The 288,358-nt window shown below is 38.6% G+C and overlaps 1 protein-coding gene across 1 annotated transcript; it reads right to left on the bottom strand.

The window, feature by feature from the left end:
* Positions 1-4,129: 4,129 nt before the first annotated feature.
* On the bottom strand, positions 4,130-144,615 carry TMC1 (transmembrane channel like 1). Its single transcript, XM_060153430.1, has 21 exons — positions 144,150-144,615; positions 132,419-132,581; positions 104,895-104,942; positions 100,949-101,120; positions 96,015-96,143; positions 77,636-77,726; positions 75,811-75,892; positions 63,628-63,734; positions 62,427-62,525; positions 48,002-48,144; positions 43,432-43,576; positions 42,619-42,813; positions 40,226-40,405; positions 39,939-40,100; positions 32,892-33,020; positions 22,374-22,441; positions 17,262-17,501; positions 12,384-12,509; positions 8,073-8,151; positions 7,914-7,965; positions 4,130-4,287 (listed from the first exon to the last, which is right to left on the bottom strand). Exons 2-21 carry the CDS (start codon positions 132,432-132,434, stop codon positions 4,265-4,267), a joined length of 2,286 nt encoding a protein of 761 aa, XP_060009413.1. The 5' UTR covers positions 132,435-132,581; positions 144,150-144,615; the 3' UTR covers positions 4,130-4,264.
* Positions 144,616-288,358: the final 143,743 nt, after the last annotated feature.

The raw sequence follows: 288,358 nt of genomic DNA on the forward strand, positions 1-288,358 counted from the left end.
TATTGAGGAAAAGCAAAAGATACCTTGTGTGGCTCCGTTTGGACACATTCTCACTGTTATTGCAGGCCAGCACTGAGCCCAGCTGGGCCAATCAGATACATAGGAATGAAACCAGTGCTAAGTGAGAATGAGCCGGCTATGATTACACAGCATCTAGATGCAAAAGATTCAAAGATTTTCCAAAGATCTCAGCAGTTCTATTAGCCAATTTTCTTTTTTAGTTGCAAATATTGTATTCCTGTTTTCAGTAAAAAACAATACAGCACAGAGAATAAAGCTGGGGAGTTCTTTCTTTTGATCCAGTGCTCTGTTGAACACAGCCTCAGGCTCCTTCCCAGGACCTGAGCTGAATGTAACTCACAGATGCTCCAAATTCCGATCCACAGTGTTTCCACTACTGCAATGGGCAGATCACCTAATTTGCGCCTGCCTCCTTTTCTTTCTGTATAAAAGGAGCACAGTTATACACTATCGCAACAGAGATCATAAAGTTAGAAATTTGCTTTCCCTTTGAAGATCAAGGCATACAAATTAGTTATTAATAATTATCTGGCAAATTGGTGAATGTGTTTTTCTGTCTGAAGCACTAAATTATCTCTTAATTACTCTTTACAGTTCATCCTCATCACGCACTTAAGTATAATGTGTTGGCTGGTGAGGAATATTTTTGTTTACAAATGAAAGCTAACACAGAAGAGGGACTGTAATAATGGGGTCTTATACTGTCCAGACCTTTTTATTTTTGCAGTACGCGGGCCTCTCACTGTTGTGGCCTCTCCCGTTGCAGAGCACAGGTTCCGAACGCGCAGGCTCAGCGGCCATGTTTCACGGGCCTAGCCGCTCCGCGGCATGTGGAATCTTCCCGGACCGGGGCACGAACCCGTGTCACCTGCATTGGCAGGTGGACTCTCAACCACTGCGCCACCAGGGAAGCCCTCTAATCCACTTTTAAGATGGTATTTTCCCCTTAAAATTCTTGCTGAAGTCTTCAGATGGTCAGCTGGGGATTTCAGAACCTATATCACCTTCTGAATTTAACCTGGATACATTTGGATGTCATGATACATTTGACATGATCAATTACTAATTTGCTATGTTATGGAATATTTCTATGACATCATTTGATTTAGGGAGTTTCTGTTAGTTTACATATGATGGACAATGAGTGATGCAGAAAGAATCTGATTGGTATCCTACCAGCAATGAGTAAGATGCCAAGGTTATGCATCCAGGCTTTTCTTTTGAACAGTGATCGTAACCTGAGAAATATGAGCCTCAGCAGCAGCAGCAACACAGAAATTAAACTTCCAGTAAAATATCAAGGACTCTGATATTCTTTGAATTGAGAAATAATTTTGAGCCTGTTGCCTTTAATAACAAATAAAAACATAAAGACAATAACTTTGACCAAAGTTTTAGTAAATCAAATAAAATAGGAAAAAATCATTAATTTCCCAGGTGGCAATTTGTATTGGTTATCATATGTGGATGATACTTGACTTGATTCAGCATGTGAAACTTGACTTCCAAAAAAAAAGATTTTAAATATGTTCCTTAAGATTAAAAAAAATGAGATGGTTCCTAAAAAGTTTTTATATAGCCATAAGCAAAACAGTATCAAAAGAAAATTTAGTGACATTTAAGGCTAATTGCTCTGAATCAGGAAAGTAATAGAAAGTAATATAATTGTATCAGTAAATTGACTGAAACTGTCTTCAAATGTATATGTGTTGATTTAAAAGTCTATACAAACTAATGCTTTTGCATAAAAATGTGTCCTGAAAGGACCCAAATTTAAAGTTAATATTTAATCTTTAATCAACCTAAATGTACAACAGTAGAATAGACTAATTATGCTGTATTAATATCAAAAAATATTTTGTAGCCATTAAAAAATGTTCTGAAGTAATTTTTATGACATGGGAAAATGTTAACTAAGAAAGTAGGATAAAGACTAAATATATCTTATGATCCAAAATATTTTATTGAGTCTATATGTGTGTGTGAATCTGAGAAAAAAATACACCAAAATGTTAACAGAAGTTATTCTGGGTGGTGGAATTATAGGTTCTTTTGCTTTTTTAATTCTATTAAAAATTTCTAAATTTGCTGTAATGAACGTGTACCACTATTATAAATTTTTAAATGACCAAGGATTTGTATGAAACCTTCTTGGTGTGTATGAAAAAGATGTGTGTTATATAATACCTAAGTTCCCAGAAGAGGTCAAGTATTTCATGTATACATTGTTCCATTATTCATAATTACTAAGTCATCAAGACCCATCCTGGTAAAGGCAGCTGGACCATCCAAGGCAATCCATTACAAGAGAACTTTGAGAAAAAGAAACCTCATATAGGGCCTTGAGAAATCTTGTCACCATCATATAATGCTGTTTCCTTCTTGCAGGAAGTAGATATGAATAAAGGCTATGACTACAGTTTATTTTTTAAAATATTCTTAGGTCTCAATGTGCCTTCTGAAAAATCAAGTGTGTATCTGAGTTGAGAGCTGAGAACATCTGCCCATCCCATTCTTAAGTCTCTTGTTTTTGAAGCCTGCTTACTTACTCTTTTAATATATATTTCTTTACAAATGAATTGTGGAAACACTTTTTTTACTTTTGTGAACCAAACAAGGCAAAAGAAAGTTGTAACTGGATATTATCCAGGTCCATATTTTTGATTCAAGGGAGGCAGTAAATTCATCAGACTCCCATCTTACCCACATTGCATTGGATTCCCTCTGCTAAAGCACTCCCTTGTTTTTTTCCACAGGAACTTGATTTTCCATTGTGGGCTAAACTCCTTTGTTTGCATCCCATCTACTAAGCATGTGATGCCAACTCTGAGGTCTAGGGTTATTTGTCCATCAAGATGTCCTAACTTTGGAAGAGAGCTGAAAAAGGTAGAATAATAACTGGATTTTGTTAGACATTGCACTTAATAGAGAATAAGAGAAAGCAAATCTTTTTTCTGAATACTGATAGTGTACTATAATATCTGTGTCATTGTGAAGAAAGGGACAGTCTTGCCCTGAGTGGGAAGGTATCATTAATTTTGTTCGATCCTAAAACAGGTTTGCAAGTTCTAGTATCTAGTATTCTGGAAGATGCTAGAAACTAAGGATATAGCAGGTAGGGCAAAAAGTGGTAGAGAAAATCTAGAGAGCAGGTGATACTTAAGATATATAATGTTTGATAAATGTTTGACACATAATGTTTGATAAATATTTAGTAAACAGATTAAGAGGTACTGGCCTCACTGTAATTCCTGGTGGTCATGCACTCAGTGTGGTCCCAGTGTTTATTACAAACTCACTCCCCCACAATTTGCACATACGCTTCTGGGAAGGGTCTAGTAAAGCACTGAAATAGTCCAAGCTGAAATAGTCCAAGTTCCAATCAAGCTGACTGAATTAAAGTCCAGTCCAGAGAAGACGCTGCAGTATTAGGCAGGGAAACTGACACAAAACCTCTTCCTACTGACCCATCCACTGAGGAATGAAGGTAGCAAAGGCTAAACCCCAAAGTCAACTAGGGAACCATACCTCACCATATATAGTAAGACATGGGTCACCAGTATATTCCCAGACCCGATGGACTCCGGCTCTGGTACTTGTAGGGACCCATCAGGATGAGAAAACACAGTTCAGGTCAAAGCTTGCTAATATAAACCTCCTGATATGGTTTAAACTATGTGTACCTCTCAGAAGCCCGAAGAGATAACCCATGAGATTTTTCTTCTAAAAAGCCCATTCCTTTTCATACTGAATCCAGCAGCAAATAAAAAGGTTTTGGGTGTATATTTGTGGGGACCATGGATGGGGAGACAGAATGAAAAGGGAAAACAAGATGTTAATTTCAAAAAAAAAAGTGAGTTAACGAATGATTACAATGAATACTTTATAAAGATATTTCTGACCTTAGAAGAAAAAAGAAGGTGAAATATTCCTGTTTCCAGGCTAAGAAAACTAAGGCAGAAGATATGTATAAAATGAAAGTCCATATGAGTAAAAAGTTTTTAAATTAACCCAACAAGTAAGCCAGTAATCCATACTTCTCCATCACACACAATTTTAAACTCAATTTGTTAAAGAAAATGTGAGGGGACTTGCTCAGGGGAGAAAGTGGTGGTGCAGGAACAAATCCCTAATTTGGAATAAGGTAGAGATCCTTCTTTTTTTACTTGGGCCTTCACATAAGTCACTGGTTTTGAACAGTATGATGAGGAATACTTCTGGGCCTCCAGAATATCCATGAAAATTACTGGCCTCCAGCAGCTGCAGCTGTTCAAAATAAATAAATAAATAAATAAATAAATAAATAAATCAAGAGACAGAGAAAGAAGATAAAGAAGAGGTAAATAAAAATTTCAGTGTGCTTAATGGTTCTGAATGAGGTGGCCTGAAATCTATACCTTCAAATGTGTTCCAGGTTGCTATAATATTTGTTGTCAAATATTCCTATATTTTACAAAATCCTCACAAATTCTAAAGACAGGAGAATAAAAGTTCTGCTCTTTTTGAAATGTTTATTCATTCATTACTGCTTATGTAATTAGTATAGAAATCTGTTCATTTCAAATTTTTCCAGTAAAAGAATTCCTTATTGTCCATTGTCCTAGAAAATTAGTAGGTATTTATTGAGTGACTGATATATAAAGTCCTATATTAAGTCCTGAGGAAACAACGATAAATAAGATATAGTCTTTGCCTTCACAAAGGTTATACATATTTTTAACAAATCATGGGAAAATATCAGGTAAATTAGTATGCAATAACATTATATTATTTAAAACAAAGGTAATAATATGCCTTAACTAGAATTCAGATCTTAGAAGTCAGAACATTTCATTCACTATTCTAAATACTAATTTGATAATATTAAGTTATAGTCCCAATCTAGAGCAAATACAAAAGCACTGCAGATATGTGCGACATAAATGCTTCCAACTATGTGATGTCCACAAGAGACTCACTTCAGCTTTAAGGACATACATAGACTGAAAGTGAAGGGATGGATAAAGATATTTTATGCAGATGGAAACCAAAAGCATGCATAGCTCTACTTATATCACACAAAACAGACTTTAAACCAAAAACTGTAACAAGAAACAAAGAAGGTCATTATATAATGATTGAAGAAGACACAAATAAATTTCTTTAATAAATGATTGAAGAAGACACAAATGAATAGAAAGATACTCTGTGTTAATGATTGGAAGAATTAATATTGTGAAAATGCCCATACTGCCCAAAGCAATCTACAAACTCAATGCAATCCCTATCAAAATTCCAATGGCATTTTTCTCAGTAATAGGAAAAAAATCCTAAAATTCATACAGAACCACAAAAGTCCCCGAATAACAAAAGCAATTTTGAGAAAGAACAAAGCTAGAGGCATCACACTTCCTAATTTCAAATTATATTACAAAGCTGTAGTAATCCAAACTATATGGTATTTGCATAAAAACAGACACAAAGATCAATGGAACAGAATAGAGAGCCCAAAATAAACACATGCATATATGGTCAATTGATTTTTGACAAAACACCAAGAATATTCAATGGAAAATGGATAATCTCCTCAATAAATGATGGTGGAAAAACTAGACGTCTACATGGAAAAGAATTAAACTTACACCATACACAAAAATCAAGTCGAAATGATTCAAGACTTGAATATAAGACCTTAAAGCATAAAACTCCTACAAGAAAACTTAGAGGAAAAGCTCTTGCAATTTTTCCTGGCAATGATTTTTTTGGATTTGACACCAATAGCAAAGGCAGCAAAAGCAAAAAGGAACAAATGGGACTACATTAAACCAAAAAACTTCTGTACAGCAAAGGAAACCATAAATAAAATGAACAGGCAACCTAGAGAATTGAAGAAAATATTTGTAAACCACATATCCGATAAGGCGTTAATATCCAAAATATATTAGGAACTTATATAACTCAATAGCAAAATAATAATAATAATAACCTAATTTAAAAATGGGCAAATGATCGAATAGACATTTTTCCAAAGAAGACATGCAGATGGCCAATAGGTACATGAAAAGGTGCTTAACATCACTAGTCATCAAGAAAACACAAATCAAAACCACAATGAGGTATCACCTTACACATGTTAAAATGTCTATTACCAAAAAGGCAAGAGATGGCAAATGCTGATGAGGATGGGAAGAAAGGGGACGCTGTGCACTGTTGGTGGGAATGTAAATTGGTGCAGTCACAATGGAAAACAGTATGGAGGTTCTGCAAGAAACTGAAAACAGAACTATCATGTGATCCAGCAATCCCACTTCTGGATTGATATGCAAAGGAAATGAAATCATTCATTTGTATTCCTATGTTCATTGCAGCATTATTCACAACAGCCAAGGTATGAAAACAACCTAAGTGTCCATCTATGGACGAATGGATAAAGAAGATGTGGTGTGTGTGTATACACACACACACACACACACACACTATAGAATATTATTCAGCCTTATAAAAGAAAGAAGTACTACCATTTAATATGGACGAACCTGGAGGGCATTATGTTAAGTGAAGTAAGCCAGACAGAGAAAGACAAACATGTCACGGTATCACTTATATGTGGAAGCTTTAACAAAAGAGTGGAACACATAGACACAGAGTAAAATGATGGTTGCCAGAGATACGAGGTTGGGGAAATTGGGAGGGGTTAGTAAAAGGGTACAAAACGTTCAGCTATAAGATGAATATCATCTGAGGATCTAATGTACAACATAGTGACTATAGTTGGTAACACTGTATTGTATAATTGAAATGTGCTAAAAAAAGGTAAATATGTGAGGTGATGGATGTGTTAATTAACTGGAGGTGGGAATCCTTTCATAATGTATGTGTATATCAAATTATCACATTATACACTGCAAATGTGTTACAATTTTATTAGTCGATTATACCTCAATAGAGCTGAAAAAAAATTAATGCAGTTAAGAAACAAGTAGCTTAGTGACAAAAAAAAAAAAAAAACTAAGACAAATATAATCTAAGGACACGACATCATTAGAAGTTGCTGCATCCACTTTTGCTGCCATAAAGGCTGGCCAACATAAAAGGAGTGTAGTGTTGAAAGAACCACAGAAAAATGGGGTTCAATCCTGATTGCTTCTAAACTTGGGGTAAAATGTGACCAGAATATTTACATACCACTCTTCTGTTCATTTGTGTGAACCAATACATTTTTCTACTTAAACTAATTGGGGTTGAGTTTTTAAAATTATTATTATTATTATTACTTACGGGGGAAAAAAGGCCGTACTAATATAAAGAGTTGTAGAGTTGGGAATGAGGGAGGAGTTGGAAAAGATTTTTATTGAATTTCTTAGGCATCACTTTTCCATGCAGAAGGCAAAACATATCAGTAATTTTGGCAAATAAGAGTATGCCTTATTCTAATAGTTTAAAAATTAAAAAGGTTAAAAAGTAAGAGAGGTTAACGAATTAGAGAAGGCTCTGGGAAAGCAACAGTGATGAGCCTAGAGGATACTATTAGCATCTTCCCAGTGTATCCATCTATGTATAAAAATGGTCAAAATGGGCAGGAGAGATTAGGCATCTGTATCTGCTCTTTGTATGACTATGTATGTGGATGTTTTCTTCATCTTCCGTCAATTTGCAAGATCCCTTTTCTATCACTACTGCTACTTTTATATTCCTGAAGTTTTCTTTCTCTTTTCTTTCTCCCACTGGAAAACAACCAAACTCCCTGGATATGATGCCTGAAAAGGGCTTAAAAAGGTGGACAGTAAAGAGTATGGGGTGACTTGCTGGGGCAGTAATGCTCCTCTGCATCAAATGCCCCATTTTGAGAGGAAAAAAAGGAAGAGCATACTGTTTGTAGGGGAGAAAGAACGCAAACATAACATAGCTCAAACCTGCTCGTGCAGCTGCCATTTTCTTGTTTCGCAGTTTGTTCTCCAAAGCTTGCTACATAATAAAAAATAGTAGAGAAGAAGAACATGAGATTTCCTGATGCGTTCTACTACTTGACATTAATAAAGACAAATATTTCTCTGAAATAAATTGTATCCTACCTGTTTCATCTTCTTTTTTAGATCCAGATTTGCTGCCTTCTGGCCTTTTGCAGTAGAATTGAGATAATAGATAGTCAAACTAAATTTAAAAAAGATAAAATAAAATTTATGGTATTTTTCAGTTCCTCAAGATTCTTCTTAAATTTACATTAACTAAATCATATAATGTTGGCACTTTAAGGTATTTTCTACTCTGAACCTCTTTCGTAGATAAAAGCCTGAAGTACAGAGAGGTGAAGAAGTACATTCAGAATTCCACAGCAACTGGGGTGGACCTGGGAAGTTGGACCCCCAAGGCTCCTCCTCCACAGCCCAGGGCTCTGTCTGATGTTCCTCACTGCCTAATTTTAGGTTCTTCTTGGAAATGTATTAACATCACTTTAAGTTATAATTGAAAACACCATTTCAAATCGATATCAATGGCATCCAATAGAACAGAAAATCTCTTGAAGCTTAGGGAATGTGTGGAATAAAAAGGAAACTGACTTTCCACTTTAAATTCCTTCCTTTGGCTTTTACAACTAAGACCATAATCCTCATCGTCATAGTTAATTAACATGGCTTCTTTTCATCCATAGAATGTATTGTTTGCATTTCTCTCTCCTTCACAAGAAACTATTTCATAAAAGAATAGTCCTGGCATTTAAGTGACATTTCTAAAAAGAGCAAATTCCAGCCAAATGTTTTTGCAAAAATAAACATGTTCATCTTCACAAAGCAAAACAAAGAAAGAATGCATTTAAAAAACAAAACAAAACGGGGCTTCCCTGGTGGCACGGTGGTTGAGAATTCGCCTGCCAATGCGGGGGACGCGGGTTCGTGTCCCGGTCTGGGAGGATCCCACATGCCGCAGAGCGGCTGGGCCTGTGAGCCATGGCCGCTGAGCCTAAGCATCCAGAGTCTGTGCTCCGCAACGGGAGGGGCCACAACAGTGAGAGGCCCGCATACCACAAAACAAAAAACAAAAAACAGGGCTTCCCTGGTGGCGCAGTGGTTGAGAGTCCGCCTGCCGATGCAGGGGACGCAGGTTCGTGCCCCCGTCCGGGAGGATCCCACATGCCGCGGAGCGGCTGGGCCCGTGAGCCATGGCCGCTGGGCCTGCGTGTCCGGAGCCTGTGCTCCGCAATGGGAGAGGCCACAGCAGTGAGAGGCCCGCATACTGAAAAAAAAAAAAAAAACAAAAAACAAAAAAACCCATAACTGGCATTGCCCTTTATTGCAAATAACTGGTTACTGAACACATTTCCCCTACTCACCAACATGCCAGATCATAACCTTTATGAGCCATCTGCTGCTAGCAACAAGATTATTGATATCATTTCCGCTGGGTTTATTTCTTATACAAGTGATAGGATTTTGAATGAAATTACATACATGAAAGCATCTGGTGTAATATCTGGCATGAATTAGGTGTTCAATAAATATGGTGTGTCTGTGTATTGTAAGGGTTTTCTTAGAAAAGTGCCGGCATTTGGAGGAAGAACTCAAAGACCTCACAAGTCATTTGCAATTCTGTAATTCTCTATTTATCCATCACTTTTTTTCTACCTTGAGATGCACCTTCAATGAGTATTCTTCATAGATCATTTTTTAGTCTCCAAAGGAATGAAACCGCCTGCAGGGAACTAGCTCAAACTCTACTCAGTTACCCAAAAACCAACCAAGCTGATGTAATATGATTCATTGGGGAAATTCAAAATGCTTGTAAACATTCTCTAATTAAAGGTAATAAAAAGCCAAGCCAGGACTGCCTGGTGGTGCAGTGGTTAAGAATCCGCCTGCCAATGCAGGGGACACAGGTTTGCACCCTGGTCCGGGAAGATCCCACATGCCACGGAGCGACGGAGTCTGTGTGCCACAACTGCTGAGCCTGTGCTCTGGAGCCCGTGAGCCACAACTAGTGAGCCTGCATGCCACAACTACTGGAGCCCACGTGCCTAGAGCCCGTGCTCCGCAACAGGAGAAGCCACCGCAATGAGAAGCCAGCACACCGCAGCGAGGAGTGGCCCCCGCTAGCTCCAACTAGAGAAAACCCATACAACAAAGACCCAACGCAGCCAAAAATAAATTAATTAATTAAAAAAAAAATGCAAGCCAACTGTATGGGCATCATAAAGTGCTGAAGATGAGACCTCAGTATTTGAAAAATCAAATCAGTAATAAGCTGAATTTCGGGTTTTAAATCAAAACGTCAGAACTAAAATCATCCTTGTGGGACATCTATTTGACCTTATATCATGCCAGTTTCCCTCTAGACAGTCTATATCAGGGGTTGTCAAACTATGGTCTCTGGGGCAAACCTGACTCCCAGCCTGTTATGTATGGCCCATGAACTAAGATTGGTTTTTACATTTTAAAATAGTTACATAAGTACTTACATAATATCCTCAATTTTGCCTCTTGGACCACAAAGCCTGAAGTAACTACTATATGGTCCTTTAAGGAAAAGTGTGCCAACCCTGGGTGTGGACCATCTCTGACAAGTGGCTTCCAGTTCTTCTGAGCATTTCCACTCAGCCTGAACTCAGTGTTTGGTGCTGTAAATGAGTAGGTGGGAAATAAGTGGTGGGGAATAAAAAGACATGGGTTTGAATTTACCTATTAGCCATTTGATTTGGGGCAGATCTTCCATGTGCTTTCAATAATATGATTAATGAGGCCAACTTCTTAAGGTTATTGTGGAAATTAAATGAGTTAATATATGGATCGTGCCTGGAACAAAGGCAGTGTTCATTCCTCTTCCATACCCCTGGGGCAGCTTATTAAATCTTTAATTAGTGGCATTAGAACAATGTTGCTCTTTTGCTTAAAAATAAATCTCTTTCAATAAGTCAAGAATATAGTCATAAAATCTGACATTGTTTTGAGTGTGTGTGTTTTAAAACAAGACCTCCTTTTTACCACGAAAAGGCCTTGACTCCTAAAAGCCATGCTCTCAAAAGCCACTGTATTGTAAAAACACTAAGAAGGAAAATCACTTCCAGGGCCATCTGGTGAAACATGCTGCATCCAGCAAGTCATTTTCTAACACATCTGCACCAGAGATTTACTATCAGATTCTTAACGGCACCCCATGATCAAGGTTCTGTACTACATAAAATAATCTGTTTTACTATTTAATTATCCCTACAGGCTATTAGCTCTCCCTCAAAGAAGGCATCATGGTGTAAAGGGGTGAGTGCTGGATTTACTGTCAAAGCCCTACTATTGTCATTTTTGATGTATTCTCACTGAGGGAAAAATCCCTTCCCTCCTCCAAGTCAGTTTCTTAATTTATAAACTTGAAGATGACACCTGCCCTCACTGACGTGGCTTGTGACCACGACCATCACAGAGACGATCCTAACAACTTGGCCCAGAACCCAGTTCATTTACTTAAACCACTGGGATTTCTCTCCCAATCTCTCCCTGACATTTCCTAGTTTTACCTTTATTTAAACAAATCCAACCCTTTGTGTCAGCTTTGTTCCACTAAAGTGTCCATGAGGGTGACTTCATACTTGCCCTCCTTGATTGAGATCAGTGGCAGTTCTAGACTTTTTATTTAGGAAGGCCTTGGGGTTTGAAAGGAAGGACTGGGGCACTTTTTGTAGCTCTTCCATAGGAAGCATATATATATATATATTTTTTTTTTTTGCTTAGAATGTAAGTTTACCTGTGGTGGCCAAGACTCAGAAACCAATGAAAGTAATACGGGAACAAAAGACCTCTCTCAAGTTCCCCTTTGGATATCATCTCTGACTTCGAAAGGATACACTAAGTGACCTTTCCAAGACCCTTCTCGTCCTCTGATTCTATCATCATGGGCAGACATAGTTATTAATGGCCTTCTAGGAAGAAGGACAGGGTAATTTCTAAGACCCCTTAAGCCTTTAGCCCTGAAATATAGCCTATTGGGCCCTCAAGGGGAATATTAACTTAGAGGCTCATCACTTCTGTGTATTCACAGCCATATGCTTTATGGAAAAAAGGTGGAAGTCGGGGGGGTGGGGAGGAAGCTTGATGTGCTGATTAGATTTAGTGTTTATGTTTCCCTTGCTGTAGCTGTTTACTGATAATTATTTTGGTTACTTGGGAAACAAATCTTATAATCCTAGGCAGGCAAAGACAGATGCAGATGGCTGTAAATTACATGCAATAGGATCAGAATATGGCTCATGAATTTTAGCCTCTCACCACCACGTAATCAGTGCTGAATTGGTTAGGTTACAGCACAACCCCTGGGGAGAAAGAGAGTTGAAAACGCTGAAACTTAAAAGGCGCAGGAAGAACATTACAAAGGCTCTTTCTATGAGGAGGGAAAGCACATACACCATAACCAAAATAACAGCAATAACTAATCCAGGATTAGAAAGCTGTCTCAAGATCATTGCCAGCCAGCTTGGAAAATCATGTTCCAGTGTCTCTCCGATGACTTCAAACATCCTATTTTTGCCACTGAAAAAAAAAAGGAGAGAAGTTCATTTAAAACAGATGTAAAAACCATGTTTATAGCAAGATGTAAAAACTATGTTTATAGCAAGAAAACTAGAAATTTTTCTCAAACATTGCCTAAGTACTCTTTCAGCTTAGAAATCTGATGTTTAGCTACAACTCCTGACACTTTGGCCTCATACTGTCAACAAATGGATAAGATATGAGAAATGTTATGCCAACACAAACACATAGTCAAAGCAGTTAGGAAATTAACCACAGCATTAGGAGAAGATTTAAAAAAAATTTTTTTTTGGAGTATAGTTGATTTACAGTGTTGTGTTCACTTCAGGTGTACTGCAAAGTGAATCGGTTATATATATATAATCCACTCTTTTTAAGAATCCTTTCCCATAGAGGTCATTATGGAATATTGAGTAGAATTCCCTGTGCTATACAGTAAGTCCTTATTAGTTATCTATTTTATATATAGCAGTGTATATGTCAATCCCAATCTCCCAATTTATCCCTTCCCTCCAGGAGAAGATTTTTTAAAGCTATATTTCTAAGATTTGGGTTACTTGGGAACAAATATATTATATAAAATATAAATATACCTTATATATGTATGAAAATATATTTTATAAATAGCTTGTAAGTCTACTCCTCAGCAGCTGTTCTTATATGAGAATACTTTCTTTGGGCTGAACAAATAGTGTGCTCAATTTTTTTAATTAGCCTTGGAAATGAGCATAAGGAATAGCTTAATGGAATAAAATCCACAAATAATCTAACATCTCTTTCCATGTTATAGCTTCTATCTCATTTTCCACCAGACCTCTTTCATCTGAGCTATTAATAGGTAACTGCACTGAATGCTGAATCCTTTCTCTCTCAGTATTTCTTCTGGACGGGCCCTAATGAATACCAGCTAAGAACAGAAAATGGGAAGAGAAAGAAAACAAGCCTAAAAAGCAAAGGTCCTTAGTGAGTTTGTTCTCAGCCCCTATAAACTAGAGAAATGAGAGCAGGATGTCTGTCTTAACTTAGTATATAATATTCAGCATTATCAGGTAACATTCATCATGCCAAATTATTTTTTTCTGTATATACATATTGATTCTACTATGAAATGATGTAATTTTCAGAGAAGATATTGCATTATTTATCAGCAATTTGTATGTATCATGAGAATAAAGGTTGGCATAACACTGCGTCATACATTTTGGCTTCACTTTTGGCTTTTGACCTTTATACATTCTTAACTACTAATTGAACATGACCCACAAGTTCCAGATCAGATTTTTTTTCTCTCCAGTATCTTTTAATAGACTGAGAGTGACTTCAAGTATCTTGTCAGGAGTCCCTGGACTACAGAGGTATAAATTTTGCTTCACAAATTATAGATCTACAAACTAATTAGCAAGACCTATGATACATAAGGGAGGATGAAGCTTACTGACAATTTAAGATTATATCAACCTATTGTACTAAGGTTTCCCATTCTTCAACCATTCTAGATGACCATGCTTCATGACCATGACATATGGAATACAGCCAGAATGAGGAGACAGGCAAGGAGGATGAGAAAAAATGAGACAATCCACCCCACCTTCTCCAGCCTCTAGGGCTGTGTTTGATTAATGTCAGAATGAGGGAACTGGAATTTTACAAAATCATCCCTACCCACAAAGGTCTTCTTTGCATCCAGTGTATGAGAAATGTGAAGTTATTAGTATCTCTGAGGATTCTTGGGTGCCTTTTCCAGGATAGGTCTCTTACCAGGAGTCCAGATCTTTTATTATACACAAACTATAGAAGCATCTACAAATCCTGGCACTCCCTTTTTCTGACGGGTGAACCAAAGTATGCATATACCCAGAAGTCCTTTCCAGCCTGTTGCGAGTATACAGCCAAGTGAAATGTTACTGAAGTTAATCTATAGCTCTCTTGGGCATAGCTCTATCCACCCTAATTAGAATAGTCTATGTCTGTCTTTTCAGCCAGACCGAAAGGTCCACCTGGCCAGAATCAATGCCCAATGTACACCTACATCTCTTCTAGTGCTTAGTGCATGACAAACAGTCATTCTTCATGCATTAACTCAAATTACGGCCAACACTCTACTGTGTTTTGACTCACAGGGATGAAAATATTCTGTCCCTAAACTCTAGAAGTCAGCTACACTATTAAGAAAAATCAACACATCAAGTGAGTAATGTAATAGCAGTGTCACGATATAACATAAACCTATACATGTTATATGATCTCAGTTATTTTAAAAATCTGCATAAGAAGAAAACCAGAATACAAAATGCCAAAAAAATGTTGAGAGTTGTTATTTCAGGTCTTTGGTTAGTGTTTATTTTCATGTGAAAATTTCTATAATTTCTGGTTTTTCTAGGATAAACACATATTACCTTTGCAGTTAGATGAAAATACATGAAGTTATAATTACCATAATGTTAGCAGGGAGGTGTGTGAGAACCTAGAGAACTACAAATTGTCCAGAATTATTAGTGAGGGAGCTGGGGGAGAAACATCAAGTGTCAGGAAATGTGGTAGAGCAATTAGAAGAATTTTCTTCACCTGGACACCAAAGAAATAGTTTTTTAATTGTCAAACTGTTAAGGTAAATCCACTTAATAGCCTACTGGAATAATTTTCTGGAAAATTCACCCTCCCTAGCCAGTTCTTATGAAACCAGAACAAGCTAGATTATCTCATCAAATTGCTTTGCAGAATGGGTCTTCTAAGGTATTGTAGCCACCTTACCTGAAAACATACATGCACCTGGGAGAGCCTGGCCATTACTGTGCTGTCCCTATTAACCTACCTCAAATGCACGTTTACCAATTTGCTGCCCACCCAGGTGCCAAGTAGGGTCAGATACACTTCACTAGGCAGGCTGGTCAAACCACCTCAAACTCAGGGTCCAAAAGGATGGCAAGTCATGAGTCTCCTACTAATATATCCTTTCTCACCTCACTACCAAGGCAGAACAATGCTTAAAGCTTTAAAATCTAGAGAATAAACCAAGTATACATTCTTTTGCTCCAGGAACAACAGACTATCTAAATAGGACAGAGATACCCCTTTCCCAATACTCTACTGAAAATATTTAAATTTCCTTGATCTCAAAATAGTGATATACATGCTGCTCATCCGCCAAAGTTTGCCAATTAGGAAACAGTTAGTCAAAGTCAGATACTATGTGTTAGACACAGACTAAGTTTTATTCATTAAAATCATAGTAACTCAGTGTGATTTAAAGAGAGGCAAAGGAGTTAGGATGCAAAAAGCTAAAATTGTGCAGTCATTGTACGTGACTAGCTCAATGATATTTTTAATATTAATGGACCTTCGTTACCACCACCCAGCTCCATGTTGACCTTGTGGGGTTTCCCTGGCAGACAACTAAGTTCCTTTGATATGTTTTTCTGAGAAGGACCCACTTCCAATTAAAAAGTTAAAGGCACATCTAAAACTTATCCTGGATATTTAGTTGTGTGGGTAATTTGCAATTAACTAAAGTTTTCAGATGACTTGTCTCTTGAACTTTGTACCCTGAGCTTTATTAAGACCAATTGCTCTTTCAAAACTGTAGTTTCATATTTAGCCTCCAGATGTCACTGTCTGCATTATTTACTTCCCCCCACCTGGGTGGGGCGGGGGAACAGGACTTGTCAACTTCAGCTTCCTGAATATGTATGACAGAACTCCAGCTGTTTTCGCACAATCAGTAGGCTTAACATTTTCTTCCTTTATGTCCAGGAAAGCAGTAATAACAGACTATTATTAGAATGAAAATGCTTCTTTTATACTTAAGTCTGTGGGCAAAGAATATTTTGACTTTAATAACTTGGGTCTGACAGCATGAAGGAGAAATTATACATGTCCACTATTGCATCATGCTTGTCATTCACATGGCTTTTTGTATTCACATTTTCCCACTGAAAAGTAGAAATAACTCAAATGCATGCTGATCAGTGACTCAACATGTAGAGATTCTTGGGCGGACTTGCGGTAGAATGAAATCTCAATCCTCCAGATCTGGAAACTTTGCTTTCTTGGTAAGTGTCACAGGGAACGCTGTCATAGAGAACTGTAGAAAAGTATATTTCTAAGTTGGATCAAAGAGCCTTCTTGACTCTTTATGACTGACTTGTGTGATTTATTCTTGTTATTTGAGGAGAATATACACGAGAAACATCCTTAATTTTTTTCCTAGCATGTAGATTTGGATTATAAATTATGTGACCCTCTTTATATTCATTATTATCTAATAATGATCCCATTTCCTAGGTAGCTTGTGGAGTCATCTTTCTTTTTTCCTTCCTCCCTCCCTCCCTTCCTTCCTCTTTTATATTTTCAATTAGGTGGTTCATGTGAAAAGTAACAATAGCTTCCAATGTCTGAATGAGATGACCTAGCATCAGGAAAATGTTCATATCCAGACTAGTGTAATCAAACCTTGCTCTTCGCTAACTCCTTATACAGAAATAGCTCAGATTCAGTGTACATATTTTACACGGACAGAGCCCGGAGCAGTTATTTTCCCTTTTATGATTGCTAAGTGAGAAAATATCAATAGATGAATCTTGCTTAAGAATTTCCATGTCACATAATGAGCCTGAATATCTAAAAGAGCTCAATTCCTACAGACCAAAATGTCACTGTTTGGGGGAAAAAAAAATAGCTTATACGACGAGTGACCATTCCCATCTCCACCCCTGAAAGAAAACTTTGCCCAAAAGAAATTACAAAGGCAAGAACCTGAAGGGGCCACAGTCGAAAGATGGTGGGAGGGACACGATCATGTACAGGACGGGCATGGTGGACAGGAAGAGGATGAGCAACAGCATCCCCAGATAGAAGTTATTCGATCTGGAAGCTTTGAAGACCCTCGCCTCAGGAACGTTGCAACACATCACAGCCCAGCCCTGGAAGTACATGGATGTGTGGAGACGAAGGATATTGATGCCTGGGAGGCTGGGAGCGAAGAAGGAGCCCATCCTGGAAAGAAAAACAGAGCTCTGCTCACCATGGAGCTTCACTCCCCAACAAAGTCACACAGTCCGTATTTATTTTACATCATGCTTATTTGCCAAAGGCAGAAAATGTGTTTGCCGCTTTCAATCACGTAAACCCTTCATGTTAATAAACTTAACTAATTCTATTTCCATCTCCTGTACACATTTTACCATCTTCCCCATTATTGCAGATATTGTGTACTGAAGTCTTTCACAGAAACTCTGCTGGTCGCTAACTATATCCACTTATCATTAGTAACTTTAAACTACAACAGACCAAACAGTATATTACATTTGTTCTACTTCTCTCTTCTACTTGTAAAAAAAATTTACTTTCCCCTAATATTCATATCATTAATATATCTAAAAATTTCGCTTTAAAAAAAACTTTCCCCCCAAATTTTAAAAATTAAAAAATTAGCTTTTTTTATAATTAACCCTTAAAATCACCCATTATATTCAAATAAACTGCATATGTGCATTAATTATTTTGTCATAGCTAATTAATTTTTACTTAATGAAAGAGAAAATGTTAAAGTAAGTTTTTCTGATGTTATTTTCTATTTGTGGCTGTTATGGTATTTTAGAGCCAATGGGAATTATGTATTTGTGCCTCACAAGATACTATGTTTTGTTGATATTCCATTGTAAGCTTTATGTGTTTATGAAATGAAAATTTGACACATCCATTTAATTTAGTTTATCTGTTTACTTTCTTATTTTAGCTTGTCCAGGAAATCCACTGGTCTGTACATGAGATTTTTAAAAAGTATTTTCAAATGTCACTTTTAAACAGGAACCATTTGGGTGAGGTCACTCTTACTTGATGGCTTCAGTGGTTATTATTTCAACAAAATAAATTTCAGTTTTCTTTGATGAGAAAATCCATCAGCACCATAATGGCAATTAATTAATCCGAAACTCAAAAGAGGATACATGTACACTTATTTCAGAAGTATAAGCAGAATCCTACCTTTTAAACTGTCCCAAATATAATAAAACCTTCAGCAATTCTAGTTAGGGTTTGCATGTTATATTTCCTGGTTATGTAGAATAATTTTTTAAATCAATCCAATGTAAATTTGGTATATTATGGAGGGTGGGGGGTTGAGTTAGATGAAGAAGTTAGTTTTGGCTATAATTGAACTTGTGCAATCCAACATTAAACCATTTCATTGAAAAGTGCTAACCTGCTACAGTTTGTGCTGTGTTGTTGATAGGTTTCCATACAACAGATCTGAAAAACATTTAACATACTGAATTGACCATAGATTTTGTAGAAAGTTAAACTATTAAAAAAATGGTATGTACTTTGGGTGATGATGATTTGTCCATGTAGGTTCATCAGTGACAACAAATGTACAGCGTGGTGGAAGATGTCAACAGTGGGAAAGGCTGTGCGTGGGTGGGGACTGGGGGTATATGGGAACTCTGTGCTTTCCACTCAATTTTGCTGCGAACCTGTAACTTCTCTAAGATATAAAGTTCATTAGTTTTTTTTTAAATGAGGGTAAACTTTGGAACAATACTGTGTATCTTGGTTACAGGATAGCAAGAGAGAATCTGGAACCCCAGAAACATGAGCAAGTAAGTGAGTGACAGTCCCAGCTGAGGGGTCAGAATTACAAAGCACTAGATGATATTCCCAAATGCCAACGTCTGTAATATAACATGCTTGCAGATGATTGTGCTTGCCCCCTTCTAAAAGTCAGGCTTGGCCATGTGATTTGTTTTGGCCAGTAAAACAGAGATAAAAATGAAGTGTCTCACTACGGGATGGAAACTTTAATAGCGCTGTAGGGTTTTTTGTTCTCTTCTCTCTCTGCTCTGACCAGTGATGTTCCAGATGGATCCTATTCTATCACAGTCTATGACTCCACAGTGAGAGTAACTAACATGAGCACAGTCCTTTACCAACTCACATTGGACACATGGAGTAAATAAGAAATAAACTTTTCCTTTTCTAAGCCACTGAGATTTGGGGGTTTGTATTTAATTGCTGCACAACCTAGTCTATCCTAAGATACAGTTTTGCCTAAAGCCACATATATGTGTAGCTATACATAGGCATGCGTTGTTTATCTGTATGCACACATATGGACACTCATATATGTAAGTGTATCTATAGATAAATAATTTCAGAATTTCAAAATAAATGTCACATAGGCATTTTGAACAAATGACTCAAGAACATTACCCTAGAAAAAGAGATCCCGGCACAGTGATATCTGAATCTTAAAGCTCATTCTTTCTTTGCCCATGACTCACTAATCAGCTCAGCTCACTAAGTCCCTTAGCCAGACCTGATCCCGTCATCTGTCAGTTGAAGATCATTGTAATACCTTAGGCTTATAAAATGCTTTTCTTCCAAGAAGATCAAAGCAAATCAAAGCTTCTTTTATTTAGCTCTTCTTATTTTTCCAGTGACACGGTACGTGTCAGGTAAATTATTCACATTTGATCAAGTGAGAAAATGAGGTAGCAGAAAGTGACAAGACTGGCAGGGAGACACAGGAGACAGCACTGGAACAACGTCTAAACCTATCTTCTTTCTCACTGTGTGTGCTCTGCCTCAGCTACATCCTGCTCTGATAGAGTAGAGATATGATATGCTTTCATCATTTAAAAATATGATGACAAAACCTACGCTATTTTAAAAAGACGTGTATAATATAGTTTTACTGATCATATCAGCCAATTCATAAAAAAATGGATGTTACCTATAACTGTTTGACTTTAATAACATCGGTGTAAATAACCTTCATTACTCAGAAACTCCTAAAGCGGTTATTGAATGTCTCCAGTCACAAACCAATAAAATTGAACACAAAATCTCCATCCTCTTTTGATCATTTCTGTAGCAAATGGCCATACTTAGGCATCAGATCCTTACGCCTCATAAAATAGTGGATTACATGTGTGAGTACAAGGGAGCCTTCTAAACCTAGACTACACACTCCCCACACCACATCCCTACCCTGTCACCAACTTCCTGGCAGTTAGGAAAAGACCATTTGTACAAAGGGTTGACCTGAAGGGGAATAATAGTTATTCAATATTTTGCTTCTAGAACTCTGGGAAGTGTGTGAACATCTTAGTACACTCAAAAAACACAATCACTTTCTAAAGTCCTCTTCAAACTAACCGGAAGCAATATATGACCAATATCTGAAGGTTGAATACATAGAAAGTGATAGTGTAATGATACTGCAAAGATTTTGATGATGGGTCTGCCCATGAGAAAACTGGAGAAGATTGTTTAGATATTTAAGAATTTCAATATGAACAACAGTGGACTAAATAGGTGCAAAATTACAAGTGAAACAAATCAGGACACAATTATAAGAGCTTTGCTGACAATGAAAACAAATTTCTAGGCCAATCTGTTGTCTTCACTATGAAAGAACAAGAAACAGACTTGCAGCATATGTCTGCACAAATGGCGCCACGCCAGGCCTGAGGGATTTACGACACTCTGCATAAGAGCCAGGGAGTTTTAAAACTGATATAAGGCAGTGGTTTCTCATTACTCCAATAGCACCGTTAGCCATTTTCTGCCATGACAGCAGAATCCCCTACAGGAAACGAAAGATCTGGAAGCTGAGCCCTTTGCTATCTCTGGTGATAGTCACATGTTGAGCCACCTTGACTTTCCTCCCTGCTTGGAGAAGAAAGGATGCATTTCACTCCTTAATGACTCTCTGGACATATAAGCCGTAACCTGTAAAATTTAGAAAGCAAGGGAACAGGAATCACGTTTTTAAACATACCTGACAATGGAGAGGAGGATCTTTTCATAGTCTTCTCTTCAGATTGATTGACCTAGTGAGGCACAGAAATCTGACAGGCCCCAAGGCAGGATGATGAGGCCCTTGACTGTGGTCTTTATATTACTGAAGCAAGATCATTTTTACTTTTGCAGAGAGGTTTGCTCTCACAAAGGTTTAACAATTCAGACTAGCTATGGTTGAAGGAGTTGAGTAATAGATGAAGCTTGCACAAAAACTGACCCCAGTAACTAGTACTTGCACCTAGGACAATGGTGTGATTGGCACAATATTAGATCTGTGTCAATGGGATAAAGAAGCTCAGTTGTAACTGCTTGTGGGTTGGGGTGTTCTTAGTTAAGAGTGACAGATTTTCAAGACACACGGTCCACAGATGAATCTCCTGCTATGATTCCATTTTTAAAGTCAAAAATGGTTTCTACTGTATCAACTCATCTTAACCTGTCAAAGTTTACAGTGAAAATGCTTTCATTTAATAAAAGATATAACAATCCTTTGTAAATTAAAAGAAATAATTCCGATGTGCAAGTGACCCCATGAAACAAATTACTAAATAAAGATCATATTTCTAAATAAACCTTCCTAAAACATGTATTTCATCTCTATAAACTACTGGATTTGGTAAGCTAATAGTTTTTAAAGTAGCTATAAATTCCATTTAAAACATATTCAATAGTGACTGCAAATAAAATAAGTTTCTTGGAAAGACCTTACACTAATTTCTTTCATTCTTAACATGGGGTAATGGGATCATTAATGTTTCACTGTCAGATCCTAGTATCACAGGATATGAAATTATAAAAAGCCTTCAAATAATCTAGAAGCCAGAACCTAGACTCCCAGTATTTGATGAAGGAGTGCTCTGCAAAACAGGCAGATGCCTTTTAGAATTAAGATTTAAAATATGGAGAAAAAAAGTAAACTCTTCATAGCCATTCACTTTGCAAAAAGACAAATGTTGAGTTAGATGCAGACTGTGGACTTCTCTAACACCAGGCTACAGTGCTTCATGCAAAAATGATCTTGGAGGCTTTCTTCAAGTGATAAACTGTCCACAGCTGGCTTACCAGATCATTCCTTGATTGAAGATCAGAGCGAGGACATTGCCACTGATGTCAAATTCGGTGTATGAAGGCTAGAGGAGACATTCACTGTATTAGCATCTCAAATGGCAAAAACTGAAAGGCAAGTGTTTCATATTTCTATATAGGTATGGCTAGACTTGCAACTACTTTCTTGCAGCAACAACAGCAGAATAATCAATACAATAAATAATTAGCAATAAAATAATAAGGCATCCTTTTTAACACAGTAAGACATTTTAAAATTTTGTCATTCGATGCTGTGGAAGTGTGATGAGACATACGCTCTCATATACTGCTGGTGAAAGTAAAACTTGGAGTAAACCTTTAGAAAACAATTTGACAACACATATGAAAAGTTTTAAAAACTTCATCCTCTTTGACCCTGTAAATTTACTTCTAGAAATTGGTTTTAACAAAATAATCCTAAATGCTAACAAATTTTAAGAAGCAGAGATGAAACCACCTAAATGTCCAACACTGGTTAAGTAAATACAGTTTAACTATGCTATGATATATATTGCAGCTAATTACAATCACCGTTGGAAGGATATTTATATAACCAAGAGAAAACTATGCTCTAATGTTAAACAAAAAATATGTAAACTTATACATTATTTTTTCTACTCAATATGAAACTATGCATAAAGAAAAAACTTAAAAGTGATCGGCAAAATTAATAGTTCTTATATGTGGGTGATGGATTATGCTTTTATTTTCTTCTTTAAGTTTTGCGTATTTAAAATACTTTTATTAAAAAATGTGAATTTCTTTTACAATAAAAAATATAGAGGGGCTTCCCTGGTGGTGCAGTGGTTGGGAGTCCGCCTGCCGATGCAGGTGACACGGGTTCGTGCCCCGGTCCAGGAAGATCCCACATGCCGCGGAGCGGCTGGGCCCGTGAACCATGGCCGCTGAGCCTGCGCGTCCGGAGCCTGTGCTCCGCAACGGGAGAGGCCACAACAGTGAGAGGCCCGCGTACCACCAAAAAAAAAAAAAAAAAAAAAGAGAGAGCAATACAATGAAAGTTTAGGAAGTTATTCAACTCATTGTCCAGTGTTCACTCCTAGATGATACCATCCTACTCAGGGCAGCAGCAGCAGGCTGTTCTTTGTATACAGGGGACACCAATTGGAACTGAGGTGGGCATCTGTCCTAGGAGGACCCATCCAAAGGCTTCCTGGTGACACATGAGGCATCTTAGAAAGAAAGCTCTGTCAATGGAGTAATGCTTATTAGCAAAGACAATAAAGCTGGCTCCTATTTAATTTGAGATAGAGAATAATCAATCAGGAAATTGACTAACTGGTAACAAGAGAAAAAGCAAACAGCAAAAAATATAAAGTGAGAGGACCACAAAGAGAGAGTAATAGAGTGGCAAGACGTGATTACTGCCCCAGATCCTGACACCTGCAGGTGTGGCTTCAGACCACATGTATCCTCATAATAACTCCCTCCCTAGCACACATATATACGCACAGCACAACGCTCATGTGCACACACACACATACAAAATCAAACAACCTGAGAGTGTCTCAGTTTTTCTTAAACCCAAGCACCCAAAAATATATTTGTAAGAAGATAAAATAGGTCTCTGATTTGGAGCCCCAACAAATCTTCCACAATTTTTGAACACTCTGCCTCAAGAATTCTTGAATCCAGGCGTCAAATTCATCACTTCCCAAAAGGCAACAGTACTCTCCTAGTTAGCTGAAAGGTATGCGCGATGTGCCTTGTAACAGATTCAGGTAGTAGATGCCAAGTCTGACATAACAAGAATGGTTAAATAGCAAGATATAATAATAATAAGATGATACATAATGAAAAAATAAATAACCCTATATAAGGAGGACAAAGATGACAGATGATTTCAACAAAAATTCACTCAAGATACTACTAAAGAATATACAAAGTGTTTCACTTAGTTTGCAGATCATCAAGAAGCTTAATGTTCTTAAGATGCAAAGAGGTTAGGTTGACAGTTTTTGTTCTAAAATCAACAATGAAAAAAGTGTGGTTTTCATGGAAAACGAAGAAAATGAATTGCTTCTAATCTGGAGAAACGTTAGCTCTGAGTCTTTCTCTTTCCCCAGGAGCACTTTGCTCTGGATCAACTCCCCTTTTCTCCTGGAGCCCTGTGAGATCACAGAACACATGTGACAAATGCTCAGTCGGTGGTCTGCACCATCTGTGGCCTTGGAACAGCTCTTCTCTGTGTCCGTTTAAGAATCAAACCTTCAACCTTGGCCTCTTTAGAAGAGTGTCAGATTTAGCCCACCAAACTAAGGAAAATGAAAAAAATTCAAACTTTTAGAAGTACATTTCTTTTATTCTCACAAGCATACAAACCTCTTAAAGGCCATTTGAGATGAGATATTTTTATAACCAGGTGACCAGAAAAGCACAAAGGACACACTAGGAACCCTTGGTTTCATACTGTGTGTGCAGCAGGGGCAGCTGGAGGGATAAAATCTTTGATGCATAAATTGATTGACCGGATGCAGAGAAAGGGTACCTCCACACTCCCTACTGTGACAAGTGGTTTTGTGATACAGACACTCGTCTGGGATTCAGACTCGAGTATGAGACTGCCCTGCCATTTGCTCGCTGAGTGAGCTGAGCCAGTCACTAATCAATTCAGGCCTCAGTTTCCTCACAGATAAACTAACGAAATGAACTAGATCAGGGGTTGGTGCATTATGACCCATGAGCCAAATCTGGACCACCATCAATTTTTGTAAATAAAGTTTTTTTAGAATATAGCTACATTCATTCATTTCTGTATTGTCTACTGCTGTCTGGGATGAAAACAGGAATGTCATAGTTACAACAGAGACCATATGGCCTGATGCAAGGGAAATCACTTGTTTTCCTCTATGATTACACTCTACTCATGATACTTCTGACACAGATGTATAGGTTCTTCCCCCAAACCAAGCATTTCCCCAACTTTCTGTGGATACCATCTCGATGTCCTACAATTTAACTCAATTCTGACAGTAACTGTCCAGAGTTGGCACAGATCCCACAGGTTAAGGTCTTGGTGCCACAAGACTGCCCCACACTTTAGATGAAAGCCTCACACTTTAATCGAAAGCTCAGGTTGTCACCTATGCTGACTGATGGGCTGTAAACTGGAGATTCTCACGACTCCCTCCTTAGCTTTGATCATTTGCTAGAGTAGCTCACAGATCTCAGGAAAACAGTTTGTTTACTAGATTACTGGTTGGTTATAAAAGGATACAACTCAGGAACAGCCAGATGGAAGAGGTGCATAGGGCAAAGTACGAGGGAAAGGGTACAGAGTTTCCTTGCCTTCTCCACGTGCACCCTCTTTCTGGCACCTCAATGTGTTCAGCAACATGGAAGTTCTCCAAACCCCAGGGTTCAGAGATTGTTATGGAGACTTCATCACAGGGACAAAATCATTAACTCAGTCTCCAGCCTCTCTCCCCTCCCTGGAGGATGGGGGGATGAGGCTGAAATTTCCGAGTTTCTAATTATGGTCAGGTCTTTCTGCTGACCAGCCCCCAAACTGAAGCTATCCAGGAGCCCACCAAGAGCTGCCTCATTGGAAAAAATAATGCTCCTATCACCCACAATATTCCAAGGAATTTAGGAACTCTGCATCAAGAGCCAGGGTTAAAGACCAAATATAAGAACAAAAGATGTCCCTAGCACCGTCACTGCTTTGTAAATTACAAAAATTTTAGGCGCTCCAGCCGGGAATTGGAATGAAGACCAAAATATATATTTCTCACTACACCACAATAACATACTTGCAGAAGTGAAAATACTTATTGTGCAATCTTTTACAGAGAAAGTTTGCCTACTTCTGAACTAGATAATTTCTAAGATCCCTTTCTAATCTAAAATCTGTAATCGGTTGACTCAGCTATTAAAGAATTGCTTCTTGGGACTTCCGTGGTGGTGCTCCCAATGCAGGGGGCCTGGGTTTACCCCGGTCAGGGAACTAGATCCCACATGCATGCCGTCACTAAGAGTTCACATGCCACAACTAAGGAGCCCTCTAGCTGCAACTAAGCAGCCCACGTTCTGCAACTAAGGAGCTGGTGAGCCACAACTAAGGAGCCCATGAGTCATAACTAAGGAGCCCGCCTGCCACAACTAAGACCCAGTGCAATCAAATAAATAAATGTTAAAAAAAATTGCTTCTCTCTAAACACCTTAAAAATGGAATTTATACTCCATTCATTAAACTCAGAAAATCCCACTCTAAAAACGAAACAAATGAAAGAAAGCAAACACACACACACACACACACACACACACGGTATGAAATTCAAGGCTCATTCTTTTAGAGGTGGATTTTTAAAAATATGAGATCATACTATGGTTTCTTTTTTTTTTAAAGCCAATACACTAATAATATGAGTGTAAATCAATTTGCAAAGTGTTGCCTCTAAAATATAAAAAGCTTAAAGGTAAATGATGCTTGAGAAAAAAACAGGTTTTCTCGTAACCCGAGTTAACAAAATGATTCAAATGGAGTAAGTGTAATAAAGTCCCTAAGGGCTGCTCATCCATAATAAGATTTTTAGGGGCCAGCAACAGAGAAGCCAATCTGGATTTGGGTTGGGGTCTGTAATAGTCAAGGAACTAGAAATTTTCTTGCTTTATTTTTAGACCTTTGTTTGTGGTGGGCTAGAGTCAGTTATCTACCCAGAAGGAAAACATATGGTACTCACTGGACGAAAAAGCCTGAGAAAAGCTATCCTCTCTCTGCAAGTTTAATTATTTGGGGCAAACCATCAACCTCTGGATATTGTGAAATGCAATTCAGGATCTCAGAGATAATTCTGTCATTGCAATGACCTGCCTGACTTTTGTCACACAAATCTCATTTTCCACAGCTGGAATCACACTGCTTAGAGCTGCAGGCTGGCCTGGCCTGTGGCACTGGGGCAATGGCACTCAAGGGTGGTCCCCAGACCAGAAGCAGCATCAATATCTGGGAACTTTTTAGTAAAGTAAATTCTCAGGCCCTGCCCCAGATCTACTGAATCAGAAACCTGTGTTTTCATGTGCCTTCAGAGCATTCTGATACATGCTCAAATTAGTGAACTACTAACCTAGAACAAATCCAACCCTCATCTACTAGGTTGATTCAGCACCTCAGGGCTTTGCACTATAACCCTAGTTGCCTGCAGATAGACTCCGTCCAGTCCAGCCTATTCTGTCCCTTTGCCCATGTTCTCACACCTTTGTTGGATACCCATGACTTCTTACTGACTCTTTATCATTCCATCTTCCTGGACTGCTAAATAGTATCTCATTCCCAGAAAGGGAATATCAGTTTATTTCCTAATTCTATATCCCAGCCCCTCCTGCTAATTCCATTCTACAGCAAGAAACCTGTTTAAGCATTTGACTTACAAATGCTATGGATTGGCTCATGAATTAGTCATGCTTTGGCAGAGTCCTTGAAATTTCTAGGGGTAAGCATTACAGTGAAAATTCAATATGATGGAAATCTGGTTGACGGCTTTGAAGTCAATCAGATGTGGATTTCAGTTCTACCTCCACCACTGACCAGTTATATGTCTTTGAACAAATTATTAAAAATCTCTAAACCTCAGTTTACTGTAAAGTAGAAAAATATTATCTACCTCATAGCGTTGCTGGTATGGTTACACAGAATAATATATGTAAAGCATTTTGTAGATGTTCTAACACATGGCAAGCTCTACATAAAAATGTAATACAGTATAATATGATTAGTAATATACTCTGATGGTCTGTGAATCATATGCCTCTTATTTATGGGTAACCTTGCACTCCATCAGATCTCAGGAAAATCTCCCATATTTTCCATTCACATAAATTCAACAAGGAGCACCTTAAAATGTGACTTTAAACAAGGTTTAACCAAGCTGAGGTTTTAATTAGATTGAACATACTCTTACCCGATGCCATGTATTCAGTCCATTTCTTCCTGGATACTATTTACCTACTTCATTGACAAATGGCAAGGATGGTGTCAACATAAATTAAAGTGAGAGTTAAAGGCATTCTGTGTTGAACTATTGCAGAAAACCCAGAGTTTACAAGAGGACTGAGGGCGGTTTTGCTGAATCAGGGTGGTTAAAATCCTTTCTGGGAGCAAACCTTTCCACTCCCATGAGTCAGTGAACTCTTTATAAACACTGAGAACTACCTGCTATGCTCAGAGAAGTCTTAGGAAAGATTAACTTACATTACATGGTCTAACAGTCTGCTCCTAGCCAGTAATTTTCCCACCTCAATTCATCTTCATAGGTTTGTTGTGGTAATACTTTGGCCACGAATTTATAACTGGAAAATATACAGAGTCACTTTTAACCCCATTTACTCAGATATAACCAGTGTATAATTCAGTATATTTAACATAATGGCTTTTCCAGAAGGATATTTCACTGTCCTTATTTATTCACTGGCTATATACTTAGGCAACTCCAATTCAGACTCTTAATTTTTTATATGTAAAATAAAAGCATTATGACTGATTTTGTCAAAACTCCACCTAACCTTAATATTCAGTGAATCTCTGAATCTAATGCTGGAGTCTGCAGAGTTTAGACTTTATAGAGGTTAATATTGTTATAAAAGTGAATGAACTTTTTCAAAAATATCTCCTCTATAACTGAGCAATTCAACCTAGAGAAATTTCTCATAAGGAAATAAGTTTTACATAAGATTATGATTTATCTATGGAGATATTTATCTACATGGCTATAAATAAATACGATCACAATGTTTAATATAATAATAAAACATTAGGTACAGTTAACTAACAACAAATAAAAAATAACTAGTTATTGTACATTCATATGTAGACTATCACACAGCCATTTAAAAATTATAGAAGACCCGTTAATAACATAGAGAAAAGGTCACTGTTAGGTGAAGAAAAGCAAGTAACTAGTCAATAGGATACATGCCAATATATTTTTATAAAAATCTATAGTACTATATATAAATCTACAGTACTTGTTTATCTACATATAAATAAACACTAATACTCTACAATTCAATTAACTAAGTAATGTCGTGAGTGGTAGGATTACCTGTGATTTTTATTTCCATATTAAGCTTATATTGCCTTTTCCAGATTTTTAAACAATGAACTGGTATTATTTTTAAAGTTCAGAAAAAAAAATTCTTTTTTTTGGTGGCAGAAATGGACACATTTTTCTCTTTCATTCCTGAAAGGATTCTTAAAAGTATCTTCTCTGCCCATCTCAGGTTCTCTTTTGCTTCAATGACAGGTACTTTCTGGACTCATACTGGCAATTAGTAAGTCCAGAATATCAAAGAAACATTCTCATCGGCCTCTTATCCTCTAAAACATTTCCATTTTAGATTTCTGCATCTCTGCCTGCACCACCCATACTTTCCAGCTGCTGGGCCCTGCCTTCCATCAGTCCGTCCACTGAGAATTCTTTCTTCCATCTCAGTCTTTTGAAATTCTGATCCTCCTTCAAGACTTGGCTCAAATGTCTCTTACTCCATCCTGTCTTTGTATTTCTATTGATCTCTCCCACAGTGGTTTCTCCAATGTGCAATTACATTTCCTGCTCTGTGCTGACAACGGGAGCTTGCAGGATTAAAGGGTAGCAAAGAGTGTGAGGAATCGGTGAATGAATGTTCCACCAGAAGAGGGCAGTAATTCCTCAGCTCCAGCCAATTTCTCCAGAGTGGGAATACGGGTCTAATGTTGTCAGGCCTTTCAATATGTCAAGAAAAACAAGAAATCCACATACATAAATTTTTTTTTTGGCTGTGTCAGCTCTTAGTTGCAGCATATGGGATCTTTCATTGCAGCACGTGGTCTCTTCATTGCTGCACGCGGGCTTCTCTCTAGTTGTGGCGTGCGGGTTTTCTCTCTCTAGTTGTGGTGCACAGGCTCCAGAGCGCGTGGGCTCTGTAGTTTGCGGCACACGGGCTCTCTTGTTGAGGCGTGTGAGCTCAGTAGTTGTGACATGCAGGCTTAGTTGCCCCGCGGCATGGGGGATCTTAGTTGCCTGACCAGGGGTCGGACCTGCGTTCCCTGCATTGGAAGGCGGATTCTTTACCACTGGACCACCAGGTAAGTCCCAAGAAATCCATATTTTTTTAAAGTAAAACTCCAAGCTTTAAAATATTAGCTCATAAAAACAAAAAAACAAACAAACACTGCAGACGAGAGAAAAAGATATCTGTCAGTTGAATCTAGCCTGCAGACCCACGTTTGCAACCTCTCCTTAGGCTTACAGCTTTTACATCTGTGTATCCTCTTGTCAGCAGGCACAGCGGTTTGCTCACAATGGTTTGTACCTAGCAGGCACACAGCTGTGTAAGCTATCCACCTGGTGGGTCAGTGATAATAAGATCCATATCAAAGGTCCATCATCCAACCTCAATGATTTAAAACTTGTTTTGCTGCTGAGCTTCTCTCTGATGAGCCTTCCAAAGGTAACATGGAAGCAATTTCACTCTGTCTGACCTAAAACAGAAACTTGTCTTTTTTCCTGTACTTTGTTCTAACCCAAGAGCACTGTCAGCACTCAATAAATAATAAATTACGGTCATATAATTACAGCTTTTATGCAAACAGGTCATGTTATATTGACTTCATATGTGAAGCAAAATTTTCTAGCACTTAAGAAGAAAGCAGTTAGGGATCAAAGGCAAACATAAGCCAAGTGATGGTCTAAGGAAGAAATGGCAATTTTTATGTCTGCTTCAGAAGAGCTGAATCAGGCAAGGAAAATAGAAATGAAACCAAGCCAGCTGAATACCTCATAGCAGGGAATGGGAAAGCAACGCAAGGGCATTCTGGATCTATAGCATTACCTCACCGTCGTCCACCAAACAGTATGACCTAACTGCTTCTGGCTCCTCCAAGAAACAATTTCAGTGAGGGAGACAGATGACCTAATAAAAGGTACAATCTCAAAGTCAGGTAGCCAGGTAGAGAATCTAGCCTGGAGCCTTGAAAACAGTTCTGAACGTAGGACTTGTCCAGAAACTAGAGGGCATGAGACAGGAGGAAGACAAGCAGGGAAGGATATCCCTTCACTGGTGAGAAGAGAAACATCATTAGCTCAAGAATACTAGGGCAGAATTGATTCCAGGGCACATTCCTGGAAGCAGGCAGAGTTCTGTCAGTAGACGGCGTTGCCTTGATGGCGCTAGGATGTGGAGGTTCAACACTGAGTCAGCCAGTCCAGCCAGACAACATAATACCTGCCATGTGACAAGCACAGCTCTAAGCATGAGGTCAAGGCCTCTGTTTTCAGAAAGCTTTCATCACAACAGAGGGAGACAGATAATAAGCACGTTCAAAAAAGGAGATGTCAAACAGTTATACAACGTATAAAGAAAAGAAAACTGTGCTGAAATAGAGAGTGCCTGATGGGCCACCTTGGATTGGAAGGTCAGAGGAAAGCTCAAAGGAGGTGACATATTAGGGGTGAGTCCTTAATGACAAGAATCAGCCCTGGCAAATTCCAGGAACCTGCACCCCTAGAGGGAAGAACAATTTGGGCAGATGCAAGGAGCATCTTGTGTTTGAGCATAAGAAAGACTCCCAGTGTTTGTGGACTTTACAAAGCAAGAGCGAAAGTGGTAGGAGATGAGCTCAGAGAGAAAAAAAGAAGCAGATCACACAGGGTATCGATGGCCTTGAACAGGGATTTGGAATTCATTCTAAATACTTAGAAGCCACTGGAAATACTTGAGCAAATGAGTATCAATACTATCAACTCCTCAGGTCCTATTTCCCAAGATGACAGTTTCATTTGCAAAAGGCGGACAGAGAGCTGTGTGCTTTGCTGCCGCCCTCAAACTTTGTTGGGGGACCTGGGGTTGAGCATAGTGGGGGGCTGGTGATGGAATCAACACCAGTGGGGCTCAGAGAAACCTGTGCTGTTGTTGTGGGGAAGGAAATCAACTTGCCGGAATTCTACTCCACCAGGTGCCAGAGCCCTGTCAGTACCCTGAGCCTTTCAGAGCCCCCAGCTTGTGTCTCTGCTGAGCTCTCATTAGACTGTGAGCTTTATGAAGCAAGCAGCGTGTTCACTGACTCCCTTCTCCCCCCAGCGTACTGCACAGTGATGCACTTGATAAGTGTCCAGTAGTTGCTTAGTAGAATTCAAAGCAAACAGAAAATGTGCAGTTGATACTACTCATCTTGCCCTGCTTCTAGAAATGCCAGCAAGCTTCATGGGGAGGGAGCTGACTATGGGCCCAAGATTTATTGAGTTCACCATTTTAACAGATAGGTTGAAGTCCGCTGCTTTAGCCATCTATAATTTTACTAGAATCTATTTTTGCTAGACTATTGTAAGCCATGAGACTCAAGTCTGACCCCCTTCTGAATTAAAACTATACGCATTGGTCTTCATTTATTGACATCTAAAAGACAATCCCACCTCCTAAATTCTTCTTCTTGCATGGTATACGTAAATGACTAAGCACAAAGGAATAATCTGATAAGAGAAAAATGAATATCACACTTACATATCCATATTCCAAATCCCAGCACCAGCAGTAATTGCAAAACCTCACAAAACATGCTCGGAGAAAATCCCCAATGAGAATTGTGACGTAGGTAGTCAGAACATCAGAAACGGTCAGCCGCACAAATTCCTGTTGAGATATTATCTGTATTAAAAGGAGCATTTCTCCCTTCAAATGGTCCTAATGTTAACATCGAATTTGTCATGCTTTCTAAATAGTATTAACTTGAAAACTGCAACTAATGGTAAAGAAACTAGTTAGGCATATCTAGCAAGTAAAAAATGTTTCACCCCTATTTTATTAGTCTAAAAATAATTATTTCCTGCTCCAAAACCACTGTATCAGAAGTCTTCCTACTGAGAAACTTTTATAAGCATGACATGAGAACACAAAACGGGAAAATAATGACAACACAGAAGTTTAAAACTTGAATCTGGCAAACAGCAGATAATAAAATAAATTCATTTATAAAATAAATTTTTTATTTATAAAATTAAAAGACAAGCTTGGAAAAAGTACTTGTGGCATATATGATGGAGAACTAGTTTTTCTAACACATTAAAAACTTTTACAAATCAGTACAACAATCGATGGGCAATTCAATAAGGAAAAAAATGGCAAATGGCACAAATAAGAAGAAAATACACAGTTAATTAAAATATTCAAAAATACCTAAATCCCACATTATAAAAATACGATTAAAACAATAACTCGTTGCTCCACACAGTGATAAATATTTTAAAATCCATGCTTTTCCATAATGGTGAGAGTGTGGTGAAATAGGCACTGTTGTAAACTGACAGAAGGGAAAGTTAGACGGGTGCAACATTTGTGTGTGGGGGGACGTTTGTGAAGATCCATCACATTTTAAAGTGTGTGGATTTTATTAGGAAAATCCACTTCTAGAAATGTATCCTATGGCGGTATTAGCACAAATGTCCAAATCTATACATATAATTATGAAAGCATTGTTTCTCCCAGATCAAAATTGGAAGCAATTCAAATATACTCAAGAGGAAATTAATTAAATAAAAACGGGTGTCCACACAACAGAACATTGTGAGCTCTTAAACAAAGTGCTGTTGTGATTATGGTTGCACAACAATGTGAACATATTCCAAAACCCACTGAACTGTGTACTTTAAATGGGTGAGATGTATGGTATGTGAACTATATCTCAATAAACTTGTTTAAAAAGTGCTCAAATGCTATGTTCTGATAAGAAATGGATTGTTAAAAATTTACAAAATAGGATATGTAGCATGAACCCACTTATTAACAAAAAATCCTACACATATATACATACATGTATATAAGTATATGCATAACATGTATATGTATAGAAAAGGTCTGGAAAATTAGAAACTTTTTACCTCAGTGGTGTGGACTTGAAGTTACATGCAAAATGTGTATGTTGTGGGTTAGAGGGGAAGCTCACTATTTCCTCATGGAACTTATAACAATAGGCAATAAATATAAGAGTAGACATATAATTATAAATTTTCATTATGATCGTTTTCTTCTGCTCTTTCCTTTCTGCTCCTTCCCCATAATTCGTGCCCTAAGATTGAAGACATGGAATATCTAATAAGACATATTTTTCCAGAAATACAGTGTTCTTCTATAATAAAAGAAGTCTTCTGGTTTTTATTTCCAGCTACCTATATAATCTCACCTCTAAAATAACTAGTGAGAAAGAATCACATCACATGGCAAGGCCCATTTGACTAGCAGTTGTCTGGTTAATTTCCAGTCCCATACTTCAGAGCAGTGCTTCCTAAACTCCAAGTAGCCGTGTACCACCTTCACGATTCTTGCCATGTCCAAGTACTATCTGAAATATTATTTACCTAATATTTCTTTTAACTTTACTTTACTTTACTTACTTTACTTTAATATACTTTATTTTTAAAAAATAACTCCTACTATTGTAAATAGAAGGTGTATAACATCTGCCATAAACAGTAGTTAACTATAATATAAATATATTAAAAGCTAAAAAAATTATACTGAAAACTTTAAACTATAAATGTAAAAGAATTATCTTGCCATTAGTTCCCATCAAAAGTAGTGCCTGGGGCTTCCCTGCTGGCGCAGTGGTTGAGAGTCCGCCTGCCGATACAGGGGACACGGGTTCGTGCCCCGGTCCAGGAAGATCCCACATGCCGCGGAGCGGCTGGGCCCGTGAGCCATGGCCGCTGAGCCTGCGCGTCCGGAGCCTGTGCTCCGCAACGGGAGAGGCCACAACAGTGAGAGGCCCGCGTAGCGCAAAAAAAAAAAAAAAAAAAAAATGTACTGCCTGTGAGCCAGTAGTGTATTTTGGGAAATGCTATCAAAGAACAGGGGTGGAGATGGAAAAGAATGAAACAGGAAAGGAGAGAAAACCTTTACCCAAGAGAGTGTTAAAAGCTGTCACTACTGGGGCAACTGGGTCTTGATTCTTCTGGGGACCCGCTGAGTAGCCATATAGAATAAGTCTCACAACTGTCCACCCAAGAGACAGAGAAGGGAAGTATTGATCCACCAGCTCCCATTCCCATCAGTCAGGGATGGCCCCATGTGGTATTAACGTCCCATTTGGTGACAGCAGATAAGCAGGGTAAAGGTGAGAATCTGTATACAACTCAGTTGAGATACTGTCTTGTAACAGCTGCATGCAGTCGTTTGCTGCAGCAACAGCTGGAATAAAAAGGTGAGTGTGAGGTTTCTGCATAATCCATGTGTCTGTATAATCTGATTCCTGTCTAGCTCTCCATATTTTCCTTTGTCTTCTCTACTCCAGTCCCACTGGCTTTCTTTCATATCCTCAAACTCCATACTTCTTTAGGCCATAGGGTCTTTACATGTGGTCCTCATGCTACTCAATCTTACTTCACCTCTTGACTCAGTTTACACCAACTAATATGCATCACTACAGCATCACTAACTCAGGGAAGTCCCTCACCTGGATGACTAGGGGCAAGCTTTTCTGAATGCATGCACTGCATTCTTGTAGTGCTTTGTTGCCATTGTAAATTTGCAAATGTTTTATAATTATTTAATTAATGGCTGTGTTCCCAAGAGACTGTAATTGTCACGAGATTGTAATTGTCACAATGGCAGAGACCGGGTCCACCTTTGTTCCCCATTGCACCTCCAGTATCTAGCACAATACCTGACACTTAGCCTGCACTCAATAAATATGGAGTGAGCGACTGAGTGATAGTAAATTCCTGTGGTTATCTCTGAATATAACTTTTCTCTTCCCTACTCTTATTCTCCTTTTCATTCCCCAGGCAATTTGAGTTCAGATTCTAATAACTAGCATCAATTAGAAGTAGGCTGTGAGGGATATTTTTAGGTTTTCACCACCAGGTTGGGAAGACTTCCTCAGAAAGAAAATATTTCAGAGTGGTTTTGAAGTCCTCCACAACCTCCTAAACATCCTCATCCCAATGGTTGAAATACAATATTTTTCCTAAGCAATGTCCTAACTTTCACATAAAATAGCAGAAGAGGATTCAAACATTATATTAAAATGTAAAAATATTTATTAATATACCATAGAAGGGATACACTGCTTTATAAGAAAGGAAATTCCAAAAATGGTGGTCCAGCCCACCAAGGGATCATCAACCAATTCCAGTTCCTAGTGTGCTAGGATGGGAGCATGGCCTCCACACAGGCCTTCTGCAGAGCACTGCACTCCACACCTCACAATTTACTCTCCTGACATGTATTTGGTCAGTAAACCTAAGAGGCTCATTAGCAAGTGAAGGGAAAATAATAGAGACAGGGCATCACAAAGGGCCACAGACAGATATTCCATGGCAGGAGTCTGGGAGTATGCGTTGATGCTAATTATGTTTCTGGAGGATGGTTCAGCACTATGGAGAAGGACACAAACTCTAATCAGACTTTGTAGGTAAAATTTGGGCTCCTGTCATTGACTTTCTTTAAGGTCTCGAGCAAATTATTTTACCTTTCTAAGTCATAGTCTCCTCATCTATAAAATGGGGATAATGATATAACTTATCTCAAAGGGTAATTTAAAAATTCAAGGAGGTAATGCTTGGCACACAAGAAGCATTCGATAAATGTGAGCTATTATTGTCATTATCTTCAGCTGTTGTCTGCTTTCTCTCCTTTGCCAAAATGCAGACCTAAGTATATAGCTTCAAAGAGCGGTCTCCCAAGAACGGCTCTGCTGCCTACCTATCAAATGTCACTGGAGATGAGACTAAGTGACTACATCTTGAGATTCCCTGGAGAGATAAAGGAGCCACCAAATTCCTATATTTAAATTCAAAAAGAGATTAAGTCCCACAGTATCCTTGAGGAAAAACAGAGCAGAGGGCACCCACAGAGAAGAAGAGAAAATATCTGGAATGTTCTCATAGAAAAATGAACAAGTCTTTGGGGTTATATCTCCAACATTCTGTGCAAAGCAGCTGCCTTTTACTATTTCTTCTGGAATCACTTTGTTTTAAAAGTGGGTAAAATAAATGTTTCAGAACCACAGCCCTTCCCTCCTGCCGCTCCTGCAGACTTTCCCACAAGCGCTGAATATTCTTTTAGAGAAAGGAAGGCGAAAGAGAAAAGGGAAACCCAACTACAAATGGCAGTAAGAAAAGATGATGAAGCAAGGAAAACCACTAGATAGAGACAGGATTTAAAAAAAAAAGGACAAGACAAGCAGCATGGTACAAGGGCTCCCAAGAAGAAGAATTAAATAATTTTTTCTTTATTTTAATTCAGTGTGTGTGGGAGCATCCCAGAAGCTTCTGCATAATCAGAAAATAAGTATTCTAGATTGCATGACATTCATGTCTAATTAATTGCTGCCTCTGCCTCAGAAGTGAGCAGCTTCCACCTTATTCTTTACAGTTAGTTCTATTAATCCTGTTTAACAGGTGTTTGCCTGGTAAAGGGTAGGTTGCTTAGCCCTCATGCCAGTCTGCATTCTGGGATGTACATAAGAGAATATCTCAAACTCTTTGAGTTTGTGAAAACTACACTTTATATTTTTTCACTTCTCTCAACTCTTGCTGAAGATTTAGGGAGCAGCCTAGATGTGATAAAACAGACTTGTGTTAAGTGCCGTGACCAGATTTTGCTTCAAGGAGTTTTAAAACATGAAAACCCATATACTCCTGTGTATTCACTTCTTATTGCTGCTGTAAGAAATTACCACAAAATTAGTGGCTTAAAACAACATAAACATAAACTGTTCTGGAGTTCAGAAGCCTAAAATCAAGGTGCAGGCCTCAGGGCGAAATCTGTGTCCTTGCCTTTTCCAGCTTCCAGAGGTCACCTGCATTCCTTGGCTTGTGGACCCCTTCCCCCACCTTTAAAGTGCATCTCTCCAACCTCTGGTTCCACTGTCACAGCCAGTTTTTCTGACTGACTTTTGTCTCCCATTTATAAGCATGTGTGATTTTGTTAGGCTCACCGCATAATCCAAGATATTTTTCCTATCCCCAGATCTTTAACTTAATCACATTGGTAAAGTCCATTTTACTATGTAAGGTAACATATTCACAGTTTCCAGGGATTAGAACATGGACGTTTTTGAGGGGTTATTATTCTGTCTACCACATCATGTATCACAAGCATCTCTCTACCAACTGCAGGCAGGTTTCATTTCATTTATTATTGCATACATAGTATGTTCCTGTAAATGTGTATGAAATGTGCATGTCTGAAAATCAAGTATTTAATAACATGTAACTGGAAAGGGAAGGGTTTATCTGGTCCCTAAAAGCCTAAAAAATAAAATAGAATCCTTACTTATATCATACATTTTGGACTTGGTCTTCAGTGATGTCTGTCTAGCATTATATACATTTTCCTTACTTTTTCCCACAATTGAAATCACAGATGAGTGGCTTAAGTCAGATGAGTATCTGAAGCTGAGGACATCTAATGATATCTGTATTTGTTTAAATTAGCTTCATAAGACTAATGCTAACTTTCAATTTTCCATTTATCTTACAAAAAATAAGTACATAGTAAAAAATTATTTCAAATAATTTCCCAAAGACACATTACTGCTGAAACTGAACTGTTGTCTGACAGACAGAAGCACTATGACATATTTTAAAATGTCTGTCCATCAAGGATGAACCAAAGTCCAAAAGCAGTTTACGAAGTGCACATGAGGAATGTCAATTCTAATGAGATAAAATTAAAGGCTTTTCAAAATATAAATTGGATTTGTATAGAAATAAGAGACCTGAAGTAGGTTTTTTGTTTTTGTTTGGTTTGGTTTCCCTTTATTGAACAGAAAGCCATATGAAACATTATTTCTTTTATCTGCTAAAATACCACTAGTCTTGGACTGGGGTCATTTATACAGTCATCTGAAAACAACAAACCTAAAATGGTATTTCCTTTCATGCTTAAGGGGCAATTATTTGACAAAAATTAACATTATTGAAATGAGTATTAGTGTATGCTCCCAAAAGAATCTTTTCTTTTTTTTATGGAAAAAAGGTAACACTGGGGCTTCCCTGGTGGTGCAGTGGTTGAGAGTCTGCCTGCCGATGGAGGGGACAAGGGTTCGTGCCCCAGTCTGGGAGGATCCCACATGCGGCAGAGTGGCTGGGCCCGTGAGCCATGGCCGCTGAGCCTGCGTGTCCGGAGCCTGTGCTCCGCAACGGGAGAGGCCACAACAGTGAGAGCCCCGCGTACCGCAAAAAAAAAAAAAAAAAAAAGGTAACACTAACTAGAGTTCCACTTAAATATTTACTTGGGTTGTATCTAAATCTGGGTGTTTTATTATAACACAGATAGATAGTAAACATTTCCTCAGACCATTTTAAAATATCCTTCCTTCACATGCAACTGTAAAAGGGGTGAAAAGGTACTACTTACCTGAATGGATGCATGTGAGGACTATAAGAGATAATATATATGAAATTCACAGCCAGCATATGGTGAACAGTCAATAAGTCTCAGCTATTTTCATTAATAAGCAATAAAAAACAGGCCACGCTTATGGAAGAAATAGTGACCCTGCTCTTTTTTAATCCATTAACTGTTATGCACTTCTGTTTGTGACATTACCTGCCCCACCATTGTTTCCCAGCAGGGTCCTCGAGGTACATCTGCAGGGTGCACAAAAAAGGGTGGCCCAGTGGTATTTCCAGTGAGTGATGCATTGTAGGCCTTGATCATGTTGGCTTCCCATAGGGTAATATTGGCCTTTACTAGCTTCTCCTCTTCAATCTAGAAAGCAGAGGAATGGAAACAAAAATGAAGACAACAGAGATTTCAAAGGCATTTCTGGCAATCTTGAGATTGGGAATCTAACAACATGCTGATGGCAAGGACAATCCAGACACAAGATTTACCTTGTTGTTAATCTCATCCATCAAGGCAAGAATAAATACATACAAGTTGCCTAAAAGAAGAGCAAAAATGCGTCCCAGGAGCCATTTCAGAGCGATGAGGGGATGGTAGTCTTCCAATTCAGCAAATAAGTCAAACAATGTTGGACAGAACATCCCCAGGAGGGACATGACCATGTTCATCTACAAGAAGACACAAGGGGTGAACCAAGTTAACGGTGTTTAAAAATTATTGCTTTCCTCCAAATTTGCAAGATTCCAGCTAGATTCCTTTGATATTTTATAAGACTAAAATTATTTCATGCATTTTAAAAATTTGATCTTATTAAAACAACAGAGACAATATTCAACTCATATATTCAAGATGTACATGTGTGTGAGCTTGTGGACGTGCCAGTAATAATAGTGTTTCCTAGTATAATGAGGGATGCGATTTACATTACTTTCTATGCAGAGAACATTTACTGTTATACATGGTAACTGATTCTGCACTTCACAACAAGATTTCCAAAGGAAATGGAAAATGATCTGCTTGAGGAATGAGGTCCAAATTGGAAATACTAATGTGGCAATCATCAGCACATGGGCTAGTTTAATCAGTTAGAATGGATGAATTCCTTGAGATGGGCCCAGGACTAAATACTGAGTATGCGGGAATGCAAACTATAAGGGGCAAAAAAAAAAAAAAAAAAAGGTTCCAGGTGACTCTGGCAATGTCTTTACCTGAATACCTGGCTCAAACTGTCACTGTTTAACATTTCCCATTTCCCCCGGTAGACTCCATGTTTTGAATGATTAGAACTACCAAACTATATTGAGAAAATAATTGTCAATATGTTTTTCCCTTTTGACTAAGAACATTGTATAAGTATGACCAGCAGGAGCTAAAAGTCAGCATGACATAATATAAAATCAGCATGATACAATTTCAGCCTAAAGTAAAAACTTGGCAGAGCTATGCAATCTTATATAAGGTAAATTTAAATTCTGTTTCATCAAATTTGTAAAGTTTTTCATGAATCCCCATTATTACCTTTGTTGGCCCCTAGGAATCAGGGGTCCCCTAAGATGGATATTAAACATGTACTTACAAAGAGTGACCCTTTTGATGATAATCAATTATCCCTCCTTTTCTGTGGTTTATTAATACAAAAATATGATCAGTACAAACCATGGACCAAAGTGGCATGATAATTTTGCCTATAAATGCTATCATAACTGCAAGGATAATTTTGAAAGCAAACTTAGTAATGCTTTGAGGTTCCCCTTTGTTTTAAATAAGTAAAATAACTCCACCTAATGACTCTCTGTTTTACAGGCTTCCAAAAAATGTCTATGCCATCATAGGCTCTTAAATATATGGTCTCCCATCTTCAGTGTTACTGCTTCTGAAATACCTAGAAAGTTTTTGTTTGGAGCCTTTTGTTGTAAGTAGGTTATACCATTTTCTGTGCAAGATTCTTCTAGGAAATTCTATGCTTATGAAGACTTTCATAATCTGTTTGGTCTACAAGACTCTGCAGAAGTTTCAGTGTGGGAAATCTACACTCCCCACCGCCTAAATCTCCACACACTGAAAATGCCCAAGTTCAAAATGATGCCACATTGTATTCTAGAACATTTTATGAAAGGGAACAGACCCAAGAAACAACACATGACCAGTGATTTCCTGATTCTAAATATCTACCTCTGACCTCTTTTCTTGCACCTGCTAAATGGGCAGATACCCTGAAGACAAATCGCAATCATAATATTTAATTCCTTTCAGAGCTGGCCTTCTTCATTTGAATAGCATTTGGAGGGGGAGATAATAGGGTAAGGAGAGGAGGTGAAGCAGTTAGGTTGTTAGTGAAAAACAGAGAGAGGCCCAGTCCTGCCCAAAGTGGGGGAGGCAATCTGAATGTTTCCAGTGAAATAAACATAAGAACCCAGGGCTTTATCATTGCTGCTTCAAAGAATTCAGGGGACAATTGGATCTTTCAAAGATAGATGCAGGACCTGCAGAGAAAGCAACATAGCGTCATGGAGAGTGCTGAGCTTGAAATCAAGATTCCTAAATTTTAACTCTCATTGTTCTCCATGGTTCTGAGACCATGAACACATCACCTAATCTGAGATTCATTATCTCTGTCTATAAAACGTACTGGTTGGAATATGTGCTCTAATCTCTCTTCCAACTCTACCTTTCCCTAATGTCACAAAGTGAAAAACAGACAGTAGACAGATTTGGAAGTAAGGCTGGAATAGGGACACGTGTGCCGAGGTTGGTTCACTCTCAGGTCAGGATGACAGAGATAGGTAAAGAGCGGCCATATTTCATATCCCAACATTGAAGTACAACCCACAAAATCTCAAATATCAGATTCTAAGCACATAAAAAGCATGCAGAGACGAACTTCATTTTTTTCCCACCACCCAAGGGTGTCAGGATCTTGCTGCGCAAATTCCTGGGATCGCTTCACAGCCCAAAAGATGAGGTATCCACTCCCGCCAAGTGTTAGAAACACGAAGAAGTTAGCAAGAAACCTCAGGAATCTGATCAAGTGGACGTTTTCTTCTGCTTGGGCTGCTCTTTCTTCTATTATAGCTTCCTGTACCCAGGCAAAACAGAAAGAAAAAAGAAATATCTGAGCTACAAAAAGTATCATGAACTCAGGAATTATTTCTGCAAACATCAGAAAGTGAGGAATGAAAATGTAAACTGAATCTGGGATTCCACAAACCAGGTGAATATTGCCAGCAAGTGAGAAAAAGTAAGACAGAGAAGGAAGAATTCTTACAAACAAACTCTGGTTGAGTTAATATTTACTAAGATAGTCTTCATTCTAAAGTCTCTTCTAGTACAGTTTTTTAAAACAATTACAAAATAATACTTTAGAGTCATTTAAAATATTGGGCTAATGTATTCCTGTAAATAATTAGCGAGCATTGTTCTATTATTTAAAATATCTGATTCTGATTACTAATGGTTGGCTGTTTCAAGCCAATGGCATTGTTTTATTACCAAATTTAGAGAGAAGTAATGCTGTCATGGGTCATCAATCATTTTCCAGTCATAATCAGAACCCTGCCCAGATCCTGGTAGGAAGAAATGATGAGTTAATCTTTCTTTTAATTGTCAAGATACTTTGCTACCTAGACCATTTGGAATGGCTCCAATTTTACTCTTAGAAATACCAAGAAAAGGCTCTTGAAGTTGGTGTTTTTACCTTAAAGTTCATTGTGATAGAATTGAATTTGTTGTCTGCTGTTTCAGGATTGCCAATCAGGTAGTCCCAGCTGGTGAACACCTTCCAGCTGAAGTTGAAGCTGTTGTCGTCACCACCTCCGTCATCACCAATATTTTTGGTCATCCTATACAAACAGGAAGTTTAATCCAGCAGCCAGAATACAAGCAGAAAGGGAGAGGTTAGGGAATAGCAAAACATCATAATTATAAGGAAACTAGAGAAGTAATATCTAAAAGACATATACTTTCAAACAAGTTTGTTCTAATAACCAGAAAATAAAAGTTTATTAAAAAAATATTTTTTTGTTTTAATTTTTTAAGCTGTTCATTTTCCAGGCCTTCAAGATTAAAAGACTACTAACCATTGATGATTTTAACAATTAAACAGGTCATATAAAATTACATATTTTTTATTTGTTTTCCTAAACTGTTTTCCTAGGGTCATATACGAGGCTCTGAAACTTCTGTGGGATAAGGATCTCTTTAGAAATCCGGTGAAAACCACCAGTCCCCTCATCAGGAAAAACATATGTATAGACTCTTAAACTGTTGTACACAATTTTAGCTGGTTTCCAGACCCTGTGAAGCCTAGGGATGGATTAACCCAGGTCAGATCAGGAAACTCCTTCACAGATTCCAATTCCCCTTAGAATCTCCTTCCAAAGAGTGATTACACTGAATGCATGGAATTTTTCCATACTTGACAACTCTTGACCAAAAATCAAGATTTTTATACAACTTAATAGCAAGTGGTTACATATATTCTAATCAGTGATGTTTTAAATTTTTTTTGCTTGGACAGTTTAAAGTACATTTACTTACTTCAGTGGTTAAGGATCTATATTCCACTTACTCCACTTCCTTTTTTTCCCCTACCACTATAAAGTGCAAAATTAAAATATTATATGATATATATTATAAAATGGTCCCATAAGGTTTTAGTTTTTTAAATATATTGCAGTGATATGGAACCGAAAAAAGAAAGGAGTACAATGACATAAAGCTGACAATGTAGTTTGGCAAGTATCTCTAAGGTCATCTAAATTCCCCCACTGTTTAGTCCTATTCCTTACAGAGGTTTATATATTTCAGATGGGCTAATGTGTTTGAACAATAACCAAAACTAATTATTCCTTACATCAATCTACCACTTTACCCTTTGCAAATGGTATTGATGTGTATTATCATATTTGTCCTTCTCAAAAACTTAACAAGAGGTCACAGTAGTTAATATTATTCTTTTTTTACAGTTGGGGAAGCTGAAGGATAAAATTATCAAGTGATTTGCTGGCCATTATACAGAAGTAAACCACAGGGGTGGGTCAAGGGCTTAGGTTTTCTGACTTCATTCTGGTACCCAAGCTAGGACACCATGAAATATGTTGAACCATACAAAGTGCCTTTTTGTAGGTCAAAAAGGGTTGAAATCAAACATTTCCAATGGATTAACCTAGGGAGAAAACGATTTTTTTGCTTAAGATGCCATCACCCCTTTTTGCACTGTCACTGAGCCAAGGGCAGGGCCTCAAGTAAAACTGACCACTTGACAGATAAGTCTTGAATGGAGCTCTATCACAGGCAAGATTCTGTAGCTGTAGACAGCCTTCCAGAGAAGGGAGCTCTAGCCCGACAAACAAACAGGGAACATCTAGCATGTGGGAATTGACAAGAAAGGGAGTGAAATACTAAAAGGGAGAGACAAGAAAGGGAGGAAGGATATTGAAGACAACCTCTCCTAACAACACGTTTTTACTAAGAGATGGCCCTGATAGCTATAAAATATTTCATGTACAGCTCCATTCCTTGTCTGTAGAGAAAAAAAGTGTACATACTTAAACAAAAATTCCTCCTTTTTCAAGGGGGTTATATTTTTGAACAACTATATCTTTGAGAAGCTACCTCAACATACAATTTGCAAGGAATGATGGAAGTCTTGCTTTGCCAGGGACTGAGTAGGTTTCCAGGGCACAAGACTCAATGCTAAAGCCAGGAGAGTCCTGGGTCAACAAAGTTAGTCACCCTATCTTAAAATCTAAAAGTGCTTTCTTGGATATCTAATTTTCCTTCTAATTTCCCTATTAATTAATCAAATATAGATATTTGCTTCCCTTTTATGGATGAGGATGCTGACGACAAAGAATATGGGCAAGAGGGCAAAGTCCACCAGTTGCCTAGTTGATGTCAGTATTCAGTTTTAGTTTCCCTTGATTTGAGTCATGTATCCCATAAAGCCACTCATGTTTATTCCAAGAATGTATTTGTTTGGGGCCAGTGGTGGGGGAAAGAGATGATATAGGATTCTGAACAATCATTTATATCTCATCAGTTGTTCTAACAAGGCTTGCCCCCAGGGTTAGGACTGGGGTAGGAGTCATAAATTGCTTTGGAATTGTCTTGCCATATAGGCCAGTGAACTTATATTACTTGCCAATCTGGTAATGAACAATCAAAGGTCCCCTGCCAGAGGGAGGGACCAAAATCAGGCTGGTTTGGGTGGCATAACATGGATGACTTTGAGGGGGAAAATGTAGAATTTGTGCCCTACAGCTATCCTAAATGGCATCTTTGAGCTAATAGGAAAAGCTGCCATTTCCTGCAGAGCTGCACTAGCTAATAAGTTTGCCACTAGCAATATGTGGTTACTGAGCACTTGAAATGCAACTAGTGTGAAACATACATAAAATTTCAAAGACTTTGTACCAAAAAAGACAGAGAATATCTCAATAATAATTTTAGATTGATTATATGTTGAAGGAATACTTTCGATATATTGAGTTAAATAAAATATATTATTAAAATATATTCTACCTATGTATTTGTTTAATATAGTTAGTAGAATATTTTAAATTATATGTACCTTGTCTTATAGTTCTTTGCATAATGCTGTTCTAGATGCTTTACACTCATCTGCCAGAAAATTATTATAATAAATGTGCAAATCTATTAATGTATAACTACATAACCAAATGTGACTACCCTACTGCTGGGGCTATCATATGACCTCAGTTCCTACCATGTTGGCTTTGTTTGGTTTTTCAATAAGCCTATGAATTATAATCCTAATAAAATAGTTAACATTTGTCAATCACCGTATGCCAACTATGTTCTAAGTGTTTGTAGGTACTGACTCATTTTGTCCTCATAGCCATCCTAACATCAAGGTGTCATTACACCTCTATTAGAAATGGGAAAATAGAGCAGTTGAACAATTTGTCAAAGTTCTTTTAGAATGGGCTAGAGCTGGTATTTGATTCCATGAAGAATGGCTCAAGAGCCCACTAGGGTATGTAGCCTCTGCACAGTCACTAAAAGAAGCTGAGGACTTGGACATCCATAGACATGCTTTCTTCAGTGACTATGGAGACTAAAGGACCAATATGGAAACGATACTCACAAGGCCTCTGTAATGTAACTGTACCCTTGACTTTAGTCCTGCCAAATCAAAATGGCCAAAAGACTAGAAATATCTTAGAGTTTTTGGAACGTGGTAGTACTTGATCAGGTAGACAGATACTTTACATACTTAGGGTCTCTGATTACACTTGGACAACTAGATAAAGAATTTGGATATGGAATCTCCATTAAGGCCTTTTTCAAGTCCTGAAAGGGCTTAAAAACTAAGCATAATAGTTTTCTCCGGAGGAACCAATAAGTTTGGCAGGGACAGGACACAAAGCATGCCAAAGACTGTTCCAGAAAGCTCCTGCTCAAGAGGACTTGGACCCTCAGGTAGAGGTCCTTCCCTGCAATGAAGCAAAAGGCCAATTTACCTTGTGCATAGTTAAATAAAAGGGTGAAGACTTTAATTGAGATGTTTCAACACCTGCTAAACTGGTTCAGAAAATTAGCTAAAGGATGGATTATTCATATTATTTATAGCCCTAAATGACTGTGCTAGATTTCTGCAGTGTCTTCAAGTGAGGTTTTAAAAATATATTTCAGACAGGGAGAAAAAATGAGCTGCAGTTTCATCAGTTCCCCAATGAAATTCTTTTCCATGCTCTAATAAATCCTCTTCAAAAATAAAACATGACTATATAGTTGATCATGACGGTCTCGTTGAGGGCCATTTGTTTTTGCTGTCTTACACAGCTGAAATTTTTTGGATGAGTGATTATTCTGGGTTTGTTTGTTTGTTTGTTTTAATGAACAGAGAACAACAGATTCTGTCTATTGAGCTGATTCTGCAACTCACAAACCTCGCTGTATGCAAAAAGAGGGGTCAGCAGCTGTTTCCCTGTCTTGTTTGAAACATTTCACACCTTAAAGTACAAAAAAGCACAATTTTAAAATATGCTTAACCACAGGATAGGCATGCAACCATCACTGTGACCCAGTGAGATGATCAAAGTCCTGCACTTGTGTTCAACCCTTTTGTTTGGCAGATGTAATAGTCTAACATTAGTGTAGGTATTAAAACCACATTTTATCTCTTAAATACTCTGCATTCTCTAGACATGAAACGGAAAAAAAAATCCAATTCTCAAGTTAATTTTTCCATTTGATTCCAGAAATCAATGCTTGCTTCCCAAGAGACCAATGAAACTTACTCTTTAAGGACAACCAGAAAGCTGTATCCAATGCACATGATCCCCACCAGAAAATAGGATAGCGGCAGTCTGAAATTCATCCATCCAATTGTTCGTTTATTGTCGTAATAGCCATAAAAGAGGACGGAATATTGAGCCAATCCCTAAAATCCAACAACAAAGTCACTTAACAGATGCTGTGAAGAGCAACTCAAAGAAAAAAAGATCGACTTCTAAGAGGAATAACAAAATGACATTAATTTTCAAACTTGGAAGATGGCTCTGACGTGAGCCCTATTGTTTTGCTTCATGGAGTGACTGTTTCAGCTTCCACATTGATTGACAGTCTCTTGGTTTACTTGAAATTCAGGGACTTCTAAATAGGCCAAATTTTTAACCAACTATAGGCTTGCTCAGCTGTGGAGCCATTACCGTGAAATGCCCACTGATTGAAACATCAAAACACACTTCATGGTGTCATTAAATTTACAATTTTAAGAGCCTGCTTAATATTGGGGGGAGGATCTGAAATGTGCTTCCTCAAAGTGTCATGGCAGGTTTCCACTTCCAGTCACCTGAGCCACAGTTAGATTGGTTCTTCATAAGCCACAGAGGCCACATCTCAGCTCACACTTAGCAAAAACAAGGAGCAGGTGAGATGACATTGGAACCAATATGCACAACCTTCCATTCATCAAGACTATTATCCCCTAACAAGCATGTTTATTCATGAAATTACATGCTGTTTCCCAAAAATTATCTGCCAGGGTTGGAATCACCATCTTCCAAGGCCACCTGAGTAACTGCTCTCTATACACAGAACATGGCATATTTTGATGTTGCTTCCCTTATAATAGTCTTCATCTTCCTCTCCTTCTCTCATTCACTGTGTCCTTCACTCTTAGCTTGGCAGCACTGTTTCTGTATTACTATATATCCACTTCCCCAGCTTCTCTCTGATTTCATCTCTCTGACAATAACTTAAAACGACTATGCTTTGTGAAGTGAGAAGATAATTGCAGTAATATCAATCAATAAATTTTTTTGAGCCGGTAGCATGTGCTGAACACCTTACTTCTTACAGAATCCTCACAAGAACCCTCTTGAAGTGGCTGCCGTTAGGGGCAATCGTTTTCCTCTACACTTGTTACTTGCCATGTAGAGAAAAACTGTAACTATAAAACTCCTAGCCCCTCTCCACTGCCCCATACTAACCCCAGGGAGGAGAGACTCATCTGACAGTAGAGCATGGGTGAGGAATGGGGATGATGTGGGGCACCACTCTTCCTCCTCCTTTGAGATCCCATGCTGTGCTCTGCCCCTGTGAGGGGCATCCTGTCCTGGTCTAGGACTGCTGGGTAGGAAGGTCTGCCTCTGAAGCCCACTTGCCCATAAAAAGATGCCATATTCTTTAATATCAGCGTTAACAATAATAAAGATGGCATGCTGACCTCCATCTGTCTAACCCTTTGTCTTATTTCTGGTTAGCTCACAACCTGGGTCGACAAGGTAGGGGGTGTTATTTACCATCACTTCCCCACCTGAAAAAGACTCAATAGCTCTACACCTATTTTACAGATGAAGAAACTGAGCTTTAAAGAAGTTAAGTAACTTGTCCATGTTCACATAGCTAGTACGTGACAGAGTCTGAACCTGAACAGGGTCTGTCTAATTCAAATCCATATGCTTAACCACTGTGCTATACTGCTTCTCCTATGCTTTCTTTGCTTACCAGGACTTGCATCATACTAATGCCATATCTACCCAGCAAAACAAAGAAACAAGAAGTCCCTGGACCCCTGGATTGGTTCAGAGTGGGTGCCAGGACCTCCTGGAAAGGATCTAGACACCCCTTTTGAAAAGATTTCAAAGGGCCTCATCTTCACATACATAAACATTACAACGTGACTTCTTTTTCTAATTCATAATGACAGTATTGGGATTAAAAGCCACCTCCAAAATAACATGAAAGGAGAAAGTAGATATGTAACAAACATCTGGTGGGCTTGTTAGGTTAGCACAGTAGCTTCTGGGGCAGCTAACCCACCTGGTGTATGTGTCATTCAGCCTATGTTCAATGGCTGCACTCAATAAATATTAGATCACAACCAATGCGGGTAAGAGCCCTTTTTTTGGAATCCTGATTACTTCGCAAAGGTTTCTTCAGTTGGTCTATTTCTACATATGCAGTGAAGCATGTAAACAAAAGAGGAGGTACTGTTGAAGTGCACAATTTTTAAAAGCCTTATCCAATCCATCTCAGTAGCATATTGAGGGGTGGTTTTAAACACAATGAAAGGCTTAAAAGAGGTCTCCGCCTCCCCTTCCACCCTGTGGCCCACCACACGCCACACATCTTTCCCTTTCCCTTAAAACTCCAATAGCAGACATCTGGAAGTGACTAAAATAGCAACGACTCCTAGCCTAGCCAAGGTTCCATTCGGTTTCCATGTCAGCACACATGGCTTTCCCTGTGGGAGCACTCTCCCATCCCAAAATCTGTGACAGAGAAACCACAGTCAGAGCCAAGTTTCAAATGAGCACAGAAAATTCCTGTCCAACTCTAGGTTCCATGCTTGCACACTGTCTACCAAGACTCTAATTTCTGTTTGAATGCTGCAGCTGGTCTAGTCCACAGAAATCGACACACATCTATGAGAATGCTTTGACGATGCAGTCGCTAGGAATCAACTCATGTATTTATTTATCTAACTAACTTTTATCGAGAACTTATTTGCCAAATACTATACACAGATGGAGTGGGAGACTGGATTACAGAGGCCCCTAGAAAAAGTTCTGCATGCAAATGTCCCCTTTATAAGTATGTGTCACCAGAAATTATATTAGAGTTCCACCCCTTTGGTGTTTCTCACTACAAATAAATACTCACTGTGAAAGACAACATTCTATCTCCATGATGGTGAATGAGTTTCATCATCCTTAGTAAGCCTTTTTAGTTTGTAGTAACTGTCAGACCATTATTTTGAAAAAAAATCGTGAAGTCAGAACTAGTAGGAGAGGAAGCTATAACTTGTGAACTGTGACTGCTGAGGGTATGTGAAAGGGAAGTAGTACCACACTAGTAGGAGTATATTTCTACTTTTCTCTGAACTGTTATCAGTCATTTATACCTTAGTGTTAAAGAAAGCTTCAAGTGTGGATGAAAGGTAGGGAATGACATCATTTAAATTCTGATACGCTCGGGACCTGGGAGAGAAGCAAGGAGTGAAATGGCTAACAACACCCAAAACAAACCTCGACCAACTTTATAAGAATAGCAGCCAGCCTGGCACTTATGTGGTACATGCTGAGATCCAGCCCCCGGCCACCCTCCTTCTCTCCAACCAGACTTGCCAAGTTCCATCTAATGCTTTGCTCGCCTCCGAGTTTCTCTTCCTTTTGCTCCAACCCAGATCTAGAGTTATAAAACTGATGTTATACGGTTCTAAGCTAGGAAGCATGCAGATTACAATGAAGCTGGGCTGAGCCTTCACAGATCCTCTCATTTTCAGTAGAGGGAATGAACTTCTACCTGTCTATGGGACCCTAGGCAGTGAACTCTGGCCTTCAAAAAGCTGTGAAGTAGACAGTTTTTTTTGGTGCCCATCCATGCATAAAAGGCTCAGAGTGGTTGTCTAATATCACACAGGTAGTATGTGGTAGGATTCAAATCCAAATCTGTCTAAATCCCATGACTGAGTTCTTTTCATTATGCCACACTGCCTTTTTAACCTTGCTGGCTTCTGTAAAGAAAACTTCTGTTTGCCTTTTGTGCCATGATCCATAACTGACACTAATGGTGGGAATTCTAGATCATATGCCCAATACCCATTACACATCTCATTCCACTTGGATGTTCCACAAGAACCTTGAACTCATTACATTTTAAAAATTCTCCCAGAGAAGCAAGAAGAACTACAATCCTGCATCCTGTGGAACAAAAACCATATTCACAGAAAGACAGACAAGATGAAAAGGCAGAGGGCTATGGACCAGACGAAGGAACAAGACAAAACTCCAGAAAAACAACTAAATGAAATGGAGATAGGCAATCTTCCAGAAAAACAATTCAGAATAATGATAGTGAAGATGATCCAGGACCTCAGAAAAACAATGGAGGCAAAGACCAAGAAGATGCAAGAAATGTTTAGCAAAGACGTGGAAGAATTAAAGAACAAACAAACAGAGATGAGCAATACAATAACTGAAATGAAAAATACACTAGAAGGAATCAATAGCAGAATAACTGAGGCAGAAGAATGGATAAGTGACCTGGAAGACAAAATCGTGGAATTCACTGCTGTGGAACAGAATAAAGAAAAAAGAAAGAAAAGAAATGAAGACAGCTTAAGAGACCTCGGGGACAACATTAAACACAACAACATTTGCATTATAGGGGTCCCAGAAGGAGAAGAGAGAGAGAAAGGACCCGAGAAAATATCTGAAGAGATTATAGTCAAAAACTTCCCTAACATGGGAAAGGAAATAGCCACCCAAGTCCAGGAAGCGCAGAGAGTCCCATACAGGACTCTAAACCCAAGGAGAAACATACCGAGACACATAACAATCAAACTGGCAAAAATTAAAGACAAAAAAAAATTATTGAAAGCAGCAAGGGAAAAATGACAACATACATGGGAACTCCCATAAGGTTAACAGCTGATTTCCCAGCAGAAACTCTACAAGCCAGAAGGGAGTGGCATGATATACTTAAAGTGATGAAACAGAAGAAACTACAACCAAGATTACTCTACCCAGGAAGGATCTCATTCAGATTTGATGGAGAAATCAAATGCTTAACAGACAGGCAAAAGCTAAGAGATTTCAGCACCACCAAACCAGCTCTACAACAAATGCTAAAGGAACTTCTCTAAGTGGGAAACACAAGAGAAGAAAAGGACCTACAAAAACAAACCCAAAACAATTAAGAAAATGGTAATAAGAACATACATATCAATAATTACCTTAAACGTCGATGGATTAAATGCTCCAACCAAAAGACACAGGCTTGCTGAATGGATACAAAAACAAGACCCATATATATGCTGTGTAAAAGAGACCCACTTCAGACCTAGGGACACATACAGACTGAAAGTGAGGGGATGGAAAAAGATATTCCAGGCAAATGGAAATTCAGAGAAAGCTGGAGTAGCAATATTCATATCAGATAAAATAGACTTTAAAATAAAGAATGTTACAAGAGACAAGGAAGGACACTACATAATGATCAAGGGATCAATCCAAGAAGATATAACAATTATAAATATATATGCACCCAACATAGGAGCACCTCAATACATAAGGTAACTGCTAACAGCTCTAAAAGAGGAAATCGACAGTAACACAATAATAGTGGGGGACTTTAACACCTCACTTACACCAATGGACAGATCATCCAAAAGGAAAATTAATAAGGAAACACAAGCTTTAAATGACACAATAGATGAGATAGATTTAATTGATATTTATAGGACATTCCATCCAAAAACAGCAGATTACACTTTCTTCTCATATGCGCATGGAACATTCTCCAGGATAGATCATATCTTGGGTCACAAATCAAGCCTCAGTAAAATTTAAGAAAATTGAAATCATATCAAGCATCTTTTCTGACCATAGCGCTATGAGACTAGATATCACTTACAGGAAAAAAAACTGTAAAATACACAAAAACATGGAGGCTAAACGAGATGTTACTAAATAACCAAGAGATCACAGAGGAAATGAAAAAAAACCTAGAGACAAAGGACAATGAAAACATGACGATCCAAAACATATGGGATGCAGCAAAAGCAGTTCTAAGAGGGAAGTTTATAGCTATACAAGCCTACCTCAAGAAAAAAGAAAAATCTCAAGTAAACAATCTAACCTTACAGGTAAAGGAACTAGAGAAAAAAGAACAAACAAAACCCAAAGTTAGCAGAAGGAAAGAAATCATAAAGATCAGAGCAGAAATAAATGAAATAGAAACAAAGAAAACAATAGCAAAGATCAATAAAACTAAAAGCTGGTTCTTTGAGAAGATAAACAAAATTGATAAATCATTAGCCAGACTCATCAAGAAAAAGAGGAAGAGGACTCAAATCAATGAAATTAGAAATGAAAAAGAAGTTACAACAGGTACCGCAGATATACAAAGCATCCTAACAGACGACTATAAGCAACTCTATGCCAATAAAATGGACAACCTGGAAGAAACGGACAAATTCTTAGAAAAGTATAACCTTCCAAGACTGAACCAGGAAGAAACAGAAAATATGAACAGACCAATCACAAGTAATGAAATTGAAACTGTGATTAAAAATCTTCCAACAAACAAAAGCCCGGGACCAGATGGCTTCACAGGCGAATTCTATCAAACATTTAGAGAAGAGCTAACACCTATCCTTCTCAAACTCTTCCAAAACATAGCAGAGGGAGGAACACTCCCAAACTCATTCTACGAGGCCACCATCACCCTGATACCAAAACAAGACAAAGATGTCACAAAGAAAGAAAACTATAGGCCAATATCCCTGATGAACACAGATGCAAAAATCCTCAACAAAATACTAGCAAACAGAATCCAACAGCACATTAAAAGGATCATACACCATGATCAAGTGGGGTTTATCCCAGGAATGCAAGGATTCTTCAATATATGCAAATCAATCAACGTGATACACCATATTAACAAATTGACAGAGAAAAACCATATGATCATCTCAATAGATGCAGAGAAAGCTTTCGACAAAATTCAACACCCATGTATGATAAAAACCCTGCAGAAAGTAGGCATAGAGGGAACGTTCCTCAACGTAATAAAGGCCATATATGACAAACCCACAGCCAACATTGTCCTCAATGGTGAAAAACTGAAACCATTTCCACTAAGATCAGGAACAAGAAAAGGTTGCCCACTCTCACCACTTTTTTTTTTTTTTCAGTAGGCGGGCCTCTCAGTGTTGTGGCCTCTCCCATTGCAGAGCACAGGCTCCAAATGCGCAGGCTCAGCAGCTATGGCTCACGGTCCCAGCCGCTCCGTGGCATGTGGGATCTTCCCAGACCAGGACACGAACCCGTGGCCCCTGCTTCGGCAGGCAGACTCTCAACCCTGTGCCACCAGGGAAGCCCTCACCACTGTTATTCAACATAGTTTTGGAAGTTTTAGCCACAGCAATCAGAGAAGAAAAGGAAATAAAAGGAATCCAAATTGGAAAAGAAGAAGTAAAGCTGTCACTGTTTGCAGATGACATGATACTATACATAGAGAATCCTAAAGATGCTACCAGCAAACTACTAGAGCTAATCAAGAATTTGGTAAAGAAGCAGGATACAAAATTAATGCACAGAAATTTCTGGCATTCCTATACACTAATGATGAAAAATCTGAAAGTGAAATTAAGAAAACACTCCCATTTTACCATTGCAAGAAAAAGAATAAAATATCTAGGAATAAACGTACCTAAGGAGACAAAAGACCTGTATGCAGAAAATTATAAGACACTGATGAAAGAAATTAAAGATGATACAAATAGATGGAGAGATATACCATGTTCTTGGATTGGAAGAATCAACATTGTGAAAATGACTTTACTACCCAAAGCAATGTACAGATTCAATGCAATCCCTATCAAACTACCACTGGCATTTTTCACAGAACTAGAACAAAAAATTTCACAATTTGTATGGAAACACAAAAGACCGCGAATAGCCAAAGCAATCTTGAGAACAAAAAATGGAGCTGGAGGAATCAGGCTCCCTGACTTCAGACTGTACTACAAAGCTACAGTAATCAAGACAGTATGGTACTGGCACAAAAACAGAAAGATAGATCAATGGAACAGGATAGAAAGCCCAGAGATAAACCCACGCACATATGGTCACCTTATCTTTGATAAAGGAGGCAAGAATATACAGTGGAGAAAAGACAGCCTCTTCAATAAGTGGTGCTGGGAAAACTGGACAGGTACATGTAAAAGTATGAGATTAGAACATTCCTTAACACCATACACAAAAATAAGCTCAAAATGGATTAAAGACCTAAATGTAAGGCCAGAAACTATCAAACTCTTAAAGGAAAACATAGGCAGAACACTGTGTGACATAAATCACAGCAAGATCCTTTTTGACCCACCTCCTAGAGAAATGGAAATAAAAACAGAAATAAACAAATGGGACCTAATGAAACTTCAAAGCTTTTGCACAGCAAAGGAAACCATAAACAAGACCAAAAGACAACCCTCAGAATGGGAGAAAATATTTCAAATGAAGCAACTGACAAAGGATTAATCTCCAAAATTTACAAGCAGCTCATGCAGCTCAATAACAAAAAAACAAACAACCCAATCCAAAAATGGGCAGAAGACCTACACAGACATTTCTCCAAAGAAGATATACAGATTGCAAACAAACACATGAAAGAATGCTCAACTTCATTAATCATTAGAGAAATGCAAATCAAAACTACAATGAGATATCATCTCACACCGGTCAGAATGGCCATCATCAAAAAGTCTAGAAACAATAAATGCTGGAGAGGGTGTGGAGAAAAGGGAACACTCTTGCCCTGCTGGTGGGAATGTGAATTGATACAGCCACTATGGAGAACAGTGTGGAGGTTCCTTAAAAAACTACAAATAGAACTACCATATGACCCAGCAATCCCATTACTGGGCATATACCCTGAGAAAACCATAATTCAAAAAGAGTCATGTACCAAAATGTTCATTGCAGCTCTATTTACAATAGCCAGGAGATGGAAGCAACCTAAGTGTCCATCATCAGATGAATGGATAAAGAAGATGTGGCACATATATACAATGGAATATTACTCAGCCATAAAAAGAAACTAAACTGAGTTATTTGTAGTGAGGTGGATGGACCTAGAGTCTGTCATACAGAGTGAAGCAAGTCAGAAAGAGAAAGACAAATACCGTATGCTAACACATATATATGGAATCTAAGAAAAAGAAGAAAAATGTCATGAAGCACCTAGGGGTAAGATGGGAATAACGACACAGACCTACTAGAGAATGGACTTGAGGATATGGGGAGGGGGAAGGGTAAGCTGTGAGAAAGTGAGAGAGTGACATGGACATATATACACTACCAAACGTAAAATAGATAGCTAGTGGGAAGCAGCCGCATAGCACAGGGAGATCAGCTCGGTGCTTTGTAACCACCTAGAGGGGTGGGATAGGGAGGGTGGGAGGGAGGGAGATGCAAGAGAGAAGAGATATGGGAACATATGTATATGTATAACTGATTCACTTTGTTATAAAGCAGAAACTAACACACCATTGTAAAGCAATTATACTCCAATAAAGATGTTAAAAAAAAAAGTACGACTAATAAGAAAATAAATAAATAAATAAACATTAAAAAAAAGAAGTTCTTCCAAAGCTGTTTGTTCCTCCTATTTCAGGGAATGATCCACCAACCTACCCAGTTACCCCAGCCAGAAACTTGGATATTTTCATTATCTTCCCATTTTCACCCATAAAACTCATGAGGCCACTCACTACAGTAACAGATGCTAACTAGACTTATTGTGATGACCATTTTGCAATATATACAAATATCAAATCATTACGTTGTACAACTGAAACGAATATAATGTTGTAAGTCAATTTTACCTCAGTTTTGAAAAGGGGAGCTCCCTGAAAACAAGGACATATTTGAACTACTGAAATATTCCTAAAGAAAAGATGTACCATTCCATATGTGAATCACAAAAATATCTCTTCTAAATGTGGCCGGTACAATAAGAGATGAAAGAACTTAGAGAACTGAGACTACCTGAGAGAGGATGCTCTCGCTTTGGAATATCACTACTTAAAAGAACCATTGATGCCAATAAAATAAGGAACTGAACGGCTGTTTGTCAACCTTTAGACTGTGACAGTCTCCTCTGAAGACAGACCTCAAGAATGAGATGTGGCAAAAGTGGGCAGAAGGAATAGGCTTGGGGTGATATGTTAGAGTACAACAAACAATTTTTCATTGGAGTCAGCCACCTTGTAGTTTAAATTTCAATGCCTCCTTTCATTATCTGTGCTGTCTTTGGGAAACTAACCTCTCTGAGTTCCAATCCCCTCAACTCTGAAAAGATTACTGATCTTCCTCTTAAAGGGCTGTCATGAAGATAAAATTTAATGTATGTGCCTGCTTAACACAGAATGGGTGTTAACTCTCCTCTCCTCCCTTTCTAGGGCTTCCCTCCATCTCCCATATCTATGATGACCAGGGGAAAAGGGGAGGCAAAGTTGACTCACCATTTATCTCAATATGCAATGTACAAAATGCTCTCAAGCTGGAAAGCTAAATGCATTTCCCTTTATTCACAACTCAAATCTTTACCCATATGATCTCACTGTCTGATATCAGCTCAAGCTCATTCCAAATTCCACCTCAGTTCCTCCCTCTCTCCCTTACGAGAATACCAAAGCTCTACAGTCTCTTCCTCTTTATCATTCCTACATCATTCTCATGTCTCCAAATAGCTTGCCAACAAAGACATCCTCTTCTTCTTTTTTTTTAATACATATTTATTGGAGTATAATTGCTTCGCAATGCTGTGTTAGTTTCTGTTGTACAACAAAGTGAATCAGTCATATGTGTACACATATCCCCATATCCCCTCCCTTTGAGCCTCCCTCCTACCCTCCCTAACACACCTCTCTAGGTTATTGCAAAGCACCAAGCTGTTCTCCCTGTGCTATGCAGCTGCTTCCCACTAGCTAACTAGTTTACATTTGGTAATGTATATATGTGGATGCTACTCTCACTTTGCCCCAGCTTCCCTCTCCCCACCCCACGTCCTCAAGTCCATTCTCTAAGTCTACATCTTTATTACTGCCTCACCACTAGGTTCATCAGTAGCATTTTTTTTTTTTTTAGATTCCATATACATGCGTTAGCATACGGTATTTGCTTTTCTCTTTCTGACTTACTTCACTCTGTATGACAGACTCTAGGTCCATCCACCTCACTACAAATAACTCAATTTTGTTTCTTTTTATGGCTGAGTAATATTCCATTGTATATATGTGCCACATCTGCTTTATCCATTCATCTGAAAGACATGCTCTTCTTACTGGCTTAAACTCATTCTAATTCTACTGCTTCAAATAATACTACTTCTGCCAATTTGATTCATAACATGCACATTAGACAATCTCCCTATTTCTTATTATTTTAATAAAACATACTCTCTTCCTGTTCAGTAAGACCCATCCGTAGGTATTCAATTAAAAATAAATAAATAAATAATATGGTGCTTTGTAAATGGTGACCTTGAGAGGCCATAAGACTGGCTGACCTTGCATATATCACATGGTACTTGTCTGCTATTAATTAAAGGGAATTTGGATGAATTATGATACATGCTTATAGGTGACAGAGCACTGAGCTCCAAGGGGATACTTCCAGGGGAGGGGGTCCAGAGAGAAGTTCCAAGGTTCTAATATGAACTCAACAGAGAAGCAGCTCCCCCTGTACAACCTTGTCACCTACAGCCCAAAGGTTTTCTGATCCTTCCCAACCTATAGGCTCTTCTACCACAAGAGGTCATGCTTGCATCTATTTTACAGTGTCCTATAAATTGATTCTGCTTCTCTTCACCAGCATCTATATGGCATTGCTTAGCTAAGCTGGTACATTAATCTTCTTAGATGCAAAAAACCAGCTCATGTTCCAATTAGATCATTTAGGCACCAGTCATCTCTACCCTGGGCCTGAAACGTGTCTTTTTCTCTGGCATCTCTGGGCTCTTTGGAAGTACAGAATTCTGAGTTTCCAGGGATCTCAAGGACATCTGGACAATGGCTTCCTCCATGGTGCTGTGATAGATGAAATACTGGGCTGTCCGTTTAGATCATCTTATAATACGGAGTGGGCATCTCTATGAGGTAATTGTTCTAAGAAGCAAGTAAAGAATTCAGGCAAAAGGGTAAATACTAAAACTTTCTATTTGAGAAGCTAATTTAGGAATTGCATGTTTATTATGAAAGGTGGAAATGGGATCCAATTGCTTCAACCCCTTCTCCCCTTGTGAGATACAGCATTGAATGGAGTCAGCCTGTGTTCCAGAAACTGTCAGTGAGAAGGATGTTGGAAATTATGACAGAAAAATTACTGATGTGATACAAGACATAGAAAGAACACTAGATTAGGAGGCTTTTATTAGCCATAAGACCTTAAAAAATGATTCTGAGCCTCAAAGTTTCCCTAACTTTATAATGTGGGACATGGGATAGAAGATCTAAGGGCACTCTCTTAAAACTCTTATTTTGTGATATGTCAAATAATCGAGTGATCACAGTACACAGAAAAATTAAAAAAGAAATAAGTGAATAATATCACTTTAATGACTCTTTCTTGACCTTTTAATAATCTCTCATTGTCTTAGAATAATTTCTAGGCTGGCCTAGAGTTATAAAGGAAAGTGAGTATCATAGGATACTCCTGTTTCCATCTTCTTCTATCCATTGTAAATAGTATTTCACCAAACTGGACATGAGAGCTGTCGAGGGCAATAATAAAATCTCGGTGAGCACACTCACTGCCCAAACCTTTCCCCTAGTTTCCTCCTGTATTCACCTCCTAGACCTTCTGGTACACCCCTTAGCAGCTCTCTTAGTGCCACCTTCCTCTTTGTCTTCCTCAAGTTATTAATACCTTTAAAATCTCAAAGGGACACTGTTTGCAAAACTTTTTATTTCAGTTACTTGACAAATTTATAAGTGTAGAAACTTCAAAAATATGTTTAAAAGCCAAAAGGCCTTTTGTTCATATTTTTAGTTCTTCCTTTCTCTGATATGACTAAAACAACAGAAGATGCCAATAATATTATTAGTTCTTTTCCTTATTAACCAGACTGGAAGCTTATTATTTAACTACTCAGAGGAAGAGAATGAGAAATAAAAATAGTGTGGGGGGTACATAGTAATAAATTATTTGAAATGTAAATGGGGGGAAGGAGAGAGAGATAAAGATAGAGAGACGGAAGAAGATGAAGTGATAGAAAGAAGAAATAAAAGAAGTAAAATCTAACTCAGAGGCTATCTCCACTCTGAAACCCAGACACCCTAGCAAAATTCACAACCGCTTCCTCAGGGCTCCCCAGTATTTTTTTTTTCCCATCGTTTTACTAAGTGTGGAACACACTGTATACTAGTTGCCTATGCATCTTTCATCTACTGTCATGACTACCTTGAGGTCAAGAGCCATGTCACATTCATCTTTGTAAAACCAGTGCCTGTTTATATTCCATAAATAAATGTTGACTGGAAATGAAACTTCCAACTGACGGGTGTGATTTAAGATTCCAAAGGCCACCAAGTTGGGGCTGCCGCTCTGCCTTATGCTTATTGTATAGCTGCCTTGTTTACTCAGAGCCTGAGAACCTTTCCTAAAGTTTACATTTGCTGGTACTGCTCACATAAATTTCTTTGGTTCTTATCTCAATGCTCTACAAATCCTCCCCCTTGCTCAGGATTCCCAGTCAACAAGATTCATTAAGCCTCTATTGGTTGATTATTATGTTAAGGGCTTCAAAGAAGATGCAGCAGATGTAAGCCGCTCTTTAGGAAGCTCACGATTTAGAGAGGTTGAGGGTAGAATTCAAAACATCTGTGAAATATATGCATATTAATTCTATAAACCTGAAGACTTTATTGTCTCTCTCCTTCCTTCATTCCCCGGTCTACATAAAATTTTATTCTCGTTTTCTACTTTTTAAAAATTCCTGAATTACTAATTCCCCAATCTCCACTGTGCTACTTTCTCATCCTATACATTTTCAAACATCTCTAATCTGGCCAGTATTTTAAAAAGAATGTGTGGAATTGAATTGTTGTCACAGAATTGAATCACACTCCAAAATGATTTTTCAATGGGCAGAAATGAGTCCCTGCCATGACAATAATCCCCACCTAGGGGAGCTCGAAGTGTAATATTCATTCTAGTGCTACCATGGAATAACGCTCATTTGGGTACCACGATCAAGTGATGCTCATTTTCATATTATACAGAAGTTAGAATTTAGTATTGTTTAGTACTTACTATTTAGCTTTATTTAGTATTGACTATTCAGTAATGCTAAATAGATTTGTTTAGGAAGTGAAGAAGTTAATATGAAATATCAAAGCCCGAAGAATTCAACAAGATTTTCCAAAAAGAACATTTGCAAACTCTTCCTTTGTCCTTTTTCAAAGTCAGAGATAATAACATTCACGTGAAGTCTTTGAACTCTGAGCTCACCTTCATTTAATAGTCTATATTCCCATTTAATCATATTATCACATTCCCAAACTCTATTTACTTTTTCTTTCTTTTTTTTTTTTTCAAGCGGGCAGAGACATCTCTCTTAGACCTTCATCTGGCCTCAGAAGAGGAGGCCACGGAGTTTCAGAATATGGAAAAATCTGTCCTCTTATGAACACAGCTGTGTGGAATCACTTACATTGAAGTCATACAACACACCAAAGTTGGCTGCTGATGCCTCTTCAGCTCTGGGAACCGTTTTCCTAGGTAAACTGCCATATGGCAAACCCCAGAGGTACTACATGGAGAAACAAAGAAAGCAGTTAACAATTGGAAACAAAGTCTGAGGCACACATGTGATCACAAACAGTTTTGTTTAAAAGCACTTCTGAAACTTTTTCATGGGGACTCTGTGGGTCTCCATGTGGGGTCCCATTTTCTGGGAATCGACTACAAAATCCAGAGTTAAGCACAAAGGGAATGCTAAGGACCCTGCATTCTGACTTCCGCAGACCACCAGCAGTGGAGTCAACCACGTTGCTCAGGGCTTGCTGGAGCCCGACTACCCACCACCACCTCTAAACCGGTCTCATTTAGGAGGTCTGGAAAGAAGAGAGGTGGCCTTTTGGGGATTATAGTGTTCAAGAAAACCGTACTAAGCACTTCTTCATATGGGAATACCCCTCAGGGGTGGGGTGGAGGGAGAGTCTCTCCTTCATGTCAAGGAAGAGAGGAGTAAAGAGAATCACTCATACCATTAGAGGGTGTCAACTAGGCGGGAAGACTAGTGTTGCTTCTTGGTCTGAGTTAATTGAATCTCCCCCCTCCCCCGACCCCAGCTCAGAGCTTTGTCTTCTTCTGCAATCTGGACCCACTATCAGTTTTACTCTCCTCACTGACCTTGGTCTTAAGAGACCCATGGAATGGGGCGGGGAGGGGGGGGATATCTTATTTTATACCTGGAAAAATTTGCTCACTTTGTGTTTCTTCAGATAGAAAAGCTGGATGCCTTGAGTTGCATTAAGTAATGTCTCTTTCAAAGCAAACTTGGCAAAATAAATGAACTCACAAGATGTCAAAGTCTTCCCCTTGAGCAATTAATATTTGTGCACAGGGACCACCTTGGGAATCTTTCCACAGAGAAATATTCATTTCAACATACACAATACACACATTTCATATATGATTTCAGGAGGCTCACGTACCCTTTGGAGAAGGATTAGGACCTGCGGCTCATGGGCACCATTTTGAAGATTAACCTGGTTACAAATATTATGACTCTAAGAGCGTAGGTGGCTAGATAGTCATCTTACTCTTAAGGAAAAGAGTTTTTTTTAGTAGAGTGATTGCAGAAGAAGCTTGTTTCAGCATGTTTTGTAAACTGGAAGTCAGAATCTTACCTCTGGCAACATGATAAGGCTGAACGTCAGGATAAAAAGAACCATATTTACTCCATACATCCATCTCATGAAGAGGAAGTATGAGGCCACTGATGAGCCAAACTGACCTATTCAAAAGAAAATAAAAGTTTGGAAGAAAGGTCAAAACAAGACAAAAGCCACGTCATGGTGCTTTTCAAAATAAGTCTTCTCATTGCAACACACGGGTTCTTTTCTTTACAGGCTCTAGCATTTTCTTTTTCTATCCAGAAGGAGAAAATGTTAACATGATGGAAGTAGAGGTAGCTGTGTAGAATGACTACATTTTTAGAATCCATCCAAGAGAAAGCTGCGTTTTGCTTGGCAGCTAGGATTGCTATTTGAAGAGCCCATCTTATTCTTTGAGTTAACACAGTTAAGTGAACAAAGGTATATAAAGTGGTTATGTCACCGAGTCCAAGCTCCTACCGCTCGCTGCAGGACAGGCCAATAAATCGAGAGATGAGGTGTTGGGGCAAGGAATAACGACTTTATTCGGAAAGCCAGCAGACCGAGAAGATGGTGAAGTCATGCCCCAAAGAACCATCTTGCCTGCGTTAGAATTCAGGCTTCTTTAATACGACAAGGGGAGGGAGTAAAGCCAAACATTTCCCGGTTCCATCCAGCCTCCGAAGAGGATGTGTTCATTTCTCCCTTCCTGCAGTCATTCACAGGTGGGCCTGGTCAGGATGTCTCCCATGAGCTAAACAAAGGTATTTTAGCTTAGTGCTCATTACCTGGAAGGCAGGGTTCCCCCAAATGGGCCATTATGTATAATTTAAGCTTATAGGTAACATCCCTTTAGTGATTACTGTAATAGAATTCAAAGGTTCTTCCCTATTACAGTTACTACAATGCCTGGCCAGTAGTTAGCATCATTCTAATTATTTTGATAGTTACTGAACTTCTTCCTCCTTTTTCTCAAGCAACAATGTTCTTCTCAAAAAAGTTTACCACATCTCTTATGGACGGTTATCCTATACACCATCCTGTGCTGTTCTCCTGTGTAAACGGCATTTCACAGGTAGTATAGAAGCCAAAGTCCATTTACTCTTTACATATTTATCTTCTGTCAGGAATTATCTTAGATGTGAAACACAATATCAGAGACAGGTTGCTGCCCTAATGCAACTTACATTTTAGTGAGATGTGGGAAAAACAAATATGCAATAATTTTAAAAGAAATAAAGAAATATACATTTATCATAATACATATTATATTACATTATATGTATGTTTGATATATGTAATATTATATATCATCTATTACATGTATATATTATGAGTATTACATAGTATATATGTATGTTATGTATGATATATATCATATAGGTATGTATTATATATGTATATGACATATGTATTATATATTTATACATAATATATATATTACATATAATAATATTATTATAAAAGTATATATAATAATTTAGCCAGGTCAGTCCTAGAGGGAAGAAGGTAAAATTATGAGAGGGGTTGCTTTAGGTAGGCTTGTCAAGGAAGGTATCCCAGAGAGGTAACATCTGAGCACAGATCTGAAGTTGAAGGAACAGGCAGCAAAGCCCAGAACTGGGGAAGAGCAGCTGAAGCAGAGGAAAGAGCAGGAACAAATATCGTGAGGGAAGCAAGAGCTCAGGACAATTGAGGGACAAACCTAAGGGCTGTCTGGTTGGAGCACAATGAACAAAGGAAAGTGGTGATGGATACGGATGAAGAAAGAAACCAAACCACAGTGTGTGGGGTCTCTTAGGGAAAGGTAAAAAGTGAGAATTTTATGTTAAATGAGATGAAGTCATTGACAGGTGTTAAGCAGTGGGGGTGGGGCAGGGGAACTTGACCTTTAAACAGTCACTTCAGGTCTGGGGAATGAATTTGGAGGGCATAGGCAAGAATGTGTTGTCAGCTCGCACTCACCCCAGGGAAAGTGAAATGATCTGTGCAATTTTTATTGACTGAGTCCAAAAACAAAAACATTCTCTTAAATCAGAGAATGGAAGAGGAAGAAAAAACCAGAATTTGAGTCTCAGGTTGAGATCTCATAGATTAACAAAAGCCAAGTTTCTTTGATAATCACTTAAGATTCAACATCAAGTTGCTAGTTTTCCCAGTCTTCCCAGTTTTCATTTTCAATTGCCCAAGAAGAATCAGTGAACATTCTCAGCTACCCACTGCATCAGGCCCTTTGTCCTGACTCATTTAGCAAAACATCTCCTGGGGACCATTGGTTTTCTTGAGGCCTCTAGCTTTTGAAGCATTACTGATGGAAGAGCATTATTACAGGAAGAGGGAGGTTCATGTGGAGCAAATTTCAGCCTCCACTTACTAAGATGAGACCAAGCTCACATGAGAGTCAGACCTCTATTTCCAGGACTTAGCTCACTCTTTAGGTACCACTTGCTTATTCTCATAACACTGTGGTAGTTTTTGGTTTTGTTTTTAAAGAAATAAAACTTTCTTTAATCATAGATGACTTCATTGTCTATGTAGAAAATCCTAAAGAATTTTTTTTTTTTTTTGTGGTATGCGGGCCTCTCACTGCTGTGGCCCCTCCTGCCACGGGGCACAGGCCCTGGACACGCAAGCCCAGTGGCCACGGCTCATGGGCCCAGCCACTCCACGGCATGTGGGATCCTCCCGGACCGGGGCATGAACCCGTGTCCCCTGCATCGGCAGGCGGACTCTCAACCACTGCGCCACCAGGGAAGCCCCTAAAGAATTTTTAATAAGCTATTGAAACTAACCAGTGAGTTTAGCAAGGTTATGGGATACAATGTTAAATTTTGAAAATAAATAACACTTCTGTACAATAGCGATGAATAATCAAAAATGGAAGTTAAAAGACAATACAACTTACAATATCATCAAAAATATGAAATAGGGATAAAGTTGATAAAATATGCACAAAATTTGTACACTGAAAACTGTAAAACATTGTTGAGAGACATTTTAAAAGACCTAAATAAATGGAGAGATATACTGTGTTCACAGAACAAAAGACTCAATATTGTTAAGATGGCAATCATTTCCAAATTTACCTATAGATTCAAGGCAATTCCAATCAAAATTTCAGAAGGTAGTTTCTATAAAATGACAAACTGATCATAAAATTTGTAAGAAAATGCCAAGAATAGCCAGAAAAACCTTGAAAAACAAGCAAAATTGGAGGATTTATACTACCTGATTTCAAAACTTACCACAAGCTAAAGTAATCAGAGTATGATATTGACATAAAGATAAACATAGATCAATGGAACAGAATAGGAATTCAGAAATGGCCCTACACATATATAATCAATTGATTTCTTTTTACAAAAGTGCCAAAGCAATTCAATGGTGAAAATAATCTTTTCAACAGTGATGCTGGAACAATTAAATACCCATATGTAAAATAAAATAAAACAAAAATAAATGAAAACTCTCCACTCTTACCTCATACCATTTACAAAAATTAACTCAAAATGTGTCATAGACTTAAGTATTTAAGAGTTAAAACTATAAAACTCTAGGAGAAAACACAGCATAACATCTTGGTCACCTTGGGTTTGGCAAAGGTTTTTTAAAAATAGGACCCAAAAAGTAAATGCTATTAGATTTTAAAAATCCTTAAATTGCACCTTATCATAATTAATATCTTTCACTTTTCCAAAGATTCTGATAAATAAAAAGGTAAGTTACAGCATGGGAGAAAAGATATGTGAACATATATCTGACAAAGTATTTGGGTCTATAATATACAAAAAACTCTTACAACTCAATAAGAAGACTAACATTCTAATAAACAATGCACAAAAATTTGAAAAAACACTTCACCTAAGAAGTTCTATAAATGGAAAATAAGCACCTGAAAAGATGCACAATGTCATTAGTCACCAGGGAAATGAAAATCAACTACACACCTACTAGAACGGCTGAAATAAAGACTGATCATACCATATGCTGCTGAGGATGTGAAGCAGCTAGAACTCTCTCTTTCACTATTGATGGAAATGGAAATTAGGTCAACCACTTTGGAAAACAGTTTGGCAGTGTCTTAAAATGTTAAACATAACACATACCATAGTAGTAGACCAGCTATTCTACTTCTAGTTATTTACGCAAGAGAAATAAAAGCATGTCTTAACCCAAGACTTGTACACAAATATTCATAGCCGCTTTGTTTGTAATAGCCCAAAGCTAAACTGGAAACAACTCACAAGTCCATAATGGATAAGCAAATTGTGGCATATACATACAATAGAATACTACTAATAAAACCAAACTAATGATATATGCAAAAGCATGGATAAGTCTCAAAATAATTATAAATGAAACAGCCAGGCAAAAAATGCATACTCTATAAAAATATTTGTACAAAATTCTAGAAAATGCAATCTACAGTGACAGAAAGCAGATTGCTGGTTGATTGGGGATGGTGGTGGTCATGGAGGGATATGTTACAAAGGGGCACAAGGAAACTTTTGTGAGGGGAGTGTGTGTTCTGTTTCCTGATTGTATGGTTTCATGTGTGTATACACATGCCCCTAGTTATCAAATTGTATACATAAATATGTGCAATTTGTTTTTGTTGATTATACCTCAATGCAACTATAAAAATATAAAAACAAAAAGAAGATAAAATAGAAGGCTTCTTCTCTCTCATGTTTCAGATTGAGTGTAACTATGACACTGCTGATATGGTAGCTCTATGGTATCTGGGACTTAGCCTCCTACAGTCTTCTTGCTGTGAAATTCTCTACATGCAGCTTTCATCTTGTGGTTTAAAATAGCTGTTCCAGCTCATTCCATTATATTCATATGATAGCCAGTGGGAAAGAGGGGAAAGCAGTGGAAGGCAAATCCTTTCTTTTAAGGGCATAAACTGGACTTTGAACACATCACTTCTGCTAACATCCCATTGAACTGTGTTACATGACCACAACTTACCAAGGGAGGCCAGGAGATAGAGTCTTTAAACTGTGCTATCATGTACCTAGCTAAAACTCAGTTACCATTACTAAGAGGTAAGAGTTAGAAATCTCTACCCACCCCCACCCACCCCGTACTGTGGCAGTTTTTACAGACACCTAAAAGGAATTCAATGTCTAATTGGACATTTTGAAAGATGTCAGTTACTTTTAAGTCTGAGTATTTGGAATTCGTTTCACTTTGTAGAGGGGTTCAGAGTTCTACAAGATTTCTAAAAGTGTGTGATATTGAAAAACATGCCCCCCCACGTGTTGTAACCAGATGCACTGGTCTGTGTGCAGAAATGCTGAAGCAGATCCTCCTCTCCCAGGACATATGATCATCTACCTGGCTCCCAGTGATTTCATATCATTTCATGGCCCTTATCTATGTTCTCTGCTATCAACTACCTGAGGGCTGCCTCAGCCAGGTTCACTCGTCATGTTTTATTGAAGGCAGTGGACTTCCAGCTTGTTAGTCATTCCAGTTGTTCATCAACAACATTCATCTTTAGGTATCCAGGGCAAGCTTTTCCCTGGAAACACTCGTGAAACCCTCTGGTATAGAGTTCCGAGCACAGGATACTCACCCACCCTTCCCTTACTTCCATCCTTCCTTCTTCCCTTCCTTCCTTACTGGCTTTTTACACTTTTGCTCTTTTAATTAGCACCATGGCCCACCCTTTCCCAGTCCCTCATAGACAACCCCTGGCAAATGAGGGCAGAGTATAAATATACCTAAAAGCAAAAAAGAGAAGCAAATTAAAATGTTTCAGCTATACGTATACATATATCCCCTCCTTTTTGGATTTCCTTCCCATTTAGGTCACCACAGAGCATTGAGTAGAGTTCCCTGTGCTACACAGTATGTTCTCATTAGTTATCTATTTTATACATAGTGGTGTATATATGTCAGTCCCAATATCCCAATTCATCCCACCCTCTTTCCCCCACTTGGTGTCTATATGTTTGTTCTCTACGTCTGTGTCCCTATTTCTGCTTTGCAAATAGGTTCATCTGTATCATTTTTCTAGATTCCACATATAGGCGGTAATATACAATATTTGTTTTTCTCTTTCTGACTTACTTCACTCTGTAGAAATCCAAAAAGGAGGGGATATATGTATACGTATAGCTGATTCACTTTGCTGTACAGCAGAAACTAACACAACATTGTAAAGCAACTATACTCCAATGAAAAAAAAAATGTTTCAGAAAGTACCCCCTACCCTATGTATAATCCATATTCATAATGGGTGAAAAAGTTTAGACTCCAAAGCTTCCAAATTCCAGTTTTTAGACTTAACAGTGGCTTTCACAACAATTTTATTTGGAAGTAGAGAAGTGACAGCTAAGGCTTTTCTTTACAAAATCCTAGGTATAAAGAAACGAATTGCAAGAAAACAGATTTCATTAAAACCAGAGTGATTGTAGGAAAGACCTAGACACAGGTCAAAGAGACCAAAGTATCCAGAAGACAATGTTCCTTCTGCATGACACCTACCAGTGGCAGAAGGGGAAAGAACAGTAACAAAACAAAGATCAAAGATCATAAAGGAGAGAAAACAAATCAACCAGTTGACATCAAAGCTCCATATGCCCTTTCCCTTTCTCAACACAAAAATGAAAAAGAAGGCGTTTTCCCTCTTCATGTTCATTTATCCTAGCAGTTCTATCCTCCTAGAGATTGTTGACTGGAACAGGCATTTCCTAAAAAAAGAAACCCTTCTATAGTGTACCTAAAAGAGCATAATTAAAAAGAACAGTCATTTCCATGTCCTTAGTCTCTCAAATAAAACTGATTTACTCTTGTAAAGAACAATAATGAGGAATAATAATAATAGTAGCTAACATATTTTGATGGTCAATTACATATACTAAGAACATTATCAGCATCAACTCGTTTTACTACCTCGACAACCTGATAAGGTTAAGAATTATTAGTCCTACTGTGTGGATGGGGAATCAAAAGCTTAAACACAGCAGTTGACTGATCCAAGACTTGATTAATAATAATAATAGCTAAAATTTAATGAATCTTTGTTCCAGATACCTATTTGATCTCTGCATATTAATTAATTCATTTAATCATCATCAAATCCCTGCCAGGGGAATCTATTGTACTCCCATTTTACAAGAGACTAAATTCCATAGGTTACACACCTGGGAGATGATGGAGCCAGGGTTACATATGTATTGATAGTTACGTAGATAGTAAATGATGGAGCCAGAGTTCTAAATCAGATAGTTTTGATCTATAGGTGTCTGACTCCAAATCTCGATTTCTCTTATTCACAGTGCTCTATTGCTCCTCAAGTATAATCATAGTTAAATTCATTTTTTAAAAAGAAAACTATGCGGGCTTCCCTGATGGTGCAGTGTTTTAGAGTCTGCCTGCCGATGCAGGGGACACGGGTTCGTGCCCCGGTCCGGGAAGATCCCACATGCTGCGGAGCGGCTGGGCCCGTGAGCCATGGCCGCTGAGCCTGCGCGTCCGGAGCCTGTGCTCCGCAACGGGGGGAGAGGCCACAACAGTGAGAGGCCCATGTACCGCAAAACAAACAAACAAAAACAACTATGCTATATAGAATAAATAGGCAATGAATGTGTGTGTGAAAGAATAGATACAGATAATATCCATCAATCAGCTAAGGCTGGTCAAATTCACAAATTTAGATTGTGCCCATAAATGACCAATACCTTTTCTCTTTAATCTAACTAATAAATGCTATTTCATTAGTAAATTATTAATATATGAAAAGTCTTTGGTATTTATTAAAGTGAGGCCTAAAGCTTATGTAATATTCTTATTCCTGAATTCTCTGTGTTTCCTTTAAATTAATGTTAAAGTTTCATCTCTCCCTCTGGTTATTTATTATTAAGGCAAAGTAATTTGTAGTCTGTCATCATGTATAATTTCCTCTTGAACAGATGGGTAATAAGACAAGCAGATAAATAATGAACATTTCTAAATGGGAAAAGACCAGTTAAATCACCTGCTGTAAAGTACAATATAAATACCATCTTGTTAGGCTAGGATTCAAAGCACAGTTTCTTTCAAACTGGTCTAGGGATAGGGAATTAAATGTGGCAAATTTAATTTATATGTTCTGGTGCCTTTAGGCCAGCAGGGAAACATGCAGTTTAAACTCTGTGCTTAAGATTGTCTGTCTAAAGCTACTTCTGGTCTAAAAAAAGAAGAGGTCTATCACACCTTTGATGCTGTAGTTTACTATTAGGAAGAAGCAGATTTTGATTCTTAGAAAGACTTGTAATCTCCAGCTTGAAAGACATTTAATGATTTAATCCATGGTTTTAACAGTAACGCTGGAGTCACAGTAGGTATATATTGTACTTGTACTCCAGGGAGCACAAATGCACAGCTTCTTTAGCAAAATATGCAATGCAACGTGGTTAATAAGGTGCATCTCTGCAGGTAACCACGCGGTTCTAGGCCTTTTACAAGGCTGGCATGATAGTAAAACTCCACAGCATCACCATGTGATGTAGAACTTCACAGAATTCCTCCATGACAAGAATTATCAAAGCTATTTTTTATATGAAAAAAAGTTGGGAGTCATCAGGTGAGTACCTGGTCCACACTAGTATAGGGATCCAGGTCCTACTGGAATCAAAATGGAAACAGCATGAGTTTTAGACTTGAGTTCCTCTTGTGATTCTGCCAAGTACGGGACAGAGCTTTGTGGAAACTTAATGAAGGCTGGTAATTTGGGACTCCTTCAAAACCAAATTTAGAAAATATTTGGTTAGTATTTATTTAGAGATGGAGCAGTGAGTGAGAGCATGGCAGATTAGAAAGACTTTTGGGGAGGGGAACACGAAGAGAGTGCTTCTCTTTGCCACTTACCACAGTCCATAATCATCTTCATTATTTATTTGCTTGTGTTTTATGAACTGTCTCTCCACCCATGCACACACATATCAACACATTTGAATGTAAGATCGACCCTTGCCTGTTTCTGTCAGTATTGCATCCCCAGTGCCGAGAAACATGCCTAATAAATGGTAGGCACTCAGTGAGTATTTGCTCAATCAATTAATCAATCACATCAAGCTTATTCAGAAGATTAAATGAGATATTACGTTAGATGATTCTGACCTTTAAAAGGAATATAATAACATTTCTGAAACTTTTATAAGATTAAATGGCCATTTCTTTAAGAGAAAAGCATTTATATTAGTTTTATAATATAAAGTATAAATATTATAAATAGGGTACATGCTTAACCTACTTTTTTCTGAAAAAAAATTTGCAGAGAAGGTAAATTATTCAGGTCTCTCTTAGTATAAGTCTATTTTCCATTTAACTGTTTCAATAACTTATAACTCAAGAGTATAAAGCAAAGAACTTCACACGCTTACATGGACTGATTGTAACTAAATTTTGTGGGAAAGCCAAATGTGGAAATAGAGAGCCCTAAATATCAAAGCATTGCCCAAACTATAGAGCCAGAAAGGGACAAGAAGACCTCAACCTTTCATAAACTGATTGCATGTCCCATTTCTTTCCACCTTTCATTCAGTTCAGCTTGAAAGACCACCACAGACACACGCTTTCCCTACCTGTGGTAAGGTACTTTCTATGAGATGGTTAGTCCAATCCAAAGACTCTGCTAATTTACTCTTAGATAGGTTTCATACTTTTCAACTAATGCAATATCCAAAAGTATACAGTGCACTTATGATTATCATTAAGAGCTTAATACATTACGTATCTTATAGAATATGAAATATATAATTAAATAAATAACTCATTGAAAAATAAATACATGAGAAGGTGGGAAATAGTTCCCCAAATAGGATAACTATCAAGGAAATCTGTAATTACTTATCATGCCATTGTCCTGGTCTAATCTTCTCTAGGACCCGGTGCAAAAGAAAAAGTTTATAAAATCTTCTTCAGAGCAAAAATCAGCACACTACACTGAGAAAATGGCAAGCTTTGGGCCCAGACAGACTTCACCTTTTATCTTGGCTCCTCTGCTAACTTATTCTGGGACAGTTATTGACCACAACTCTAAAACAGAAAACTAATATGCACAATGCCGGCATGTTAAAGATTAAATGAAATAATGTTTGTAGGGTTTCTGAGTGGCACTCAATAAATGGTTGTTATGGTGATTGTTGATAGAATAGAAAATAAGTGTCAATTCTCCACAGTGAGGCAAAAAGCACCACAAAAAGTGAAAAATATCAGGACAACCTAATCAAAAAATAAATGTGGAAAATAATCCACATTTGTTTGAACTGTCCAGGTTGACTGCTCCAAATTTCTGAGGGAAGAGGGGAGGAGGGAAGATAACTGAAAGTATTATTGAGTAGCTCTCAATATGTTTTTCCCACTGTGACACACATGATAAATTATGGTCATATGTGTAACTCATTCCTATGTGCAACTTCTGGCAATAAAAATAATTCCATTTGTTTCTATTCCACTCAAGATAGGCTATTGCAACACAAGTGACCATGACATTGCTATTGTGATAGACTGGAACCTGCTCTAGTGTACTTTAAAAATAAATGATTTGCAAATTGTATATATTTTAGCTATCATTAATTACAAATTTCTTGGGATACATCTCATAACAGATCAAGATTCATCCTTATCATTTCATAAATGAGTAGACTGAGGCTCAGAGGGATTAAATGGCTGGCTCAGAGTCAAACAGCAAATCTGTAGCAAAGCAAGAAAAAAATCCAGACTTCTTTCAACACACATTGTATCAGGATCTTAATGCTCTAAAGGGCCTTCTGTTTCACAATGGCTCTCAAGGTACCATATTTTAGCTGCACAGTTAAAACTTAAGAATTTCATGATGACTATTCTTTTTTTGATGTGTCTAAATTTCTTTTTTCCATTTCCTAGAATAGTAGACATTTGGAAAATGTCTTCTGTTTAATTTTATTCAACACATATTCATTAGGGCCAAGCAAGTTCTAGGTCTAGGGATCCGGGAAAGAGCAAACCAAAATCTCTGCCTTCATGTCTATTGGAAGAAATGAACACAAAATGAAATGAAATGACTGTATTTTTAATTTATTTAATTTATTATTTATTTAATAATTTATTTTTAAATTTAATTAAATTTAATTGAGATATAGTAATATAGCACTTTAGATAGTGATAAGTGTTGAGGAGGAAAATAAGGCAAGAAAGGGATGGCACAGGAATGTGTGTGAGGAAGTTCCATTAATGAGCTGATGTATTTTAATTCATTGCCATTTGATAATGAGGGACAGAGGACTGAGGGATAGTCACTCCTAAAACGTGCCCAATCTTGTCAGTGAAATATCCATCAGCTGTGTTATCTCCCTGTGGAGCCTCTATTTTAATTAGGCAACGCAACATTTAGCCAGCAGGAAAATCTGCCCTGCTATCTGGAGGGGCATGGAAGAAAATCAGATCCTAGTCAAAACTATTACAAACCAGAATATGGCAAGATTATACTCAAAATTATTTTAAATGTTATCCCCTTTTCCTTATATTCTTTATTATCTTAGAAATGACATACTATCATATTTACAATACTTAAAAATTTTTATTTGCCTTATTCTAAGCCTACAGCCCTATACTAAGTAGGTTTTTGATTGAGTACATTCTCCTGCCTTCTCTGTACGCTATGAATATTGTACAAAATGAAGGCACAATATGATATTCATATAGCGAGTTCCTGGATGATTATTGCTTATTCTACTTCAGAGGTTTGAAAATGATACTTTAAGATTTCTTCACTGTTTTTAGACATTGTTCATTTTGATTACTGTCTAACATCCAAGTGAATATATATTTTCTGTTTTTTTGATGTTTGTATATGAGTTTTTTAACTGAAATATAGTTAATTTATAATATTTAAAGTACCTACTTTCAATGTCATGTTCATTGCCGAAATAAAATCTCTGCCTTCCCAATGATGATTCAGTGTCATTGTGCACTATACTGACTTCCATGTGTAGAAGAAAAAACAAGGTCAAAAAAATATTTTGGTCTAATGCAGGAAGGGAGAATGGGGTCTCCAGTGCTGTGATTGGTAAGAGTAAGCAAATCTTCACAGTGAGCAAAGAGGACATGAAAATGTCTTTATTTGTTTGTTTTCTTGTTTTTAATCTTTCCAATAGTTCAGAAACTGAGAAAGGCATCTGATTAGCTTATGAGACATTTATCTAGGACAGCATTCCCCATCTAATGAGATTGAGCACTTACTTTCAATTGCCTTGATTTTATTTTCCCAGGGGACACAAGCAGCTTTGAAGTTCTCAAAATCACGGAGAAATTTTACCCATTTCTGAAAAGAAAGCCAAGTACAACAGTAAAACCCAACTGCTTGTTTGTTAAGATGTTTATCTCCCACACTCATCCCAAAATATCTCATGACAATGAGCTTGGAAAGATCTCTCTGGAATCACATATTGCTTTTTGTAAAAAGGGGAGATGCTAGTTTCACTTGCCTCCCTGTTCCCCACCTACCCCTGGACCAATTTAATTAAAAAATGTTTACTGACTCTCTGTTTTACAGAAAATATGCTGACCACTGAGAAATATCTGTTTATTCTACCACACAATAAGAGAGCAGGGACTGAGTTAGCACCTAATAAGGTGATCAGCAAATGGTGTGTATTTAATTAAATATTCATTGCATGAAGAAATTAAAGAAATATAAATAAGACATAGTTCCTGCCTTGAAGGGCTTCTGGATCAAGTACACTGTACATAAACAGGTAATTTCTATACAGGATGGTAAGTGCTATGACTTTTCATTCTGGTAGAGGTAGAACAGTCAGCTAAATGGAAAGGCATGGTGTTATAGGAAAAGGAAGAAGAAAAAGAATCATAAATTAGTTTTTATAAAAGATCTTCCTTCCATTTTACCCAACAATGTTGGGTTACCCATGATCAAGAGGACCACTAAGAAGAAGAATGAGAATGGGGCAGATAACTTTGCACATGTACAGATTATGCTGAGATAATGGGTGAGCTAGACAGACATGGGGAGCCTAAATAAGATTTGAGACAAGTCTGGAGTTTGAAAGATTACCTAGACCAGAAACAACCCAAATATTCATCTATAACAGAATGGATAAATAAATTACAGCATCTTCATACGATGGGATACAACACATAAATAAAAATGAACTATAACTCCCATGACATGAACATATCTCATGAAAATAACATTGCATCAAAGAAGCCAGAAACAAAAGCATAAATGCTATATGATTCCATTTATTTAAATTGTAAAAACAGACAAAACTAATCTATGATATATATGATGTATAAATATATATTACAGGTCTATCTAAATATTTCATATTTAAGATATATGAACTTCAGTCACAAAACTCCCATCTTTATGGGAATATATTTAGCCTCAGGTGGTATAACATTTGTAAAGAGGAGATAATAATACCTACATACCTACTTTGCTGTGAGAATTAAATATGGAAAGATTTTTATATAAAGATTTAATTTTTATAGAAGGATTTAATTCAGTGCTTGGCACATAGTAAGTGCTAAATAAATGTTAGTTTCTTTTCTATCTTTTCCAAAGATCTATATTTATATTGGCATATCACTTGTTTTTTCTTATTTTCTATCCAATCTACAGTTGATGTTCAAGGTAGAGAACAGCTATATGGCCGTGTAACTTGTACACATTTTGAGAAAGAAACCTTGACCCAGAATCCCTTAACTCCCAGGGAATGAACATGAAAGGGGCTCAACCTTTTACATTTGGAAGTGATAAAAGCACACAGGTCAGTCTTTTGCCATGAATCAATGTTTATCGACTTATTTTCATTTTAACTCCTTTAAAGAGCCTTTTAGGACAATTTTTTTTCTAAATCATCCCTTTCTCCAAATTTCAGTAACGCAGAATACTCTTTGTCTACTGTATATGTACCTATATATAGACATAACGTATAACATTTTTTTCACTCAGAACAGAACCAATTTTACCACCACTCGGGGGCAACATGGCTTCCACTGGGCATAAATGGCACCAACCAAATTGAGCTAAGAAAATACTTACCTTGCCCATCATCATCTTAAATGCAAACCACCGTTTTCCTTTTCCTTTCCCAAGAGCCCCTTCATTTTCACTCACAAATTTTTTTGCTTCCCTGAGGAAATACAACAAAATAAGGGGTGGGTGGTGGTGGGTTGAGATTAATACAGCATAAAGGTAGTGGATATTTAATTTTATTAGGTCTACTGCCTGATTTCTTCTAGACACTTTCAAACCCTTAACAAGTGAATGTAAGCTGAATTTCCTAACCTTGGGACTTGTAATGGATGTTTAAGTTTTTTAATTCTGGTCAGAAAGAATGAGATATTTCAGTCTCACTGGAGTCATCAAAAAGCAAGGAATTTATGCTAAGCGTCAAAATAGAGAACCCTAGTTCTTCTCATTTCTACCACATATAAAATTGAATCTGAAGTTTACTTCAGATTCTGGCAGTCAGAATGTTTATTTTAAAATACTTTCTTTCCTCCTTTTTTAAGGATTGCTTTTTTAAAAAAAATAGGGCAGGAAGTTTAGGACAAACTGACATAGAACACACTTATTGATCTGGTATTTAATCTCATAAAAGCGATTATGACTTAAAACAGAAAAACCATACTCTGTAAAGCAAACGGGGTTGAGGGAAGAGAGAAAAGGAAAGGAATACTTTTTGGCCTCACATTCTGAAAGGGCTTCAAATTTAAACTTTAACGCTATTCCCAAATATTTGTACATTTACAGTAGTCACATTAGTGTCTTTGTGTTTGTGGTAAAAAGCATTAATTCATCAAAATGGATAAAGTGAACATGTTAAATATACAACTTTTGTAAACTTTTTAGTCATTTTTGCTATTGTTGTTTGTTTGAGATATGAAAAGAATTTTTAAAATAGAGGCAGTCCAGGCTTGCCTTGACCTCTCCAGGGCCATAAAATGCATAACCCAAGAGAACCAAGGGATAATCCAAACCTGGACATTGGTTCTACAGGTACAAAGCTGTCGTCAGTCCGGTGGCCCCTGGAATATGTGGTTTTACAGACAAGCCCCTTCAACACATGACTATAAATAAACAACACACAAAGTACTCTTTAAAAAGTGAAAAACGAAACTTCATCCTTAAGTTGGTGAAGGATTTTCTGTGTTCCTTAGTATCAATGCTAAACTCATGATTTTACAATACCCAGTGATGAAAACACCACGTCGGCTAACTTAGCTGATAACTAGAAAATGGTGCCCCATTACTCACCTGTGCATGTGCACCCCCCCATGACCTGCCATAAAAACACAAGCACAACAGAGAAGATTCTCTTCAGTCATCAAACAGACTTCCCACATCATTTCCTTAATGGCAGGGACAATATCTTGTCCTTTTTGTATCTCTCACAGCACTGTTCACTACTTTGACCATAGGAGGTGTTTAGTAAACTGAAACCTTCTTGAAATAGACCTAAATGGCATAATTTGGATAGACAGAGACAAGGGAGTATCTAATAATTGTATTTTCCACATCAATTAATGCTTGAAGGAAAAATCATTCCTAGACTTTGGGATTGCACCCTTCCCTTCGGTCTTCTCAGAAACTTTTAGGACAGCTTTCTAGAAATGAAGATTTATTAGGCTGGCCTTGTCAAACACCCTGACATTTGACATGACTTCTGGGCTGTGAAGATTAATTGAAAAACAGTTTCTAGAACATTCTACCCATTTAAAAATGTTCAATAAAGCCCCATCAACAAGTATAAACTGAGCTCTCATGGCTGGGTTTTTAGATCCATGCAATCAAAAAACCGTTATCACAGTTAAGCTTTAACTATGTATTATAGAGATGATAAGACAGGAGTGAGTGTGGTACTTAGCAGACACTTTATAAAATGTTGAACTGACCTAACCTGAAAATCAAGTAACTCGAGTTCTAACCCAGACTCTGTGATTTGTCTCTATAACTTTGCCCATGTTTTTGTCACTCTCTGTACTCACGTTAAGGAGCATCCCACTTCTCAGAGGAAAGACCGCTTGCTCAGGACTCGCACACACCTGAGCAAGCTCTGGCACAGTTTCCTTCAGTTACTGTGTAGCTTTTAACAGGTCAGGATTCTCAAACAAACAAACAAAAATTGGGCAATTGCTTCCCTGCTTGCTGGGGTGGTGGCGAGAATAAGATGAGACTATAGATGTGAATGTGTTGAAGGAATTATTACACTGTCAATTCCACTGTAACACTTGTTTTGAAACCAAGAATCTGTTCTAACATGATTGTTTTATATTACGGAACAATTTGAACATAACACAAATTTTGTGTTTGCTTACATGTGATTTTATCTACAAGAAACACTGGGTGAATACAAGAAAAAAACACATCCATCTAAACCTAGCAGTATATATACAAAATGCACACACCTCATCAACCAGCTACTTCGTGGCACCCCATGTGTTAGAAAAGTCACATCCATTCAGAGCTGGTGTTACAATGACCCTCCTTCCATGCTTCACAATAATTCACAAACTGCAATCTTGTCATTTCCACAAGCAAACTTCAGGTCTTTTTTAAGGTAAACTGCCATATTTATTGCAGTGTTTATGTATTTCTCAGCCATTAAACATGTGTAAAATGTTGCTACCATTTTCTTAAATTTCTATCTTTTTTTAATGTGTCACTGATGATGTTTCTGAATATTGTGCCCCATCCCCATTTTTCCTGCAAGCACTGTAGTTTTCATTACCCAATTTTTCATAGTGTAGAGATTTTTAGGAACCTATACATCATGTTATAGCAATTATTTGGCATCAAGAATTTTGAAGTTCATAAAACCAAGTATACACAGGAATTATCACATCATTCTCTATTATAATAAACATATATAAATGGAGGACCAAAAATTCTTCTTAGTAGTAAAATCAAAATTTGTTTTTCAAATGTAACAAGGTGACTATTTTATGGGGATATCCACTGCTCCTGATGATTAGCAGATAATTAGAGAACATCAGTTTGGCCTATTAGAATTAGATCACTTTCTAGCTGAGTGGCCAATTAGAAAACACGACGGCTCTAAGCAGACAGGAGTGTAAAGACATAGCTATTCTACTCCATATTTCTGACAAGATTTTAAATTTTGTGAGCTGATAATTATGTTACAGGAACATTAAACTAGCAAGATTTAAGAGAGAGAGGGAAGTCAGGGTTATAACCAAATTTAAGTCACCACAAAATTAATTATAAATTCATTTAACAAATACAGAAACTTATTTTCATGGCATTCATAAGGTTTCTTAGCAGTTATTATAGATATATTTTCCTTTGGACAATCTAAACAAGTTTTTATTTTTTGTCTCTTAAATTGCCAATTTATCCCTGATACTAAGCATAGTTTCATACTTCTCTTCCAATTACTACCCTACCCCACCCTCAACACACATATCCTGAAGGTTTTCAAATGAAAGTCTGGATTTCACTCTACTCCACATGGTCACAAGTGCCCGAATGCCCTAACCCCTCCTCCATCCTTCAAGAGATCTTCCCCAAGTTTCATACCTAAGGGCTCCCTGACCAGCCATTCTAGAGCCTCCTGTTCCCCACTTCCCACCCTGGCCAAAATAACTACTAGACTCAACTCATCAGAAATCTAGGGGATGACTTTAAAACAAAGCCAGGGGTATGGGGTGGGCAGAGAATTGTTAAGCAAGAACAGATTCTTGATCCCCCTAATCTGATGCTCTTGGGATGTAAGAAAGCATTCTTGCATCTTTCCGGCCTAGAAGAGGGGATACTGGGGTGGAAGAGCTCAGTGAAAGAACACACCTTAACACTATTTTGGGGGCTGACCTTTACAATGAGCTGGCATGATTTCAGGATGGAAGAAAACTAGTATCACCCAATCCCATCCTCCCTGATAACACATTTCTTAACCAGAAGACAACATCTTTCACTGTGCTGTTAGAAACAAGATACAAAAAGAAACTAGTCAATATGGAGATAAACACTGACTGATACTTATCACACTAAAGTACCCATAACAGATGTCAGAATGCAAAAAAACAAAGAGCAGAGTCTTTGAAAACTAAAAAGTAACACATTTTCTTTATATTTTTCCTGTAGTGAGTCCATTTTCCTACCCATTTGTATTGATCTGGATAATTTAAAGGGATTTATCTACATGGCTAAAATGAAATAGGCTCTTGTGGATAAACTTTGACTAGCTGGTGGCCTCAAACCATCCAAATATCTGACTGAAAAATGTGTGTCATCCCCTTGAATTGCATTCAACAAAAGCTGCCTGCCAAGACTGTAATCCAGTCTCCAGGTCTCAGAGCTCAAAGTCCTGGTACAATATGCACAGCTCTCTGAGCTGTAACCCCAGGCCCAGGGATAAATAATTGAGCAAGGTCTATTTAATGACAATAATACCTGGCCTCATAATTTATTTATCAACCCCTTGTGCTGGTAATTAGAATAATAAGGTTTCATGGGCTTTCAAGAATGCTTTCACAGTTAGTTGAAGGAGCACGCTTTGGCCTAACTTACAAAAAAGATAATTTACCTATAACACATGATACAACACTGATGACACAAGGGATTTAGGACATGCTATGCTGCCTCTGACACATTCTCATCCCAGGAAACATGTTCTCATTTGGGTTAGGTTAAGTTGACTTTTCTTTCCTCTTGTTCTCAGTTTGATAGTATCATTGAGCAACCAACTTATTGCTCAAGTAAACAAAAGACTTTTCAAAACTGGTCTTTAAGGCAACTGTAATCAAAACTTGTGCTCATGAACATTACTTCCCAGTAAAGGGATCAGAAGAATGAAAGGTCTTTTCCTAATAAACAATGCCATTAAAAAAAAAAAAGTTGACCAATTTAAATTGACTAAAAGTCAGAACTCTGACTTTTCCTAAAATATTACTGAGTAATTGAAAGGAAGTTGAGGAGGTAAGAAGACAGTCTAATATACAGAGATTGAAAATAAGGATTATAGGCCTTTCTAGATAATATAACTCCATAATTAGACTGGCAGAATTATTTTAAGTCATCCTAATACTGGAACTGAGAATTCAAAGCATGTGCTTTTATAACGGGGATGCTGGTGGCAGCAGTTATAATGGTTAAGATGCTCAGTTGTTTCATCTATAAAACAGAGACAGTAATAGCTATTCCACAGGGTTGTTGTATGCATTATAGGAAATAATGTATGTGATGTGTTTAGTAACAATGTATGTAATGCATCCATGGCAAACAGGAAAAGCACTATAAAGAGTAACTATTATTAATAGCAATAGTACTAACAGAGCTGACTTTAATTTTTATGCTGACTCTCCAAATTAAAAAGTTGAGCAAGGACTAGATACTTTCAGGCAAAACCCTGCAGAAAGCCAGTCCATTTCCCCTTAGATTGTGACCCTAGTGAGATGTGAGAATAGTGGGAATTGGTCTTGTTACCAAAAGAGCAGGAGAGAATTCAGCCTTACATCTGAGACCTGATGAGAGTGCCCAGGTGTCCGGCTGCAGAACCCCCGGCTATGATGCTGCCGGGGAGGAGGTATTGGTGGGTGCCAGCCCGAGTCCTGCTCCAGCCATGCTGTGCTGTTGCAGAGAGCTCAGGATGCTTGGACAGCTGGGGAGTCTGTGGTAAGAGACAAAAAGAGAGCTCTCTCCCTTGACTAGGACCACATTCTATTCAGTTCTGCGACCTGTATCTTACAACTGAGACACAGATTTGAGTCCTGGCTCTGTCACATACTAGCTGTGTGCTCTTGGGGAGATGTTGTTGATCCCAAGCTTTCTCGCCTATAAAATGTGACCAGCAACAGTAACAGCAATGACAGCTAGCATACTGAATGTTTGCCATAAGCCAGGCACTATTTTTGTCCATCATCTCCTTTAATCCCCACCAAATCCTGCAAGGTGGGAACTATTATTATACCCATTTCAGAGATGAGGAAACTGAGGATTAGATCAGTAAAAGAAGTGTCCAAATTTACCCAAAGAGTAAGTGGCATAGCTCAGCTAGGAATTGAGCTCATATGTCCAGTTCTTCCCAGAATAACATCATTATTTACCTCATGGGATTGGTATAAGGACATGTAAAAGTTGAGACAACATAAACAAAGCAGTTCTTGGTATATCAGGGGTAAATGGTACTTTTGATTATCATTCAAAGACATTTATTATTTTTCTGGGCAATGTATATGATACATTGAGTAAAACTTCAGAATAAAGAATGATTTGTACACTACCTTTACAACTATGTAAAAATCGTGTGTGTCAATGGCCAAAGACTGGGCAATTATGCAAATAATTAGTTCCTCTATTTTCTAAAGTTACAGTACTATCATACAGTTTTGTTTACAGTAATAAAATATAGATTTTTATTTGTTTCAAGGCACTGTGCTGTATGAAGAAAAAAAAGAATGTGGCTCTATGCTTTTCTGTAAGGCATTTCTAATTCTATTAGAAAGCTAAGACATAGATAAATATTTAGGGCATCATCTAATTACTACCAAATGAATAAACAGTAAAATTAAGTGCTGAAAGATTCAGATGAGAGAGTGGGGTGGTTAGAAAGAACCTTGAACAAAAGGAGGATTCAGCTACATGGTCAACGTTGCAGGAAGGACGTTACAGCGCAGGGAAATGGTGTGAGCAGTGGTGAAGAGATGGAAATGCACCTGGGGTCTTCTGGTGGGTGATGAAGAAAACATTCTAAGTACTTTAGAGGAGGAGTTGGCATGCCCTGATGCCCAGTTAAGCAGTACAGAATTCACTCTGATCTCTATAAGGATCCATGAGCATTTTGTTAGCAGGAAACTGATAAGTGCAGTACAGTGTACTATATGAAAACTGTTGCAACAATGATGTGCAAGATGAATTAGAGGAAAACAAAATGAGAGGCTGGATGTAACTTGATTTCTAATGCCTTTATACAAGCTGTTTCCTCTTTCTGGAATGCCCTTCCCGTCTTCTCCACCTGTTCTCTTCCTTTCCATTTTCAGTTCAACAGCCAGGCCAACACTACAGCTCCTCCATAAGGTCTTTCCTGATTTTCCTTTCTAACACTCGCCTCCAGCCCCAGGTCAGGGTGATTTAACCTCTGACCTTCATGTAGTAATTACCTCATGTATTGTAGTTAACTCATGGTCCATTTCCACCACTGCACTGGGATTTCCTGAAAGCAAGGTCCATGTCTTTTGTTGTAATTTCCCAATATTTAATATAGCACCTGGCACAGAAGTGAGTTTCAACAAATGCTATTGCAATGAATGAACACCTAAAAGAAGACTAGATGATAATCTGGCTGTGGTTCCTAAACTACCTACACCTCAGAATCACCTGTGGGATATTTTAACAGAATCACATGTGGGATCTTTTAAAAATTTCAAAGGCCAGGTGTCCCCATTCCCAGACCACTTAAGTCACAATCTCTAGGGGTGGGACATAGGCATCAGTACTTTTTAACATCCCTAAATGGTTCCAACGTGCAACTAGCTGAGGACCAAATTTGGAACTAAACCAAATATTATTTGTTGAGAGTAGTAAATTTAAGAGATTTTTACGTGGCCAAGCAAGTTGTTGGAGGTTTGGGCTAAAAAGCTACTATATCAAATATGATTAAATATGATTATTTTGGTGTCCCCCTGCATTGGTAATACTCTACATATTTTGAAGCTTGATAAATTTATTTTGGTGAATAACTTTATTTTTCAAGTCCCTAGCTCACTCTTTATCTTATATCCCTAAAGAGTAACTGACTGAAAACGTCTGAAACAATCTGAAAACAAGGAACAAAGAACAAGCAAAAATGTTGTCTGTATATTCACATAACCTCTTACCCTATATATGTGGCTTATTTTGGTGTGCTTCCTTTTAATAGCACCACTTCATAGATTTCACAGTTTAAAATATATATATATGGAGAGAGAGACAGAGAGAGAGCACCAAGACTTCTAAACATTTCATCAGCAATAAACATAACAATGATCTATCTGTGCACGAAGAGTTCTTAAGACAATTTTTTCATCAGCTCTGATGATATTCATGGAGATGTGTCAAAGCCAGCTGCTGGTGTTGGTAAATAACCAAAGCAAAGCTTGGGTAGGTCAAATCTGTATTAAGTTCAAAGTTACTACCCATAGAAATTCTCCAGACCTAGGATAACTTCTTTGTTCCCTGGACTATGAAACAATGCTAATTTTCATGGCTGGCTTAAATGTCAAATAAAAACTCAAACATATTTTAGTTGTACCCTAGAGGTCAGTCAAGCATCTCAGAGTAATTTTAGATGAATCAAGGGAGAAACAACATAGCTGGGCTTTAGTAGTTTAATAAAGAAAGAAAGCACACTAGATACTCTTTCTACTTGCTTATTAAATCTTTTCCGAATTCTGCTCTACCTGGTTAATTTAAAAATCAATTTATGGTTAATAATTTTCCTTTGTATTATAATAGCAGGGAGAGGGGAAAGAAGACCATATAGATTTCCCCAGGAGCTAAAAGTTTCTGCTGAGTTTTAGATATTGGTCACAGCATAAACTGGTTTTCTGCCATACAAGGACACCAAAAAATTCTAAGATTTGTAATGTTGTCAGCAGAGACAATGTGCAATTAAGTTGCTATAAAGAATTCTTTCTCCATCTAAAACAATCTGTAATAGTAACTTCATTAATATCTCTCCAGATCTTATTAAGCTCTGTATCAAGGATTTTTTATTTTATTTTGATTTTTGTCTTTTGTTTTAATGAATCAATGAGCATGCAATTAACAACACTAATACCTAAAACAATACCCCTGAAAGTAGGGGTGGCATTACGTGGGCTGCAGAGTTCTAGGCCATATCCCTAAGACATCGAGGTATATCCCAGTCTATTGTTATTGCTTTGTTTTGAGCAGAAATGAGATTTAGGGAGAATGTGTCCTTAAAGCCACAAATGAATCGTAAGATCAAGAGCTGAAGAGTAACAAGAAAAGGTAAATCTAAAATCTTACCTCAACTATTCTCAACACCAAAAATTTGCAAAACGTCAATGTATCCTCTCCCTCCTTCACTGTGGGAAAATTATACTCAGAAGAAGGTGGAAATAGCACTGAAAATACAGATTGCTATACATAGATGTAAGAAGGACCTAGCAAATTCTGATCAACAAGTAAATTAATTTTATTTCTATAATCTTTTCATTCTCCTTTTTACTTAGCCATTTTTTCTAAGTGTTTATTGAGTGTGTTTTATGTTTTTAGCAGTGAGTTAAGTGTTTTGAAAAAACTAAAAGAAACATGTAGATTCCTTTCTGAAGCTTAAACTCCATTAAGAAAAAAGAGATATAGGCCCATAAAATTGTTACGCAACAGTGCTAGGCAGCCTTGAAGTAAAAAGGGAGAGGGCCCTGGAGGCTTGAGAGCTTGTTGAAGACATTGTAGACGAGATAAGAATTAAACTGGACATTAAAAGGCTGATAAAATTCAGTAGGCAGAGAAAGGCATTCCAGGCATCGGTTTGCAGAAATTTCCTTAAGAAAGGAGATATTTCCACCATGAACCTCAAGTACAATCTCATATTCTTAGATATACTAACATTCATGGATTGGTAGACATACTGTGCTAATTTTGCTTGGTTCACGTGCATTCTAATCAAACATGTTTAATGAATTCTGAATACTGTGAAACAGAAGGATTCATGGGGCACTGCCTCAGAGTGAGAGGAGCCATTCTGCTTTGAAAGGTTTGGTAAAATGTTTCTGCACAACACCTGTGTCTTCATATTTAGCCCCTGGTCAACATTTCTAAGTATTGTGAAATTTTTTTTTTCAAAATTTTGTGTGGTGATATTTAGGAATACTAGAAAGCCTTAGTTTTCTGTTAGAACAGTGTGTTCTGCCTTTTGATCCAAGAGTGGGCAAGAAATTTAAAATGATGGCAGTTCAGTGAGCTCTGCGAATAATCAAGACTACCTGGTAAATTTAATCTCTTGCCACAAGATAAACTTAGATCTGGAGTCTCTCCTGAGCATTTGGCAACACAACTTAGGTGAGGTCACCCACAGAGCATATTATACTCCTATGTGAACTAGTCTTTCTGCTGAGTAGACTTGGAGTCTTACTATTTCACAGTTTCCTTCCATAGCCTCTCTTTTAAGCTTTCCCGATCACTGTGACCAACCACTGGTCAAGAAACACTATAATAGTGAGTTCATAAAATATAAAACTTAATTCAGCCAAAGAATCATGTATCTTTTTTTGTTTTTTGTTTTTTTTTGGCGGTAGACGGGCCTCTCACTGCTGTGGCCTTTCCCGTTGTGGAGCACAGGCTCCGGACCCACAGGCCCAGCGGCCATGGCTCACGGGCCCAGCCGCTCCACAGCATGTGGGATCCTCCTGGACCGGGGCACGAACCCGTGTCCCCTGCATCAGCAGGCAGACTCTCAACCACTGCACCACCAGGGAAGCCCAAGAATCACGTATCTTTTATAGATATTTGAGGGTAAATATGTATGTATATGTATAGTAGTATATACATATATATGTGTGTATATATATTACAAAATCATAATTAATATGACTCTTTGAAAGAAGTGATTTATATTTAACTTAAAAGTTTCTAATTTTCAGGACAGAGGGAAGCTTAGACACATTATATTGAATATGGAAAACTATTCCCCTTTCTTCAGCTCATCTAATTTTTTATGATATTCTAATATAATGTTCTCCAAACTTTACTTTCAGTATATGCATTTTAATAAGGTATAACCATTTTTATTCTATAGCAACAAGCTTAAGTCCCCCGAAGTATTGTTCTACTTGCCATTTCCTGGTTATATATATAAAAACGTCTTCAAAAATACCTTGCTTATTCTCTTATTATAAACATGATAAATTTAAGGGTTATCTTCATAATTAGTACCTTATCTGAGATCTGTATGATACTTTCCCAAAACAACAAGGATAAACTTCTCAAACTAAGCTTATTTTGTGCTTATCATGTGCACATTTGCTTTCTTTTTACTGTTAATGTAGTATGTCAAATATATTTAAAAGTATTCCTAAATAACTTGAAGTCATAATTAATGAATTTCTCCTTTTAATCAGTTTTCAAAGATCATATATTTATGGATAGTCTAATAACAAGTTGTGAAAAATAGCTATCACTGACAGCTAAAATTCTAAAGAGTGCAAGTTAGGTAAGCTGCTGTTTATCAAAAATTTTTGGAGGCTAGGATACTTTGGCAAGCTGGGGAAATTAATTCAGTGTGGCTTACCATATGTGATACATTGACTGATAATACTTGAGAAAGTAGTGTATAATGAAATGCAATTAAGAAGAAGATGATATATAAGAAGGTGTAGAAAATGATTACTATGTGACAGGCATCATTCTAAGTGCTGTAGGTCTATTAAATGATTTAATCCTCTCAGGAACTTTATGAAGTTCTACTACTTTTATCCCCATTTATAGAGGATAAACTCAAGGATGCAGAGGTTAAGAAACTTGTCTAAGGTCACAGCATAATGCTTGATACCTAGGGGACTCTTATTAAATAGTAGAAAAATTGGATGTCAATGTTACATTTTGATCAACAAAATTCAGCTGTACTAATTGCCTACAGACTCTCCATTCTTTGGATGAGAAAATCAATGTACCCAAGATACCTGTAATGTACAAGAACTAAAGGTCTCTGCTTTAGTTGAGTTTTTGGTGAATACACACTTCAAATGATTGAAGTGTGTATTAGTGGATGAGTACACACGCTTAAAAGTCCTCTTGTGTGGAATCCCTCATTCCTTCACAGTGGCAGATGAAGTAAAGGCCTTTTTGAACTAAAGTTGAAATCACAATTCTTGCCTATGAATTATACTAGTTTCCCCTACCAAAAAAGAAAAGAAAAGAAAACCAAAAAGCAGTGTGGAAGGACGAAGAAAGTTTGAGTAAGGAAGGATGTTACCTTAAGGACTAGGTGACACTTTCAAGCACCTGTTTAAAAGTAAATGAAATTCTAAGAGTAACTTTCTTGGCTTTACTGGGTGTTTCATTAATAAATCACCAGGCCTAGTCTGCCAATGGACAATTCCTGGGAACTTGGGTCAGGGTGCTACAAAGCTCAGAAATTAAAGCAGGCAGTATAATAGCTAAATAAACATCTTCTTCATCAAAATAAATCATTTTAAAATGGCTTCTACCCAAGAGCCATTTCCATGCAAAAGTATATTGGAGTATGTACTTCCACACCCTAATCTGTAAACTCATGGAATGATAGAACTGCTCCATCCCTAAAATAAGTTTCCTTAAATATCCAATTAAGTGGGTTTCTTAAAGCTATTTCTTATGTTAATAGGCACAGAAGCACTTTTTTCTTCAAATGAATGCTTTATATGGAAGTACATTGTATAGAAAAGAGAAACCACAGGTCTCCTCTGCTTGACGCTGACATGTGGCCAAGCAGTCCTCCCTCTGACCTCTGCCTCCTTTGCCCTTTATAAAGGGATTTCACCAAACTTAAACTCTGAGGACAGCACTTTGAAAATTACGGGCCTACAATCCAGTCCTTTTAATTTATAAATAAATAAACTGAGGCTCAGAGAGGTAAAGTTAGAAGTTAGAGCTTAGACCAGAGTCCAATCTCTTAATTTTCAATCCAAAACCTACTCCACTATAACAAAATAAAGTGGTTGTTTATTTAGGTTAAGTGATGAGGGCTTTTAATCTACCACATAGAATGTTCTGATATAGTCAAAGGTTTTAGTTTTCAGGATGACTAATAAGTAAATCTGTCATTTTCCATCCAGGTGTTTTATTTCACCTATGGTGGCTGGTACATTAGTGCAGCCACTTTTATAGGTAGGAAAGATCTAGTCATCCAACTTCTGAGTTAAATCCATTAAAAACTTAAACACAGATTTAGCTAAAAATCCTTGCTGTTTGATATTTTTCAGTTAGATAACTAATAAAAAATAGGAACGACCTTCAAATAATTGGAAAATCCACTACTCTTTCCCTTTTCCTAGCCCTGACCCCCACACATTCTCACCCATTCAACAAACAGTCCACAGAATAGAATGTTCTGCTTAATGAAGTTTTCTGATTCTCAGAAATGAAGAAAGGGACTCTCAATCCTGACCGTACATTAATGACTTTTAGAGTAAAACTAAAAATACACATTCCTGATCTGGGCCAGACACCCCTGCCCCTCCACCCAGAGATTTTTATTCAGTAGGTTTAAAGATACATGAATGTTTGAACCTGTATCAATACACAGGAAAACATACATTGAAAAACACCATTCCACAGTGAAGGTGGAAAGGAGGTGGCTTCTCTTCAGCCCTAAGGAGCCAATTCTGCTGCCTCAAAAATACTGAGCTCGGGCTTCCCTGGTGGCGCAGTGTTTGAGAGTCCACCTGCCGATGCAGGGGACACGGGTTCGTGCCTGTCCGGGAAGATCCCACATGCCGCGGAGTGGCTGGGGCCGTGAGCCATGGCCGTGTGTCCGGAGCCTGTGCTCCGCAACGGGAGAGGCCACAACAGTGAGAGGCCCGCGTACCGCAAAAAAAACCAAAACAAAATGCTGAGCTCCAGTTCCTAAACCATGTTTGAGAGTCCATATGGATTTACAACCCGTTCTTTGAGGTTCGTGCCTATGTATTTACTGCTTATATTAACCAATGTTTGACCCTCAGCTGTGAGAATGCTCAAGTTCCTAGTGGTAGATAATCTTTCAAAATATGAGAACTACCCCTGAGTCTCCCACAGCATCCTCAGAACCATAAGCTACCATTCCTGAGGCTTTACTTTAAAACATATCTTAAAACCTTGACCCTCTGTAAATTCTGTCTTAGAAGCTTCACAAGTTTTTCAGAGTCCAGAGGCAGATGGGAAGCCTCACCTAGATACAGATCCAAACCTGTGATGAAAATATCTGCTCCAGTTATATTGAGCCTAGTGCCTTGGATTCCATAGACTTAGCCAGAAGTGATGATTGGAGGCTACTTCTGGCAATAATATAATCCTTAGACACACTCTCTCAGAGTTTGATGTCTCTGAATGGAATAAAAGGGTGGGAGGAAAGCTGCCTGACTCCCATGTTTTAGTAACGCTGGGGTAGAGAACCTTTACTGCATGTTCTAAGAAGTACTGACCACTATCTAATATGTGATAGGAACCTGTGGGGGAGAAGCTCAGTACAGCATTCAGAAACCTACGAAGGGAGACAGGTCGGGCACTGTAGTACCAACGACTTTATCACAGAGGCTGAAACCAAGAGAATCAGGTTGACCATGGCCAATGGTACCAGCTGTGCAGAATACTGCAAAGCCACAAAGCAGGAGCCATTTCTGGCTGTGGAGAATCATCCCAAGACAGTGAGCATTGCTGACAGGTGAGAAGCCATAGTTGTTTCTTCTCTGGGCCTAAATCTGTGCTTCCATTCTGCGAGCTGGCTTTCACTCCAACTTTCTGAATCACTGTCTTGATAGCATGCCTAACTTGCTCCCCAGCTACAGGGGTAAGAGGCAGCAAACTTGAATGCTTATAAAGTCCAGCCAAGGAGCGTGAATAAGAGATGTGGCTTGTTTGGGAGCTGTGCACACTGAAGACGGAGTGCCCTGTTAGTAGGGGACAGCAATTGCTTAGCCCCAGCTATTATTTTCATGTAGGAATGGGGACCAGATTTTCTTCTTATCCAGGAGAAGCTGAACATCTGGATTTTTAAAATCTGAAATCTCCCACTTTTTAAAATTTAACAACAAAGAAAAAACATTTTTATAAAAATATACACCCCCAGATGATTAAAATGGTAAATTTTATGTTATGTATATTTAATCACAATTTTTAAAAAAACAATAAAAGAAAAAGAAACAAAAAGCATGTGGGCCAAATAAAAACCACCTATAGTCTAGATTCAGCTGCAGACTCCCCATCTTCAACCTCTGCCCCGGTAATAGGGCATGGTATTGCCCTTCCTTCCATCCCAACCCTTATCTCTCCCCGCCTCTAAAAATGGCTTTATCCCTGGACTCCAGCCTAAGGCCCCAGGACCTGGAATCTGCCACAAGATTACCCTGTGGGTACGTTTTGGAAGATCTGAAAGCGGCTGACCGTGGATTCTGCCAAACTGTCAAGATACCCTCTTTTCTTTGTTGGAGCATCAAAATCAGTTGTCCATCCAGACTGCTATACCAATGTGCCACCATCCCCCAAGGCTCCTGGGGTTGCCTATGGCTAAGTCTGCTCCCACCTAGTCCTGCCAGGTCCTGTACCCTTCCCATCTCTCCTGTCATACTGCAGGGAATCAGACAACACTGAGTCTGTCCTGAGATGAAATAATAATTACAACTTGTGTTTCCCAGCTTTGTGCTATGTTCTGGCACCCTGCTAAGTGTTTCATATGAAACAACTCACTTTATGATTCCAATAGCCCTGTAAATTAGTAAAATTTCATAAGAAACCCAAGGTCAGAGGGCTACACAATTCATTCAAATTCGCACAGGTATTAAATGGAAGATCTGAGATTCAAACTTAAGACTGAAACCCATCCCTTCTTCACTGCCCTATATGGAAGATGCAGGCAAAGAAGAGTGAGGGGGTATTTCTACACCTCCACGCAGGTGGAAAGGGAGGATATATTGCTTGGCATTTTCATGCAGTTTCACACCACACTTTGACAGTTCACAATATTATCACTTTCCAATTTTACAACTTTCTATATACAGTTACCTGTGGTTCCCAGGTTTGGGAATTTCATGGTCAGCAATATTTCAAAACATATTGGGTAGGCCAAAAAGTTCATTCGGTTTTTTCTGTAAGATGGCTCTAGCAGCACTTAGTTGTCTTTAACTTCATTTGAAACAATTTTGTTAGATTGTATGTAACAGCTGTCATATCAGCATGCATTAAAAAAAGTATCAAAATTAGTGAGTTTTTGTGTAGCCATTTTAATACTGAAGATGGAAGAAAAAAGCAACATTTTCAGTATATCAGGCTTTATTATTTCAAGAAAGGTAAAAATGCAAGCGAAACACACAAAAATATTTGTGCTGTGTATGGAGAAGGTGCTGTGACTGATCGAATGTGTCAAAACTGGTTTGCAAAGTTTCGTGCTGGAGATTTCTCGCTGGCCAATGCTCCATGGTCAGATAAACCAGTTGAAGTTGATAGCGATCAAATAGAAACAATAATTGAGAACAATCAACTTTATACCATGCAGGAGATAGCCGACATACTCAAAATATCCAAATCAAGCGCTGAAAGTCATTTGCACCAGCTTGGTTATGTGAATCGCTTTGACGTTTGGGTTCCAAGTAAGTTAAGCGAAAAAAACCTTCTTGACCATATTTCCACATGCGATTCTCTACTGAAACATAATGAAAACATTCCATTTTTAAAACAAATTGTGACAGGAGATGAAGAGGTACAACGATGTGGAATGGAAGAGATAGTGGGGCAAGCGAAATGAACCACGACCAACCACACCAAAGGCCAGTCTTTATCCAAAGAAGCTGATGTTGTGTATATGGTGGGATTGGAAGGGAGTCCTCTATTATGAGCTCCTTCTGGAAAACCGAACAATTAATTCCAACAAGTACTGCTCCCAATTAGACCAACTGAAAGCAGCACTCCATGAAAAGTATCCAGAATTAGTCAACAGAAAACGCATGATCTTTCATCAGGGTAACGCAAGGCCACATGTTTCTTTGATGACCAGGCAAAAACGTTTACAGCTTGGCTGGGAAGTTCTGATTCAACTGCCACATTCACCAGACATTGCACCTTCGGATTTCCATTTATTTTGGTCTTTACAAAATTCTCTTAATGGAAAAATGTTCAGTTCCCTGGAAGACTGTAAAAGGTACCTGGAACAGTTCTTTGCTCAAAAAGGTAAGTTTTGGGAAGATGGAATTATGAAGTTGTCTGAAAAATGGCAGAAGGTAGTGGAACAAAAGGGTGAATACGTTGTTCAATAAAGTTCTTGGTGAAAATGAAAAATGTGTCTTTTATTTTTACTTAAAATACCGAGGACAATTTTTGGCCCACCCAATATTTTGGGAAACAATATAAGGTTACCAAACTTCTATTTTGCCAAGTAAGGGTATTTCCTAAACCTATCATTTAGCATCATTATTACTTCATTAAATGAAAACTACTTTGACACACACACACACACACACGTGCATATGCACAGACATTAATAGCTTCATGGAACCAGAAATGCTACTTGTCTTTGCCTTCATTTATGGCTGGGGTACAAGCACATGCATAAGTAGTTCCCAGCCTACAGTTGTGTGGTGTTCCAAAAGCTTTCTGGGAAGACCACTGTTTGGAACTTAGAAACCTTATTCCACGAAACAAAGCAATAACATTAGAAATGATGCCTAGGTTCCCACCTCATAGGGTAAACCTGGAATATCTTGTTTTATTTTGGATATGAGGTAACTGAGGCCCCAGAAGTTTAAGCCAATTTCTTAAATAACACACAAGCTCTTGCAGAGCCAGGATTAGTAGTGGATTATCCTGATAGCTGCTTCAGTTTTTTTCATTACCGGAGACAAAAAGACTTTAACATTATTATAGATACACTATAATGTTTAACGTTATTAGTTAAATAGGCTTGTGGAGGGATAGCTTTGGAAATTTATCACTGTTTATAAAAATTGTTCTGTGTAAAAAATGCAATCTGTATCACATCTGTGAGATGCAAATATGGTTGTTATCACAGACATGGTCCCTTTTATTCATGCCCCACTTCCCCAAACCACCATGCAAAGAAATATAGTGTGATCCTCAGAGGCGAATCTGCTTCCAATCCCAAAAGGGAAAGGGATAAACATTTGACTTTTCTTATCAGGAGTTTATAAATCTATGTGTCTCTGAGTGTGTCAAGACTCAACAAAAGAGTGAAACTGGGTCGCTTACATGTTACCAGGGAATAGCTATTAGCGTAATCCTTAACTGGAATCCCGTTTACTCTTCTGTTTGCTTAGCATCCTCCCTGTGCTTTAATAAAAGCTGTCACATGAATATATCATTTGAGGCTGGAACCCTGCAGAGAAACTAGAGTGTGCAATCCAACAAACTTGTAAAATTCAAATATATTATCTCCTTCAGAGAGATAGTAATGTATGTATTAAACTAAGAAAATTCTCAGTTCAAGGAACAAATGATTAAAAGTGATCTGAGATTGTAAGACTCCAAATAATGAATTTAATCATGATTTTCTTTTATAATCATTAGCCCAGCCTCTCTAGTGATATGATATATGTTAACTATATGATAGGTAACATATATGTTATATATGACCATGAAAATTATATATAATGAGTATTATATATATGATGTATCACATATAGTATTATCTATAATATATAGGTAATACTCAGAGAATTTGGGAGATCAATAGCAGGGAAAATGTTTCTAATTTTGAAAAGTGGCACCATACTTGAGAACTTCAATTTTCTTTTCCATTTTCCAAGGCTTGCATTTGACAGTAGCAATCATTTGTCTATTCTCATCTAACTCTGCCTTCAATCTTTCCAATTCCTCTTCATCAATTTCTTCTTCTTCTTCCCTTAAAACAAAAAACAAACAAAAAAAACCCTCCTTTAGTAAAGTTAAGTTTTGCTTGACTTCCAAACTTAAAGAATGCTATGAGATACTCAGATGATCAATGTATAGCAACTTGACTATATATGGTGTGTGCTGAGATCCACAAGCCTTAGTGCTTGTATCTGAACAGTGATGCAGGATTTCTGGAAATATAACTTTAAACAATAGTGTTTACATTCTGAAGTACTGAAACCATTTTATGTCCACAGTTTCAAATTCTCAGAACTAGAAAATGTGTGGAAACAGTTACAGATCTATCAATATATTTTCTTCTCTTCTTTGTTCCCCTGTACACCTTCCCCCACCAATTCTACATTTCATTTAAAAACTTTATTTTTCAACAAGGATAGTAAATTAGAGGTGAGCATGTCTTTGAAGTGCCCTTAAAAAATTTGTTAGCCCTGTCTCGAGAGAAAGAGAAAAACTGAAATAGGAAAAAATTTAAAAATCTATTCCTCAAAGGTAACTTTAATCTGTTAATTAAACTCAAAACTTCAATTGATAAAATTCAACTTGAAGTATATTTGACAGAAGTGAATCCTTTGAAGAGGCCTTCAAAGGAATTTAGTTTCTTACTGAGCAAATGAGATGTATCTTTTCTTTTCTGTGTTCCTAGTATTGCAAAAATATCAAAGGGTCCAAAACTCAAAGAAAACAAAATCTAAACATGAACAACGTGATTTTTAAATTGAGGAATGTAATGGCCTATTGCAGAGATCCTTTTTTTTTTTTGGTAATAGATTGTTTCAGTTATGAGCTGTTGTTGCTTAACTTCAAATTTACCCTTCTATACTTAATATTGTGATGCTGTGGCTGTGACTCTGTAGGGTACATTTCTGGTTTGTCAGTTGGCTCATTTTTCGGCTGCCCATAGAAGACACTAAGAAGGGACTAGGTCTTTCCTTTCTTTGGTTTCCTGTTTGCTTCCTGTGGTGATGTTTACTCTTTAGTGATGCTTCTTCACCCCAAGAGCTGCAGGACCTTCCCATAGCTGCAGGTGAAACTAGTTTCCGACTTTTCCAACACTAGCAGAACCAGCTTCATCATTCTCCCAGTAGACACCAGCACCACTTGAGCATCGCCCCCCTCTGCAATAGTTTCAGCTCCGTGGGTCTCTCCTCTATGCTTTTAAGTTTTAATTCCAACCTCTTTCCGTTGTTCCTCCAGCCCCTAGTATGCTATTTGCTTCCTATAGTTGCTGTCACCACGATACTTCGTGTTCTCTTTCACCTTTCCAGTAACCTAGTTAGCAATTATTTATATCTACTAAACAGTCCTCTTATTAAATACTCTCTCTTCAATTAACTGTTGGAGTTTCTTTCTCCTAACTAGACCCTGACTGACAAAAAAAATGTAATCTGACTCAGTGTTAGTCAGAAACATATTTTGTTGTTCACTAAACTCATGACCACACATAGTAGGGCTATGGCAAAAGATGTTTTGGAAAGTTTCAGCTGAATAATAGGAGGACATACCCATAATTTTACAGCCCATCTTATAAAATGACTTCGCAATCTCCTTTCTTTCCTACCAATCCAGAGTTTTTAATCAGGTCATGATTACTGAAACAAAAATTTAAATTAACCCTCTAAAATACACTTGTCGTAGATACTTTGTTTTTTTTTTGACCGATGCAGACATTTTGCTTAGAATAGTAATCCTGGTTCGAGATAACTATGGAAATACCCTCCACTAAGATACAACTCTGATTGCCATTAGGTTGTTTCTATTTTAATTATTTGATATTTATTATATAAAATCCTATGGTGCTGTACAACCATAATAAAATACTCACAAAGAATGAAAGAACGATCTATTTGATGTTTGGATTTACCATGTAACTAAAGCTTATTTCTCTACATTTCTCTACATTCCTAACATTAATTACGTAGTTTCCTGCTATCTTAAACCCAGTACTTTGTATGTTTAACATATTCAAATTCTATGATTCCTTCAAAAATGATATGAACTGTCTTCAATACCCTTTTCTGATTATCCCTATGAGAATACTTTTCTCTAAGACTCTAAATCACTTTGTACTTCTCTGGCACATTTATACTGTCTTATTTCATAATAATTTGTGTCTAAGTGGCCTCTCCCTTACTATATTATGAATTTCTAGAGAATGCAGGCAATGGCATAATCATATCCATATCTTCCAAAGAAATTAGCAAATTATCTTCCACAGAAGTGGAGCTGGATAAATACTTATTGAATAAATGTTTATGTACAGAGTTTTTCTGTATATTGGATTACCATCAAATATACTAAAATATAACAATGTCTTCCAAGATTAGAATGTTATGGAAAGACATTTATTCCTACACTAAATGATCTTAGACTGGTATATTTTTAAAGTCTTTGTTGTTAATTGTTGATTGCTCCAGGAAGATCATGCTGTGCTACAAGGTATAGCTGTTGCCGGCTAAGTTACCTTCAAATATGCAGGTAATTAAAATATTACATTTTTGCATAATTAAAATATGATAATGCATAACTAAAACACTGTATTACAGGGAAACTGCTTTTCTAGGAACCACTCAAAGAAAGCACTAATCATATTAAAAGGGCATAGCACTGACATGCTTTATCTTCTAAAATTTAGGGCTAATCTGTGTAAGAATGGCTTTCTACCTTAGGTTTGATTTATTTAAACAACAGTTGTTAGGAAAAAGGAGGTATAACGTGCTGAATTTCTCAGTGCTATGAACATATTACTTACTCACTTAAAACTGGGTCAAGAAAAGCCTGTAATATTATTAGAAATACTCCAAAATGCCAAACGAGGCAGTGTTTTTTAACCAACTCCAAAGATGGTTAACATTACAACCTTGGATTTAGTTGGCTCTGTGGAGAAGTGGGGAGGGAGGGAACCAGGGGTGATTCTGGCTTCTCAGAATCAGGATGAGAGTAGGATCAGCTAAGGACAGACACTTTCACTGGGACAAGACTGCCCCAAGTAACAGGGGCCAAGACCCAGTTGATTCATATGGTCCTATTTCTAGAGGTTGAGCACTGACGTGAGGGCCTTGAACAGACCAGGAGACAAGAGGAATTCCCACCCAAGTCATCTTTTAAAAAGGACATCTCTGAGGCACAAGTGGAGAGGAAAAGCAAATTGTGGAACAGAACCTATATCATGCATATGTCTATTGGTGATGTTTTCTCAATGAAATACCACTGTCAGAAGGCATAAGCTTTGCTAGTAGGAAATATTACTACATAATAATAGCAATAACAATCACAATAAGACATGGAACTTAAAAGGGTGTTCTGTTTTTGAAAAGAACAAAGCATAAAAATACTTGAAAGGACGATAGACATAAAAAATGCCAGAGTTGGGCTTCCCTGGTGGCGCAGTGGTTGAGAGTCTGCCTGCCGATGCAGGGGACACGGGTTCGTGCCCCGGTCCGGGAAGATCCCACCTGCCGCGGAGCGGCTGGGCCGGGGAGCCATGGCCGCTGAGCCTGCACGTCCGGAGCCTGTGCTCCGCAACGGGGGAGGCCACAGTAGTGAGGCCCGCGTACCGCCAAAAAAACAAAAAAACAAAACAAAACAAAACAAAATAAAAAAAATGCCAGAGTCAAAACGTAAAGCAGGTGATGTTTTAGTATTCAAAGAGAAGAAAGAGGAGGAACTTGGGGAGGAGAAGGAGAAAAAGGAAGAAGAGAAAGAAGAGGAAGAGAGAGATTTAAAAACTTAAATCAACAAAAATATAATGAAGAAATGGGTAGGGCTACTCTTATTTTAAAAGGAACCATCGTCTATTAATGCTAAGCTTCTCTACCTGACAAAATGTTCACATAGTTGTATTTAATTACAATTACTTATGAAGAGGAAAATAATAGCTTGTTATTGAGTACTGCAAAGTGTCATCTTGGGAGGCTATCTTGGAAAGTTCCTCACCATTTAAAGTCTTAGGTATGTTTCAGAGGAGATCCCATCACCTCATGGTGATTCCCATGCCCCACCTGGGGTGGCAGAGGAGCTATTCTCTTAAATCCTTTCCAAAGGGTCTAGGTTTTCTATTAGTAAATGTGTTTTACATGCACACTTTTCCTACCTGCCTGCCATCTGCAATTTTCCAGAAAGCAAAGACTAGAAAATTATTTTCTTGGATTTTTTCCTAAACAGCATTTAATATATTATTCTACACAAAGACAGCACTCAGAAAAACGTTGGCCTGGTAGAACTGAAAGACAAAGGGTTATATTAAAAAGGAAATGACAATCCCAATCCTTTGTAAAGGGACAGATAGTTAATATTTTAGACTTTGGGAGCTATATACAGCTCTGTCCCATATTCCTCTTTGTTTTTTTTTAAATTACAGTTTTATTAAAACTGTAAGAACCATCCTTAGCCCTTGGGTTGGAATTAACCATGGTTGGCCAACCCCTGCTCTGTAAGATAAGTGATTTGGGTTCATTGTTAAGGAGTTTTTCACTTAACTTCAGTAACGATGCACTTAACTAATGGGATAACTTTAAAATATTTAAATTAACTAAATATGTCAATGACCTATGACAATTCAGATCTCTCACAAGGGAATTTCTCATAAGTCCATTCTTAATATATATTCATTTTACAATTCTATTTTAATGTCAAAATACATTTAACTAAGTGGAGTAAAATGGCAGATGAAGCTTGTTTTTCTGAAAGTAGGTTTAATTACCAATTTTAAGGCCAGGGAGTGCCTAAAGGGAGTGGTCGTCTTTCAGCATCAGGCACTTCTGAATGAGAAGCAATTTCAGATAAGAACTAACTTACTCTCCTCTCCTCATCCTCCTCCTTCTCTCTTTTTCTCTGGCCTTCCTCGTTTCTTCATCCTCTGGTTCAGGTTCTGGGTCATCTTCATTGATGACATCTCTGGTCCGTTTCCTCTTTGGTCTCATGCTCTCTCTTCGAGGTAGTTTGTCTTCCTCCTCCTCTTCCTCTTCACCTAAACACAGCAGTTAATGCTTCAGTGAGCAGTATCAGAAAAGTGCTCTCCCACTACCAAATGTATTCTTACTTTTTAATTATCATTGTCACACATCTGAGACCATAATCCAGCAATTTGTCATATCAAGATAAGACGCACCATGCCATATATATTTCATAGCCTGCCACTTAATTACATTTATCTAGGGACTCCCCTGGTGGCGCAGTGGTTGAGAGTCTGCCTGTCAATGCAGGGGACACAGGTTCGAGCCCTGATCCGGGAACATCCCACATACTGCAGAGCAACTAAGCCCTTGCACCACAACTACTGAGCCTGTGCTCTAGAGCCCGCGAGCCACAACTTCTGAGCCTGCATGCCATAACTACTGAAGCCCACGTGCCTAGAGCCCATGCTCTGCAACAAAGAGAAGCCACCGCAACGAGAAGCGTGTGCACCTCAACGAAGAGTAGCCCCCGCTCGCCACAACTAGAGAAAGCCCGCAACATAGACCCAACACAGCCAATAAATAAATAAATAAATTTAAAATAAATAAATACATTTATCTAAATTCTCATTTCTTGTGGTTTATCTACTCATATGTCAGTGTCGATCCCCAAATTCTAATAATGCTTAGAATTCCAGCCTTCATTTACTTGGGTAACTAGATGAGTTGGAGTTTAATATCACACCATGATCTCTCAGACCAAGTTTATAGGTTACCAATTCAACACATAAGGGTTGAATGTTTAACCACTATGTGCTAATACTACTTCTATCTCAGAACAAAGAATAAGAATGACAAGGAAATGCTACAAACCAGAATAATTTTGAAGAAATTAATGTATGCCTTGACATTCCTCCTAATTCAAATTATTCTCATTCTTTTTCTTTTTTTTACTTTTTGAAAAAAATTGAAGTATAGTTGATTTACAGTACTGTGTAAGTTTCAGGTATACAGCAAGTGATTCAATTATACATACATATATATATTTTTCAGATTATTTCCCTTTATAGGTTTTTACAAGATATTGAATACAGTTCCCTGTGTTACACAGTAAATCCTTGTTGCTTACCTATTTTATGTAAAATTATTCTCATTCTTGACTTCAAATATTTCTTCTTTTGCCTAGATATTTCTTCCTGTTTCTTAAATGAAACTGATAGTAAATACCTTTGCTTGATCATTTTATCTTTTTGATTAGAAATAGATATAAATAACTTGTAAATTTAATACAAAACTGAGAGAAATGACATTATTTTATTTTATTCATCAACTAACAATTAATGCCTTATATGTCCATAACTTCTTCGGAAGCTTTCAGGTAAAGAGTAGAGGGAGAATTCAGTTCCTTCCTTCACCGTTATGACATACATCCTACTTCACTTTCACTTTTGTTTTTTAACTTCTGATATTTAGAGTCAACTTCTGATGTTTATTACAAAAAACAAATATTACTCATAATTATCACTATCTTCTTAAATAGAAGCTACTTAGGGAAAAATTTGTGCTTTAATGGAAAACTATGAATTGTCTGCACCATACCCTTCTGTGTTACCTGATTCTGATTCTATGAAAGCTATTTTGTAACTTTGTAAGTTACGGATAACTAGATAGCAATGCAAAATAGTTCTTGTCTGTAGACAAGCAAGTGAACTCTGCTTAATGCAGAGACAACCTTCCACCACCGAAAAAGAAAATGAAAGAAAAAATCCCCAAAACAGTCATGCCTTATTTGCACAATCATTTCAATATTCCTGATCTATAAATATATCTGTTCTTTGAATTTTCCTTTAACTGGTAACTGCTATAAATGCCTCACCAGATTCCTCATTTATTAGTCAAATGTCTTAATTTTTACATATGTGTGTGTCATTATTTTATCTTTTAAAATCTTTTTGTTATTTTTTGTTATCTTTTTAACATTACTTATCAAAATTTTTTTATTGATATTTCAAATCTAAGATCTAAATATTACCATTATTACTAAAGTTTGACTAACAGAGAGTAACTTTTCTAACCGGGTTTGGAAAACTGTATTTTGTCATCAAAACCAAGAATGAATTTCCATTTGTTAAAACTGTGGCAAATGTTATATGTTATTTGAACCCCACTCTGGCATTCTGAAAATTTACCCAGCCTTTATTATTCATTTTAGTCACTAATTATAGAAAGAACACAGCCTCATAGGAACTGAGAAACAATTTCACCCACAAATAGCTCGAAAACTCTAGCAGCCACTTATTACCCTGCATTTTAGTATATTTCATATTAAGGCTAAACTATTAAGCTTGCAGAGTTTGACCATGGATGAAAAGTGTATTATTATATTTATATTTTAGCACTTAGAACAAAAAGGTCTTTATTTAGTGCTTTAACTAGTTTCCAAATATTCAAATTCTTAAAAAAGGAATGTTTTACAGTTGCCTACTAAATGTGGATTTGCATACATTACCTTTTGGAATGGGCTTGATTCAGTTTTGAAGGGTAGCAAAATATACCACGTCAAAAAGGCATTCTGAATATACCACCCCAAAATATGCCACTTTGGTGTATTGACTATTTTGAGCTGTAGCACTTGAAAAACAGCAAATGCAGGAAGAGACTTTCTCTGAACTTCTCTTAGCTGCTTAAAGACAGAGTCTCCAAAAGGAGCTCAACTGTCATAAATCCCCTCCCCAGGAGTTTCATCCCCAAGGAAGATAGACTATTATCACAGGAGAGGAGACTATAGGTCAACACCACATGCAGACACACTTTATCATAAACTATCATAATTCCCATCTATTCTCCTAAAACTTATTTATTCTCTCTCAAGAGACCTACATGCCCTCCCTCTCCCCTCTTTAGATGGTGTTCAAATCTAAATTTTAAGCCACCTCACAGTTATTCATTTTCCTGGATATCTCCCATGTATACATGAGGTGTATGTGTTAATAAACTTCTGGTTTGTTTTGATTTTTTTCTTGTTAAACTGTCTTATATTATAGCTAAGAACTCAGGAGGGTAGAGCAAAAATTACTTTTCCTCCCCAACAGCAGTCAAGTCATAGCATCTAGGATCTATGTGAGACTCTGGGCTGTTTTCATGTAAAATGTACCAAATTAATGAAACCAACTGTCATCATGAACATTCACTGGCTGTCATGTTGGGCTCAGGTTTTTAATTGACAGTGTTGATGTATTCTCTGATTGAACTCTTCTTGAGATGCTGCTCTTTCAGTTTTGGTAAACTCAAAACTTTTGCTCATATAATGATCTTTCTCTGTTCCAGTCCATGAGGGGTCTGCATGCCTGGAAAGGGGTCACAGCTCTTGAGCTGAACCTACTCAAAGTAAAAACAACGGAGCAATTCCGACAAAATACCCATGAATTCAGTACAAAAGAACAGGTTTTTTCATTTTTATTGAACCACCTGATCAGTTCAGTCAAAAAGGTCAATCTGTTATATTGTAATAGATTCAGCCTTAGAGAAAAGCTTTTAGGACAAAGATTTTCATGGGGGAAAATAGTAAAGAAATAAAAGAGCAAATTTTTTCTGAACTACCATCTACTTACTCATGAGTAAATTATAAATTGGGTGGAATGTGTGTGTGCCAACTGAATGGAATCTCGAGTAGAGATTCTGTTTGATGGTCTTGATCTCTTTTGTGAGACCATCGAAAGTCATCCACACATGCTCCTCTGCTTGCATATGGTAGCATATTCCCACGAGATAAGAGGATGAATCCCCTGAATTCACCACTATTCCACAGGAAACATATCCCAAGTGGGGATATGTCCATCCCCACTTACTTGAACTTTCCTCAGTATCATCTTCTTTTTCCTCCACTTGGATTTGCACTGTTGAAGAAAGAAAAAATATTCTTTAAATATTTTTTAAATGGTATTTTTTAAATACCATTTTTAAATACCATTTTTAAATGGTATTTTTTAAATACCATCAATTCTTTAAATGATGGTACAATTGTTAATAACTGGTTTTTACTGTTATTATTTTCATTGTAAAGTTTTTTGTGCAGTTAATAAATTTTTTCAATAAACTTGTCAAAATAAGCATTGTTTATTAAAGATATACAGCTACAATATCTTATACAGTGCTGTGCAAGGACATCTCTGCTTCATCGTCTTCAACGATTTGCAAAACATACCAATCATAAACCTGTCAACTCAATTCAAAATAACTTCAACCAAAATAAATTCTGTACTGCAATAAGCAGACTTAGGGTGTGTTGGGTCATTTCATTCTATGGTAAAAGGAATTGTTGGCAAAGCTATATACACATGCACAAATCACTTGGTTATTATAAATAAAGTTATTAAAATAGACAATATTTCATTATGACCAGGTACCCAGTGTCAAAGAATCTTTCAAAAATGCTTAAAACCTGATACTTCCTATTTGAATTATTTCTATAGGTATTATATGCAGACAGCTTAAATCTTCCCATATATGATTTACCTTGACTATGTGGAGACAGGTGATTCTACAGTTCTTTCCAAGACAAAGAACACCTCTTCTGTCTACTCCTCACCTCAACCTCAGCATCTTGTGTTTAGATTTGCTCCATTTTTATAAAGGCATATAAAAGTTTTATAAAATTTTACTGGTACAGTAATATAGGAAAATATATTAATTGGCAGATTTTTTCCCCTTGTCAACTACTGTCCATTCATCACAGGTTGAGTCAGCCAGAGACAAAGATCTGCAAATTGCCATGGTAAAACTTACAGTAGACTATTTCTTTAAACCATGAGTCTAGTAACTCATTTAAAATATTAATTTACATATTTTTATTTAAGGTGGATGGGCATAAGTCCAAAAAGCAAAGATAACAAACAATGTTGCTGTGAACAGAGGAAACAACCTCTGGTTTTGTTTCTGCTCAGCACTGTCAAAGGTTATTATTCAGAACTTGACAGGCATATTGAAAAGGCAGCACATTCAGAGTTTAAATTCCATTCACAAAGAAGATTATTGTAAAAGCACTTTTTGCCTTTAAACAGCATCTGCGTAAAAATTTTTAGGATATGCAAAAATGTTATCACTCAACATCAGCCATAGAATATGAAAATAAGTGTTGTTTTGTTCAGAGTGGACATATGCCTTCTGTCGCCGGTTGTAACTGGATCTGCACAGGACAGAGGTCTTTATGTCACTACTGAGAGTTCGCAATAGTGAAGGCAGACACTTCTCAGAGATATTTTATATTCAACAATAGTCCATGGTCTTTATTTGCAATTAATGCTGCCACCAAGTTTCTTCAGCCAAAGAAGAATTCACTCAGGAAGGCATCTTAATGATATAAGATTAGCCCTAGAGCAAGGTCTGATCAGCGTGCATAATATAGAAACAGCTGAGGACAAACAGCAAAGTCTGACACATAGCCTCTTTTGCACCATGCATAGCCAAAGCAAAAATTCACATAAAATGCTATAATGATTTGTAATAATCAACTCACTAGACATGATTAAATAAAGTTAAATAATGAAATGGAAGAAAATACTAAACAACTAGAAATACAAGCAAATCTTTAGGAAGGATCATATATTAAACAAAAGTAGTAGAATGAAATGTCCCAAGCTAAGGAGATGAGCAAGAAATCAATTTCCTCTGACAAGCAGGGGAGAGAAAAAGCAGAGCTGGAGTCATAGGTCATCTTTTCAGGTACAGGAAGGATAGTTATAAATGGCCATTAAATAAAACCTAAAAATCCATAAGGGGAGATAGCCCTGTGGTTGCAAGTAAAGAAGAAAAAAGAGCTACGGTTTCTGAGTGATGTAATGGAGAGTATTGCAGAAATAGCTCCTTTACTCCTCTTCAGGTGACTTTCCAACAGTGATACTCATCTGTGCATGATCATCTGCACATTTTCAGTAGGTGTCTTCTTTATTCAACAGCATTCCTTTTGTCTGGAAGCTGAGTCAGGGGCCATGAAACAGTTGTTTTTATAGTTACTGTGATCATAATTGGTTTATTATTGACTCAAACCCTCAGCAAAGGCATCATCGGCATCAAGAACTAAACAGCAGCACCCTGACCAGGAGATTGAAGACTCCATCAAGAGCCTCAGACCAAGCTTAATTTTAATGGAACACTATTTGGTCTGAAAAGCAACTGTCAATGCTGATCTGCATCTCCTGCAACTCAAAGCGTTGCTGAAGAACCAATCTAAGAAGCCCCTCCCAGACAAGAGCCTGTGCAAAAGAATAACTCAGAACACTTAAATGGGAGTTACAGACTGTCTTTCCCTTCTCAGACAATTTTCGGCACGGCCTATTGCCATCCCTTCTCTCAGCAGTCCTTAGTAGCTTGCTCCCAATCATATGACCACCCTCATGTTCTGGATGCTTCCCAAAGCCTATTGATTATGTACTTTAAAAATAACCTCTCTCCTGGGGAGTGATGGGAGGACAGTGAAGGGGGGGAGTGGTTTCCTGTCTAAATGTTGAAGGCAGCAAGCAAAACTGCATTGAAGTACGCTTATTTAAGAGAGGAATATGCAATAGGAGCAGATGAACTCCTAGGCAACCCAGATCCTCATTTCATGCAAATAGACACAGTAATTAAAAACAGTAAAAGGAAACAACAGCAAAATGTCACATTTCAGAGGCATTGGAATCGTTCAGAAAAGTGGATGTTGTTCCAGGCTTTCTTTTTCAATCTATAGTACTGAAAGCATTTTATGCTTCTTCAGTATCAGTGGCCCAGTGGCAGGAAGAGTTTAATGATATTGCCTGTTCCTCTAGTTTTTGAAGGGATTATTGTAGCACCAGGTCATTACTTTGGAAACTGAAAATTCATTTATTCAATCAGCATTTATTGTGCATTTACAAGGGTCTACAGAGCAAAGTGCTCTGGAGTAGGAGTTTGTAAACTGTAGAAGGAAATAACCGTCCTTAAGGAGTCTTGCTATTTGATGCAAAAGAATAACTTATAACTCATACCTAAACTCAAGTTTACTTGGGTTATACCAGCAATGTACTAATTATGTTTATTAGCAATGTAGTAGTGTGTTTCTTTTTAGGGTTCCTTTGTGTGTGAGGAAATGTCAACATCAGCTCCTCGCATATAAAATGGGATACATTTCCAGGGAATATAGCCAATATTTTATAATAACTATAAATGGAGTATAACCTTTTAAAAAATGGAAAAATGATGTGAAAATTTATATACAATAAGGGGAAGTAAATTAACTTTGATATTTTAAAAAAGGCACTGCCATTATCAAAACTGTGCATATACACACATTTTCATGTTCTCTTGCGAAATGGTAGAAACCGCTCATTAATTAAATTTAAATTGTATTACCTAAGAAAAAATAAATAAAAAATAAATGAGGTACCTTTCATCTCAGAATAAACTGCCCTGAGACAGATATTAATCTATGCCATAACAAGTACATTTCCAAATCTTAGCTGAAGAACCCATGTCATCAGTATGTGGTATAATGTGGAATATGAGAGGAAGAGAAGAATCAAGGACAATTCCAACGTTTTCGGCCTGGGCAGCAGCGGGTGGAGTTTCAAGGAAAGGAGATAGGAGGCTCTAGGGAGAATAGCTTAGGTACGAACAGTTGAAGTTCAGTAGTTTAATTTGAAGAGATGGAGTCACCAAACCATACTGAAGTATCATTTCCCCTGTAGAAAATGGCACAGCACTCGGCTTCCATTCATTTATGAAAAAACTATTATTGGTGGGTGTTAAGTAAGGAACAAAAGGCACTCTCTGTGAAAGTGAACAAAAATGATGGAATGTGATTCTTCTTCCTCTCAAATATCTACCCAGGACATAAAATCTGACTCAGTTTAAATCAGCAGCTCCTTTTATTTTTGCTACTTTTAGGTCAGATAAGAAGATATTCATGACATTTGTTTATAACAATCCCAAGTCCTTCAAATGATGGAATCGAGCATGATATTTTGGAAGCCAATGAGTAAAAAGAATAATTATTTAGCTCTTATATCAATCAAATACCTTAATGAACCTGTAAACTATAAGACATTTAAAAAATCTTCAGGAGTGGAAATAACAGAATGAGATCATTACACTTAAATATAAACAAGGTATCTGGGGGAAAGGTTTAATGTGACAGACCTAGGCTGATACTCTTTCTGCAGGTGCCAGTACCTTTCCTTAATACCATTAAAAACCTTAAAACCATAAGGTCTTCCTTAAGACCATTGAAAAAAACCATGGGGCACATATGTTCAAGAACACTCTGATGGAAACTTGTATAATAAATGCCAAAAGGCTGGTCATATTTTCAAACATTATGATATCTTGGAGATACGAAATAGTTATTTTAAATCACTGTGGTTATAAAATTACAAAAAACAATAATAATTTTGGTTTTTGGTAAGACTCACCAAAGAAGGAGACGGGGCAGGCAAAAAAAAAAAACAAAAAAAAAACCAGTAGCTGTCATTCTCTAATGTTTTTCCTTTTAGATAATATTTATTTTTGAGGCTCTTTAGTCCTTAAGAAGCAGAGAATAAATAGCTGCTGATGCCTGCTTTATTAAAAACACAATATAACATATTGTAGTTGCATTGAGGAAGAGAATGAAGTCTGTGGAGAAACACGTTTTACTACGAGGTTCCAGAGAGACTAACAAAAAGAAAAATAGAAAATTCACTCAAAATAAAGATTCCCCTTCTATCCTTTCACAATGAAAATAATTTTTTTTTATACACATAAGAAGAGGGGAAGGGGATGCACCCCGAATAGTTTGGCAATTTTTCCTTCTGTTTTTATGTTACATGAAATTAAAATTAAACAGGCTGAATGAAATGGGTAGCTGGTATGTTTCCAAATTCTACCACCCCTGAGCCACAAGAGCAAATATGAAATGATGAAGCATAGTTCTTCAAATGGTAAATTATATACAGGAGTATTTGTGAGAAACTGCAATTAGATATTTCTTGACACCACTGGTCTACAGAAAGAACAAAAACAACTCTTATTCTATGTGGTTTGGAGGGTTGACTTTTTTTAAACTACACATATTCAGTAAATAAATAGCTATTTACAAAGGCATTTAGAGCTCTCTGTGGTTACAGAAAAGTAAGTGGTGAGTCTTTCTTTGCATTCAGATTATTTTGGGGCAAAGGACATTTCTTATTTAACCCTGTTGTCATAATATATATTCAGAGTGTGTGCTCTCACATTGCAATTACCGCCATAAAGGGCAACCACTGTAAATAAGTGTGCTGAAATGAAAATACGTTCTCTTGTGTGAGTTTCTGTGGCTACTAACCAGATGAAAATAGTGTGCTATAAACCCTTGGTGGCTATACTTATATATCCTTGGATTGCTTAGAACCAAAAGGAATCCTTCTGTCCCCGCAGCATTTCTGTAATATTCCCAATCATGAAGAAGAAGGGTTGTCAGGATTCACGGGTAAACAAACAAAACAAAACAATCAAAAAACACAAGAACTGTGAAACAACTGAAAGTAGACGATTGTCCTCAGAGCATAAAGAAGCTTGAAGCAAGGCTGGCCGAACTCTGTACGGTCTTTACACATCCTTCTTAGCACCAGCTTTTGTTCACAGAGAAGATGCTAATTACTTCTCATTAGCATACATTAGCAAATGTTAATGAGTGTCTTCTAAAGAACAAAAGGCAGTGGGGGCAGAGTCAGGATGAAGGCTGATTGGTGAGAGAAGTGCTGCAACAGAAGACAGAGGCAGAAAAAAGAAAATGAGAGCAGCTTAGAACTTGGATTTGTTTTCTGAAATTTAGAACTCGTCTCTCTGACAAAATATTAATAGGAGTAAGGATGAAATAATTTAGTTTATTTTTTCTTAAAAAAAAAGAAAAAGCAAATTATTGACTAGAATGAATCATTCTTTTTTCTGTTCTTTAGCTGCTTAGGAAGAATTACACTTTATAGGATTTGCTACGGACTAGATATATTAGCTAACATTGTCTTCAGTTAATGAAAAGGAATTCTGAATACTAGATGCCCTCAGGAGTTTATAAGCATTGTGACCACCTATCCACCCATGCCAATTTTTTCCTCACAGGCTCAATTTATAATATTCAATAAGACTAAACCCTTAAGTAGTTTGTATGTAGTCTGTCATTTTATTGAAATAGCCCACATAAAATGTGGTATATGTGTTAATTTAAATCCTATGGGCAGCGGGTTAACATCTGAGTACTCTAGTTAGTAATCCACAATGGTAGGATGGAGATTTAACATCTGAAAGAAGAAGCACTTCAGCCATCTCTATCTCAAATTAACACTAGATGGTTTGTTAATTGGAGTAATGCTTTTTACAAGTGAATCTCGTGAAATTAAATGTGTGTGTGAGAGAGAGTGAACCTATTGGTTTGTTTCTCGGAAGAATCCTAATACAAAGAGTATCTGCCTTCAGGATCAACTTGATGGAAGTAGACAAATACTAGAAACAATAACACAAGATATAATGGCAAGTTCCACCAGAGAAATACAAGCAAAAGATCTATTAGAGTTCATAAGAGAATGAGATTATGCTCATTAGGGAATTTCGGGATATTCGCTTTTTGTCACGTTTCTTCAAATATTTCTGGAAATAGGCAGGAGACTAATCAATATAAATAAACGTGTTTCACTACTTGATTCCATTTGGATTAATTCCAATTCCTTCAAGATCATGGTCATAAAGAACAAAGTTTAGGGAATTCCCTGGTGGTCCAGTGGTTAAGACTTGGACTTTCACCGCTGTGGACCCGGGTTCAATCCCTGGCTGGAGAACTAAGATCTCACAAGCTGTGCAGTGTGGCCCCCAAAAAAGAACAAAGTTTATTTCCATGACTGGCCTAGTACTGAAAAAATATGGCCTAGTCCTAAAAAAGGACTTTTGTTCATTTGGGTTCTTGAGACTATTGCATTCATATCCTAGAACTAGAAAAGACAACTCAGAATTTTCAAGTTGGCAGCTGGCTCTAGCAGAAAACCTGAGTTTTTAACTCAGACAAAATCATATTTGAGTTTTGGCTCTGCCACAATTTTATGCCATAACTTTGGATAATTTATTTAAATCCTCTATGCCTTAGAGAAAGGAAGGAATAATAACCATTATACAAGGAGAACTAAATGTAGTAACAAATGCATGCATTGTACATAATATAGTGCCTGGCACATAGCAAAGGTTATAATAATCGACAAGGATTGTTCAAATGCTTTATAACACATACTTAAACACAAAATTTTGACATCTTTCACCTAAAATTCTAGTAAGACAGAAAGACACATCTACTTTGACTGTTACCTTAATATTTTGCACTCTGCAAGTAGGAAAATTGCGACAGTATTCAGTCTGAGATTATGCTAAAGACTAATCATCAAAAGATAAAGACAAGAAATAAAATATTACCCTAAACTCTCCATTTCTTGATACTCTTAGCTACCTCTCACCATGACTGTTTATGATGCCAACCAGCGTTGAAAGTCGTGCTGCCTAATCCAATGGGCAACTTCACTAGGAAACTTTTGATTGCAGCGATTGAAGAAGCACTTGTAGCACAGGTTTAAGTTGAACAAAAAGCAACTGGCATCCACAGGACAAATTATTATGACTCTCTGTCAATAGAAAAATAGAGGTGTAGGGTGGGGAGTACTTAAGACAGTACCTGACAGTCTGCCAAGTCCACTAAAAGTTGGGATCTTGTCCCTGCTAATATATCAGTATTCTGATTATAAGTGATTTTTTGTTTTCAGTTAAAGGTAATCAACTTTATCTTGATTAAATGCCAGAAGGTCAGGAGTACAATTGTAACCATTATGTCCCACAGGGAAGGGCAATAGTTAAACGTTAAGATCTATACCTAGTTCTATGACAGCCAGGTGGGAGGTAGGAAAGAAAGCTGGTGCTGATTAAGAGGAGACCCCTCTAGGGCTTCCCTGGTGGCGCAGTGGTTGGGAGTCCGCCTGCCGGTGCAGGGGATGAGGGTTCGTGCCCCGGTCCGGGAAGGTCCCACATGCCGCGGAGCGGCTGAGCCCATGGGCCATGGCCGCTGGGCCTGCGTGTCCGGAGCCTGGGCTCCGCGACAGGGGAGCCCGCAGCGGTGAGAGGCCTGCATACCGCAAAAAAAAAAAAAAAAAAAAAAGAGGAGACCCCTTTAAAAGAGCAACAAATAAATTCAGGGGCTCATTACAATTTTAACTCCCCATTATCCCTTCCTTTTCTTTCCGTGAGATGGACTTACTTTGGTTATTGAGACAAGCCACATCCTAAATCCAGAAAGCAGGACCAGACTACATGAGGCTCAGTTTCCTAATCCAATATAGTACATTCTTCAGGCAGTTGAAGGTAGGACTAAAGCTCTAATGCTAACGTCAGAAACTATTTGGCCTACGTAACGTAATCAAGTATTCCCCAAGAGACTAGTTCCTAGGTCTGAGCCAGAATAGACTTTCAGCTCTTGTCTCTTGAGGGTGATCTTATCACTCAGACATTCGTCAGAACTGTTCAGTTCCACATCCTGTCTCATGTGTCATGAGATGTCACTGTGAATGCATGTGTGTGTATGTGTTTTAGTGTGTGTGGAAGAGAGCGAGAGAGAGAGACAGAGAGAAAGAGAATTTTAAAAGACTTAAGGAAAATTTCAGAATCGTGGATTTCTCTTCATGGCCTCTGCATTATTCTCAACCATCTACTTACAGTAAGTTAGTTCCAAGCAACACATTGTGCCAACTGCCTGTGCTTGGTAAAGTTGATTGCTCACCTTGTAGCCCAATTATCTTCAATAGCCTAATGGCCAGAAATGAGATTAGCTTATTTTTTATTCATCAGCTCAGCCTGGCAGCATTGAGAGTATGTTTTAATGGATTCCGTGGTCAAAGGCCATCAGTTTTCTTCTTCACTCTGTGACACTGAGTTATGCCACTGTCTCCAAACCTCTTCTCCTGTCTCCCAAATCCTGGAGGATTTGTAGCAGGGAGAGGCCTAGGCAGTACTTTCTAAAACTTTACTGTGCCTCAGAATCACCTGGAGAGCTTATGAAAACACAGATTCCTGGGCCTCTCCCACAAGTATTGATTCAGTAGGTGGTCCCAATAATTGCCTTTTCTAAAAAGCTTCCAGGTGATGTTAATAATATTGCTAGTTTTCAAACCATGCTTTGGGAACCACTACTTTGAGGCATCCTGAGGGAATGGGGAAAGTTAATATGAGCCTGCCATCTTCTTTTAGGAACTATAACTCTCGCGACCTAGAAACTGTCTTCTTTTGATTGTCCACCATTATGCCAATACACTGTCTTAATTACTATAGCTTCATAATGAACCATGAGGGCAAATATGTCTTCCAAGTTTCTTCTTCTTTTACAAAGATGTTTAGCCTCTTCTAGGTTCTTTGCATTTCTATACACATTTTAGAATCAGCTTGTCAATTTACGCAAAAAAATTGTAAAAGCCAACTAAGATATTGATTGGAATTGTGTTGAATCTACAAATCAGTTTGGGGAGAATTGATAACAATATTGAATCTTCAATCCATAAATGAGTATAACCATTTATTTAGATCCTCTTTAATTCCTTTCAGCAATGTTTTGTAGTTTTCAGTGTTCGGGTCTTACACCACTTTGATCAGATTTGTTTCTAAGTGCTTTGTAATTTTTTTCTGATTGTAAATGATATTTGTAAAATTTCAGTTTCTGATTGTTGTTTTTATACATTGGTCTGTGGTTTTCTTAGAATGTCTGTCTGATTCCTTGAGTAGAAAGAATTCTCCAGGGAAGCAATTAGAACCTTGATATATTCTTGTGGGGCAGTTTTAAACAATAAATTCAGTTTCTATTCAGGTTATCTATTTCTTCTTGAGTGAGCTTTAGTAGGCTATCATACAAGTAATTTGTACAATTTACCTAAGTTGTCAATTTTATTGTCATGAGTTGTTCATAATATTGCCTTATTATTCCTTCATTATCTATAGAATTTGTAGTGATGTCTCCTCCCTCATTTCTGTATTCTGTTACTAGGTGAATAACTGTTTAATTAAAATTATTATTTCCTCTTGATAAATTCCTGATTAGTCTGGCCAGTGGTTTATCAATTTTATTGATCTTCTCAAAGAACAAGTTTTTGGTGTCATTTTCTCTATTGATTTTGTTTTCTACTGATTTCAGCTTTAGCCCTTATTACCTACTTTCTTCTGCTAATTTTGAGTTTTATTTACTCCTTTTCTTTTTGGTTTCTTAAAGTAGAAACTAGGATTACTGATTTGAGACCTTTCCTTTTTTCTAATCTAGGTGTATAATACTACAAATTTTCTTTTAAATACTGTTTTAGCTGCTTCTCAAAAATTTTGAAATGCTATGTGTTTATTTTAATTCAGTTCAAAACACTTTCTAATTTTTCTGATTTATTATTTGACCCAAGGGTTATTTAGAAGTGTGATATTTACTTTCCAAATTTGGGGGGATTTTCCAGATATCTTTTGCTATTGAGTTCTAATTTAATTTCACCATAGTCAGAGAATATACTCTGTATAATCTGAATCTTTTCAAACATATTGAGATTTATTTTATGACCTAGAATACGGCCTATCTTGCTAGATGTTCTATATGCTTTTGAAAAGAGTGTGTATTCTGTTTTTCTTAGGTGGAGTTATATAAATTTCAATTAGTTCAACATGGTTGATAGTGTTGTGGAGGTCTTCTATATGCTTATTAATTTTTTTGCTTGTTCTATCAATTATTACAAAAAAGGGTGCTGAAATCTGACTATAATAATCAATTTGCCTATTTTTCCTTGCAGTTCTATCAGTATTTGCTTTATGTATTTTGAAGTTCTGTTATTAGGTATATAAATGTTTAAATTTGTTATTTCCTCTTGATAAATTTACCCCTATCTGTATGAAATGGCATTCTTTATTCCTGGTAATGTTCTTTGATCTGAAATAGAACTCAACCAGTATTAACATGGTCACTCCAGCTTTCTTTCGATTAGTTTCATATGACTTTTTGTTTCCATCCTTTTTACTGTTAACCTATTTGTATCTTTATACTGAAAGTGGGTTTCTCATAGACAACATATAGTTGAATCTTGATTTTTGAATCTAATCTGACAGTTTCTAACTGTTAATTTGGGTATTTAGACCATTTACATTTAATGTGCACATCTACATAACTGGGCTTAAATCTATCCTCTCGCTATTTAATTTTTGTTTGTCCGATCTCTTTGTTTTTGCTTTCCTCTTTTCAGCCTTCTTTTGGATGAACTGACTTTCCCAGTGATTCTAGTTTACTGTCTCTTATGGCTTACTATCTATACTCTTTCTGATGCTATATTGAGTGGCTGATTTAGGGTAAAGTGGTACTTAATAATAGTCTATCTTCAAGTGATATACCGTTTCATGTATAGTGTAAAACCTTACACCGGTATGTTTCTATTTCTTCCCTTCCAGACTTTGTGCTACTATTGTCATACATATTTTCAAGTTCGCTAATCTTTTCTTTTGCAATATCTAATCTGATGTTAATCCCATGTACCATATGCTTCATCTCAGACACTGCAGTTTTTATCTGCAGAAGTTTATCTTTAAGTTTAATTTTATCTTTTTAATTTCATCTATGCCGCTACTTAATTTTCCCATTAGCCTCTTGAATGTGTGTAACATAGTTATAATAACTGTTTGTCTACTAAATATATCATCTGTGTCATTTATGGGGCAATTATGTTTATTTTTCTTATAATTATGTGTATTTTTATGCTTCTTTGTATTCATGATAATATTTGATTACATAATAGATATTATAAATTTTTCCTTATTGGGGTGTTAAATATTTTTATATTCCTATAAATATTCTTCAGTTTTTTTTCTGGTATGCATTTAAGTTACTTCAAAACAGTTTTATCCTTTAGAGTCTCACTTTTAAGCTGTTAGGTGGGACTAGAACAACATTTGGTCTAGGGCTAATTTTTCCCTATTGCTGAGGAAAAATGCTTCTGAGTACTCTACTGGTATCGCATGAATTCTGAGGTTTTATGTTCTTGCTGGTGGAAAGAGGAACTATTCCCAGACCTGTGCAGGCTCTAGTGATTGCTCCCTCTAATCCTTTTGGGGGTTCTTTCCCCAACCACTTGCATGCATGGATCATTATTCAGTTGAAAAGTCAGTAGGAACAGTGCAGATCTCCAGAACTCTCTATCTCTTTCTGTCCAGCTTTCTCTTCTCTGGGAGTCTTCCCTGTGAATTTTAGCTGCCTCAGTCTCCCTGGGCTCTAAGCTGTATCTCCTCAACTCAGAGAGCTCATTAGTCTCTGTTTATATCCCCACCTACCTGCACCATGGCCAGGAGACTTTCTATAGACAGTCAGCTGGGGCAATCATGAGTTCACCTCATTTGTTTTCCATCTCTTAGAGGTCTCTATCCTTTGTTGTCTGAGGTGAAATGTCTTGAAAACTGTTGTTTCATATATTTTGTCCATTTTTTGTTTCAGAAAGGAGAGTAAATTCAGTATCTGTACTCCATCTTGACCAAATGAGAAATCTATTCATGCTAAATGTTCTAGAATTCTGTAAGTTGATTTCTTTTCTTCCAGTCACATGGGGGGGGAGAAAACCAAAAATACATAAAAGCAAAAACAAAAAAACATGAGTCAAGAGCCTTGGCTGCCTCCCATGTCTTTCTTTTTTGTTTCATATTCAATCACCTCAAGTTGATTCCACATGGAATTACCAGTTTTGAATGGTCACATAAATTAACTATGCATCTGTTAAATAGAAATAATATTTATATGTATTTTAATGATATTCAGAAATGTTTGACATATCATGTAAAAAGATTATAAAAATTCAGTATATTACAGAATATAAGTGATCTGAAATAAATGCCTTATGCAAAAAGGGGGTGGAGGCTGAGATGAAATATGCCAAAATGTTAGTAGCCACAACTGGATGATGAGATTGTGAGAAGTCAGTTTCTTCTTCTTTAGACATTTTCTGTATTTCCAAATTATTAAAGTAAATGAATACTTACCATATTTACTTTTAAAGATACTTTAAAAAGCAAAGTTGTGTTTTTTATTTTTTTTAATTTTAAGACTGAGATTTAGGGAGACAAAAAAAATGGGGGAAATTTTTGAAAAAAAAAAAAGCTACAGAAAGTAAGAGGTTACTGCTTCACTATGTCTCCTAGAATCTCATTCAAACTCTTACTTGCTTGACCCTTGCAGTTATAAAACATACCCCTGTGTCCCTGTAAAGAAGGCCTAGATTATAAAACATCATGAAAAAACAGGAATAAAGCAGGCAGAACTTAGCCAACAACGTTAGGAAGAAAGAGCCAACTCATAAAATGTTTAGTGCTTTCTTCAGTAGTGGCTAAAATGTTCCACCTTGCAATGGAGCTCAGAAAAATGTCTCTGAGACATTCTGGAAGTTTAAGGAGAAGTGATGGGAGAGAGTTTCAGTTAATTAACTCTACTTTCTCTTGGTTACCAAAGTAAGAGACCTCAGTTGACTATTTCATTCTTAGGTCAGGTACCTGCCATCATCTTCACTTTACAGAGAAGAGAACAGTAGTGAAATGTCCAGATAATTCATCCATTAATTCACTCAATGAACAAGAATACAACAACTGTCTATGGAGACAAAGTACTAGGAAGGGCTTTGTAGCTTAGCTGAAGGAACTGTCTCATTCTTAGAATCAGGCAGACCTGAGTTCAAAACCTAGCTCTGCCACTTCAAAAAGCATGACCACAGGCCACATCAGCTTTCATCTCAACAAACTGTAAAAACAAATAATTTCACAGTAGTGTTGTGATAATTAAATAAGTAAAATGTATGTGGCAGTGTCTGGTATACAGAAGACACTCAACTCTATATTAATCTAATGAAATCTGGGGAACCATAAAGTAAATAAGATATTTTTCTTTCATTTCAGGAAGTGCAGTCTAGCTAGAAGACAGGCTATGCACAAATAAAATAGTTGGTGTAAGGTGGAATGTAAGTAAGTACCCTGATACTTAATGTCAAAAATAAGAGCTAAGAAAGAGGAAACATCCCAGGGAACTGAAATGGTCAGAGCAAGGTGCATAAAAAAGGTAGACTCACACTGAGTCTCCAGATGTAAAGAGATTGGAAATCACTCCCATCCTAACAAGAAAAAGCTGAACAAACTGAAAATCAACAACTCTTCTAAGATCTGTCAGAGAATCAAGGTCACAGGGCAAACTGTTGTCCCCCCCAAATTAGAGACAGAGACAGGCAAATACAGAGAACTGCAACTTACCAGCGCAAAACCCTACAAGCAGAAACCCATGTAGGAACTGTTACTGGGTAGAAAATTCTACACGTAATTGACAAATTGGTGAAGGCTCCCTGTGAACAATTCTGAGAGTTAAACTGAATCTCTAAAAAAGAATTAGAATTGGTAAAGAGGAACTTACAGCCCCGGTGAGGTAAACAGAGGATGGGGGATGGAATTTATAACAATAGGTGCTGTTACCTGTAAAAAATGAATAAATAGAAACCTCAATTAAATAGAGTTGGGGGGCCAGAAGGGGGAGCTCTCACACCCTGTGACCAAAACAGAGCACAACAGGAAGAAGACAGATTCCTTTCCTAGCACAGACTCAGCCAGTGAAAAGCCATGGACTCTTGGCTTACTAAAGCCCTTTCAATTTCCTTTCCTATTTTGTTTTTAATAATTTTTATTGGAGTATAGTTGATTTACAATGCTGTGTTAGTTTCAAGTGCACACCAAAGTGAATCAGTTATACATATATCCACTCTTTTTTAGATTCTTTTCCCATATAGGTCATTACAGAGTATTGCATAGAGTTCCCTGTGCTATACAGTAGATCCTTATTAGTTATCTATTATATATACAGTAGTGTACATATCTCAATCCCAATCTCCCAGTTTATCCCTCCCCCTGCTCCTTTCTAAAAAAGCATTCTCCTTCCCTTCCATGCAGGGACTTGTACATGGCTCACCATGGTTGCAGACCCCTAATTGCAATTCTCTGCTGATCCCCAATAAACCCATCTTTCCTGGAGAAATATCTGGCAGTCTGTTTCAACTCAACATACCTGACTATATTACCGCTAAGCAATTGAAAAATTACAGGGATTAAAAATGTCCAGAGTCCACAGAGAAACCCAGTGGTCGTTGTGTTATTGTCCCAATGTTTAAACAGATTAAGTGGGTAAGTCCATTTACATATAGTGGGTTGTATATATGCTTGCCTTTACTCCCAAGATCTAACTACACATGGTAGTGAAGAAATTTTAAAAGGTACTAACCCACAACACAAAGGGAAAGAAGGAATATCAGCAGATGAGCGATCTCTACAACATTTAGAAAACTAGAAAACAGAGAAGTCTGGTGTATCCACGCAAAGGAGTGTAGTGCATGTGCATTTTTATAGTGAATGTGTGGCAACTAAGAGGAAGGAAGCTGACTTACACTGCAGAATCCAAGGGATTAGACCTTAGAGGCTGGAGGAAGAACATAGGGTAGAAAAGTGCCCTAACTTGAAAGTCAACACGGGAAATTTTCTTTGCCATGCCACCTCACTGAGGTTGCAAGAGCAACTAGACAGATGGAGAAATCGAAAACTGCCAGGTGTCACTAGTTCTCCTACCCTGCTTTAGTTTTCTTCATAGCACTGTAGCATCTGACATTATGTTATCTAGCTATTTGCTAACTGAGCCACTGTTCATTTTCTCCACAAGCAGTAAGCTCCAGGAAGGCAGGACCAACCTTTGTTGGTCTTCTTCAACTCTTTCTCCTTGGTGCCTGGCAAACCGTAGCACTCAGTAAATATTTGTAGCATGAACGAGTGAAGTGAATAAATGAATGAATGAACCAATCCACCAATGAATGATAGGGATATAACACAGTAACTTCCTTCCAGTCTCAGACTTACCACATTTCCCCCTGAGTCTTGCTTGGGGCCTTTCCTATACCCTTCCAAGAGGAAGAAAGATCATGAGCCCAGTCTCAGGAAGGAGGAGACACTGGCCATGGAGGGAACAGAGAAGAGCTCTGCCCAAAGAGATCAGGGCTGCTTCCTTAGGGCTCTTCCCTTACTTCCTTAGAAAAGATCCTGTGTTTTCCTTAACTCTATCTCTTGTGCCTCTAAATATCAAAGCACTTTTTAAAGTAGCTACTGTAAATTTTTCCTCTTGAAATTTTTTTAACATCTTTATTGGAGTATAATTGTTTTACAATGGTGTGTTAGTTTCTGCTTTATAACAAAGTGAATCAGTTATACATATACATATGTTCCCATATCTCTTCCCTCCTGCGTCTCCCTCCCTCCCACCCTCCCTATCCCACCCCTCCAGGCGGTCCCAAAGCACCGAGCTGATCTCTCTGTGCTATGCGGCTGCTTCCCACTAGCTATCTACCTTACGTTTGGTAGTGTATATATATTTTAATTTCCTGTCTTCTCACTACAGCATTTGTGCGGTCCGGCAGCTCGGCTCCTCATATAACCCCAGCCTCCTCCATGCAAGGGAAATGTCACCACAGGGGGATGGAGAGGAACCATGGCAGGGAACTGCAGGCTGTGTTCCCACTTCTGCACACCATTATACAGACCATTCCACTCCTCTTCACAGAGAAACCAATGCCTCTTTCTCATGAGTGGGATAATTTTCCCTCTTAGTGGTCCATGCTGACAGCTCACAAACATCTAGCACCCTCACCTACATCTACACATAGACAAGGAGAAGTTTAGAGGGGAGCAAAAAGCTGGACAGATTTTTTTAGATGAACCAAATGATTGAAAGTCTATTAGATTAATCTCAAAGTCTATAAACTAAGGTGGTATCATGGTGTCAAAGGTAACATTCAGGTCTCCTGACCCACACAGCCTGAGTCACCAGCTGCCAAACTCGTGGATTTCAAAGAGGAGCTTGCAGTGGTTTATTTCAGTTCACAGGTGCTTCCATCCAACCCCTCCCAGGTCACTGAATGCAGCGTTAACGCACCCTGGATTTGATATTCTGTGTGTGAATATCTTTGCACCACCTTCTATAACAACCTATCTAAATAAGTCACCAAGTCTAAAAATAGACCTACTTCCTTAAGTTCTGCCTTTGATGCCATATAACCTACCAAGAAAAATAGTATCAGAGGCCAACCTCCTTTCCTAACACCCCCTGCAAGCAGGAGCTAAGAATAAGGAGTGGGGTCCTAGACTACACTCATGTCTTCTTACACCTACCTGAAAGTGGGTCTCAGGAGGTGTCTTATAAAGCCTAGGATCACTCTACTCACTCTCCATGTACCTATTCATAGTACAGTCAACCGATCACTCAATAAATATTTACTAAGTCTTACTATTCTTGTGGCAGTAGAAGATACATGGTATTAAAAGCCAGCCATGCCCCTGCTTTCCCGTATCTTCCAGTGTAATCAGTGATATGATACATTCTGACATTTCTGAAAGAGTCCTGATTACAAATATTTTGCTAGCCATGATATATTGTTGCAGAATTTTCTATATTTAAAAAAAGTAACACATTTAAAAATATATAGCCTATTAAATGAGCACACTTTCATATTATTAGAACAAAAGAAAACAAAACCTTTGAGTGTTATTAAACATCAAAACATAAAAGATGAGATCTGACACATGCAAAGCTTTCTAAAGAGATAGAATGGCTCCCAGGGCATAATAAGTAGCCAAAATAATGTCATTGATGTACTTGAAAAACAAAAGCAGTCGGAAGAGAGGAATTGGTCAGAAAAAGAGGCACAGAAAGTGGGAAGCCAAAAAGGAAGTGACGTTAGTGCTTATTAAGCATTATCAGGTGGAAAGAGATCCATATTCTGGAGAAGACAAGCCATTCTAACGTCTTTGCTCTTTGTTTTTGTTTTTCTGTCCTGCCGGCAAAACTGGAATGTTCCATCAGACCTGGCTGAAATATCCCTCAAGTCTTTCAACCTATCCTGGCACTGAGCATGGGCTCTCCAAGCAACATTTGCATTATAATCTGGCTCCCCATGTAGATTTTCTTTAGGGTAATAACGGCTGGCCAGCAAACATTAACTGTCAGTGAGTTTAGCAGCAAGCCAATCGACTCACCTCGTCCTTGAACTTTTTCAACCTAAGAAAATAAACTTAACTTCATAAGTTTGTAAAATATACATATACATATATATATATATATATATATATAAAGTGCACAAATTGGAAAAAAATGATCTGGCTAGTGTCAATATTTGGTCTGGAAAAAGTGGTGACTATCCATATTAGGAACATAAATACCTTCTTCACTCCAAAGCACTTGAAGAAGAGTGACATGTTCATGATGCATACTTAATGCCACATGATGCATACTTAATGCCACAGGAAGTATGAAGAGGAAGAAATTATGTTTTACTGAAGAAATCCAGGAAAGCATCACAGAGGAGGTGGGAATCACCTGAGCCTTGAAGATGGGCAGGGTGATGATAGGAAAAGATTGAGAGGGGCTAAGGTGATTACTTCAGTAAAATAACATATAGAAGTTGGAAAATGTGCTGGGCATGCAGGGAATGGAGAGTGGGTCAAATGCATTAAATATGAACTTAAAGTAAGAGGAAGTTCAAATAGCAGGAGACCCTGACATACTGGTTTGGGAAATCTAAACATCACATGGAAACAATGCGAAACCATCTAAGCTTTCTGATGAAGGATGAGACAGAATGGAATGATACTCTAGGAATTAGGCAAGGTCTGAAAAAATATGAGCCATGGCAGAAAACTAAAAAGCACTCCTTTACCTACCAATAATTTACATTCTTGTGTAAAAATAATGTATTGATATTTTCCATCCAGATACCCGAATGAAAATCAAATGAAAGCAAGCTAAAAAGAAAAGTGGAGGACAGAGTTTACAGTACTGGATCCTAGATCACAATGGTATTATTATAATATGGGGAAGCCACAGGAGGGCACAAATCTCTGGCCACTTCATAATTTTGACTGGAACTTGCAAGTATATCCTGCCATTATTTTCTAAGTATTCTGTGGGAGGTTAGCATTACCAATATGTATCTATACTGAAATCTTTTATGTGGAGTCAGAGAAACTCTGGAACTATGAAAACCTGTTTGTGTATCTGGGGAGTTGGAACAGAAATAGAAAGGCAGGAAAACTTCTTTTTCTTTGAAACAAAAATATTTTTTTAAAGGCAGATAGTATTGGGGGAGGAGATGCTATTGTATTAGTCACTGCCTCTCAAAAACCAGATATTTAAGAACTGAATTATTAACTTGAATGTAGTTCTGTAAGTTCAATGAAAAGGAAGTATATTTGAAGTTAGAGAATTCCATTTCACAAAATCACCATATTTTAAGGCTTGGGCTAGTTGCAAGTTTAACTTTCACACAATATTAGCCGTGGAATGAAAAAAACAAAACAAAACGAACTACTCTTGCTGGGAAGACTGTTTAATTATTCATTACCCAGGAAATGTCACGGTGGTGCATAAATGAGGGACCCAATATTCAGACATTAAGCAGAAAGAAGATAGCATCAACATCAAGAGGGTAGGAAGGCCTCTTCAATTTACACAATGTGTAGATAATCCCCCCCACCCCCCCCAACCCCCGCCTTCAAGCAGAAAGGACAGACGTGAGGAATAGGACAGATAAACCATTAGCCCTCAGGTGTAGAAAAAGACATATAGCATCATGAAGTCATTCTCAGAGTTAAAAAGTAAAGATTGTGAACTCTCTGTCATAGATAATTAATATTTCACAATTAGAGTTCCCAAGCAAGATCAGACCAGGAGCAGAATGGAGCACAGAAGGGTAGATGAGCCATACCAGCCCGAAAGAAATTCCTTAGCTGTCTTGATTAAAGCTTCTAACTGGTTCCCTTAAGAAAAAGAACTGGATATTTATATCAAAATCTACTGTGTGCCCCACTAACTATAACTATAGCTCACTTCAGTAAGCATAGATTATTTAATTAAAAATTAAATAAATGCTATCTTTAATCAGATTCCATCAGATTTCACTTCCAGCCCTGGCTTTCAGGTAGATCCTGTAGCTTTCTGGTAATTTACAGTTATAAGAATCACCTCACTTTGATAAGCCATAGTCATTTTCTGGTATCAAGGTATTAAAATACACAGTCCAGTCTAAGACTTGGTTAATGCATTCTCCTGAGGGCCTTTTGCAATACTCCCATGGGTAGGACCCCAATATTTCACTCCACAGGCAGCCTCTGTATCTGTACAATCCTCATTCCAACAAGCAACCTTCTTGGATGAAGACTCATCAAAATCACTCAACCACTGTTACTTTCCACTGTATCTATTTGGCCAAGGAAGAATATATGAATTCTTGCCTTGATAAATGATGGAAATGTAAGTTGTTTTCAATAATTCCGTGTTTGTTTGTTTTGGGAGTATAATTGCTTTACAATGTTGTTTCTGCCACACAACAAAGTGAATCAGCCATACAACATGCTCCTGTTTGTGGGTACTACATATTATATACTATTAGCAGAAAATTGTCTAGGATAGAGAGTGAGAACTGGCTAGAAAGGAAGAAAGGAACAAGAAAGTTAATATTTATGGAAGGCCTCCTATATATAAGTAAGCTGGACTAAAAGAGATGAAATGATTAGTTATAGTAAACAACCATCATTTTATTATCCCAGTTACTCTGCTTTTATGGGAACTTTCCTACTACCTCCCCAACATTTTCTGTGAATTGTATCCTGACATAAACATACACACATTTATTCACCCACATGGCTGAGAAAATGGAAGATTTAGGTACTCTTAGCCTCAGTCTTACCTGTCACGTCTACTACAAAAGAGAGAAAACCACATGCAACTGGAAAGAATGAAGTAGATTTGCAGAGGTAAAAGACAAAGAGAATTTCCTGAGTTTGCTATAGGGCTTCAGTCTCTGGTTCTAGCTGAGCCTGAGACTCAACTTCATTCTTCCTTTGGGCTCTGGGAATCCCCCCCACCAACCCCCCACTATATTTTAGCTAAGGCTAGCTAAGCTGGAATATGTTGTCTTTAACTAAATTGCCCTTAACTAACACACCCACTCAAGTTCTAAATCCTATAAGAAGTGAAGCAAGGATTCAAACCCAGGTCTGCATGATTCCAACATTTGTTCCACTCCCCACACTGCCAAGAGTTAATGATATGGTGTGGTGATAAGAGCAAGTACAGTTCTGCATAAACAGAACCGCAGCAGTCAGAACTTTAAAGTAATCATCCAGACATACCCAGAACTGATCAGACTTGTATCTACGGAATGTTTCGGCTCCACAGCTAAGGGGTGATCTGGATAAACTGAAGAATGTTCACTAGAGAGCCATAGAAGAAGATGAAATAATTGGAAATGAGAAAAAGTGCATAGTATATATTGCCTCCACAATTCAACTGGTACTTCATATCCTGCACCCAAACATCTTTCTCGTAATGGCCTTACACTGCTTTTTAATATTTTCTATGTCTTTGTCTCATCTCTTCAAATAGGTTTTGAGCTTCTTCAAGTCAAGGAATATCTATTATACTTTTTGTTGTATTGTGTTAAATGAATTAAAATTAAAGAAGACAGCTTGTTCAAACACAAGAGAATAGAGGATAATTTAATAATAGTACTGGTAAATATGAATCTCTACATTGATGGGAACTGACTTTTTCCAATACCACAACAAGAAGAGGAGAAAGAATTCTCATATATTAATATGAGATATTTAAATTAGTGTTAGGGATAAATTTCCAAATTGAAGCAATTGTTGTAGCATGTGTCCAAGAGGAAAAGCCTTAGAGATTCAGCCTCTACATAGGGGTATTTTTTTTTGTCTAGGACAGTTTTGGTTTGGATCCTTTTTACTATCTCACTAAATAATGATTTATGGACTTCATGCCCCTTCTTCAAGCCTTTCCAAGACCTATGAAGACATCAGACAAGAGTGGAACTTTATCTTTTTTTCCCCATTACAATACACTACATGAATATACTTAGTATTTCTGAATATTGGCATATGGAACTCAAATACTAAAAATCTGTATCTTTAGTAAAAAAAACCATACCTGTGAGTACTACCCCAAAGTAGAAAGATATGTTTTGAAGGTATTTACCTTATATCATTTAAAAGTTATGGTAACTGAAGGAAATCTTCTAATACTCAAGCCAAATCATACTATAAATCCAGTATTGGAATTTTTGCTTCCAGCCACAATGAAGTAATTAGGAATGCATTAACGCTATTACCTTAAGCAGCTAGACATCCAGACAAAATACATGAAACATCTCTTTTCAGACACTGCTCAACAGAAAGCTCAAAACAGTGATTCCTCAAAGAAGGAAAGCAAATGAGATGCACCCTGACATTGCCTGATCATTTTGTCTGAGGAGAGTTTCTAGGCTGCAACACAGGGAGGGGGAACCCAAACAGAGGCTTGTGGTCTCACTGAGTTAAGGAGAAACAGTTCTGATTTCAAACACACACACACAAACACACACAGAGGCGGGGGAGATGGCGAGCTCTAGATCTGCAGACAAATCTTTTCTAACGTTGGCTGAGTACTGATGTGTGCATACGTGTGTGGTAACTACCAAGGCCAGGGAAAGGACACTAGAAAGGATGGGCAGAATAGTTTCTGAAGTTCACATGAGTCAGGAAAAGTTCGGATTTTCCAGCAGTCAGCGAGGAGAGACCTTGTAATTCAAGAAGCATTGGTTAGAGTCCTCAGAAAGTTATTGCCCAGACCAAATTAGCCCTGCTCCGAAAACACCCTAACGTAGCTTAAAACCAAGTCTCAAAAGCATCCAGCTAATTTAAAGTTAATTGCATCCCAGAAAATAATCCAACAATATTTAAAGGAATACAGAAAAATCCAGGACCCAAAAACGTAAAATTTAACATTTCCAACATTGAATTTAAAAATCACCAGGTAAGCAAAGAAGCTGGGGAAATAATGCCTCCCATCCAGAAGAACAATCAAATCAACTGATAGAAACAGATCCAGTAAAGACCAGCATGATAGAATTAGCAGACAACAATAGTAAAACAGCTATTATAAATACACTCCACATGTTTAAGAGCATAATGAAAAAAATAAAAAATATTTTAAAAATACAAACCAAACTCTATAGATGAATAATACAGTATCTGAAATGTGAAATACATAGGATGGGATAAACAGTGGATAGATGTTGATGAAGAAAAGAACACCAAACTTGAAGACATCAATTTTATTCAAAATGAAACATAGAAGGAAAATAAGATTAAAAAATGAAAAGAACATTTGTGACTGTGAGATGATGGTAAACAGTCTAAAATATATGTAATTGGAGGGAAAGTCAGAAAAAAGTGAGGAAATAATGACCAAATTGTTTTAAATTTGATGGCAACTATAAACCAAATATCCAAAAATGTCAGCAGATTCCAAACAGAAAAAGAGATTAATAAAACTATACAAGGGCAGAGCATAAACAAATTGCTAAAATGAACACTAGTAATGGGAACATCTTAAAAGTAGACAAAGAAAAATGACATAAAGATAAGAATGATCACAGACTTCTCATCAGAAACTATGAAAGACAGAAACCTTTAAACACTAAAAGGAAAACAACCTAACAAACTAGAATTCTGTTTCCATTGAAAATACCCTTCAAAAACTAAGGTAAAGACTCTTTCAAACAAAAGTTGAGATAATTCATTGCCAATAGGCCTGTTTTACAAAAAATATTAAAGGAAGTTATTCATGCAAAAGGAAAATGATACTAGATAGAGATCTGGATCCGAAATATGGAAGAAAAATCACTGGAAATGGTAAATATATTGATAAATATGAAAAACTTTTTCTTATTTTTCAAAATTTCTTTTAAAGATAACTGAGTGTTTAAAGCAAAAATGATAATGATAGACTGTGGAGTTTATAATATATGTGGAAATAAAATGTACAAAAACAATAACACGAAGTATAGGAGAGGGGAATAAAATTATACTGTAGTAATGCTATTAAAATATATGTAAAGTGGGGGCTCCCCTGGTGGCGCAGTGGTTGAGAGTCCGCCTGCCGATGCAGGGGACACGGGTTCGTGCCCCGGTCCGGGAAGATCCCACATGCTGCGGAGCGGCTGGGCCCGTGAGCCATGGCTGCTGAGCCTGCGCGTCCGGAGCCTGTGCTCCGCAACGGGAGAGGCCACAACAGTGAGAGGCCCGTGCATACCGCAAAAAAAAAAAAAAAAAATATATATATATATATATATATATATATATTATGTAAAGTGGAATACCATTATTTGAAGGTAGAATAGTATAAGTTAAAGCTGTATACTGTTAACCCACTAAAATAGAATAACAACAAAAAAAGAGCTAATATACCAATAAAAAAGGAGATACAATGAAATAAAAAAACACTCCAAAAGAAATTAAAAGAATAAAGAACAAAGATACATGGGTTAAAAGAAATAAAATAGCATAAAACACATTAAACATCATTAGCCATTAGGGAAATGCAAATTAAAACCATAATAAGGTACTACTACACACTTTCCCCAAGGGCTAAAATTAAAAAGGTTCACTTGCAATATCAACTTTTGGTGAGGATGTAGATCACTAGCACTGCCATGTATTGCTGGTGAAAGCACAAAATTATACAGCCACTTTGGAAAGTAATTTGGCAGATTCTTATGAAGTTAATCAAACACTTGCCACACAACCCAGCAATTCCAACTCATACATTCACACAAAGACACATACTCAAATGTTCAGAGCAATTTTTTTTATAATAGCCCCAAATTAGAAACAACTCAAATGTTCATCAACAGGTGAGTGGATAAACAAACTGTGGTACACCATACAATGGAATACTACCCAGCAATAAAAGGAACACTACTGAAATGTGAATGAATCTAGAAAGTATTATGCTACATATAAGAAGCCAGACACAAAAGAGTACATACTACATGTTTCCATTTACATGAAATTCTAGAAAACACAAGCTAATCTACAGTGACAAAAAGCAGATTAGGGGTTGCTTAGGTCTAGGGGTAGACTATATGGGAGGTGGGAGTAGAATGTGTGGATTTATGTCAAAGGGGCATATGGAACATTTGGGGGAAGTAGAAATCTTGATCGTGGTGGTCATTATGGCATGTATACATTTGTCAAAACTTGCTGAAGTGTATATTTTAAATGTGTACAGTTTCTTGCGCACAAATTATACATCAATAACACTGTTTTTAAAAGTGGAATGAACAAAATGGAAATAAAACAGTGCCAACATTCTATCAGTCATAGGAATACTGTCCTTAGTCATCACTAATGGGCACTTCAGACCCAGGAAGTGCTGTCGACTTCAGAGAAATCCTGAAAGCAAAGGCCAAGCTGGAAACAAATACCTCAATGTTCCTAATTTTTAAAGGCCCTAAAGAACTTGCAAAGCAATGTTTCTGGCTCTGGTTTTGTTTTGATAATTATTCAGTACTGCCCCAAACACATTAATCTACAAATTCTTTGATAAGAACTCTGTCACATCACGTTCTTCCCAGAGCACATAAAAAGAATCAAATGAGTTGTTTGTTGAATGCACCAATAAGTGACCAAATGAATAAATGAATGAATGGATAAAATAAATTTCTATGGGAATTAATATCCCAACACAGCTGTATATTATTTATCTCTTGTAGAAAATGTTACCTATCCATCTTTAAATATGATAAAATATCATTTATTTGAGCACCACAAATCTAGAATTTTGAAGAATCTGTATGAGCAGGGCTGAGTTTTATTTTTGCATTGTTGAAAAAAAATCATACGGCCAAACAATAGTATAGAAACAAGGCGATGATTGCCACCTTTATTTTGTATATCAGAGTTATTTTGTATATCAGAGTTATATTTTATATCAGAGTTTACAAATGGCTTTCACAAACATTAACTCATCTAAGCCATTTTGGACCACTATTTTACCAATAGGCAGTTTCTGTCTATAAATCACAATCTACTGATGCACTGAAAGAAAATTTCTGAGGGTTTTTCTAGTTAATCTGTTAATCTGTTTCAAACAATGATGAAAGAGAGAGGGTGGGGGAAAGATCTCAACATGTTACATTTTAAATTACAATTCAGGATTAGCATCATTTTTACAAATGGTTAAGATAAGCCTGAGCAGCCTTACTGCAAGTTTTTGTAAAAACTGTTTGAGTTCTAAAGAGAGCCTGACAATACCTTCACTACCAAAATAGCCTGAGGACCTTGGGTTGGAACACCCTAAAGGTGCTGAAGTTGAACATCTTATATAAAATTTGAACCCTACACTTATTAATGGAAAACCAACCCCACCTATTAAAAGCTAATATACAACTATGAGCTATTTCTAATAGCCTCTTTGGAAAAGTATGTTGAGCCTCAAAAGAAGTGGCTGGTTTTGTTTTTGTTTTCTAAAAGCAGTGACCTGTTTTGATAATGATGCTCCTAAGACTGTCCAGATGTTTGAAGTCCATAAGATAACTGAGCATATTAAATAGGATACTGCTCAGATTCTCAAGACACAGGCCTGGATGACTTTAATAGATTATCTCTACATGAGATCTCTGTCTCCACTTTTCCATTCTAAGATTAAATAAGTCAGCTAAAGGAACGACAGAGACCAAGGCCATTTGGATTAGAAGTTCTAGGCTGAAAAGCAAATATGCATTTCCAGGTTTTCCATATTTAAAATTTTTACCAGTTTGTCTTTTGGGGACTGAAATGAGGATGACAACAGATCCAAAGTAAGCTGCATTAGCATCACAAAATGACAACTGAATATGCCACCCACTATCTCCATAGTACTGAAAACGCCCCTCTGTGACAAGTCACAGGTACCAAGAATGTTTCATCACATTGCTTCCCTTCACATAAATAACCCCCGCATAGGGTTTTATGTCTCTCTTCTTAGCTTTCTCTGCCTTAATCCTCTTTCCTCTACTCTTCAGCTTGACTTAATTCAGAACTGTATCTAATTCACAAATTGAAGCAGGACAGGTCTCCCTCACAAACTCGGCCCACACACCAATCTGACAAGAGGTCACTGCTATGGACTAAACCCCAAGTAGGAGTTGCTGCACTGGAATATCAGTGTATTTTGCTTTCCCCCATTACCTTCTTAAATGAAAGAAAGGTAAGTTCAAGCACTTACTAGCTGGTGAAATCATACATCCATTAAAGAAAAGAAGTTGAAGAAATATTGAACCCTTCCCAATTTCTCAAGAAACAAAGGGACTCTCCCCACAGAAAAAATAGAAAGGGGAATGCCCCAAAGAGGAAACAAAAATTTGAAACAAACTTTTCAAAGTGCCCAATCTCTAAGAAAGGTAGAGTATCCTACAACCAGGTCTTTATTTTGAAATACCTTTCTTGGGTGGCATCCTGGTGGTGTCCTGTCAGAACGTCTCGGCTGCCGGTTAACGTGAAAAAGGATGACAGGTTGAAGGGACAAATGTTTCAGGTCTGGTCCGGCACATGCACACAGTTCTGCCTGTTGCTGAAAGTGCTCCCTGGTGCCATTTCACAGTCTGAAACATAAGAAGGTACTAATTTCCTCACCATTAAATTTTCATGAATGTTTAGTTTGCCATTTAGGGATGGAGTACTCAGGTCAAAAGGGTTGTATGTGGGGCTCATGTCTGAAATAAAACTAAGCTGATCGTGGAAGTGGTATTCAAAGCAAATCTGGCTTCATCCCATTCTGTATGTGCTTGCCTGCCTCGTTTTAAATACCTTCCATTCTAGGGTTTTATCCTAAATACATGCACAGAGGGCAGTGTAAGGGAAAGCACTTTTAGAAAAGTGAGAAATACTGACCACTAAGCAGACTCTGTAAATTAAATGAGTAAATAAAGAAGATACTCCTATGTGTGGAGTTCAGGTTTAAGCAGCAAAGCCACAGCGCATTCAGTTTAGCTGTCAATCTCAATGTGGGGAAACTCGGAGATACTGTGTTCATTTTCTCAAATTCTCTGAAAATAAAACTTGCTATAACAGGAAACTTATTTTCTGGGAAGTTTAAAGAAATTTTTTTTTCTATTAACACTTCTCAAAGGAAGGTAGTAATCCTTGCTTTAAAATGGTAAACAAAAAAGATTTCCATCACTGAAAAGAAAGGGACAAAAAGTGCTGAAATCTAATGTTGCAAAAGAGGCTGCCTTTGGAGAGGGAGAACATGGGCATTCTCTGGTTACTTCAGTGATAGCCGCTGACCTTGGCAAGAGGAAACACTGTTTTGAAATGGATCCTGGTGGCACATTACACCAAGGCAGCTTTTGGCTTCACAGATGGATTTGTGCACAGATCTGACCCTTCTAGAATATAAAGCCTACTACATAGACTTTAGCTAAAGTAGTGTGTAGCACACCTGGAATTATGGTTTAAAACAAAGCTCTGTACAGTGATGCTCACTTAGCTTTTTCCTATTCTGTACATTAGATCTCAACTGTAATAGTAAGATAGGATATAGCTGATACAAGTACTTACATTTAAAGATTTATAATGAAAGCTATGTGGTTCTTTAACTTGGGAATTTATAAGGAAATTGAGAAGTTTTGTTGCAAATTGTTGGACCTATAATCTAGAGTGAGAACAGTATGTAATTTAATTTATATTAACTTTAAAAATATGTAAAATAACTCTAAATTCTATTCTAACAAAAACCATAATAAACTTATAAATAAATTAACATGATGTTCTTCAAGCTTTCTGTCCAAAAAATTATAAAAACAATACTAAACAAAAGATTAAACACAGAAACCAACAAAGAAACATAGATTAATTCACGCATGTTAAAATTTCTATTCATCGAAAGATGTTTCAAAGAAATTAAAGTAGAAAATACTTACAACTCACACAACACTTCATAAAAGTATAAAAAACAAAGAACTTCGACTTATCAACAAGAAGAAAATCAGCACCCCCAAAAGGGAAATAAATGGCAAAAGATTTGAACAAATATTACACATAGGAAGATCTAAAACCTAATAAAAATGAACAAAACGAGAATTTGTCAATACAGTTAGAGGGACGAGGGGAAGATGGCGGAAGAGTAAGGTGCGGAGATCACCTTCCTCCCCACAGATACACCAGAAATACATCTACACGTGGAACAACTCCTACAGAACACCTACTGAAGGCTGGCAGAAGACCTCAGACCTCCCAAAAGGCAAGAAACTCCCCACGTACCTAGGTAGGGCAAAAGAAAAAAGAATAAACAGAGACAAAAGAATAGGGACGGGACCTGCACCAGTGGGAGGGAGCTGTGAAGGAGGAAAGGTTTCCACACACTAGGAAGCCCCTTTGCGGGAGGAGACTGTGGGTGGCGGGAGGGAAGCTTCGGGGCTGCAGAGGAGAGCACAGCAACAGGGGTGCGGAGGGCAAAGCGGAGAGATTCCCATACGAAGGATCGAGGATTGGTGCCAACCGGCACTCACCAGCCCGAGAGGCTTGTCTGCTCACCAGCTGGGGCGGGCGAGGGCTGGGAGCTGAGGCTCCGGCTTTGGTCGGAGCGCAGGGAGAGGACTGGGGTTGGGAGCATGAACACAGCCTGCAGGGGGTTAGTGCACCACGGCTGGCCAGGAGGGAGTCCGGGGAAAAGTCTGGACCTGCCCAAGAGGCAAGAGACTTTTTCTTCCCTCTTTGTTTCCTGCTGCACGAGGAGAGGGGATTAAGAGCGCTGCTTAAAGGAGCTCCAGAGACGGGCGCGAGCCACGGCTAAAAGCGCGGACCCCAGAGACGGGCATGATACACTAAGGCTGCTGCTGCTGCCACCAAGAAGCCTGTGTTCGAGCACAGGTCACTATCCACACACCCCTTCCGGGGAGCATGTGGAGCCCGCCACTTCCAGGGTCCTGGGATCTAGGGACAACTTCCCCGGGAGAACGCAGCATGGCGCACCTCAGGCTGGCACAATGTCACGCTAGCCTCTGACGCCGCAGGCTCTCCCCGCACTCCGTACCCCTCCTTCCCCCCAGCCTGAGTGAGCCAGAGCCCCCGAATCAGCTGCTCCTTTAACCCCGTCCTGTCTGAACGAAGAACAGATGCCCTCCGGCGACCTACATGCAGAGGCGGGGCCAAATCCAAAGCTGAGCCCCGGGAGCTGTACGAACAAGGAAGAGAAAGAGAAATCTCTCCCAGCAGCCTCAGAAGCAGCGGATTAAAGCTCCACAATCAACTTGATGTACTCTGCATCTATGGAATATCTGAACAGACAAGGAATCATCCCAAATTGAGGAGGTGGACTTTGAGAGCAAGATTTATTATTTTTTCCCCTTTTCCTCTTTTTGTGAGTGTGTATGTGTATATTTCTGTGTGAGCTTTTGTCTGTATAGCTTTGCTTCCACCATTTGTCCTAGGGTTCTATCCATCCGTTTTTTTCTTTAAAAAATTTTTTTTCTTAATAATTATTTTTTATTTTAATAACTTCATTTTATTTTATCTTAATCTTATTTTATCTCCTTTCATCCTTCCTCCCTCCCTCCCTCCCTCCCTCCCTCTCTCTCTCTCTCTCTTTCTTTCTTTCTTTCTACTTTTTCTCCCTCTTATTCTGAGCCGTGTGGATGAAAGGCTCTTGGTGCTCCAGCCAGGAGTCAGTGCTGTGCCTCTGAGGCAGGAGAGCCAACTTCAGTACACGGGTCCACAAGAGACCTCCCAGTTCCACATAATATCAAATGGCAAAAATCTCCCAGACATCTCCATCTCAACACCAGCAACCAGCTTCACTCAATGACCAGCAAGCTACAGTGCTGGACACCCTATGCCAAACAACTAGCAAGACAGGAACACAACCCCACCCATTAGCAGAGAGGCTGCCTAAAATCATAATAAGTCCACAGACACCCCAAAACACACCACCAGACGTGGACCTGCCCACCAGAAAGACAAGATCCAGCCTCATCCACCAGAACACAGGCACTAGTCCCCTCCACCAGGAAGCCCACACAACCCACTGAATCAACCTTAGCCACTGGGACAGACACCAAAAACAACAGGAACTACGAACCTGCAGCCTGCGTATAGGAGACCCCAAACACACTAAGATAAGCAAAATGAGAAGACAGAAAAACACACAGCAGATGAAGGAGCAAGATAAAAACCCGCAAGGCTTCCCTGGTGGCGCACTGGTTGAGAGTCCGCCTGCCGATGCCAGGGGACATGGGTTCGTGCCCCGGTCCAGGAAGATCCTACATGCCACGGAGCGGCTAGGCCCGTGAGCCATGGCCGCTGAGCCTGCGCGTCTAAGCCTGTGCTCCGCGACAGGACAGGCCACAACAGTGAGAGGCCCACGTACAGCAAAAAAAAAAAAAAAAGATAAAAACCCACCAGACCTAACAAATGAAGAGGAAATAGGCAGTCTACCTGAAAAAGAATTCAGAATAATCATAGTAAAGATAATCCAAAATCTTGGAAATAGAATAGACAAAATGCAAGAAACATTTAACAAGGACCTAGAAGAACTAAAGATGAAACGAGCAATGATGAACAACACATTAAATGAAATTAAAAATACTTTAGATGGGATCAATAGCAGAATAACTGAGGAAAAAGAACAGATAAGTAACCTGGAAGATAAAATAGTGGAAATAACTACTGCAGAGCAGAATAAACAAAAAAGACTGAAAAGAACTGAGGACAGTCTCAGAGACCTCTGAGACAACATTAAACGCACCAACATTCGAATTATAGGGGTTCCAAAAGAAGAAGAGAAAAAGAAAGGGACTGAGAAAATATTTGAAGAGATTATAGTTGAACACTTCCCTAATATGGGAAAGGAAATAGTTAATCAAGTCCAGGAAGCACAGAGAGTCCCATACAGGATAAATCCAAGGAGAAATACACCAAGACACATATTAATCGAACTGTCAAAAATTAAATACAAAGAAAGAAAACATATTAAAAGCAGCAAGGGAAAAACAACAAATAACACACAAGGGAATCCCCATAAGGTTAACAGCTGATCTTTCAGCAGAAACTCTGCAAGCCAGAAGGGAGTGGCAGGACATATTTAAAATGATGAAGGAGAAAAACCTGCAACCAAGATTACTCTACCCAGCAAGGATCTCAATCAGATTTGATGGAGAAATTAAAACCTTTACAGACAAGCAAAAGCTGAGAGAGTTCAGCACAACCAAACCAGCGTTACATCAAATGCTAAAGGAACTTCTCTAGGCAAGAAACACAAGAGAAGGAACAGACCTACAATAATGAACCCAAAACAATTAAGAAAATGGGAATAGGAACATACATATTGATAATTACCTTACATGTAAATGGACTAAATGCTCCCAACAAAAGACACAGATTGGCTGAATGGATACAAAAACAAGACCCATATATATGCTGTCTACAAGAGACCCACTTCAGACGTAGAGACACATACAGACTGAAAGTAAGAGGATGGAAAAAGATATTCCATGCAAATGGAAACCAAAAGAAAGCTGGAGTAGCAATTCTCATATCAGACAAAATAGACTTTAAAGACTATTAGAAGAGACAAAGAAGGACACTACATAATGATCAAGGGACTGATCCAAGAAGAAGATATAACAATTGTAAATATTTATGCACCCAACATAGGAGCACCTCAATACATAAGGCAAATACTAACAGCCATAAAAGGGGAAATCGACAGTAACACATTCATAGTAGGGGACTTTAACACCCCACTTTCACCAATGGACAGATCAACCACAATGAAAATAAATAAGGAAACACAAGCTTTAAATGATACATTAAACAAGATGGACTTAATTGATATTTATAGGACATTCCATCCAAAAACAACAGAATACACATTTTTCTCAAGTGCTCATGGAACATTCTCCAGGATAGATCATATCTTGGGTCACAAATCAAGCCTTGGTAAATTTAAGAAAATTGAAATTGTATCAAGTATCGTTTCCGACCACAACGCTATGAGACTAGGTATCAATTACAGGAAAAGATCTGTAAAAAATACAAACACATGGAGGCTAACCAATACACTGCTTAATAACGAAGTGATCACTGAGGAAATCAAAGAGGAAATCAAAAAATACCTAGAAACAAATGACAATGGAGACACGACGACCCAAAACCTATGGAATGGATCAAAATCAGTTCTAAGAGGGAAGTTTACAGCAATACAATCCTACCTTAAGAAACACGAAACATCTCAAATAAACAAACTAACCTTGCACCTAAAGCAATTAGAGAAAAACGAACCAAAAAACCCCCAAAGTTAGCAGAAGGAAAGAAATCATAAAAATCAGATCAGAAAGAAATGAAAAAGAAATGAAGGAAATGATAGCAAAGATCAATAAAACTAAAAGCTGGTTCTTTGAGAAGATAAACAAAATTGATAAGCCATTAGCCACACTCATCAAGAAAAAAAGGGAGAAGACTCAAATCAATAGAATTAGAAATGAAAAAGGAGAAGTAACAATCGACACTGCAGAAATACAAAAGATCTTGAGAGATTACTACAAGCAACTCTATGGCAATAAAATGGACAACCTGGAAGAAATGGACAAATTCTTAGAAATGCACAACCTGCCAAGACTGAATCAGGAAGAAATAGAAAATATGAACAGACCAATCACAAGCACTGAAATTGAAACTGTGATTAAAAATCTTCCAACAAACAAAAGCCCAGGACCAGATGGCTTCACAGGCGAATTCTATCAAACATTTAGAGAAGAGCTAACACCTATCCCTCTCAAACTCTTCCAAAATATAGCAGAGGGAGGAACACTCCCAAACTCATTCTACAAGGCCACCATCACCTTGATACCAAAACCAGACAAGGATTTCACAAAGAAAGAAAACTACAGGCCAATATCACTGATGAACATAGATGCAAAAATCCTCAACAAAATACTAGCAAACAGAATCCAACAGCACATTAAAAGGATCATACACCATGATCAAGTGGGGTTTATTCCAGGAAGGCAAGGATTCTTCAATATACAAAAATCAATCAACGTGATACACCATATTAACAAACTGAAGGAGAAAAACCATATGATCATCTCAATAGATGCAGAGAAAGCTTTCAACAAAATTCAACACCCATTTATGATAAAAACCCTGCAGAAAGTAGGCATAGAGGGAACTTTCCTCAACATACTAAAGGCCATATATGACAAACCCACAGCAAACATCGTCCTCAATGGTGAAAAACTGAAAGCATTTCCACTAAGATCAGGAAAAAGACACGGTTGTCCACTCTCACCACTCTTATTCAACATAGTTTTGGAAGTTTTAGCCACAGCAATCAGAGAAGAAAAGGAAATAAAAGGAATCCAAATCAGAAAAGAAGAAGTAAAGCTGTCACTGTTTGCAGATGACATGATACTATACATAGAGAATCCTAAAGGTGCTATCAGAAAACTACTAGAGCTAATCAATGAATTTGGTAAAGTAGCAGAATACAAAATTAATGCACAGAAATCTCTGGCATTCCTATACACTAATGATGAAAAATCTGAAAGTGAAATCAAGAAAACACTCCCATTTACCATGCAACAAAAAGAATAAAATACCTAGGAATAAACCTACCTAAGGAGACAAAAGACCTGTATGCAGAAAATTATAAGACACTGATGAAAGAAATTAAAGATGATACAAATAGATGGAGAGATATACCATGTTCTTGGATTGGAAGAATCAACATTGTGAAAATGACTCTACTACGCAAAGCAATGTACAGATTCAACGCAATCCCTATCAAACTACCACTGGCATTTTTCACAGAACTAGAGCAAAAAATTTCACAATTTGTATGGAAACAAAAAAGACCACGAATAGCCAAAGCAATCTTGAGAACAAAAAACGGAGCTGGAGGAATCAGTCTCCCTGACTTCAGACTATACTACAAAGCTACAGTAATCAAGACAGTATGGTACTGGCACAAAAACAGAAAGATAGATCAATGGAACAGGATAGAAAGCCCAGAGATAAACCCATGTACATATGGTCACCTTATCTTTGATAAAGGAGGCAGGAATGTACAGTGGAGAAAGGACAGCCTCATCAATAAGTGGTGCTGGGAAAATTGGACAGGTACATGTAAAAGTATGAGATTAGATCACTCCCTAACACCATACACAAAAATAAGCTCAAAATGGATTAAAGACCTAAATGTAAGGCCAGAAACTATCAAACTCTTAGAGGAAAACATAGGCAGAACACTGTATGACATAAATCACAGCAAGATCCTTTTTGACCCACCTCCTAGAGAAATGGAACTAAAAACAAAAATAAACAAATGGGACCTAATGAGATTTCAAAGCTTTTGCACAGCAAAGGAAACCATAAACAAGACGAAAAGACAACCCTCAGAATGCGAGAAAATATTTGCAAATGAAGCAACTGACAAAGGATTAATCTCCAAAATTTATAAGCAGCTCATACAGCTGAATAACAAAAAAACAAACAACCCAATCCAAAAATCGACAGAAGACCTAAATAGACATTTCTCCAAAGAAGATATACAGACTGCCAACAAACACATGAAAGAATGCTCAACATCATTAATTATTAGAGAAATGCAAATCAAAACTACAATGAGATATCATCTCACTCAGTCAGAATGGCCATCATCAAAAAATCTAGAAACAATAAATGCTGGAGAGGGTGTGGAGCAAAGTGAACACTCTTGCACTGCTGGTGGGAATGTGAATTGGTACAGCCGCTATGGAGAACAGTATGGAGGCTCTTTAAAAAACTACAAATAGAACTACTATATGACCCAGCAATCCCACTACTGAGCATATACCCTGAGAAAACCATAATTCAAAAAGAGTCTTGTACCAAAATGTTCATTGCAGCTCTATTTACAATAGCCCGGAGATGGAAACAACCTAAGTGTCCATCATCGGATGAATGGATAAAGAAGATGTGGCACATATATACAATGGAATATTACTCAGCCATAAAAAGAAACGAAATTGAGCTATTTGTAATGAGGTGGATGGACCTAGAGCCTGTCATTCAGAATGAAGTTAGTCAGAAAGAGAATGACAAATACCATATGCTAACACATATATATGGAATTTAAGAAAAAAAAATGTCATGAAGAACCTAGGGGTAAGACAGGAATAAAGACACAGACCTACTGGACTTGAGGATATGGGGAGGGGGAAGGGTAAGCTGTGACAAAGTGAGAGAGTGGCATGGACATATGTACACTACCAAATGTAAAATAGATAGCTAGTGGGAAGCAGCCGCATAGCACAGGGAGATCAGCTCGGTGCTTTGTGACCACCTAGAGGGGTGGGATAGGGAGGGTGGGAGGGAGGGAGACGCAAGAGGGAAGAGATATGGGAACATATGTATATGTATAACTGATTCACTTTGTTATAAAGCAGAAACTAACAGACCATTGTAAAGCAATTATACTCCAATAAAGATGTAAGAACAAAAAAATGGACGAAACATCAGCAGTAATTTCACAGAAGAGGGAACACACAGGCAATAGACATATGAAGAAAGTTCCAATGTCATCTAGAGGAATGCAAATCAAGACCACAAGCGGTAGGGGCATGCTAGTTTAAACCTCAGAAGTTCCCCGGGTGAAATTTGAAACTGGCTCCATGCATGGAGGGCAAGAGGAGACCAAAGAAAGAGGCAGGCCACTCCAGATTCATAGCTGGTGGCTTTAATAAACAAGGGAACTCACATTTGAGGTTTGTCTCTGGTAGTCGCAAGACGAGTAGATCTCGGCACTGCCCTGCAGAATGTTAAGGGTTTATATAGAGGCTTTAACTGGGTTAGGTTTTGTATTCAGTCCAGATGGTCTCAAAAACACATTGCTCTTGCAGGACTGTGTCTTTGAGATGGCTCTGGTGCAGGGAAGGCAGGCAGAATGCACCTTCCAAGGACAGGGAAGGGGGTAAGGAGCCTCCAATTGCCCAGGTCCAGCTTGAGGGTCAACAACAGTCACATCCTCTCTACGACCTCCTCCAGCTCTCCACCCCTCCTGCTGGCTCTTACAGTTTTACATGCAACCATTTTTCTACAATGTGCCCTGAGTGGTCAACAAGAAATTTCATTAGCATGGCTCATTTGCGGCTATCTGGCTACATTAGAGGCAAATACCACAGCAACAATATGGGCACGTGCAAGAGAAAACACAAATTAAGGTAACAATTCACAAAGTAAGAAACAATTTTTTCCATTAAAAGCTCCATGATCCAAACCACTGATTTATTAAGCTCCCTAGGTGGGGGTTACTCAGGGTGTTCACTTGTATCCCCGTGTGCTTTAGTAAAAATGCTGCATGGTGTGAACACACACATTCTACCTGGGTAATGGCACAGGTGCCTCCTTGGGAGGCAGTAATATTGTCCAAGACCACCCTATTTCAGAGGACAGCTTTCCTCGTTAGAGACATTTTAGTGTTCAGCAAGGACAGGTTCTGTCGGCTATCATAAGGCTTGCTGGGTGAATTTAATAAGGGCTTTTATGTGAGCTATACCATCCTCCAGGCCAATGAAAGGAACAAAGATGGCAGCCAGATGATCGTACCAATGGAAAACAGAATGCACCCTTCTGGCCTTGAGGAGAAAAAGGTTGGCAACTTTTGCTGCTGTGGGATAGATTTTCTCCTGCGCCCAGGGAAAACCCAGGGTACGGTGGCCGAACCACCTAGATGGAAGCCATGGTCAAAGATTCATGCCACAGAACCACTGGGTTTCATTTGGGTCTCCCCAATAAATACCTGTATGGTGTGACCATTCTGTACCAAACTAGTCACTATCTTTTGATGTAATAGAATGCGCAGTTCTGGTGATATCTATCTTATATCCCTGGTACAGTAAGGCAGGTTCTGTTTAAAATGCTTTTTCTGGTCCCAGTGTAGGGGTGAATGGGTGCTCACAGGTCCAAAAGCCGAGGTGAGTACATCCTAAATCTAAGTGTAGCCACCCATGGCTCTGATGATGGTATTCATAGGACCCTTCTGGTCAGCAATTTGATAGGCTGTGTAGTTTGATTGACATAAAAAGAATACCCATTGATAGTGTGTGCCACAGGCCAGGTTTTTGGATCAATATCGCTAATGTCAGAAGAATTAAGAGTAATAACTCTAGTTTGTTCTTCCTTTATGTACTGCTTTAGTGCTTTCCAATTCCCTCCGTGCAGTGGTGACACCAGCCATGTCAACCCCAAGAAGGTAGAGGAGGGCAGTTGCCCACAGTCCAACTTTCAGTGCAAAGGGAAATGGCCAGGGCTCATGAATGATCACCAGCCAAAATGTTCTGAGTTCAGCCCATTGGCTGCTTTGTTTTGTTCCTGTTTCCATCCAGATAGTCTCAGTGTTGGGCTGAATAGCAAGTGCAGTCCATGTGGGTGGGTTGCCCCTACTAGACCCCTCTGTTTACTGGGCATCAGCAGCAATTTCCACTATTCCCTCTCTACAGCCTACAGGGGCTGCCACAGGACTAGGGACAGAGGCATCTGGAAAACCTACATGTTCTATAGGACCTAGTTGTACCTGCATTTCTATAGACAGTGGGCTGGAGGACAGGTTAGTCCTCTCCTGCAAACAGGCATGCCTCTTAGTCAAAGTGGGAGTTTGAACTATGGCAGAGGTAGGTCAGTGGAATATATTCGCAATCCAACCTTGACAGCAACAGAAGTTCTTACCATGATACACTGTTCTTTCATGAGAGGCTCTACTGGAAGAGTGCTGTGTATGCTGCTAGGAGCCACTGTTCTATGGGCTATACCAGGTTTCTGCCCCCTTCCAGAGTTGGGACCAAAATCCCAGGGCTACTCTCTCCTTCTGTTGTCTCTGCTACAGTTCCCAACGCATACCTTCTGGAGTCACAGACACATCTAGCAAATGGTAGCCCTGCTTGGGAGATGCCTAGAGCTTTAATCTCCTTAGTATGTTTGCCCTCTCAAAGGTGGCTCGTTGTTCTGATCTCCAGGCTCACACATGTCCTTTCTTTACCAGGCAGTATAAGGAATGGAAACACTGTGCCAGGTAGAGAATATAAGTCCTCCAAACCCCCAAAATTCCTATAAAAGCTTGCACCTTTTTCATGTTCTTACAGATTAGCTAGGCTTGCACCTTGTCGATAATAGCTCTGGGACAATTCACATCTTACCTGATCATATGACTCCCGGAAACTTTACATTGGTGACTGCACCTTCAGTTTTCTGTGTATTCACCTCCCATACACTTGCTCACAGGTGTTCCAGCAAAATCTGCAGAGTGTGAAGTCAGCAGAGGCAAGGCTTCATATGTCGACATTATATCATCAAAGCAATGGGTTCATTTTACAGATGTGGGGAAGAATAACAGGGACAGATCTCCAGGCACCATCCCATGACATTTTGTGGGGCTGTACAGGTAGCCTCAGGGAAGAATTTGAAAAGTCCATTATCGTGCCTTCCATGTGAAAGCAAACTGAACTTGTGACTCAGCAGCCAAGGTATTCTGAAGAAAAGTATTTGCTAAGTCCAGAACAGCATGGTCCACTCCTAGGACTGTGGCCAAATTATCTAAGATGGTGCCAAGTTTGGGCACAGCTGCATGAATGGGGGGCGTAACTTTGATCAATTCTCAGTAATCCGCCATCATCTGCCATGAGCTATCTGCCTTTTTTTACCGACCATAATGGGCTGTTGAAAGTGCTATGGACATGGTGTAGAATACCCACTCAGTGCAGTTCTTGGATAGTTTCTCCTATTTCCTTGACAATTACCACTCTTCGTTAGGGGGAAGTGTAGGCTTACTGATTCCCAGTTGGCATTTCCCCTCAGCAGTACTGGTTTGATTACTCTAACCTGGAGGCAGAATTCACCGATAGAGGTTTGCGGAGTTTGGCCTTGCAGGATGTCCGTGCCCAATATGTTCTCTGGTATTGGAGAGATAAAATCCTCATATTCTTGTGGGGGAGAACATCCAATTTGCAGTGTCAAAGGGACCTTTCTGACCATAACCAACTGCCCTTGGAAACCATCGATGGCGCTGAAAGGCCCAGAAAATTCCTGAAGTTTACCAGGTATTAGAGTATATTCAGCTCAAGTATCAATCAGAGCTGTCACCTTTTGTTTATTTCTGGGGTACCAGTGAATAGTGAGCTCAACATGTGGCCTCCAATTGCCCCCAACGGCCCTCACTTGGAGGCCATCTTGGCTTATATCCTACACCCGGGGAGTGGGAGGTACCCACCCCGAATAGGACTGTATCCCTGAGGCCTCTGCTGTAGCAGTAGGTACATCAGGGATGGTAGGGCAGGTGGGGCAGGTCTGAACTCTTGTTCAGCTTTCAAGGCTTTCCACAGGCCAGCTAACACAGTGTTAGGTTGCCCGTCTATCTTTTCAGGTGTGATCCCTGCAGCAATGAGGTCAAACCACATTTGCTTCTGGGTTGCTCGTACCAGACCGTTTACAGCCAATTGGGTTAGCCTGTTGTCTTCTTGAGCTCCCTCTCTGTCTTAGGTCTTTCCCACATCCTGTACCTATTCCTGGGATTTGTCAGTATCCCCCAGATCAGCAGTAGCCTGCCCAACATCAAAAACATCTCCTGTTATGACTGGGCTCAGCATGGGTATCAGTGCCGCATACCAGGTACCGAAGGCATACTGGAGTATCTTGGCTTTCATTCCTGCAGTGAATGTAGCCCAATCAGGGTCTTCAAAGACAGGGGCGTAGATGGGCTACCTCATTTCCCACTCCCTAAGAATTTGTTGTACCTCCTTTAAATATATCCAGGGCCTCATATGTCCAGAGAGACCCCCTTACTGGGTCAAGCTTCCCTGTAGGATAGAATAATCCAATCTATAAGGGAGTGAGTGCCTTGACCTCCCCATTGTCCCTCACCCCTGAGCACCCCTGAGCTGGAGAGAAGGCTGTGTGGTGATATTGCTCTTTTTTCTGCCCCCTGCCCAGTCAGAGAAATGCCATTGCCCCCTCTCCCCTGCCCCTCAATCCTGTAACCATACTAACCATTCCTGGATATTTTCCTGGCCTTTTGTTGGAACTTGATAATTATATCAATAAGCTCAGTGAGCATATATTCTCTCATCAGGTATGTTTCCTGAATTGGGGGCTGCCTTACTGGCTGGGATTGTTGTTGCTGTGTTTTTGCTTTCCTTTGAATTACGGGTCCAATGACATGGGGTGTATCATCAGTTTCACTGTCAATCACCATAAAATCCACCTTTGTTTTCCTCACTTTCCCAGGGAGTCCACCACTTACTGTCCCAATCGGGCTTTGTCACAGGTGCTCAGACCTTAATCCATGGCAGCTTGAGCCCTCCTGGCCTTGCAAAACAGCATGCTGAAGTCTCCAACTTAATCATCCTTCTCTCCCACTTTGTCTGCCAGCCCCGAAGCGAGCAGGGCAGTGGACAGTGCACATCCTTCTCTAACCTCAGTTCTTCTTCCAACTTTCTAACTCAAGCTTCAGCCTCTGGTTGGTCATCAGTGTCAAGCTGTACTGCCCACCCTAGAGGCCAGCCCACTGCGCAGCGGTTCATTTCTCTCCTTTGCAGCACTGTGTTATGCTCAGTTCTTCAAACAAGTGCATTAAACCAGTGGGCATTTTCAGGGCATCGCCGTACTCATGTAGTGGTCCACAAGCATCTAACATATGAGCAACCCCTCTTGACATGAAGGATGATGGCCAACCCTGGGATTCCCCCATGGATGCCTCTTTTCCAAGATCCATTTCTTCAGTCTCCTGCCCAGTTCAACAACGGTTGGTTTTGCACCTACTTGGTAGGTGGCAATTTTAATAAGTAAGGGAACTTACAGGAGAACTTGTCTTGGGCATCACAAGACAAGTAGATCTCTGCACCCACCTGCCAGAATCTTAGGAGTTTATATAGAGGCCTTAACTGGGTTCAGTCACATATTCACTCCAGATGGTCTCAACACCTTACTCTCTCAAGGCTATGTCCTCAAAACAGCTCCAGCTATGGGAATTGTAGGCAGAACATACATTCCAAGGACAGGGGAGGGGGTGAGAAGCCTCCAATTGCCCAAGTCCAGCTCATGGGTCCACCAGCGATCATATCCTCTTCATGACCTCCTCCAACAGGTATCAATTTTCACCGTTTGGCAAGATTATTAAGCCTGTCAATACCAAATGTTGGACAATTAGGATAAATAGGATCTGTTGTATGTGTCTTATAAGAGTATAAATTAGCTCAACCACTTTGGAAAACAATCCAGTTAAATCCTGTAAAGATAAATTTTTGCTTAACTTATGACCTGGCAAATTTACTACTAAGAATATGCAGAAGGAACTCTTGTACATATTCATGAGGATTCAAATACTATGCATTTTATCAGCACTGTTTTTGATAGGAAACTCTTAGCAAAACTTTGAAAAATATATAAATTATGGAATATAAAAATTATGGAATATTTACAAAACAGAATGTTATATAGCAATAAAAGTGAATAAATCAACAAGCTAAAACCAAAAATTTATATGTAAATGCAAATAACTTAGAACTGGAAAAACAACTTTGAAAAAGAAGAGAATAGCTGGAGGACACACACTATCTAACTTCAAGACTTACTAGCAAGCTACAGTAATCAAGACAATGTGATACTGGTATCCAGAGAGACAAAATGGATCACTGCAACAGAAAAGAGAGACCAGAAATAGACCCACACATACATGGTCAAAGGATTTTTAACAAAGGTACAAAGACAATTTAGTGGAGAAATAATAGTCTTTTCAATAAATTATGTCAAAACAATTGGATGTCCATACATTAAAAAAATGAACTTCAAAAGTCAGAAAGAGAAAGACAAATACCATATGATATCACTTATATGTGGAATCTAAACTGTGACACAAATGAACTTATTTACAAAACAGAAATAGACTCACAGACACAGAAATCAAACTATGGCTATCAAAGGGGAAAGAGGGTGGGGGAGGGATAAAGTAGGGGTTTGGGATAAGCAGATACAAACTACTCTATATAAAATAGATAAACAACAAGGTCCTACTGTATAGCATAGGAAACTATATTCAATATCCTGTCATAAACCATAATGGAAAATAATATGAAAAAGAATATGTAGATATATGTATAACTGAATTACTTTGCTATACACTAGAAACTAACACAACATTGTAAATCAACTGTACTTCAACTTTAAAAAATAACTTCAATCTGCATCTCACCATGTACAAAAATTAACTCAAAATAGACTGTAAACCAGTGTAAAATCTAAAATTGTAAAAATTTTAGAAGAAAACACAGAAGACTATGGGTTAGGCAGAGACATCTTTTTTTTAGATATAATACCAAATGTTCAATCCATAAAAGAAAAAACTGATAAATTGGACTTTATTAAACTTCAGAATGTCTGCTCTTCAGAAGGTACTTTAAGACAATGAAAACATAATCGCAGACAAGGAGAAAATATTTGCAACTCATGCATCTGCAAAAGGACTCAAAATATAATAGAATATGTATAACAACTCTCAAAAGTTAATAAGAGGGGCTTCCCTGGTGGTGCAGTGGTTGAGAGTCCGCCTGCCAATGCAGGGGACACGGGTTCATGCCCCGGCCTGGGAAGATCCCACATGCCGCGGAGGGGCTGGGCCCGTGAGCCATGGCTGCTGAGCCTGCGCGTCCGGAGCCTGTGCTCCGCAACGGGAGAGGCCACAGCAGTGAGAGGCCCGCATACCGCAAAAAAAAAAAAAAGTTAATAAGAAAACAAACAATTCAATAAAATATGTGCAAAAAATTTAAACAGACATTTCACCAAAGAAGACAATGATGGCAAGTAAGCACAGGAAAAGATACTCAACATCACTAGTATTAGAGAAATGCAATTAAAACCACAGTAGATACCACTACAGATTTATTTAAATGGCTAATATTAAAAAGACTGGCTATACCAAGTGTAGGAGAAAAGATGAAAAAGACTGGCTAATCCCAACTAGAACTCTCATACACTGCTGGTAGGAATGTAAAATGGTACATACTATACTTTGGAGAACAGTTTAACAACTTCTTGAAAAGTTAAACGTACATTTACCATATGACCTAGCTATTTCACTCTAAGATATTTATTTAACCAAAAGAAAGGAAAGCACATGTCCCTATAGAGATTTTTACATGAATATTTATAGTAACCAAAACTGAAAACAATTCAAATCTCTATCAACAAGTTAATAGACACATTGTGATACAGCCATACAATGGAATGCTACTTGATAATACTAAGGAATGAACTATTTATACATACAACAACATACATGAATCTCAAAATAATCATGCTGAGTGAAAGAAGCTTGACAGAAAAAAGTACATGCTGTATTATTTAATTTACAAAATTTTCTAGAAAATACAGTGACAGTGATAGTGATAGTTTCTATCTATCTAAGTTTTCAGGTTGTATACTTGAGTATGTCCAGTTTATTGTATATCAATTTTATCTCAAAATTATTAAAATAAAAGCTATGCATGGGCCAATAATAATAGTGTGTTATGAAACAAATACCAAGATTAATTTACTTTTGTACAATTGATACCCAAAAGGAGAGAGGGAAAGTAAGAAGGAAAGAGAAAAGGAAGAATAGAAGACGGGAAGAAGGGAGGGAAGGAAGGTAGGAAACATATCTTTGAAAATTAGGTAGAAACAACCCAAATACAACATGGATAAATCTCAAATGTTTATGCTAAGTGAAAGACGTCGGTTTCCAAAGGGTTCATACTGTAGGGTTCCATTTATATGACATTCTGGAAAAGGCAAAACTACAGAGACAAAAAAACATACCAGTGGTTCTCAGGAGCTGGAGGAATTGACTACAAAAAGGCACAAGGGAATTTTGGGGGATTCTATATCTTGCCTGTGGTGGTTGTTACACAAATGTAGGTGTTCGTCAAAACTCATAGAACTATGCACTTAAAAGAGTGAACTGATTACATATGAATTATATTCCAGTAAATCTGACTGAAAAGAAAAATTGGAAACTGACAACTCTTAAGTTAACTTTGGGCTGAAGTTATTTTTTTCTGCCTATATTGAGTCTTTTTAAAAATGAAATTGACAACAGAAAAAGAACATTCCATATTATCTGCCCAACCCCTGGAGACATCTGAGTTTAAACCCCTGCTTTAAACCCATTTCAACTAACACCTTAATAGCATGATCTATTACCTAGCCATGAATAAATCTCTCTGTAGGAATAGAACAGGCAATGTGTGGGATGGTTAGAGATACAGGGAGACGGGGACTGCTGGGATCCTATAGTTAGTACATAGATCATAAGAATCTGGAGGAGAGGAACTGCAACTTAGGACTGATGAATAGGAAATTACAGCTAAGTGTTTGATCTGAAGGCGACAAAAATATAGCCACAATTTGTGTGCTATTTTATCTATCTGATGAGGGTCTTAATCATCAAAATCTAAAAGCAGGAATATTAGAATCTAAAAATTAGTTTATTTTTATATTAAATAACAAGCATAGTGCCTCATACATAATGAGTGGCCCGTAATTGTCAGTTGGAAGGAAAATGGAGACTGAAAGATGAAAGGGCTAACTGCATGGTACAATATCTATGCAGTTGCACGGGATCTCACGAATAGAAGGGCCCCATTCTTGACTTAACGTTCTGCTGTTGCCACCTTGAAATTCCTAATAATTTTTTAACATGAGGCTCTACATTTTCAATTTGCACTAAGCCTCATGAATTGTGCAGCCAGAACTAAATCCAGGAGATTCTGGAGCCATCACTGAACTTTCTCTAATAGAGGACAGTGCAGAAGACTGTCTTTGACATGGTACATCCATTTGACATTGTCATAAAGATGTAAGACACATAGTAAAGCACAATTTCAAGTTATAAGACCTACTGAGGTGTATCGACAAACCACAGAGGCAATACATAGATCAAACTGGAGGGCGGCAATCAGACTACATGTATATGACTACATAGCTATTTTTAAGTTGACAGATTGGATAACCCCTGAAGGAAAAAAAAAAAAATCAAGAATGGAAGTAGTGCCTACAACCCCAAAATAAATCACAAGTAGCTGGTATGGGAAAGACTGCCACTCAAGTGTCACTGGTTTGTGCCACAACCACAAACATGATTATGACCACCCCAATTCTAGTCCATCTTGTCTGCCAAATGAAAAGATGGGCATGTCTAAGAAATTTATTTAAATTTTCATCCAAAACCAAATCCCAACTAAAAACAACTCTGACAGGAAGGGTGAGGTGAGGTAAAGGCTTGTGGTCTCAGTTTCTTAAATGTTGTCTGATTCTTCATTTACAAAACATAAGAGGAGATAGGCACTGGAATGAGTTTATTAATGTTAAATATACTTTCCCACATTTGGAAAGTGTCTTGTCATTCAGGCCAGTCACCCTCTCACTAGACCTGAATACAGTTAAGCCCAAATCAAGAGATGAGTGATGACTGTACTGGGGCCTTCTCATCACGGTTACTTTTGTACTATACATCAGTGACCATGCGATTGATCATCCAAATCAGGACACTTTTGAGAGTGCTAAAATATTAAGCTGTAAAGGACACTGGGACAATGGACACAAACCATGGTTTTCCCAGGCCAGCTATGACATATAGTCACCCTAACTGTAATATTATCATGCATAATACAGGCATCCCATTAACCTTTAGTAGTACCAATACACATCATCAATAAAAATGACAATTACAAAGACATTGACATACATGTACCAAGTGCTTTTTCTGTGCTGGGCATTATGCTAAGCACTTAATTTTTTAAAATTATATTAATTTATATTATATTATTTTTAATGCATTTTATCAGAAATGCATTTTCTGATTGTATATGTAGGTGCATAATGCTTTTGCAAATTGGCCTATGGAATTGGTTCTTTGGTCTATTTTAAATTAGTTTGATGCAAAATGCAATTAATTTGGTTGCTAGAGTTGGGGAAGGGGTGGATAGTGCCTAAAGAACTAAGAAAGATGAACAATGAAAAAAAATAGCTAGTTTAAAATGTAGATAATAGAAAATTAAATTACATTTGAGGGCAGCTTGAGTATGACATGTAATTTTAAAATAAATACAATCCTTGTTTAATTAAGAAAAGATAACTTTGGTGTTAAAATTCCTTTAATTTATTCCTCTACATATTAGATAAGACTGCTTATTTTAATAACAAATATTATAGTAAATTTCAAGCATATATTTTACATGAGTAAGTCTGCCAGCATACGTGGAGACCAGAGAAGAAGCTTATAAATTACTTCAAGTCTTTATACATATATCCAAAAACAATTTCTGCAGAGAAAATCCTTGGGAAAATGTCAAATATTTTTTATATATTAATGTGGCTTCTAAAAATATATATAGATACATAGGTAGAGTTATGCTATTGCTATCATTACCTAATAAAAAGTCTACAAAATTTATTTTCCCTTTCTCAAAGGATTTTTCTAAGGAATAATAAGGTTTCTAAGACTGTGAACATTTTGCAGTCAAAGTCAGTTGCTATAAAAATTCAAGGGATTAGAAGTAGTATGCTAAGCTATATTTATTAATTGTGTGGACCACATTTAAAATTATGAATCCTACTTTCTTAAACTTATGGTTAGCATTCTTTAAAATATCTTTCTGTGCATTATGTAAATTCATATCCCAGAAATTGCAAACAAACCCACAAAACATTAGAATAAATTACATTAAAATATCACCAGCAGTTATTTCCCATGAATGAAATTCTTAACACATTGATATAACTCTATATTTCCTGACTATAAAAATAAATGCATACTTATGGCAAAAGATAACAATGAAGAAGAAAAGCATAAAGATGAAAGTAAAAATTACATGCTCAGAGGGATTATGAATTGCTTCTTAACTCCTTTATGTTCCTCAGTAATTTAATGATTTTTACAGAAAATGGGTATCAATTTTCCAATCCAGATGAACAATGATTGTGCAGTAAAGTGAAATAAAATGCAACTAATTCATTAAGAGTAAAAAGGAATGAGGAGGGGGCTTCCCTGGTGGCGCAGTGGTTGAGAGTCCACCTGCCGATGCAGGGGACGCGGGTTTGTGCCCCGGTCCAGGAAGATCCCACATCCCGCGGAGTGGCTGGGCCGGTGAGCCATGGCCGCTGGGCCTGCGCGTCCGGAGCCTGTGCTCCGCAACGGGAGAGGCCACAGCAGTGAGAGGCCCGCGTACCGCAAAAAAAAAAAAAAGTAATGAGGAGATATGACTGTGTATTCTATAGAGAAACCCTTGACCATTCTTAGAAAAATTGGGTTTTAGTCCCAAACCTGACATGTAGTAGCTCTGTGTCACTACTACATGTAGTAGCTCAAGTGTCACTAGCCCCCTCTGTAAGATGAGACAGAAGGAGATTTTCTGTCAATTCATTCTCTCTGCTCATTTATTTCTGTCTGTGCCTTCATTCAGCCAATACTATTGAGAACCCACATATAACAGGGCCTGGAATAGTAAAATGGCATAGTGAACAACACAGTTGGTATTTTTATTTAACTCTTTCCGGCTCCTTTGTGCAGATAGGTTAGAGATGGGGATGCAGTAAAGTGGGACAACAGACAGGAGACTGCTATAGTGCAGTGAGCGTCGATGGGGGCCCTGGACTACAATGACAGCAGTGAACGCTGGGAGAGTCAGATGACTTCAAGACATATTTGGACTTAGAATAGTCAAGACTAGCTGGTGAATTTAAAGAATTGTAGGAAAAAGCAAGGAAAAGGAAGATTCAAAAATAACTCCCAGGCTTCCAGGCTTTAATTACTCATGAGATGAAAGCAGACATTATAGTGTACAAGGAATGATAGATTAGTGTACGAGAAAATAAGATCCTTTTAGATAGAAAATCAGAGTAATAGGATAGATAAATATTGGTCTTGTATAGGCAGGTGATGGGGTGTGGGGCTTAAGGCATATGTTTTAAATAGGAGACCAGGAAGGGACTGTCTGAGAAGCTGCATTTAAGTTGGGACCACAGTAAGTTCTCTAGAATGGGGGACATGATCATCATCTACATTACTTCAGGAGAAAACTCTGAAAATTATAGCAATTCAAAAAATTTCCCTCAGATTTCCCTTCAAAATTTACTAGATAGTCAAATGTTCTACCCCCGAGCTATACAGAATGAAGTAAGTGAGAAAGAGAAAAACAAATACCGTATGCTAACACATATATATGGAATCTAAAAAAAAAAAAAAAAAAAAAAAAAAAAGTGGTTCTGATGAACCTAGGAGCAGGACAGGAATAAAGACACAGACGTAGAGAATGGACTTGAGGACACAGAGAGCGGGAAGGGTAAGCTGGGATAAAGTGAGAGAGTGGCATGGATTTATATACACTACCAAATGTAAAATAGCTAGCTATTGGGAAGCAGCCGCATAGCACAGGGAGAACAGGGAGATCAGCTTGGTGCTTTGCGACCACCTAGAGGGCTGGGATAAGGAGGACCACAGGGAGGGAGATGCAAGAGGGAGGGGCTATGGGGATATATGTATGAATATAGCTGATTCATTTTGTTATACAGCAGAAACTAACTGTAAAGCAATTATACTCCAATAAAGATGTTTTAAAGATGTTTTAAAAAATTACTAAGTAGTAATTTCTGTGCTAGACTATATTTTTTAAAAATCAGGAATTCCTTATTAATGGAATACTCATTCTCTTATACTTTTCCAGTTATGAAGATGTTTATGCAGAATCCCCTATATCCAAGAATGTGGCCTGAACAACTTAGAATAGAAGGGATTTTTCCACTGACTTTCTAGGATTTGTTAATAAAACTATATGTCAACATGTTTGTCAGGCAAATTTTCAAGATATATCTGATCCTATCAGATGCTAGGTAAGGCACAGTGGGATATTCATGAGGTTTTCTTGGTGATCTTGATTAGTCTTCTAATACTGTAATAATTTAGACTTCTATTCTGACACTAGAAGAATAATTCAGAATTGAATGTTTATGACTAACCAGAGAGATTAACTTAAAAAATTAAACAGTTCAGAGGAATAAAGTGTTCTAATTATGAAACTGATAGGAGGTACTGTATCCAAAGTACACTGAAGAGCTTGTAGAAGACCTGCCAACTGGGGACAGAGACAGGGCAGAACCATGGGTAGGATTTATACTTCTTGAATTTTCAGGTCAAAGGATGTATTGACTAGGAAAATCTTGAGTTAAGTGAAAATAGATCCAGCACTCAGAACAATAAGATCTCTATGCCAGACATGTCAATACTAGGCCATTAAAATAGGCTTGTGAAAAGAGAAAATAAGAGGCAGTTTAATAATATGTCCCTGTGAAATCTCTGAACTTTAGAAAATAAACAAATTGGTCATCATTGGTAAACAGCAAACATCTGAAATGCTCCAGACCTGAGGAACTCTGAACGCCACGGAGGGCTGCTGATGTTTTTGCTTGTCTCCCCCATATTTCTTCTCATTAGTTGATTGAATAAAAGAACATTCAATAGAAGTTCTAGACTTCTTTTTTTAGGGCAGAGTTTCTCAATATTGGCCCTATTGACATATTTGACAAAATAATTCTCTTTGTGGGGGGATCATCCTCTAAATTGTAGGATATTTAGCAACATCCCTGGCCTCTGCCCACTAGATGCCAGTCGCAAGCCCCCAAGTTATGACAACCAAAACTCTCCAGACATTGACAAATGTCTGCAAGAGACAAAAAACATCCCTGGTTGAGAACCACTGCTCTAGGCTGACAGTTACTATATACCATAGATTCAAAGATCCACACGTTGCTGTATTCTTTATTATTGAAAGAATTAAACGCACTGGAAAGATCTGGGACAGAAATATACAAGGCACCAACCCCCAAACTGTGCCATTTTATTTATTCCATACCACATTGCTAATTATATACTGAAATCTTAGAAAATGAGCCTTTTGAATGACCTCATTTTTCATAATTATTCTTAGAAATTGTACAAGTCCAAACAAGTTAGATATGTTACTAATTGAAATGTACACAAATTTCTTTACCAAATGCACTTAGTAAGGCTCCTTTAAGCTGGCCCATCCTCACATCAGGGCAGGCCTTGCCTGCTATGGGTAGAAGCTTAGTCTTTATTCTGTTGCTTGGCAGAGACAGAAGGCAGACTAGACATCAAAGGAAGAATGGAAGATCACTTCAACCCTATTCTGGATCCCAGGTTCCCTTTTCTTACCTTTAACTCTGGCAGATTTCCCTGTATAATGAGAGTATCTTAGTCTGTTCAGGCCACTATAACAAAGTACCACAGACTGGGTGGCTTAAACAACAGAAATTTATTTCTCACAGTTCTGGAGGCTAAATTTATTTCTCATAGTTCGCTCGGGTGTCAACATGGTTGGGTTCTGATGAGAGCCCTCTCCTAGTTGCATACTGCAGTCTTCCCATTTTATTCTCACCTGGCAGAAAGAGGACTTGAGACCTCTCTGTAGTCTCTTTTATAAGGGCAGTAATCCCATTCATGAGGGTTCTACCCTGATGATCTAATCACCATCCAAAGGCCCTCCCACCCACCTCCTAATATCATCACATTATGAGGATTTCAGCATATGAATTTTCTGGGAATACAAACATTCAGTCCGTAACAGGGAGTTACCCTATTTAGTGAAGCTGAAAGGTCCAGCAGTCATAGAAGAGAGAAACTGTCTCTAAGGGGTGAATGTATATGTGCTAAAAACAACTGTTGTAGGGCACGCATTCAGTGAGGTGATGTGACTCTGTCTGGGTTTATATCAGATTTGCCTAAAGACACAATCCGCTTAATCTAGTTTCCCCTATCTGCGAACTCCAGATTGCCATCACCTCTGGCAACTCTATCTCATAGCTCCTCTCTATGCATGTTTTAAACTCTTATTCCCATTGCTAGCTGCCTGATTCTGATTTTCCCAAATCAAATTCAAAAGAGGAGAGAGAATTTGATTGACTTACCCCATCTTTTCAAATAATAATAATAACAATAACATGCAACAGGATTAGGTATCATGTACCAAACAGCATATGGTTTAACTCTAAATCCTTACTTCAAACAAATCAAATAGGAATAATCATTAAGCTCATTTTATGAAAGAAGAAAATGAAGATCAAAGTCAAGTGGCAAACCTTAGATTAGGACCTAGACAGTCTGACTCAGCTCCCATTCTTTTAATCACCTATAATTTGGTTGTCATGGGTCAGGTGCCCACCATGGTCCAATTTTGGCTGCACCCGAGTAAGACAAAGCATGTGGTCCCCACAGTAGGAACTGAGGGCAGTGCCACATCATTTAAAAGTGGCCTAAGGGCTTCCCTGGTGGCGCAGTGGTTGAGAGTCCGCCTGCCGATGCAGGGGACACGGGTTCGTGCCCCGGTCCGGGAAGATCCCACATGCCGTGGAGCGGTTAGGCCCGTGAGCCATGGCCGCTGAGCCTGCGCGTCCGGAGCCTGTGCTCCCCAACGGGAGAGGCCACAACAGTAAGAGGCCCGCATACCGCAAATAAATAAATAAATAAAAGTGGCCTAGGCATGTGGCAGGAAACTACCTTTGACCTAACACAACAGCCATACAAAAGGGCAACAAAGGCCACTTTAAACATGAAGTGAATAACTGGTTAGCAAAAATATATTTCCTGTACCATGAAAAGAGCAAAAACAGAAAAGGTAAGGCCAAGCTTCCCCTTTAAGCAACAAAATATATCAAGTTATTATGGATCCACAAATTTGTTGAGCAAATTGGATAAGGAAAAATTCTACACATCTTTTAAATGCTAACATTCTTGTTATTAAATTATGTTTTTGAATCATCTGTCAGTGATTAATGTATACTGTCAAGCCCATTTTATTTATATTTTATCTTATATTTTGCAGAAAAGTATATAGGGGTAGAGAACTTCTAAAAGTACATCTTTGTCAATGAAAGTGTGCTTACCTAATTTTGAATATCTACTTAAAAAAATTTTTTTTTGGCTGTATTGGGTATTCATTGCTGCACGTGCACTTTCTCTAGTTGCGGTGAGTGGGGGGCTACCCTTCATTGCGGTGCGTGGGCTTCTCATTGCTGGGCTTCTCATTGTGGTGGCTTCTCTTTTTGCAGAGCTCGGGCTCTAGGCACGCGGGCCTCAGCAGTTGTGGCTCGGGGGCTCCAAAGCGCAGGCTCAGTAGTTGTGGCGCACGGGCTTAGTTGCTCCGCGGCATATGGGATCCTCCTGGATCGGGGGTCGAACCCGTGTCCCCTGCACTGGCAGGTGGATTCTTACCCACTGTGCCACCAGGAAAGTCCCGAATATCCACATCTTAATCCAGCCTCTTGCAAAGCTTGCAGATATATCTCCAAGTTCTTCTGGAATTTAGAGTTACATAAGAAAGAGTTTAATTTTAGTTCCTTTATTGGCAAATTTTTTCTACTTCCTGAGCACTTATTTTTTAAATCCTAATAATTAATGTATTTGTAAGAAGGGACTTTGCAGTATTTCTTTGGGGGGGGTTGTTCTGAATGCTTTTTACTAGAATCTGTGAGCCTTCTCAATCTACATACTTTGACTTCTTTCAACACAGTCATTTTATTCCATTATATTTTTAATATTTATTCTGTTTATATTATCTTTGTTGGTTCCTTAGGAGTACTTAAAGTTCTTAGCTTTAGCTTAAACTCCATTCTTTGCCCTCTATATCCATGACCTTTTCCTTTTCCATCTTCTTGTCCTTTTATTCTATGTTCTGCAAAAATTTCTCAAGTTTGTTTTCCATGTGTGTATATGCATCATTGACTCTTTACTCCCTTGGCATGAATGTTTTATTGTTTTTGCATTACTTTAGTTCCTTGTCAGTCTTTACTATCTCTCCCATCTCTTTCAGTCTCACTTGGTATCTTCTCATCCGGCTTGTTCTTTCCTCATAGCTTTGTGCTATTTCATAATGGTCATGTTTTCTTACACCCTGCTCTTATTTTTATGGGCTTCATTAATGTCTTTTGTGATTGTTCATCTTTGACAAGGAGACACTTGTTCAGATTCACTATTCTCAAAGAGGTAGAGTGTGTGGATGGCTGATGTTTTCAGAGCCACCTGCTCTCCCTAACAAATTACTTTCTGCTTTCCCTAACAACTTACTTTCTAAAGAGACAGGAGCTTTGAGAAAACGACTGTTCAGGAAGGTTGCATTTGATGTGAGACTAGCTATGGGGCATTGTAGCCTGGGAGATATAGTTCTCAAAATAAAATGTCATATTCTTTAATAGACCCTGTAGTACATAGCAATTTGTAGACTGTAGATTGTAATTTTTCATGAATTCCATCTTTCCAGAAAAACAGAAGGGCAAGTAGCTTAGGGAGAAAAGATCTCATTTGAGTTCAGCAGAGCTATTCCAAGAGAAAGTTTGCCAATACTGGGAATTTTTTAAAGGAATTATCCCCTTGCGGGCCAGGTCTATCTGAGAATAGTTTACCACACAACAGGAAACAAAAAAATAAAACTGGACTCTACAAGCATCTTTTCCTATTCATTAACAAAATATTTAGTACTATTTCTGACAGTTAAACAAGCATTAAAGAATATATGGAAAATGCATAAAAGTAAAAAGAAAAAAAAAAGTAAAAAGAAAAAATTCCCCATAGTCCTATCACTAAAACCCAACTACCACCATTAACATTCTGTGGATTTATTTCCAGTTTCTTTTTTAATGTATACTTTTATTGGGTGTTAGGGGAGTGGAAGACAGGGGATACAAATGTGTGTGTGTGTGTGTGTGTGTGTGTGTGTGTGTATATATATATATATATATACACAAAATGCATAGTTTTATATGGTGTAGGGGAGTGGGAGAAGGGATATATACGTGTGTGTATGTATATATATATGTATATATACAATTTCAGTATCCTACTTTTTTAGCTAGAATTGTGTTAAATGCATTTTATATGCTATTCATAAACATAATTTTTAATGGTACCTTAAGTTGCATCAAAGGGATGTACTCTGGCGACTTAGGCTGATTCTAATGATTCACCATTAAAGAAACTTGCAATAAATATTTATAGCTCTCTTATTACAGAGTTCCAAAACTAGTGCCATTGATTCAAAGGGCATAAACATTTAAAATACCTTAATATATATTTAACTTTACAAAAGTGTTGGACCAGTTTATAGAACAATCAGCAAAATACAAATATGCCTAGCTCATCTTATCCTTATCAATACTGGATATTTTTATTAGTTTCATCCTTTGGTTGGGTTAATATTTTTCTTTACTTTGATTACCAATAAGACTATTTTTCCCATATACTTGTGTGCTAATTGCATTTCCTCTTTGGGAAAATACTATGATAGTACAGTGTGTCTTCAAAAGATAGGAAGGAAAATATTTATCTTATCAAGACAATTTTGAAAGTTTATGGCCATACAAAAAGTAAAATCCTTGATTTCACCATTCTCAAAGGCTTTTTTTTTGGCCATGCAGCATGTGGGATCTTAGTTCCCCTACCAGGGATCAAACCTGTGCCCCCCTGCAATGGAAACGCAAAGTCTTAGCCACTGGACCAGGGATGTCCCTCTCAAAACCTTTTATTCTCATTTCCCATCACTCTGCCACCCATTACCACTATGTTCCAGGTAAACCAAACAATTTGCAGTTTTTCATATAAGCCATATGTTCTCCATCACTTTACTTTGCACATGCTGTTCCATTTGAATGTCCTTTATCTTACCTCAGTCAAACACACCACACACACCACACATGCACACAGAGCCTGTGGTCTTTCCCAGGCTCTAGTAGTAGCTTGTTGTTATATTTCTCATAATGTCTAACATCCTGCACCATAATCATTAATATTCTTCCCAGACTTTCCCACTAACCTGTGGGTTCTGTGAAGGCAGGGACACCTCATCTTTGATCTCTAGATTCCACATCATTTATCATCATGTCTAGAAGAAAGCAGAAGTTCAGTAAATGGTTCTTTGAATATGAACAGTGTTGACTAATAAACACAGTTGCCTTCCTAGTGATAGAACTGAGTGTCATTACCAGTAATTGCATGACTTTAAGGGGCAGCATGTTTGAGTGGAAAGAATATAAGCTCCAGAGTTGGCCGAACTTAGGTTCAAACTCCCAGCTTTGCTATTCAGAGTCCTTGGAGTAATTACCTAATATTTTTGAGACAAAACTGGAACAAATGGTGATCCTAAAACATACCTTAATAGGATTCTTTGAATATAAATTAGGTAATGAGTATATGAAAGAATGTAGTATATAGTAGTTGCTCAATAAATAATAGACATTTTTCTAGTTACTGCTGTATGTTTCCAATATAGCTTCATTTCATGTATATTTCCATTCCATGTATATTTCCATTATAATAAATATTAACAAATTCAAAGGATTTGATTCTTATGTATGTATTTTTCTTTAAATCATCAAGAGTAAGAGACAAGGTCAATTGTACTGTCCATATTCTTGTTGCACAGGCAAGAATATTCCTTTTAAATAAATCTTATTAAAAAATTATATCAGGAAGAAATAGAAAATATAAACAGACCAATCACAAGCACTGAAACTGAGACTGTGATTAAAAATCTTCCAACAAACAAAAGCCTAGGAACAGATGGCTTCACAGGCCAATTCTATCACATATTTAGAGGAGAGCTAAGACCTATCCTTCTCAAACGCTTCCAAAATATAGCAGAGGCAGGAACATTCCCAAACTCATTCTACGAGGCCACCATCACCTTGATACCAAAACCAGACCAAGATGTCATAAAGGAAGAAAACTACAGGCCAACATCACTGATGAACATAGATGCAAAAATCCTCAACAAAATATTAACAAACAGAATCCAACAGCACATTAAAAGGATCATACACCATGATCAAGTGGGGTTTATCCCAGGAATGCAAGGATTCTTCAATATACGCAAATCAATCAATGTGATACACCATATTAACAAATTGAAGGAGAAAAACCGTATGATCATCTCAATAGATGCAGAAAAGCTTTCGACAAAATTCAACACCCATTTATGATAAAAACCCTCCAGAAAGTAGGCACAGAGGGAACTTACCTCAACATAATAAAGGCCATATATGACAAAACCACAGCCAACCTCATTCTCAATGGTGAAAAATTGAAACCATGTCCACTAAGATCTGGAACAAGACAAAGTTGCCCACTCTCACCACTATTATTCAACATAGTTTTAGAAGTTTTAGCCACAACAATCAGAGACGAAAAAGAGATAAAAGGAATCCAAATCAGAAAAGAAGAAGTAAAACTGTCACTGTTTGCAGATGACATGACACTATACATAGAGAATCCAAAAGACTCTACCAGAAAACTACTAGAGCTAATCAATGAATTTGGTAAAGTAGCAGCAATAGCCAGGACATGGAAGCAACCTAAGTGTCCATTGACAGATGAATAGATAAAGAAGAAGTGGCACATATATACAATGGAATATTACTCTGCCATAAAAAGAAACGAAATTGAGTTATTTGTAGTGAGGTGGATGGACCTAGAGTCTGTCATACAGAGTGAAGTAAGTCAGAAAGAGAAAAGTAAATACTGTATGCTAACACATATATATGGAATCTTAAAAAAAAATGGTTATGAAGCACCTAGGGGCAGGACAGGAATAAAGATGCAGACGTAGAGAATGGACTTGAGGACATGGGGAGGGGGAAGGATAAGCTGGGACGAAGTGAGAGAGTGGCATGGACTTATATACACTACCAAATGTAAAATAGATAGCTAGTGGGAAGCAGCCACATAGCAGAGGGAGATCAGTTCAGGGGGGATAGGGAAGGTGGGAGGGAGATGCAAAAGGGAGGAGATATGGGGATATATGTATATGTATAGCTGATTCACTCTGTTATAAAGCAGAAACTAACACACCATTGTAAAGCAATGATACTCCAATAAAGATGTTTTAAAATAAAAAGAATTACCTATTACCACAGTTGAGAAAAGAAGGCCTGTATTTTCCAAAGGCAAGAAAATAAAGTACTCAATAAAATAACACATGATCTAATCATCTGCTGCTTAATTTTTTTTGTTGTTTGCTCCATTAATACTGCTGAAGGTATTTGGGGACCTGAAATTACTATAAATAAAAGTACTGCTATCCCTGATGGCAAAAGAAAAGAACTTTTGGAACATGCTCTACTTTTCATTGCCAAAATTATATTCACTTGGGCCACACTAAAGAAGTACGTGAAATCTTCCCAGTTGAAAAGCAGATTTAAACCAGTGGTACGTTCAGCCCCAACGCGTGCATACATGCTCGCGTGCACACAAACACGCACACATACCAGAAATTCTCTGAAGCTCAGCTTCTGTTTATCACACAGCCAAGATTCGTACGTGCCTTCTGTGTGCCTTCTTTGAGGCTAAAAGGCATTTACATCCATCTGCCAACCAGATGAACCCAGGGAAAAAGTCACAAAGTCTACACAAATGAGGATGACACAAGTATTTGTGCAGAATAAATTTGCCAAGATTTTTTTCCCTCTACCCTTATCCCATACCCCATGCAAGCTGTTTTTAAGTCCCACATACTGCAGTTTCCCTTCTGCTGACAGCTCAAATCATCTCCTCCAGGACTTCGTGTTCTCAGGCCTCATTCCAGGCAATTCTCCATGATTAAATGTAGAATGTGTAGCCCCTAGTATGGTGCTAAGCACAACAAAACGTGCTCAGTGCACGAGTGTTCGTTTCCAACTTTTCAAACCCCTCTGAGCACTCACAGAATTATCCTCCACACCTTTCCACACAGGGTCAAAGTTATTGCCCCAGGCAGGGCTTCTCAAATGCTGAGAACTGCCCACAAAATTTCCATTTTAGAGGCTTCTAATATCCTAAAATATGAAAAAATGCCAAAACCAGATTTTTAAAAATAATAGTACTTTTTAAACTTCTACACCTAACAAAAGAATGTTTTTAAATATAATATACTCGATGGTGATATTTACAAGGTAACTATAGAATCTATTAAAAAATGTTACAGGGGCTTCTCTGGGGGCACAGTGGTTGAGAGCCCGCCTGCCGATGCAGGGGACATGGGTTCGTGCCCCGGTCTGGGAAGATCCCACATGCCGCGGAGTGGCTGGGCCCGTGAGCCATGGCCGCTGAGCCTGCGCATCCGGAGCCTGTGCTCCGCAACAGGAGAGGCCACAACAGTGAGAGGCCTGAGTACCGCAAAAAAAAAAAAAAAAAAAAAAAAAATATTACAGCCAGTATAGCCCAGGAATGCAACAGGAGTCAAACATGCATGCTATTCCTCACCTTCCAAGTCTGTTGATCGTGTTTTGTTTACGTGTAAAGGCTCATTGGGAAGTGACATTTGAAATATAAATTTCAAGTCCTTTGAAACGTAAACTCTTCATTCAAAAACCCTTAACTCCCATCCTCATCATAGTGCTTACCTCCACGCATCTTTGGCAAAGAAACCACAAGCAAATAATGAAAGAGTTAGGGATAAGATTTGCCCTTTAAAAAGAAGGGGGAAAGAGAGACTTAGAGGAGCCAGATGAGGCCATTATGTCCAGATCTACTTACAGGTTGAATTGAAAAGAATTTCTTTCCACAACCCCCTTGCAACTCATTCCCTGTTGCCAAGGAGGCCTTGACCTCCCCCTTGGATAAGCAGAGACCCACACCAGCCTCCCAAGAGAGTGAACTGTCATGGGAGCTCTGACAATCAGGCCAATGAATTAGCAGGCTATAACTAGAATAATTTTCCCTAGACTTTTCTGGTGAAAGTAAGCTATTCCTCCTGCAGAGATGCTTCAGGAGTTTATAACCTGTAAACTGAGATTGTTTTTCTGAAGTAATTACAAGGCAGCAATGAACACTGAGTACTATTTTAAATGATGAGCTATTTTACTTTCAAGAGAAATAAACAATGAGAGATTTAAAGTGATTATAATGACAGACAAACACACAGAGTAATGCATTTATAACTGGAAACTGCAGGTTAAAGTATGACACTAAATATATACCAGGACATGATATACCCATGCTTTTGTGGAATTGTAAGGTTCATGACATGATGTGATTGTTTTATTGGGTTACTGAATTGTAGAAAAAATTATATACAGACGAATAGTATGCAGGAAGTCAGCATGATGCAGTAAAACAGCATAGGATTTGGTATCTTTCTGATCTTCTCCTCTCTCCTTATCTCTGCAATCTGGCTTCTGCCCCCATCACTGCCTAGCCCCTAGTTTCCCTGAAACTACTTTTTTTTTTTTTTTTTTGCTGTACGCAGGCCTCTCACAGTTGTGGCCTCTCCCGTTGCAGAGCACAGGCTCCGGACACGCAGGCTCAGCGGCCATGGCTCACGGGCCCAGCCGCTCCGCGGCATGTGGGATCTTCCCGGACCGGGGCACGAACCCGTGTCCCCTGCATCGGCAGGCGGACTCTCAACCACTGCGCCACCAGGGAAACCCCCTGAAACTACTTTTTCCAACAAGGTAAACTCACTGTTGCTCAATCCAAAGAACACTTTTCGGTCTTTGTCTTACTTGATCTCCCGCCACAGCATTTGACTCTGTGGAAAATGCCCTCTTTCTTCATACTCTCATTCTTGACTTCCTTAACATTCATCTCTCATGGACGTCATCTGATAACTCCTTCTCAGTCTCCTTGCAAATTCTTCTTTCGTCTGATCACTTCAGTGTTATTGTAAAGGTGCCACTGTGGGTTCTTTTTTTTCTTCTCAATGTACATTATCTCCCTGATGACTTCATCTATGACTTCAAGTGCTTTCTCCTTGCTAAAGGACTTCCTGATCTGTACCACCATGTCTGATCTCTCTCCTGAGCTCCAGAACTATAGAGCTAACTGCCTATCCGACATTGTATCAGTTATCTATTACTGTAAAACAAACCACCCCCAAATAGTAACTCAAATCAATGGTAATTATTTATTTTACTCACAAGTCTGGAGGTCAGCTTGGCTCAGCTGGTAGTTCTGACTGCATGCAGGTCCCTCACGTAGTTGTGGTCAGACAATGGTTGGGGCTGACAGCATCTCAAAGTCTTCTTCATTCAATTGTCTATTAGCCAGGATGGAAGCCTTCAATAGCTGGAGACTTGAACTCTGGGCCATCTCTCTCTATATGTAAGTATGTGGTCACTCCATGTGGTGGTCCCAGGGTAGGCAGACTTCTTACATGATAGCTGAAAGCTCTGAAAAAGAACTCATGTTCAGAACCAATCTAACATTCAGAGCAAGGCCATGTTAGTCTCCTATTGGACATAAACAATCTCACAGAATATCAACCTTAGACAAGGTTACTCTGAGATCATGACAGGATGAAATAAAGAAAGGCCTCTTCATAACTTTGTGTAAGTACAGACAAAAACACATCACTATGGCAACTGCAAAATGTCCAACCATAGAATTACCCCCACATTCTGACAACACACAATCTAGACCAAATTTCTTTCTTAAACCCTCCCCCAAATCTCAAATCCTATAATGGGTTCTTTCTAACACATTCCTACTGAAACATCCTGTGGTTTTCCCCTGATGTGTATTCTCCCTTTCTACAAAGTAACAAATCCAACTTGTTTAGCTACAAGTGTGTTCCTGGTGGGCTTTGACTGAAGGGCACTGACAGCTCCCAATATTATTCCATTATATGGATGTATCCTCATTTATTTAACTAATCTTTTATTGTTGAGCTTTTAACTTCTATATCAGTCAAGGTCCAGTTGGGAGACAGAAACCACTAGTTATTTGAACAGGGAAAAATTAATACCAAAAAAATAACTACTAAAAGAGGTACGAGTGGGCTCTAAGGGGGCTCTAACTTTAAATTACCTGCTCTTTTAATTTGTGATACTTGGATCTCTTAAAGCCCACTTTTACCTCTTTTAGTAGTTATTTTGTGGGGGTATTAATTTTTCCCTGTTCAAATAACTGTCGTGGTTTCTGTCTCCCAACTGGACCTTGACTGATATAGAAGTTAAAAGCTCAACAATAAAGGATTAGTTAAATAAACGAGGATACATCCATAAAATGGAATAATATTGGGAGCTGTCAGTGCCCTTCAGTCAAAGCCCACCAGGAACAAAATAAAGAAAAATAATAAAATAAACAAAATAAAAACAAACATAAAGAAATGGGACCTAATTAAACTCAAAAGCTTTTGCAGAGCAAAGGAAATCATCAACGAAACAAAAAGACAACCCACAGAATGGGAGAAAATATTTGCAAACGTCGTGACTTACAAGGGATTAGTCTTCAAAATTTACAAACAGCTCATGCAGCTCAATATCAAAAAAAAAAAAAAAACCCAATAAAAAAATGGGCAGGGGCTTCCCTGGTGGCGCAGTGGTTGAGAGCCCGCCTGCCGATGCAGGGGACATGGGTTCGTGCCCCGGTCCAGGAAGATCCCACATGCCGCGGAGCAGCTGGGCCCGTGAGCCATGGCCGCTGAGCCTGTGCGTCCGGAGACTGTGCTCTGCAACAGGAGAGGCCACAATAGTGAGAGGCCCGCATATCGCAAAAAAAATGGGCAGAAGACCTAAATAGACATTTCTCCAGAGAAGACATACAGATGGCCAAGAGGCACATGAAAAGATGTTCAACATTGCTAATTATTAGAGAAATGCAAATCAAAACTATAATGAGATATCACCTCGTTACCAGTCAGAATGGCCATCATTAAAAAAATCTACAGGGCTTCCCTGGTGGTGCAGTGGTTGAGAGTCCGCCTGCCGATGCAGGAGACCCAGGTTCGTGGCCCGGTCCGGGAAGATCCCACATGCCGCAGAGCGGCTGGGCCCGTGAGCCATGGCTGCTGAGCCTGCGCGTCCGGAGCCTGTGCTCTGCAACGGGAGAGGCCACAACAGTGAGAGGCCCACGTACCGAAAAAAAAAAAAAAAACTACAAACAATAAATGCTGGAGAGGGGGTGAAGAAAAGGGAACCCTCCTACACTGTTGGTGGTAATGTAAATTGATGCAGTCACGATGGAGAACAGTATGGAGGCTCCTTAAGCAACTAAAAATAGAGTGACCATATGATCTAGCAATCCCGCTCCTGGGCATATATCCAGAAAAAAACATGGTTTTTTGAAACATGGTTTTTTGGAACATGGTTCAAAAGGATACATGCACCCCAATGTTCATCGCAGCACTATTTACAATAGCCAAGACATGGAAGCAACCTAAGTGTCCATCGACAGATGAATGGATAAAGAAGATGTGGTACATATATACAAAGGAATATCACTCAGCCATTAAAAAGAATGAAATAGTGCCATTTGCAGCAACATAGATAGACCTGGAGATTATCATACTAAGTGAAGTTAAGTCAGACAGAGAAAAATAAATATCATATGATATCACTTATATGCAGAATCTAAAAAAAAGATACAAATGAACTTACTTATAAAACAGAAACAGACTCACAGACTTAGAGAACAACTTATGGTTACCAGGGGGGAAGGGTTGAAGGGAGGGATAGATTGGGAGTTTGAATTGACAAGTACACACTGCTATACTTAAAACAGATTACCAACAGGACCTACCGTATAGCACAGGGAATGCTCTTAATATCCTGTAATAACCTAAATGGGAAAAGAATTTGAAAAATAGATAAATGTATACGTATAACTGAATCGCTCTGCTGTACACCTGAAACTAACACGACATTGTTAATCAACTATGCTCCAATTAAAAAAAAAAAAAGCAGGTACTACCTCTAGCCTGAGGAATAGGAACAATAAAGGACTAGGATTAGCCCTCTGGGCCCCAAGGCTCAGATTCAAACCTCTTCAAAGAGGGAGTCGCTACCACAGGCAGCCTGCAGTGGCAAAAAAAAAAAAAAACTTGGCTGAGGGCACAGGCTGGCACTGATCTGTAAAAACAGCTCATCACGGCTGCTGGGTGTGGATAGGCGGGAGCTGGTAGGCGGGAGCTGGTCTGCAGGAGTGACCTGCCTTTGCTGGTTGGTGTGGGCGGGCCAGAGTGTGTCTGTTGAAGTGGCCAGCATTGCTTGTGGGTGCAGACAGCTGAAGTTGCTCTCAAGTGGCTGCAGATAAGGAGAGATGGCCTGAGGGTGCAGCTCAAGCTCCTGCTTATGGCTGTGGGGCTCAGAATGTATACGGAGGACTGGAACCTGGAAGAGAAGTGTTTTCTTGCAACTACTGCACCCAGTGCCCTCTACTGATGAAATGAATATCCCGCCAGCTGGCAAAAGAAACGTTTATAGGACTTAGCTAGAGTAATACAAAGGAAGACAAAGAAGGGTGAATTTGGAGCTCAGAGGCAATAAACTGATAACTGTCACCTTGTACGTTTTCACTGTTATAACTAACAATTATCAACATTCACATACATCTTTATGGATACCTTATTATTTTCCTTAGGATAAATTACTGAGTCCAAAGACTCAAACATTTAAACAACTTTGGGTATATAATAATAACAATAAAACTTTTCCATAAAGCTGTGCAAATTTATGTTCATTCCAGCAGAATTTGAATATATGAAGAAAAAGCACACTCTGGGCAGTTCTAGGAGGCTGATGTGTTGGAACAAATCCTCACACAGTGAGTGAGTGATCTTAGCTGACTGCCCAGCTTGGCCAGCTCCTGTTCTCCACTCATTTTTTTGTGGAGTCTTTCTCTAAGGTGATTTTGTGGGTTTTTTGTTTGTTTGTTTGTTAAAATAGCTAGCAAAGCAGAGATAAAGCTAAGATTCTAATAGTTGGAAAAAATTTTTTTAATGAAACATGAGACTATCCACAAATGACATCTGATTCTTGAAAAAAATGTGATTCAGGAAAGCCAAGGTCCATGTCCACATTTTGAAATTGAGGGCTTCGGACATATTTAGAACGTCTCCTCACTAATGTCAAGATTCTCATACACTAACTTGCAGGGCTGTTATGAGGATCAGTAATGACATATATAAAACACCCAGGAGTCGTCAATACATAGCAGCTTTAGTTCCCGAGAGCATTGCTGTTAAACTGCTAAGAATCCAAGTGTATATATTTTCCATATATATATATATATATATATATATATATATATATATACATGCCAAAGTTGTTTTCATTAAAGATGTAAATACAACTCCTCATTCCCGAGCTATAAGTGTGCTACAATAAAGTTATGCCCTGATGACTATTAATTACAGATTTGATGGTATTTCTTTCCAGCTTCTTAACAAATACCATTTGTCTTTAACTGCATTCACAGCAATAAAATCTCAATGCAATGAGCGAAAGTGGAAGGGAATCAGATATTACATGTTCTTTACATTTGTCTTTGTTCCCAATGCACTTAATTTTTATTACCATTTGGGCACTTATCCTGCCTATGCTGTGGCAGGCGGGGATACTCACCGCTATACTAATGAGGAAAATGACTATCTTGCCTATGTTGTAATAAACCATTTACATGTGTCTTCATTTTAAGAAGACGCCCTGAAGCAAAAGCACATTTGGAGTAATTATCAATATTTCTAGCATTGTGCTTTATATGTGTAAGTTCCTTAAATACCAGGGGTGCAAACACAAATGCTTTCATGGACCAGGCATGTTATCATAAATAAATGAAACTGGAATAATTTAAAATAGTAGGGATCCACGGGGGACATACAAAATTGGAGAAAGCTAACCCCATCTAAAGACATTTATACAAAATAAAATAAATTAAATTAAATGACAAAATAAAACAAAAGATACTAGGGAAAAAAATCTACAACCTACATTAGACTGTTAGCCCACTTATGACTTCTGTATGAATCTTGGGTAAACTGAATTAGATGCTGAAGTAGTGCTAAGAAAGAACTAAAACTGGGTTCACCAAAGAAAACCAGGACTCATTTCTGAGCCAGAAGTCCCACTGATTCTAGCTCAGTCCCTGGAGCTCTGCACTCTCTATCTCCCTTTGGCTTCCACGATGCCAGCATCTCCCCATTCTTCCCCATATCATTCTCCCCCATGCACTGCATTTGAGCCCTTAATTTTTTTTTTTTTACTGTAAAACTCACTAACATAAAATACACTGTTTTAACCATTTAAAAGTATAAAATTTATGGCACTTAGTACATTCAAATGCTTTGCAATCATCACCACTATCTAGTTTCAAAACATTTTCATCACCCCAAGAAGAGACCCTACCATTAAACAGTCGCTCCCCATGTCACTCTCCCCCAGTGCCTGGCAACCACTGGTTTTCTTTCTGTGAGACCTTTGTTTTTGTTTTGTATTGCATCCTCAGTTCAGCCAACAACCAAAGTAAATTAGAGCAGAACTGAAGTCTGATAAGATGAGAAAACAGAGCACTGAGTTGGGGCAGAAAAAAAGCTCTCCAGTTGTGCTTTCTGCATTCAAAGTTAGGATAGGAGGGAACACCAGTGATAAGCCCCTTTGCTCTCCTCAGTCTGGCTAAAGAGTCCTTCAACTCACTCCAGAATAAAAAGATATGACAGGTCTCCTATTCTCTCAGTTTTTAACTGCATTTTCACTTTCTTCTATCTAGTTCTTTTATTCTTTTTAACACAAATAACTTACAACTTATTGAAATACAATTAATTTGAAGATTGAAGTTTGAGGTAATTTCCCTACTGAAGTTTTTTTCCTGTTCTCCCTTGGTCATTTCTCTTCTTTTACCCTAAATTGTGACTGATTATATATTCTGTTGCCCCTCCAAATGCTTTTGCTTTATGCTTTGAGTCAGCTGAAAATGAGTTTACTATGCCTGGTATAAACACTCGCACAATGTCTCTTGTGTCAAAGTGCTTTCCTTGGCTGAATCGGGATTGTCGATTGATGGTGTCAGTCTCCTTGGAAGCATGTGAGGCACTCTGAATTGGGAGGAGTCTCCTCCAAGGCTGAATCTCTCTAAATGGTGAATTGCCAGCTAGTTATACCAATACATCGAAATACCTCTTGAGGTGCAACATAATCACTATAAATCTACACTGACCAGATCTTGGGATTCCTGGAGGTCAATCTTTTAGTCACTTATTCATCAGTCCATGATAAATTCACTTGTACCAAATTTGGCCAGTTTTCTTTTTTTTTTTTAACACCTTTATTGGAGTATAATTGCTTTACAATGGTGTGTTAGTTTCTGCTTTATAACAAAGTGAATCAGCTATACATATACATATACCCCATATCTCTTCCCTCTTACGTCTCCCTCCCACCCTCCCTATCCCATCCCTCTAAGTGGTCACAAAGCACTGTGCTGATCTCCCTGTGCTATGTGGCTGCTTCCCACTAGCTATTTATTTTACATTTGTTAGTATATATATGTCCATGCAACTCTCTCACTTCATCACAGCTTACCCTTCCCCCTCCCCGGGTCCTCAAGTCCATTCTCTATGTCTGCATCTTTATTCCTGTCCTGCCCCTAGGTTCTTCATAACCATTTTTTTTTTTAGATTCCATATATATGTGTTAGCATATGGTATTTGTTTTTCGTTTTCTGACTTACTTCACTCTGTATGACAGACTCTAGGTCCATCCACCTCACTACAAATAACAGTTTCGTTTCTTTTGATGGCAGAGTAATATTCCATTGTATATATGTGCCACATCTTCTTTATCCATTCATCTGATGATGGACACTTAGGTTGCTTCCATCTCCTGGCTATTGTAAACAGAGCTGCAATGAACTTTGTGGTACATGACTCTTTTTGAATTATGGTTTTCTAGGGGCATATGCCCAGTAGTGGGATTGCTGGGTCATATGGTAGTTCTATTTTTAGTTTTTTAAGGAACCTCCATACTGTTCAACATAGCGGCAGTATCAATTTACATTCCCACCAACAGTGCAAGAGTGTTCCCTTTTCTCCACACTCTCTCCAGCATTTATTGTCTGTAGATTTTTGGATGATGGTCATTCTGACTGGTGCGAGGTATTACCTCATTGTAGTTTTGATTTGCATTTCTCTGATGATTAGTGATGTTGAGCATTCTTTCATGTGTTTGTTGGCAATCTGTATATCTTCTTTGGAGAAATGTCTGTTTAGGTCTTCTGCCCATTTTTGGATTGGGTTGTTTGTATTTTTGATATGGAGCTGCAGGCGCTGCTTGTAAATTTTGGAGATTAATCCTTTGTCAGTTGCTTCATTTGCAAATATTTTCTCCCATTCTGAGGGTTGTCTTTCGTCTTGTTTATGTTTTCCTTTGCTGTGCAAAAGCTTTTAAGTTTCATTAGGCTCCATTTGTTTATTTTTGTTTTTATTTCCATTTCTCTAGAAGGTGGGTCAAAAAGGATCTTGCTGTGATTTATGTCACAGAATGTTCTGCCTATGTTTTCCTTTAAGAGTTTTATAGTGTCTGGCCTTACCTTTAGGTCTTTAATCCATTTTGAGTTTATTTTTGTGTATGGTGTTAGGGAGCGTTCTACTTTCAATCTTTTACATGCAGCCGTCCAGTTTTCCCAGCACCACTTATTGAAGATGCCGTCTTTTCTCCATTGTATACTCTTGCCTCCTTTATCAAAAATAAGGTGACCATATATGCGTGGGTTTATCACTGGGCTTTCTGTCCTATTCCATTGATCTCTCTCTATTTTTTTTTGTGCCAGTACCATGCTGTCTTGATTACTGTAGCTTTGTAGTACAGTATGAAGTCAGGGAGGCTGATTCCTCCAACTCCGTTTTTCTTTCTCAAGATTGCTTTGGCTATTCGGGGTCTCTTGTGTTTCCATACAAATTGTGAAATTTTTTGTTCTAGTTCTGTGAAAAATGCCAGTGGTAGTTTGATAGGGATTGCATTGAATCTGTAGATTGCTTTGGGTAGTAGAGTCATTTTCACAATGTTGATTCTTCCAATCCAAGAACATGGCATATCTCTCCATCTGTTTGTATCATCTTTAATTTCTTTCATCAGTGTCTTATAGTTTTCTGCATACAGGTCTTTTGTCTCCTTAGGTAGGTTTATTCCTAGATATTTTATTCTTTTTGTTGCAATGGTAAATGGGAGTGTTTCCTTAATTTCTCTTTCAGATGTTTCATCATTAGTGTAAAGGAATGCAAGAGATTTCTGTGCATTAATTTTGTATCCTGCTACTTTACCAAATTCATTGATTAGCCATAATAGTTTTCTGGTAGCATCTTTAGAATCCTCTATGTGTAGTATCATGTCACCTGCAAACAGTGACAGCTTTACTTCTTTTCCAATCTGGATTCCTTTTATTTCTTTGCCTTCTCTGATTGCTGTGGCTAAAACCTCCAAAACTATGTTGAATAATTGTGGTGAGAGTGGGTAACCTTGTCTTGTTCCTGATCTTAGAGGAAATGGTTTCAGTTTTTCACCATTGAGAATTATGTTGGCTGTGGGTTTGTCATATACAGCCTTTATTATGTTGAGGTAAGTTCCCTCTGTGCCTACTTTCTGGAGGGTTTTTATCATAAATGGGTGTTGAATTTTGTCGAAAGCTTTCTCTGCAGCTACTGAGATGATCATGTGGTTTTTCTCCTTCAATTTGTTAATTTGGTGTATCACATTGATTGATTTGAGTATACTGAAGAATCCTTGCAATCCTGGGATAAACCCCACTTGATCATGGTGTATGATCCTTTTAATGTACTGTTGGATTCTGTTTCCTAGTATTTTGTTGAGAATTTTTGCATCCATGTTCATCAGTGATATTGGCCTGTAGTTTTCTTTCTTTGTGACACCTTTGTCTGGTTTTGATATCAAGGTGATGGTGGCCTCATAGAATGGGTTTGGGAGTGTTCCTCCCTCTGCTATATTTTGGAAGTTTGAGAAGGATAGGTGTTAGCTCTCCTCTAAATGTTTCATAGAATTTGCCTCTGAAGCCATCTGGTCCTGGGCTTTTGTTTGTTGGAAGATTTTTAAACCCAGTTTCAATTTCAGTGCTTGTGATTGGTCTGTTTATATTTTCTATTTCTTCCTGGTTCAGTCTTGGAAGGTTGTGCTTTTCTAAGAATGTGTCCGTTTCTTCCAGGTTGTCCATTTTATTGGAATATAGTTGCTTGTAGTAATCTCTCATGATCCTTTGTATTTCTGCAGTGTCAGTTGTTACTTCTGCTTTTTCATTTCTAATTCTGTTGATTTGAGTCTTCTCCCGTTTTTTCTTGATGAGTCTGGCTAATGGTTTATCAATTTTGTTTATCTTCTCAAAGAACCAGCTTTTAGTTTTATTGATCTTTGCCATTGTTTTCTTCATTTCTTTTTCATTTATTTCTGATCTGATCTTTATGATTTCTTTCCTTCTGCTAACTTTGGGGTTTTTTCGTCCTTCTTACTCTGATTGCTTTAGGTGTAAGGTGAGGTTGTTTATTTGAGATGTTTCTTGTTTCTTGAGGTAGGATTGTATTGCTATAAACTTCCCTCTTAGAATCGCTTTTGCTGCATCCCATAGGTTTTTGGTCATCATGTTTTCATTGTCATTTGTTTCTAGGTATTTTTTGATTTCCTCTTTGATTTCTTCAATGATCTCCTGGTTATTTAGTAGTGTATTAGTCTCCATGTGTTTGTATTTTTTATAGATTTTTTTCCTGTACTTGATATCTAGTCTCATAGGATTGTGGTCAGAAAAGAAACTTGATACGATTTCTATTTTCTTAAATTTACCAAGGCTTGATTTGTGACCCAAGATATGATCTATCCTGAAGAATGTTCCATGAGCACTTGACAAGAAAGTGTAATCTGTTGTTTTTGGATGGAATGTCCTAAAAATATCAATTAAGTCCATCTTGTGTAAATGTATCATTTAAAGCTTGTGTTTCCTGATTTATTTTCATTTTGGATGATCTGTCCATTGGTGAAAGTGGGGTGTTAAAGTCCCCTACTATGATTGTGTTACTGTTGATTTCCCCTCTCATGGCTGTTAGCATTTGCCTTATGTATTCAGGTGCTCCTATGTTGGGTGCATAAATATTTACAATTGTTATATCTTCTTCTTGGGTTGAATCGTTGATCATTATATAGTGTCCTTCTTTGCCTCTTGTGATAGTCTTTATTTTAAAGTCTATTTTGTCTGATATGAGAATTGCTATTCCAGCTTTCTTTTGATTTCCATTTGCATGGAATATGTTTTTCCATCCCCTCACTTTCAGTCTGTATCTGTCCCTAGGTCTGATGTGGGTCTCTTGTTGACAGCATATATATGGGTCTTGTTTTTATATCCATTCAGTCAGTCTATGTCTTTTGGTTGGAGCATTTAATCCATTTACATTTAAGGTAATTATCGATATGCATGTTCCTACTACCATTTTCTTAATTGTTTTGGGTTTGTTATTATAGGTCTTTTCCTTCTCTTGTGTTTCCTGCCTAGAGAAGTTCCTTTAGCATTTGTTGTAAAGCTGGTTTGGTGGTGCTGAATTCTCTTAACTTTTGCTTGTCTGTATAGGTTTTAATGCCTCTGTCAAATCTGAATAGGATCCTTGCTGGGTAGAGTAATCTTGGTTGCAGGTTTTTCCCTTTCATCACTTTAAATATGTCCTGCCACTACCTTCTGGCTTACAGAGTTTCTGCTGATAGATCAGCAGTTAACCTTATGGGGATTCCCTTGCATGTTATTTGTTGTTTTTCCCTTGCTGCTTTTAATATTTTTTTCCTTGCATTTAATTTTTGACTTTTTGTTTAGTATGTGTCTTGGCATGTTTCTCCTTGAATTTATCCTGTATAGGACTCTCTGAGCTTCCTGGACTTGATTGACTATTTCCTTTCCCATAATAGGGAAGTTTTCACCTATAATCTCTTCAAATATTTTCTCAGTCCCTTTCTTTTTCTCTTCTTCTTCTGGAAGCCCTATAATTCGAATGTTGGTGTGTTTAATGTTGTCCCAGAGGTCTCTGAGACTGTCTTCAATTCTTTTCATTCTTTTTTCTTTATTCTGCTCTGTAGTAGTTATTTCCAATATTTTATCTTCCAGGTCACTTATCCCTTCTTCTGCCTCAGTTATTCTGCTATTAATTCCTTCTAGAGAATTTTTAATTTCATTTATTGTGTTGTTCATCATTGTTTGCTCTTTAGTTCTTCTAGGTCCCTGTCAAACGTTTCTTGTATTTTCTCCATTCTATTTCCAAGATTTTGGGTCATCTTTACTGTCATTACTCTGAATTCTTTTTCAGGTAGATTGCCTATTTTCTCTTCACTTGTTTGGTCTGGTGGGTTTTTACCTTGCTCCTTCATCAGCTGTGTGTTTCTCTGTCTTCTCATTTTGCTTAACTTACTGTGTTTGGGGCCTCCTTTTCACAGGCTGCAGGTTTGTAGTTTCCGTTGGTTTTGGTGTCTGCCCCCCATGGCTAAGTTTGGTTCAGTGGGTTGTGTAGGCTTCCTGGTAGAGGGGACTGGTGACTGCATCTGGTGGTATGTTTTGGGGTGTCTGTGACCTTATTATGATTTTAGGCAGCCTGTCTGCTAATGGGTGGGGTTGTGTTCCTGTCTTGCTAGTTGTTTGGCGTAGGGTGTCCAGCACTGTAGCTTGCTGGTCATTGAGTGGAGCTTGGTCTTAGCGTTGAGATGGAGATCTCTGGGAGACCTTTTGCCGTTTGATATTATGTGAGCAGGGAGGTGTCTGGTGGACCAATGTCCTGAACTCGGCTCTCCCACATCAGAGGCACAGGCCTGACAACTAGCCGGAGCACCAAGACCCTGTCAGCCACACAGCTTTCTTTAGGGATTAGTCTAGTTTTGTTTGCCTGTAGTGGGCTGTGTGCAGAAGCCTTGCACCTAACACATGGGATTAGTGTTCCCAGCGAAGAACTGCTGTGAGCAACACGACAATTTGGTGTGCAGCCCTGTGCAGAAGTGCTGCCCTGGACACCTCAATTCCTACCTTTGTTTTTAATCTCACTAGAGGTGATTTAACTATGATTTAAAATCAATTGAAATCATTTAACTTGTGTAGTTTTGCCACCAACTCGATTCATAGTTAATATGTTTATTTTTACTTTCTTTTAAGAAATTGTTCCGTTTTACTTTGCCTTTTTTTAATTATAGAAAATATTAACTTGGTTCCAAAGTCATATCTACTAGCAAGCTATACCCAGAAGAGTCTCACTTGTTCTATCCCCATCCTTTTCATCATTTTCATCTCCATTCAGATATATATATAACGTGAGAGAGAGAGAGAGAGATTTTAAGGAATTGGCTCACAAAATTGTGGAGAGTGACAAGTCTAAACTTTGCAGGGAAAGTCACCAAGCTGGAAATTCAGGTTAAGAGTTGATTTTGCAGTCTTGAGGTCAAATTCTTTCTTCTTTGGGAACCCTTAGTCTTTTCTTTTAAGGCCTTCAACTGATGGAATGAGGTCCACCCACATTAGAAGGGTAATCTACTTTACTCAAAGTCTATTGACTTAAATGTTACTCACACATAAAAAATACCTCCACAGCAACATTTAGACCAGTTTGACCAAACAACTGGGCACCATAGCCTAGCCAAGATGACACAAAATTAACCATCACCTTACATATATATATTTATATTCATATGTTCATATGTATATGTACAAACACATACCCATACTCACATATTCTTCTTAGATAAATGGTAGTTTACGAGTCATGTTTCCTCTATCTTGCTTTTTCACTTAACAGTTTATCCTCAAGATTACCTCTGGCTGTGTATAGAAATAGTACTCATGCCCTCTCTCAGCTGCATAATATTTCATTATATGGATATAACATCACGAGTTCATAGTCTCTATTGGTGGTCATTTGAGTTGTTTCCACTCTTGCTCTTACAAGTCATGCTGCAGTGGAGAGCATTTTCATGTGCTGTCATTTTGTAAAACGCATGTAAATGCCTGTGTGATGAATGAAATTATTTTGGAAGCTTTGAAATTCACAGTGGTCTTTTAACATTTGGTATTGTCTCAGATAACATATTTGAATCATGCAGCCGCCATCATGTGAGGGTCTAAGAAAATCTCTAACACTTAAAAAGAGTCCTCATACTGGACCATTAAGCATTTTCATGCCTAGAAGAAAATGTATGAATAGTTCTTGAAAAAATTCTCTATCTCTCTAATTTTTTAACTTAATTTTGCTTAATTTAAATGTGTAATACAAAATGAGATATAAACTACTTATAATGATAATTCTTATATAATAACAAGACTTCACAAACTCAAAACAAACAGACTTACAACATTAATACACTATATTCAACAGCTATCCTTTGGGGATGTGGGGTGGTATCCAGGAACCAATCCTCCAAAGATGACACGGGATGACTTTATATAAACCCCGGACATTATATATGCATATATATAAATACATACACATACGTATTTACATTTTAACTTTCCCCAACGTTTCACATCTAGTATGCAATAAAGCTGAGATTCAAACCCAGATCTTTCTGTTCCACTAAACAACCCAGACTAAAACAGGCCAGTGGTTTTTTATGACTTGGGGAAATTAAGATAGAAGTGGTCGTGATTCACTGAAAGAGACCTGGGATCTGAATCCAGATAATTGTAGCCCAGCTCTACTATGAAGTAACTTTGTGAATCTGGACATGTCCCTGAACCTCTCTGGATTTCAGCTTCCTCATTTGCAATGTAAGAGGGCCAGATTAGGTCATGGCTTTACAGATGTAAAATTCTGTGAATTTTCTATATTGGCAAAACATCTCTTTTATGACAGAGTAAAGACTTAAACAATATTCTTCCTTTTTCGGCTGTGGAGTTTCTTATTACATCTAAGCATCAACCAATGGGGTCAAAGAGAGACTGGGAAATTTTTCTGCAAATTTGGAAAGCGTCTATTCCAAATTTTTTTTTTTTTTTTTTTTTTTTTTTTTTTTGCGGTATGCGGGCCTCTCACTGTTGTGGCCTCTCCCGTTGCGGAGCACAGGCTCCAGACACACAGGCTCAGCGGCCATGGCTCACGGGCCTAGCCGCTCTGCAGCATGTGGGATCTTCCCGGACCGGGGCATGAACCCGTGTCCCCTGCATCGGCAGGCGGACTCTCAACCACTGCGCCACCAGGGAAGCCCTCCAAATATTTTAATGCTAAAGGATGACCATTTGATTGAAGGATATGGTTAAAAAATATTAAATACTATCTTAGAAATACCATGTTGGATTAGAAAAGCCATTTTAGAAATCACTCAGTATTACCCCCTCACTTTACTGATGCAAGTTATGTGATTTCCCCAAGACCACACAGCTTATTTGTATTATAGACAGCTTTATTACTGGGTTATTAAGATCCAACATACCATAATGCCTTCAAAATGATCTTATCATATTCACCACAAAAATACAGAAAATGAAAGCAGTGTAAGAGAGTGGTTAAGTGTAGGCTGTGAAATTAAATTGCCTGGGTGCAAATTCCAACAGTGCTACTTTGTGATTTTGAACCAATTATGTAATCTCTTCATGCCCCAGTTCTCTTCCTCTGGTAAATGAGGGTGACAATAATTGCACATACCTCTAGTTTACCAGGAGAATTAAAATAGTAAATCCAGGAAAACTGTTTAGTATATTGTCTGACACATAGGAAATAATCAATACTAGCTAGGATTAACATTATATTGTGTATTTGATACATTGGCTAAATTTGGTTTCATGTTTCAATTGTATTTCTTTCCCTGGTATTCAGGGTCAGAATTATTCTAAAATGACCTTTTAAGGATTGTCAATCTATAAGTTAGACTATGATAAAAGCATCCAATAGAAAAAAAGAACTCTAAAGTTAATTTTAAAAAGAATGGACCCAGGTATAGAGCTGTTTTCCACTGTAGTACACTAGAGTCAAGTTATTTCCTTGAAAACCCTGTAAAAATGACTCAGAAGTCATACATAAGTAACATCTCATCCACTGTTCTCCAAATTTTTGTCCTCCATTAAGCAGTCAATGATCTGATTTTTGCCAGTGTATGGACATTGCTAAAACATCACCATATTTAAATGACAGTGATTAAATCCATTTAACACACTGTGTATGAATTTCAAAAGGTCTTTATGACTGTTTATCTCATCTTTATGGACCTTTAAACTTAATAGCTTTGGTTGCAATACAGAAGTGATTTCCAAAAGTTAAGCATCTCTTCAAAGCTACTGCCAGACTGTTTAGTTGATCAAAATTATGATGTCATCCAGACACAGATCTCTCTGTGTCCTTGCTCTTCAACTTGTCCACGAATTAATGATATAGTGGTGGGGTGTGTGGGGATTGAGATATGGTCCCCTGTCAGTTAACGAAGACATTAGTCACAAGAAATATCAGTTCAGTTCAGGGAATACAAATGTCACCGTTTTGCTCTGGTTCAATAGTTTTAGGATGATATATAGGTTCATTTAAAACTCATAGTACAATAACCCATGTTGGAGTTATCAATTCCTCTCCTTCCCCATCTGAAATGTTAAGGTAGCCAGTCCTAAACACAGAGCCCCAGAAGATTATAATCAAAAGAACTAGCTCGGGCTTCCCTGGTGGTGCAGTGGTTGAGAGTCCGCCTGCCGATGCAGGGGACACAGGTTTGTGCCCCGGTCCGGGAGGATCCCACATGCCGCGGAGCAGCTGGGCCCGTAAGCCATGGCCGCTGAGCCTGCGCGTCTGGAGCCTGTGCTCCGCAACGGGAGAGGCCACAACAGTGACAGGCCCGTGTACCAAAAAAAACAAAAGAACTAGCTCACGGCACATTCCCCAAGCATACCCCTCCTACAGTTGTGCTAATCAAAAATGTCTACAGACATTGCCAAACATCCCCTAAGGGGTAAAATATTCCCAGATTGAGAATCAGTCTCACGCATCCAACAGAAACTGCTTGTTCTAGATCAGGGATTAGTAAATTACAGCCCATAGGCCAAAAATAAAACCCACTGCCTATCTTTGTAAATAAAGTTTTATTGAAACACAGGCATATTCATTCACTTACTTATTGCCTATGCTGCTTTCTCACTAAAAGAGCAGAATCGAGGAATGGTGACAGGTATTGTATAACCCATAAAACCAAAAATATTTACTATCTGGCTCTTTAGGAAAAAAATTTGCCAACTCCTGTACTAGTCTACTGATTTCAAACACTTTTTTAGTGATGACAACTTTTTATAATGAAATCTTACATAAAAATTGTGTCAGACAGGGTCCAGATGGAACTTTCAACTTGGGTAATTTGAGAAAGTAAAGCATATGCAGAATAATTTATATAGGCAATTTCAAACGTGTGTCAGAGTATAGAGAAATCACGAAGGGCTAAGAAAGCTGGGCATTATTACCGGCTCTAGGCCTGAAGGGGAGAGGACCAAAACGACCTCATAGGAAGGGAGCGAGAAGAATGAATACCTCCCTCACATTCTCCCTTTCTCCAGTCTCAGACCAGTGTTCCCCAATGGCTAAATCCAAACAGAAGCAGGAGAGCAAGATAACCCACGGATATGGTCCTTATTCATCAGCCTACCAGGTCACAGAGCAGAATGTACAGGGTGGAAAGTAGACCTGGGGGACAAACAGAAAAGAAACCCAGCATAGAGCCCTAATAACCGAAACTGATCAAAGCAAAGTTTCTGTGATGTTTAGTGGAGGAAGGTATTGAGATCAGCACAGGTTGGCCTTATCTTGAACCCACTGGTCCAAGGTGAAAGAGAGAACACAGTTTGAAAAGTCTCCTAAATCCCCTTCTGGCCTTCTCACTTCATTTGTCTCCTTTCTGAAGCAAAATCCCATAGTCAGATATTTCAATGCTGTCTTTTCTAACAAACTTCAATCCTTAAACCCATTTCCCCCATTCAAACCTTAAATCCCAAGTACCAGACATGCCCCCATCTGTCTCCTGCCTGCTACCTTCTCTGTTCATGTCCTCAAGCTACTAAACATTGGTAGAAAGAATTTAAATACCCTGATTACTGAATCCCTACAATGTCATAATATCAGATAACAGGGGCCTAACTGCTTGCTCAGCTTCCCATGACTTTCAGCCCTTAACTAAAACTGCCAGAATATCCTAATCACCAAGTCTGATAGCCTTTTCCTAAAACTTCATCAACCTTAACTTCTTTGCATCAAAAGATCTTGCCATTATTCCTTCCATCTTGATTTACTTCTTCTGGCTTCCAAAGCACCATATATGCTTTTTTTTTTTTAATTGAAGTATACTGATTTACAATGTTGTGTTAGTTTCAGGTGTACAGCAAAGTGATTCAGTTATACATATATGTATATCTATTCTTTTTCATATTATTTTCCCATATAGGTTATTACAAAATATTGAGTATAGTTCCCTGTGCTATATAGTAGGTCCTTGTTGGTTATCTATTTTATATATGGTAGTGTATATATGTTAATCCCAAACTCCTAATTTATCCCTCCCCCACACCCTTTCCCCTTTGGTAACCATAAGTTTGTTTTCTATGTCTGTGAGTCTATTTCTATTTTCTAAATAAGTTCATTTGTAGAATTCTTTTAGATTCCACATATAAGCAATATCATATGATATTTGTCTTTCTCTATCTGGCTTACTTCACTTAGTATGATCATCTCTAGGTCCATCCATGTTGCTATAAGTGGCATTATTTCATTCTTTTTTATGGCTGAGTAATATTCCATTGTATATATATACACATCTTCATCCATTCATAAGTCGATGGACATTTAGGTTGCATCCATGTCTTGGCTATTGTAAATTGTGCTGCAATGAACACTGGGGTGCACATATATTTTCGAATTAAAGTTTTCTCTGGATATATGCCCAAGATTGGGATCCCTGGATCATATGGTAGCTCTATTTTTATGTTTTTAAGGAGCCTCCATACTGTTCTCCATAGTGTCTGTACCAGTTTACATTTCCACCAATAGTGTAGGGGGGTTCTTTTCTCTCCACACCCTCTCCAGCATTTATTTTGGATGATGGCCATTTTGACCAGTGTGAGGTGATACCTCATTGTAGTTTTGATTTGCATTCCTCTAATAATTAGCGATGTTGGCCATCTGTATGTCTTCTTTGGAGAAATGTCTACTTAGATCTTCTGCCCATTTTTTGTCTGGGTTGCTTGTTTTTTTTGATATTGAGCTGCATGAGCTGTTTGTATATTTTGGAAATTAATTCCTTGTCAGTCACATCACTGCAAACATTTTCTCCCATTCTGTAGGTTGTCTTTTTCTTTTGTTTATGGTTTCCTTTGCTATGCAAAAGCTTTTAAGCTTAAACGATCATATACCATGATCAAGTGGGATGTATCCCAGGGGTGCAAAGTTTTTCAGTATCTGCAAATCAGTGTGATACACCACATTAACAAATTGAAGAATAAAAACCATATGATCACCTCAACAGATGCAGAAAGCTTTTGACAAAATTCAATATCCATTTATGATAAAAACTCTCCAGAAAGTTGGCATAGAGGGAACATACCTCAACATAATAAGCGCCATATATGACAAACCCACAGCTAACATCATACTCAACAGTGAAAAGCTGAAAGCATTTCCTCTAAGATCAGGAACAAGACAAGAATGCCCACTCTCACCACTTTTATTCAACATAGTTTTGGAATTCCTAGCCACAGTGACCAGAGAAGAAAAAGAAATAAAAGGAATCCAAATTGGAAAAGAAAAAGTAAAACTGTCACTGTTTGCAGACAACAGGATACTATATATAGATAATCCTAAAGATGTCAACAGAAAACTACTAGAGCTCATCAATGAATCTGGTAAATTTGCAAGATACAAATTTAATGCACAGAAATCTCTTGCATTTCTATACACTAACAACAAAAGATCAGAAAGAGAAATTAAGGTAGCAATCCCATCTACCATTGCATCAAAAAGAATAAAATACCTAGGAATAAACCTACCTAAGGAGGCAAAAGACCTGTACTCTGAAAACTATAAGATGCTGGTGAAAGAAACTGAAGGTGACTCAAATGGAAAAATACATCATGTTCTTGGATTGGAAGAATCAATATTGCTAAAATGACTGTACTGCCCAAGGCAATCTACAGATTCAATGCAATCCCTATCAAATTACCAATGGCATTCTTCATAGAACTAAAACAAAAAATTTTTAAAGTTGTATGGAAACACAAAAGACCCTGAATAGCCAAAACAACCTGGAGAAAGAAAAATGGAGTTGGAGGAATCAGGCTCCCTGACTTCATACTGTACTACAAAGCTACAGTAATTAAAACAGCATGGTACTGGCACACACAAAAAATATAGCTCAATGGAACAGGATAGAAATCCCAGAAATAAACCCATGCACCTATGGTCAATTAATCTACAACAAAGGAGGTAAAAATATACAATGGAGAAAAGACAGTCTCTTCAATAAGTGATGATGGGAAAACTGGACAGCTACATGTAAAAGAATGAAGTTAGAACATTCTCTAACACCGTATACAAAAGTAAACTCAAAATGGATTAAAAACCTAAATGTAAGACCAGACACTGTAAAACTCCTAGAGGAAAACATAGGCAGAACACTCTTTGACATAAATCACAGTAATATCTTTTTGCATCCATTTCCTAGAGTAATGGAAACAACAAAAATAAACAAATGAGAGATGTATCTTGGTGATATTATTTGAACCTTGAATCAAGCCAAGCCTGAAGCCTTCCTCTCATTTTACTTTTCACAATTGCACCAGATTAATCTTCCTAAATCATCATTTTGATTGCTTAAAACCTCCTTAAGTGACCACACAATGAAATCCCAAATCCGTGGTCTGATGTTAAAGTTATTTCATTACCTGACACCAACCCAACCCATCCATGCTTGCTCTCTGACTCCCCTTCCCGTACCTCATGCTGTAGCTCCATTGTGTGTTTGTGTGTTTATAGTCACAATGCTGTGCATTAGCTCCCCAGAATTTATTCATCTTCCAACTGCAAGTTTGTACCCTTTGACCAACACCCTCAGCCCCTGGTAACCATCATTCTACTCTTTGTTTCTGAGAGTTCAGCTTTTTTAGATTCTACATACAGTGATATCATACAGTATTTATCTTTCTCTGTCTGACTTATTAGGTATTTGACAGAGCACATGTAAACACATATCCTATTTTCCTCTCAAAAGGAAGGTCTCTGAGATGGAAGAAATCTCTATCCCATAACATAACTAAATAGAGGTTCTTTAAACTTTTTCAGTTCTGATGATGAATAGTAAACCAACACAGTTAATCTATTCACTGATTTGTTTATTATCCATTCACTCAACAACTGCTTATTTAACTCACCAAGTTCTTATGTAATACCTAGTGTGTGTCAGGCACCGTTACAGGCTTTGAGGATATAGTAGTAAACAAAACAGATGAAAATCCCTGCTCATAGAGCTGTGGAAAGAGACAGCAAAAAAGAAGAAAAATAAGTAAAATTTGTAATATTTTGCTGAATATGTGATGACTGCAGGAATAAATAAATAAGTAATAAATAAATGCAGGATAAATTGCAACCCCGCACTTAGAAACGTTTCTAGCCATGATCAACTCCCCTTAGATGGAGGGTAGAAATGTGACGATATTGAGCTAGTGAATAGAGGAGGCTCTTGTAGACCATTCCATATTAAAAATATTTAGTAAATCTTGTAAACTTTCAGGAGCATGGGGGTATACTCTTGTTTCAGCTTGGCTCATTTCTAAGGTAATTTTCATGGTGAATTTCAGTATATAGCTCCTTTTTTGCAGTTATGTTCAGGATTACAATGAGAGCTTATCAGCAGAAGAATTGTAAATACTTGAAATGTATTCAATTTTGACATACTGGCATTAAAATTAAAAGCATATTGGGCATCAATGTTTTCTCCTTCATAATTACAGGAAACTTTATCACCAAGTGATGATGGGCCTTTCTCCCATTATATTCCAACAAAATAACAGCCTTAAAACTGAACTTGGCATTGCTGTGGTCAGAGGAAATGTTTTATACTTAGCTTCAGAACATAGAAATTTTTCTGACCCAACAAATCCATGAAAAATGATGTGTTAATGTATGTGTGTGTTTGTGAGAGAGAAAAAGAGAGACAGAGAGTGTTTGTTGGACATTATACATACGTGGTTATGGATAGAGAAAGGACAACAGGCAAAGAGCCAGTAAAATAAGCAATAAAAAATCCTTGGTTTGTGGTCAGGCATGAAGCTGTAGCTTGGGCCTTCAGTGGCTCCAGCAATGAGTTAATAAGCCAATAAAATATGTGTCCATTTTAAATGTTCATAGGTCAAAGCACTTGAAACAAAGTGAGTTACATGACCAAGTTCCCCTGAGTCAGGATCATATTCTTGTTTGCCAAGACACCTTAAATATTTAGCAGAGCCATCTGTACTACTGAAAAAATAATCTCCATAAAGCTCTCAAGACCACCTCTATATACAGTACTGTAAACGACATTGAATAAAATACAAATGAAATGATCTATAGTGGTGGCAATCTAGTCTTCCTCCTACCACCTCCCAAAACTAAAAGCCATAAGCTAAATAGCAGATGCTCTTTATTTTTGTTGTGAGTCAACAAGTTTGGCAATTTCTCTCTAGTCAGAAATGTTCACTGGGGAGGAAGTAAGTCTCTACCTAAAAATTTGAGTATTTTTACAAAGAACAACGTTCATCTTAGAACAAGGAAATATTAGTCACAAACACAACAACAAAATGTTTTCAGGGTCCCAAAGTTTCTGGATGTGTGGCATACTTGGGATATAGGAATTCACCGACAGGAAAATCAGTACAATTCACTGGCATGTATAATTCTGGATTTAGTCCTCACCCATTGCTTATTGGTTGAGTGAACTTGAGTTACTCTACTTTCTCAAGTCTCAGTTTCATTTGTTATGATGTTGTAGAGGAGAAAAAATCATTTTCCCTCTACTCTTCTGAGTTCTAGCTAAGACTCCTGTAATACAAAAACAGATTCATAAGAGAAAAACAAACAAGTTTATTAACACGTATACCTCAAGTACACATGGTAGATACACAGGGGAAAATGAGTAACTCTCCAGGGTGGCTTAGAATTCTGACTCAAATACCATCTTCACCTAAAGGCCAAAGAAGGGAAGGTGAGAAAAGGTCAGTCACAGGAGGTTATTAGCACAGTAAACAAGGATAAGTTTGCTACGCAGATTTAACTTGGTGCCTTCTCCATGGGTAAGATTCTCTTGTGATTTAGAATCAAACTTCTCTTTCTGATACAGAAAGGGAGACGTCCTCGACCAATGGAGAATCTTAAGGTTGTCATGAGGATTCAATGAACTAAGGTAAATAAGGTATTCAGAACACAGTTGGAACATAGAAAGTGCCAAATAAAAGTTAACCATTATTATTTCAGATCGATGTTTCTTCACGTGTGGTCCTTGGACTAGCAACGGCAACATTACCTGAGAACTTAGAAATACAAATGCTCAGGCCTCATCCAACACCTGCTGAATCAGAAACTCTGGAGGCAGGACCCAGCACTCTGTTTTAACAAACCCTGAAGGCGATTCTGGTAACCACTGAAATGAGAACCATGCTTATAGAATATAGGGTTACATAAAAAAGAAGTTCTAATACAATTCATCACTAAGAACTTCTGTTTTATTGTGACTATTTAAATGCAGAAGAATGCTTGGTTTTATTTCTTTCCAAACAACTAAAAAAGAAACCCAGCAGTAGCTTGAGAACAGTAGGATTTCCGTAGAATAACTCTTCCCATCTTATTTTTGACTTTGCTTAGACAGACTCCTGTAGGCCACACAACCATATTCCAAGAGATCTATTATTAAATTGTGTTAATGTATTTTGTAAAGCCAAAGATACAATGGAAAAACTCAAAAGAGAGAGCCTACAGTATTGGTGAGAATTATGAAATTATACATTTGAACACAGCCTATTACTCATTAGTCTTAACCAATTCCATAAACAAAATCATAGGACTATAAGATTGGAGCATAGGCATATGCTGAATCAGTGACAAACCTAGGTGCAGGAGTGTAATGCAGGGTTTCTAAGTCTGTGCATTTTGTGGCTTGAGTATAGTCAATAAGGTGTATGCACAGTTAAAGGTAAAATTGCCATTTAGAACAAAGTAAGCCCCAGTGTGTATTTTTGTCACTTCATCCTCCACACTGCTGCCATAGAGATTTTTCTAAGGAACACATTTAATCATGTCACCATACAACTTAAAAGACTTAAATGGATCCCTTAAGCCTGGCATGAGAGTCTTTGTATCTGGCACCTGCTGACATATTTCACGGACCCCAGTCCTACAATTAGAGCTCCTCTATGGAGCCTTGCTCGACAGCCCACTCGTCATCACTAGGGAGCTGGTCCTTCCTAACTCAGAGCTCCTGGAGCACCGTGTGCAGACCTCTAGAAGTCATTTTCACATTACATTATAATTGTTTGAACGTCTGTCTCTAAACAAGACATTTACTTAACTTTTACTGATGGCAAGAAGCACATTTTCATTTTTGTGTCCCCAGCAGTTGGCATAAAGCCCAGTACAAAAGAGACACTTAGTAAATAAAGACATTCTGTGGGTCTAAAATGTAAGATCTATACGTGCACCAGAGATCAGCCCAGAAAAAATACAGCCATCACCTGGAGCATCTTTCTACCCATATTACAACCAAAATCTTTGAATTCTGAGAAAAAGTTCTGCCACTTTCAAGGTTCCTGTGTCACCCTCATTCTAGCAGACACAGTCTCCAGGATAGAATGTCCTGTTCCCACTATCTTCTGAGAGCCACTAAAACTCATTTCATTTAAGACATTCTGACCCCCAAAGTTACTATGTCAGTTGATATTGATTGAAACCGCCGATTTTTACCCCAGGCTGCATGTCATGAGCTTTACAGTTTCAATACTTAAGTCACAATTGCAAAATAAGCTGGGTGTAGCAGTTTTAAGGCAGCCGACCCCACGTTTGTTAGCTTCCTGAGTAATCCTCCTGGCTCCAGAATCACTGTAATTATTTGCTGATCCACAACTCATCACTCTCCATTTTACTTCCCTCACAGCCCTGCTACCATTTCACAACCTCTCAGATTGGCATTTTAGAATGCTTTCCCTTCTCCACTTGGCTCTGCTCTATGCCCTGGTATTTTATTCTTGATAATCATTCAGCCCCGAAGCATTTGGCCCAGGGTTGCTGGAACACCTAGCAAATATTTAAGCCAATTCCTTCACTGGAGCACTCAATGCTTGAGTCACAACACCTTGAATTAATCACAAGTTGTTTGAGAATATCCTATTTGTTTGTTTGCTCATTATCATCTCCCTGTCTACTGTCATATCCCTTAAGCCAAAGGACACATTTTCAGTTTTTAAGTGAATTGGAGCGATGGATGGGTCTGGGTAGAATGACAATAACTCTCCCTGTAAGTACCCAGCTCCTCACTGTCTGCCTGGAGAAATCTAGTGACAGTTCCCTGTTGCTGATTCTGAGATATCTGAGGCTCCTCCTTGCCTGGAAACTTCTGATGCTCTTTTGCAATGACCAACAGAAGCTTCAGTTTTCTCATCCTTACAGGGCTTCTGTAAGGATTAATTCAGATAATATAAAGAAAGCTAGGTGTTGGTACACACCATACACATTGTAAATAATCAACAAATGGTAGCCAATCTAGCCATTGTAACTGTATTTTGAAGGCTGTATTAGTTTCCTAGGGCTGCCGTAACAAGTACCAAAAACTGGCTTAGAACAACAGAAATTTATTGTCTCACAGTTCTGGAGGCTAAAAGACCAAAATTAAAGAGTTGACAGGACCCGCTTTCTCTGATGGCTCTAGCGGGGAAGCCTTCTTTGGCTCTTCTAGCTTCTGGTAGTTGCCGGCAATCCTCAATTTCTTGGCTTGTAGATGCCTCATTCTCAGTCATATGGCCATCTTCTCCCTGTGTGTCTTCATATCATCTTCCCTCTGTGCTAATCTGTCTCTGTGTCCAAATGTCTCCTTTTTATAATGACACCAGTCATATTGGATTAGGGCCTAATGACCTCATTTTACCTTTATTACCTCCATAAAGATCACATTTCCAAATAAGGTCACATTCTGAGGTATTGGGGGTTAGGACTTCAACATATCTTTTGGGGAGAACGCAATTCAATCCATAACAGAGGTGAAAGGTAGCAGAATATGTCACCTTAAAACATGACTGTAGGAGTTCAGGACATGCCACTCCAAAATATGCCACTTTGGTATATTGACTATTTTGAGCTGAAGGCACTTGAAAAACAGCAAACGCAGGTAGAGACTTTCTCTGAACTTCCCTTATGTGCCTAAACACAGATCCTCCTAAAGGAACTCACTTGCCATAAATCCCTTCCCTGGGAGTTTCATTAGGCAGAGAAGATTGACTTACTACCGGAGAGAAGGCTAGAGGTCAACACCATGCCTAAATGAACTTTGCCACAAACTATCATGTCTCCCATATACATTCTTCTAAGGACCCATTCAACTTTCCTAAAAATCATTCACTCTGCCCTGAGAGGCCTACATCCTTTTTCCCCTTTCCCTACTAAGATAGTATTTAAGTCTGAATTCTAAGCCACCTCGGGCTTACTCATTTTCTTCTGAGTATCTCCCATGAGGTATACATATTAATAAACTTGTTTGTTTTTCTCTTGTTAATCTATTATTACAGAAGTCTCACCGAGAACTCAGAAAAGTAGAGGGAAGTTATTTTCCCTCCTCTGCAGAAGCAGAGTAGCCAATTGTGGTAAGAATACAGTATAGAATGGTATTTTGTTTTTCTAATAACTGACCCAATTTTGTTTTGTTGACCTCCCTTTTCTTGCTGAGGAACAGGATTCCCTGGTTATATTTCAATTTAATTTCTCTTTTGTTCTTAAAATAATCAGACAAGTTATACCCCCTCAGGCTCTCACTGTCCGTGGACAGCACCTGTCTGGGGTGGGGAGAAGGCAGTGGCACACTGGTAGACCAACTCTTTAAGGGAGAAAAAATCCAAAGTGCCCAATTTGTAGCAGTGACTGATTTCCACTGTGTATTAATGCTATATAGAGTAGTCCAACCAGGGCTGATTCAAACTACCAATGAACAACTGGCAAAATTCCTGAAAATTTAAACTTAGTCTCTTGAGCAGGTATGAACTATTTCCAGCACCCCACTGAAGGCATGGTCTACTTTCTCATGACTGCCTTCTCCCTTTCTCCTCTCTGATTCTCCAACCTGCATTTACCCACAAAACTTCAGGCAACTGATGTGGGAGCGGGTAACACTGACTTTCTTGAGATGCAGCAACTCTGATATCCCTTTCTGGAGGTTGTTGCTGTCTCTTATCCACAAACATGACAGGGCCTCCTCTGCATGGCAGGTGTCCAGGGACTGGACGTGCATTTGTTGGTTCATTGCAGGGTCCTGAGGGGTCTTCCTCTGCATACTGTTTGATATGGAAAATCCAGCTTCAACTTGGCCTCTACTCCCCAGCCCCTTCCTTGTGAAATTTAACCCACAGACTTTTTTTTTTTTTTAATCCACTCTTCCACAGTCCTTTTGGGAGATATTTGCAAGAAGGCTTTTGCCCCATCCATCTTCTTTGGCATCCACGTAATGGAGGGAAATCTAAATATCTTTGCAAAAAAAAATGGTGGGAAAGGCAGGTGTCCTCTGGCGAAGCCATGTCTCTCCTACCACTTTCTCCTTGTCTCATTAGCATCAAACACTCTTCTGGTCCAATAGGAAGCAACTTTAAGACAAGAGAACATTGTCAGCACCTAACCAAGTAGAGAGGAGGAAACAGAAGTACATCCCCAAATGTACAGGAAAAGGAGAGGAACAAGTCCAAAGTCCTTCTTTGAGTAGGAAAGAATAGCTTCCACAATACAAATTCTGCATTCTCCCAAAAGTCATCACCTTCCTGTCTTCCAGCCCTCTTTTTTTTTTCTTGTATAAATTTATTTATTTATTTTTGGCTGCATTGGGTCTTTGTTGCTGCACATGGGCTTTCTCTAGTTGCGGCAAGCGGGGGCTACCCTTCGTTGCAGTGTGTGGGCTTCTATTGTGGTGGCTTCTGTAGTTGTGGCTCACAGGCTCTAGAGCACAGGCTCAGTAGTTGTGGCGCACAGGCTTAGTTGCTCCACGGCATGTGGGATCTTCCCGGACCAGGGCTCGAGCCCATGTCCCCTGCATTGGCAGGCGGAATCTTAACCACTGCACCACCAGGGAAGTCCCTGGTCCCTCCTAAATGTGACTCACTGATAAAGACAGGGAAACCAGTTCAGCCTTCCTAGCAGTAGGAGCAAGGATTAGGAAACTCATGACTGAAAACCAGGTCCTCGGCCTTGGAGAATTCAGTAGTTTTATTATCAGAGCTCTGACTCCACTTTTTTATTATCTTTAATAATGTAGTGTTTGCTACATTATTCAGCCACATTCGGGAGAAGAAAAAGATATTAGTAATAATAGATAACATTATGAAAATAGAATAATCATACCTCACAATGCTCCCTTACATTATTATTCCAGTAGTGGAGAAAAAATAAAAAGCTTGTTTTTAATCAAAACTAACCATAATGAAATCTGCCTTCCAAGTTGGAAGAATAGGGGGAGGAATTAATTTATGTCACTGGGAAAATAAATCTCTCTGCTGCCCCCTTTCAATTGCAGAGACTGGTGGGCGAGAAGGATTGAGACCCAGAGTAGATGATTTAGCAGACCAAGAGCACATTCATTCTTCTTTGGATATACAAGAAGATCCCCAGAGCAGAGACTGAGGATGGTAGGGTCTACTTCCACTTCTGAGGGGGAGGCAACAGAAGTAAAGGAGGGAGCAAAAAGATAATAGGAATGCAACACTGTGGTAGCTGAGGATTGTTTTGTTTCATTTTTTTCTATTTTCCATTTAAGATATTTGCTCTGCTAGGATATAAACCCCCTTCTGTGTTCTCAAACGTGCAGTAAAGACCATTACACATAAGTGCCCCATGAGAGGTTTTTTTTTTTTTTCATGTAATTCAAAGAGAAGGGGATGAGTACAGTGTTCGTGCAGCATGGGGTGGAGAGAAGGGAACTTATATGGGAGATGAGAGGCTAGGAATGTGGAATAAGTTCTCCCAGAAGCAGGAAGTAGGAGCCAGCCCTGAACCAACATTAATCCCTGGAAACGTGTAAAAATCTTGAAGAAGACCGGAGAACAGAGGGTCTGCGCTGACATCTGGGTTTCATTATTAATACTGTTGCTATTGTTATTATTCTCCACTAGGGAGCTAAACAGAACACACACAACACAGCTCCCAATAACATCGAAGGCACGATGGCCCCTATATCTGGGTCAGGGACTTGTGAGAGGTATATTACCAACTCTTTATACACCCCTAATAAGCACTGACTTTTATTCATTCTCAGGGCCACGTGGTGAGAAAGTTGGAAAATGTAGCCGTTTCCTGGAGCTGACATGTGGGTATCCAGGATGCCCTCATGCCAGCTGCTACACACGGCTACTATCGTTCTTCAATCTTAATCTAATAGAGGGTGAAGAGCAGGTGCCCTCAAGGTAGCCCTTCCTTTTCCAGACACTGAAATCTGTCACAGAGCACTGCGAGGCCACAGAGTTGAGTAAATATGAGCCAGTCTGCACTATTGTGAGGCATGCAGTCCCTGTGTCCCGCTGACCCGCTTGGCAAGAGCACTTTCCCTGCCCAACGTGAACAGCACTGTGTCATCCTTTCTTCTCTGTGCAGGAAGAAAAGTCAACAGCTAGAACTCTGGTCCATTACAAACGTAAAACGTGCTTCTCTAAAGAGGCAGCATTAGAGAGTCTTTTCTAATAAACTTTTCTCATTAGGAATTCCACATCTTGTCATCTGAGAAGTCTCTCATGTGGCAGTTTTGTGATAGATGCCACAGCTCTGTAACAGTAGCAGCAAAGCCCTCAGCTGATGGTATTTCACTTTATGAAATTCAAATCCACAAATATATGCCAGGGATGTTAGTGGCCCATGTGCCTTCCACTCTGTCACAACATTGAAGGAGGGATATAAGATTTTATGGCGCCTATAAGCCACTGACAGTCAAGTGTCTCACACACTTCTATTTTAGAGACCCTAGTGGATTTTTCTTTGCTCTTTTTTCTTCCTTTTTAAACTTGAATTTCTTTAGTTAGTTGTGCATTTTCTTCAAGGTGGAGTGAAAGCCTTTCATATTTGAATTCCATGAAGAACACCGACTGGCACACAACTCAACTACTTTAAGCTGCCGAAAGCAACTACGTTAAATACACAGTATACTGAGTTTCCAGAGGGGACAGCGTATACAATTCCTTATCAGGTGTGCTTTGGTGTAGATTTACACCATGTGCCTTTGACTATCTTTCTTCTTGGAGGAGTCCCTGCTGCTTGTCAGAAGGTGTGCTACTGGGTACTTCCAGTAAAGACAGCCTTTATTATTAGGGTCAGTTATTGTGTAAACTTAGAAAAGTAACAAGGTCTTGTATTTTAGTTTTATCTTTGACAAAATTAGGTTGTTGTATGATCTGCTATCTAACCAACTCCCTCATGAATCACCGTGGCATACAAACAAGAATAATTTAGTGCACCTTACTTCTAATACCAATCTTCAGTATACCCAGCATATTATGAAAGCAAAATAGTTGAAAAATGGAAGAGAGAAGAGAAAGGAATGAAATGAGGAAGAAGTAAAGGAAGAAAAGGTAATAGAATTAATTAGACATTAAGGAAGCTCTGGGGTCCAATTGTATTTTCCATTCACATCTTTCCCCGGCTAGAAAAATCTGCTCTAAAAATAGAAACTCCATATTTGGGGGTATACTCTTAGGCTGAGGATACATGAATAGTCTTTATACTTGTCAGCAACTAGTTCCTTTTGTCTACCTTGGTAACCCCAGTATCTTGCACATTAACAGTACTCAGTAGAGGCTCTGACAAATATTTGCAGAATAAATGTTTAAAGCTAATGTGGAAATCATTAGATGAAAGGTTGATAAGGAAAGGGAGAGATCAGGCTGTGAACACTTGAATTCAAGAATCAATATTAAAATCACTAAAATGAAACTGCCAGATCCAATGTGCCTCCCGAAGTGATGTGATGTGATGTGAAATATATAACATCGTACTCTTGCAAAAACCTGAACCTGCGTTGGATGAAGGCTTTAGAGCTGAATTCCAGTCAAAAAAGAAAATGGCAGCTGGAGGAACAAGTTAAACACCACCTAAAGGAAACAGACGTTCTACAGGTCAACTCATAGTATCTTTAACAAGTCAATGACAAGGAGAAAAAGAGAGAGAGGACTACCATGGGCCTTGACGGAATCTCAATTTGACCAAATAAATTATACACAGACAATTAGGGAGATTGTAATGTGTACTGTGTGTTAAATGATTCCACATCATTTAACACACAGTACAATAAAGCTATGGCTAGGTAAGAAAATATCCATGTTTTTGGAAATGTATATCAAAATAGAATGATGTGATAATTGAGGTGTGCTTAAAATAGTTAACACACATGCATAAAGAGAAGGGGAATAGATAAATATTGTACGGCAAAATCTTTAAAAACACTGGATCTGGGTAATAAGTATAAGGATGATATATGTATAGGGGTACACTTTGTTGTTCTCCACGCTTTTATGTTTGAAACATTTATAACATAATTTTTTTCAAAAGTAAATACCTTGGGGGATGTTCTGACCAGGAAGGGGCATAGGGAACTTTTTGAGATGCTAGAAATGCTCTCTGTATGATCAGGATGGTAGTTAAATAAATGTGTACATATGCAAAACTCATCAAACTGTACACTTAAAATTACGCTCCTTATTGCATTTAAGTTACATCACATTAAAATAAACAAACTAGTCTCCATCTTTAGTAGGCAATTAAATAAACACCTGCATGAGTGACTAAATGTAGCACATATCTGCTCCCCTGGTGCCTCCACTTAAGAGATTTCTGAGAATTCCCACATCCACTCTTTACCTAGTCTTCGACGTGCCACAAAGCAATGACACTCAGTCAGTCACTGAGAATGCTATCTCCATGTTTTAGAGGCTGGAAAAACTATCACCTAGTTTCTGAGATGATGCGGCTTGAAAAAGAGCTAAGTACGAGCATTGGCCTTGAGTCATCAGCATCACAGACCCCTGCAAAGAAGAAGTGGAGGAAAAACTGATGTGTCCTAAGGCAAAGAGATTCAAGGAGAGAGAGCTGGGGGAGGGTCAGAAGTGACAGCATCAGTAGAGGGACAGTGGCTCCATGGAATTGAACCCCTCGGTCTGTGGCTCAAAAAAGTATGTGGCGCCAGACAGTCCCACCCTCACCAGAAGATCCTGGGGACAGTCTTGAGGAAAAGCCGTTGATGCTGCTCCTAGCTGGAGGAAAAGAAAGGAAGAGAAGAATAGTGGAGTGAGCAGCTATCAAAGGTCCTTTTCCATGGAGACCATAGAATGAAGTATGGTAGATGTGAAGCATCAACACCATAGCGTAACTAGTTTATTGTAATGACTGAATCTTATCCTTTTCGTTTTCACAGGAGAGAATATTACAGAGAGGGAACATAATGCATGACAGGAAACGAATAGAATCAAGGAGGCAGGCAGCTCTGATGACCTCTAAATCACCTTCGGGGTTGTTCTTCCCTAGTCTTGAAGAATAGCACACCTTCACAGCTGAGTAGCACCATGGTCCAGTCCTGTGGGATCTAAGAAGTCCTACAGCCACCTCCTTCAGTTCAAACTGGCAGAGTTTCCGCTGAGGTGGCTGATTAGGTCCATGGTTCATACTAATGTCCTATCAACCGGTTGTCCCACCACACTCTGTGCTCTCTGCATACACTGAGAATTTTCGAAATCTTTAAAATCTGGTTCCTTTTTGCATAATAATTCCTTCTACAATTCATTTATCTCTTCTTGTGTTTTACTATAAGCAGTCAGGGAGAACCAAGCTACTCTTTCAACACCTTTCTTAGAAAGCTCCTCAGTGAAATACCCGGTTTATCACTCACAGGTTCTACCTTCCACAAAACACTGGAATGTGAACAAAATTCAGTCATGTTCTTTGCCACTTTATAACAAGGACTGCCTTTTCTCTATTGTCCAATTACATGTTTCTCGTTTCTGTTTGAGCCGTCATCAGAACGGCCTTTACCATCCATATTTCTATCATTCTATTCATGATTAATTATTATGCTTTATGAAGATAGAAGCTTTCTTTATGGAGTTCCTCTTTTCTTTCTGAGTTCTCACCAGAATTACCTTTAACAGTCATTTCATGGTAATCTTGGCTTTTCTAGCATGCATTTCAAAACTCTTCCATTTTCTACCCAGTACCCAGTACCAAAGCCATTTCCACAGCACCCCACTTCATGGTACCAATTTCTGTATTAGCCAGCTCTGGCTTCCAGAGCAAAATATCACAGACTGGGTAATTTAAACAAAAATATTTATTTTCTCACAGTTCTGGGGCTTGGAAATCCAAGATTAAGGTACTGACAGATTCAGTGTCTGGTGAGAACCCTCTTCCAGGCTTGCAGATGGCTGCCTTCTCACTGTGTCTTCTCATGACAGAGAAAGGAAACGCTGATGTCTCTTCCTCTTCTTATAAGGGCACATCCCATCATGGGGCTCTGCTCACTAGCTACCTTCCAAAGGCCCTACCTCCTAATACTATCCCATTGGGGATTAGGGATTCAACATATGGATTGAGAGTACACAAACATTCAGTCCATAACGTTACTATAGCATAATGCAGTTGATCCGACTGATACAAAACCTATGACAATAAAGGAAGACAACCTTAAGATGAAGCCAACATTGTAGATAGCAAAGTGGAAAAATAGACAGGGTTTTTGACATCACTGAACCACTGGATCATCCCTCACAGAAAGGCCATTTTATTGCTAGACTTACCAGTTATATAAGAAATAAATTCCCTTATAATTTAAGCTATTTGAATCTAAACCACTTAACTGGTACAGTGATTATATTCTGTATTATATGACCCCCAACAATGCCGTATCTGAATGGAATAAGGGAGGGCACCAGACCTCTGAGCAAACGATGTGCAGGCTGGACAATGGTCTGTGAAGTAGATGGATACAAAAGCTCTGTCCAATAGGGACATCATACCCAGGGAAGTGACTGACCAACATCAATCCACTTGGCTCCAAGTCCTTCACTAAGTCTACTGATAGCAACAAGAATAGTTGAATTAGAAGCAGAGGAGAGCTGCACATTGTGAAATCAATTTCATAAATTGTGGGCTCTAGTCACAGTTTTCATTTCCTATCACAAAATTAAAAAGCCATATATATTCCCCATTCTGAGAAAAATTTAGAAACAAAGAAAAATTATGAGTCCACTTTCATACCTTCAAGCCCCCATATTGTGAAGCCCCTGACATCACCATTTTAGTAACACCATGTCTCTGCAGGAGGCAGGCCCACAAGAGCAAGAGAGGAGAAAGTAACGGAGACCTGCATCTGCCACCAAGGAGACTACAAGGCAACCAGATAGCAATATCCGCATTGACCAGTCAATTCCCAAATGCAAATCAGTCTGAGAAGCACAGCTATATGCCTGTTCCCGTTTTTCTGTAATGCTGGCTTTGGGTGGAGATCTCTAACTTCCTTATTTCCTTCCATATGTGTCCTTTGAATAAACCCCTCTGAATTACAGTGTCATTCTTTTTGGAAAACTAAACGCTGTTTTCAATATCCAATTATTCCAACTGTCTCTCTCAAAAAGAGAGTCCATCTTCCCTCTAATAAATTTTACTCATATTTTTTAAGTATAAAAAAGTCTTTTCTACCAGAGCAGCATTTGTTTAAAAAACCCTGGGTCTGGGGCTTCCCTGGTGGCGCGGTGGTTGAGAGTCCGCCTGCCCATGCAGGGGACACGGGTTCGTGTCCCGGTCCGGGAGGATCCCACATGCCGCGGAGCGGCTGGGCCCGTGAGCCATGGCCGCTGAGCCTGTGCGTCCGGAGCCTGTGCGTCCGGAGCCTGTGCTCCACAACGAGAGAGGCCACAACAGTGAGAGGCCCGCGTATCACAAAAAAAAAAAAAAAAAAAAAAAAAAAAAACCCTGGGCCTGGACTGCCAGGTCGTAGTTGTTGCATCACTTATTTCCACCAGATGGCGCTGTTGCTGATTCACACATTCGGAGTCCTACAAAATTTAATCTCATCACTGAAAAAACACCAGCGACTGCTTCTCCCCATTCCTGAGAAATTACCAGTTTTAACAACTACCACCTCTGTAACTAACCTGCTGGACACTTAACAACTGTCTCAGAGGGTTTCCTTAAGTGCAATTAGATATTGAGCTAAGCCCTCAGGACGCAGTGGTGTTCTCTTAGAATCTAGTAAGAGAGATGACCATTTAGCAAATTATCACACAAATAAACACACAATCACCAACTTTGATTTATGCTACAAATCAGAGAAACAAAGGTTCCTGGTTGCTAATGACCAAGCCTGAGGGGTAGAATCCAAAAGGAGCTAAATTTGAAGAGGGAGAGTAAACATTCTTCCAAACAGAAGGAACAGTCTTTAAGAAGGCATAAGAAGGCACTGAGGCTGGAAGGGTTATGACACTTTGGACAGGCTAAGAAAAAGAGAAGCCAGAGCTTTGAAACTAAGGATAAGAGCAAAAGAAAGTTGGAAAATTGAGCGGTCCCACTGATAGATAAGTCCTTTGTTTCAGTGACCATCTATACAATGATTCTCAAATTTACATCTCTAATCACCTTCTCTTCCAAGTTCTATATATGTCCCTACTTAATATATCCACTTAGTTGTTTCAAAGACATCCTCAAATACATGCACAGCACTGAATTCATGATCCTTTCTGGTCTGATTGGCTGTTCCCCGAATGTCAATAAATGGCACACCCCATACAGTCAGAAAACTAAAAAGAGTCCTTGCAATCTCCCTCACCCTTAGGTGCACAGGCCATCTACCACCAAATTCTGTTCATTTTATCTACCAAATCTGACAGCTTTTCTCTAGATCAGTGATTCTCCAAGTGTGGTCTCCAAACCAGCAACATTAATATCTCCAGGGAACTGGTCAGAAATGCACATTCTCAGGCCCCAACCCAGGCCTAATCAAGGGGGCCCAGATACCTGCATTTTAACAAGTCCTCCAGGAATTGGAAGTCCAGTACAGTTTGAGAATCACTGCTCTATAGCTACAGGGTCCCTGCCACTGCCATAAACCTATCTCATCATTACTTACCTGGGCTACAGGAGTAGCTTTGCAGTTGTTCTTCCCCACATCCATTAAAGCCGCTTTCTACAGTAAATCTCAGCCCTGGCATCCATTATAACCTCCAGGAAGCTACCCTAAACCAACTAAATCCAAATCACTGGGGGTGGGGCCCAGGCCTTGGTATTGTGTAAAAGCTTCACTTTGAAAGCCAAGACTGAGAACCACTACTGAACTCAATTGTACTCTGAAGCCAGACTGATCTTTTTAAAATACAAACCTAGTCTTGCAATTCCCCTGCGTAAAACCAGCCAGGATCAAGCCCACATTCCTAACACCTATGAGACAGGCAAGTGCTCTGGCCCCTACGTTTGCCGCACACTCCTCTAGTCTTCTACCATACGGGTCTTCAATCCATTGTAGGCTCCATGCTTCCCCTTGCTTTAGAGTTTTGCATATGCTGCTTGCTCTCTTGGCCTAAATGTTCCTGTCTTACCCCTTTTGCCTAGTAATCCTCACTCTTCCTGTAGATCTCAGTCCCATCTTCCCATCCCCAGGGAAGTCCTTCCCAACCTTCTTTGTCATGGGAAAGGTAGGATGGGGAGGATCCATATATCCCAGTTTGCCCAGATAGTCCTGATTTATGGACTCATGGCTTATGGATTTACCTATTTATAATTTTATATTTATTTGTGATCATTTGATTCACGTCCATCTTCCTCACTGGATCATAAACCGTAAGAGTTTGACACACAGGATGCACTAACAAATATTAGTGTTCCCAATTATATAAAGGGAAACTGAGTCTGCAGAGTTTAAGCTTCTTGCCCAGATCACACAGCAGGTAAATGGTGTGGCTGGAATTTGAACCGAGGTCAGGGATTTTCCAGCATCATAACAATGAAGCTGTGTTTTCAGAGAGATGGCCACAGCCTGATTCAGCGCCTGAGTACCCACAGTGGCCCAGGATTGAGCTTTACTTGATTCTTATTAGAACTGAGCTCAGCTTGAAAGCTACACATTTCCTTTCCACTGAAATTGTAATCTGCTCCAAGGAAATGAAGCTTATGGATCTCAGGGTATAAAGGGCAAATATGTGGGAGAAGCCAGAGATCAAACAGTCAAGTACACTTGTTATAGAATTTTTCATGAGCTGAATTCAAATGCTGTCAGTGGAGCAACTCCCCCTTGGCTTTAAAGGAACAAGAACAAAGGATGAGGGGAAAGGCAGCTGTCAGCGCATAAACAAAAGGCAGATGGAATGGTCCAGGGCTAGGAATGTGGAGTAGGCGGAGCCAAGGGCTGGGACAGGGGTCACAAGAGAAGCCAATGCAGTAGAAGCTAAGAAGCTGCTTCTTCCTCAGTGAAAAATACAGGGGGGGAACATTCGCTTCCCTGTGATTCATCAGTGGGTCCCCTCCAACTGTCCTTCATGTACCAACATGGGGCCCCTCTACCATGCACCAACTGCCCTTCCTCTTTCTGCGTAATAGTGAGTTGTAACTCTAAGAGGTCACCTTGCCTCATTGATTCTCACTTTTCTCATATGCAAAATGAGGAAACTCAACTTAGATGACCTTGAAAGATGCTCTCTGCTCTACAATTCTGCGGTTCTATGACCCACAGACAACGCTGCTAGAAATTACTCTGAAAAGACAGGAAAACACATGGATATTGGTAATAATCCCCTTCTCAAAATCAGAAAAAGGATGGCCCATTTATGCTATTCCTCAACCCCTATTGCATATGATTCCTGAAGAAAGTGTTTCAGGTCAAGTCCAGCCTGTTTTAAAGTCAAAATTGAACCATGAAGTTCATAGCAAAATGAATCCAAAGCAGACTGAGTGCCACTAATCTACTAAATCCCAAAATTGAGGTAAACTAAACTATTATTATGAACTAAATTATTATTATTATTAAAGAAAAACAAACATTTAACAGAAAAATTTGGTGATGCTTTTTTAAAAATTTCATTTGTTTGCATTAGAATGAATCATGTATAATTTTAGACAATTAAATCAGAATAAACCCAGATTGTACTTCACATTAGTGAAACAGTGCACTTGATATATATTTTATAATTGGATCAAAGCATTTCTATAAGGCTTATGTCAGCACTAGGAGTGAGTAGCTAGGAGGCAGGACCACCTAGAAAACTGAGAATAACTCAGATATGATGTGCTTTTGTTCAGAATGCTCATTCCCCAAACTCCATCTAAAGAAATCTTGCCATTTCTTCAACCCTGTCACTGACCTGAGAAACAGTTTTAAAACATAGCCCCCAGATTCTTTGACCTTCCTCCTACTGAAACATGAAGTCTATGTTCCCTCCCCTTAAATTTGGGTTCTGTAACTCCTCAATAAAGAGAATACGGTAGAAGTGATGCTGTGCCAGTTTCCAGGCGCAGGATTTAAGAAACTGGCAGCATTTACTTTCTGCCTTGGAACCCAGCCACCATGTTGTGAGGAAGCCAAACAGCCACATGTAGAGGCCATGTGTAGGTGGTCCAGCTGACAGTCACAGCTGAGGTCTCAGTCTAGCCGGTATCAACTGCCAGACATATGAGCGATCAAGCTTTCAGATGATTCTGGCTCCCAGTTTTTGAGCTGCCTCAGCTGATGCCACATGGTGTAGAGATGAGCTGTTCCCTTCCAGACCTATCCAAATTTCAGCTTCATGAGCTAATTAAATGACTGTTGCTGTCCTCGGCCCCTAAGTTTGGGGTGGTTTGTTATGCAGCAGAAGACTTGACTAAATCCCCGCACCACTGCCACAACCACTGCTACCATCAGTACAATAGTCATGAGGGCAGTTCAAAACTATTCCCATTCTTTCCTCTTTCTGGGTACAAGACAAAAATGAACTTCCCACCTGCTGTGAATTTAGGCTTGGTCATATGATAGATAACGGCCAATGGAACGTGATTGGAAAGGACACGTGCCAATTCTGAGCAGAAGTTTAAAACTCTCCTGTGCCATCCACTAAGTTCCTTTCTCCTGTCACAGTGATGGTGGAAGCCCACACAGACTCCATCAGCCAGACTCCCTGGTGGAACTACAATGAAGAGGACTGCATTGCCAACCCAGACTGGACGTACAGCATGAGGGAGATACCATTATTTGTTGAGTTAAGCCACTGAGATTTTTTTAAGTTATTTATTACCACAGCATATGACCAGGTTTCTCAATGGCAGCACTACTAATATTTTGGGCTAGATAATCCTTTGTCCTGTGCATTGTAGGATGTTCAGCAGCAACCCTGGCCTTCATCCACTAGACACCAGTAGCACCATAACCCCCAGCTGAGACAACCAAAATGTCTCCAAACTTTACCAAAGATCCCTTAGAGGGCCCCAGTTGAGAAACACTGACTTAGACGGCTCCACCTGATGCAACTGCCCCCATGCAGAATGGCTTCCTCTTCACTCTTTGAAAGCCTTTCATAGATTCTCTTCCATAGCACTCATATCATTTGCCACATCAACTTATAATTACTTCCTTGGACTCTGCCACCCTGAAGACTGTGAGAGCAGGTGGAAAAGTAGGGCAGGTGTAATGATCTACCTAGAGCTTGAGTTTTCTGTTAGTGATATACCAAGTGAGGTGCCTGGAACTCATAGTCTCTTCCAGCAAGGTGACCCAGTTCAGGGCCACCACAAATGGTTGTGCAGTGTGCAGAGTGCACAACAGTACCTAACCTCAGAGATAAGCCATGGATGAGATCCATCCCACTCTGCTTGCTATGCTATCTCCATACAGAAGGAGGAAATCTTTCTCATTCATCTGTCTGAAGAAGAACCTTTTACAAAACTTCATACTAAGGCCACAGATGCTCTGACCCAGGTTGTGGAGGAATCTGGGATACATCCACATAGAACAGGACTAGAAAATCAAAGCTTTCCTGCCTCATGTTGATACAGTGATTCCCTTTGTCCTGAATCTTGCAAAGAGATGGAAAGCTAGTTGAGGTCACTGGACAAGAGTAAGCAAAAAAAAAAAACTCAAGACTGACTAGTTTGAAAAGAAACAATGAAAAGTTAAGTCTCCTTCCTACTCTTGACCCTTAATATTTCCTTCTAGGCCAGCCACTGTCAATTAGTTTCTGTCATTAGTGGCATTCCAGAGGAACACTAGGCATACACATGTGATACATATATACAGGACTCCATCTCTTTTTAAAACACATATGTTAGAATACTTTACACATTGTTCTGCATCTTCCTTTTTAACTTAAATATGTATCTTAGACAGTGTGCTATCATTACATGCCTCATTATTTTAAATGCACATATTTAATTTTATGGATAGACATACTTTATATAATCAGTTCCTGCTGATGGGCATTTAAGTTGTCTCCAAGCTTTTACTATTACAATCATTGCCTAAATAAATAACTTGGTACAAAAAAATAAATTAAAATAAAATAAGATAGTCTAGTTTGTATCAGGCAAACTTTAGCAGGATTCCCTAAAATTGGTTATTTAACTGAATCAAATTGGCATCTCCATTAAATGACCCAAAATCCCCAAGCATTAATGTGTGGGCCTGTGGAACTCTCTAATCTATGTAAATTAAGCACCAATTAGAACGGTTTATCACAGTTTCCATATAAAACACTAGCTAAACTGTATACATTAGTGCATGTCGAAATCAGCCCTTGTGTAAATTGTTTCTGAAAGCACCCGGCCAGTAGGAATCACTGCAATTGCTGTTTATGAAATTGCCCTCTGATTCTGCTTAGGCAACTCTTCTTGATGTTATAAATTAGCTACCAAAGTCAAACAGTTCAGGTGGTGACACAGTCAGTGGAATCTAACATCAATATATGGGCAAGACCCAGGATACATGATTTCTCCTACCCACCCACCTGGGCCCCAACCCACCTCCCCATCCCTACACAACACACATCATAAGCTTGATGGCTTAATTGTACCAAACTGTGTTCCTTGTCAAATTGCCACCATGTTCTACCTTGACAGAAGAACAATCTGACCCAATAACTTTTCCACTGACATTTTTCCCAAGGAGAAGTTTCCATATGTCATAGTCTCTTCACCCTTCTCTATTTTGGTCAATTCCAATCCAGAGAAACTCTGAGGAATTCCATACGCTTTTTATCCTCATGTGCTCTCTCCACCTTAGGAAAATACAGTTAATCCCTGTCATCATTTTTTCCTTCCCTTTTCTTCTTGTATCGTCTCCTTTCCTCTTTTGCTTCCTCTCTTCATTATGACTGTCAACTCAGAAATAGCCCCAGTTATGATTGATAGTCCTAATGATAGTCCTCTATCAAGAAAAAGGAGAAATACAATTTTTAAACTGAACTGCATATGATAAGGACTAGTGTAGTGAAATTCCCAGAAGCTCTCTTTAAAAAACTCTACCCACCTCTACATAAACCCATCTTCCTCAAGAAGCAGTATTAATGATAATCTGTTGCTCATTAATAATGTTCTGTAACAACATTGTTTTGTCATTTCTCACTACAATTTAGCAACATTATGCATTCTTCATATAGCCTCTTTGGCTTGAAACGACCTCAGTTTTTTGCCTTTGAGAAAACCTCTATCTTTTAAGCCCTTGGAGAATAAATTGTTCCTTTCCCTGTACCCTTATATCAAAAAAGTTTATTGCTATTCAACACCTATTTTATTTAGTCTTGCATAATTTGTATTTGTCCCTCCTTCTAGAGCCTCCAAAGGCCCTTGAGAGACTGAACTCTGTTAATACTTAGAAACCTCCCTGCCAGGAGCACATCTGTCTAGCACATGGTAAATGCACATGAAATGTATACTGAAAATGATATGGTCTTCTGAGGGTTGAAGTGTGAATCTAAAGATCGTTCATAAAGTCATCTCCCTGCAAAAACTGAATTATTTTTAAACAATTGACTGGTTTATTTATAGCCTACTTTATAATAATTTCAGATAGCCTATAGATACTTTTATAATTTTTTTATAATGGCATGTTTTGTCAACCAGAGTCATGACTGAAAATCAATATCAAGATCCCAGCTATGTGGGCCATAGGACCTTACATAGCCATAACATTTGGGCTGCAAGTTTGGCTCTGCGCTTCCCAGCAGCCAAATCACAAAGGAAAATATGATCAATTACATGGGTCTCATTGTCTAGAAGGAGAAAACATGCCATTACTTGAGGACAGCAAAATTTTCCTGGCACTTAGTTCTGAAACAAAAGCTCTTGTATAAGATTTCTCCTAGGGGATATTGAGTAGGCAAACAATGGACTCTTAATTGGAATTTTGATGCATAATTTGTTCTTAGGACTGCTAATGAAGAGTCATGTGGCAATAGGCAGAGCCAAAGAGGTTAAAGTAGTGAAGTTAATTCATCTGCTCTTAAATAACAAAGATTATTAGAACATATCTAATAAATAAAACTCATGCAATACCGAATATAGAATCCTAGAAGTGTAAAAATTATTTTGTTGTTGTTATTGGTTTTGTTTGTCTGTCGTTAACAATGAAGACATTCATGTTTCTGCTTTGCGGAAATTTTGAACAGGGAATTAGAGATTATTGACTCAATATTTCAGAGGTTTAGTATGAGGTTTAACAAGTAAAACTTTGAAAAGGCATATTGAACAATTTACATTTAATCATTACTCCATGGAGACTGTTAAAACAGAAATAAATTTAAATAATTTCTCCTCAAAAAATCAAATATGAAAAATTCAAGATTTTCAAAATCAAGGATTTTATTAAATTTTCTTTTCCCCCATACATCAAGGTAGCAATTCTAGAAAATCAAGATTCTATGTAGCAAATTAGCACACAACTAAAGAAGGCAGAGGCCAAAAAGAAGGGGAGAAAGAGGGATTTTTTTTTTTTTGCGATACGCAGGCCTCTCACGTTGCGGAGCACAGGCTCTGGACGCGCAGGCTCAGCGGCCATGGCTCATGGGCCCAGCTGCTCCGCGGCATGTGGGATCTTCCCGGACCGGGTCACGAACCCGCGTCCCCTGCATCGGCAGGCGGACTCTCAACCACTGCACCACCAGGGAAGCCCCAGAAACAGGGATTTTAAAAGGTTAATCAACCTCTATGGAAACTTCCAAGGGGGCTATTCGGGTCTTACTGTCAGAAGTAGATCAGCTCTTGGATATTAACTAAATCCCCAATTAATATACAGTCTGCCTATCCAAGCCAAGTTCAATTGTGCTTTAAATTTCATTTTAAACATTTAAAAAGGAAATAAGCTATATAGCCAGGACATTTAATCATAGCACAATTTTCTAAATGTATTATTCTTGCAGTTTGCCAACTTTTACAAATTCTTGCATGTTTATTCTTAAGTATAAGATGCCATCATTCCCTCTAAAGTTATTCAACATGAAAATTGATAGCATTGTTAATTCTATTTTCTGCCAATTATCTCCAAAATATTCTCTTGAATCCAAGGGGAAAAAAATCAGACTTATTTACAGTGCTGTGGAGCATAAGAATGTGAAATGTGAAGTGCTTACCCCCGAAATAGTTTACTAGTAAAAATAACCAAACTTTTGAGTCACTCCCCATTATTGAGTTTTATAGAGTTCTATGATCAGGAAAAACAGTGGCAATGAGAAAGCAAATAAACTGCTAAGCAAAATATATCAAAAATATATTGAAATGTGAGCAGAATTTGAAATTGAGCTGCACTGGTACTTCTTACAAGGTCACTGTACAGTAAAACTATAATTCTTCTTTTAGTAATTAAGCTGATCCGAGAGTACTCATGGCTAGGAGCTCTAACCCAGTTTGGAAACATTTAGAAAGAAAAAAGAAAGATATAAATGCATACAATGCATCTTGATATACCAACTGCAATTCCAGTTAGGATACAATCCCACAAGCAAGCCGTTGAACAGAATAACATGACCATTACAGATGGCCAGGGATATAGCCTAATATTTATTCATGGAATATTCTTGTGAAAGGTGGCATTGAAGAAACAATCTGGAAGCTAAATGCAACTAAAGAAAAATAACTAAATAATTTAGTTTAGGGTTAAACTAAACTAAGTTTCCCCTGTCAACTTTCTATTTCCTCTTATTCTACCTAATGATGAGGCATCACAGATACAGAGAACAAACTAGTGGTTACCAGTGGGAAGACAGAAGTGGGGAGGGGCAAGATAGGGGTATGGGATTAAGAGGTACAAACTACTATGTATAAAATAGTTAAGCAGCCGGCTTCCCTGGTGGCGCAGCGGTTGAGAGTCCGCCTGCCGATGCAGGGGACGCGGGTTCGTGCCCCGGTCCGGGAAGATCCACATGCCGTGGAGCAGCTGGGCCCGTGAGCCATGGCCGCTGAGCCTGCGTGTCCGGAGCCTGTGCTCCGCAACGGGAGAGGCCACAACAGTAAGAGGCCCGCGTACCGCAAAAAAAAAAAAAGATAAGCAGCAAGGACATATTGTAGAGCACAGGGAAATACAGCCACTGTTTTGTAATAACTTTAAATGGAGTCTAATCTATAAAAATACTGAATCACTATACTGTACACATGAAACTAATATAATATTAGTTCACTTACAATCAACTATACGTCAATATAAATAAATAAATAAATAACAATGATGTATCAACCGTCCAAAGAAACTATGTAGTTTGAACTCCAAAATGCTAATCTTTCATTAATCATTATGTATTATTTATGAGGCTAAAGATATTAGAATAAATTCATTTTTCAAATATATTCCAAATAGCATAAAAATTCTTTTGAAGTTAGGATCAAACTGTTTTTCTAGCGCAATCAGACTTTTGCCAAGCAACTTGGACTTTCTGCACATGTAGACAGAGGCAGAGTCACCAAGAGGTGTTTGCCACCCTGAAACCTCTGACTAAGGGCAGAGTAGCATGGGAGCATTTCTGGTTTTTTGTTTTTGTTTTTTTTACATCTTTATTGGAGTATAATTGCTTTACAATGGTGTGTTGGTTTCTGCTTTATAACAAAGTGAATCAGTTATACATACACATATGTTCCTATATCTCTTCCCTCTTGCATCTCCCTCCCTCTTACCCTCCCTATCCCACCCCTCCAGGCGGTCACAAAGCACCGAGCTGATCTCCCTGTGCTATGCGGCTGCTTCCCACTAGCTATCTACCTTATGTTTGGTAGTGTATATATGTCCATGCCACTCTCTCGCTTTGTCACAGCTTACCCTTCCCCCTCCCCATATCCTCAAGTCCATTCTCTAGTAGGTCTGTGTCTTTATTCCTGTCTTACCCCAAGGTTCTTCATGACATTTTTTTTTCTTAAATTCCATATATATATGTGTTAGCATATGGTATTTGCCTTTCTCTTTCTGACTTACTTCACTCTGTATGACAGACTCTAGGTCTATCCACCTCATTACAAATAGCTCAATTTCCTTTCTTTTTGTGGTTGAGTAATATTCCATTGTATATATGTGCCACATCTTCTTTATCCATTCATCCGATGATGGACACTTAGGTTGCTTCCATCTCCTGGCTATTGTTAATAGAGCTGCAATGAACATTGTGGTACATGACTCTTTTTGCATTATGGTTTTCTCAGGGTATATGCCCAGTAGTGGGATTGCTGGGTCATATGGTAGTTCTATTTGTAGTTTTTTAAGGAATCTCCATACTGTTCTCCATAGTGGCTGTACCAATTCACATTCCCACCAGCAGTGCAAGAGTGTTCCCTTTTCTCCACACCCTCTCCAGCATTTATTGTTTCTAGATTTTCTGATGATGGCCATTCTGACTGGTGTGAGATGATATCTCATTGTAGTTTTGATTTGCATTTCTCTAATGATTAATGAAGTTGAGCATTCTTTCATGTGTTTGTTGGCAGTCTGTATATCTTCTTTGGAGAAATGTCTATTTAGGTCTTCTGCCCATTTTTGGATTGGGTTGTTTGTTTTTTTGTTATTGAGCTGTATGAGCTGCTTATAAATTTTGCAGATGAATCCTTTGTCAGTTGCTTCATTTGCAAATATTTTCTCCCATTCTGAGGGTTGTCTTTTGGTCTTGCATTTCTGGTTTGATTTGGACATCATCCAACCCTTAATGAGATTATAGTTTTGAGGAGGTGCCATGTTATCAGCAGATCCATGTTTAAAAATCTCCCCACCACTGCTTCACTTGGAAGAGACACAGTTCAATGCTAAATGAAACTTTCCAAAGCCACTGGATATTTGCAATTCTTTGTCTGGGAACCCGAACTTGAAGTAGACCACGAGTAGGGATTTCCCAGCTGTAGTGTATAGACGTTAATGAGGCACCTAGTTGGATGATCAAACTTAATTCTTTGTGCATGGCATGTGCCCATGTGCACCCCCAAGTTTAGAAAGAGAGTTGCAAGTCAGTGTCTTCAATGCCTTAAAATGTTCAAGGGAAGATACTGAGAGTCTGAGGCAAGATAGGGCAAAACCTGAAGCCAAGTTGGAGCCCCGTGTTTGCTCAGTCAGATACCACAAATGTTGTAAAGGAAATGAGAAGGGTGTGCATAATAAAACTGCTGGTTGAGAAAGATATGAGTGAGGCTGCGCAGTAAGCTGATAGTGGTGTTACTGGGAAAGAAATAAGGCAATTCTTCCGAGGCAAGAAATGAGGAAAAAGAGACAAAAGAGTGGGGAAATACATGGTACTCTAGATTGGTCCTTCTTTTTTTTTTTTTTTGCGGTACGCGGGCCTCTCACTGTTGTGGCCTCTCCCGCTGCGGAGCACAGGCTCCGCATGCGCAGGCTCCGCGGCATGTGGGATCTTCCCGGACCGGGGCACGAACCCGTGGCCCCTGCATCGGCAGGCAGACTCTCAACCACTGCGCCACCAGGGAAGCCCGGTCCCTCTTAAATTTAGGGTACATCAAAATCACTTGAGGGGCTTGATAAAATACAGATTTCTGGTCCCCACATCCAAACAAACTGATTCAGTAGGTCTGAGACGCCACCCAGGTTATTTGCATTTCTAGCAAGATCCCAAGGCACGCTGATTCTGCTAGTCCAGGGACCACTCTTTTTAAGTGGTAAGGCTGTAGATGCTGACAGGTCAGAGTCTGAACCCCTGCCCTGCCATTTCCTAATTGTGCACCTTTGGGAAAATTACCCAGACTCTCTGAATCTTGTTTTCCTCATCCTTAAAATAAAGATCATGATATATACTCCATAAGAGTATTGTGAAATATGAAACAACATATTTAAAGCACCTGGGACATAGGAGAAACTTTACAAATACTTCCATCATTATCCCTTCTGAGGGCAGAGGAAGGGGAAATGGAATCATGACCCAGGAGGGGCTCCAGGAAAAAAAGACAGGGGGCGATGTGCCCAGAACCTAGAGCAGTGTTCCTCAATCCTGGGTGGGCATCAGAATCCACTGGGGTGTCGTTTAGAAGTGGAGATTTTGGGGCTTCAGCCTTGAGACAAAAGACTGAGCATTGTCGGCAGAACTGGCGTGGAGACTGGGGGATTCTGAGGCCAGCCAGAATTGAGCGCAGGGACATATAGAAATGTGAGTCTGAGATTTCCAAGGCAGAGTCCTGGACAGCTGAGACCAAGCAGGTGACACAGGGAACTGGGAAGACAAAGTTGTAAATTTGAGGGCAGTAATGAGTTCGTAGAAACCAGAGAAAGCAACTTGCAGAGAAGAAAGGGGAGGGGTAAAAGGATCAGTATAAGTATGTGCTTAGGTTACCAGAATTTGACTTGAACTTTAAAAAAGACAAATGAACAGATGATAAATGATGTCTAAATATATGCATGGTTAAAATCCCTCACTCTGGAGAAAGGTTCAGCTCTGTAATCAAATGGATTATGTTGATTTTTCGAGGTGAACATGGTAGAGCAAAGTATAAAGGAACAGGGAAAATTCCAGAAGCCCTGGATCCTCAAACAGGAGTCCCCAGTTCGGTCTACTCTCCTCAGATCAATTTCATTGGTGGAAAGTGGAAAACCGTCCACCAACCAACAGGAATTATGAGGTTAGTTTTCTATTCTGGGATGCCTCACTCATTCCATTCCTTCCCTAGGCCCTCAGGCACCACTAAAGTGTTTCTCAGAATGCTAGGCTTAGAGAAAGACTGCGGGTGATGTGGTTTCAATGATAAATATGAAAAATGACATGTATTATAATTCATCCTTGACTACGCCCAAGGCACGGTAGTATATTTAATACTTCAAGAAAGTTCCCTCATTGGACATCCTTATTTCAATAAATTGATTAGTAGCATCCTTCCTGTCAGTAACTCCAGGGAACACACGGTAGGAAACACTGCCCTGTGGCAAAGTCTGTACTTGCCACACCCTCTGCTTGCCCCACTGCCAAGATCTGGAACTGAAAGCTGCACTGTCTAAATGCAAAGTTGTTCAGACTCCAAAACAGTTCCTGTTTGAAAGAAAACTTCTCTTGGCTTTCAGATTCACCACTGCGAAGGAGGGATAAGAGCATCGCTTGTCTGTCCATTGCCTTTTGTCATTGGAGAGATTAATAAGCAGATATACATTTAATAACATGAACACACCTGCATGGGATTCTCCACCCCCCTGTAGAAAGATACACACACACATAACACACACGCACATTCACAATGGGAGCAGGGTAGAGAGAAATTATTAGTGTTAAAGAAAAAATGACATAGTCAAAGTCCTTGAGAAAGAAAACAAAACTGCAAGAAGTGAAGATGAAAACACAGCATGCTGGCTGGGTGTAGGCCCATAATGCAGTTGGCTTGTTTTCCAGCAAGGTAATACTCCTCTCCCTTGAAATTCCAACTTGTAAATATATTTATAGCTACTCAGACATAATATGCCAGATACTGAAAAAATCCACTTAGTCATTGTTCCTGGTGAACCAGTTTTGCAAGAGTTAACCTAATCTCTTGCATAAAGCTGAAAAGAGTTTGTCAAAAGCTTTAGCAAGAGTCATGCTCTTTGCCTAAAGGTTAGCTGATCTCAATCAGGCTGCAACAGAAACTAAGCTATTATTTACTTACAGAGTGAACTGTTTTTATCTGACTGGACATGGAGGCATTATGGGGTGTTCTGGCCAGAATCTGTGTTAATTGATGCTTCTCCCTGTTATGCAATCAGAGTGAGTACCCTGAGAACTGGCTTCTTGTTCCTCTGTTTCACCCATCCTTGGAGCCCAAGCACAACAGTCTGCTAAATTGGGCATTTCTAAATCAGTTGTGCCAGCTAGTCTTGTCAACATCAGAGTGATTAAAGAATTTTAAAGCAATTAATCTAAATGTTGCTCCCCTAGGTGGTGAGCCGCTTGAGGGCAGGAGCAATAGCACCTCCAGAATTTCTAAGAGGAAGAGAAAGGGGCAGAGATGATACTAGAAAAGGAGCAGTTGGAGGCTGTACCCAGGGGACTTGACCTGAAACAATGGTTGCACAATAAGCACATTATTTAACCTTAGATTATACTTTTGATAAGTTGCCCACATAACAGTGGGGAGTGTTCCAGGAAATAGAAGTTGGGGATGCAGGAAGGGGCTAGGCAAAGCCCATCAAATCATCCCTGGGTGCTGGGGAGGAAACAGAACTGATTCACTCTGACACCCCAGCTCTTAGCGTGGTAATTGGCAAAAGCACAAGTTTGGTACACATTTGTTGATGCAAAGGGGCACTGATCATTTGAAGGACAGGAGGAAGGAATGATCAGAGAAGATAGAAGAGGGAAGGGAAAGAACAGAAGGAAGAGGGTCTAGAGAAAGAGGTCATAAAGGAAAGAGAAAGGGAAGGGGGAGGAGAAGAGGGGAAAAGGGAACGAGAAGAGAGAAAGGAAAGAAAAGACCATGACACATTTGGCACACAAGCTGAGATTATCCAAAATATCTACGGGCCTCCTCAGAATTCAAGTGTATTTTTCCACTCTCGGCCAACTATATTAGAGTTGTCAGAGCTTACCATGATCACAGTTCTTGCCCTGTGAAGCTGGAGTTTTTCATCTGAGCTGCTTTCTAGAAGTAATTTCATACAGTTTACTTTGACGTCTTAATGGAGATTCTGCCACAGGGCTCCTGCCCAAGTGGTGCCATCTCTTTAGGCACAGAGGAAGCCTGCTTTCCACTGACTTTACCACCGAAAGCATTCTCCTGGGTATCTTCCCTAACAAGTTCTTCCTATACTTCGGAACACTTGTTTGGTTGTTGGGAAGATACATGTGAGCCCAGTTTTAATCACCCCGGCCCTCTTACCTGACTCAGAGATACCAATCAGAAACTAATGTTTGACAGCTCTGTCATTTCCAGTCCAGAGAAGAAAAATGTCATAAGTCCTGGATTGTGAAGTAACAAGATGAGCAATATAAAACAGAGCAGGGAGAGAGGGAGACCAGAGCAAGGATCCACAGCCACCCTGAAGGCTGTGACCCCATACCCTTCTGGTATAAGACTCCTTTGTTTCAGTTAGTGTTGCCTTCCGGGCAAAATGGGCCAATAAAAGGCAAACCATCTGTGCATGTACTTCTCTCAGATGTCCACAAAATCCCCATAGTTGCTACATTCTGGGAAGCTCAGAATATTGTCATTGTTCCCAATTCTTGTTCCAGACATTTGCAAATTTAAGAACATGGTATTCAGTTTTTAAACCTCACCTACTACTGTGGAATAATAATACAAATGAGACAATACATGTAAACCCACTGTACAAATGTAGTATTATTTATCTCCTTTTAAGCAGAGTGATGGAGGTAAAAGGGAGGTCACGGTGGGGCCTGGGAGGGAAAGCCTGGCCTAAAGAAGTATAAGAGCCTCATGACAGTTGGCAGCTGAGTCCCCAAACCCAAATCTAGCCACTAAAATCATCCCACAAGTACATGGGGGCATGGTGCTAGGTCTGGGAAATCAAACAGACAGCACTGGCCCTGCCTTTCTAGGAGTCTAAGCTTGATGATGGAGACAGGTAAGTGAACAGTTACAATGAGTAAGTAACTCCCACAGTGGGAGTGAATACAGTGTGATGGTTAATTTTATATGTCAACCTGACTGGACTAAGAGATGCCAAGACAGCTGGTAAGGCATTATTTCTGGGTGTTCTGTAAGGGTGTTTCCAGACCAGATGAGCATTTCAATCAGTAGACTGAGTAAAGGCCTGCCTTTACTAATACAGGTGGGCATCATCCAACCTGCTGACAGCCTCAGTAGAACAAAACAATGGAAGAAGGGTGAAATTGCTCTCTTTGCTTGAGCTGCGACATCCATCTTCTGCCCTCACACGCTGGCTCCCCTGGTTCTCAGGCCTTCAGACTCTGACTGAATTACACCACTGGCTTTCCTGATTCTTCACCTTGCAAAGAGCAGATTAGGACTTCTTGGCCTCCTTAATTGTGTGAGGAGATTCTTATAATAACCCTCTTCTTATATATATTTCTACATGCCCTATTGTTTCTGTTTCTCTGGAAAACCCTGACTAACACACAGGGAGATGTGAGAGCACTTGGGGACTCCAGAAAGAGTGCGCAGAGAATACTTCTTGGAGGAGTTGACTTATAAAGTTTCACCTTTGGCATGCATCATATTTCTTATAACCCCTATTGCAGAGCAAGGACAGGTGTAGAAAGTGACAAGGAAATAACCATTAGCCACCTTAAATTAATTTGCCACCCTATATCAGTCTGGGCTTCCTGTGGTTAGCAGGTGGCCTTTTACAACCTCCCTGTGGATGGATAAGTTTTCCAGTTGAGTTTCAAAACTGATTCCGTATTATTGGAGAAAAGAGTGATATGAAATGCGTTTTGTAAAAGGAAACATTCTTTGAAATTGGATCATCAACTCAATCTGGCTTGACTGGGACTGTGGCAAAGGAAAATTTTCAGCTGGAGAAGTGTACAGCCTCTGTAAAAGGAGCAGTCTCTGCAGCATACTCACATCTTTGTTTTGCATCCCTGGTATCATTATAGCAGTTCTTGAATCATGGGGTCAGTCAGGATGGCCACCCACGCTAGAGCACCCAGTGGTTTGGACACCCCATTAAACAAAGGTCACTCAGCACACTCCCCTATCTATGTTCCTTAATCATCTGTACTGGAGGAGATTCTGCTCACAGATCTTCCTGTTTTCTTTTACTAGTCCCAATCCTGCCATCTCAAAAATGCTTTGTTTCCAAGGAACACCCATGTGGAGCACAGAGCATGGTTACAGCCCGATCAAAACAGAAAAAAAAAGACAGAAAAAGGGAGACATTCTGAAAAGTAAACATTTGACATAAATACCACCAAAATGTTGCAGAAACAGAAATCTTAATTAAAGAGTATAGAGTGAGTGAGATTTTTTTTCTGAGGGTGATTTAGGATCATTATAAATCATACAAAGGAGAACAAGACCTGCCACTTTGAGAAACTATTACCTGATTCCTTAATGGCTTAAAGTGAGTATATTCTCTTCCAAGGCCCACACGTAGGACTGAATCACTGTGGTGGGTAGGAAATGCTAGCACAGCATGCCAGTGTCATCATGTTCTCTGAAACCATTCATGAGTGGTGGATTTTGAGGCTGCACATTCATTTTACCTTCTCTTATTCTAAAGCTCCTATTTACAGAAGGATACACTGCTCATCTGCCTACATCACCATTCTTTATTCTGAATTAGCCTTCATTTTCTTCAATTTATAGTCAAACAGATATGAAATTTAAAATTCTGGGTGTAGGGGGTGAAGATGGAAAGGATGTCCCTAAAGTGAAATATCTGAGGGAGAGAACAGTTGGATGGGCTGTGACTAGACACATATAAAGTGGGCGAAGTATATGAATAGAAAATTCATCAGAGAGAAATTTCAAATGGCTAATAAACACGTGGGGAGAAAATGTTCAACCTTAACAGTTATTATGGGAAATGTCTATTTAAACGATGATGAGATACTATATTAGTCTGGGTTCTCTAGAGAAACAGAACTGATAGGAGATGATAGAGAAGATAGATAAGACAGACAGATAGAGATATATTATAAAGAATTGGCTCATGCAATTATGGAGGCCAAAGAGTCCCAAGCTCTACAGTCAGCAACCTGGAGGCCCAGGAGAACTGATGGTATGGTTTCAGTCTACGTCAGAGGCCCGAGAACCAGGAGAGTCAATGGTATAAGTTCTAATCCAGGTCCTACTGCGAAGGCAAGAGAAGATCCTGGTCCCCAGTCAAATAAAGGCAGGAAGAGAGAAGTCTCCCTTATTCTTCTTCGTTGTTCTATTCAGGCTTTCAATTAGTTGGATGAGACCCATCCTCACTGGGGGAGGCAATTTACTCACTTTACCAACTCAAATGTTAATCTCATCCAGAAACACCTTCACAGACACAGGTAATATTTAAACAAATACCTGGGCACCCTAGAGCCCAGTCAAGTTGACACATAAAATTAACCACCACAGACTACCTTTTTGTAATCAATGTGATTGACAAAAATTTTAAGTCTAAAAACAACAAGCACTGGCAAGGAATGAAAGGAATCAAGAAAGTGCACAAAGGTCTGGTGGGAATGTAAACTGGTATCGCCCGTTTGGAAAGCCATCTGTCAATCTTTAATAAAGCTGAGTATGGGCATCTCCCATAGTCAGACTTCTATGAAAGTCTTTCATATTTATACAAGCAGAGATGTCCAAGGATATACTTTACAGCACTGATAATAATATGGTGTTATTCTCACTATATTATCAGAAAAGTAGAATTCTGTATCATAGACTAGATTTTAAAAAGTAAAATTAATCTACATGAAGCTACATGCTAAATCTCAAAAATATAATGTTGCATTTAAAGAAAACAAATTGAGAAAGGATACATACAGTATGATACCATAAGTATAAACATTTAATGTAAATTATAATAAGAGAGAAAGAAAGAGGGGGGGTGGAGGGAGGGAGGAAGGGAGAAGTGATAGCAATTGGGTGGTTTGGCTATATCTGAAATTCTATTTACAGAAAAGGTTTGGAAATGTGTTGATTTCTCTTAAATCTAAGTGTGGGGTATATAGGTGTTATTTTGTTTCATTTACTTTTCTGTATATTTGAAAAATTTCAAATTAAAAATGGAAGAAATGAATTAAAAGGCAGTATGATAGTAAGAGTGCACAAAATATAATGCATGATCAAATAAAAGAATATACGCCAAAAAAAAGTCCAAAAGACTGTAGACCAAACTGTCAGTGTTACTTTTCTGTGGGAGGTTACTTCAGGGGTTTTATTCTGTACTTCCTACATTTTTCCTTTTGTTTGAACTTTTGCCATGATCATGGATTACCTCTGTAATGAAAACAACCAGCCAAAATGTTGAGAAGTGGTAGAGCAGGTAAAGACAAATGTAAAGAAACTTACATTTAGGTCTCAAAAAAAAAACCTTTGAGGGAAAAACCTACAACCAACATTACTTGACCCAGCAAGGATCTCATTCAGATTCAACAGAGAAATTAAAACCTGTACAGACAAGCAAAAGTTAAGAGAATTCAGCATCACAAAACCAGCTTTACAACAAATGCTAAAGGAACTTCTCTTGGCAGGAAACACAAGAAGAGGAAAAGACCTACAATAACAAACCCAAAACAATTAAGAAAATGGTGATAGGAACATACATATCAATAACTACCTTAAATGTAAATGGATTAAATGCTCCAAACAAAAGACACAGATGGGCTGAATGGATACAAAAACAAGACCTGTATATATGCTGTCTACAGAGACCTATTTCAGACCTAGGGACACATAGGTCTGTAAAAAATACAAATACATGGAGGCTAATACACTACTAAATAACCAAGAGATCATTGAAGAAATCAAACAGGAAATCAAAAAATACCTAGAAACAAATGACAATGAAAACACGACGACCAAAAACCTATGGCATGCAACAAAAGCGGTTCTAAGAGGGAAGTTTATAGCAATACAATCCAACCTCAAGAAACAAGAAACATCTCAAATAAACAACCTGACCTTACACCTAAAGCAATTAGAGAAACAAGAACAACAACAAAAAAAAACCCCAAAGTTAGCAGAAGAAAATAAATCATAAAGATCAGATCAAAAATAAATGAAAAAGAAATGAAGGAAACAATGGCAAAGATCAATAAACTAAAAGCTGGTTCTTTGAGAAGATAAACAAAATTGATAAACCATTAGTCAACTCATCAAAAAAAAAAGGGAGAAGACTCAAATCAACAGAATTAGAAATGAAAAAGGAGAAGTAACAACTGACACTTCAGAAACACGAAGGATCATGAGAGACTACTACAAGCAACTATATGCCAATAAAGTGGACAACCTGAAAAAAATGGACAAATTCTTGGAAAAGCACAACCTTCCAAGACTGAGCCAGGAAGAAATAGAAAATATGAACAGACCAATCACAAGCACTGAAATTGAAACTGTGATTAAAAATCTTCCAACAAACAAAAGCCCGGGACCAGATGGCTTCACAGGCGAATTCTATCAAACATTTGGAGAAGAGCTAACACCTATCCTTCTCAAACTGTTCCAAAATATAGCAGAGGGAGGAACACTCTCAAACTCATTCGACGAGGCCACCATCACCCTGATACCAAAACCAGACAAAGATGTCACAAAAAAAGAAAACTACAGGCCAATATCACTGATGAACATGGATGCAAAAATTCTCAACAAAATACTAGCAAACAGAATCCAACAGCACATTAAAAGGGTCATACACCATGATCAAGTGGGGTTTATCCCAGAAATGCAAGGATTCTTCAATATACACAAATCAATCAAGGTGATACACCATATTAACAAATTGAAGGATAAAAACCATATGATCATCTCCATAGATACAGAAAAAGCTTCTGACAAAACTCAACACTGATTTATGATAAAAACTCTCCAGAAAGTGGGCATAGAGGGAACCTACCTCAACATAATAAAGGCCATATATGACAAACCCACAGCCAACATCGTTCTCAATGGTGAAAAACTGAAACCATTTCCTCTAAGATCAGGAACAAGACAAGGGTGCCCACTCTCACCACTATTATACAACATAGTTTTGGAAGTTTTAGCCACAACAATCAGAGAAGAAAAAGAAATAAAAGGAATCCAAATCAGAAAAGAAGAAGTAAAACTGTCACTGTTTGCAGTTGACATGATAACTATACATACAGAATCCGAAAGATGCTACCAGAAAACTACTAGAGCTAATCAATGAATTTGGTAAAGTTGCAGGATACAAAATTAATGCACAGAAATCTCTTGCATTCCTATACACTAATGATGAAACATCTGAAAGAGAAATTAAGGAAACACTCCCATTTACCATTGCAATAAAAGAAAAAAATACCTAGGAATAAACCTACCTAAGGAGACAAAAGACCTGTATGCAGAAAACTATAAGACACTGATGAAAGAAATCAAAGACAATACAAACAGTTGGAGAGGTATACTACGTTCTTGGATTGGAAGAATCAACATTGTGAAAATGACTATATTACCCAAAGCAATCTACAGATTCAATGCAATCCCTATCAAACGACCAATGGCATTTTTCACAGAACTAGAACAAAAAATTTCACAAATTGTATGGAAACACAAAAAACCCTGAATAGCCAAAGCAATCTTAAGAAAGAAAAACAGAGCTGGAAGATTAAGGCTCCCTGACCTCAGACTATACTACAAAGCTACAGTAATCAAGACAGCATGGTACTGGCACAAAAGCAGAAATATAGATCAATGGAACAGGATAGAAAGCCCAGAGATAAACACATGCACATATGGTTACCTTATCTTTGACAAAGGAGGCAAGAATATACAATGGAGAAAAGACAGCCTCTTCAATAAGTGGTGCTGGGAAAACTGGACAGCTACATGTAAAAGAATGAAATTAGAACACTTCCTAACACTATATACAAAAATAAACTCAAAATGGATTAAAGACCTAAATGTAAGGCCAGACACTGTAAAACTCTTAGAAGAAAATATAGGCAGAACACTCTATGACATAAATCACAGCAAGATCCTTTTTGACCCACCTCCTAGAGAAATGGAAATAAAAACAAAAATAAACAAATGGGACCTAATGAAACTTAAATGTTTTTGCACAGCAAAGGAAACCATAAATAAGATGAAAACACAACCCTCAGAATGGGAGAAAATATTTGCAAACGAAGCAACCGACAACAGATTAATCTCCAAAATATACAAGGAGCTCATACAGCTCAATATCAAAAAAACAAACAACCCAATCCAAAAATGGGCAGAAGACCTAAATAGACATTTCTCCAAAGAAGATATACAGATTGCCAACAAACACATGAAAGGATGCTCAACATCACTAGTCATTAGAGAAATGCAAATCAAAACCACAATGAGGGGCTTCCCTGGTGGCACAGTGGTTAAGAATGCCAATGCAGGGGACACGGATTCGAACCCTGGTCCAGGAAGATCCCACATGCCGCGGAGCAACAAAGCCCATGCCCCACAACTACTGAGCCTGTGCTCTGGAGCCCGTGTGCCACAACTACTGAAGCCCACGCATCTAGAGCCCATGCTCCGCAACAAGAGAAGCCACCACAAGGAGAAGCCCATGTTCTGGAACAAAGAGTAGCCACCGCTCCCCGCAAGTAGAGAAAGCGCACGCACAGCAACAAAGACCCAACACAGACTAAAAATAAAATTTTTAAATTAATTAAAAAAAAAAACCACAATCACCTCACACCGGTCAGAATGGCCATCATTAAAAAATCTACAAACAATAAATGCTGGAGAGGGTGTGGAGAAAAGGGAACCCTCTTGCACTGTTGGTAGGAATGTAAATTGATACAGCCACTATGGAGAACAGTATGGAGTTTGCTTAAAAAACTAAAAATAGGGCTTCCCTGGTGGCGCAGTGGCTGAGAGTCTGCCTGCCGATGCAGCGGACACGGGTTCGTGCCCCGGTGCGGGAGGATCCCACATGCTGTGGAGCAGCTGGGCCCGTGAGCCATGGCCGCTGAGCCTGCGCGTCCGGATCCTGTGCTCCGCAGCGGGAGAGGCCACAACAGTGAAAGGCCCACGTACCGCAAAACAACAACAACAACAAAAGACTAAAAATAGAACTACCATACAACCCAGCAATCCCACTACTGGGCATATATCCTGAGAAAACCATAATTCAAAAAGAGACGTGTACCACAATGTTCATTGCAGCACTATTTACAAGAGCCAGGACATGGAAGCAACCTCAGTGCCTATCGACAGATGAATGAATAAAGATGGTGTGGCACATATATACAATGAAATATTACTCAGCCATAAAAAGAAACAAAATTGAGTTATTTGTAGTGAGTTGGATGGACCTAGAGTTTGTCATACAGTGTGAAGTAAGTCAGAAAGAGAAAAATAAATACCCTATTTTAACACATATATATGGAATCTAAAAACAAACAAAAAAAGGCTCTGATGAACCTAGGGGTAGGACAGGAATAAAGATGCAGACGTAGAGAATGTACTTGAGGACATGGGGAGGGGGAAGGTTAAGCTGGGATGAAGTGAGAGAGTCGCAGGGACATATATACACTACCAAATGTAAAATAGATAGCTAGTGGGAAGCAGCCGCATAGCACAGAGACATCAGCTTGGTGATTTGTGACCACCTAGAGGGGTGGGATAAGGAAGGTGGGAGGGAGGCACAAGAGGGAGGGGGTGTGGGGATATATGCATACATAAAGCTGATTCACTTTGTTATACAGCAGAGACTAACACAGCATTGTAAAGCAATTATACTCCAATAAAGATGTAAAAAAAAAAAAAAGAAAAAGAAATTCTTAGCTTGAAAAAACAAAAAAAAAACCCTTTGAGCCCCACCCCTTGGTGTCATTTTTCAAAGAGTAGGCCAGAGGAAAAAAGGAATGCATTTATGTTCTTAGAAGCCAATAACTAGCTAAGCCCCAATTTTGCAATTATGCAACACCAGCTGCCATTTCTGAACATTCACAAAGAGCTAAAAAAAGGACTCATTATGTTCCTCTGAAATCTGCTCCTCATCCTGTATTCTCTGTCTAGATGAACGTTGCCACTAGTCTCACTAAGTCCTGTCCCAATGCCACCACTTTAGTTCAAGCTCTCTCATTGATTGGTTCTTTTCCCTGCTTCAGGCCTTAACCTTTGCAATCCATCTAACAAACAGCACTCAGGGCAATCAACCTGAAGCATATTTGATCATATAAATCCCTTCCTCAATTAAACATCTCCACAAAGGTGTTTCTTTCTCATTACTGAGAAGATAAAATGCCAACTATTTAGCATGGCTTCAAAAGTCTGGAGCCCTTTATGAGCTAGCCCCTGTTTATCTCAGCAGATTGCCCTCTTTCTATGCACATATCAGCCCTATAATCTCTCTGCAGTTACCTGTAGTTTCCTAGACTTCACTCTGTTTTACATTGCTTCCTCTGCCCCAAATGCCCTGCCCCTATCCACCTGAAGAACAGTACATCTACTTTTTCAATAAGCTCAGCCCAGCACTTCCTTTATGAAGATTTTCCTGGTTCTTACCCATATATATTCAAACACACATACACATACCCACACACACACACACACACACACACATACACACATCCACTGACACTTTTTTCACTGCACTGTGCTCTTACTTTATGAATTTAATGATTTCCCAATTCTCTCTGAATATATTAAACAGAAGCTATTGGTTTCAGTCATTTATTTTTTAGTTCACGTCTGTATTCTCAAATTCCATTTTCTACAAGGGTCAATTTGGTTTGGGGGGGTGGATTGCCTTGTTCATGCTGTTGGTTTTCCACACATGTCTGATACTTCTATATTCTACTATTCAAATGACCTCTCATTTTCTAAAATTTTTAAAAATCTCCTATCTGCTGATAAGGTCTCTTTCCTTTGCTTCATAGGTTTATCTCATTTTGTACATCTATACTTTTATTTCAGGGAGGTGTGGGGAAGCACAGTTAGTAAATACAAATGTTTAGTCTGCCATCTTGGATCAGAAGGCTAGCCGACCATTTCGGAATCCACTGAGCTAACAGATACTGTGTAATAATGACAAATGAACAAACAAATTTCTAAAGACCCAAAATATTTAAGGATGCAGGTTAAGAATATTGTACTTAAGCAATAATTATTTATAATAATTGAATTTTACAGTGTAAGCTTCTATGCCTGAAGCAATCCTCTTGCTTTATTTTGTTCTGATCATATCCATACTAGAATATGGCTCTAATCTACTTTCCATTTTAATTGGAAAGGGGAGAATTTAGACAGAGACAGAAGTACAAGAAACATGGTACTGTTTCTTGAAGTAGGAGTTCCTACCTCTGTTGTGTCAAGGAATATATTTTCTCCACAGATAAAGCTATGTGACTGAGTGTGGGTCAGAGGGGAACATGTTGAAGAGGGAAGTTCAGCTTGGGGGTTTGAGAAGAAGTGGAGGAGTACGCAATAAATCTGAGAAAAGGAGCTGACCACAAAATCTAAACCATTTTTATCTGGGAGATCCTGAGCATTTCTCAGGATCCACAAAAAAATTCCCAAAGAAATAATAATCAGTATGAGCCCCATACCCTCTTATTCCCCACCCCCACACACACCACTGCCAACTACTTACAGGTTTTCAATCCCAAATTCAATTTTTACAGGCCACAGATATGGAAATTTGGCCCAAGGGTAAATTTAATCTATGGAATAAAGCAGAATTTAGGACTGGGATGTCCCAGGAGAAAACAGTCCGTTTTTAGAGCTCCAAGATAAAGTCTTGATGAATGAAAGATTCAAGAGGCAGAATTATTTGTTTGAGGCAAAATAAGACTACATGAGTTCCTTAGCTGTCTTTAGCTGGAGAGCTATTTTATGGATAATGCTAAATAGCCGTTTATTTCCTCCACAGAAAGGAAAGAAGGACAAACTGCTTTTGAGTGTCATATATCTGAAGCTGTTCTCGGGAAAAGGAGTTACAATGATGAACAAAGAAGACTCTATACTTGAGAAGTTTAAAGCCTAGTGGAGAATACACACAAGAAAACAGGCTACCACAAGAAAGTGTGATAAATCCTATGATGTGATCACCAGGTGCTATGGGAACTTAAAGAGGAACATGTTTGCAATGAGGAGTCAGGGAAATGTTCCCAGGGCAAGTGACATCTTCTCTGAAACCTAAAGGATTATCACATATTATTCAGGGAAATGTTTACAGGGACTCTTCATGGGAAAGGGGAAGAGAATCTCATAGCAGAGAGAACAGCCTTGAGGATAGAGAAGAAAGTGCAACAAAGTCCTACTAGGAACTCACTGTGGCTGTGACATCTTCTGTGAGGTAGAGGGTGGTAAGGCCTGAGGCAGGAGAAATAAGCAGAAAAATCAGAAAGGGACTTATTCCCCCACACTCGATAGCTTGAACTGGACCATGAGGGAAAAGTGGAGGGCAATGAAAGGGTTTGAGACTGGGACGCCACAAGATCTGATTTGCATTTTAGATCTCTCTGGCTGTATTATGTGGAACGTATCAAGAGATGAAAATGGCTGAGGACCTGATGCTGGGAGCTCAGGTAGGATTCTGTGGCAGTAACCTCAGGAAAGAGGAGAGTGGTCCTAGACTAATAAAATAGTGGCATTAGATCAGAGGGAAGTAGATGGAATCAATTTGAAAGATATGCATGTGGCAGAATCATCATGGGTAGGGAGAAGAACCTAAACCTAAATAAGCTTTCGCACCCACGTCTAAGGACTCCAGAAGAGTCAGCTATTCACAGTGGGGCCTCCTTCTGGGCTCTTCTTGTTTCTTGACTGTTTCTCCTTCCTTCCCATTCTATCATTGTCAAGTGTTCCCCTTCCATAAAGGGACTGTTCTTTTAATATCAGTGGGCCACTCTCTATCCCCTCTCCAACCCAGAGCACTGGTCTCTCCTCTGCCCTTCCCACCCACCCCCATCCTATACCCATCACAAAGCCTAAGCCATTCCTTATTGGATGGCCTCCTGAGGACTTCCAAAGAAAAGACAGTGACAGCGCTTGACTCCTCAGGGCCTTCAGAAGAGTTGAGGGCAGATGAGGGAGTAGAGAAAGGATTTTTAAGCAACTGGTCTCTTTTCAGATCTCACCTCCAGTATGAGTCAGTCCCTTCTCTTGATTTATTCTACAGATGGTCCATCAGTCACTATCAAAATAAGTACATGTGTGTATATGCACACACACAAAATGCTTGAACACATATCCACCCCTCCAAAGGAAAAACATTAATTCTCAAAGATATAAAGTCCATAAAATGACAAGGTAGAAGCTAAACATTTTTTCTAACTCATAATTTGCAAGGCACCTCTCTTAGACAATGGATTCAGTGTTTTATATCCTCCTTAGCTTTAAAATTGTGCATCTTCAGTCTTGACAGGAATAAGAAAGATCCTGTTGCCGAGTTATAATACCTCTTCATGGTCACTTTCTAGAAACCCAAGCAGCCAGTCAAAGCTTTGAGATTACTTGTCCTGAAGACTTCATTAAATTCTTAGTCAAAGTTGCTCATCATCCTCTGTTTCTGCCTGAGATAAGGAAAAGTACGTAGTTTTATTGTTTCAGATGCATCTAACTGTTGTGTTCTTCTAGCCAAATAATAGAAATTGCTTAGCAGCAGTGCAGTGTTATGGAAAGGACACTGGTTAAAGGAAGACCTTGCCTCAAAAGTGCTCACGAACTGCCTGATACCGAGTAAATCTCTTAAATTCTCTGAGCCTTCGTTTTCTCATTAGTAAACAATGGGTAACGTGACTTTGGGTTTTTTTCATTGTCAATTTATATTGAGTGCAAAAATATATGTGAAAGTAGCTGGTGTTCAAAAAAATATTGTATTTATTTTGGGTTAAAGTCAGAAATAATACCATTAACCTTTGCAAAGGAAGATGCTGAAGCACGGAGCGTGGTAAGATTTGCCCATCCCACAAGGTGGCAGAGTCAGAGACAGATGCCATGTCTCCTGATTTTTCAATGCTCTTTCCATTACACTTCTTGGAGTGAGCCTAGAGTGTATGTTTAAAGAGATGGAAGCCTTTCACTATAGAATCTATGCCCCAAGGATATGTTTCCCCTCCCCCAAATGTCTAGGCTAATGCCAGTTCTTTTCAATGTCCATGAGGTTTTGCCTTGGATGGAAAAGTTTTTTTCCAGCACCACCTATCCTATTATCCTGTTTTGAAAGGGTAATCTGTCAGGCACATCAAACATTAAAAGCAGGAGGAACATTCTGAGGTTTGTAGTGTGTATATTTTTCTCACCGATTAAATCTTCACTTCTCAGCTATCGGACAAAAGGGAGGAAAAACTGTTCCTCTCCTCCCCTAAAAGGAGAAAAGCTTTTAAAACAGTTGGCAGAATCCGCTATTCAAAATGGAAAAATAAAATTTTCAAGCAACATCAGATGAGAAAGGCAAAAGAACACGTGTTCGGGATAAAGTTTGTTTTCTCTCGGGCTAAAATATAGCTGCTTCATGATTCTAAACTATTATCATTAGAGGCAGATTGTAGCTAACAATTCTATCAACACAATTTAATGCTTTCCCTAGGTTACTGCAATTAGGAAAATATAGGGGAAGTTTTAAGCCAATCTCGTCAAATAACAAAAAACTAGCATTTGTAAAAATACAAAATGGCAGAGTAAAGGATTGGTATGCAAGACTCAAAGTTTCTTCTTTATCTACAGCTGATAAGTGTGATTGGAGTTATTACCAGGAGTTTGATCACCTAGGAAGTGACAATCAAAGAGGGCCTAGGCTCTTGGATGTTCCACTAGCATCTCAAGCTCAATACATTAAAATTAGAATTCTGTGCATATCTTTCTCTCTTCCCCCAATTTATCCTCCCTCCAGTATCACCACTTGTAGCAAAAGCACTATCAATCACCAAAGACATTAACTCCTTCTTTTCCCTCATTTTTCTTTCTTCCTCCCAACCCCACTGGTATCTTGAGTCCATTTTTTGAGACTCTGAAATGCCTTTGGAATCCACGGCCACTGTGTTAATTGTGACTTTTATTGTCTCTTGAACTATTGGCACTCAAGTTTGATGAATTCGTCCCTTGGAATCTGCTCCCATCAACTTCTAATCCAAGTTTCTTATGGAAAACCCAATTACTATTATAAAATATAAAGCTAATGATGATTTAAAACTTTCTATGGTTCCCTGTTGCTTAAATAAGGCCAAATTTTTCATCTGGTCTGGAAGACTTTTCTCAATCCCGTCTCCATCCACTTTCCAACCTCCCCTCATTGCAACCCACTACTCTGACCATGCAGTGGAAGCTTCAACCATACCCACCTCCAAATCCTGTTGTGCCTCTATGCCTCTGTTTATGCTGTACTCTCTGCTTGTAAGTCCTACATTTGAACCCTCACTGTCTATTTGGTAACTTTCTCCTTAATCTGAAAGACAGCTCAAGTGCCATGTCTCAGTTTCATTTTCTTTAATAATTCCTCAAAACTTAGTTGCGTCTTTTATTTCTATTCTACAGTTAACAAACTGTTATTATACCAATTATCCCACTATGATTATATTTTTACTAGAGAAGTCTTTGATAGATTAGGTTGTATATTCCTTGTATCCCAATTCCTAACACAATGTAGACACAATAAGTATTCAAGTGTTTGTGAATCAAACTAATTATCTATCTCTCCCCTAGTAATAATAAATGTGAGTGATTTTCATGTATAATCTCAAGCTTACAGCTACCAGAAATATCAATTGATTCTCAAACAATATAGTATGATACAAATGTGTACTGCAATATATATGAAATGTAAATTACATTAAAATATGTCAATTATATAAGAGCACTCTTTCTATGATATATCAGAGAGCAAAAGTTGAGTGACTCACATAACACAGCATAGAATGGAGTAAATTTGGTGCACACAAGAGCTTAAAAAGAATTATGTAATGTGAAACCAGTGACCAAAAATAAAGTGCTTTTTTATTAGAAACTGCAAGACCTTTGCCTTGGAGTATATAAGAGGATTTAGTCAGGGCAGGAGGCAGTTCAACTTAAACAATGAATCAATGTTCAAGGGCAACCAAGTGGATCGAACAGTAACTATGGGTGTTTTAACAGCACTGTGAGATATTGTTAGACAGTAATAATGATCATGTTGTAATTATCACTGACTTGTTTGTGATCTTTTATCATCTCTAACTCTGTGACCAAACCTTCCAGTATTTAAAAGTATGCCTGAAAGGTAGAGAAGTAGAGGGAGAATTATGGAATAGTAGTTTGAAATTGACAACCTGGGTTTAAACCCCAACTCTGAACTCACTACCTCTGTTGACCTTTGGCAAGTCACTGTAACCTTGCTGATCCAGGGATGGCTCTGCTCTAAAATGGGACAGGACCTACTTCACAAGATTGTGAAAATTAAACAAGCTAAAAATAATGCAGGCTTGGAGTAAGCCCTAATTAAATGTTACCTGCTGTTATTTGTTGACATAGTTGTTCTATTTATTACTACCGCCCATAGTGAGACTAATACACTACTTTCATTTTATCAGCCTTTCTTTCCACTGCTGTGATCTCTTAAAATTAATAGTTTAATTTGCTCAGTTCTGGTTCCCCCACTTCCACAAAAACCCACTATATGGTCCAGAGAAAAAGAGCAGAAACCTAAACACAGCTGTTAACTTCTCCTCTCTCTAGAAGTCCAAAAACAGTCCTGCTGTTGTCATTGTTGTGTATCTGATTGGAAATACTCATTTACCGGGAATATCAAATCCAAGCATCTCTGGCTAATCGGTGTGCTCACAGGGTCCAATGCAATCAGAAAAGTAAAACAATAATCATCAAGTTTCCATGGTTGGTAAAGTGAAGTTTAATTGAAGAGATCTGGTGAAAGTTGCAAAATACCACCTGTGGAAGCAGACAGGAGATAAACACCCAGAGGAAGAAAATGACAACAGCTTTGTCAAAGATACAAATTGAGAGCACATTAGGGCAAAGTTGAGGCGCATGAGGCTGACTCAGGATATATAAGGACATAGGAGAGCATTAACTTTTATCTCACCAAAGTTAAATAAAGATCACTGGCCGGAAATGTTTATACACACATGTGCAATGCTGTGGTACATTCATGCATTGCTTCCGTGATCAGATAGATCCCTGTGCAATTTGACTCTGGGGAAGTAAGTAGTGGTAACTTATGACTCATGACAGAATTGCTTTCATCAAATCATCAGAGTTTGAAAGGTGTATATAGCAGGTATTAATACCTGCCTCCTGGGGATATTGCAATAATTAGTGTTTTCAACAATGTTTTGAGCTGTAGAAAGCTACAAACAAGTGTGGGGTGATGGGTCATGGTTATCAGACATAACTATTATTTATTTTTCTTTCAATCAAGGACACATCAGGCCCAGAGGCTCCTTCTCACATACCTATTTAAGAATGAATTATTAATGAGGAATATTATTCCTCAGTCAAATAAAATCTTTCAAACGATGGGATTCTTCCCTAAATTCAACCTGAAATTAGTATGTTTCAAAATAGCTAATGCCTCCTAAATACATTGAGGTCTGGGTTTTGCACCCAGCATCCGTGACCTCCTTGTTGCTAAATCTATCTGGACACTTCTTAATCTTCACAGCATTCAACATGGTTGACTGACAAGTACCCTCTTTTTTTTTAGCCATTCTTTTCTTTTCTTTTTTTATGTGTGTTTTCTTTTTTAGATAGCAGAATTATAGATGGATGATTTTTCTTCATCTCAATTTTCAAAATTTAACCATTCTCTTTTTGTGGTCGCTATGATACCATATTTTTCTGGGTTTGGTGTCTGCTTTGCAGGTTCTTCTCTGTCTGCCCATTTCAGTTTTTCTTTTCTAGGTCCTGTTCTTTGCCTTTTGGATTCTCTGCTTCTGAGTATTATCCACTACTGTGGTTCCTTATGAGAAACACTGAGTGGTGTAGGAGCTCAGAATGGAACCTGGTCATTACAGAGGGTATCACGAAATAGGTGGTATGTGAGTTGATTCCTTAAGACTGTGGGAAAAAGGGGCCAGATAAAGTTTCTAGTATAAAACTTGAAGTTGTTTGTGTAAAATTATCTCTCTCATTCTATTGACTATTCCAGTCTACTCTTTATAAAATAAATGTTTTCCTCTAAAGGAAACGTTTTCACTCTAGTGTCTCAAATCTAAATGAAGTCCACTTTAAAGAGTTATAGAAGAAAAAGATGCTCACCTCATTCCTTATATCAAAATATGTTCATTTGAATTCAGTAAGGTATCCAACTGAAAAGTTATGTGACTTCCTTAGTCACAGTTTTTCAGTTTTTCAAACAAGAAAAAATTCAGTTTTTTCTGAAACTGAAATTTTGAAAATAATTTCAAACAACTGAAAAAATTCAGTTTTTCAAACAAGAATTCTTATGATTGTCGAGTAGACTCTTCCATTTAGAGGGAAAAATACACTTTCGCTTACATTTTTTATGCAAATAAGAAATGCAAGAGAATTCTTAAAAAGGGAGATTACACAACTTTTCAGGATAAAAGGTTTAACTTATAAACACAGTTTTCAAGATATTAATATTTTAACAGAATTCTTTTGCGTGACAAACACATATACACATGCAATAAACATTTTAAAAGGAGATCTAAATACCTTTCAACAAAAGAGAGAATAGGAGATTAGGACTAGAAAAATCAGCCTGGGAGGGGTGTGGATTTTGATGGATTCCCCAAAGGAGACAGGTGGTACAGCATCTAGATGACGCTGCAATTTCGTTCAACATTTTTATATTTGCAAAGTGCTTTAAAATAACTCCTCCTGACAAGCATGTAAGCCAGATAACCATTATCATCCCAATTTTTCAAAAGATGAAATAGAAATAGAGATCAATGAAGCAAACTGCCCTCTTCCAATAGAAAATGGCAAGTAGTAACAGATTACAAATCACTGAGCCTGAAATTCTATTTTGCTGTGTGAGCCAGACTCCAGGTTTACCTGTTGGATGAGTGCTGGTCAGCATTTGCCAAATTTGAACAGACAAAGCAGTGCACAATTGTGACAGTTCATCCAGATTATTCAGGTCAGAATTTCTCTGTGACCCTGAAATCTCAAAAACAATGTAACCTGAATTATTTAACAAGCTCATAACTTTATGTTTAGCTTTACTGAGTGGGACATGGAGACATTACTGTTCCACAGGAGAGGTAAGAGATTTAACTCTCATTTGGTTGGGCTGAGGTAAAGTAATGAAAGTGACTGGGAATTTTGCAGAGAGAGGGTGAGAGTGAGACATTCACTAAACATGAGGCAAGTGAGAAATGTTTCCTTATGTCTTCAGTTTGGACAATTCTCCTCACTGAAAAGTATTTTTTATTTTATTCCTGGCTACCCTTATGGTGCTAGGGGAGCATATCTACTCTCTCTGAATATAACCTGCAATCCTATTTAATGTTTAATATTTAAACACTTTAATATTAAAATTTAATATTAAATTTAATATTAAAATAATGAACTCCTAGAGACTCTTCTGGGTTCTGACACACTCCACACTGGTCCAGCTGCAGAGAAGAAGGGGCAGCAGCCAGGGTTCTAGATATTGCTCAATGACAGTGTAAATTAAAGAGAAACAGAACAGCTTGTTTTTCCTCTTCAGCCTCTCTAGAACCAAAACCCAAGAGGACCTGAGCGAGCAGAGCAAAGCCACAGGCAAACGATTCACTGGAAATCTTGAACGTTTGCTAGGTAAGACATTCTGCAGCCTGTCAGATCAAAGAGCCCTGGACCCTCTCCCACTGCCCGCCCCGACTCACTTTGGAGAGGACTTAAGGCACATTGCCTCTGATGTCTGCTATCAGGAAGACTCATGACCCAGGTCTGGGAGACATTGTTTGGTGGTGGTGTTGTTTGCTTTTCAGTTGTCAAGTTTTTGTGTGTGCTTGTCCATTTGTTTAATGCTTGTAAAGTAAGTGTTCAATATGAAATGTTTGGAAAAGACAGAACTTTTTTTTTTTTCAACAAGAAAAAAATCACATCCCATCCAGAATAATAATCCCATCCAGAAGCGACCTGTTAACATTTCTGTCATCTCCTTTAGACCAGGGTTTCTCAACCTCAACACTGTTAACATTTTGGACAGTTTAATTAACTGTTGTTTGTATGTGTGGGGGCCGTCCTGCATTGTGGGAGGTTTAGCAGCATCCCTGGCCTCTACCTACTAGATGCCAATACCAATCCACACTCAACCTCCAATTGTGACAACCAAACATGTCTCCAGACATTATCAAATGTCACCTGGGGGGCAATATTGCCCCAATGGAGAACAACTGCTTTAGAGAGTATATTTTTGGAAAGCAAGAGTGTTGATTTGAGATTTATAGATGAGATAGTTTAAAAAAATTCCTTAGGGAGAACTCAGTCCAAGCTGTCATCTCACAATGAGAAGGCTCACAGAGACATGACTTGTGCAAAGTCACCCAGTGGATTAGTGGTCAGATCCACTGAGCTTCTGATCTACAGATCTTTCCACTCTTTTCCTTGTGTTATTCTCGTATTCTTACTTGATAGTCACATATGTGGGACACAGTCAAAACTGTCTTTGTCTGTGGCTCTTGAATTTCAAGCCATTTATCATTCCTAGTATGAGGTGTGATTCTTCTCTGCTCTTCACACTTCTCCCTGGCCAATAGCGACCAGCTGCATGGGTGCAGATAGATTCTACTGTACTAAAAGGAAATCTGGCTTTCTTAATTTATAGTCCTTCTACTAAAGGGCACTCAAGAAACTGCCAGATGTTCTTGTGTTTCAGAACCTAGTGCCCCTCTTTTTTTCTGCTCCTTGTTAGTTTTCTATCTTCATAGGGCAATAATTCAGTGAATCAGGGTCCATTTTCTTCCCTCTTTGTTCTGATCCGTTAATCTAAATATCAGCCCTAAATTTCTCTCCTGGAAAGCCCCTGCTTCTATTCAAATTCAAACCCCCATCATCTTCCATCTGGACTAAGGGAGCAGTCTCCTTGCTTCTACTCTCACTCCTCTATAAGCCATAGTCCATTCTTCACGGAGCTCTTTTTAAAACGTAAATCAGACCATGCCACTCCTTGTTTAAAATCCTCCCATGGCTTTCCATTACACTTAAAATACAAATTCCTGGCCCTGGCCTACAAGGCCTTATGCCTTGTCAACCCCCCACCCCACCCCCTCTGCTCTAGTCATTCTGGTTTTGTGGTTTGTTCTCAGACATTCCAAACTCTGCCCACCTCAGGGTCTTTGCACTTGCCCTTTCCTCTGTCTGGAATGCTCTTCTTCTACATTCCTGTGACTGGCTCCTTCTTATCACTTAGGATTCATCTCCAAAGTCCGTTCTTCAGGGGAGGGTTCTACCTCGTTAACAGAACCAGCCCTGCCTGCACCTCAGTCACTCTGGATCATAATACTCACAGTATTTATTGTTAGATCTTAATCTAAATAATCATATTTATTAGTTTACTTTTTATTTGTATAGTTTCTTTCCCCATCCCCTATCAGAATGTATCTGGTTTCTTTACTGCTGTATCCCTATTTCCCACAATACCCAGCAGATAGTACATAGGTGCTCAACAAATATTTTTGAATGAATGAATTAATGAATGAATGACAAACCTACCGAATACTTATGTAAATAGAATTAATATCCTTGATAGTCTTCTTTAATAACTGCCACCCCTCCTATTCAAATCCACTCTCCACTTCCTGCCCCATCTTCATTGTTTACAGAGTCACACCCAAAGCATTGAAGGGTTCATTTGGTGACACTGATTTCATAATCCATGCCCTATCTGACTCTGAATGAATCACTTAGATTTCATAAAATGTCTCAATTATATAAGATGTCACTAATAGTCTTGCCTTTTTTCTTTTAACCTTATTCATGAATTCATTTACCTGAGTAAAATCATCTAATAGGCCCAAAGCCAAAAGGATCCAAAGAAAGAGTTACTAAGAGGACTCCACTTATTTGCATGGGATTACTACTACCGACTACTTCATCCGGATGTTGTAAGAACAAATGAGATAATATCTGTGGAACATTTTAATCTTAATAAGAAACATTCATACACATGAAAAATGAAGCTATTGATTTTCTGACATTCCAATGTGTCATTTATATGCTTTTACTAATAATTACATTAAGGAAGGTCAACTTCTGTGCGTTTCTCATAAGTCAAGGGAAATCTAGTTGCTAATGGCATTTACTCAAGAGATTCCAACTCAGAATTTGGGAATGTTTAGGAATATATAAGCTAGGTAAATTTCAAAAAATGTTTTCAACTCCTTTATTCTCTGGAGACTTTGTTGTCATGGGTTATGAAGACAGCTTATGTCAGAGAGCAAGAAAGACCCTTAGAAATCACCTGATCCAACACCCTTATTTTATAGATGACACAGCAATACTCACAAAGTCACATACCAAAGTCCTTCAAGCTTCTTAGTGGTCGATGCCAGCCTAACTCCATCTTTCACTACCTTCGCTCTAGGGATTGTTTTTGTCATGTCCCTTCCCATGTGCCATTATTCTATCTCTCTCCTCTAACTTCTAAAAAGGTCCGGCTGCAAACCAGGAAGGGAAAGTAAAATGCTAAGATCAAGATCTCACCAAGAAAAAAACATAATCTTGCCCCGATATTTCCAGATTTGGGGTTTTTGATGAGAAATAACTACTTTTGTTGAAAGTATGCAAATAAGCATCTGGAAAGAATTCAGGTCAATATGGTCAACATTTTAAAACCTTGGCTAACTTGGACGCCATCCCTCTGGAATGCTCAGCAAGCTGGAACAACACTGAAACCAGAAGTGAGTCGCCTGAAGCAAAAATTTAGGGGAAATATGTATTTTTGATAGGAAAAAGCAGTTCTTAAGTACTCAATAACAAATGAGCACAGCTGAGAAAAGCCAAAGACCAAAAGGCAAGAACCAATACAATGGTATCAGTCAGTTTTTTGCATGGAAAAAAAAAAAAAAAAGAAGAATAGGAACTAATGCTTATAAAATATCAAGACTTTGAAGAATCAAAAGTCAAGAGTGTGTGTGCTATGGAGCACAAAGGAATATTAAGTGTTTTCTGCTCTTTTTGAAAATGAATTTTTTTAAAGGACTTCTATTTGTTAGTTAAAAGGAATACTCAGGCATAAAATTCAGTTAAGTTAATAGCTATAGGGATACCTAGTACTTAGACACACACCAAAAAATGCATTGAAGGGATAAATTGTAATGGCTCCATATAGAACTGCTAGCATGAATTCTAATCATTATATGTCTAGGGTCCCAGAAATCCTATTACCTTTAAGAGAAAATACCAGATGAAAGTGGCCATAGTAGTTTCTATACATTGAATTGGCCGCTTCTCACCTGTTAATACAGGAGAGATAAATTTAAAATAAGCCTTTAAAATGTTGAGCTGTGGGAAAAATGTATCAGCAGAAGTATAGGCAAGCTCTGATAAAATATGAGTCCACTATTGTGGTGTAAATTCTACTCTCTCTTCTACTTCATGCTTCATTTTATTTCTTTTTTGTCCTCCTAAAACCTAGCAACAGAGAAGATTAGAGAATTCATAACTAAGTTATTTCATAAATAAATGGATTTCTTTTTGAATAGAGTAGAAATTAAGTGAGATGTTTAAATCTACATACAGTTTTCTTCATTCTAGGGTGATTAAAATGGGAAAAAAATAGCACAGCAACTGATACGTGAATATGCTTTGTACATTGGAACATTATACTTTAAAATATAAAGAATTGAACCCTAAAAGGACATTATATGCAATATTGAGAGTTACTGTATACAGTATACCCCTGAACAACACAGGGAGTTAGGGGCACCAACCTTCCCTACAGTCGAAAATCCGAGTATAATTTATCTGTAGAGCCAGTCCCTCTGAATTCACAGTTCCGCACCTGCAGATTCAACCAACCCCGGACTGTATAGTACTGTAGTATTTAGTATTGGAAAAAATCCACGTATAAGTGGACCAGTACAGTTCAAACCCATGTTGTTCAAGGGTCAACTGTATATGTGTATGTGTGTGTGTGTGTGCACATTTACAAACACATATGTAATATTTAAATTTTTTGTCACATCTTTATTGGAGTATAATTGCTTCACAATGTTGTATTAGTTTCTGCTGTACAACATAGTGAATCAGCTGTATGTACACATATCCCCATATTCCCTCCCTCTTGAGCTTCCCTCCCACCCTCCCTATCCCATCCCTCTAGGTGGTCACAAAGCACTGAGCTGATCTCCCTGTGCTATGCAGCAGCTTCCCATTAGCTATCTATTTTACATTTGGTAGTGTATATATGTCAGTGCTACTCTCTCACTATATTTTAAAACAAATCTTCATCAAATGGAAAAAGATAAAGAGTATTGAGATTTTCTGACCCTGATCCCTTTTTTTATATGATAAATAGAAGCAACCAGATAAATCTGAACAGAAAATGCTAAAATCTAGCTATTATCATACCTTGGGACACACATCACGAGTGGTTAGTTGTTTGGTTTTACAAATAGCAAGTAATTCAGTGTAGCTATCATTTTTTGCTTGTGAAGTATTCTCTGATTCTTTCATTTGAAAGTTAGCTAATTCTACCTAATCTGATTAATGCAGACTAGTCGTCAGATTTCCTGTGTTCCATGTTGACAAAGTTGTACCATAACCAGAGTACCCTGACACAACTCAAGATGCAAATGAAGGTCCATGGTACATCCCCCAAATACAGTACTTGCACCCTACCCCCAACATTCAAGCAATAACCACAAGTTCAGAGATCCAGTTAGTTTCCTCCAGCTCTAGCCTTCTCCCTGTTAGTTTTCCAGGGGCCCCTTGTGCTTACAAATCTCCTTGAGGGAATTCCTTCTTAGCTTGGACCTTTCTCAGTGCACAGACTGCTGTGGGGAGAGGCAAGTGCAAATCTGTCCAAAGCACAGAATCTCTCAGCAGTTAATCTTCAGGAGTTTATTTGTTCTGTGGAAGGGCTCCTAAGTAAACAGGCCAAAATCTTTGGGACCTTTCAATCCCTTCTCCCCTTTCAGATTTGGGATAAGATGGGCCAAGACTACTGCTTACCAGGGTGATCAAGTTCCCCTGGCAGAAGACACATTGTATTAGTTTGCTGCTAGAGCTGCTGTAACAAATTATCACAAACTGGGTGGCTTAAAACAAGAGAAATTTATTCTTTCATAGTTCTATAGGCTGGAAGTCTGGAATCAAAGTATTGGAAGGGCCATCCTCTCTCTCTGAAGGCTCTAGGAGAGAATCTATGCCATCCCTTTCTCTTAGCTTCTGGTGTTGCTGGCAATCCTTGGCAGTCTTTGATTGGTAGATGCATCATTCCAATCTCTGCCTCTACCATAACATGGCCTTATCCCTATGTGCTTGTGTCTCTCCTCCTCTTATAAGGACAGCAGTCAAATTGGACTGGGGCTTACCATAATCCAATATGACCTCATTCTAATTTGATTACATCTGCAAAGATCCTATTTCTAAGTAAGATTACATTCACTGGCACTGGGGCTAGGCCTTCAATCTACCTTTCGGGGGACACAATTCAACCCCTAATAGCCATTTATGGTTGAAATGCCTCAAAACCACAGCTAGAAGGGCCACAGACCTTGGTTCACCCCAGTCAAGCTCTCCTAAAGTTTGGTCAAGACAGCAGGGCAGAGGCTGCTTCTCATTATCACCATGCCCTGGCAATTCTAAACAATGTCAATGATAGACACACAAGAAAAGTGTAATCAAATTTGTGTTTTTACGAGATAGTCCTGGCTGCAGTGCTGAGAATAGATTGGAGGGGAGCAACAATGAAAATGTGGAGAACAATAAGGAGACTATTTCAATAATCTAAATGAAAAGTTGTGACTTGGCTTAAGTTGATGATAGAAGAGACAGAAGAAGGTGGATAGGCCAGAGATGTAGAAGATATATTTGGGATTTACATTTGGAACAAAACTGATAGGATTCACTCATGGAGTAGATGGGAGGAGTAAAAAAGAGGAGGAATCAAGACGTCCCAGATTTCTTGCTTAACCAAAGAGTGATTGGTGGTGTCATTGGTTGTGATGGGGGAGAAACTGGTTTAGTGAGGAAAATCCTTGTTTCAAGGCTCAAAGGCAATCTCACAAGAAAAAGTATAAAAATAAATGTAAAGCAACACCGTAGTTTGAAAAAAAAAAAAAAAAAGAACATCATATAGAGAAAACCAAGACAAGATCTAGTCCAGATTTTCATTTTACACATTAGGAAGCTCAGGCGCAAAGGGGAAAGATGACCTGCTCAATGAGTTAGAGCCTGGAAAAGAAGTCATCTCCTAGGTCAGACTCTTTGGGTCTAGCACTCCAAATACTTCACCTGGTTTGTTTTTATCATAATCCTTTTTCTTTATACCCTTTTTCATTTTGGTGGCTATGTCTGCTACAGAGCCTATGAACTCACTTGTTCCTAAAGGCACAGACAGTGATAACAGGAAGGTTCTTCCTATCTGCAGAAATTTCAGACCAACCATACGTCATTCTTGAGAAGCATATGGGACACTGGCAATCAGGCCATTTTCATCTATTAAGCACTGTTTTCTAAAGCCAATACCTCCAAAACCATTCTGGAAGTCTTCTAGGCTCTTTAAGAAAGGTGTAGTTATTCAAACAATTTAGTCAGACAAACATTTATTCAGTATTACTGTTCTGTAGCCTGTGAATGATTCAAAAAGCTGACCTTGGATCCTTCACATCTACAAGTTTTAATTTTGGTTGGAGAGATTAAGATGTAGAGGTAACAACTGGTTAAGTGACTGGTTTTACCAGTACCAGATTTGGCATCAAAATAGGTAGCTAGAACAATGAGGGCCATGACATTTCAGAAAAGTTGGCCATCCATGTGGGTGAGAGAAATCAAAGATTATAGGGCTAGAGATAAAAATCAAAGAACAGTTTGACTTTGAAAGGGAGAAAAGGAAAACAGATATAAGCTTTAACTGAGAAAAACTAATCCAGCTCAGGGTCTGGCCAAGCCCAAAAATGGGTCAGGAGTTTTAATGAAGAGCAATAGTGTTGGTGATTTTTTAGATTCAATGGAGGCAGACCAGCTAATCTGAGAAGAATAACTAATTACTATACTTGTAAGTATAATAACAACCTTATGAGGAGGTACTATTCTACCTCCATTTTGCAGATAAGAAAACTGAGGCATGGAGTGGTTATGTAACTTATCTCAGTCACACAGCCAGCACATTGCAGTTCTGGGTTTCAAGCCCATGAAGTTTGGTTATAGCGCCTGTGCTCTTAACCACTATAGCATGTGGCCTCTCATATGAGTGCTAGTGGTTTGTAACAGTCTAAGGGACGGGCATCAAAATGGACATGATGAAGTCTGGAAATAATGACTAGGGACAAAAATAAATGACTACCAACAAGTCACTGCAGAGACAGGGTCAGACTGCAAAGACAGAAAGAGGCTTAAGGGCCAGCTTCTAAACAGTAAGGATAAGAATAAACACTAAGAACAAGTTCTGGGAAAATGTAGCTATTGGCTATGAAAGGGGGTGGGATTAAAAGAAAAAAAAAAATCGTAGGGCAAGCACAGCCAAAGATAAGCCTCCCTGAGGCAGATGCCCGGCTGAAAGCTGGTCTGGTTGCTCCTGATTTCACTACTCATCATGAGGCTACCTTTGTCCTTATATTGTAAGGAACAGTCATGTCAGCCTCTGAAAGGAAAATAAATGGAATACAATTTGATAGTGGAGACTGAGCATGAAATGCTTACAGCACACCCTGAACCACATCTTCCTATTTCCTTCATGAGGTAAAGGACAAGTATAAAAAGTATGAAGAAACAAGGCCAACTAGATATGTCAGATGGTAAAACACTGAAATTCGGGGGAGTGGCTGAAATTTAACCTTAGAGGTAATATGGAGCCACTAAAGGATCTCTAGGTGGGAAGTAAGAGGACACAATTGGCATATCAAGTACCCTCACTAGAGTATGGTTCAGAGGTTGGATTAGAGGGGAAAAAGAAAGGCAATAAGTGGAAAAGTTTAAGTGCAGCCAAGGCAAGAAGACATGTAACTTCCTATCAAGAGGATTCAAAAAGGCAGTTAAAACTATGATGGAAATATGAGCTTCCAGGAGAAAGCCAAACTTTCAGAGATGACTTCTAGCAACTCTTGGAGAGTTTCTTCCTGCAATGCTAACTGTTTAGAAGAGGTTTTTTTGTAGCACATTCAACAACATACTGAAAAGATAAGTTCCTCTGAACAGAGGTGAACCATATAATTTTAGGTAGACTCATAGTTTCCCTTGAAAGTATGCTTTTACCCATGATAAATATAGTTTTAAACAGTATCCCATATGATTCATGTGGTCGTAACACACCCAACTAGCTTTTCTTTCTAAGAGACCCATGAATCAACTGCTTTTGTCTAAGAATTGGGGCAATTTGTATGGATCAGCTTAACAGATAATAGATATACACCTTAAGCAAGAACAGTGATACTGAAAATAAACCATTTCTACACTGGTATAAAAAAATAATCTTTTTCTTTCATCATATCTTTGAATACTCTAAATCTTTATAACAGGCTGTCAGCTATATTATTGGTCTTCAGTCTTTTAAATTTCTTAACCACTATTTTCAGGGATTCTTTTTAAGCATTTAGAATGAAAACCTAAAAGTACCTTTTAAAAAAATTTTATAATCTTATGACTCAAGTTGTCAGTTTCTTCATCAGTAGAGTGAGGAAGTTGAACTACACATTCTCACAGGACATAAGTATATATGATTCCGTTAGTGTTTTTATAAATATTTTTCTGGTGATGGTCTTCAAAATATCTGGATTTTTTTCTGTATTTGCCAAAATAATATATAGACTCTACATTAAACATAAATTTAAGAAATTATATAATCCATGTCTATATTAGTCATTAAACAACTGAACATAGTTTCTTAATGGATGCAATCCTTTAATTAATTGTTTATCAGTTCTTGGTTGTGTGAGTGAAGAATTTTTTCAGAATGTTACTAAACATAACAAATTGGATCATATCAAAGAGCTTCATTTGGTGGAGCTCTTTTATAATGTCTACTCAGCACCTTCCTCCACATTCCCTCTACCTTTCCTGTGAACTGCTGTTGGTCCATATGATCAAAGGATGGATCCTAATGTCATATTTCTGTTTCATGGCCCTACCGCAGGGAAGGCATCTGACTCTGGGACTGGGAATTAGAAAAGAGAGAAAAAGAGAGACAGCAGTCACTTTCCAGGTAGCTGGAGGTGGAACATAAAATGTTTGTAAGTTTCAGCAATTGGATTTTTCCATTTGTGCATGGAAAAGCAAATAAAGCTAGTCTACAGAGAGAGGGAGAGAGAGAGAGAGAGAGAGAAAAACCTGAAATCAGACACACAGGAGAGCAGAAGTGTCTGAGTCTCTGGTCCGGTTTCTTTCTGAGGCCTAGATGTTTCTTTCAGATTTTGTAAGTGTCCTGTATCCTTATCATAAATTCCTATTGTTTGCGTAATCTCCCTCAAATGAGTCTCTGCTCTGAGTTTGTCTCTCCAGAACAAGAACTCTCCCATGACAAGAAGTGTAAGGCTGTGTGGCTGCTATCTCCTCAAACTCATCTGATTGCTTACATGTACTCAGCCACAACTCTGGTGGTCCCTGGAAGACACCTCTGGTAGAGTATGCTCAAGAGAAAATAAGGAGGGGAAGCAGCAGTCTTTGCTTAAAGCAGAAGCTCACACCAATGGATTGCCAGGCCATGTGCTCTTCCTCTTTCAATTTATCCCTCAATCTCTGGAGCAAGGTTATCTCTGGGGAAAAGTAAATCATTCTGGATGCCTAAAGGTCCTTCTAGAGCCAGGGATCTCTCTAGGGTTCCTCAAGATCTTTTCAGCCTGTTCCAAGTTATACATTATGAGCTGTGTGAGTTCTCTTCATGCATATCCTTCACAACAAGGTACGCAGGTTCTGACAGGCAAAGCAAGAAGAGGGGCATTTGATCTGGTCCTAGCAGCTATCTCATAAGCATCTCCCCTCCAAGGCAAGGGAAGAATCAGGTCTTACAATAGAATATAGCTTCCTCCTAAAAAACACAACACCCCTTTCCCACCCCACCCCCACCCCCACTCCAGCATGTATGTAGATTAAAGGATGAGCCAGTTTGTCACAATAATAGGATCCTCTATGCCAACTAGCCCAAGCCCAGACTGGTAGACTGACTCTCACTTAGCAATTCAGATCCATAAGGTCCTTAAAAATAGCTTTCTTTACCTTTTTCGTCTTAGGTATTCCTCAGACACTGAGAAAATTTAGTCTCATCAGCAAGCTCTAACAAGATTACATTTGCATTTTGTTGTTCTGAAGATTAATCTGAATCTGTCCAAGGAAATTACAGTACACTACAGTACTCTTTTTCAAGTCTCATCCTAGTCTATGTTCCAAAGTCAGCAAGGCTCTTGAGTGTCTGCCTCATCCCACCTCACCAATTCCTTTCACAGAGTCATGGCCATAACCTCAGGATGACATGATTTTAACTCTGGTAAAACAGAAGCAAAATTTCTGCTTCTGCTAGAAGACAAGGTAATGTAAGCCAGTCCTCTCACAAAAGATGACTAAGAAAGCTGGATGAAATTTTAAGAGACAAAAATCTTGGTAGCATCAAAGGGTCAACAGGAGACTGATGAATTACCAATCCCAGATACAGAGGGATGGGAATCCAGATAAGTAAGCTTGGTACTATGACCACTTTTGAAGTGGAGGTATTTGCCAATTGGAGAGATGTGGTCAAGAGGCTGAACTATACTTTTGGTATCTTCACGGAACTGGGAAGATAAAAATTGGTGTCCAGAGGCAGGGAAAGAAGGAATTCCATAAACTATTCCTTACTTTAGGCTGGTAGCCCACAGAGCTGTACCCTAGAAGTAAGCATAAGCTGGAAGTAAACTATTTCTTTTATGCACTAAAGATATGCAGGGTGGCCTCAAAAATATCAAATCTGGAACTTGGATTAAGTTAATTCTGAATTATTAGTGTCCCCAGGCACTTGGCTAGATCAATTAAATACCTTCTTTGGTGGACAAAACATCATTCCAGGCTTCAAATTATTTGTGCATTTTGTGTTCAGAAAATTATTTGCCAAAAAACCCCACCAATGTCTAGCATACAATCAAAGTATCTAGCATACAATCAAAGTATCCAGCACATGTGGAGACTAGATACTATGAATGTAAATCACAGGCAACAAAAATAGACTCTAGAGGCTCTAGATGTTATAATTTTTAAATAAAGATATAAACAACTGTGTTTACTACGTTCAAGGAGATAAAAGTCAAGCTTAAAAACTCTGGCAGAAAACAGGAAACAAGTGGCAAATTAGATATCCTAGACCTGAAAATTTCAATAATTAAAATCAAGAATTCAATAAACAGACTTAACAGTATACTAGACACAGCTGAAAAAGGAATTAGTGAACTGGAAGATAGGTCACAAGAAATTATCCAGAATGAAACACAAAGACATAAAGATGAGAAATACAAGAAAGGAAGTAAAAGACATAGAAAATACATTAAGACGCTCTTACATACACTTCATTAGAATCTCAGAAGAGAGACAGATAATGGGACAGAGGCATTATCTGAAGAAACAATAGCTGAAATTATTCTGGAACTGATGAAATACAGCATTTACCATCAGACTGTGCTGCAGAATCACACACTTCAAGATGATCTATAAAAATCAAGGAAGAGGGCTTCCCTGGTGGCACAGTGGTTGCGAGTCCGCCTGCCGATGCAGGGAACACGGGTTTGTGCCCCAGTCCGGGAGGATCCCACATGCCGTGGAGTGGCTGGGCCCATGAGCCATGGCCGCTGAGCCTGCGTGTTCGGAGCCTGTGCTCCGCAACGGGAGAGGCCACAACAGTGAGAGACCCGTGTACCGCCAAAAAAAAAAAGAAAAAAAATCAAGGAAGAAACATCAGATGTGGGCAATCATATATGTTGGCTGCATACACTTATGCATTCTCATTTTCAGTTGGTCTTCAGTTGTTCCTCCACACAGAGTCAACTGCCCTGCTGTATGCTTTATTTTCTACTGCAAGATCATTTAGCTCTGAAGCTCTCTTCCATGACTATGTAGCTCCCAGACACATAAAATATGCTACTGCTCTCCTACTCCTCTGGGCCTTAAAGAAACTCCATGAGGCTGCCTCACACCCACCAGTCCAGATATATACTTCAGTTATATTTTCTTTATTCCCAATTCATGGTAGTCATGTAGAAATTCTGAGTTCTGCCTTGCTCCCTACACTCTATATTATGGACCTCTCTGAACTTCACTCCCAAAACCTACTGTGGTGGGGATAGGGGATGGGAGAATGTCTCTTATCCTCTACCCTCAGAACCTGGGCACAGCCCTTATCAGGGATCCAAGTCTTCACTCTCTCATTATTCTCTCCTTTCTTGTGGAAATTTTTATCTAGTTGCAGGTGGAGAAAACTGGTTTAATCTGATAGCTTATTTTAAATTTTCTCTCTTATGCCCAGACCAGTGGATCTATTACCCAAAGGGCAAACTTTTGATTCTCTGTTAGGTGTTTTGCTGGGTCACTTCTTCCCAGAAGCAATGAATGCCATTGAATAAAGCAGAGTAAAGGCAAAGAGAGAAGAAAATCAACCTGGGAACAAATTTAAATGAATATCTCAAAATATTATTTTATAACATATGAAGCCATAAGTTTTGACAAATACAATTATATTATATTAATATATATACACAATACATAGACATTATTATATGTGCACAGGTTTACCACAGCAGCATTTATTATTCACCAAGTCATTTTTGTTTAATACCTAAATGTCTTCTAATTAACTTTTTCATGTTCTGGGCCCATATTTTAGCATACTTTAAAATAAATATATAACTTTTGGCCTTGCCCAGTCTTCATGCTCCTCATCAGTCTTTTACAAGTTCACAAAAATAGAAGGGAGTCATTTTGCAATTATTTATCTAATCCTGTAAGAAATCTATCACATAAATGTGGCAAAGGTCATACTGAAGCTCAGTTTGTAGGCCTACCTACCTCATGAATCCAGGAAATTTAGGAAATAACATGGACTCCCTGAAAGAATAGAGGAGAAGGGTGTTAGGACTGAAAGTCAAGTCTTGGGTACTCAGATTCAGAACCTTTGGGAGGACAGAAGTACTTCTCTAAGTTCTAGGGAGAAGTACCCCAAGAAAAGAGGAAATAGGGACCCATGCTAAAGGACATGGGTCCCTTTTCAGGTGTTAGAGAACAGATACAAGAATTACATGGAGGGCTAGGAACCATGAGGCCATATTTGGAAGTGCCAAGGTACAATTGTCACTTAGTGACTGAGCTTCTAAGTCTAGCTGATAGAAGAACACATAGCAGAGAAGCCCCTTCTTTGTGCAACAGAAACAACATAGTGATTGCAGCTTGATAGCAGTGGCAACAGGCACAGTAACATCTTCTCCTACAATAATCAAGGGACAGAACAAACAACAGCCGTGGTGGCAGCAGGAAAACAGAACCTGTGCTAACATATAGGGAGCAGGCTATGTCTGCACAAGGCACAGCAATGGTGCTGACAACCACAACAAAGAAAGGCCAGCAACATGAGGAGTGTGAGTCACTCCAGGTCTGGGGGAGGGCAGTGTGAGGAGGAGAGCAGAGGAAAGAGGCCTCTCTCCTGATGGTAAACATCCCCCCAGATGAGCAAAGCCAAACCAGGAAACACCAGAGTATCCACCTCTGGTTGCACAGGCAGATTCCTAGGCCCTACCTCAGAGCTGCTACATCAAAAAATATCTGGGAGTAGAACACAGGAAACTGAATGTTAAACAAGTTCTTAGTGTGATTTTTTTTTTAACAGTACTGCCCATAGGTCTGAGCAACTGGGAATACTGCCCTGGACCCTGCCTTTTAAAGAACCGTCTTCCAGCCATGCTCTTCACAGGGCAAGGTGTCCTAGGGGTCAAGATAACAAGTTCAACAGCACCCCATGCTTACCTAGTACACAACTACGCCCCATCAGACCATGATCCTGGTTCCCAAGACCCTGGATTCTCTAAATGACTGAGACCAATTCAAAGGCCTGAATGGACCTCTTCCCCCGGTCTGTTCTCCCATGGTTGGACCACACTACATGGTGTGCACAATTCCAGAACCAAGTATTTGCCAAGGGGCAGCTGCTTGGTGGGCCTGGAGCTTGGACTTTCGTGCTGGGCTGATCACCTGTGCTCTCCAAGCCTCTCACACAGGGGTAAGAGAAAGGCTTTCCCTTTCTCTCCCTCCATCTGCAATTGTGCCCTGGGCCCACATATTGTGAGGGACAGCTACTGGTCTAGACTAGAGACTTACTCATTATTTTGGGCTCTTTTGTTGAAGTCAGAGGGGTTTTGCTTTATTTAGTTTTGGTTTTGTCTTGTCTTGCTTTTCTTTGTTTTTAAGAATCAGAGAGGAAAAGAAAGCTCTTAGGGTCAAAATGCCAATTGTAAAATGAATAAATGCTAGAGTTTAATCCCACTGTGACTTTACAAGGTCTTGACTTTTCCCTTGGCAGGTAAAGTCTTAAAGGACAAAGCTTGCATGATTAAGTGGCATCTTAAAACTTTGAATTCATAGAGTTAATTTAGTTTAAGTAGTATCTGTTAAGCATTTATTCTGTCTGTCCCAGACAGTGAAAGGATCAATAAGATATGATGAACATCCTTAAAGCAAGGCCATTGGATAAGTCAAGCTGTATACATGGAATGCAAAAATAACAGCTGTGCAAGGGAGTATGTTATTTTAAGTGATAAAGTGAGTGCCCCAGACAAACTAACTGCAATAGGAATTTAATGTATCTTCAACAAGATCCTTTCCTTCTATTCTCAGGGTTGCCACCTTCTAGAGGAGGACACACACACTCACACACCTACCTAAACAAGACCCTACTGCTTTCAAGTTTTAGCAACAGGCCAGACTAGTGAAGCATTCTTGGTGTATCAACACTTATTTGGTCTTTGGTTTTAAAGATTGCTTTGTTTTGTGCTGTCTGTGTGTGTGTGTGTGTGTGTGTGTGTGTGTGTGAGAGAGAGGGGGGGGGGAGAGAGAGAGAGAGAGAGAGAGAAAGAGAAAGAGAGAGAGAGAGAGAGAGAGAGAGGACACAGCCACAACAGCTCAAAGTGTTTTTCTCTCTTGCAGCTATGATCCATCCATGATAATCATCTGCATCACCTGTGACAAGTTCTGCATGTGTTAATCACAGATGAGCTTTGATAGGCTGAGTGTGGTCTGGGTTCCTTTCTGGGTGGAATATTGAGCAATAAAGCTTGGGAAGAAATTCAATTATTCATACTGTTGTTAAAGTCAGACTTTCATTTTACCATAACACAAGCCCAAGGCATATGAGTCAGTAGAGGCAACTACCCTGGGTGGTATCTGTTTTACTTTTTTGCCAGTGAAGTTGTGCCATGTGCCATGAAGGATAAAGAGCAGCAGAGACAGGAAGCAGTGAGCAAAGAATCAGCTGGGAAATTCCAGCTGCCCTCCTGCCCTACTTATAAGGAGATGACTCATTGTTAAGAAGCAAACAGATGTTGACTTGGCTAACAGAACCCTATGCAAAATTTAACCTCTCCAGGCCCTTGCATCCTGTTCTAGGGAAGATGAAACAGACAGGTTATTATATTTGGGCACCTGGATAGCATTGTTTAATACTGGTAGAAAGAATAGGCATATGTGTGTGTTTTTGAACATGCTGTTTCTCATGTCCTTGAAGCCCACTTTCTTCTGGAACATATCCTTTCATAGAGGCCACACTGTACAGAGAAACCTCCACAATCCGGGCTTCTGCTGTGCAGATGTGGTGGTCTGCTACTTACAGAGACATGGAATTTTCAGGTAAACACACCTATTAGTAAGTTCTTATGTGCCCACTCAAGCATAGGGCTCCAGAGACCCAGGTTATAATCCTGGCTCTACACTAAGTAGCTATGTAGCCTCAGTTTCCTCACCTGTGAAATCAAAAGGTTTGACTGTTAAGGTTCCTCCCTCCTTTATTGTTTTATGATTCTAGGACTTTAAAAAGTTGAAAATATGTACCTATAATGCCTACCCTCTCTGTTTTCCATCGATAAGAACAAGCACTTATACAATGCAGAAAATGTTTCTGTTAACAGTTTTCTTTCAGTGTAGAGTAGGAAAGTACGGCTTGGACAATATTGGGTCCAGGATAAGACACAACTTGTAATGGAGTTAAAAACAATTCCTTATTTACCTCACTGGGTTGTTGTAGTTATCAAACGAGATCACATCGTTGGAAAGTTTATCCTGTATTGTGCTCTACAGAAATGTGTTATAGACTGAATGTTTGTGTCCCCTCAAAATTCATACATTGAAACCTAATCCCTAATATTATAGTATTAGGAAATGGGGTCTTCAAGAGGTGCTTAAGTCATGAGAGCAGAACCCTCAGGAGTGGGAGTAGTGCCTTATAAAAGAGACCCCTGAGACCCTCTGCCCCTTCTGCCATGTGAAGTTATGGCGAAAAGATGGACATCCATGAACCAGAAATTGGGATATCGCCAGACATCCAAGCTGCTGGCACCTTGATCTTGGACTTCTTGGCCTCCAGAACTGTGAGAAATAAATTTCTGTTGTTTGTAAGTCACTCAGTCTATGGCATTTTGATATAGTATATAGTATATACAGGCAGAAAAGCCTAAATTTTATTATTATTTAAAATAAATGTAAATATATTTATTCAATAAACATTCATTTATTGAGCACCTTCTGTATATCAGACATCGTGATAAACATTAAAAAGACACTGATCGGTGGGATAGGGAGGGTGGGAGGGAGGGAGACGCAAGAGGGAAGACATATGGGAACATATGTTTATGTATGACTGATTCACTTTGTTATAAAGCAGAAACTAACACACCATTGTAAAGCAATTATACCCCAATAAAGATGTTTAAATTAAATAAATAAATACAAGTCAAAAAAAAAAAAGACACTGATCTGTTTTCCAAAGGCTCCCAAAATCAAAAGAGCTCAAATAAAATGATAACGATATTTATCCTTAAAATTATTTTTTACCTTTATAAAAAGTTTCAGGCTGAATAAAGGAACAAATTGTCAAAGCTATTTTCTTCTCTACTTTCAAGTATTATGAATCTTTTTAAATGCTTCTGTCCCAAATCTGAAGAAAAACACACCTGAGACTCTGCAAAATCTCAACTGATTTTAGCACTAGGTGAAGAAATAAAGGATGCTACAGTCTATGAACTGTTGGGACCAAGTATAGGGCAAGTATTTAATGGGCTCCCCAGCAGTGATGAGAGAAAAATGGATGATGATAACCTCACTGAAAAGGGGAATAGAAGAGTGACCTTGGGCTATGAAAAATGTGTTCTGTAGCCTCGTGGCTGCAAAGTCCCCTTTCCTCCCTTCGCACTTCACGCTTCAATAACACTGCACTTACTGGTTTCTAGGTTCTTTAATATAATATGCTGGTTCAGGCCTTTGTGCATTTTCTCTTTCCCCGTCCTCAGCCTGGACCAGTAATTCCCCATCACTCTTCACTCTTCTTCTTTCCTCCTTTCCCTCCTCCTCATGCTCCTTCACATCTCCCACAGGCTGCTGCTCAGTTTTCAAGATTCCAGGCCACTTCACCTGCCCTAAGTCTTTCCTAATTTCCCTCCGTACACACAGTCTTTGTGAGGTGCCCCTTCACTGCACTCCTATCAACCCTACAGCATCATGGCACTTATCACAGTGTGTGAGAAACTTCTATATTTTGTCTGTTTCTTCCACTAGGCCAGTGGTTCTTAACTGGAGGAGATCTAGTCCCTCAGTGGGGGGGGTGGGATTCGGCAATTTCTGGAGACATTTTTGATTGTCAGGATTGGGGAGGGGGTGTTACTGGCATCTAGTGGCTAAAGCCCAGGGATGCTGCCAAACATCCTACAATGCACAGGACAGCACCCACAGTAAAGGATTTATCCGGACTCAAATACCAATACTGCTAAGGTTGAGAACCTGCACTGGACTGAGTTCCTTTTCTGTTCTACCAGCTCCAAGCACAGTGCCCAGCACTCAGTAGGAATCCAAAAAAATTTTTAAGTAATTTTTCGTTGAAAATTTAGTTGAAAAAAATTTTATTACAGCTCTGTGAAATAGCTAATAACTAATTTGAGCAGGTACTGCAAGTCAAAGGAAAATCAATACTCGGGGATAAAGTTAGGGTAAAGCCCTCAGTCTTTTCCTGACACTTCCTCCTGTCTAGCTCTCTCCATACCTCTTCTCTTCCCTTTTCTCCTTTTTACCTTATTAGTATATACTCTGTTCCCCCCTTTACTGTCATGTTTGAATTCCTTTCACTCTAAAATAAGAATTGGAACATAGTGAAATAAGTTGCCCCACATTTGTTTATCTTAGGCATTCATTCAATTTAATTTTAATTTTTAAACGTATCAATTACAGGGCGACATGCTGGGCAGTGCAAGGAAAACAAAGATGAATAAGAAACTGGGCCTATCCTCACTGGGGAGATTTCTGTAGCAGTAGAATAGAGGAAATACAGTTTCATTTCCATTAATGTGATCAGAGAACATTTCCTAAAGGAGAGGCCTTTGATTTAGGTCTTCATAGGTGTTTCATAAAGTGTTTTAAATATGCCACACATATGTCACCATGTTCTTTCCTTATCTGACACCTAGTCAGTAATTGTGACCCTGTAAGACACTGATTCTTAAGATTTGTCTGGGTCCCACCCTCAGAGTTTCTGATTCAGTAGGACCTGGTTGGAACCAGAGAATTTGCATTTCTTACTAGTTCTCAGGTGATGCTGCTGCTGCTACTGGTCTTCTCACCATACTTTGAGAACCTCTGCTCCAGGATAACCAGCCAGGTAACTCCTTGACCGAAAATGGACACCCTTCACTTGGCTAAAACAATAAATTTTCAGTGTTCACAAAGAGAACAACTCATGGGTTTCTGCAAGCAGGGGAGGAGAAACATTCCAATCTATTCCTATAACTAAGGAAGGGCTCAATTTTCAAAAGTAAATTAATTGTCAGACCCAGTACCCTTGGGGAACATTATTTATTGGAAATATAACTAACATAACATTCTTGAAGATCTTGATAATTAAAAACAAAATATCTTATTTGTTGATGCATTATACTCAGGGCCCTAATATCTATTACACTTCTTACAGGCATAATACATATTTGAACTGCAAACTTCTACTTTGATTATAGCTTTTGGTTACTTGATGCTTTGGTTTAATAATTCCCATACTGTTTGCTTCCCCCCCCCCAATGCCTTTTCTAATCAATTTTCTCTTGTTCCTATGTTCTTTGTTCTGGTTTTGTATCCTAGGCTATTTGCTCTCTCCTCCAGTCTCTCATTGGCATGTCTTCAATCATTTCCCAGAGTTCTTACAGAACGTTAACCATTTTTTGTGCATCCTAAAGCTTTTAACCTCTCATCTAAAACTAAGTAAATGCTAAAAAATTATAATGCTTATGAATATATTATGCACAATATTAAGTTCAAATTAGTTGACATACTTCATGCTATATGTTATAGATATAATAAGCTTAATTTCAAGCAGATGAAATAAACATTGAAGTGCATGTATTTTTTTGTACACAGCCTCTTTCTACCTGCTGTTTGTAAACATCAGGCATTAGAAGCTTATAGGTGTGGCTTTTAAGTGATTACTAGACATATGTATATGTTCATTTGTGTGGCCACTCATGCCTACTGAATATTTGGGAAATGTACCGAAATACACATAATAATACCTCCTACAAAAAGCAGAACAGTGTCCTCTTCCACGTCCAAGGACAAGAATTAATTTCTTCAAGCTTCCTTCATAAAAGAATGTAGTAATAGAGGTGGAAATTGAGACCTTATTGAAGAAATCTATCTGTTGGGAACATGAGCTAGTGGATAGCTCTGAGAAAGCTCTCACAGACTTTTTTTAACCATTGCTAAAATAAAGACAGCACATGAAATAAATGCCATTTGGCATCTTAAGTTAATAAGATTGGATACTATACAATTAATTTCATTTTTTCATCCCTCACTTACTATGAACTTTTCAGAAGAGCACTTTCTCTAAGTTTCAATATGAAAATTATAAACTGTAGTTTAAAATTTGAATTTATAAACTATAAATTATAATATTATTAGCTTTATTGCAAAGAGCATGCATGTTAATAAGTGGCATTGTTTAAAAGTGTCTGGTCCTTTCTGATTTTTATAATTTAGAGCTCTAACGCCTATCATCTCAGTTTACACTATAATTTCAGGGACACAGAGATTTAAAAGTGAATGTTCAAAAGGCTCTCCATACACTAGCCTATTTTGCACAACTGAGGAGCAATTTTTTCAAGCCTTTTTTCTAATATACATGTTAATATATTATGGGCTATTCCAGAAGTTATTCTGGCTAAAGGATCTTCTGAAACACATCTAAGTTCTCACCATTTTAATGAAGAAAAGAATGTGGTATGAAGGCAGAGGTTGCTGCCTCAGCTTATGAGATAGATGTTAGTATTAGCCTCATTTTATGGATAAGGAAAGAAAGATTTCTAGATGTCTAGTACCTCATCCAAGGTCACACACTAGTGCGTGATAAGGGGAGAATCTGAACCCAAGTCTGACACCCGAGCCAGACCTCTTAGCCACTAAGCTGAACCACCATTTAACTTTTCTCATTTCTCTTTTCCTAACCCTCAGTTACTTCTGATTTCGAAGTGTTCTCAGTAAAAGTGACTTGCAATTTGTTGATAAGAAATTGGAATTAAGTATACAAGAATTTGTTAAAAGATGGTGCAGGGGAAAAGAAAAGGAAGAGGATGAGAAAAAAATGAGCTCTGCTCCCAGATAATCGAAGACTCTGGGCTCACATATTAAGCAACTGGAACCTACCCATACAGAATGATAAAACCAGTGCTGACTAATGTTTTCTTTGCATATGTCTCAGTGCCTTGTACGAAGTAGTGGCTGGATAAATGTTTGTTAAACTAAAGGTGGAACCAAATGTGTTCTAGAAGCATTAAGGGAATCCGATTAGAGACATGAACAGCGTTGGATGGGAAAAGAGTCTGTTGAGAAAATATGGATTATCTTCTTTACAATAGTGAAGAGTAACTGCCTATACTACTTTCCCATTATCAGAAAGTTCCAAAGGTCGCATAAAAATTGTGAATATTAAATAAAAATAACCAGCTTAAGAAAGCGATTTATTACAATGAGAACTGCTATGATGCAACTAAATATTTATCGAATGCCCATTAAATGCAGGCACTGCACAACAGATATTTTGAAGCCTTAAATTGTTCACAATACTGGCAAAAATTGCTACATCACTATTCAAACTGTGGTCAGTATAAAAATGGTAATCAATGTAACCACAATGTATAAGCTTATTTATCTCTAAATCAGAGCCATTCTGAATTAGAATAGGAATTTATGATTCTAGGCCAATTTACTTCAAGTACCCATTTATTTTTGCTGTATGGTGTTTTAAATATAAAGCAAGCTACATCTTCAAAAACATAGTCTTTAACATTGTTTCCTGAGTTTAGCATGTTTAAAAATATACTAAAACTAAAATGGGCTCTGGATTCCCACATGTCACAGTAAACTCACCAAGATCTAGAATCTTCCTCCTATAATGGAAAGCTCTAAACCCCTTCTCCTTTCAAATAGTCTTCACCATATTTGAAAAACCAAGAGACCACATTTATTGCCACAAATACTGAAACAGCTGATTCTACCAAGAAGTCACGTTTCCACTGTTTCAAAAATGATCTTAGAAATGAAAATCTATGCATAACTTCTCAACTTCAAAATATCTTTACCTTGGCAAAAATCATTATAACAATATAATAAAAGAATGGACTCATGAAGTAAAATCTATTTTTCAACAATTAATATCTGTAATATCAAAGGGCTAAGATGATCACAAATTCGAGAAGAGATGATCATACACCATGCAAATGAGCATATGAAAAAGGGTTTCACAAAGTGGGGCCCAGGCGGGAAAGGGTGTCTGGTAGTGCTATTTTTTATTTTTTAATTCATGAATCTGAATATGTCACTCTTTACTTAAACATTTCAATGGTTTCCCATTGCTTGCAATATAAAATCCATTACCATACCTTACCATAGCTCTCATTGACTTAATTAAAGCTCACTTCTCTATCTTTATCCCCAGCACTCTCCAAAATGCTCCCTAAATTCTCATCATACTAGCTTTCCTGTGGCTCTTTGAATTATAGCCCATGGGAAAAACTGCAAGACTTTCTTCCAATGATTAAAAATCTGTTTTATGCAACCTTGCTTTTACACACAGTTTCCTCTAACTGAAATGGCCTTCCTTACCTGACTCATCTTCCAAACCCAGGATAAGAGAGCCTTTCTTTGAGAAGCTGTCCCAAATCACTTATTCAAACGCAGTTATTCACTTTTTCTTCTGTGTCACACAGTATTGTTATTATTTATTGCAGTTATTTTTCCCTTTTATGTTGGGAAATCCTTAATGTCAGAGGCTCTGTCTTAATTGTCTTTGTGTACCTCATGCCCTGGCAGTTTCAGACACATAGTAGATGATAGATAAATGCTAAGTGTTGTACTGATGTTACTGAATCCTAAGAAGACACATGGTATGTATTTGAAAAATTATCCCTATATTTTAAAATCTATAATTTTTATTAAAATGATCTTCCTAGAACATCTATGTGTATTTTCCCTCCATTGTGTCTTGTTTCACATCAAAACTCTTTGCTTTTCTACTGGGTATAGTCTATCTCTTATTTTATAAGTATTCAACTGTCATCGTACAACACCATGATGGCTAGGAAAAGGACACAATCCATGAAAGCATGTCATCTCACTTCTTAAGAAGAAAGCTGTCCAAAGTTATAAATCAGGAAATGTGTGTGTGTGTTTGCATGTGTGCACACAATTGCTATTACATAATTTGGAATGGAGGAGGCATGAGTTGAAGTTATATTTGAGTCATGTCTTGGTTATCAAGACCTGTCCAACAAAGATTATCATAAAACTACTAATAAAATGATAATAAATAATATTCACCCAAATGTCTCTTGACTTTTTTAGTTTGTGGGTACAAATAATGTCACATTGTCACTTATACTCAGATATGCTCTTGAAAGAATTCCAGACCCTTTCAGAGTGTTCCTTTATCCCCACATTGCCCAATATGTCAGAATAGCTCAAGAAGGTCTTAGAAATCATTCCTGGGCTTCGCACACTGATCCCAACACTGGTGGTACCGTTGGCCATGCCAGAACTCTGCAGACTATGCTTCTACCACTGTTTTTTGTCACCCCAAGATTGTTCCCAGCCAGTAATGTTCATAGAGAGTGGCAAGTGGAATAATACACCCTGTTTGTGATGCCCTTTTTGGGCACTCTCAGAAATATTGGGCAGCAGGACTTCCCTGGTGGTGCAGTGGTTAAGAATCTGCCTGCCAATGCAGGGGACACAGATTCGAGCCCTGGTCTCGGAAGATCCCACATGCCGCGGAACAACTAAGCCCATGCACCCGTGCCCGTGCACTGAGCCTGCGCTCTGGAGCCCACGAGCCACAACTACTGAGCCTGCAAGCCAAAACTACTGAGGGCCGTGTGCCTAGAGCCCGTGCTTCACAAAGAGAAGTCACCGCAATGAGAAGCCTGCACACCGCAATGAGGAGTAGCCCCCGCTCGCCACAACTAGAGAAAGCCCATGCACAACAACGAAGACCTAACGCAGCCAAAAATAAACAAATTTTTTAAAAAAGAAAAGATTCTATTTCCCTTATTAAAAAAAAAAGTGAAAGAAAGAAATAGTGGGTGGAGGTGAAAAGCAGCAGGGTCCTGGGGCTCAGGGTTGCAAAGATAGTGAGATGACGTTTTTGGTTTTTTGTTTTCTTTCTCCTTGGACTGACACACAGAATGGTTTCATTAGGACTGATTTCTAGTATCAGCTGCCACATTCTAACACCTCTTTCACTCTCATGGACCTTCTGACATTTGGCCGGTACTTGAGCCTGACTTGTTCGGCTGAACATTTTCCTTATGGTGAATTCTTTACCAGGACTCCACCTTGCTTCATAAAATTATCGACTTGTGCCCCCGCCTCTAACACATGCACACTCCAACCTCAGATCCATCAGACATACCTGTGAACATCTGAACTGTGAACGACACTTAAGTTGTTGTGTTTTTTTTCATAAAGTTTCTCAACACTTTTGGAATCAGTAATTACAAAGATATACTTTCTAGGGAAAAAGAGTGTCATCCAACTCCATGTCACCTAGGCATCCAAAATCAGCCTTGAATCAGGGATAACTCCCTCCAAGACAACAAACTATCATTATTAGAAATATTTTAATTATTGGCATTTACAGCTTCTGGGAAATCCAGGGTCACTCAGTTCAAACAGCTAGAGTGAGTACTGCTGAAAATGATGCCCATAAATATAGCGAAAATTTGAATTAGACATTCATCGAAAAATTAAATGATAAGAAAGTCATAAAACCAAATGCATTTTATTTCCCTATCTGGTGAAACACAATTCTCTTCTTCTACTTGGTAAATCTTATTAACATAATATAGTTATTACAGGAATCTCCCTTTTCCTGATGGATGGCTTTGGTTTGAGCAATTTCCTTCTGCAACTGTGCCACATGTAAATATTGACTGTGATGCAACATACTCCATAAACTAAGATTTTAAATTCAAGAGCTGATTTCATTGTTGGTACATAATGAGATTTCATTGAAGATAAAAATAGTTTTCTGAATTTTTATAACTCAGTAGATCAGAAACAGTACAGCGGGTGCAATTCCCAAACTAGGGAGAGGCTATGTACCACCCTGCTTCTAATTCTCTGGTCATGTAATGTAACAGTGGCTCCTCTTTGAACAAAGTATAGAACAAAGGTCAGATATTTCAGATGACTGAATGTGTAAAAAGCACTAAAATAATTTCCTAGCAAATGTATCTAAAATATTATTCATTATATAGTATGGGTATCTACAGTAATTGAACTTACTAAATCATTTATTTTGTATGGTTACATTTTGACATTATAGGCCAGATCAAAATGACACTCAGAGCAGTAGAAGGCCAGTTGCTCTAAGTGCCTATGTATTTATCTTTCTACTGTAAATGCTTCCAGATACTACAATTGTGTGGGGTAGAGCTGAAGTTTGTTTGTTTGTTTGATCTTCTTTGAGCTGTAAAGAGTCAATTAAGTGACCCTCCCAGGTAAAAAACAATATAGAACAAGTATCTACCCATTGTTCTGGTAGAAGAATATAAGGCCTTTGGTTTTGTTCCAGTAGCTAAACAAATCTGCCCACATCCTGATAAGCAGAAGTTTTCCTTGGGATGAAGGTGGCCCAAACTGCGTAAGGATTCCCGTCCCTGAACCCTAACCAATATGTAAAGTGAAAAATTTTAATCATGGAAAATAAAGTAAAAAATTGGGGGTGTCTGTGGGGACTGGTGATGCAGCGCTAACACTAGTGCCTAAATGCTTATGAGGGAGGGCTGGTTTGAGCAGTATGACAAATGCTAGAAGTTCCTCCAACCTAGGCAGCTAAGCACAGCAGTTGTACTTTGGAAAATAGTCACTGAGCATCAAAGTGTGAACTAAAACATGTTATTCACTTGGGATCCAACATGAGGCCTGGTCAAAAACCTGGATTCACTAGACCATTCCAGCAGCAGTATAGCATCTATCAGACTGTGCAGGACCAATATTCATCCTTGATATTAATTTGCAGCAAGAAGAAACAGCAGTAGAGTCAGAAGTCACACCACCATAGCCATCACTATAGCCATCTTTGAACCAGGATTCTTAGACTATTTGGGAGAGGGGACTCACAAGAAGAAATATTAGAATTTTTACTAATCAGTTTTATGGGGGTTATCCATAGGAAAGTTTAAGTGTTTCATACATAAGGTCAAGTACTCCAGATGACCATGGTTAGTAAAAGAGCCACATTTACATTATAATTCAGAATATATTTGCTCTGATAGCTTTTAATTAAACTTTTGTAATGTTTGCCTTTTCCTTGCCATGTAAATAAAATCCAGCCGCTAACCAATCAAGCAGAAAACTTGGGATTTGGGACAGGACAAAAAACAAAAATAACTTGTTTTTTAGCTTCACCTCTTTTAAGGCCAGAAAATAGTAGAGTGGGTGACTTTGGTTAAGGTTGAAATGTTTTAAGAGTGGAAATCACCAAAAACGCAGCCTCAGCCCATATCAGAATACACACACACACTCATACACACATACACATTCCTTAAAAACATCAGTCATTAAAGCCTAGAGTTTTTTTTTTATACACCATGTTTAAGAATTGACTCCACAGAAAATGACAAGTCTTAAATTCTAACTAGTGGCTAGGGCCTCTATTTTATGCCTCAGACTTTCTGTTCTTGTTAGGAGATGGAAGGAGAGCAGTACATCTTGGTTTATTTAGTTTTTCTCCAAACCTACTTATCAGCTAAGGTTACTATGAAGGCTGAAGTTATGGGATGGGTCAATTCTATTTTAAGCAATGGAAGATACACTGTGATTGCCTGTTTTATATTAATTTTCTTTCCATGGGCCAGCAACTAAAGCATTTTTTATTTTTTCAGAGGTAATTGTTTAAAGCCACGTGTATCACTCAGTGTTTTCACTTGCCTCGGGAATAATTAGAGGAAATCTATTGCAAACATGTCATGGGATGGGATTTAAAAAAATGTAGTGAATACCTTCAAAGTCTTAGTGCATTTTATTGTGTGTTGTAAATTTCACATATTCAACTTGACTCTCTCCTCTAGCTCCTCTGTCCCACCTCACTCCCACACCCATCTGAAAGATAAAAATATGTGAATGCTATCTACTCAGACTTTTAGAGAGTAGTAGCAGCAGCTTTGAAAATCTTTCAGCACAGTTCCTCTAATCTGTGACATCATTTAACCATAGTGACTCACATTTGTGTAGGTATTCAGGACTTACAATATTTTTGCATTTGAGCCTTACACAACTCAGTGAGATAGATAAAAGAAGAATTGTTACTATTCCTGTGACACAACAGAGAAAATTGAGGCTCACAAAGGCCAAGTGATAACTTAAGCCAGCTAGCTAAGGAAACTGGCTTGCCTGACTCCTAGGTCAGCATTGTTTTTACTACACTATTTTGTCTCTTTCCAACTCTTATGTGACTTCCCGTGTGACTTACCATGTTTGCAGCATATTCAGCATGTATATTTTTCTCATGGAAAGTAAATCAGATAGCAGTAAGCAAAACAGAGGAGGGAATTTAGAGAATTCTCTGGATAGGTTGCTCTGGATAGAAGTACCCATTTAAATCTCTAGGGGTAAAACAGGAATAAAGACACAGACCTACTAGAGAATGGATCTGAGGATATGGGGAGGGGAAGTAAGCTGTGACAAAGCGAGAGAGTGGCATGGACATATATACACTACCAAACGTAAAATAGATAGCTAGTGGGAAGCAGCCGCATAGCACAGGGAGACCAGCTCGGTGCTTTGTGACCACCTAGAGGGGTGGGATAGGGAGGGTGGGAGGGAGGGAGACGCAAGAGGGAAGAGATATGGGAACATATGTATATGTATAACTGATTCACTTTGTTATAAAGCAAAAACTAACACACCATTGTAAAGCAATTATACTCCAATAAAGATGTAAAAAAAATATATGAAGATTGTACATAGCCCTTACAGCATATACCATATATATCTTGCAACCAAAACTAATTTAATGTTTAGAACAGGAAACATTAGTAGCCCAAGAAATTTTCCTTAGACTCTATCGTGAAGGTCTGTCAATTTCAAAAGTTCTTACCTTTGTTTGATGGTATTAGTGCCCAGGAGTAATTGAAAATATGCTTGTAATTCCACAAATATGATTAGATTTCACATTTTTGCATTTCAGGCTCCTTCAAGCCTCAGCCCTGGTCTTATTTGCCCTTATATTATTGCAGATAAGCACAGTGACTTGAGAGTAAGAAGCATTTGGTAAATATTTGGTTTTGTTTTTAAGCATTTGACAGATACCTATATGCCACCATAAGTTCTGATTTAGTATGACTAGTCATTATGTCTCTCAACAAAATTCTAAATACTTCATTGTTGTTCTTGATACACACATAGACACAGGTTGTTCTTTAGTAGATTCACTGAGAAAAGTTATGTTTGCAACCCTCTTTCCAACCTAGCACTTGTTGATTAAACTGAGTCTTTAACTTATCAATCATTATAACTTGGCAACAAACATCTGTGTGTGTGTATGTGTGTGTGTGTGTGTGTATAAAGGGGTGAAAAAGACCAATAGGCTTGGATTTCACAAGCACTTGAGCCTTTCTGCACTATTCCCTAGCATGGTTTCCCATTCCTTCATCTTACTATAAACAGCACTTCTCAGCCAAATATGTTTAATTTAAGATTAAAAAAAAGAAATACATGTTATATATTTTAAATATATTTATAATATATACAATATATAATACAAAGTATATACTTAATATATAGTTTATATATTGTTATAACATATTTTTGTTTGTTTGTTTGTTTTGTTTTGTTTTTTTGCGGTATGCGGACCTCTCACTTCTGTGGCCTCTCCCGTTGCGGAGCACAGGCTCCAGACGCGCAGGCTCAGCGGCCATGGCTCACGGGCCCAGCCGCTCCGTGGCATGTGGGATCTTCCCGGACTGGGGCACGAACTCGTGTCCCCTGCATTGGCAGGCGGACTCTCAACCACTGCGCCACCAGGGAAGCCCTGTTATAACATATTTTTATAATTATATATACATGTATATATTCATATGTATATGTGTGTGTATTTTTTTTCTCTTGTCCAAAAGAAATTTTTAAAAGGGCCTGTTTAATGAATCTACTTATTATTGCTTCCTCTTATCTTAGGATATGTACAGATATTAGTGCAAGTTATATAAATCCTGAAAGAACAAGTATTATCACTAAGAAAACATTTTATCAATTAGGATATTTCAATGTATGATGACAGACATTAACTAGATTTATTGTGGTAATAATTTCACAATATATACAAATATTGAATCATTATGTTGTACACCTGAAACTAATGTAATGCTGTATGTCAATTATACCTCAATAAAAGAAATAGAAATTTTCAATCAAAAGCATCAGAAATCAACGCAAGTTCAGCAAAAGGAAGTTGTTACATCAGAAAGAATACAAAATCTACAGGAAGGCTGAAGAAAAACTCAGAACCAGGTCAGGATGGGAACCAAGACCACTGGAATTGCTAGACCTTCTTTTCAGGCTACTGCTACTGCTGAAATTAATAAATGCATGCCAATCATTACTGTTATTTTGTACTCAAGTTACTTCATTCAGTGTTCAGAGTCCTGAGAAAGAGAACTCACTTGGCTTAGCTGTAGCCATATGTTCACACTTAACTTTAGGACTGGGGAAATTATGCAGCACCAACCATATGACTTGAGGTGGTAGGGTGGGTGGAGTCCTAAATGAAAGTGAGGACAAGTCCTGGAACTGGGCTGAATGCTCCTGAGTGACCACAACAACCTCATGTAACTTCCACGGTCCATCTCTTTTTGCTGTCCCCACACTGTTCTCTCCATGCATGGACCTTCTTCTAAAATGTCCCCAAATAACATAATGTAGCTCCTTTGCTGAATACACACTCACAGCTTCTCCAAATGAAGATAATTTAAATTCTCACTACCTCCTGCACTTGTTTCCAAGTCTAGGATCTCTTGTTAGGCATCCATTTCTCCTCTAGTTTCAACATGATTCTATTTCAATGTGCAGTAAGTTATGGATTAAACAAGCATATTTAATCACCACCTGTTATGGGTTGAATTATGTCTTCCCAAAATCTACACATTGAAGTCCCAATCCCCAGTATTTCAGAATGTGGTCTTATCTGGAGACAGGGTCTTTACAGAGATAATCAAATTAAAATGAGGTCATTAGCAGGGTGGGGGAGGGAGGGCTAATTCAATATGATTTGCATCCTTATAAAAAGAGGAAATTTGGACTCAGAGACAAGGAGTCCAAATTTATTTTAAGGAATTGGGTCATGTGATTAGGGAAGCTTGGCAAGTTTAAAATCTGATGGGGGAAGGCCTGAAGGCTGGAGACTCAGGAAAAGAGTTACAATTTGAGTCTAAAGGCAGTCTACTGACAAACTAGGAAGAGCTGATGTTATAGATAAAATCTGGAGGAAGTCTGCTGCCAAAATTCTCTCTAGCTTGGGGGAACATCAGCCTTTTATTCTACTCGGGCCTTCAACTGATTAGATGAGGCCCATCCACATTATGGAGAGCAATATACTTTACTCGAAGACTGAAATGTAAATCTCATCCAAAAACACCCTGAAAGAAAGATTCCGAATAATTTTGACCAAATATCTGGGCATCCTGTGGTCTAGCCAGGTCAGTACATAAAATTAACCATCACACATGGTCTTTCTGCTATGTGTACATCCTAGTACTTCTCTGTGTATCCAAACCTCTTCTTTTTATCAGACCAGGCAGATTGGATTGGGACTCACTCTGCCAACCTCATTTTAACTTAATCACTTCTTTACAGGTCTTATCTCCAAATACAGTCACATTCTGAGGTACTGGGGGTTAGGGACTCAACATATGATTTCAGGGGTGGAAGGAGGGACACCATGCAGCCCATAACACTATGATTATTGCTATACTTTACTAGCACTACAATCCGACTATGACTACCACTGCACTAGTCCTCCTCTTGTCCTATTACTAACACTTCCAATTTTCCATTTTTCTATAAAATAGATTGTACACAGAAGATACCATGAAGCTCAAGGTTTCCACCAAGATTGCATACAAGTTCAGCCAGAGTTCACGGAACACAGCTTACATAGCTATTGAAGAATATTTCAAGACACAGGAATTTTGATCAAGGAGGAAATGCCAAACTATAAAGAAGTTATAAAGGCCAGGAAGACTGGCAAAACCGAGACCACCCTCCCAGGGGGAGTTTGAATCTGTTAGTGGTTACCAACAGCAAAGTTATCCAGCTCAGGGAGCTGAAACATTCTGGGACTAAAGACTCACCAGTAGTTGTTAGATGTCACAGGGTTCATCACTTGAATGGCTGGTCTGGTTTCCTCAGTAGTAAGAGTCTAAGGAATGTTTACCCTTCATTCCTCTTTCAAACATTAAGTATATAATTGTGTTTACCAATTTTATGGTAATCCCTAGAAAATAATTGAGAAGTAATGCCAGTTAAGGAAAGTGGTGAATCCACATGGAAGATACTCCAAATACACATATGCATTCATACCTTACAGATATTTTAACAGGCCAGGAAATAATGAGCTTTCTCTGTTTCATCTTATATTCCATATAAATGAAACTGTATGCACAAAGACAGTAAGATACCCAGAGATGAACACTGAGACATTCTTAAGTTTGTGTTTCCCATGGTACCTCATTCAGTGTCTTTTACATAATCTTCGTTCAGGAAATATTTGTTGAGTTTAGTAGAGAGAAGACTCTCCAAATTCTGACGATGCTAGCTTTACTGCTGCTCTGTCTCTCATTCAAAAATACGTGCCATGTGCAGCTACCCTGCTAGGCACTGAACAAACAAGGTCACATCATGGATTTATCCTGAAGTTTGAGAGTCTATAAATAGTTCCAGTCAGCCCAACAGTCATTTATTCAGCCTGTGTTATGTGTAAGACGCTATAGAGCTTATCATCCATTAAGGCAGACTGTGTGTACATGAATATCCATAATTCAAGGCAATTTGCTCTATTAATAGAGATATAAATAATGTATTCGGCATGGGGAACAGGGCTAGGACAAGGCAGGAAACCAGAACCAGTGCCAGACTGTGGAGCGGTTTGAAGGCTGAGCAGTACTCTAATTACCACTGATAAATTCTTCTGTTGCCATTGATAAAGGTTGAAAAATTTGGAGACACAAAGCCTAGATAGCCTTATTGCCCTAATAGGCACAGAATGGAGTAGTATGATAGTACTGACACCACTTCAGAGAATAACACCATTTTAGTGATAAAAAGCCCAATCTCATCCTCTCCAAAGCATTCAGTTATGAACCAAATATACCAATGTCTTTGTATTTTAATCCATATTATTGAAGCAAGCCAGATTTAAAACTCTTTAATGCCATATGCCGTTAAGATAAAAATCATTAAAGGGAAAATAGTTACATAATCTCCCCAAGGCCACCATTTGGTAATTACAAGACCAGTTCACCCTTCCCTATTCCCTTCCATCTCTCAGACTGACATAAAAGGAGGAGGGAACAAATCAGAGAAAGAGATGAAGGTGACTCACAAATAAAGATCTGTGAGAGAGGGAGGAGGGAAGATAGAGAGTAAAAATCATATAGACTGCTTCCCTGGTGGTGCAGTGGTTGAGAGTCCGCCTGCCGATGCAGGGGACACGGGTTCGTGCCCCGGTCCGGGAAGATCCTACATGCCGCGAAGCGGCTGGGCCCGTGAGCCATGGCCGCTGACCCTGTGCGTCCGGAGCCTGTGCTCCACAACGGGAGAGGCCACAACAGTGAAAGGCCCGCGTACCGCAAAAAAATAAAATAAAAAATCATATAGACTGGGGAGAGAGTATAGGTAGGGAGTGCATGGCAATGGGGAAGGGGTAGTTAGTTGTGAATAAGAAAATGTAAAGAATGGGGAGAAGGTAAAAAAAGGATATGATGATTCTGATTTGGATCCCTGTAATATCCTTTGAGAGATACAAGAACAGATTTCCTTTTTAATGTGGAGGAAGAGACAAGACTGCCTACTGAACAGTTTTTCTGAAATGCCACATTCTTCAGAGACTGAAACCTTGGGGTCCCCAATTTATTAGGATTGCAATAGAACCTAAAATATTTTGGTTGAAGTGAAATGCAATACATGTACACCAGACACTTGCAAACTAGCAATTAAATTCTGATTTACCCTAGAAAACTATTTTCTTAACCTAGTGACACAATTTCAAAACAATGGATATGAAAATAAAACATTTTAGGGATTCTGAAAACCCAATTAGGGCATGGGTTTCTGTTGTTGTTGTTGTCTAACTACCTATTATTTTTCCCAGAAGCAAGCCACTTGAAGTATCTAGGTCAGAAATGAAAATCTCTCCACACCAACTGAATCGTAAATGCAAGCATTTAATGAAAGCTTCATTTCTTTACAATCTATGGAATACATTAGCCAGTTAAAGTTGATCTTTTAAAGTGCCATGTCTTTTATTTATGATAAAAATATGTATATGCATGTGTGTATTCATGCCACATAAGTGGTATACACTGATACATTTATCAAATTAATTTAAGCATGTAATAACCACAATGCCACAAAAAAGCCAGGCTTACAATTTGTTTATTGTTAATATCTGACATCAAAAGTTCCTGGAGTCTCAAAGCTGTAACCTAAATAATTAAAAAACAAAGAAACAATTTATCGCTCAGTGCTCCAGAGTATCTAAACCTTCCACAAAGCGGGCTAAATGATTAAACATAGGTTATAATACTTAAAGGTACTGAATATTTGCATTCAGAACCAAGATAGCTCTAAAACAAGCAACTGGGTGAGTGGGAGAATCACGCAACCTGAAGCAGATAAATACACATCCAGAGCCCCTGATGTCCACAAGATGAGCGTGGAAATAGGAATCTAAAGCAGAGGGAGAATGACTCTTAAAGAAATACCTGTGTTATAAACTGCTTATCATCATGGCTTGTAACAAGCCATCATTTAATGGCCATTAACAGGACAACCAGCTAGCAATTACTCAGAAGGTGAATACTTTTCAAATTTGTGTGAACGATAATAATGTATGAATATGCATATAAGACAGATGTTAAGGGACTTCCCTGGTGGTCCAGTGGCTAACACTCTGCACTCCCAGTGCAGAGGGCCCAGGTTTGATCCCTGGTCGGGGAACTAGATCCCACATGCATGCTGCAACTAAGAGTTCACATGCCGCAACTAAAGATCCCGCATGCTGCAGCTAAGAGCTGGCTCAGCTTAAATAAATAAATATTAAAAAAAAAAAAGATAGATGTTAAGACTGTCGTGGGAAGTCCCTTGCAGTCCTGCTTAAAGGAAGAACTTCATCCTTGAACAAAAGCTGAAAGTAATTCTAAACATAAGTTCCCCTATTATCTGAGAGAATGAAATGAAATGAAATGGGGCACAGCTCTCCTTTTGATAAAGACCCATGGAAGGGAATAAGGCTGAGCAGCAGTCCTTACCTCAGCTCCTAATCTCGAGTCCATTTCAGTCCCAAGCCATGTCCCAAGAAAAGAGAAGGTAGGGGTGGAATGAGGAGAAAGAAATGGCTCCAGAATCCATCTAGGGCAGAGGCTAATCCTGCTAACGTGCTGATATGTTGTCTGGCCAGCACTGTGTTTTCAAATGGAGAAAATTTACATTTAAAATAAATACAGATTTCTAGCATTTCGGAAAAATTAGAAATCTCTGAGTTGCTATGCTCACTTCAGCCAGAGTTGTGTAGTTCTTGCTACCTTTAGATAGGGCAGGTGTTCTCTGGTTTACCACACTCCTCACCTCTCCCTATTGTGTTCCACCTGATCCACTTTATTCATGTGTGCTACTTGCCCAACCCTATAGGCATGAGGGTTTACCACTCTGGGATTAATGTACCTTCTAAAAGCTCCAGGCAAAACTGTCATGCGTTTACAAAAGATTCTATAATTTCCAGAGTTTTCCTGAGTTTCCAGTCTGCTCCAAGGTGAGCTGCAAGACATGGAATCTTGCCTGTTTATAGTTGGTTCTCTCATAATCCATACAGTACCTCAGTAAATGTTGCTTGTTACAAGCTAAGTGTAGAATGGACCAGAATAACTCTCAAAGAGCTCTGAACATCTTTAGTTTACTCAAATCCAAACCTTTGGATCCTCGGTTGGCCTTAAACTGAAATAGTCCTGGATTGTTAGGGGATAACCAGTTGTGCTGACATGGAGGTCACAACAGACACCCTGCATGGGGGCAAGTTGATGTACAGTGGAAAAAGAACTTGACTAGTGCAAAGGAGGAAAAACTTCCCTCTACTATCCTAGGTTCTGTAACTGGCCTAAGAATTAAACTGACATAAGACAGATTAACAAGAGAAAAACATGCAAATTTAGTTTAGTATTTTTATGTGCACATGGGAGTCATCAAAAGGAAAATGAAGACTCAAAGAAGCCATAAGCCTGAAAGCTTATGTATCTTTTTAAACAAAGAACAATAAATTGTGGGGATGTGACAAGACAAATGGTCTTAGGCCACAAACAGTAAATTGTGGAACGGTGACTAGGAAATATATGGGGAACCTAATGGGAGATAAGGGTTATTTTAGTAGATTTGTTTGTACAGAACCATTTCACTGTTGAATCCCAGTCTCTGGTGATAAGAATGTTCTTCTCAGTACAAGGAGGGCACCTTTTTCATAGGGCATTTTATGACCTGCTTTTAGGTACAAAAAGGTCAGAGAGCCCTTCCTGCATGTGCTGTTTCTCAAGTGCCTTCAGCTCAAAATAAATGCCAAAGTGGTGTATTTTGGGGTGGCATGTTCTGAACCCCTTCACTAGGCATTAGAAGTCCCAGATGTATTGATTCCATAAATAATACTTATTGGGACTTCCCTGGCGGTCCAGTGGTTAAGACTCTGCATTTCCACTGCAGGGGGTGGGGGTTTGATCCCCGGTTGGGCAACTAAAATCCCACACACCTCGTGGAGCAGCCAAAAAAAAAACAAATAAATGCTTATTTATTGCTTACTATGCACTAAGTACTGAGGATACAAACATGAATACAAGATCCTTTAAAGAGTTCAGCCCAGGGAGGATTCAAATAAATAGATAGTTTCAGTGAAAGCTATATGAACTTGAGCCTGTCATTTAACCTTTCCAAACTCTGTTTTTCACCAGGAAAAAGGGGTTGACATGTCTGTTTCTTGGGGGCTTATTTCTTGCTACAGTGAGAAACAGCTGAAATAATAAATAATAAATAATAATTGCAAGCCATGAAACACAGGCAGCAAGATGATAGAATTGGAGTCTTCCTGCCTTTGTTTCTTAGGACTGCAATATAATAGATTGCAGTCAAAAAGGTAAGCAGGAGACACACCGCACTCCAAACAGAGTTTTACAAAGAAATGGCCCCAAAGAACTAGCTGCATGCCAATCAGATTATGCAAGTAGATGGATGACACAAAGAAGAATCTGAGCATGGTTCAAAGTACATTTCCTATAGTTGGGAGTAACAGAAGACTCTTGCCTGACTCCTGCTAGAGGCATCTAAGGCAGAGTGTGGATGGTCCTGGGGAAATATAGATAGTAAGAGAGGGCTTAACTAACTTAATTGTTTTGGTGGGGGATCGAAGAGGGAGCTGCCACGTTGGTACTGCATTACCCACTCTGAGCTTCCCTAAGCAAGAGATATGGGATGTTTCCTGTTGACCAAAGTGAGTTATTCAGGACAGAGTGACCTCTGTTATTCTTGGGTCCTACAGAGTTGGGCCACATAGATGCATGAGGTGACCTTAGTAGAAGCTAGATGCACACCCAATGATATCTGAGGACTGAGCAAGGAGTTGCTTGTTAACACCTGGGTTACAGATGCATCCATGAAGGTAAAATGACCTACAGGCGAGAGAAACCCAGCAAGGGAAGAGTCCATGAGACTGCAACACAGGAGCAAGAGTCCATTTTTGTTCCAAGTCCCTGCCTTCCAGGATTTCCAAGAGAGGCTGGCATTAACCATCTGCCAAGTCAAAGAGCCAAAGCCAGCTAGCCAAGAGTCAACAGTCTTATCCTTTTATCTCTCCCCTCTCCCATGCTACATTTGACTCTAGGAAGGAGGCAAGCAGGGAACATGAAAGAGGAAGAGGAGACAAACTTGCTTCCTCTCCTACTGTAGGCTTCAGGCCGAAACAGAAGAGATTTCAGATTTCAGGAAAGAGAGATTTGATGTTATATTTGCAGTTTTAACTTTACATGGCCCTGGACATTGTCGAGACTGAATTAAAGTTGTGTCTATGACTTAAAATGACCATAGGACAGTTGTTTACCTTACAAACGGAAAAGACGTGGGAGTAGCCTAGATCTGTACCTAGGGTCAGATGATTATCCCCCCACTAAGAAAGAATAAAGGGAAAGTAGGGAACATAAACAACGATGCATTTGATCAAAATGCACATGTCATTCACCATATGTATGTACCATATAAACAGGAATAATTCTGAGAAACAGCAGTGTTTTTTCCTCTTCTTGAAAAGCAGCTTTTAACAATGAACTATTGCCAAAATTGCCAAAATTGGCTATTTTATGTCCTTATTCTTAAGACAAAATGTGGTTAAAGCCTATTGACAGAATAATAATGGCTATAGGTCATGGCACAGATCTGAATTTGGAGCTCAACTGAAGAGCCTTGACAAAAATTGTATTAGGGGATTGTGAACCTCTCCAAGTAATGTTGATTGAGTTGCCCCCATCCCTTGAAATTTAGGCTTTCTTCAAATTTTGGAAACATGAGCAGTCGTATCATGCCTCATGCCTCAGTGCTCAAGTTTCTGTGATCTGTCAGTCAAGTGGAATCCTTAGAAGCACCAACTGGCCCCACTTGGCAATGAAATTGAGTGTAGATAGAATAATTATGCTATGCACCTGTGCCTCTATGCCACCCTAATAAAACTTCCAAAATAGTGTCCCCATGTTCCCCACCATCCTACTCAGGAAATTTAAATTTCTTATAAAGGAAATTAAAAAGAAAAGCTCTGTGATTCAAATAAGGATTATACTCAAGATTCTGCCATTTAGAATATTCCTTTAAAAATTCAACTCTGCCCATTAAGTCATCCTGTGATTAACACATGGTTTAAATTGAAATCTGTCAAAGAAATTAAGTTTACTCCTTTACTTTAGCCTTGAAAAAAATATACCTCCAGGGAGTCTTAGGTATAAGTTGTGTATACAAAGCAGGCACTTTCTTTTTTTTTAATTGAGAACTATAAGGGTGGAAAAGGGAAAGAAAATGTCCTCCTTCTCTCCAAAGATACTCTTCTAGACTTACAACCCTGATTCCTTCTCTCAGGTCCCTCCTTCCCACTCCTACATCTCCAAATTTTTTCTAGAACAGTTTCAAGATTGATGAAACACCTTTCATAGTTTCTGCTATGTCGTCTCAAAGCTGTAATGCTTATCTTTTAGAGAGTTACTGCTGCCTCCTTCGCCCCAACCAATTGTCATGGACAGCTATGTTTTAAAATCTTTAGTGTCATAAAGATCACTGCTAATTAAACTCAACCACAGTATTTGCTCAGTGTTTGGTGTCTGTCCTTCACTGTGCATTTTCCAAAGATCTTCTTATCCCAAAGTTAATTATGCCAAAAGACAGCAGATTGTCTGAACCTCAGGGGGGATTTTTCCCGATTGCCTTTTTGCTATTATTCTTAAAGGATTATTGTTTTTTTTTTTTTTTTTTTTTTGCAGTACGCGGGCCTCTCACTGTTGTGGCCTCTCCTGTTGCGGAGCACAAGCTGTGGACGCGACGCACAGGCTCAGCGGCCATGGCTCACAGGCCCAGCCGCTCCGCAGCATGTGGGATCTTCCCGGACTGGGGCATGAACCCGTGTCCCCTGCATCGGCAGGCGGACTCTCAACCACTGCGCCACCAGGGAAGCCCTTAGAGGATTATTCTTTATTATTAGTTGAAAAAACTATCTTGAAAAGAAAATGGAATTTACAATAGAAGTTTTAAATTTTGAAAAGGTTCATATTTAATTAACATTATTAAATGGTATTAAAGCAAATATCTACACAGAAATATATCTTATCGCATTTCACCATAGAGGCATACCAACAGGCTTAGAAGAAATTGGTACTATAAAGAGAAACACGTACTTCATCAATCCATTTGAGCAGCTCCTCATATAATATTATATACTTAAAAGAAATATAAGGCATGGGCCATGCTCTCAGAGATCATACAATCTAGTTGAGTGGGTCTGAATCTTTTGAATTTCATAGACCAATAACTTGGAGAATAAAAAATGGAAGGGACAGACACGATAGAGACATCAACTTTTTCTTCTGCCCAGCTAAACAATAAAAATGACTAACATTTACAGAGTGCACACTATGTGCCAGACATGGATATGAGGGCTTTATTTATTTCATTTAGAATTTATAGCAACTGTTCTGACATTTTATAAATATATAAAACATTAATTTTATATATTTTATTATTGATATATATAACTATATGTAGCATTATGTGTGTGTGTGTATATACTGTTATCATCCCCGTTTTTCAGGAAACTGAAGTCTGCAAAAGTCAATGATCTCAGCCTCATTGGGATTCGAATACAACCAGTCTAGCTCCCAGAACCCTTAACCACCATACTTTCTCATATCAGTTAATTTCATTGTTTCATGAAAGAGTTTTACCTTAATACTAAGAGAGTAAATAAGTCAACTAACTACAAGATCTGTTAGATACAATGTATTTAGCTTTAGGACAAAAGCTACATTGCCCTTATTTTTGTCATTTTGTATGGATCTATAAAGACTGGCATTTGGGAGCCATGGAACAACGTTAAAGAGACAAAACCTATACATAGAAAGTGTAATTAAAATATGAGCCGATTTGTGATTCAGGTGAGCAATAAAATCACTAAAGAAGTGGAGCCCACAGTGGGTTGAAAGACTGAATGGTAAAAAGGTGTGGGGAGATAATTCCAGACAGGTAGAGGATATAGGCAGAAGCCCAAGGAAGGAAATAACGCAGGAGTATGAACAGTGAATATACCAGTTTGGCTCAATCAGAAATTTGACCCAGGATAAATGGCACAAACTGTAGGCCCATGAACTCTACCAGACTTACAATTATGTTTGTTTGGCTTGCATAATATTTTTTTAAGTAATCTATTTTTTAATATAACATACTTTCAAAAAAATGCACAAATCATATATGTGCAGCTCAATGAATTTTCACAAATTTTGAACACATTCATGTAACTCCTCACATATCAAGAAACAGAACACCTACTAGCACCCTATAAACCTCTCTCATGCCCCTTTTTCAGACACTACCCCCCAAAAGTAATTACTATCCTGACTTCTATCACCACGGATTGGTTTTGTCTGTTTTTGAACCTTAGATAAATAAAATCATACAGTGCGTATAATTTTGTCTCTAAATTTTTGTGTGTTAGTGAGATTCACCCATGTTGTTTCATGCATCAATCATACATTCCTGCTCACTGATGTATAGTATTTCATTTATAAATACACTACATTAATTTATATACTCTATTGTAGATGGACAGTTGTGTTGGGGGTATTATAAATGAATACCTCTCTGGCCAGGGATCAAACCTGCACCCCCTGGATTGAAAGTTAAAGTCTTAACCACTGGACCTCAAGGGAAGCCCCAGAAGTTTTTACTTCTAACTTATGGCTAGTGTTGTTGCATCCTTTTAAAGAAATCTTTGCTTCCCCAAGATCATGAAGATATTCTTCTATGTTCTCTTCCTTTTTATTGTTTTACTTTTCATATTACATACACAATCCATTTGGAAGTGATTTTTATATATTGTGTAAGGTAGAGATCAAGATTTACTTTTTGGGGGGAGACCTTCAAGATGGCGGAGGAGTGAGACATGGAGATCACCTTCCTCCCCACAAATACATCAGAAATACATCTACATGTGGAACAACTCCTACAGAATACCAACTGAACGCTGGCGGAAGACCTCAGACCTCCAAAAGGCAAGAAACTCCCCACGTACCTGGGTAGGGCAAAAGAAAAAAGGAAAAACAGAGACAAAGGAATAGGGACTGGACCTGCACCACTGGGAGGGAGTTGTGAAGGAGAAAAGGTTTCCACACACTAGGAAGCCCCTTCATGGGCGGAGGCTGTGGGTGGCGGAGCGGGGAGCTTCGAAGCCGCGAAGGAGAGCACAGCAACAGGGGTGCAGAGGGCAAAGCGGAGAGATTCCTGCACAGAGGATCAGTGCCGACCAGCACTCACCAGCCCGAGAGGCTTGTCTGCTCACCCGCCGGGGCGGGCGGGGCTGGGAGCTGAGGCTCGGGCTTCAGTCGGAGCGCCGGGAGAGGACTGGGGTTGGCGGCGTGAACACAGCCTACAGGGGGTGAGTTCACCACGGCTAGCCGGGAGGGAGTCTGGGGAAAAGTCTGGACCTGCCTAAGAGGCAAGAGACCATTGTTTCGGGGGTACACGAGGAGAGGGGATTCAAAGCACCGCCTAAAGGAGCTCCAGAGACGGGTGCGAGCCACGGCTATCAGCATCAGCACGGACACCAGAGATAGGGATCAGACGCTAAGGCTGCTGCTACAGCCAAGAAGCCTGTGTGCAAGCACAGGTCACTCTCCACACCTCCCCTCCTTGGAGCCTGTGCAGCCCCCCACGGCCAGCATCCAGGGACAACTTCCCCGGAGAACACACAGTGCTCCTCAGGCTGCTGCAACGTCACGCCAGCCTCTGCCGCCTCAGGCTCGCCCTGCACCCCATACCCCTCCCTCCCCCCTGGCCTGAGTGAGCCAGAGCCCCCTAATCAGCTGCTCCTTTAACCCCGTCCTGTCTGAGCGAAAAAAAGACGCCCTCAAGCGACCTACACACAGAGGCAGGGCCAAATCCGAAGTTGAACCCCAGGAGCTGTGCAAACAAAGAGAAAGGGAAATCTCTCCCAGCAGCCTCAAGGAGCAGCAGATTAAATCTCCACAATCAACTTGATGTACCCTGCATCTCTGGAATACCTGAATAGACAATGAATCATCCCAAAATTGAAGCAGTGGACTTTGGGAACAACAATATATATATTTTTTTCCTTTCTTTTTTGAGTGTGTATGTATATGTCTCTTTGTGTGATTTTGTCTGTATATCTTTGCTTTTACAATTTATCCTAGGGTTCTCTCTGTCCGTTTTTTTTTGTTTGTTTGTTTTTTTCTCAGTATAGTTTTCAGTGCTTGTTATCATTGGTGGATTTGTTTTCTGGTTTGGTTGCTCTCTTCTTTTTTTATATTTTTAATTATTTTATTTTAATTGTTTTATTTTATCTTTCTTTCTTTCTTTCTTTTTTTCCTCCCTTTTCTTCTGAGCCATGTAGCTGACACGGTCTTGGTGCTCTGGCCAGATGTTAGCCCTGTGCCTCTGAGTTGGGAGAGCCGAGTACAGGACATCCCAGCGACCTCCCAGCTCCACGTAATATTAAATGGTGAAAGCTCTCCTAGAGAGCTCCATCTCAACACTAAGAACCAGCTCCACTCAACGAACAGCAAGCTACAGTCCTGGACACCCCATGCCGAACAACTAGCAAGACAGGAACACAACCCCACCCATTAGCAGACACGCTGCCTAAAATCATAATAAGGTCACAGACACCCTAAAACACACCACCGGACACACGCCTGCCCAACAGAAAGACAAGATCCAGCCTTATCCACCAGAAAACCGGGAGCAGTCCCCTCCACGAGGAAGCCTACAAAACCCACTGAACCAACCTTAGCCACTGGGGGCAGACACCCAAAACAATAGGAACCATGAACCTGCAGCCTGTGAAAAGGAGACCCCAAACACAGTAAGTTAAGCAAAATGAGAAGACAGAGAAACACACAGCAGATGAATGAGCAAGGTAAAAAACCACCAGACCAAACAACTGAAGAGGAAATAGGCAATCTACCTGAAAAAGAATTCAGAGTAATGATAGTAAAGATATCCAAAATCTTGGAAATAGAATGGAGAAAATACAAGAAACGTTTAACAAGGACCTAGAAGAACTAAAGAGCAAACAAACAATGATGAACAACACAATAAATGAAATTTAAAATTCTCTAGAAGGAATAAATAGCAGAATACCTGAGGCAGAAGAACGGATAGGTGACCTGAAAGATAAAACAGTGGAAATAACTACTGCAGAGCAGAATAACGAAAAAAGAATGAAAAGAACTGAGGATAGTCTCAGAGGCCTCTGGAACAACACCAAACACACCAATATTCAAATTACAGGGGTCCCAGAAGAAGAAGAGAAAAAGAAAGGGACTGAGAAAATATTTGAAGAGATTATAGTTGAAAACTTCCCTAATATGGGAAAGGAAATAGTTAATCAAGTCCAGGAAATGCAGAGAGTCCCACACAGGATAAATCCAAGGAAAAACATGCCAAGACACATATTAAACTATCAAAAATTAAATACAAAGAAAAAATATTAAAAGCAGCAAGGGAAAAGCAACAAATAACACACAAGGGAATCCCCATAAGGTTAACAGCTGATCCTTCAGCAGAAACTCTATTAGCCAAAAGGGAGTGGCAGCACATATTTAAAGTGATGAAAGGGAAAAACCAACAACCAAGATTACTCTACCCAGCAAGGATCTCATTCAGATTCGACGGAGAAAATAAAACCTTTACAGACAAGCAGAAGCTAAGAGAATTCAGTACCACCAAATCAGCTTTACGACAAATGCAAAAGGAACTTCTCTAGGCAGAAAACACAAGAGAAGGAAAAGACCTACAATAACAAACCCAAAACAATTAAGAAAATGGTAATAGGAACATACATATCGATAATTACCTTAAATGTAAATTGATTAAATGCTCCAACCAAAAGACATAGACTAGATGAATGGATACAAAAACAAGACATGTATACATGCTGTCAACAAGAGACCCACTTCAGACCTAGGGACAGATACAGACTGAAAGTGTGGAGATGGAAAAAGATGTTCCATGCAAATGGAAATCAAAACAAAGCTGGAGTAGCAATTCTCATATCAGACAAAATAGACTTTAAAATAAAGACTATTACAAGAGGCAAAGAAGGACACTACATAATGACCAAGGGATCAATCCAAGAAAAAGATATAAGAATTGTAAAAATTTATGCACCCAACATAGGAGCACCTCAATACATAAGGAAAATGCTAACAGCCATAAAAGGGGAAATCGACAGTAACACAATCATAGTAGGAGACTGTAACACCCCACTTTCACCAATGTCCAGATCATCCAAAATGAAAATAAACAAGGAAACATAAGGTTTAAATGACACATTAAACAAGATGGATTTAATTGATATTTATAGGACATTCCATACAAAAACAACAGAATACACTTTCCTCTCGAGTGCTCATGGAACATTCTCTAGGATAGATCATATGTTGGGTCATGAAGCAAGCCTCGGTAAATTTAAGAAAATTGAAGTCGTATCACCTATCTTTTCCGACCACAACGCTATAAGACTAGATATCAATTACAGGAAAAAAAACTGTAAAAACCACAAACACATGGAGGCTAAACAGTATACTACTAAGTAACCAAGAGATCACTGAAGAAATCAAAGAGGAAATCAAAAAATACCTAGAAAAAAAATGACAATGAAAACATGACAGCCCAAAACCTATGGGATGCAGCAAAAGCAGTTCTAAGAGGGAAGTTTATAGCAATACAATCCTACCTCAAGAAACAAGAAACATCTCAAATAAACAACCTAACCTTACACCTAAAGCAATTAAAGAAACAAGAACAAAAGAAAACCCAAAATTAGCAGAAGGAAAGAAATCATGAAGATCAGATCAGAAATAAATGAAAAAGAAATGAAGGAAATGATAGAAAAGATTAATAAAACTAAAAGCTGGTTCTTTAAGAAGATAAACAAAATTGATAAACCATTAGCCAGACTCATCAAGAAAAAAAGAGAGAAGACTCAAATCAACAGGATCAGAAATGAAAAAGGAGAAGTAACAACTGACACTGCAGAAATACAGAGAATCCTGAGAATTACTGCAACCAACTATATGCCTTACAATGGACAACCTGGAAGAAATGAGCAAATTCTTAGAAAAGCAGAACCTTCTGAGACTGAACCAGGAAGAAAAATAGAAAATGTAAAGAGACCAATCACAAGCACTGAAATTGAGACTGTGATTAAAAATCTTCCAACAAACAAAAGCCCAGGACCAGATGGCTTCACAGGCGAATTCTATCAAATATTTAGAGAAGAGCTAACACCTATCCTTCTCAAACACTTCCAAAATATATCAGAGGGAGGAACACTCCCAAACTCATTCTACGAGGCCACCATCACCCTGATACCAAAACCTGACAAAGATGTCACAAAAAATGAAAACTACAGGCCAATATCACTGATGAACATAGATGCAAAAATCCTCAACAGAATACTAGCAAACAGAATCCAACAATACATTAAAAGGATCATACACCATGATCAAGTGGGGTTTCTCCCAGGAATGCAAGGATTCTTCAATATATGCAAATCAATCAATGTGATATACCATATTAACAAATTGAAGGAGAAAAACCATATGATCATCTCAATAGATGCAGAAAAAGCTTTCAACAAAATTCAACACCCATTTTTTGATAAAAAGTCCTCCAGAAAGTAGGCAGAAGGGAACTTACCTCAACATAATAAAGGTCATATATGACAAACCCACAGCCAACATCGTTCTCAATGGTGAAAAACTGAAACCATTTCCACCAAGATCAAGAACAAGACAAGGTTGCCCACTCTCACCACTATTATTCAACATAGTTTTGGAAGTTTTAGTCACAGCAATCAGAGAAGAAAAAGAAATCCAAATTGGAAAAGAAGAAGTAAAGCTGTCACTGTTTGCAGATGACATGATACTATACATAGAGAATCCTAAAGACACTACCAGAAAACTACTAGAGCTAATCAATGAATTTGGTAAAGTAGCAGGATACAAAATTAATGCACAGAAATCTCTTGCATTCCTATATACTAATGATGAAACACCTGAAAGAGAAATTAAGGAAACACTCCCATTTACCATTGCAACAAAAAGAATAAAATACCTAGGAATAAACCTACCTAAGGAGACAAAAGACCTGTATGCAGAAAACTATAAGACACTGATGAAAGGAATTAAAGATGATACAAACAGATGGAGAGATATACCATGTGCTTGGATTGGAAGAATCAACATTGTGAAAATGACTATATTACCCAAAGCAACCTACAGATTCAATGCAATCCCTATCAAACTACCAATGGCATTTTTCACAGAACTAGAACAAAAAATTCACAATTTGTATGGAAACACAAGAGACCCCAAATAGCCAAAGCAATCTTAAAAAAGAAAAACAGAGCTGGAGGAATCAGGCTCCATGACTTCAGACTATACTACAATGCTACAGTAATCAAGACAGTATGGTACTGGTACAAAAACAGAAATACCGATAAATGGAACAGGATAGAAATCCCAGTGATAAACCCACACACATATGGTCACCTTATTTTTGATAAAGGAGGCAAGAATATACAATGGAGAATAGACAGCCTCTTCAATAAGTGGTGCTGGGGAAACTGGAGAGCTACATGTAAAAGAATGAAATTAGAATACTTCCTAACACTATACACAAAAATAAACTCAAAATGGATTAAAGACCTAAATGTAAGGCCAGACACTATAAAACTCTTAGAGGAAAATATAGGCAGAACACTCTATGACATAAATCACAGTAAGATCCTTTTTGACCCACCTCCTAGAGAAATGGAAATAAAAACAAAAATAAACAAATGGGACCTAATGAAACTTAAATGCTTTTGCACAGCAAAGGAAACCATAAACAAGACAAAAGACAACCCTCAGAATGCGAGAAAATATTTGCAAATGAAGCAACTGACAAAGGATTAATCTCCAAAATTTATAAGCAGCTCATGCAGCTCAATATCAAAAAAACAAACAACCCAATCCAGAAATGGGCAGAAGACCTAAACAGTCATTTCTCCAAAGAAGATATACAGGTTGCCAACAAACACATGAAAGGATGATCAACATCACTAATCATTAGAGAATGCAAATCAAAAGTACAATGAGATATCACCTGACACCAGTCAGAATGACCGTCATCCAAAAATCTACAAACAATAAATCCTGGAGAGGGTGTGGAGGAATGGGAACCCTCTTGCACTGTTGGTGGGAATGTAAATTGATACAGCCACTATGGAGAACAGTATGGAGGTTCCTTAAAAAACTAAAAATAGAACTACCATATGACCCAGCAATCCCACTACTGGGCATATACCCTGAGAAAACCTAATTCAAAAAGTGTACCACATGTACCATCATGTACCACAATGTTCATTGCAGATCTATATACAATAGCCAGGACATGAAAGCAACCTAAGTGTCCATCGACAGATGAATGGATAAAGAAGATGTGGCACACATATACAATGGAATATTACTCAGCCATAGAAAGAAACGAAATTGAGTTATTTGTAGTGAGGTGGATGGACCTAGAGTCTGTCATACAGAGTGAAGTAAGTCAGAAAGAGAAAAATAAATACCGTATGCTAACACATATATATGGAATCTAAAAAAGAAAAAAAAGGTTATGAGGAACCTAGGGGCAAGACAGGAATAAAGACACAGATGTAGAGAATGGACTTGAGGACACAGCGACAGGGAAGGGTAAGCTGGGACAAACTGAGAGAGTGGCATGGGCATATATACACTACGAAATGTAAAATAGATAGCTAGTGGGAAGCAGCAGCATAGCACAGGGAGATCAGGTCGATGCTTTATGACCACCTAGAAGGGTGGGATAGGGAGGGTGGGAGGGAGACGCAAGAGGGAGAAGATATGGGGATCTATGTATATGTATAGCTGATTCACTTTGTTATAAATCAGAAACTAACACACCATTGTAAAGCAATTATACTCCAATAAAGATTTTTTTTAAAAAAATATTTATTTTTTTCCATATGGCTATCTAATTCCCCCAGAAACATTTTTTTTTTAAATTATTCTTTACCCACTGAAGTACAATGTCACCCTCATCATGAATCAAGTGAACAGTCTATGTCGTTTTTGTTTTGGGACTCTGTTCTATTTGTCTATTACAACGCTTTATATCTGGTAGTGCATAAGTTCTCCAACTTTGTTCCGTTTCAAGATTGCCTTGGCTATTCTTGATCCTTTGTTATTTTTAGGTAAATTTTATATAGTAAGAAAATGGACTTTTATTGAATCTACAGGTCAGTTTGTGGAAAATTTGCACCTTTACAATATTGAGTCTTCTAACCTACGAACATGGTATATGTCCCTGTTTATTTAGGGTTACTATAGTTTCTTAAATATTGCACAGCATACTTTTGAAAACTGAAGATTTCATGTACAAATAAGGATTTTCAGCTTCTCTTGAAAATAAAAATGTCTGGCAAAACCAGTTTAATACTCCTGTGTGGCAACAATAGGCAGGAGCTGCCCACTGTAACTGGGACATGTGTTCTCCAACTCATCACAGTTCCTACCACAAACCCAATGCATGAATCTGGACTCACGACTGACTTCACTCATTTATTGTACCTGCTGGGCCACTAGCTATGGCTAAAAAATAAGGAAGGAAAATAGTGAAAAATAAGGTTCATCTACTCATTCTTTCAGTATTTATTGAATGCTAATTATGTGTCAAGTACTACGCTACATGTCGGGATATACCAATGAACAAAAACGACAACAAAACTGTTATTTTTGTGTTTTAACCCAAAGGCCTTTAATACCATCATTTTAATCAGAATTATAGCAATGTTGAAAATTTTTAACAAGAAAATATTTTACGTGGCAACCTTCATTCAGCCAATTAAAGGGAGTGTGGCTTATAGAAGAGTGAGCACACAGAATGAAGACACAGGAAAAACCCCAAAAGAACATGGAAAAAGAGCCTGTAGCTGTTCTGTCATATTAACCAATAAGTTCTCAAATACACCAGGACATCAGACCACTCTGTGTTCACGACATTCTCAAAATAACAGACACAAAATGCCCTGCTAAAATGAACAATGTGTACAAAGTCTTCGCTCCTAGGAAGCTTCCTTTCTACTGGCAGCATACTTAGGTTGGAAACAGACCAAGAAGTTCATTGAATTTCAATTTCAGGAATTTTGACATTATTCTCCTGCTAATGGGCAATCAGTGGAGTTTTGCTACCTGTTATTCTAGGTTTCTTAGAATACTCACAGAAGCCTGTTTCTTCACTGGATCCTAGGTTTGAAATAAATCAACCATGACCCTTAGCTCAGTGAGTAATTGGGTTTCTGTGAATAAGGAGAGAAAAGAAGGGAAAAAATATCCCATCATCCAATGAACTTTTTAGAATACAAAGGGACAGTCCAGGGTGAGGTGTATTTCTTTCTTTCACCAAGAACTCAAAGCACCTTTCCACTCAGCTCAGTTTGACTTTCCATTCTAGTCAATAGTATAATATCAAGACGTGTGTGGGCACGTGTGTGTGTGTGTGTGTGTGTGTGTGTGTGTGAGAGAGAGAGAGAGAGAGAGATTGGGCAGGGAAAGAGACAGTGAAAGGGAAGTACAATCCAGTTGTTACTAACAGATCGCTAAATTTTCGCTCATGTAAATATATTTTAGCCTTCTCTTTCTCCTGTGTCTTATGTCATGTCTTGGCATCCAATCAGCTCTACCAGAGGCAAGCCCATTAACTCTTTCAGCTCTCTAGCGTACCATTCAGACTTTTCAGTGCATTTCTGGTGCTCTACTCTCTAAGCGGACCATACAAGGATTCTATTTAGTTCAATACACTAGTGATTCATAAAACAATTCCCTGAAGGTTTGAAAGAGTTAACCTGTAACCCTCTCTAAACATTTGGCTTAGTGCAAGGTATTGACTGAGAAAATGAGGAGAACAGAGACCAATATGTCATTAACTAGCACAAAATTCTAGTGACATAAGCAAAAAACAGACAATATCATTTAGTATACAAAAGGAAAAACTAAGAACTCCAAGAAGTTTTTGTCCACAGTCACACAATAAGCTGACCTCAGAGGCAGAACTGTTTCCAGGTCTCCAAATGTTCCATCTGGAGCTCTGCCTATGGTTTCCTCCAAATCCAAACTCATGTAGGGAAGTGGTGGATGGAAGTGAGTGATGGGCAGAGGTTAACACAAGAATCCTTGCGAGCCCTTCCAGGTCCAAAATTCTGTCTTTTTTTTTTTTTTTATTTCTCTGAAATGCAAATGCTGGTCTGTTCCACTGTAAAGCCCCCTTGAGATGAGACAGAATTTTAAGTAGAATCTGTGAAACAATCCCTTCCAAATTTCCTTCCTGGCCAGTAGTTACAGTCACCTCTGACCACACCAAACCCAGCATCCTTTCCACGTTTTACCTCAGTTCCCATCAGCATGTTTGCAACTTCCCATAGTTTATTTTCATCTCTCTCCAGCAAACAAGGCCTCTTGTGAAATGAGAGAAGACAGGGTCAGCACACACACATTCGCCTGTTGGCTCGGCGAAAACACCGCACAGAGCCAGGGAAGCCTGCGTGGAGGCTGCCAGGAGGCCACACAGCTAATTTACACGCTAGTACTGCAGTTGGATTTCTTATGAGACAGAAGTCTCAAGTTTAAATCACTCTGTGGCTGGAAAGGAAGTTAAGAATAAAGAGGGTGGGGGAACTACCACGACTTTGTAATCCAACTGTGACCACCCTCTTCGTGCTGAAGTCCAGAATAATAAATTTTGGAGCTGGAAATGGTCCACCTCACATCTTATCAATGAGAAAACTGAGGCAAACAGGGAAGTGACCTATCCCAGGCCACATGACTCATAAGCTGCACAGTCAGTGGGTGAGGGCATTTCAAGAATAAAGAACAGGGGCTTCCCTGGTGGCGCAGTGGTTGAGAGTCTGCCTGCCAATGCAGGGGACGCGGGTTCGTGCCCCGGTCTGGGGGGATCCCACGTGCCGCGGAGCGGCTGGGCCAGTGAGCCATGGCCGCTGAGCCTGCGCGTCCGGAGCCTGTGCTCCGCAGCGGGAGAGGCCACAACGGTGAGAGGCCCGCGTACCGCTAAAAGAAAAAAAAAAAATTATAAAAAAAAAAAAAAAAGAATAAAGAACAGAAAGAGAGAGGCTCACGTTACCTCAGAAAATGAGGATTTGTTTTAAGGATGCACGGGGCAGGGAACTTCCTTTGTAGCACAGACACACTTCGTTGAGCACTAAACACTACAGGTACATAAGAAAAGGTACATATAGTAAATATATTCCAGGTCTGCTAATTTCACAATGGCACACACGCCTTAGACGTTGGCATCTGTCTGCCTGCTCCAGTCTTTTCCTATTGTGGGCACGAACTACTCTCTTCTCTGCCTTTGCTTTTACTGCTTTTGTTCATATGAACACATAACTATTCTCCTGCCTGCTTCTTAATTCCTTCTTCCCAGGGCTTCTGCTTCCTGTGCAGCCTTTCTGACTTATTTTCTATGTGTCTCCTGATTTCTGCCTACTGACACACAGCTGACTACCCTTGGATAGACTTACATTCAAGTTCTGGGAGGGAGGATCTGATGGGTTTACTTAGTAACTCTCCAGTAGTTCTACAGAGTTCTGTCACCAGACTTCAGGGTTATTACAGATGATGGCCACAGGAAGATGTCCTTCCCTGGTCAATCAGGATAGACTAGAGACAAAGCTGAGTAGTCATCTTTCCTCAGAATGGGGTTTTGGGCATGGAAAACACTTGGAGCATAATACAGTCCTCCTCAAATTAGTGCTTTGGACTAGATCCCATGTCTCTCTCAGTTATGTAGCATACCAGTAGTAAATAAGAGAATATTTCTGGAGCCAGGCTACCTGGTTTTAATCTGATCACCATTACTTTCTGGCAAGCTATGCTTTAGGAAAGTTATACAAGCTCAGATTCTTTACAATAGAGATTATAATATTGTCTGTTTTATAGGGTTGTGGGAAGACTGGGGTAATTTACATAGAATGTTTAGAAGAGTATCTAGCGCGTAAGTGCTCAATAATGTTAGATATTATTATTATTATATGGTTTCTTTTTCCATAGCACCTGTAATGGGTTTTTGTTTGTTCCATTTTGGCTGCACCACGCAGCTTGTGGGATTTCAGTTTCCCAACTAGGGATTGAACCCAAGCCCTTTGCAGTGGAAGCACAGAGTCTTAACCACTGGACCATCAGGGAAATCCCAACTGTAATGGTTTTAAAATAGATCTGTAAATTCTTTGACACTTTTTCCACACACAAAAAATGGAGTCTAATTCTTCTTCTTTGAATATGGTCCATTTTAGTGACTTTCTAATGTGCAGAATGCAATAAAAGTGATGCTGCATGATTTCCAAGGCTAGATCAGGGAAGGCAATATAGTTTCTGCCTTGTTGGAATTCTTGTTATTGGAATTCAGCCATCTTGTTGTGAGGAATGCCATGACCCACAGAGAGGCCACGTCGAGGTGTTCCAGCTCTCAGCCTGGGCTAAGGTCTCAGTCAACAAACCAGCATCAGCCACCAGGTATGTCAGTGAATGAACCTCAGCTAACCTCAGCCCTCAGCTTTCAAGTCTTCTACCAAAGGTCTCAGACTTCATGGTGCAGAGTAAGTGATCCACTACAAGCCTTGTTTGAACTCCTAACCAAAGTATCTGTGAGCATCATTAACGGTTGATATACAGCACTTAGTCTGGAGGTAATTTAGGCAGTCATAATAAGTGGAACAGCCCCTTTATTTCTTTACCTCTATGACAGCACTGTTCATGGTGACCTTTACAGGAATCAGGTGACATTAAACTATCTCTAAAGCTAGGCCTCTATACTGCAGTGCTTCTTAACCAGAGGGGAGATTATAATGGTCTAGGAGTTTTATTAAAAATACATAACCCAGGTCCCATACCCAGACATGCTGAACAGCAGATATGGGATAAAGACATGTGTAATTTGAAAATGTTCCTCATTTAACTCCAACAAATCTCCACAAGGGGAGACCACGGACATACCTAGTCCCCACAATGAATCTGAAGGGAAAGAGCTAAAGATCTCACCCATACTCAATAGGAGTTTACTGAAAATCTCTACATGTGTGGCTCGGCTCCCTGGGGCCCTAACAGGAAGACCACACTCCATTCTGGGAATGAATTAGAAGTAAATTTGGTATTTTTGGTGTGTAATCTTCTCTTCATGCAATCCAGGTCAGGAATGGAAGATACCAAACTACAGATTTTAATTGTGAATTTCTAATATATGAGCATCAATCCATCAATTCTTTCCTTCAAAATCTGGAGAGCTAGGAACAAGACAAAGATGTCCACTCTCACCACTTCTATTTTACATTGTACTAGAGATTCTCTCCAGGGCAGTCAGGCAAGAAAAAGAAATAAAAGGCATCCAGATTAGAAAGGAAGAAGTAAAACCATCTGTATTTGAAGGTGACCTGATTTTACATACAAAATCTGAAGAGTTTAATAGTGTGCCTTTCTGGGCTTTGAAGACCAAAAGGAGCTTCTCTCTAGGTCCCTCTCCCACTCCTCAGACTAGTGATTCTCAAATTTTAGTGTGCAAAAGTGAGTTGTTAAATAGGAATTCTTAAGCCCAACTCCCAGAGATTCTGATATACTAGCCTAGGAAACTTTAAAAAATCACCCCAGGAAGTCTAATGCAGGTGAATTTTAGACCAGACTTCGTAAAACACAGACTTTGCAAATATTTGAGAGGTCATTTAGTACAGCGATTAAGAGTGCAGTGTCTAGAACTCAGTTGCCTGGGTTCAATTCCTGGCTCTTCTACTTTTTGTGTGAACTTGCACATGACACTTAACCTCACTGTGCCTCAGTTTCTTCGACTGTAGAATAGGATTAATGATAGTGCCTACCTTACAGGCTTGACGCAAGCATTAAATGCATTAACATATATGGAGCATCAGAATAACAAGTGCACTTATTGTCAATTATTTGCAGTAGAGGACTTACCTAGCTGTCCCTGGAAGCTAGACCTTGCCTATAGACAACTACAACAAGATTCTTACAGTGACACCAGTAAGTATGGGAAGAAGTACATTAGGTGCTGGTTCTCTGTCCATCTTCTTTTCTCTTCTCACTTTCCCCTGCCCCTCAGAAAAGCTGTGGCCGATAGACACATTTTATTAGAAATCAAATTAAAGGGACTTCCCTGGTGGTGCAGTGTTTAAGAATCCACCTGCCAATGCAGGGGACACGGGTTCGAGCCCTGGTCCTGGAAGATCCCACATGCCGCGGAGCAGCTAAGTCCATGCGTCACAACTACTGAGTCTGCGCTCTAGAGCCTGCGAGCCACAACTACTGAAGCCCACGTGCCTAAAGCCCGTGCTCCGCAACAAAGAGAAGCCACCGCAGTGAGAAGCCCGCGCACCGCAACGAAGAGTAGCCCCCACTTGCCACAACTAGAGAAAGCCCGTGAGCAGCAACGAAGACCCAATGCAGCCATAACTAAATTAATTTAAAAAAAAAAAAGGAAAGAAATCAAATTAAGGCATGAGC

This window comes from Lagenorhynchus albirostris, chromosome 7 (assembly GCF_949774975.1).
Source record: "Lagenorhynchus albirostris chromosome 7, mLagAlb1.1, whole genome shotgun sequence".
NCBI classification, from domain to species: Eukaryota; Metazoa; Chordata; class Mammalia; order Artiodactyla; family Delphinidae; genus Lagenorhynchus; species Lagenorhynchus albirostris.

What these genes read in the sequence shown, in the direction of transcription:
- TMC1 (XM_060153430.1), bottom strand. An exon ending in TAAAATCAAGGCAATTGAAA is followed by an intron (nt 63,735 to 75,810) that starts GTAAGTGCTCAA and finishes TCTTTTGAATAG; the next exon opens with GTCAGTTTGGCTCATCAGTG. An exon ending in GCCTTATCATGTTGCCAGAG is followed by an intron (nt 62,526 to 63,627) that starts GTAAGATTCTGA and finishes TTCTCCATGTAG; the next exon opens with TACCTCTGGGGTTTGCCATA.